The sequence below is a fragment of the Chamaea fasciata genome, unplaced genomic scaffold, assembly GCF_029207755.1.
Source record: "Chamaea fasciata isolate MVZ Bird 193981 ecotype frontalis unplaced genomic scaffold, bChaFas1.0.hap1 SCAF_1, whole genome shotgun sequence".
Classification (NCBI taxonomy): domain Eukaryota; kingdom Metazoa; phylum Chordata; class Aves; order Passeriformes; family Sylviidae; genus Chamaea; species Chamaea fasciata.
In genome coordinates, this window is record NW_027094086.1 from 140,280,226 (window position 1) to 140,568,583 (window position 288,358).

The following is a 288,358-nucleotide window of genomic DNA, read 5'->3' on the forward strand; positions in this document are numbered from 1 at the left end:
ATTTCCCAGGAAAGGTGAGACTGAATGTTCTTTGGCAGACGAGGAATTGGATACATCCTACACATCTGGGACAGTGATCCTGATTCTGTGCCATAGGAGATGTGCCATGAACATCCCAGCCATGGATTAAGTCATTTTAAAGGGTAATAATAATTTTGTTGGCTTCATATGTCAAGTTTGATCTGAAAGTATGAAGTAGGTTTTGCAACTTTGAAGCTAATTGAAGACCCTAATGATATCAGGTTACCTTCGGCATTCAGGTTGTGTTGAGTGTAAGCATCAGCTCTGTGAGCACTGAAAGAATTGTAGCTGTTAACAGGAACAAAACTGTAGCCATGTCAGGAGCTCTTAAGACTGAGATATCCAAGTTCATTCACATCCCGTTTCAAGCAAAACCTTGACTTTAGATCTGGCCTTGTTGCAGTATGCTTAGTCACATACTATGTTCTCATTTTCTACTTTGGTGAATGTGGATGTAATTAAACTTGAAGTGCAGAGATATCCATGAACATTAAATACTAGATAATGATTATTTTGTTTCACTTAACTCTTATCAGCTAGATTTTTTAAATTATTTAGCATTAAGTAAAAAATTATGTCTGAGTAGTTCCTAACCTTTTGAATGTGTTCTAGGAATATTTTATGGATATTTACAGAGCTGAACAATTGCATAAGAATACAAGAAGGGCTTAAGCTAATGTGTGACTCTACAACTCTTGGGAATCACTCAGCTAGTCATTTGGAATTGAAAATATACACAGTCCCAGGAGGATATAATGAACTGTTGTGGAGCTATTTTGTTAAAATTTGTTGGATTTTTGTCAATACTTAATTTTCAGCATTGTTATGTAAATAGGAATTCACTGTTAACCTGTGAAACAGTCTCAGAATAAAAACTCGAAATTCTTCACAAGATTTATTTTTTCTTTTTCTTTATTAGGGAGGAAGGTTTAAATTTGAACATTGTACAAACTGTATATTGCAGTAAAGTTCCTCGACCCAAATTTCTAGTCTAACCTAGATAGTTATTTAGTTTATGTGGGTTCTCAATGTCAACTTCAAAAGTTGTATTATTCAGATGAACAACATAAATTAATAATCAGTGCATATCTGAAAATTTTTGAAGATATTTTTGTCTTCATTTGCAGCACCATGTGCCACTGATGCTGACAGCTTTAGGACATGTATGATTAGTTCTCTGTGCAGACAGAAACCTATTTGTTATCCTGTATTTATGCTTTCAGTCTTACCATTACCTCACAAAAAAATCCTGATTTACAGAGCTGTTACAGATCTTGCTTCTCCAGTTTTCCATACCTGACCCATTTGATCCCATCTGGAAACCAGTGGTTGCCTTAAGCTCCTGCCGTTTCTGTGCACCTCACCATTCTCTTTATGTAAATTGATTTGCATTAGGAAGTAGGATAGCAAAGGCTTTTAATTTAAATTCAACAGATCAGCTTGTTGAAATAAGACTGTTAAAATAGTTATCCCTAAAACTGTGTGGGTTTTTTGGTCCATATAATTAAATTGCATACATAATAGGGTTGCAACACATATGTGCAGTAACTATATAGACTTCAGGATACTCAGAACAATGGTGAAAATAACAGTGGTATAAAGAGTTACAAAACTGAGATCCTTACTTTCTAAAAAAGATGGAGATGTATATTCCTTTCTCAGAAAATCCCACAGATACTGAGTTAGTCTCTTCTGGCAACCCATCAGCACCTCAGTACTTTCTTCAGCAGTGTTTTTCCTTTTATTATCTAAAGGAAATTGATTAGTGATGAAGGCACTTGCCTCCTGCTATGGCTGGCTAAAAATATTTGGTTTGCAATGGAGTAATGTTTCATCTCTTTTCTTACAGTAAAAGAAAACTCTAAACTCAAATCAAACATAAAACATCAGTGAAGGCTTCTTTCTTGACAGCCCAGGAGCGTGAAACCCCAGAAGGATTAGAACAACGTTGAAGTTCCCTATGAAATGTTCCATTGGTCTTTTCTGATCTGAAAAGACCAGTGGGTGTGATGAAGATGCCATCTGTTTATGGCTTTTCATAAAATGAACTCTGAAAAGTATAAAATGAGGTGAGCAGGGTACCCTGTTGTTGGAAACTGTTCTGATACCACAAATACCTTATATCCATGATGCCCAGAATACGAGAAGGTGGTTAGAGTGCCTGCTCCGATATGGTAATTCCTATACTCCCCATGGATATGTGATGAAGGAACAGGACTAAGCAATTAAAATGCATTTCAAAATAAGAGAATGAGCAGAACAGAATATCTCACGTGCACTTCTTTGTGCAATGTACATTAAATGCTTGGAGCTTGGAGTGAATGTGTGTTCGATAATGTTTAGTTAATGGCATAATGCATCTCTTATGGTGATGTTTACTTCTGTGACTTCAGAATCTCAAATCTCTGAACCTGTAACCTAATTCCTATTTCTACTATAGCCAACAAGGAATAAGGATACAGAATAAGGTCTAAATTCTCCACCAGTAATAAAGTCCTGATATTTCAGTCTGTTGCCTAAGCTTCCTGCCCAATGCTTGGGGATGATAGGCTTGCAAAGGAAATTCTGTAAATCACATTGGAGTTCTGCTGAGTTGGGTGGTTAGTGAAGATAGCACAGCTTTATTGTGCAGATGTTTGAGTTGAAAACAGCATTAGTCCCAGATCTTGTGTATTGATGCAGTCTGAAAAAATGGGATCCCAGTTGTGCAACATTCCTCTGTTTCAGGCCTCATTAGAGAATTGGGTTTTGTGTTTATCCAGGCCTAGTGTTTGAATCCACTTGTTCTACAGTCAGATAAAGTCTTGTACCACTGGGGTATGAAGGTTTGCATTCTACTTGTTATTTGTAAAAAATGCATTTTTACTTTGTAGGAGTGACTTAATCTTGATTTCTTTGACTTTGTGCTGGTTTTGGCTGGGGTAGAGTTAATTTTCTTTACAGTAGCTGGTTGTGCCTCAGACTTGTTCTGAGAGCAGTGCTGATAATGCAGAGATGTTTCAGCCATTGCTGAGCAGTGCTGTTACAGCATTGAGGCCTTTTCTGCTTCATGTGAGGAGGCTGGGGTGGCACAAGAACCTGGCCCCAGCTGACTGAAGGCGTATCCACATGCTGATATACCATGACTCCACAGGGTGCCATTCTCTGCATATAAAGCTGGGGGAAGAAGGAAGGGGTCGATGTTCAGAGCAATGGTGTTTGTCTTTCCAAGTCACCATCATGTGTGATGGAGCCCTGCTGTCCTGGGGGTGGCTGAAAATCTTCCTCCCCATGGGAAGTGATGAATGAATTCCTTGTCTAGCTTCGCTTGCATGCACAGCTCTGGCTTTACCTGTTAAACTGTATTTATCTCAACCCATGAGTTTTTTTCACTTTTACTCTTCCAATTTGTCCTCTATCCCAACATGAGGAGAGTGAGGCTGCATGGAGCTGAGCTGCTGGCTGGGCTTAAACTGCAACAGACTTGTTAGCTAAGTACAGGAATGAGGCAAGGCTCACTTTAAATGTGTATTCCCCAGAGAGCTGCCCTAAAAACAGGATGGAGACTGGAGGTGCTGGACTCCCATGCACATGAAAGGATTGGATATGCCTGAGTGGGCATTTCTGTCCCAGGGCTGTTGGCAAACCTGTGCCTTATGCAGATTCCAAGTTCTGCAGCAGAAGCTTGACAGTGGAGGTAGGAATTGTTTCTCTATTAATATAAATATAGGGATATTAAGTTACATTTCTTGACATTCTGAAATTACACTTGCAGATGGACAATCTTTTTCTTGAATATACAGGGTACAATAATCAAGACAGCCGCTACTCATCACTGTATGTACAATAATCAAGACAGCCACTACTCATCACTGTATGTATTACAGGTGAGAGATGCTTCGAAGATGTAAATGATGCTCAAATGCATAAAATAGAGGTACTAAAAAAGGCCTGTGTTCTTCCTTTGAAAATGAAAAGAGTCCCTGGAATGCCTTGGCAGAGAAAAGAAAGTAGGATTTCCCAGATTTCAAGGGCAAGAAAAAGCAAGAATACTTGGTATACACAGCTGGGAACAGACAATGCTGTAAACTTTTCAGTAAATGTGAAAAGTCAATGTACATAGAGATGACAGGCTGATGACGTGGACAATACATTAGTCCAATATGAACGTATCTGGGTCTAGAAATCATGGACACAGTCTGAAAAACATTGACCTCTGCCTGTAAAAAGATTTCCAGGCAAAGTCCCAGATGTGTACAGTAATAGGTAAAACAAATATTTCTTAATAAAGAAATAGAAAGTAAATAGAAGTATTCATGAGATGTTGTGGAACAATATGCAAGTAGCTTTATCTCAAAAATGCTCAGAACTAAAACTGACCAGTCTTAACCTAGACTTCAGGAAATGAATAATTTTCCTTTTATTTCAGGTGGAATTCAGTAAACTTTGAGACAGCTGCAAGGAAGCTAACATTTAATTCTTCCAGGCTGTGCTTGTTCTCCAAATGTGTGAAAATTAGTTTTCTAGGACTCTCGTGTCAGTGATTCACATACAAATAATACTGTATAATCTCAAAGGTGTTAGGAAGAACTGAGAGAGCCTTGCATTTGTAGGCCCCTCCTCAAAGTGGAGGGGCCTACAAATATTTGTTATATCCTGATGTAACATACTTTTGTTGGCTTTGTGAAGGTAACAGCCAGATAAAATCCATCTCAGTCTTCTCTATTAGCACCTCTTATGTTCAAGTGGATTGCTAGAAGTCAAGATTAGTATGACATCACAACTTTGGAAGTAGAATCAAGTAGCTTGCCGTTTTCATATGTATAACTAATAGTAAGTAGGAATGGGTGAGTGATTGTGCAATAGCTGTTAATATTTTCTTCTTGAGAAGCGGCATGAAAAGAGATTAAGTTGCATTTGGCTATATAGCCTCTCATTTTCATGAACATTTTTATTTTGTCAAAAAATGTAAAACTCCTCCTTTGACAGAACATTACAATTCGAATTTTCCTTTGGCACAGCAAAACATTTTGCATCTTTTACTTAAAAATATATTTCAAGTATTGCACCAGCAGAGATCCAGCAACTGTGCATGTGAAATGAGGTAATTCAAAATTATTATTTCCAGCATGATAGGTAAACGTAACAGATTAATAAAAACCCGGTGCTGGTTTCAGCATCTGTATTACATATTTCTGATTCTTGGTCTGTGCTCAGCAATGCTGTCTGATGTTCCAGATTCTTGAAGTGGAAGCAAATGATATAACCCAAACAAAGAGAACAGCACAGTGGAAGATTTCAGATAAACCGCTGAAGCTACAGTTGTCTGCCACTAGTCAAATTCACATGATTAAAAATCCTCTCCTGCTTTTATTTCAGCATCTTAGAAAAAACATTGAAATGCCCTGCAAAAACAACTGGCGATATAGGAGTAGTGATAGGGAGGATTCATGAGAATACATTTGCTCTTGGAGATGATTCCCAAATTTAGGCTGCTGCCTCAGTCACTTAAGCCCCTTGAGTGAGAGCATGACCCAGAAAAACAGTCCTATCTTTCCCCAGTCACGTATTTCCACTGCTTCTCCTGAGCCAGTAATAATGTTAGCACAATTACATGGTAAGCTGGGTTAGAGACTAGCTGAAAACTTTGCCTGATTTAGCTTCAAGCAGAACAGGCTGACAGAGCTTCCTGAATGGCCATACAAATAATAATGTGGGCAGGGGGGAACAGACATGATCCTGCATGTGGGAGATCAGGACAGCTGGTTTTGTAACAGTGAACACATGATTCAGAGCCTCAGTTTATCTTGTGTTTTTGAGGAGATGAATGTAAAAACTGGGAAACTATCATCAGGGGCAGCAAAAGTTCCCAACTCATGTGCATAGAGAAGGAATTGCAGACAAGGATTTTCCTTCCTCTGGTTATGTGCTTGGTCCCAGGGAGAGTGGGACAGTTTTGTATCTTTCAGTGTTGGCCATTTTGAAATACTTTGTGTACCATTAGTAGGATCTGGAAGAAGTTCTGCATATTGGATGCATCTGTGGTAAACTGAGATTTTCAGTGGTGGGAGTGAAAATTAGGCTGTTGGATCTTGTTTACTTTCACTGGAAAGGAGGCCTTTGCCTCCAAAGCTCAGAGTGGCAAGAATCCCTTCTGAAATGATCCTCGTACATTTGTTCAAGTGTTGCAGTCATGATAGGCCAGAGTGATTTGATTCTCCTTGGGACAGACTCTACTATGCAATTTTTAGTGATGCTCTATTCTGCAGGGGCCCCTGACACATTTACTGATTTGATAGCACCTGCAAAATTGTACATTGAGTTTAAGCACATCTAAAAGCAGGATATATTGAAGAGTGAGGACTTGCAGTGAGACAGTTAACTCAATGGTTGTATTTCTGCTTCTCCCAGTGGTTTTTCTGGGAGGTTTTGTTCTGCAAAGCTGGTTTAGGTTTTGTTTTGTTTGGCACTTTTAAAAACTCTTATCAATGGGATTGTGCATGAGTAAGAGTATAGATCAAACTCAATGAGTCTGTGAGCCCTAATACTAGAGATGAATGATAGAAAATTTATTTTGCATTACATAATGTATAATTTTTTCTTGTTTTGTTCTACACTGTGGCCAGCAGCCTTACTTATCCTGAACCTAAACACTTTGCCAACACATATTTGATTCGAGATATTAGCCATTACCAAGACACATATTTTAGCTACGTAGGCAATCCCATACCAGCTGTGAATTCTTAAGATAACTCAGTCTGAACTGGGAAAATTATGAAACCAGTTAACAGACTCAGACAAAATACTGTATTATCCTTCATATTAAACAGTGAGATGTATCTTTGGCAACTTTATTTTGGACAAAGACTATTAAGGTTGAGGTTAGAGACTTTGTAAGCTTGAATGCCTAATTAGAGTCCAAAGATTGCATTTCACTGGTCTTCAGTCTTTAAGGGGAAGCTGCAAACATCTGACCTGAACTGCCTAAGCACTCCAAAGAAGGAAGTTTGCTTTGTAATCTTGTACCAAATTTTATAATTCATGTAATGTACTGAGTATTAGAAATTATTTTAACTCAGAGATCACAGAAACAAACAAGTATTTTTGATTTCTTTTTGCATTTATTGGAGAGGTCTTGCTCCAACTGCAGAACTTTTACTACAAAATTTGACGAAAATGGGCATATGCTTATAGACAGATATTCTGTCCTGTGTTACACAAGATACTTTTCTGGTTTTCAAAATGAATTTGAGGCTGCCTGTCTTTTCTGTTTGGAACCAAGCTTACCTAGAAGGGCTAGAATTTATAGTCATGTCATGTTATATGCTTTTATGTATTCTTTAGGCCTTAGTTGTCAAATTATGTGACAGTTCAAAGTTCCTGGAATGTAAAGATCTGGTGTCTCTAAATCGTTTCTAGTTAAGTAGCTTTGAAGTAAAGGGACACATCACTGAATTAATCAGTTTTATAGAAGTGTCACATGCATGAGCACAACAGAATTATGCTGCAATAAACCTGGTGGTGCAGTGAGCTGGACCTAAGAAAATACCTGTTTCAAATACACGCATTTTATTTCCTGAAGTGGTCCCTAAGGGGCATTTTTTGAGTGACAGCAGAGGACACTCGGGTGAAGTGTTAGCTGAAGAGATCCAGCAGTGAAGGGTAGCATTAACTTTGAATGAAAAACAGCGAGCTAGTTCCTTAGTTGAGATAAAAATGTCTTCATTAATTATATTCTCTTTAATTTGAAGTATAATTCAAATTGACCAGATTCTTCCCAATATTACTCAGCAGTTTCCTACAGAAATGTGCTGAGTTCCCTGTTTAACCACACACTGCCAGATGCAACTGCAGGTCACAGGGGCTGTTGGCTGGTCAGCTGCTGAAATTCCAGAGCTGCTGCAAAGACTGCAGAACACTGAAAATATATAATAATTTCCTCATCAAGAGTTTAAAAAGTATGGCTTATTTTGCCTTTTGATTATTTAGAATACTTGCACAATAGCATAATTGTATTTTTATTAGTTGCACTTGATATTATTTTCATGTTTGCTAGGACACTTTATTTCATCATAAAGTCCTGCTTCTTTAGCTGCTTTAATTCTTGTCACTTTTAACTGTGTGAAATGGGTTCCCAGACAGCCAACAGGAAGTGTTTTTAGGTCAGCAGCTAATTTTCCCAGGCCCATTTTGCAGACTCTTGTGATTTATACCAACTCTATTTATAGAGGAAAGATGACTTTTTTAACCTATGAACTTGCTATCCTCACGTTGGCATTTTTTCTATCAACTGATGTATCTGCTTGTTGAGTGATGGTGACAGCAAAGTTAATAAGCTACACGAGTGGCAAAATGTATTACAACAGACAAGAATTTCATAATTTAACGATGGTCCAGGCACTGCCTGTATCCTGCTGTGTTGGTGTGCATGTCAGAAGCACCACAGGAGGACAGCATATCTGTGAATACAGAGTAATCTCTCCATTTTATTTACTTGGTCCCCTTTCCTGTAACACATGAACAGCTTGCTGTTTTAAAGATTTTAGTCTTAAAAAACCCCCTTTCATATAGTGAGATTCTGTGACTCCCATTCACTGAAAGGTATATGAGATATGGGGGTTAAGGGGTTTTCAGAAGTCTTGCACAGTCTGCAATGGAGCAGAAAAATGAATTTGCGTTCCTTGACTGTGGGCAAATCTCTGGGTGGTGGTTCTCAAAAATAAAACAGTCATTAGTCCTGTCTCTGTGGTTTTGTGGTTTAAAATGTGATAACAAAACCCAATAAGTTTCACCTGATTAAAGGAGAAAACTTTCTTCTTCTGCCCCCTTCCCCCAAGTAACAGAAACTTAATCTAAGGATCATGCCCGGTGTTGCTTTATTTGAGGGGAAATTTTTAAATGTTCACATGGAAGCCTCAATTTTAGTTCTGTAGGCTTGCTTATGTCCTGGATACTTTTTCATTGCGACGGAAAGAACTCTGGAATAGAAAGAGGTAATTAATGTTTTAATTACTTTCATTGATTTTGTAGCCTTTCTACTTAAAGGATATTGATATCAATGACCACTGATAGTGGACAGAATTAATAAAAAAAGCTTTTGGCCTGTTTTCATGTATAGTTTTCAATCTGGCATTGCTTTTCAAAGGAAAATGTCCTGCCTAATCCCATATAGGACCCGAGGAAGTGGAATAAAATCTGTAAGAAGTACACAGTCAAAATTACGTATCTGTTGATCATTTTTTAAGTACACTAATTAATCTTTGGTTCTTTACCTCTAAGATCCGTATTTCCATTTTCTGTATTTTCCAGACATACACATGGGGGTTTTGTCTGGAGAAGTAGGATTTTTGGCCTCTCTACAGTTCCAAATGAGTTCCTACAGGCATCCACAATTGCAGTATCCTGCTAAAAATCAAAAAGACTCATGCCCGAACACTTTTCTATTGAAAACTTGGATGCTTCAATTTAATTTTCATTCTGAGAATTTTCTCACCTTTTAATTTCACCTCTTGATTTGAAAATTAACTGAGGAAAATCTATTTTAACTCAACACAGATGTTAATACCTAGGGGAACTTAGCTTGAGAATGCACTTCACCAGAATAATTCTTGAGATGCATCTGTGCAGCTCACCATATTTAGCTTGATTCCCTGTCTCTGAAACCTATAACGTTTCTTCAGATCTATCCTTCAAACAACCCCCCTTTTTTATTCTACTTTAAAAGGATGGTCTTCTGGGAAGCTGTAAGATAAAGCAATAAACTTCCCTCATATTCTTCTTCATAGAGAGAGCTCAGCCTGAGCAAATATATGTATAGACACATGATCTTCTGGTGAGCCATGTTTCAAAACACTTCAATCACTTGCATATTACCCTATATTACCTCATATTACAGGACTTGTAAGCTCATACTACACATAAATGTTTTTAACTGTGAGGTGCCACGACTCATACTCAAAATTACTGGGTATTGACAGTTGGTAGAAGTAGGGGATGTTTTTTTTTCTCAAGATGAATTTCAGAGAAGATAGTTTTGTATGAACATGCCATCCCAAATCACTGGGCCTGGTTCAGTTCTCATTCTTAGTGGAAATTAGGCACGGCATCACTGAAACTAAAGTTATATTTGCCTAGACTTGTATGAAATAAGAAGAGACTAACACATACCCCTTCAAAGAATGGAATCTTTCACAGGCAGGACAGACTAAAACACAGTAGGCTCTTATTCATACTCCATATAGACTCTGTAGCTACCAAAGTGCTTTGTGGCAGCACTGCCTGGTTTTACACATTTTGTTTTGTTTGGTTAGGCTTTTCTCTACAAGGGGTTTTATTGTTCAAGAGGGGGCACTCCTACCCTTGCTCACAGTCATCGAGTCATACCATGGAGTAATTACTGCTCTTTACATGCCAAGATCTCAGACCAAGAAAAGGCAGCCAATCCTGATACAGGAAGACACACACTGGCACAAAAAAACTAACTAGAGAGACAATGAAGATGGGAAAACACAGAGTGAGCCTGTATGGGGTTGTGCTCTATCTGCCTGTGACAGTAGCATCAGGGGCAATGTTGTTTTTCCCCAGTAGCTTTCCAATATAGTTACTCCATTCACTGATGAATTGAGAGTAGGTGAAACTGTGCCAGAGCTAATCAAATCAAATTCCACCCAGCTGGTTAAATCCAATTGCCTGTGCCTTCACCACAATGCAAGGGCATCCATGGTACACTCTGCTGAACTGCCTCCTCCCTCCCAAAGCTCACGGCAGATCTGTGCAGTGTGGGGGATCTTCCCTCATAAGCACAATGCGTGGGCTTCTGGCTGCTTCTGAGTGCACATCTTATCTCATGCAATCCCTGAAGAAACAATAACAACAAAAAGAACAGTTACATATATATGGATATATATAAATATTCTAGCACAGTTGTTCTTCAGGTGTTTCCCCTAAAACAATGAAAATCTTTCCCTGCTTGTGGAGAAACTGCCTCTTTCTGCAGCGATTTCAAGCTGGTGAGAAATATGGCACTAATAAAAAAGATGGTAATAAAAGATAATATGCACTTATCTGGGCTATGTATATTCCGGGAAGTACTCCAGCACTTGCTCTCTGGTGTATCACCTTCCTCCTTGAAGCAACTGTTCCCTCTGTATAGTAATGGCAATAGGGAGAGTCCTCCAGTTGCCACACACTTCAGAATAGGAGCGTGACTTAGGGCTTTGCATTGTTGCCTAGAATAGTATCTCTTCATGGGCTAGCATGAGAATAATATCTCAATTTATGCACTTAAGTTGAATACATTAATCAAATAGCCCAAATTTCTGCCTTGATCTTAAAAAAAAAAAAAAATCGTTATCTTTCCTTTCCCTGTTTCTCACTGATTCCAGTAAGGCACGTGATTCCTGTGGAACAAGCGTGCCATTCACCGGAGGAATAACTTCACTGATACCATTTGTGTACATTTAAACCACGTCCCATCTCTTACATACTTCTCATTAGGTCTGGGTGTCTTTCCTGTGAACAGTAGCTGCAGCTATCTGCTATGTACAGAAACCTCCACTTATCTCTGGTGATGGCTCAGTGGTTGAGGCTGGCAGGGAACTTGTGTTGAGGCTGAAAGGATGTCTTCTGGAAGCACTGGATTTCTACCTCCAAGAAAGAGAACACTGTCTTAACCCTGGAAGAATCAACACCTTCAGCAAAGGGGAAATCTGCCATAGGAGTAGTCTATGCAAATACTTGTGGGAGGGAATCCAAGAGGATGTGATCCATGAATGCATTCCCCTGAGGAGCAGCACAGTAAAAGACTTTGCCAAACAGCCAGGGTCAGAATCAAGTGTGATGCATTCTGAACTTGCCTTCACGAAGGAAGCCTGCTAATGCTACTGAATTCAGGCTTGTAACAATAAAAGCAAATATTAACAGTAAAAATTGTCAGAGGGGTAATAACATTCCTCAGGTGTGTTCATGACTGGTTTTAACTGATTTGGATTTTTTTCACTATCGTCCAAAGAAATTTAGCTGTTAGAATCAGCAAAGTCTAGGGTATGATTCAGTTGACCAGACTGAACACTTTGTACATGGGAATGTTGATTTTAAGCTTTTTCTTAAACTCCAGACAATGATTAGCTCTGTGAGAAAACTGACATGATGGCATTTTAGAGTGGCTGTACACCCAAAATATGAGTAGGACTCCTACTAAACATCAGATGGCAGTGTGGGGAAGGTATTGTGTGACACGAATTTCTCAGGCTGTATTTGAAAGATGAGCAGAATCAAAAGATCTGGTTATCACCACTCATCTATCTAAAGGGTTGTTTTTTTCCTTTTTTAAACTGTGCTTCCCAAATCATTTGCTTTATGATCAGGAAATAATTTTGAATTAAACAAGTTATAATTTTTATCTGCTCAAAATAGATAAAAAAGCTTATATAAGTGAAACACTGACCTATATCTGCTGGTTTGAAACCCATTTTTCGACAACGTTCCAGGAAGATTTCAAGCACAAAATTGAATGGGTCACATCATTAATTCTAGCCTATTAAAATCCATTGTCTTTTGTATTGTGGCGTGTCTTCTGTACTGTGGCGACGCTACAGATTTAAAATATTTTTGTGCATGAATAGGCGCTTTTTAAACAGAGGTATGTCTGCACTGACCAATCATGACAGCCTTGGCCTTAGTTTAGGGAGCTCTGTGGTGTTCTTCTACTGATGCAGCTGCTCAGGAGGGCAAACTCATTAAAATACATAAATGGTAAGTATCAAGAACAGAATAGTCTCTAATCAAAGAAAGACATACATTGACATCTAAGCATGTCAATAAGATACAGTGAGCTGTTCTTGCTTCACTTTACATATATTTATCAAATAATGCAGTTACATTTGCATCATGCACTTCAGAGAGCTGAAATAAAATAATCATAATCAAGCCCCAAATATGTTTTGATGGTGTACATTTCACCTCTTCTCAGCTCTTACATACCAGCAGGAGACCATTACCCTAGAGCAGCATCCCTTTTCTTTGATTTGAAATATGAATTGTAGCACCTTTGTTATTACAATGTACTACAGCAAGGTCTTAGAGTGAAAAGAGAGGGAATAAAGGTAAGACTTTAGAATGAAAGACTGCAAGTAAGAAAACAGGTAGCTATACAGAATAATAGAATTATGGATGGAATATAGAATGGTTTGGGTTGGAAGGGACCTTAAAGGGCATGCATCTAGTGATCACATAGTCGCATCTAGTGATCACATAGTCACATCTAATGATTACATCTAGTGATTGATTACATGGTCACAGCCTGTGATCACAAATTTTAAATACATTAAAACGATTACAATGTTTAGTTTTACAATATTAGTTTTAAATAAAAATCAAAGTTTAAATCAATCCTTTCTAATAAAGAAAGCATGTCTTTTTAAGCTCCACTAATACATTTAGAGAAGGAAACTTTGTAATTAACCCATCTCCATCATCAGAGGCCTGTTTTTTTTCAAAGCTTTTGAAACTTGTGGAGTAAGTATAAGCTGCAAGTTTTGTCTAAGATTTTGCTCCAAAAGATTTACAGTTGTTACAAGTTTCTAAATAATTAGGGGCTATGAAATGTTTATGCAAAAATGTAGTGGGATCGATACAGCAAGGCAACAGTTGTCCAGTTTGCATTACCCAAAAAGTACTTAAAGGACAATGGGACTGGTGCCCTAGGAGTAGTCATGCCACCAGCCTACAGGTTGAAAAGGTCACAAATGAGCACAAGTCCCTGATTCCTACAGGAGGGTAGAATTTAAAAGGGCAGCTCAGATAAGTCTTCCACAGAGATCTCACTAGCTTTGAGGTCCTCTTGTAAGCTGTGGGGAGCCAGGCCTTTCAGTAACGTCTTACTGTTCTGTTGTATATATACTGAGATGATTTGATTCTTTAAAATTTGTGTCGAGATTTTCTGATTGTTGCTTATGCCCGTTTGAGATTTAACCTACCCTGCTGCCAGGTTAAGGTCAGGCCTGGTCTGAGCAGGCTCAGGCTCAGCTGGAGAGCAGGTGAGCTCCAGTGGAGGAGCTGAGGTGCCCTCAGCAAGTGATGACATGGTGGTGGAAGGCACTAGCTAGCATGACATCCTCCTAGACAACATTTCTAAACCAGAGCTCAGCAAAGATTTTCCTTTTGTCCGGATGCAAACTACTGAATACACTAATACAAAAAAGATGCTAAACCTACCCTTAATTTATCTTGAGTTACTCAGACACAAAGGGATGATGTAACTCCAAATCTACTGCCCATCCATGTTTGGGGAGGGAAGTGTCACAAACTATTTACAGAAGACATCCCCAAAACAGTTTTATTTTGAAAAAAGCTGAGATTCTTTTTCTTTCTTCTTGATTCTTTGTACTCCACTAGAGTACATTTGCATCAATTAACATTCAAAAGATAGTTGAAAATTAAAAATTAGTTTTTCTTTGCAATGTGTGATCAGAAAAAAGAAGTAGGATTGAAAACATACAAATCTTTCATGCAATCATCTGACTTGAGCAGATCTTGTGAAAACATCAGATATTATGAGATGCCTGATAGAATAAGTAATGGCTCCCTGGACACGGGGCTCTAAGTCAAAGCATCTTTTATAAACACGGAAAAGTGCTTTTCTGTTACCAAATTATCGGTGTACCCATTCAACTACCATGACTCAGAACTCCAGCAGTCAAGAGATTTGCTTAGATTGCAAAGATTTAAAGAAAAAAAAATAACAACGACAAAAAATCCATTCACCATCCCAATCTTTAACATTACTTTGAATACAGCAAAGGTGGATTTGACTGGGAAAGCCCTAAAAACAGGGAAGGTGGTAAAAAGGGGCACTTTACACCCTCTCATTTCTCTGTGGCCTGCTATCTTTGGAACGGTCAGTCTACAGGGGAGCTTAACAAGTTCTCCAAGAATTCGCGCAGTCCCTACAAAGCTCTGGGACACCGGTGACTCTTTCCTGCTGGATGCGGGTCCCCACGGCGGGGGCAGGTGCGGGGCCGGGCTCGGGCTCCGGCCTGGATCGGGGCCGCCCGCGGGGTCCCGGGCACGGCGAGCTCCCGAGGAGCCCCCGGGCCGGCGCTGCGGCCTCAGCCCGGCCCCGCAGGGAGGGCAGCGCCTGCCGCGCCCGCTCCCTCCGGCAGCAGCGCGCTGAGCTCCTGGGCTGTGCGACAGTGTCCGTGCGCGGGACGCTCGAGTGAGCAGGGCGGGGGACCCAGGGGCCAGCGCGCCGGGAGCCCCGCGGCCGCGGCTCACGGGGGACCCATCGGCCGAGCCGCGCTCCGCCGCCGCTCCCGCAGCCCGCCCGGCGGGAGGCGTCACCGCCCGCTTGAACCGGAACCGGTTCGCGGGGGCCGCCCGGGGCGGCTGCTGCTGCCGCCGCCGCTGCCGTCGCTGCGGTGTCGCTGCCGCGGAGGCTGCGGCGCTGCCGCGTGGGTGCGTGCGCGGAGCGGGCCCGGCGGCTGCGCGGGGGCGGGGGAGGATGGGGCTGTGCCCCGGCGGGCCCCGCGCTGCCCGCCCGCCGAGGAGGGCGGCTTAGCTGCCGCAGCCCACGCCGGCGGGCCGCGCTGCGGGGCCGCCTCCGCGGATGAGCCGCCGGGGGGAACCGCCGGCGAGTGCAGCCGCAGGGCGCCGCAGCCGCCGCCTCCTCCCCCGCCGCTCCCTCTCGTCGCCGCTGCCGCCCATGGCTTCCCGCCGCCCCCTCTGACCGGCCGCCCCTCGCCTCCTCCCGAGCCGGGCCGGGCCGGGGCCGGGCAGAGAAGATGGGGAACACCACGTCCTGCTGCGTCTCCTCCAGCCCCAAGCTGCGCCGGAATGCCCACTCTCGGCTGGAGTCCTACCGCCCCGAGGCCGAGCTGAGCCGGGAGGACACGGGCTGCAACCTGCAGCACATCAGCGACCGGGAGAACATCGACGGTGAGCGCGGGCGGGCGCCCCGGGGAGCCCCCGCATCCCTTTCCCTCCCCTCCGCTCCCTGCGGCGGGCACGGCTCTGCCCCGGCGGCTCCCCCGCGGGCGGGGCCGGGCCGGCCGGTGCCGCTGCCCCGGCACCGTGTCCCTCCGGGCCGCCGCGGACCGTGCCGGTCCCCGTGCCCGCCCCCGCGGGAGTCACGGGGATGCCGCCGGTCCATTCCGCCCCCAGAGCTGCTCCTGTCCCCGGGGAGAGCTGTGCGGGACCCTTCTAGCGGGGGCTGGCAGCATCCTCGCGCCGCATCCTCTGGCGGGGTGCAGCTTTTCGTCCCCGGGTCTGCGCTGCCCAGACCCTTCGCCCTTCAGAATGTCGTGAGTGAACATTACGGGCAGTCCCGGCGGGCTGGGGCACCCGGGGCTCGGGGGAGCGTCCCTCGCCCTTGGCAGGGCTGGCTGTGCCCGCCGCACGTCACCTGCCGGGATGTCACCTGCCAGGCCTCTGCAGGGGTGCGCGTCTAAAGGACAAACCCTGCCAGCGAGAAAAGTGGGAGAAATGTTTCCCATGACAACCTTCTCTTCCACTGACTTTTTCTTCCGTTACTGTCATGATGAGGCGCAGTGCTCATCACGAATACTGGCTTGCCCTCTTTCTCTGCAGAGGTATTAGAAAAGCCATGCTCCTGCTGGTTTAGTCGTGACTGAATGTGGTGCTGTTCGTACTGGCCAGAATACAGCTTTATTTTAAAGATGTGGGTTGAGTTAATGTATACATGTAATTTAGTTTTTGATTAGCTGAAGTATTCAGTCCTAAAACTTTACTTGCTGAAAGGTCAGCTATCTCATGGGTTTGTTCACATGAACTGCTTTTGGTAGAAAGCCAGAAAGAATGACTTTGGTGCCCTTCAGTTTGCCTTCTACATTTTTTTTTCACAGTTTATTAGATTGTGGTATTAGTGCAGAATTCAGTGTCCAGTCACTTCTTGACACTGGTGAAGTTGTGAAGTGCGTGGAAGCATATAGATACCCTCACTGGTTTCTTTCAGTGAGGTGCATTCTCAAAATAGGAATGTTTTTCAGATGTCTTTGCTACATGCAGCTGAAAAATTGAGTGTAACAGGATCAGTAGATGGAAAAAAAATACATAATGGTCTGATCTGAGAAAGCCAGGGAGATGAAAGAACCAATTGTTGATCTGTGAATGATTAATTCTCCCAGCATCAGTGGTGTACAGTGTAGCAGGATGCAGCTCTCTCTGATGGTACGGATTTCTCCATCTATAACAACGCAAGCTGCAGTAAAGTTTTGGTCAGAGATGTGTGGGTTTTGTGCCTTGTTCTCAGTGTGGGGTGGTTGTTTTTTTTTTTTTTTTTAATTTATGGATGGGAAGAAAGGCATTGAAGGAAATAGTAAGTGCATGTGTACTTGTTAAAATGTGCATACAATGCACATAAGTTCTTGCATCTTAGTAGTTACTTGCAAAAAACCCTAGATCTTTATTGGTTGGTTGTTTCATTTGTTGGGTCAAGGTACATGTGTGTTCTGTCTCTTCTCCTTTAAATTGTGGCATGTGTCAAGTGTAGAGTTGTAACCTGTTGTTAGAACACAGAAAATACCTCAATCACTATTTATTTTTACATTTTGTTTGTTTTCATCTGAGGCCATTGTCTGTGCAGTGCCAGTTTCAAATGGGCAAGCTGTCTTCGAATTTGAAAATGAACACTTATGGGTTTCCTTTTAATGCTTTACTCTACTTTTGACACTTTTAATGGATAGAGTCTGAGAAGTAAGTTTTCCCTGGGGAGACTGATGGGTAATAGATGTCTGTACATTCAAAACAACTGGACAGACTTGGGTAAAACAACTTTCTGCAGTGTGCTTTGTTGCAGGTCTGTTACCCTGGAGTCATGCTTGCTGACAGTCTCTTGGTTAAAGATGATGACTGAGTATTAAATGGAATTGCATGAGTCTTTGTTTCTGAAATTTTACTTTGTATTAGACTGGCTATTAAGTTTTTGTTGTTGGATTGTTTGAAGTTGTATGGCATGCAGATGTCTATGGACGAGACGTTGGAGTGGGAAAAACCCTTCACAGTAGAGAGAATTCTGATGATATTTTTACCATTTTAGAATGAAAGAACAATACTCTGGTTATCTGTGTTGGGGAGAGAGAATGCTGGATGTTTATTCCTTAGTGTTCCTGCAAGTCATAAGGTTTCTCAAATTAGTGGTGTTGCCAAATGGGCTTTTTTAAAAAATTAAACAAATGATGACAAAGAATAATGCAATGGAGGGAAACTTTTTGGACACTTCAAATTTATTTCTCACTGTTCTTCAAGTGAGAAGCCTTCCATCCTGCTTGGATATATGTGTCAGTGATAGGTCTCAAAGTGCAAATTCGTGTCTCTAATGTGCATTTACTTTGTCACTGGTACTTTTAGGAGCTATAAAAATCATGTCATGCAGTGTCTTAGTTATTGTGTTTTGTGTGGAAGTTGTTTTCATGCTCATATTGAGGGAAATTCAGGAAACATCTTATTTTTTGAAGTGGGTAAAGCTGCCTGAATAAACCAAGAACTTTTAGAACCTTTAAATCAGCTGTGGGCTATTTTAAGCTTTTAAGAGATGCGTGGTTTTCACTGTTGCAGGCCCTGTTTCTGGCAGTATGTGAGGGAGAAAGAAAAAGAAGGAGGGATGTCAAATCTTAAAGTGTGATTTAACTGGAAATTTTAGCATTAGTGGAACTGTTTGATGTCTGCCTGTCTTATGTACTTCATAAGGAAATACTCATCAAATCTGCCTTCAAAATCATGCTTTTGAATTCTCTAATTCAGGTTCCATACCCAACCCACTAGTAGTTTTTCAAAGAAGAGGTGGAGGAATTATTTTCCAGTAGGAATTGGTTTTATGACAAAATACCTCTACATCACTGGCACTTTGCCAGAAAAATTTCAAATTCTTTAATATTTTACAACTGTTTATAAATTGGGATCTGAAAGAGAAAAGGGAATTTTGAAAGAGTTTTGATGAGGAGGAATTTGTCAAGAGACTTATTCTGGAGAATAGTAAGGTTGAATTTACCCCTCTTCCTCTTTTTTCTTCCCCTCCAATTTCTAAGAAGGTAGTGAACTTCTACAAAAATCCGCACACGCGAAGTTGCCTCTCGGGATATCATGCAGTCACCAGAATGCTTTGTTTTGGTTTGTTTCTGAATGCTTTTTTTGTTTATTGTATTGTTAGTTTGTACAGGCCCATGATAAAGAAGAGCACCTAACAGATTTTTGATGTTTTTCTCTTTTGAAGAAGAGAAAGAGGGTGACTGTAAAATACAGAGGTTACCCTCTGTTTGTGATGATTTATTGCTTAAGGGTGAGCTTCCACATTTTTCAGTGGAAAATTTAGAAGTTTAAGAAACATTTAGAAGTTTAAGAAAACTGTGGCAGTGGATTCAAAACTTGTAGATTCCTACACCTATCTGTTTGCCATAAAGACCTTTTTTTACAGCAGGGAATGGCAGCCAAAAATAAAAATGGTTGAGACCTTTATGTGCCAGATTCTGTATCTCCTTGGATGCCACCTTTTGCCTGTGCAAGCACCCTGGTGTATGCATTGTGTAAGTCCTCACTGGCTGGGCTGACCATAGCCCAGACTCCATTTGCTCTTTACATCAGAGCCAGTGGTGGCTTAACTTATCAAAAGGCAGCAAGTGCTCTGGTGTGGGTCCTCTGTTTGAAGCCTGATTTCTACTGTCAGCTTTTCAAGTATGGAGCTGTAGTGAGGGGCTGAAAGGGGCTGTCTTACCACAAATCTGATGGTGTGAAGCAAAGCTGATACCATACAGTGAAATTGGCCAAAAGGCTGTTCTTGGAACAGAGACTAGATGGAGAGTTCCTAGGCTATTTCAACAAAAGACAGCTCTTAATGATCAACTTCTCCCGTTTTTTCCTGTTCACCCCACAAAAATCAGATTTATTTTTTTCCTCTCTTTGTAAACTTCTGCCAATGTCATTAGGTCATGCCTTGCTAGCTCAGATAATGTCCTGCACAACTGTGCATCGCTGATAAACCTTTTCAGCCCATTTTGTGATGGGTCAATCATGTTAATTGTTTTGCTGCATAATGCACAGGCTCCTAAGAATGGACTGCTTTTTAAAGAGCCATGTATTTGTTCATTTACATTTTGGTTTTTTTTTCCTCTCCATCTTGGAACTGGCATAAGAGGGTCTCTGACATGGGATTAGTTAGTATTTGTGTATTTCTTGTCTGCTGGGTTTTATAAGAATTACAAGATTTTAGCAAAATAGAAGGAAGTTTTAAAATGTCTGCATCATGTACCTAATGGAATTTTGATGAAAGGGAATATTGGTGTTTTCAAGAGCTAGGGCATGATGTGAAGCACATTCTGAAGGAACTGACCTACTTCACAGAAGTCAAGACATAAACATTTCAGAAGCAAGTTAAACATCTAGTGTGCTGTGCACAGACATTCCTGCTGAAACATGGACTGTAAAATGATAGCCCTTCTTTAAAAACAGTCTATTTGGTTTACAGAAAATTCTCTTTCAAAAAATGTTCTTGTTCCCTTAGGCAGAACTCCAGCACAGAGGTGATCTATGTGTTTTTCAGTACTACTGCTTAGGTATTTGGTATTTGGCATTATCTACCTAAGCATTTGTCAGAGGTCATGTATCAAGGTACCCCTGTATTCTGATGCATCAAAATATTAAAAATGCAGCCTGCTGTGGTCTACATTGGTGAACCTAGGCCTTTACTGCACCTTGCTAATGATGCCTCTTGCACAGCTTTCTTTTTTCTTCTGTTATCAGCCTCACCTGGATATTCTGTCTGTGCCCTGCTTCTCCTAAGAGACACCACTGTGTTGTACAGAACCTTCCTAAAATCTCATTTTTACATTGTTCACATCAAACCAATTAATTTACACCCTGTATGAAGTCAGTAGTTTCATATTTAGCTGCAGAAGCTTTCAGAGGTGCACGTTCTTAGACTAGTCATATCTGGACTTACCTCTAGGAAATTTTATGAGTGCACTGCCATCTGATTAATGTTTTCTTTGAAAGTGAGTTACGCAATCTTGGATGGGTAAATTGGTACTTGAAACAGAAGGATGAAACTTAAAATTTTAGGTCTCAGAAAATGGAAGGACTACTGTATTTTGAGTTGTTTTGGATATTTTTGGATTTATATTTGGATTTTTTTCCGTTGGGTTTTGTAATAAGAATAATGTACATAAAAGGAATAAAAACCTCTTCACTGAGTGGCCATAGCTGGTTTACCTAATATTATGGGCTTACTGAAGGTGTTCAGGCTTCCAGGGTGTGTTTACTGCATCTTCAGGCCTTGCTCAGGTCGGATGATACAAAAACCAGTCCTGGTGGGACGCTATACAGCTGCTTACTGACATCGTGAATGCCTTTTTCTAGCTGCTCTCTGCTACGTGTCCTGAGGCTGGAAGGGAAATAAGTGAGCAGTGCCTGGCACTACCTGGTGGCTGTCCTTGTCCTTGTCCTGCCAGCTGCACGGCAGACATAGTCTAAATACCTTCCTTGTTTAACATCTTTGCAAGAATATGAAATACACTTTGCAAACTGAAAGCATCCATATAGCCTTTCTCTGAGCTTTCCATGTAGAAGTGAATCAACATTACTTTTGCTTCTTTTCCTTTCCTTTGAACTTGGATAAATAGAACTTTTAAAATTTATTAATTTTCTATGTGCATTCTGACATATGGAGTCATCTTTTTGACTTCATCCTGCAGAATATTTAATATATGTGCCTTACCTCTCTGAAATGTATGTGAAGAGCTAAGAAGCATTAATAAATCTTCTATGTCTAGAACTGTGGATAGACTAGATGGACTATTCCAAGCAGTTTGCGCAGGATGTGCCTTCACTGGAGTAGTTATTCCTTCCTCCATATCTTCTGTGAGAAGAACGGACAGTTTGTAAGGAGCTTTATCTCCTTACAAACCAACTTTAAAAGCAAATATTCCAGAATTGCTGAAATGGACTGTTGAGATGTTCGTTTCCTGAGCTGAAGCCTTTTGCAGAAGTTGACCAAAGTTCAGAGATGGTTTTACTGAGCTCAACTTAATCTAGCTTTTGGTGCTGATTTTGTAGGCCCCATATGCCACTGTAACCCATCCTCTCAGGTAGTACAGTAGGAGCATCACCAGCTCTTCTGCTGCTTCTGGGAGGGCTGGTTTTGAATTTGGAGCACTCAGTATCCTGAACTGGGTGGAGAAAGAACTTAGTCTTCAGGCCAAAGCTCCTGCTTCTAATGCTTAACTAGTACAGAAGCTGGCTAAAGAGCCATGGTTGGCATTAATGGAAGATTACTGATGAAAACTGGTTGGAGAATTTGCACAAAATCCTGGTTTTCCCTGCATTTAATTTGTTTACTTCCTTTCTCATCATGCCTATAACATTTTGGGCCTGCAAGTTGGAAAGGATTTTTTAGATCATTCAGGTAAGACAGGATTCTCAGATCATCAAGTTTCACATTTTCCATGAACTGGTGTTAGAATCATAGAGTATTCTGAGTTGGAAGGGACCCACAAGGATCACTGAAGTCCAGCTCCTATTTATTTACTTCTCTCTTTATTCCTTTGTTGTTTCTTTTAAGTCAGGCTAATGTTGTACTCATGTTGCTGAAATACCTTTGCTCCGCCATCAATAGGTGCAGTTTGCACTGCAAAACTTGTGCCCTCCTCCTGTAGCTTATGGTGGTTCTGACAAAATGTATCAATAAAATCAGTGTTTTTGGTGCCCTGAGTGGCACTTTATTACTGTTCTTGTTGGTGTGAAAATGTTGCAGAAAACTGCAATAGCTGAATGCTCAGACAAGGTTATGGAATAGAGCTAATCCCAAGATTAAAATCGAGTTTTCTTCCACCTTGTGTAACATTTCCCATGCTCTTTTGTACCGTGATTCTTGGAGGGAGAGTCTGCACTGTGAAATCCTTCTCTCTGCAGTAAGAAGAGTCAGCCTTCAACTACTGACTTGTTATTTTCTTTTAAATAAAACTCCACCCAGCCTTACCTAAGAAAGTTGTATCTCAGACTTTTTGCTAGCTTATTCTTTTTGTCTGCAAAATGGTTCTTCCAAAACTGTGGCTGAGATCCAGAAGGCATCAGATGGGAAGTGAAAGTATTTACTTTCAACAGTATTGAAACCAATATGAGAGCGTGTTGAAGTTTTAAAAGATTCTTTTCTTTGCTGTGTTGGTATTTCATGAAGAGTGGGAATTGATGAGTTATTCCTGCATCTGAAAGTTGGATTGTAAGGAGAGAAAACGTACAGAAGATACAAAGTACTCTAGGGCTTTGTAAAGTCAGGCTACACAAAGTGATATGATAAAGGTGCAGTGTTACTAAATGAAGATGCAAGTTTTGGTGGTACAGGGATTCTTTTCTAGATTCAGAATTGGATCCAGAATTTAGAATTATTGGCGTGCTTAAAATTTTGTCTGTTTTGCATTTTATCTCTGCACATCAGTATTCTTTTTGTTACCATGTTGTTACTTGTTTTATGACATCTTAAGGGATGTTTCCAACTGAAAAAGAAACTTATTACCATCTTTGTCCCTGGAAAAAATACACTCATTTCAGGTATTGAAAATAGTACTGCATGGGAAAGAAACCGTGCTTGGTCAGCAAAGATGTTTTGCATTGCTATCCTACACTTTTTCATTTCTCTGCAAGCTCTCTATGGAGGGAGTTATTTAGGAATTGTCGGTAGATGAGGCTGTGTATGTGAAATGATTTGCCATAGTTATGCTTTTGTGCTATTTATCAATAGTTCCATTTTACTTTTTTGCTTTACTTTTTAGTTAGGTGTACTGTGGTTTCTTTATCCTCCTTCCTGACCTTCCTATGGAAGGAGATTGCATTAGATTAGAAGATCCAAAGTTTGGGAATTGTAGCTGATCCTGAACACAGCAGACCACGTTTCCCTGCTTTGACTAAAAGAAGCTTCAGGCTGTGGTCAGTGAGCTTTCAAGCAGTAATTACATCTCTGAAGTACTTGGTGAGCTGTGTTGTGCTGTAAAGTGGTGCAAGTGATCTAAAGACCTTGAAGAAGGTCCTTTCAACATTTGAAATTAAGTAGATCTCTTCATTCCTAGGCTCATACTAGGAATTTTAGATCTCAACTGTTTTTCTAGCTTGAGAAAAGTTGTCTCTATGTTACATATGCAGTTTTCATTGAGCAAACTGTACTCTCTACTAATTTGATGTGGGTCTCCCCTCATTTCCTTCTCTTCAAAGAATGCTGTTAGAATAACCAGTGTGAAGTACAGGTTGGAAAAAGAGGTTACAATTGAGAACACGCAGATAATCCTAAAAGAAATTCTGATTTCCAGACGGTTGGTTTGCTTATTATAGAACTGCAGTCTCCTCTGTGTTTGGGAGGTAGAAGCACAGCTATTAGGAATTGGGATCTTTAAAATCGCTTTTTATTCCTGTTTGTTTTGTTTTCTCTTCATTTTGGAGAACTTTGAAGGACTCATTTTGTTTTTATGAATTAAGTTTATGAAATATATAACTCAAATCAACAGAGTTAAAGTTCATAATAGTAAGTCCAGTGGCAGAATATTTTGCCTAACAATTCATAGCATTGTTCTGCTTTCTTTGTAATTAGGGAAAAAACAGTTTCAGATTTTATTAGAAAGAATTTTATTTCTAGTTGCTGGCAAAGTTTCAACTGCTGCTGTAGGCAGAATCTCAAATCTACTTGATCTCCAAACTCAGTAAAATCTGTTGAGGGTGATCTTTAATGTGAAATTCTCTGCCCTATTCACTATCACTTTTAAAATAAGGATTGTAATTAATCACTTACACAGTTGTTCACACATGTGATTTGAAAACCTAGTGTTTCAATTTTTAAATAGTAATCAGTGATTGATTTATTCGCATTTGGAGCGAACAGTTCCTGAAAAGGGATTCTGAAATTAAGATACATTAGCTTCTTTCTGGTTAGTATTATGATGTTTCTAGTTAAAATCATATGAAGCAGATTTCAAAGTTCAGATGGTAAAATAAGCATCGAAGTATAAACCAGTTTCACAAGTGAACAACAAGATCTTTTGCACGTGCCCCTGTTCTGAGCTGTGTGAGTCCCACCTGATGCTCCCTGTGAGTGCACAGCTCTCAGTGGCCTTTCCTTCTTGGAGGTGTTGCTGTGACTATTCCTAGTTGGCAGAAATCCATTTGCATTTATTCAGTCAGTCAGTGAAGATTGAAAGCGTGTGAAGAGTTTGGAAATGCAATTGTGTTTTAAGCTTTCAAATCACACTTCGTGCAGCTAAATGTCCTCCTTTCTTCTAGGATAATTCACTTGGGATAAGTGTCTAGAATGCTGCATTCACAATATACAGTTACTCTCTCTCTGTCAGACACAGAAATTGGAATTATAATTTTATGGAGGGTTTTCTGTACTTTTTTTGTGGGATTAGGTACAGGAAGGATTCCTGTAACTGAGATGGTCCTAGAGATCAAGTCTGTGATAAAAAGAATAAGTAGGGGAGATTTAACTGGTTGTTTCGTGGAGAAAAAGAAACCAATACTGCCTCTGAAAGCTAAAGGAAACAAAAAAATAATTTAAAATTCCATATATAAACAGTGATGCAAATTCTAAATCTAGAAATTAGTTTCCCCGGGGCAAAAATGGGTATTTAAGTGAAGGGGTCAGTGCCAAGTTAAATTGGGCTGGAAATGAATATTTTGTGAAAAGCAAGCTCTCGACATTAAATCACATTTCTTTTAAAAATATTATGGTAAAGAATTATTTTTGTAACGAGTATTTGAGTCACAGTTCATGCAATCCAAACAATGAGGTTTTATATTACTACGTGAGAACCTGAACTTATAACGTACAACTGCTCTCATATTTTCACATATCTGGTTGTGTGTTGCTTTTGTTTTTCTCCTTACTGCCTGTTTTAATTTTTGAATATAAATTTACAGTTCAACAGCAGTGGAATTGTGGATGATTGTGGGTAGAAAAGGAGAAGAGACCCAGCTCAGCTCAGGGCCTGCTCTGGTGCTGGGCTGCTGCATAACTGATGCAATCCCAGCGTGGCATTTGTCCTTGGGATATCTGTGACTTCAGGAAGCTCCACAAGTGAAGGCTAGGCCTCTGGGCTTTGGTAGTAGGTAGCAGATTCTGCCCCCAGTTATATATTTTTTTTGTGTGTGTGTGTGTGGTTTTGAATGAAAACTTTGTTCTTAAGGTCATACGTTTAACAAAAGTATTGGAATATAATATTTTTATCGTAAGAAGTCAGTTGATTGTTTTTTGGCGTGTTGCTAGTACAATGGTAAAAGCAGGTTTGAGCTGAAAGATAAATATATTCCTTTTTGGTCATTCTTCCAATGATTTTTGATGATTTTCCATCCTTGTTGCTTTTCCCAAGGCTGTCTGATTTTTATCTCCTTTTCCCCTTTGTTTTGTATCACTCTGTCATAATCTGCCTTACTTGCCTCCTGCCTGTGCTCAGCCCAACCTTCTTTTACCCACAACACACAGACATCCTGTCCCTGGTCTCATCTCCTCTTACTTGACCCCTTCTGTTTCACACTTCTTTCTGAGTGATGAGAAGTGCACAACAATTACAGTTTGTTCTAGAGCAGGGTCAGGGAAGATTCCAGGGTGGCATCATAACTGTCAACATTGATTTCAAAGCCCTGTATTATCTTACGTCATGTTTTCATTTCAACGTTTGCTGCACATTCCTACTTTCCTCCTTCTCCTACATGTTTTACAGACAAGCAAATAGTCCTTGTTCTCTTGGATCTGTGTGATGGTTATGCACAAATTGGTAAGATTTCTGTATTTCTGCACTGTGTCCGTGGATTTCCTAGTGCATTTTAGTCTCTATTATTTTCTTCATATTTTTTTGCGATGTGTGTTTTATGATGAATATATGTCCTGGATTACAGTTTGGGATAACAAATAAACCATGGTGCATGAGTTGTAATTCTTAAAACAGCCTGAGAAGCTGTGTAGGTTTTTTCTTTTTAAAGAGTATAGAGTGCATATGCACTGCTTTCTTCTGAATAAAAAGTAAAAAGAGAATTAGTCAGTAGGAGTCTTAAGATCTGCATTTCATGGAAGACATTTCCTGGTTATTACCATCTTTGTAATTGATGCTCTGCCCCATTATTCAAAGTGTCCAGCTGTATGTAAATCTTCTCTAACCATGTGTTTTTGCATTTCTTTCCTCATGCAAATGAAGAACCTTCTTGGTTTCTATTAGGGGACTCAGATCTGACTGATTTGGCGTGTCCTAATCTCTTGCTGGAAAAGGTTTTCTTTCTGTTGAAGGAGTGGGAATGTGCTTGAGCTCAGCCTTGCCCAGTGGGATTGGTGGCTGGCCTCTTCTGGCCAGGGTTACCTGGCAGACCAGGTGGCACCCTGAGGGGCTAAAGGGCAGGAAGGGCAGTTGTGCTGTCACTGACGGGGTCCTGGAATCCAGCCCAGTCCTGTCCTGCCAGGTAGTGGCGTGACCTAGAGAGATTGTGGGACCATGTCTGGTACTCTTCCTTCTCTTGGTTTTGTTAGTCTGGGCTTTTGGCCATATGAAGGTTTTAGTTTGTAGGTCAGAGGAGCTTTCTGCCCCTGTTGTCTACTGCTAGAAATTGTTTTGCAGAAGGCTGCCGAAATGGTCATGAGTGCTTGCCGTGCTCCCATTGCTGGCCATGCCATCATCTCCACCAGAAGTTCCTTTACACTGGCCATGCTGTGCTATTCAAAGCTGGAGGGAATGTTATCTGCTAAGTCAGCACACTGTCAAATGTGGCTGTAGCTGTATAACTTGTCTTATTTATGCAATAAAAATTATATTTTATCTCAACTAAATTTCATGAGAATGGGCTGACTTGCTTGAGCCATTGTCAGTTCTTACATGGAAGTTTTAATTTTCATTGATGTAAAATAGCTTCGATGCAGGTATACTGATAATAAGCTGTTACAGGTAGCTATCAAATGGAGGGTGGGATAATTCATGATGAAAATGCTTTGGCAGGGGTGCAGCAGTGTATAATTAAGTGTGAAGCTTCAGTTCAGCAGTGCATGTAAACTGTATACTCAAGTGGATTGCTGGCTGTAAAACACTTATATTTGCAATGATACTAAAGCATCTAAGCTTGTTGTTATCACACAGTTAATTCCTGTGATAAATTTTCTAACCAGGGCCCATGTGAGAATAAGTCTTGTTGAAGTAATTCAGAACATGGAACTTACTCTTGCAAGACTCTTAGTGCTCAGCAAGCCACTTGTTGAAAGAGGGTATTGCATCTGATTTCTAAATACTCCTATTAACTTCCTATTGCTAGCTGCAGTTCTCTTTCCTCAAGTTACTAAGGTACTTTTTTCTTCATATCTGATAGAAAATAATAGGGCAAGTATGCACTGATAAAACTTTATTATGGATGTCTTCTAGAGAGTTGGTAATATCTACCTGTAACCTGGAAAATAAATTTTACCCAGGAACCTTTTTGATCTCTGTGAAGATCTCTGTGGCATCTTTCAAGTAAGATTTGATAATATTTACTTACTGTTTGGAGAGAAACCCAGGACTCTAGTTCAAAAGACCAGTTTTATGCCACTGCTAAGTGGCACTACCTGTCTGTCTTGCTGTTTGGGTCTGGTGGTCTTCTTTCACACTCTAAGTTTTTCTTGTATTCTTCTTTTCTCTTTTGTCTTCTGTTTATCCCTTTCTGGCAGGATTTATTGTTTTGCCACAAGTAAACTTTTTTATCACAGCAAGCTGAAGTTATTATCCAGGACTCGGTCATGATAGCATTTTTTGGTGCCATAACTAAACTTGGGGTGACTGTGTTTTCTTAGTGGAATTTAAAATAGATGAGATGAAAAAGTCAGAGTTTCCTTCTGGTAATATATAGCAGCTATGCCCAGGCACATGCCTTAGTGTTTTAAATAAATAGCTAGTGTATTGGTAGTTAGGATTAATTATTTCCATTAGCATCATTCCTTTGATTAAAAGGGATCGTTGCCATCTCCGTGGTGGTATATTGACCTAGTAAACAGTGGAGAGTCAGAAATTACTTGCAAGTGAAAGCTGTTGTGATGAACAACACTTTATGTGTTGTGCTTATTAGTATAATATATTAATAATGGGTAACTTACGTGTTTCCAAGCTCAGACAGCAGTAAGAAATGTCCTTGGCTCTCTATTTATCAAAAATATGGAATTAAAAAAAACCCGAAAGGATTGGTTATATGAACAAAGAAAGCTGAAAACTATTTGAATATTAAATAATTTGCAAATACTGTGCCGGACTCTTGGGAACAGAATTTATTTTTAAGTTAAAATGTGTCTTCTTCCCCGTAATGGAAATTCTTTTACTTCCCTGATACTAAAGATTTCAATTCTTTTAAGAGAATATCTTGATGCTGCAAACTAGAATTAAAAATATCAGTTGGCATCTTTCAAACAAAGCAATCTCCATGTCAACAACTAATATTTATGAGAGAATGAAAAGCCCTTGAAACATGACAGAAAACTTACAGTGGATAGGGAAATTATTGTTTTATTCACTGAAACTACAGACTGTAGTAGAAGTTGCAGCATCCCTAATTTGCTTGTTCCAATACCCCTTCCAGGCAATTTGGTAGAATCACATTTAAGGAAATTTGTCTTTTTGTTTTCCAAGGTGATGTAGCAAGGCAGCTCCTGAAGTTAGATCCGAGGTTTGGCAGTTCCTTCAGGGTGTGGAATTTTTCAGAAGCCTGCAAGAAAAGAAATGGAGAGGTTTTCTGCCAGATTAGACCAAAGAAAAAGTTAATCTACTTCTTGTAGTAAAATTGCTTCTTTGAAAATAAAATAATGCTGTAAGATTTGGAATAGATTTTGTTTTAGTTATGGGGTAATTTGGGGTTTTTGTTGGGGTTTTTTTTTTTGTGTACATGTACTTATGTTTACATATACTTATGTACATTTATATAAAACCCCTTACAACTAAAACCTTTTGGTAAAAAAAATTCAGGGTTCTGTGTTGATGTGGAAGCTCTTGGGACATAGATTCCTGCCAGGAGTGTGTAACTTAAGTAGAACTGATAACACCTCTGCCAGGAACATGTAAATTAAACAGAGCTGATAACAGCCAAAGACTTATTTTGCTAATTTCTTTACAACTCTCTACACTGTACAATGGCTCTTCTTGACTTCTATTGTTCATTTAAAAAAAAAAATCAAAAAATAACCTTCCTTTTTGCAGTCAAAGCTAAGGTATCCTTCTGGGGTTTTGCCCTTAGTTCCTGGCTCATACAGGAGTTCTTCATTCTCACCAGTCCTGGCTGAAAATACCTTTTCTGTGCTGACTGTTAAGAAGTGAAGGACACACGCTGAGAGGTGCCTTATGGGACCTGCAAGGTGAACAGCATGTGGTGGGCTCTCTTGGCTGGGATGTATCCAAGACAAGATCAGCAACTTTGGTCTTCCTTTGAAGATTAAGTTGGCGTTAAATTATACACTTGTCTTGCTGTTTTCTTTTAGAGTGAAGTTCAGCAGTGTCTCTACTTGGAGTTTAATTTATAGCTGTTTTGATAATCGCTACAACGTTGAGCTGTGGAAAAAAAATCCTTTCTACTTTTTCACCCACCTGGGTTTTATTTAGCAAAGGACAGATTTTTTTACTATCTCAAGTATTTTCTCGGTGGAAGTGTATTTAAAAGGTAGCTTACCAATTGGTCTCCTCCCTCCCTGCCTTCGGACTAAGGGTCCGTTCCTGCCTCTGTCGTTTTCTGGTGAATATTTGCTGTATGTACATAATGCTAAGATAATCACTACATGAGACTGACTTTTAGAAAGCCAGACCACTTGATTACTTGGTGAAGTTTAAAAACAAAAGCAGAATAAGCCTTCACTGAATTTTATTTTCTTCCAGAAAGTACCTTACGTACTTATCTTCAAGTGTTGTATTAGCACGTAGCAGAGAGTTTGGGAGATCCCACAGTTGGCCGAGACAATGTTTCTGACAGCAGCAGCTGCTCAGAGAAAGTGCCTCGGAACATCTGCACCGTGCTGTATTAGAAGAGCTTTACAGAACTGAAGAATACTTGTCAACATGTAAGACAGAGGCAAGAATTACAACTGCCTTTGGATGGGACTCTTTTTAAAGGGAAGATAGTATTAGCATAAAAAAAAATAAAAATCATTCCTTGTTTATAAACCTCTGAATTAGATTTGGGTTGCTTCTGGTAAAGGAAGGTAAGTTTATCTGTGGGATTGTTTTGAAGTGCCTCTGTTTCCCAGGCAGAAGGGCATGTGCTGGAGTCCTACAGAATTGTGCTGGTATGTGAGCAGCAGACATCCTTACATATTTGACACTTCAATTTTATAAGGCCTAGGCTACATTGATGGTCTACGAGCACACAGTGACAAGTTTTCAGAGTTGACTAGAATGCTAAAACATAGTAATTATTTTTTGTTTACTTAGTTTTGTTCTTTAAAAAGTTGTGTGTTTTATAAGGACATCCAAATCAAGTTGAATTTTCAGTGTGAAATATGGTTTCAGTGCTTGTGCTGCACAGTTGCATGCCCGTAAAGGCTGATGTTTGATTTGGACTCAAAGGGAGGAGCAAGGGGCCGTCTTGCCCAGTCAGCTATGGAAACAGGATAGGCTTTCTAAAACTCAGTAATGAGTATATTCAGCCCTGGCCTCCTGATTTCTGAAGGACCTGTACACAGCCTTATGATTTCTTTAGATCTCAAGTCTTTTGCATAGAATGCTGGGGGTGATTTGGGTATTGCATGTCCTGTAATTACACCTCGGTAGGAACGCAGTGGAATCATCAGCTGTGCTTCACAGTCTGGGTTTTCCTTGCCTAAGCAGTGTGCGAAGGGGAAAAGAAACTGGAAACATGAAACTTCTGTTAACAGTTACAGTTTTGCATCTCTGTGTTTTGGGGAGCATTGTTAGCATACACTGAAAAGAAAACTGGATTTATATTGAGAAATACATTACTACGGGATAAAAGGAAGTATTTTCTTCTAGAAAAGGTGTCTTCCAGAATATACTGCGCTTGATTATATAGGCATCTTTAGTAATTGCAAGAATTACATACTTGAAAGGTAAGTAAAAGCCAGAGGTTAAACTAAAGTTGAGGACTAGCCACTGAGTTGTGTATATCAAGTCCGATGATGCCTTAAACAATAGGTTAAGTGGAAAAAAATACTATCACCCCCCATCCCACTGAATTCCATACTGGCCTTTTCCACAAGACAGATATTCAAGGAGGAAGCAATATTGCAATTTGAAACCACAGTCAAGTGCTCATGCATTTGTGGTGTTGCTGTTTCAGTTCCCCTTCATTTCCAATGAATAGAAAAAACTCCTGAAAGATTGTATTTCACAGAAGATTAGTGTTCAGAATATTCAGTTTACGATAGTCAACAGGTGACATTCTACACCATAATTTTTATGGATTTTATCTAAAGCCTATCCAGAACACTGATTAAGAAAACACTTTTACCTTGGCAGTTTTGGTTCAGTTAAATAGAAAAAATTTAATTTTTTTACATGTCTGTTTGCATATCTTGATTTGAAGCCTAATGAGGCACCCATCAGATAAAACCTATAAAATATCAGTATTTTCAAAACTGCCCCATACCCAGTTCATTTTCTGAGGTTTGAAATCTTGTGCATTTTTAGTCTTTCTGTCATCATTTTAAAGCTATTTCCAGTCAATACTGAAATTACAAGAAAGTCTCTGCATTGTCTGATATTTGAAAAGTCTGGATATAAAAGTAAATAGACAGAAGGTGATGATATTCTGTGATCTCTCTGTTACTGCTTGCTCTTATCTATTTGTAGTCACTGCCTGTGACTTCACTGCTGTCTCAGATGCTCAGTTCTGTTTGTTTCCTAAACATATATGTTTTTAAAACATGTAATAACCAACTGTTTGGCTTTTTGCCATTTCTTGTATCTAAAGATAAGAGAGATCCAACTGATCAGTACCTCCAGTGCACGTGTACAGTGTGGCATGGGGTGTTACATGGAAAATGGGCGTTTTAGCAGTGTCCCTGCCCAGTGCTGTTCTCTGGCGTGGATTCTCTATCGTGCTCTCCATTAGATGTGTGCAGCAGTGGCAGCTGTGTCAGGGACAAGGTACAGCAGCACATGTTGTGTTTCTGCCTGGAAGTGGCTATTTTTAATTGGTGGATTGACAGTCAGAGTCCACTGTTGGCAGTAGTCCTGTTACTGTTTTTTTTAACTAGAAATTGTTCAGTGATGGACACTGAAATTCCAATGAGGCAGATGGAAAGGCAGCAGAAAGCTTTTAGATTTAACAAAATTAAAGTCTTGGCTTTGGCAAGACTCTCAGTTCTTTTTCTCTGTTTTAACTTTGTCTAGGGAGGGGAAGAATGTTGCTCTAATTAAAGAAATTAATTGCAAGCAGGTGTTCAAATGGTTAATTCTGGTTTGTGTTTATCCTTTCAGCTGTATCTGCTAACAAAGCTATATAAGCATTTTCTTTGTGAGGCTGCTCTTCTGTCATTTTGATGAGATTAAGTTAGCTTTTTGACTATTTGTATGTAATTCTGGCTTTAATTGTATTGCCCTTGAAATATTATTGGTGTATTCATCATAGATTTTCATATGTCAAAGAAAATGTTCTGTTACTCATGAACACTGCTTGTTTTCTATTTCAGCAGGACTGCCTTACCTCATTCTGACTGCTGTTTAGAAAGCCCTGTAGACTACTAAGGAATTGTCAGCTCTCTGGATGACTGTTCTTGTTTCTGCTGTGTTCTGAATAGTTAAAATATTCTGGTTTTGAAATTAATATGTTTTCAAAAGCTTCTTGTTGCAACTGAAATCCTATCAATTTACTTCCAATGTTTTCCATTTCAAGTGATCCTCTATAGTCCTCTTGATTATGTATTTTCTGTTTCTCTTTTCTCTATTGCTCTGAGAAAAATGCCCTTTTGCATAGGGTAATTTCACTCTGTGATGCTGTACTCATTCTTACCTTTAAAAAGAAATTGCATGATATTTCTAGTAACAATGACAATCCCTACATATTCCTTCTTGTGTGTAAATGTGTATGTTCTTTAAACAATGGAGAGTGGTTTGGGAGTTTTGGTCATTTATACACTGCAGGATATTGAGAACTAAAGGACACATGCAAATACACCAAGAGGCCAAAAATGTTGTTGTAGGGATTCTAAGCACATATGGTGTCTCTGTCACTCCCTCTCTGTTTCTGTATTACCATTGCTTATTAAATGGTTGATATGGAAAGTTAACATGGGTGAGTATTTAGAAAATAGATGCATCACCTTGAAATGTAAATGTGCTAGGAAGTGAGACCAACAATATTTAATTAATGTTTTAATGTTTCTTAAAGTGATCCAAACTAAGAAACCGATATTTTACTGCAATTTTGATTTAGGAATTGATGCCTAATCATGCAAATTAAGTTGGTTTTTTTTTTCACAAATGTGCATCTGCTGGTTTTCTTTAGCATAAATGTGATGTAATTAGTTATCTGAAACTAAAACCTCTATAAATAATTATATTCCCAAAAATCTCCCTGGAAGGCCTACAGCTCAGATTACCAGCGAGAACAATACCAGTCTGGAGTGTGTACAGAAGTCAGAGGGGACTTGCTGTGCTTATTATTCAGTTTAAGTAACTTGCTGGGGCAGCACTGTGAAATCAAGATACAGGATCCCAATCTTTAAACCCTCTGTGACAGCATCCAAGTGTGTGAAAGATTTGACTGGGTTATTTTCTTGTCTCCTTTGAAGAAAGCAAATTATTCAGTAGGCTTCAAGCATATGATTGAATGGCCTTTTTTCCCCAGGGAATTTGAGATGTGTTATTTTTAGGGAAAAGCCAAATCACGTCTGCATGCCTTAGCGTTTAAATGTTTCAATTAATAATAACTAATTTAAACTAATTAATATCAGTTTTGTATTGGTTAACAAAATTGCTGGGAACTGCTTTTTTCATCACAAAGAAGCGGAGCTTTTCTTTTTAAGGTTGCTTTAGCCTATTGCTGGATGCTGTAATATATATCCCATTTTCTAGGTGAAGTCAGAACAGAATTGCAATATGCTGGGAGCAAAAACACTTCAGGGTTAACCCTGGTCTCTGTGGGCACGCTGGTCCCCTGGAAGGGAGTGTCTGTGTGTGTTTTGTCTAGCTCTAATCTTTGCTTCTTCAGTGGAGAAACATAACTGCCAGGTAATTAAGTTCTTTTTTGACAGATTGTTTTCCTTCACTAAATTAATTTATTTACAGATTTTAAACATCCTAAATTTTTGAAAGTCTCAAATTCTGATGCTAATTCCAGCTAAACCTGTGACACCTGTGCTCATTTATCTCAACCATGCAATCCCTTTTAAAGGCTTGAATTTTCCTTTCTAATCTGCCAGCTCGCATCACAGTGTCTCCTTTCAAAGCCACTCATGTGTGCTCTGAAGTTGAATGCTGATTTCATCTGGGGCTGTGGCAGGCTGGAGCCCCATGGGTTTTATCTCTGTCTGCCATGATGTGCCTGTAGTAGGCAAAATTTCTGGTTTAATCATATTTTGTTTGCGTTCTGAAAAGGCTGTGTCAGTTGGTTTATTTCTAAGACACAGTTAACCAACAGGTAACCAATACAAAACTATAATTTTAAAACAATGTTTCTTGTGCAGTTGGTACAAAGCTGCCATGTAAATACTGGACTTCAAAAATGTGTGAAGGACTTCAAATTTTATAACAGTGTGAAATGACTGTGCTGTTTATCAAACAGTGGTACTGTGGGACATAAAATGTGGAGCATGCTTTGGTTTTACCTTGGGGGAGTGCTTGCAAGCTGTATATTTGTTTCCAGAGTTTTATGACATGAATGAGACAGTGGGCTTGAAGTCTGCTGCTCCATGAAGATTTCCCTGCCCCAAACCCAGTAGGATAGAAATGCAGCAAATTTGCATCCTCTGTGTTAGTCCTGCTTCGTGGAGATTTAATTTAAGGGTCTTTCAATCCCTAGAAATAATAATTATAAGTTCTGGCTTTGAGATCTTGGCATGATGATGTGGGGATTCTGGCATGCTTTAAGAGAAATTGGATAGTCTTTCCTTACTTTGCAGTTGAAAACTCCTTTATGTTTTGTCTGAGAAGTCACTGTGTCACTGTTGCAGGAAAAGAGCAATTAGGCTGGGTTTTTTACCGCTATGAATTGAGTTACTGCTTCTTCCCTCTGGGAATCAGTTGGGGATGAACTTGAAATGGAGATACTATGAAGTTCCAGCTTCAGCACTTCCCGTATCTGAGTCTTTATCGTAAGAGAATTGGGTAGGTTCTAAAGTTCCCGTAAAGCAAGAATAAATCGTGACCAACAGAAGTTCTGTCTCTTCAGAAAGGTGAATGGATAACTACTGGAGGCTGTATTTTGTAGAGGCTGTACTTAATTTTGTAAAATAACAGTCTTGACAGCCAGAGGATAGGTTGTTTGAAACAGACATACAGCTTTCAGATAGCAAGGAATTGCAATGTCTTGTCTAGGGGCAAAAGTAGATATTAACCATGAAAATATACAAAATTTAAGAATTTTTAAAATATAGCAAATTTAAGAAATTTTAATACATTGGTTATTATAACATTATATTGGATTTGAGTCTCTTAAACCTTGTTTGTTTGTTTGGCTGGTGTTGTTGTTGTGGGTTTTTTTGGTGTATTTGCTGTTGAGGGAGTTGTGAAAACAGAAGGATTCCAAAACCTTAGTATCTCCCTGGCCTCTGAATCAGCAGCAGCATATGCCTTTTCTAAAGAGGAGATTTGGTTTGCATTTCTTTATATATTTTTGTCTTCCATGTCTTAGAAGTATTTTCAGAGGCCTTTTCCAAAGCTATTCACTTGCAATTTTTTTTACCCAGAACAATCAATACTGTTAAACATAAGCAGCCAGCGGAGTTTGTGGTTCCTGTAATTTCCAATCTGATTTGTGTGGTTAGCTTGTTTCATACATACTTGTTTAGTTCTGAGATATTTCAGGAGCAGGTCCCCATCAGTGTTTCAGTTTCAAAATCAATAACATTTTTAATGGTTTGATTGACCATTCATATATTATGGTATGTTGCGCATTGAGAGGGCTGAAGTATAAAGTATTAATAATAATAATAATTTTTTTCCCCCCATTCTGTCTTCTGAAAACAGGAGTGCTCTGTAATTGGACTTCAGGAGTCATCTGGTGGAGGACTCTGCATAGCTTATTCTTTAAATTTGACAACATTGTTGTGATTTTTAAGAGTGAACAATTTGCAACTAGGAACTGTTTCCCATAGGATTGGAGGAAAGGGATCCAAATTCAGGCTTTTTGTTCGATTTATGTTTTCTACATGTTTTTTTGACTGGGGAAGAATAATTTTAACTTATTTTCTGTTCGCAGAAATGCCTATCTTCTTTCTGTGAATTAGTTTAGCATTTCACCAGGTGGCTTTGAATAGGCTTCCTCCTTCTCTCCCTGTCCTCAAATAACCCCTCTTTCAAGTTTGATGCATTTTAACTTAATTTTTGCTGTCAGGGTTTGTAAGTAATATTATTAATTTCAGTGCTAAAGGGACGGTACTGTTATATTTTAATTTACTAGTCGTGCATCCCCTTGGCTGAGCACTTTGTGATGCGAAAGGAAACCTTCATGTCTGTGCCTGGCTGATCCAATGTGGACCCACCGCCTGACAACAAGAATATTCTTCTGAGATGTTCTGAGAATATTCTCCTTTTTCTTAGAGGTGTGCTCAGTGCTGATGCAAACATAGGAGGCTTCTATTATGGGCTGACTTTTGCTAACATCATAAAGGCTATATAAGCGGCCAGTGGCATGCTGCAGACACATGGAATGTTGTAAGTTAATTGTGTGTGTGTAGGGGAAAGTGTCTTGTGAGAGAGAAGATGTTCGCCGCAGAAGTGTTTGTCTGGACAGCTCCCATGCTCCAGCAAATTTGTTCAGATGTCTCACCATTTTTGCCTGCAAACGGTCACCCTTCCCAGTGTTTGCTTTTCCTAGTGTTGAAGTTTGTTTTTCTTTTGGGTTGAAATAAACCAAGTGTTGATTTAGCTCTGGCTTTCTTTTCATTACAAGTTTTTTTGTGTTTGTTCTCTCCTCTGTTTTCTGTATGCAATTTCAGCAATAGTGTGATGTTGGAGGAAAAAGACAAAAATAAACATTGCTTGCGAAGGGGGAAGGAGGGGGGTTGGGGGGGTTTGTCTATTATCCTTTACTTCTCTGGTTGAACTCACTGTTGATGATGGATCAAGAACTTTTTCCTTCTTTGTCAGGGTAGCTTGACAAAATAGAGGAATAGAAATGCATGAACTGAGATTTACCATTTTCTAGTGTGGTAAAATTGAAAACAAAGGAGCAGTACATTTGTACTAGGAAATGGAAGTGTAGGACTTAACCTTACATCATCTCTAAGGGTGTGTTTTACTGATAAGCAATGAGGTATGCCTGTAGCTTCAGGGCTGTATATAACATAATTCAACATACATATATATTTCAGTAGATGCCAACTAGTGGAAACTGTCAGACAAAATCAGAAGTAGAATGCTGCATGTACTGCGTAGTACATTAAACAGAGTCTTCTGTTTCTTCTTGGTCATAGCTAAAGCAGTCTCATGTATAGTTTTGGTTCAAGTGTGGCCCCATTGCATACAGACATTCTCCCATGAGCCAACTCCATTTTATTTCTTGTGGTTAAACCACAAAGTGTGTGGTAAACTGAACTATTATCTTGGTTTCCTTCATTCTTATGGAAATGTACTGTGAGGATTTTACTACGTAAAAAGCAGGTTGCAAATTAAGAGGTTTGTGATTCCCGAAACCTTTCCTGTTCCCCTCAAATAGGAAGTATTTTGTAGGATTATGTTTAAATCCCGTCTGAAAAGTAAAGATTTCTATAAATCCGTGCAAACGTCAGTGTCTCCTGCCCCATCTTGAGTGGGAAAACTGAACAAATCTGAAGTCTTGTTGTTTTATCTATGTGAGTCTGAATGCAGGACTGTCAAGAGGGAGTCTAAGCCCAGTAAGTACAGTCACAGAGATAATGACAAGTTTTCATAGCTGGTTGAAAATAATTTTCCATTTGAGAGGAGTTTTGGTATTTACTCTTAATTCCTGCTGCTTTCCCATATGCAGTTTAACTGAAATGGTGTTAATTATGATGCTAGATAATGAACATCCTGCAGGCCATGAGGTGGTTGTTCTCTGTTCCTTAAACCAGCGCAAATGGAGACCCCTCCAGCCTTTAGCTGTGCTGTGAAATTGCCAATGCTTAGGTTTTCCTACTGCCAATCTTGTTCAGAGAAAGACAGTTTCTTCTCACATGTCCTACCGGGAAGTCAGCTGGTCCAGATTAAATGAGATGAGTTTTGGTCATGTGTGGACTTGGGCTTTTGACTTGTGCCGAGATCACACTTATTTTATTTTAGACTTCAAAGTAAACTCTCAGATATCTTTCAACCCACGCAGCTCCCACCATATGGATCAATAACGTGTTCTTTGACTGTAAGGTTTATTCAGAGGAGCTTATTCCAGTTATTTTTCTCTTTCAAATGACTGAGCCTCTGTATTTCTGTATTTAGGGTTGCAGGCTGAGTGCTAACATACTTTAATATCACAAACTATTCTTCAAGTTTGAAGGTACTTTTCTAACATTTACTCCTGTAAACTTAGTATTTAGGGTTAGCATCTTGAGGGTACATCAGGGAGGTAGAAACTCCTTAGTGTCATCTTTCTTTTTATTCCTCAGTGGCAAATGTGGTGAGTACTGAGTGTTAGTATCCTGCAAGAAAGTAGAAGACATATTACATATATATGATGAATGGTTTGATTTAGTTTTTTCCAAGTCGTCCATCTCTTCTTCCTGGTTTCATTCGTTCTTCTCTGCAGCTTCTTTTGTTGTCAGACCCTGTATTTGCTTTTAGTATTGCTTTTGCTTATGTATGAGGGAAGCCAGTTTGGTATTTTTTAATAGAAATAGAGATTCATGCTTTCAAGGCCAGGTGCTTGAAATTAATCTCTTAAATTAAAGGAGCCCAGTTCTTAATGTGTATGCTAAGTGTACATAATTTTCTGTGGAAATTGTATATGACCAGCATTCTATCCCTCCTTGATTTAGGATTCTAGGCTTAGGGAAGTGTTCAACTTTGAAACAACTTCTGTTTATGGTCTTATTTTTAAAAGGCATAAATGCTGCACAAGCTAAGCTTTTAAGCAGTTTAAAACTGTTTTTTGTGATGAGGCCTTCAGTCATTTTCCTTACTTTACCTAGATTTGATAACTAATTTTTGGGTTGTTTGGTAGAATTTACTTAGTGTGCTGCAGGGGCAATATGTGTAAACTGTTAAAAATGATAATTTGCCAGCTAAGTCAGGAAAGCACAGTCCAGCTTCTGCTGAATGGGACGACGATGTCACCTTCTGTTCTAAGCCTGCTCTTTTTGTGTGTCAGGCAGGTGGCTGACAATGTCTTTGGTAAGTGGTCTGCCCTCAAGATTGCAAGGTAAATAACTCCATTAAGACAAAAGAAGGAATAGAATTACAACATCTTCCTTCTATTCACAGTAACCTAATTTGCCTGTTGCAGTTCTTTCTTAATGTACAGTCAGCTAGGAAGGTCTCCTAATGCCCTCTGCAGCCTGGGAATTTTATCTCCTGTCCTTTCTCATAGATTAATGGAAATGGGCTTTCCAAGAGCTGTGAAACAGATGTCAAAATTGCAGCAGAGAGCAGTGACAAACCCTGTGTTTCTTGTTATTGTTGGATCTCAGCATGGTTTCAAATCAGGATGAAAGGAACCACATCATTATAGCAACTCCTTTTGCCTGTGTTGGATGTTTATTTTAAGTGTTGGCTTCAGAATATTTTTGGTACATTCAGAAATCTGTCTGTTAGAACAGCAGGAGAGATTTGGTTTGCAGTGTGCTGGGCAGTCTCGTGCCTTACAATTGATAATTGGCATGGTAGTGTGTAAGAAATCAAAATGCTGTCTGCAGTTGTCCACCTTTTCCTTTCTCCTTGGCTCTGAAAATAAAAAAAAAAAAAGTTTTGGAGAATTTAGAAAAGAACTTAGTTCTTAATTAGCTTACATTTTTAATGTTTATTAAAAGCCGTCATATACTTCCTCCCCCCACCCCCCAAACATGGAGAGCTCAGATCTTAAGGGATTTGTTAGTCTGGGAGTTTGCAGTTTGGAAAATGTGCAAAAATAGAGTACACTGCCAGTTTTCTTACTGTTAGAGAATGCTTTTTCCCTACAACTTCTGCAGTCTAGTCTGTTCTTTACGTATTATTCTGAAGTTAATGTTTTTGGGGCTTTGGAAAGAGGAAGATACCACCATAGAGAGACTGTGAAATAAAAAGAGACTTAGAAAGTATTCATAAAGTGTGTTCTGTTGTGAATAGCCTGAATTTGTATAGTGCCTTGATTCATAGAACATCTACACATATGGTGCAGTTATGGACTTGGTTAATTAAAGGTATTTTTATCCTCAGCATCAATATTCAGTGTCTTGTTTCTCTTGGTAGTATCAGAATGGGTGAGTTGTTACACGGAAGGTGTAGCTAAATAGAGCTGCTCACTTGTTTCATTATGTTCTAGCTAAAGACAATTCCATCGCCATTTCATTTCTTTGCCATGACTTTGTTCATACTTACAAATTTTTTTTCATTATTTTAAATTAAGATGCAAGATTTTCTGATCCTATATGGCTTATTTTTTTGCTATTTGTATCAGTTTCAGCAGGCACAGCTCTTAAGGAATGTTATGTTAAATGGAGATTAGATTGACGTTAATTTACCAAGAAGAAAAAAAGAAAATCAAGAAGATTTTACCATCCATGCTTACTCTTCTGGCCTTTAACTGAAACAGAACCATGCTACTAACATGTTTGCAAGAGTTTTCAGACAGCCTGCAGATAAATATTGGATGATTAAACAGGTTGTTACTTGTGTCATGGATGTCAGTGGCTGTACCCCTGTATTGGCAGTGAGGCATGTGCCTCGTTTCTCCAAATAAAATAAAACATCAATTTGAATTTACAGTATTAAAGATTGTTTATATCCATTACTTGAAATATGTTTTTTTAAATTAGTTTCTAAATTCCTGCCTTAAGAAATAAGGTTTTGAACCCAAATGGCACAGTGAAATAGGTCAGTGGCAAATGCATGGGTAGGAAACTAAAAATGTCTCATCGCTGTCTTGCTGTTGTGTTTCTAAAATCTTGAAGCCACCCCTGCTTAGTCTTTCCTCTAAGGGATTTGACATGGAGATGCTTCAGTGATTCACTGCTGCTATGCAAGTGGTTCAGGTATTTTGAGGCACTTTTCCTTCAGGCATCCCACGCTGTGTGGCAGGTTCAGATGTTTTGAGACTGTAGGAAATCTCCCCATCAGCTGAGAGGTTAAAAAAAAAATAAATCTATGTTGTCCCCAGGTACATTTCTCCAGTCTGTAGTTACAATTATAATATAGTAAAGTACTTCTAAATTCACACTATTGGATGGAGAAAAATTTTTTTGGAAACACTCTTTTCAGGTGAGTCCAGGCTTTTTTTTGTTTTGTTTTGTTCTTGTAGCTAGCTGAAACCGATGGAAGTGTTTACTCTTAAAATATAAAGACATTCAACTTCTATTTGAAGGCTGTGGTGAGTTGATCCTGGCTGGATGCCAGACACCCACTAAAGCCTCTCTATCACTCCCCTCTGCAGCTGGACTGGGGTGAGAAAATATAACAAAGGGTTCATTGGTTGAGATAAAGACAGAGATCACTCACCAAATACCGTCATGGGCAAAACAGGCTAAAATTAGAGATGTTAATTGAATTTATTATTAACAAAATCATAGCAGGATAATTAGTAAAAATAGAACTTAAGAACACCTTCCCTTCTTCCCAGCTGTACTGTCTCCCCCATTGGCACACAGGGAGATGGGAATGGGGGCTGTGGTCAGTTCATCACGCGTTTCTCAGACTCTCAGGGAGAGGAGCCCTTCCCCTGCTCCAGCATGGGGTCCCTCCCAGAGGAGACAGTTCCCCATGGACTTCTCCAGCGTGAGTCCATCTCACGGGCAGCAGTTCTCCACCAACTGCTGCAACGCGGGTCACTCTTCACAGGGTGCAGTCCTTCAAGGACAGGCTGCTCCAGCATGGGGCTCCCATGGGGTCACAAGTCCTACCAGGAAACCTGCTCCAGTGTGGGCTGTGCTCTCCATGGTTCTACAGGTCCCTGCCAGGAGCCTGTTCCCACACAGGCCTCCCACAGGATCACAGCCTCCTCTCAGGCATCCGCCTTCACTCACATGGGTCTCCTTTATGGGCTGCAGGTGGATCTCTGCATCCCTGTGGCCTTGTCCAGTAGCACATCCATCTTGGAGCCAACTGGGATTTGCTCTGTTGGACATGGAGGATGCTTCTAGCAGCTTCTCACAAAAGCCACCCCTCTAGCCACCAAAACCAAAACCCAGCCATACAAACCTAATACAAACACATAGAAGAATCACCCCAGTAAATAAATTGTTGAGGATTAATGATCCTCACAGGTAAATGTCAGTTTTATCTAAATGTATTTATCACTGCTTCCAACTCTTAGGTTTTGTTATGGCTTTAATAATACGCTCTATTGCATCTACTATGTAATAATGTGTATCTGCAGTTTTCACCTAAATGTTTTTCGTAAGAATTCAGTGCTCATCAAAAATACTGCTGTTAGTGGTTCTTGGGCTCTGTGCTTTCTCGCATGCTCCTCTCACTGGTAAACTTAATGATTGCCAGAGTGGTAAATTATATTTTTATTTATAGTCTTTTATTCCACTAAATAATCAATAATCAGTTTGAAACCCAATCAGTCGTCATCTCCATCTAGCCCTTTTATTCAACCACTGTTTTCCCCCAGTCTTCCAGAGAAGCCGGCTGTGTTCTGCTCTTTTTCTCTCCCATTTGTTGCTGCTCTGATGATGATAGATAGGAAGCTGTCCATCCTACAGCCTCTGGGACATAATTTAGCCATGGTAAGGCTTGTCTGCACTATAGCTCGTGGCAGCCTGCACTTCACATTGTGATGATGTCTGCCAGGTGTGCCATAAACCAGCAGTGACACCGAGAAACCACTCTGTTACTTTCCAGTTCGTGAAATAAAGGGAGCTGAAGACAGTTTTCTAGAAGGTGGCTTGTAAATGGGTTTGGAGGGATTGTGGAGGTCGTGTGTGTGTCACAGATGTGAGCAGGCAACTGCAGTGAGCAGCCTGTGGGCCACCCATTAGGCATGGCTCCTGCCCAGCCTGCCTGGAAGGGCTGGCGCTGCGCTTTGGGCTCCTGTTTGTCACACGCAGAGCTCTTGTCTCCCAGGAGATGCCTGGCTGTGGGCAGGCTTTGCGCACCTGGTGAGCCCTCGGCAGCAGGGCCCTGCCTGGGGCACGGTGGGGAAATGAAGAGTTGACTCTGCCCCTTGGGGAGCCGTCAGCTCCGTTCCAGCCATAAGCACCAACATTTCAGATGACTTGGCAGGGCGAGCTGCCGAAGACAAGCCAGGCCAGTTACACCCCTCGAGGGCCTGCGGACCTCCATGATCTGTCCTGTTCTCTGCATTTCCAGCAGCACTCAGGCTGTGAAGGTGGGCAGGGATGCTGCCCAGCGTGTTCCGCCTGCTGTGTGCGTGTGCCGCCGCTCTGCCGTCCTGCGAGGGAAGCACAGGCAGAGGCCTCTTCCTCTGGGGTTAGGCATTCACACAGTTAGGAAGAAATCCAAACATTTGGATCTGTTTTCTGGCAAATTGCCCTGCAGGGAGGCTTGGTATTTTAATGCTGTTTCTGCCTTGATTTGGAGGGAGGTTATATTTTTATCTGCTTTACTGGTCAGGTGGGAATTGTTGTACAATTAAATTCAACAATATTGAGATTACACAGCTTTTTTTAAAAAAAGTAAAAAAATAGAAGACATGCAATGCTAATGTAGTTTCTGTTTTCTTGGCTGTGAGGTTTTTTCCTTGTTAGGCTTTCATTCCTTTTTTCTTTTTCCTGATGGACTTTGTTATATGAAGAGTATGCAGCATAGGCAAGATTCTTGCTTTTCCTAAGTCTATACAAGCTTCTACTATGCCTTGATAGACCTTTGGGATTAATTAGTTTTCTGCTTCAAAAAAAAAATTCAGCTATGCTTTTTACCCTAGGTTTGAATTTTGTACTGAGGTTTCATTTTGATAAGGTGTCTGAGGTGTAGGAGGAAAACATCTGTGATATCTGTCCCAGCTATGTTTTCTGTAAATACAGTTTTTATAGGGCTAAGCTGTAGATCAGTGCAATATGCAAGTTGAATCTGCTCTATCAGCTATATTGTTTTTTAAAAAAAGAATTTAAACAAAAGCTATATTTTTATTAAAATTTGAAGCAAATGTCTGCATTCTGAACATGCTTTTATTTTTCTGTTTAATTTTAATATTTTTAAGATATCTTTGTTGGTTGTATGTTGATTTTGGAAGATCGTGATATAAACATACTTTACTGTTGTGTGATTCTGTGGTCTCTCTAATATGGTGCTAATTTGGGCCTGTGATGTTGATGTTTTTAAGATGTACATTATCTGTAAATGGTGGTTGGTAATTTTGTTTTCTCTTACTTGCCTTGCAAACGTCACCTGAATTGGGATTCTTTCTTGGTGTCACTGCTGTTGCACTGCAGGTGCGAAGAGTGAGGAATGCTACTTCTCTAGCACAGCAAATTTCTGTCCTGCTTTGTTGACAGCATGCCTGAGACTAAGGAAGTACCTAAATTTTGGAAAATGTTTGTCTCCTCTTCTAAAAATATTAAGACTCTAGTACATAATGTTCTCACAGCAGTTGCCTTTCTGATAGATAAAAATAAACAGTGATTCCTGAGGAGGACAAAAGCTATCATAAATTCCATTAAGATCTGAACAAATGCTTCTAAGTGTTATTGGAAATAATAATGCAAGAAGAAATCCCCCATTACTTACCATATGGCACTGCTTTAGATCTTGCTGGGAGGTCTTGACTGTTTTATTTTAATGATTGCATAACCTCTCACTTCAGAAGCTTGTTCACATTAATAGCTGGCTAAGGGGAGCCTGGACCTTTATCTTCTTCAGAATGTGTGGACTTCAGCTTTTAGCTTTAATGGGATTCACTGCAAGAATTCAAACTAGCTTTCCTTCTCAGCTTTGTTGCTGGAAGCAGGAGGATTCTTCATCTGACTAAGCAATAGTTGATTTTTGGGTTTTTTCCCCATTTTTATTTTTCTTTCTCCTTCCTAATCAACTGTGGATTTATCCTAATCAACTGTGGATTTATTTTAAGAAAAATTCAGGGTCTGAGACTGCATTTTTTTTTTTTTTAAAAGGTGGGATGATTTACATGGAGAACAGTTGACATAAGGAACAGTTGGCAGCCTCTAAGGGCTGAAGTTTATCTAAAAGGATGAGAGATCAGAATGACATTTGTAGAAAATATTAATACCTGCTAATTGCCTACTTTGCATGTTTTTGGATTATATGATATGGAGCCTAATTACTGGTGTTTTAATAAGAACTGCTAGTAAAGGGGGTTTTGGTGTTGGGTTTCTCTTCCCAAGCTTCTCCTCTGCTTCAGGTTTTTAAATCTCTCAGGCAGTGGTATACTCGCTTTTCCTTGGGAGCTTGTCATAATTTGGAAGCATAATCAGTATTATGTGTTTTTAAAGGTTCCCCCCTGACATCTTTTCTCCAGCTTTTCCTCTGCATACATCTTCTCTAATTTAAATAGTGTTAGGAGTTGCCTTCAAGATTTTTTTGTGCAGTGTAGGAGGAACTCGACTCCAGAAAATTACTGCTTCTCTGTATTCTCGTAATTGTACCTTATGGAAGGACTGTGAGATGTGATTTCAAAGTCTGAGAAGACACCACACTAATTGTATTTTTTGCTTTTGGACTGGTCCAGTGAAATGCAGACAGGCAATTGGGAGTGGGGCATTATGGGTGTCTGTGTGATTTGTTCTTGGGTGACATTTAGGATCATTTGTTTTTGTTCAGGGATGAATCTTTTGCTTCCATAACACAGATGCACATCAAAGCAGTGTTCTCATTAGAAAAGAACTTACTGTATCCTTGATTTGCTTCAGATTATTTTGTTGTTAGATTTTTTGGTGTGTGTGTGTGTAAGATATATAGTAGTGTAGGTATATAATACATTTTTACTTTGCAAGGTTGGTAAATCTGCCACTCTGACTCTTGTTGCATAATTCACTTTCTCAGTAAGTTTAACCTTTTTATTTAGCTTATTCAGTTTGTTTGGTAGAAATACTTGCACTGTAAAATACTTTCTGACATGATTAAATTTGCAAAAAATAAATCCAGTAAGCTATTAGATGCACTCTTTTTTTATATGGGGAAGAGATTTCCTACAGTTCCTCTCCTACTGTCACACCTGCTTTTATTATTGTAATTTATCCATTTCTGTAAGGCAGTTTTATGATTGAAATTTTTGTGGAATTACACACTATGTCAGTAGGGATCTCTTCACCTCAATTATTGCCAGCTACCACAAAGCTTTTCCCAGAGGAAAAGCACTAGCCATGGCACAAACATCAATAAAAAAGCAGTTTAAAGATTCGGGTGGATGTACCATGGACTCCTAAGGTTGCGTGACTGGAATTTTTAGCCCAGTCTATGCTTCCTTTTATGTCTGGTAACAAAATTATATCTAGTAACAAATTGCATTATAGTCTTCATTGGCCGCCATCTCAGACCTGGATTTAATGCAGGAGCATGTGGTGATGGAAGATTGATTTTAAAATTAATGAATTGAGCTCCTCCTCTACAAGGTGAGACCAAGTAAACACGTAGTACTTGCTCATTGCCTTTTTTTTAGCCCTGAGACTAAAATCTGTACTTACTTCCCCAGGAAGCTTCATGTTTCCTGCATCTTCAAGCCTGAGTTATTTGAGCTTCTGGTGTACACACCATTAATGTGTCATCTTTTGTATCTTACGTCTCAAGAAACTATTTGCCCTGCCTGCTCTGTGGAAGAGCTGTAGCCTTGTACAGCAGCTTTGTGCTGGACCTTGGCATCTGCTGACAAACTCTCAGTCTGTGAATATTGCCATTGTATTTGTCTTAGGCCTCCAAGTATAGTGAGTCACCTAAGTACTCCTGATGTGGAGATATGTATATTTTAGCTAAGTTACAGAAAATCTTCAGTAAGTCTTCAATCTAAGTAAGATGGTTTTGTTTTAAAATACTGCATTGTGAAGAAAAATCAACATGAGGCAACTAGTGTGCCAGCATTCCATCTTGTTGACCGGGGGAGTCTTCAAAACATTCAGCATTCTTCTTTGAATATCCAAATACCTTTAATGATACTTTGTGGCTTCCTGTCCCTCAGCATGAAGTGCAGGGAAATATATGAACATTATATTTGTTTTTGTAAGACAAACCTTAATTCTGTGTCAATTATTTTCCCCTTCTGTAAGGGTTATTCAGGTAACTAATCCTCCTTTCTTCCCCTGTGTTCAAAAATGGGTTTAATGCTGGGTGAAATGGACTGTGTAATGGGCTGCCTGTACATCCTGAGGCTCACTTGAACTCACTTTTCCCATCAGGTACTTATTATTTTAAAGAAAGAACAAGGATTGGAGGTTTAGAAATATATATCGTATTTGGCTATGGAATCTACTACTCTAAAGAAAATGGACTGAATAGCAAGATAATGATATCATAATCTTGATATTTAGAAATAATAAATTACAGTGGAAACAAATCCGGATATTTTTCCTCTTATACCTTTTTGGACAGTTAAGTTCAAAGCTGCTCATTTTTTTTCTAGCTATGTTCTAATTTTATGTTTAGTTTAGTTTTCCCTGACTAAATCACTTAATGAAATACTGCTTTCCCCAAAATAATTTTTTTTGACATCTATAAATAATTTTTTATATATTAAATAGGAGTCTGATGAGAGAGTCCCATTGGCTTTTGTGCATTAGTGGTAATTGGGCTCTAGTGTTGCTGGGTAGTGGCAATGTGCTGCCAAGGGACCGCTGCCAAAAGTGGACCTAAGGAGGTCCTGAACTTCCCTGAACTTGTGTAAGTTTTCCTGTGAATTGTTGTTTTCTGCCCTTTAATAAAAGGATATGTGTGCATAGAATGTATAGGAAAAGAAAGAAGTGTAAGAGTCAGCAGGCTTCCCAAATCCCAATACTTCTGTCATTCAGTTGTCAAAAAAAGGTCTTGTTAAAGGCCAAGAAGCGAGCTGCAGGAGATGTGTCTTGTGTCCCTGTGAACCCGTGTGTTAGAGCCAGTGTGGGCTGGCACAAACTGCTTTCTGCATCTGGCCTTGGCAGCAGCGAGGAAGGAGTGCTGTTCCTTCTCCAGTCATGCACTCTGGGGTTTTGGGTGTGGGGCTTTGGTTTTTATAGTCTCTGGCTCCTTCCTGGATAGAGGTGTGCCTGTTGTGGGTTTCTAGCAATTGTTTCCTATAAATACTTTTAAAAAAGTTGTGTGCAAGCAGTGTCCTTTTTATAGCCACTCTTCATTCTGTGACCAAAACCTGCTAATCTGTTTTGCCTTTGGTTTGTTATTTGTCCCTGTATCTTTTGAGTTGTCTTGAAAAATTATTAAAGTGGTTTTGATAGAATTGAGTAGGCTGTGCCTTGGGGCTGTGTATTTGGGGTGCTAGAGATGGTATCTATATTTCTCTTCAGTGTGGGTTCCTTGCAGAAGTTTTTCTGGGGACTTGTCCTCCCAGAGGGGCTCCGTTTGGGCGCTGCTGCAGAAGGCACTGGCCTTCAGTTTGGTAACTGACCGTGCTGCTGGAATGAGACAAAGCGCTCAGGTTCCTTGTTTTGACTAGTTATTTGAAAATTTATGAAACAAAACCAAAACAAAACCAAAAAACCAAACCACCCCCCCCAACTATACCACCCACAGTGTTTTTGCCATCATTGTTTTGAAGTCTTTGAGTGTATTCGTGGTCATTTCCAGCCGGAGAAGACCACAGATGGAAGTGTTCCTTCAGGGTACCAAAAAGCCTCTGGAACATCAGTCTCCAATTGCCCATCTGTGCAGGCACCTCCCAGCAGCTTCAGAAGGGCCGTCCATGTTCCAGTCTTTATTTTTTTTTTCCTGACTGCTCTTTCCTTGTATCTGTATGGCTGGGCAGTTCTTTTTGTGTCCCATTCTCTATTTTTCCATGGGTGCTCCCTGTTCTATGGAGGGGGGAGCTCAGGAGAGCTGGCTGGAGAGAACAGTGTGGGTGTTGGCTGTCTGCAGCTTATTGCCACAAACACTTTTTGAAACGTTTACTTTCCTCTGCGTTCTGGGTTTGCTTCCCTTGGGCATTTTTCCATTATTAGAATGGTAATGGAAAACAGTTTCTGTCCTCTCCTGGTGAAATTGGTGTATCTTGAAGCAGCTATTCATGTCTTTCCTTCTTCAGGTTTTAGTAATAAAAGGTTTAAAGTCTCTTACATCGTGCTGCTCAACAAAATTTTTTGTGCTGCCTTTCTCTGATTTTCTATGGATTTTCCTTGGTACCATTTGCTCCTTTTTTTGGTAATGTACCTCCATTTTAGCTGGAAAGTGATCTCTCCTACCAATAGCCCCAGATGTTTTCATCTACATTTATTTTTTTTGAGAAAGATGCCTTGGTTCTTGTGTGAAGGTTATTTGTAAAAGCCACCAGGTTTCTTTGGATGGATTTGTTTGATTTCTTGCTTTCGTCAGTAATTCCACTTGAATAAAATGAGAAATATTTTGTGTTTTATTGTTGTTCTCTTTTGTTATAATTTCAGTTGTGCAAGGCTCAATGTTTTACTTCAAAAACCTATCCAACAAACATTGTGTATTTAATCTGTCTTAAGAATACTTCTTATTCTGAATCTTTTAGCTAGAGAAAAATTACCTTACATATGTATTCGTGACAAAGATCTATTTGGTTTATGGCAAGTGTGGTGTACTGTGGAATGGGCCATGGTGCATGTTGGGTGGTGGAGACACGTAGAGGTTAGTGGCTCTTAAGACGGAATATATTCAAATATATTAAGTACTTTAAAAAATAAATGCTTCTGCTCCTAGAAAGGAAAAGGATAGAACTAGAACAAGAGGGATTGCTGGTGGGGATAATAGATCTTTTTCCTTTGCCTGTCTTATTTAAACAAGGGCTAGTCCCTGGAGTTCGTGCCTGGTGTATGAAGTGCATGGAATGTGCACCTTAGGCCTTGATTTGATTTTTGCCTTTGCTTTGGTCAGTATAAATCTAATCAAAGTCATGGCATCCTGCCGAAGTACTGCAGAGGGTCAGGCTGGGTTGATATAGGTATTCAAAATTTGTCATCTTCTTTTTGTATCTGGCATGAAATGTTTCCTTCCTTTTAAATTTAGTATCTAATTTCTGTATAAGTATATTCCATTTTCATCTGAAAAACTTTCGAAGTCCTTTCGAGCACCATGAAACAACTGAGCTAATGAAATTTGTTTTCACTGAACTTTAGAGGCACACTTAGCTCATCAGGGATATTTTTCAGGGGTTTCACATAGTGGTTAATTTTGTTGTCTTGCTCTGCTTGAAGCAGCCAGCATACAGAGTGTGCATTGAGAGTAAGATTGGTTCTTACCTTCTAGAAGATCGTGTTTTGTGGTTTGGTAGTTCATCCCCACAGAATGGCAAATTTGCCATTTCTAAGATAAGTGAAGCCTTTTACAAGGACAAAGTTAAAGGAGTAGATTGAAAGAGATAAAACCAAGAGAGGTTGTTTTCTTTTGTTCAATGAGACAATAGAAGTGATTTTTAAAAAATGCTTCAGAAAGGACTTGGCTGAACTTCAGTACACTGAAGTCTTGAGTCTCTAAAGAGAGCTCTCTGAAGCAGTAAATTTGACCTCTGTCCATGCGTTTCACTACTTGGTCAACCCTGAGATCAGGCAGCCTGGCTTTTGTAAGGAGAACTAAAGATCAAAGATTGGTGACATGTGCAAAGTAGTAACAGATGATGGAAAGAATTAAGTCAGAACAGTTCAAACAAGATATTAATAGAAACTTTTTTTTTTCAAAATATGGTCTGCAAAATGCCTACTTTCAAGGCTTCTGTTTTTCTATGTTTATTATAACTGTCTTCTTGAAGTGTTTTGTGAGATGAAGTCTTTAGCTCAGTTTGTGGGCCACAGCTGTCACTAAAGTGTTCTGCCACCCCCAGTGGAGAGGTAACATTATTTAATCTTAGCACCTTGAATTGCTGCTCTGAAAGGTAAAATGTTGCATTGAAATAGCTGCAAAATGTATTTGATGCTACAAAGTAATATTCTGTGTCAGGTGGAAATCCTTGCACAACCAGGTAATGTTTGATCAATTTATTAAAATGTGATTGGCTGCTGTTGAAGGCAAACTACAATAACCCAGCTTATTACACTAGTGATATTGGCTTACAGCACTGCTTTTCATTTCCTTAAGGTACACTGCTACCTTTATCTAGCATTTCCTCTTATATTATGACCTTCATCTGCCCTGTGGAAGGTTTTCCTTGCTTTTTTCCCCTTTCGTTTCTTTTTTTTGTGCAAATTCCCAGCTGTGGATAGGCACCCCTGCTTGCCCGTCTGCAGTGTGTGGGGTGGTGGAGAGCCCTTACTTGCTCTCCTTGGTTTGTGTATGGGTTGTGTTTGTGGGGTGCCAGTTTCTGGTTTATAGACCCTAACCGTTCTGTGATTCTATGAAATGTCTGATTTGATTTCACTGCACAGGCCCCAGGGTGTCACCCTGTAGCTGGCAGTAGTTGGTCATGGCGCCCATCACTGCCACCAGGACCAGCCCTCATGGCTGGGCGGCAGAGCCGTGTCTGAAATTACCTGTGTGGCTTCAGTCTTCTGCTAAGCTTCCTCACTGTTGTAGGGAGTATTTACTGCAGGCTGAGTCTGCATGTGCACTGCACCCTATTTAAGTGAAAATGCAGTTTGAAATTTCCTTGAGTCTTCTTTTGCTGGGTTGTGGCTCCCTCCAGAAGCAGAGACTGAGTGTCTCACAAAAGGGTCTCCTGGTGCTCTTGAAGGGAACAATTAAAACCACATTGTTAAGCATTAGGAGAAGGACAGAGACATTTTCTTTTTCCCTCATGATAACCTGTTAATGCATTTAATTTGTTTGCCAGCAAACTGTTTGTCAGTGACATTTCCAATTTTTTTTAATTTCTTGAGCAATATGTGTTATGGATAAACTTGGTCCAGGTTTACAGTGCCTTGAATTGCTGTGAGTCATTTGGATCTGAGGTTTCCAGCTACTGTTTTCTTTTTTCAGTTTTCCACCAGTGCTGCTGTGCAGGTGAGGTCAAGTGGTGAAGGCTGGTTTGGGAAAGCCTATGTGTCCTGACATGCTGCTCATGTGCCTTTCGAGGGCAGTTATATAAAACCCCAAATAAGCAGGCATGACTTCTGACGCAGCCTTTTGCAGCCCAGGAGGAAGAATGTAGAATAAGGCTGATCTTAGACTTCTGGATGTATGTTATAAACTGCATAAATATACCTCTAGCAAAAAAAAAAAAAAAAAAAAAAAAAAAAAAAAAAAAAAAAAAAAAAAGAAGGCAGCAGAGGGACTCTGGAACTGTCAGCTCTTCATCACAGCCTCAGGGTCATTTTGGGCTTGCTCTGCATTTTTCCCACTGACCCGTGGTGGATTCTGCTTCTCTGTGTAGGAGAATACCTGTGGGACAGCACTGTCTGTCACTTGCCACCTCTGTTAGTAAACTGGTAACAGAGAAGCTGCTTGGAGGTTTTCAATTGGTGATTTTTTTCTGTAGGGATACTTTATTCTTGAAATTCCTTGTGCTGCTTCATTTTAACACACTAGCTGAATAAACAGCCTCCTTTGCAGTATATATGGCATAACATAGAAGTGGTCCTGCTACTGTGGATGCTTTAGTTTCATCAAAGCTGCTGACCAGCTGCTACACAGTTTATAATTGGTATTGAATGGGAATAAAAGCCATAAAATCCTTATTTCCCTCATAACTGAGTAAGACAAAAAAAGAAAGGTTTTATTTTAGAATAAGATCTGTAAAGGCTGGAATTTTTTTGGTGGTTGGTTTGTTTTCCCTGCAGCTGAAGTTCTGCCCTATTTAGTGCAAAAATGCAGTTGACATTTATGTGCTTATATATAAAATATATATATTTTAAACATTTTATTTTGAAATGAATGACAGGTAAATCTTCAGCTTTTATGCCTTTATCTACCCTGCATAGTGTGAAACTTTTCTGTTCCATGGTCAGCAACTCAAGTCATAAAAATGGTATAGAACAGTAATCCTTTAACAAGTCTTAAGCATAGCTCTTTTAGTACAGTGTTAAACATTGTAAGAATGCTCTTATTATATTGCATAGAGATAAAAATTCATTACTGTCTGCTTATAATAAATTGTGGAAAATATCCTTGCAGAGATCATGAGTCCTGAATTCGTCCACCCTGGTGAGGTTGCACAAGGGCCTCTGTCATCCGCAGCATTATTTATTTTTAAATGCACATCCATCTTATTCAGAGTCTTTCTCACCTTCACCTCCCTTTATTATTGCGAGCCGCTGTTTCAGTCTGCAGAACCTTTGCTGGTTTTGTAAGTGACAAACAATTATGTAGCTTCTACATACATCTCTTAAAAATTTAACTACTGATTTAATAATGAATATTGCCTTATTAAGATATGTACCTTTTCTTGTAAAGGTATTGTGACCCATTTTAGTAGTTTGGAGGACTGTCAGTGTAGTCTTTAAGAGAAAAAGAAATTTTAACTACGTGTTTCTGTATTGCAGTAGTTACTTCCCTGGGGTCAGTAGGGTCAATCCCCAGTGAGGTTTAAAGCTCACTAAGGTGCTTGTTCTCCTGTCTTTAAAGTGATGTTTAATAAGCTCCTGGAAAATGGTTGGTGTTTTTTTTTGTTGTTTCCCCACTAGCAAACACATTACAGAGTGGTTGCGAGTTCATAGGTGGCACATGTGATGCTTAATCCCTCATGTAAAGCCTGGATAATACATGTGTAGCATGCAGAAGTGATAGCAAAAGGCTTATTCTCAACACTTGGGTTTCTTAATTTGTTCTTCTGATTAAAGATTTTGGCCCGAAATATCCTGCCCAAGCTTAAGCTTTCATTCTGTGTGTGTTTTGTGGTACAGAACAGGAGGCAATTTCTGGAGCTTTGTTATAAACCCAGGCCTGTTGTAGATCAGGGCTGAGTGTTGCTTGCCCTACAATTAGTTTAGAACCCTTGTAAGTGTAAACCTCTGTAGTGTTTTCTTTCCCAAAGCAATTAGTTGTTGAGTACATGCCTTTTGAATGTGCCCCTGATGAGTTCATAGGCTGTATGCATGTGATTCTGTCTTGTTTGTACCAGCCATTTGTGCCCAGAGCAAAGAAAACATCAGTAACATAATGTGGGACTTGAAGGATTTTTCTATGCCTACATTTATGTGGCAATATTTTTTTTTCCACCTTCTGTTCAGTGTGTTCCAGCACTGAAAAGGGAGGTCTTTGGAGACTTAAATAAAACGAAGCTTTTTTGTCAGAAGATCCTGCAGTGATAAATGCCTTAGAAATGTTGATAGGTATTCTGAAAAACTGCCTATCACTCAAAAAACCATTTAGTTCTGCTCACTCAGTGGTGTGTAAACACCCTTAATTTAGCCTGATATTTACACACATGCCTCAAATATAGAATGCTGGGAAATACTATTGCTTCTACTTAGTGCTAAGAAAATGGGGGGCAGGGGGGTGGGGTTGTAATAAGATGACCAAGTTGCAGTGATCTGAAAATGGACAGTTTTGGACAGGAATATGGTCTAGTATTTTGCTGTTTGACATAATTTTTAACTTGAGTGATGCCTGTGGAGGTGAAAACCTACATTTGCCTACTCTTTTATTTATTCCTTCTTTCTTTTGTCTGCTTCTTTTCAGCTTCCTCTGAAATTTTTAGTGCTAATGTCTCCAAGATCAAAGTCTTGGTGTAAGTGGGAGTGTATCTGATGGTATATAGCAGATCCCATGCTTAGGCTCAGATATGTAAGGATGGGACAAGCACCTGAAGTGTTTCCTAAACCATCTTTGTGAAGTGCTTGCCAAGACAGGAGACAGATAATAAAATTTGTATCATCAGTTTATAGTAATTTTGATGCTCGTCTCCATTTGTATGAGATATATGAATTATATAAAGAATATATGCATAGCAGATGCACTGTTAAATCAGATTTGCAGTGTGCCATTGTAATGAAATATCTTTCTGTCTCTTTTTTTACATGTGCTTTTGTTTGGAGTACCGTGCAAAACATGTGAAAGAGATGCACATGTTTGTGGCTTGCCAGGTATCCATGGTAAGAGTGCAGGCAGTGTGGGAAGACTGGGAGCTTCTTTCTCTGTTAGAGAAATCAGAGATGGAGGAGGCAAGGGTTGGTCAGATTGCTGGGAAGAAAAATGAAGGTGCTGCCAGCTGTCCAGGAGGAATTCAGCCATTTGAAGAGCAGTGAGCATGGGGAAGTCACAGAAGACTGCAGACCATGTGTGAGAGAGAACAGTATGCTTGGAAAGGTTGGAGAGCAAATCCCATTTCCAGCCTGTATCTGGAACTCTTTTTCTCCTCACCAAAAATTCAGTTAAGGCAAACACAGGACACAGCCACGTGCTATCACAGTTTTCAATGTGCTTTTGTAAATTTACTCACCATCTTTCTGCTGTTTGTTCTATGAACACACCAAAGTGATGTAATGGTTTAATTCCATGTTAGTGAATTTTTTTTGGTGTTAGTTTGGATTTTTTGCGGTAATTCTTCTCCAAATTGAGTTGATTTCCCTATTCCATGTTGAAATATCCCCAGAATAACACATAGGCAATAAATTAATTTCAGTCAACTGTGATGGGAGCCTGAGGTGACTAGCCCATAATTTAAGCTTTATTTAGCAAGATGGGTTGACTGTGAGCCTAGCAACATGATTTTGTTCTTTTTTTAGAGGAAAATTAGTAATATTTAAATTTAGTATTATAGTCTGTTCTCTGGTCTCGTGTAAGTCCTTACTGTTCTCATGCAAACCCCTTGAATCCTCCACTTTTCCAGGTCATATCCCTCTTTTAAGCTGCTTTTTTTCTACAGCACACTTACCCTACATAGCAGTTTTCTATTTTGGCAACTGAATTTCTTGTGTTGAAAACATAAACATAGTGTGTCTTTTCCATGTGAGAGAATTGAGAATGCTTCCCTTGTCCCAGCTGCAGCATCTGTATGGCTCTCCAAAGTTCCAAGTGCTCCTGTTTTTCAGTCACCCTTGGTATCCTGGGTCATCTCCTCTCCTTCACATGGAACCTTTTTGGCTGCCTGAAGCCATGTGGCCCCTGCACTGAAGCATTGCCTGTGGACCGAGTGAGCCTCAGAAGTCATTGCCACCTCACTTCTTGCATAGTGTAACTGCTTCTCTGTTCTCCACAGTGCTGGAGCCCTTGGGTGAGCCCTGCCAGTTTATTTCAGACTCTGATTTTCATACTGGAGATCCAGGTATAGAGTAGAGGTCAGCTGTAGAGATCAGCTGCTATAGAGTGGACAGTCACTGATGCAGCTGCTTTGACTTTGTTTGGTGCTGCATGTGTTTCTGGATGGATGGAAGTGGGTAAAGAAAACGTAGGAAGTAAGTGAACCTAGTGAAGAAGTAACTGAGTGCTCAGTGTTGATGTCAGGGGAGTAGAGAGAAGTAAAGTTGTTTTCATTTCTCTTCTGCTAAGGAAGAGAAACGAAAATGTGGTAAACATAAAAAACTAAAGCCCGGGGGCAAGAGAAATAAATCCAAAAGAGCGAAAGATAAATTATGTAAACTTGAGAAAGATATACCTCGGAGGAAAAAAATTGAAATCTGGGGCCATGGAGTGGAAAACCTAGATTCAGAAAAGGGGATGTGCAAATAGATAATGCTGTATGTTACTGTGGCATTACAACTTGTTGTGAAAAAAGAACATCTGGAAAGTGTAGGAAAATTCAGTTTCCAAATCTGTAGCACTAAGAACAGGTTGATGGGAATAGACATGTGGTGGTGTGTTGTCCTGGCTGGTGATACAAAAGTAATTTATGTTGTGTACCAGCAACCAGTGACATAGAGGAAAACCAGATGCCATTAGTTAAGATCTCCCATGAATTTGCTTCTCATTGCATCTGGAAATTTTGTTAAACACAGATCACCTTTATGTCCTTGTTCCTACAGGATATGAGAATGAACATGAAATTGCTGTTCAGAATGAACATTTGTATTAAATAGCCTAATGCAATTTGCGTCAATTTTTCTAATTTGATCGGAACATAATTTAGCCTTCATCATAAAAGTATTAGTGCCAGGGGACATATTTTAAAGATTGTGAGGAGCACTTAGGATCATTTTAATGAGATATGGATAAGTCCCATTAAACAATTGAGCTACTCTTCCTGCCAAAACAGAACAAAGTATGCTATATGCAGATGTAGGAAGTGTTTCATGAGCAGCAAGTCCAATGAAGTTTCTGTGTTAAATTTAATTTCTTTTTTTCTTAATAGTTGCTTGTTACTTGTATGCTGTGCTGCTCTGCCCCATCTTCCTCCCATTTTCCCTCTTTGAATGGACACAAGTGCCAAGTGCTATCTCTGGGCTGGAAATGGCAAGTTTCTGGCCAGTCACCACCTCTTGAGATGAACCATCACTAGCTCCTTTCTTTCAGCAGAGACTTTGATACACTGCCTTTCCTACACCAGCCTGCCAGCTTTCCCAAAATATGCAGGCAGGTTGTTCTTTTGAGGTACGTAGCCTTTTACAAAATTTGTCAAAGTAGGTTTTGTGCTCAGAAAATTTCAGGGCAGAGGGCTGAGTGTTGGCACGGTTACGTAGGCCTGATTTCCTTAGGAAGTACACTAAAAATAGTGTTAGGCTTGAATATTTATCTGCAAGCCAAGATGCTGACATCATCTATTGTCTGCGAGCCCCGTTTGCGAACAACAGAAATAAGCAAGTGTGGCACTTCTGTAGGTGTCACTTTAGAAAAGAGAGAGCTGAAATTTCCTAACCTAGGTAGTGAGAGTCTCAATACTTTCCTACTTAGTTTTTTTGCAATGTGCATCCTGTATTTTCCTTTTTGTGTTCTTTGTTTTTTGTTTGACTTGTTCCCTTTTTCCTCTTCTTTTTCTCCCTTTCATTTTCTTTTTTTTAAATACATGACAACTGTTTTGATGCATTCAAATGTATAGGCATTGTGTTGCATATATAAACACCCTATAATCATTATTTCATGTTTTGGTAGACTTCTTGAGCCTTTGAGCCTAGGTAGTGTGCTCTGTGTGCCAAGAAATACTTTGCCAAGTGACCTGAGTTTTGGTGAGTTTTGAAGTGTCTCTTTGGAAGCCAGTTTTAGAATGATGATAATAATAATAACAACAATAGCAACAATTCATAACAATAATAATAATGATGATGAAAGCTGTCTACAGATAGTTCATACGTGTGTCTGTTTGCTTTGCCCAAATCCAGAGCCACTTTGTGTACATACCTACTCCATCGCCAAGATGGATAAAGACAGTTGCTGTTTGAGCAACAGTCCTTCTACAAATGCTTAGATTTCCATATAATTAGACTTTTTGTTCAATATCTTCTATGAAATACCTGCTACTTAACAAACAATTGAAATTTTTTTTCTCTTCAAGGGTAGTTTATTTGTGAGAAATTTAGCACGTAGTGGAATAAGCACTAATACTGTGTCAGAGACAGATGATTTGGATGGTTATTTTTATGCCCTGAGTATTACCTTCATTTTTGTTCCAATTTTCCTGGATTTTTTTGCTTTCTTTTCTGTGTGGATAAGCTTGGATTTTAGTGGAAAAAGCCTCACAGGGAAATGAGTGCTGATTGCTATTTAATGAAGAACTGGGCAGCTAGGCTACTTGGTTTACTTGGTAAACACACAGAGGTATAAGATGGCACACATTAATGAATTTGAAGATATAGCATAAAAATTGTTCTGACAGCATCATGTGTTATGTTCTTCATGCAGACCAAATGACTGTGATCAAACATTTCCCTATCTCAGTTGAGATGTTGATGCTTAGACTTGACTTGAGTAGTGTTTATTCAGAATAAGAGTCTCTGTAGTTACTTACTAGCATAGTATATTTTCCAATTTACAAACAATTCACAAGTGTTTTAAAGGATTGTGTAATTTATTTTATTTTTGGGAAGCTGACAGCCAAGTAACTTTTGTTGTCATGTGTTCTATACTTGAATTGTACAGCAGGAATCACTCATTCTCTTGAACATCTTGCTGCCCCAACAGTAAAATATTTATTTATTAATTCTTGTCTTCTGGAGACAACAAGTAGATAATCTAGAAAGAAATAAAAATTTAAAAATTCTTACAGAGTTGCACTTGTAAGGAACAATTTCAAATTCAGAGTAGTTATTTAAGAAATTATTTAATTTGTTAATAATACGTGCTCCATTTTTTTTCTGTAGTTCAGTGGGTATTTATTCACTTATTCATTTACTTGTTTATTTTCATAAAATAAAAATCTTATTTGGCTAAGAGTCTTTTACTTCAGATGAGTACTTCAATAGAAGAAGTTTGCTAAGCTGGAAAACCAGAAGAGAAGAACCTGTTTTTAAAAGGATAAAGTGGTCAGCTGTGAAGCATAGTTCCTTTTCCTTTAAATTTTTTTTTCTGTAGAGGAAGTTCAGTATAACATTTCTTGAACATGTTACAAAGCAGATGGGCAGTGGGCATCCTCTGTATAAATTGTATTATAAATAATGTGTTCAAAAAGTACTAAGAGCCAAAAATGGAACGCTTGAAAAATAGGGAACATCAAGAGTTAAAGTAGCCTTTTAAGCTTAATTCATCTTGTTATTCCTCTCTTGTTATTCACAATCCAGCAGTGTGGACACTTTCCTGCCTTATTCAGTAGCATTGGTCACCTAATGGACTGCTTTTCAGAGTCTCTCTCATTTGTTTGTTGCAGACCCGTTTCTCCTACTAATCAAACTTTGTTCCAAGGTAAGTGACAGAGTAGCACTTTTGGACACAAGCATTTTTACTTGTCTTCCAGGAGTCTTATCAGATCTATCCTTATACTGCAGATGGTGAGCTTATATACAGAATAATTTTAGAAAGGCTTGCTAATTTAGTCTTGTTTCTAAGGGCCCAGGAACTCAGTTTACAGGTTCTGTGCATTATGGGGTGGTTCATGTTCTTAGCAAAGCTGCTGTTGTTGGTTGAGTTGCAGTTCTTGCTTACTTTGGCAGTTTTTTAATGAGGCCTAAGGAGGAGTTGGGCATAGAATCACAGAATCCTTAAGGTTGCAATAGACCTCTAAGATCATTGAATACAACTGTTGACATAATGTTGCCGAGTCCAGACATGCAGCATGTGAGGAACTTGCAGCTATGGATTGCCTCTGTAAAGTCTGGGGTTTGCCTGGCAGCAAACAAGCTCTGTCTGTAGGCAGAGGAGCCTTTTTTTCTGTCATCACTAGAGACTGATTTCTCTTTACACAGTCCACTGCACACCTTGTTTTCTGTGACAAGAGGAAGAGATCCTTCAGCTAACTGCTGTCTTCATTTGGTGCTGCAGGTTTGTGCCTACAGCTGCCTCTTTTGTGTGCAGTGCCTCTGTAACCACGGGGCAGGGGAACTGTGCACTTGGAGTCAGTAAAGGCTGTCAAAATGAGGGAAGCCTGACGAAGGCTGGACACAGACCAGACTACTTTGTCTTCCCAAAGTCTTGGAACTATGCTAAAAGGTTTCTGGTCACTTTTTCCAAAGTCTTCCAAAGTTGTAAGTAATAGGGCAAAGTCTGTGTATTGGAAACACAAGCTTATCAGCTGAGAGTGCTGGGAAGACAATTAGCCTTGCCAAATACAGGTTTGGATTTTTTTCAGAATACAGTGCAATAAAATACTCATACATTAACATTACTGTGTGTATTTATTTCAGTTGTGGAACTGTACCTTGAAGAAGTGATGAGATTTTGCTTATTATGATAAATAGGAGATACCAGGATATATCTCAGGATATTTAGGGAAATAATTAGGGTAGTGATTCAGGTTATTTCAGAATAATAGAAACTGGCTACACTTTGAGTCCCTTGTCCAGTTCTGGGCACCTCAGTTCAGGAAGGACATGGACATACTGGAGCAAGTCCAGAGAAAGGCAATAGAGCTGGTAAAGGTTCTGGAGAATTAGTCATATAAGGAGCAGCTGAGGGGGCCAGGAGTGTTTAGCCTGGAGAAGAGTAGGCTCCTGAATGGTCTTATCACACTCTATAACTCCCTGAAAGGAGGTTGTAGCCTGCAGGTGGGGGTCAGCCTCTTCTCCCAGGCAACCAGTGGAAGATGAGAGGACATAATCTGAAGCTGCACTGAGACAAGTTTATGTTGGAGGAGATTAGGAGGAACTTATTTGCAGGAGCAGTGATTAGGTATTGGAATGGACTGTCTGGAGAGGTGGTGGAGTCATTGTCCATGGAGGTGTTTAGGGAAAGACTGGACGTGCCGCTCAGTGATATTGTCTGGGTGATATAATGGTGTTCAGGCAAAGGTTGGACTCAGTCACAGAGGTCTTTCCCAACCTGTTTGATTCTGTGATACTTTGATACATACTTAACACCTTTCGGTTGTAGTTTTACATGCAAATTATTTCTAATGCCATTACTTTAGGTTTTCTTGTCTCCTTGCAGAGAGAGGATACTGTTGTGCTGTGTGTTTTGATACACAAGCACAGAAGAACCACATGAGGACAACCTCCAAGGGGTAGTTCATGTGGAAGGGGCAGGCACTGATCTCCTCTCTCTGGTGACCAGTGACAGGACCCGAAGAAATGGCATGCAGCTGTGTCAGGGAAGGTTTAAGACTGTTATTGGGAAAAGGTTCTTCACCCTTTTGAAGAGGGTGGTTGGGCATTGGAACAGTCTCCCCAGGGAAGTGATCACAGCACTGAGCCAGTCAGAGTTCAAGAAGTGTTTGGACAGTGTTCTCAGACACGATTTGATTCTTGGGGTTGTCTTGTGACTTCATTAGTGTATCACTGGCACCCTGATTGGCACATTTGTGAGCAAAATTTGCTGTCCTTTATCATATCAGTCTGCCAGCTTGGGAAATCTTTTGCAGTGTCCGCTTGGTACTTTCGGGTTCAGAGCTGAATAACTAAATGGTCTCTGTGGTAGAATATCCAACCAGTCAAGGGAAGCACTCTCCTGGATTAATGTCCTGTACTGAGGTGCTGGCACTTCCAGCATAGCATTCCTGACCATAGATGTTATTAGCGTTCAAGGTGTTATTTCTGCCTGAGTTGTGTGCTGCATTCATTTAGTTAAAGTCGAAAATATGTCATTGTAGTGACTGTCATACATTAGGAGGATAAATGGTGTTAGAAATTTTGGTACAGAAGCAAATCTTAAATGTGGTTGTGAAATGACCCTTATGGGCTGTATAATATGACAGACAAGCTTGTTTGTTTGGTGTTTCTAAAAGGAAAATTGAAATTGGTTTAATATACTGAAAAAGATTACAAAATATATCGGAAGAACTCTCTGATAATACTGTAGGTATCTCTGCTTGTAAAGGCAAAAAGGATACAGGTTCTCTCTCTATAAAAGTGTAGGAAAGATGGAATAATTTCCTTCAGCCTATCAACTGTATCTCTCATTTCAGAACAGAACTTTGTTTTCTACTGCACCTTCTGGGAGAAATGCAGATGGTTTGGTTGAGTCTGGCATGCTCTACCAGTAATATTTATTTGTTTTACTATGGAATACAAAAACATGCAGTTTGTTTTGCTTCATGCTAAGCATCTCAAGTTATTAAAATTATTCTTAATTAACAATTTACATTGTCTTATAATATTTTAGGAATAAGGGAAACAAAAAATTTAAAAAATTGTGAGTTGTTATTCAAAATATTCTTAAGTCAAGCTGTTAAACTTTTATGTCTCTTATGGAGTTAAAAATTATTGAGACAATACTAATGTATTACTGTATCTCTGTGTAATCTAGAAAGTTGTTTCAGTTTATGTATTTAAATATTTTTCTGGTTTGGCAGAAAGGAAAAAGTGTTGCTGTCTGCCTTACAGTTGAAAGTAGGAGGGTAGCAGCTAAAAGAAACAAAAGAACCAAGCTGCTTTTAAAGGAGCCAAACCAGCTGACTGTTTATTAATTATTCATGAAGAATATGTTCATGTGAAGTCCTTCATTGTCTGAAGTGTCAGGCTTCCTGATGAATATAATAAACCTCTTGGTGAAAGGTTTCTATTTATACACCTTCAAGCTCCAGAAGGGATGATTGTGGTAAATAAGACCCTGCATATTTTGAATCCCTGATTTGTTATTTTTCTGAAATCTGTTTCGTAGTTGTTTTCCCTGATGTGCTTTTAGGCTTTTGATCTTCCAGCTAATCAACCAAATCTGTATAAATGTAGATGACTAAGTGATAAAATTTTTAAGTAGTGTAAATTTTTTTCCCAATGGCCAGAGGTTTTTGTTCTCTCTTTTTCTTAAAAACAAACAACCTCGCTATAAGAAAGTGAAATTGTATTGCAGGTTTTTTGTGCAATATCCATTAGAGTGTTAAATTTTAGTATTTTTTCCTTTCACTTTTGTCATACTTCATTTATTAGCATCTTCAACCCTTTGTTTCTTTTAACATTAAAAATAATTAGGTCGAATCAGCTCTGTTATAGCTATCTATCACCATGTAACATAAAAAAAGATCAAGGAAGAAGATAAACAGGGATGAGAGGGGAATGATTATGGACATTCAAGTTTACTCCTTTCCTAAGTGGCTGACTGCCCCAACTGCTGAGTTACCTCGAAATTCTACCTTCTTTTTCCCTTTTCCTTTACATGCTTCAGTCAGTCTCTGCTCCCTGTTGATTTTGTTCCTCCTGCTGTTTCTGTACATTTCAGGCACCTGTCATAATTTTCCTCTTGAGCTGTCTTTGGGGAAAGCTAGACTTGTGGGAATTCAAGCAAGATGAAAAAGAGAACACCTACAGGAGGACTATGTTGTTTTTAGTTAAAAATCTTCCTGAATTAACTCCGAGGACTAAGGACAATCCCGTTTAAATAAGAAAAGGAACATCTTTAACAAGCACCTAAACTGTGTAAAACATTTTGGCAAGGGGAAAAATGAAAACAGATCAAGATATTGAAGCTGGAAGTGGAGAGAATGTGATATTTGTATTCACTTTAACTAATGGTTGGTGACATCTCTCTTTGAAATAATAAGCATAAATTTGCCTGTGAAATAAGCAGCATATGTTTTTGTGGTTTAAAACTGGATCTGTTTGCTAGTCTGCTGACATAGTCATTCGTGCCATTGATCATTGTAGCTTAAAATCAACAGCTCTTCTCCAGCCGGTGTTGTAGTATGGCAGGATGATGGTAGAATATCCATTCATTTGATGCATAACAGGGAATTTAACTGTGTAGTACCAGCTGTAATGCATGATAAATTCAAAATACAGTACAAGAAAGCTTTACTTTATATTTTCAACTGTTTATTAATAGAAACTTGATTTTGGACCAGTTTGGTAGCAAGATGTCATTTCCAGCAGCAGCTGTAGAATCTGTTTTATATAGGAATGTTTTTTGTTAACCAGGGAAGAAAGATCTATGGGTTAGATAAGCAACTATATTCAATTAAAGATTAAACTGTATGTAGGTGAATCTTTATATTTCTGTTAGAAGATGTTAAATGATGCCTTTTTTATTTACATGATGATGAGGGTCCCAAAGATATGTCACCACTAACAGTATGCAAACTACTTCAGAATGATAAACTGTCTGATACATAGCAATGGCAACTTCTAGTGATACTTTGTCCTGCCTTTCAAAGGTGTCAGTAGTGATAGTTGTGTACTTGATAAAAGTATGCACTTGAAACTGTGCTAACACATAGCTCACTTTACATGTGATGTCTGTCAGGCTCTATTTGCCAGGATGTAGCTGCTAGTGTAAAGTACACTGAATTTGTTCCAAATGCCATCATCTACTGTTGTTTGGTACCCTCTGGCCATCTTAAAAATGTATTTTATACCAACTTGGTAACTGGTTTATTTTTCTCAAGGTTTTCCCCTATTCATTGATGCCTGAAGTTGAGGCCTGGGGACTTTAAAAGTGCACATATTCCACTTCTCAGAGAGTGGTAACTTCTGGCTAAGATTTTATAGCCTATTGTAGTCTACAGAGTATTTAGAGAGACATTATCTAAACATTGTATTAGCCAGTAAGATGTGATCTGAAGAACATTGAAAGGCTGGCAGCATTGGAAATTGTTGCGAAAGGATGTACTTGGATGGAATGAAACATTCATAAGAGGGGAGAACAGTCAAGTGATGGATGATCATCACCTACTACTAATTAGACAGACTTAGTTATACTTGGAAATGGGGAAATTGTCATGTCTGTTGTAGAAGGGGTTACTTTTGATGACCTGGGTAAAATCATTCTATTTACATCTTTTGTTTGGTTTACTGAAAACCAAAGAAGTAATGAAGTCCAGTTTGAAGGGTAATTTATCAAAACATGTTGCAAAGTTCAATTCTATGCTTCTGAGAGCAGAAGAGTTAATTTTTCCAGCAGTGTAATAATTTTTTAGTTCCCAAAATAATGTGTATATACAAATGTCTCAATTAAAAGACTAATAATTTCCTCAAGAGAACAGAGCAGACCCCAGATGGAAGATAACAGCTGGGTGGACACCAGGCTGCACCTGTAGTTTTGAGAATGTAAATATTTGCAGGAGATATTGGACTGAACTAGAAAGAAAGTATTCCATAGCAAGATATTTCTTTAACCTCTTCTTTAGGTCTGAGTAGAAATCAAATAATAATGGCACAATAGGATCCTCTTTTAATTTAAGTTTAATCAAGGACCTTTGCCAATAAACTGTATCAGTCTTCATCTGCCTACAAATAACAAAGGCTTGAGATAACTGACCATGGTGGAATTCCATTCTCTGTGCACTGGTCTATTGTTTCTTAGGCCTTTACTACTCGTCCCTTTATGAATGGAAGATAAATGAAGCAATGTGGAAATGAGAAAGTTAGAAATTAAGTGAGCTAATGAGAAACAGGAATTAGATTCTGTGAGTACACTAGAGACTAGGGCAGCCTGGATTACTGTGAAATGTCATTTACATAAATTGACAGTATTAACTGCTTTATGGCCTCTCTGCTTGCGTATGTGTTCATATGTAATTTTTAAAACTTCTGTTGAGAGTTTTGTTCGAAAGAAAAGCATATGTCATGAGGAAAGTTATTAACATTGAATCAACCACCTGTAAATGGTGAAACCTGTGATAATGCAGAGGTTGTACATAGCTGGCAACAACGTGCATTCATGTGCTTTTTTTCATTTCAGGCAATATGAAAGTGGCTTTAAAACTGCTCTTGTTCGTGTTTATTTTCTTTTTTCTTTGAAAAATCCAATAAGGAAAAAATGATGTTGGTAAAAGAAAGGGAGGCAAATAAACATATTTTGAAAGCTTCTGTTCTAGTAATTTTATTTTGTTTTTTATTGCTTATTGGTTTCAGTGGGGGATTGAAGGGAACAATTTTCCACTTGATTGTATGTGTGTTACTTTATGACAGTTGCAGGCATACTGATTCATTACAGAGCGGCTATGAAATTTTCCTGGTGATGAGAACTGGGAGAGAGGGCAGAGGGAAAGATTTTCTTATGAGAGTTAAAATTAATAAGAAAAATTTACTTGTGAAAACAGCATTTAAACGAAATTTCTTACAGCTATTTGGAGACCAACTTCTTTGTTTCAGTCACCTTGGAGTCAGAACTGAGCAAAGCTGTGTTTTGGAAGGGATGCCCTCTGTAAAAATATGATTCTTCTGACACCAATGTTACCAACTTGGAACAAAAAGTGAGAAAACAAGCTTATGGCTTACCAGAAGAAAAAGGTGTAATCCGGTCCAATTTTCTGGGAAATACATAACAGTTTTCTGCTATTTTCTGGTTTTGCATGTTTAAAAAAATGAGAGTAGGCCAACATGGATTGCCTGTATAGTTACCTAAAGCCCAAGAGTAGCCCTTAGCATGCTTGCTCTTTGCAGTGTCAGTAAGCGGAAACTTACTCATGAATGATGGATTCAACCAATGGCAGAAATGCAGGAATTTTTATTTGTAGTGTGCTGTATTTTCCAGAGTTGATCTGACTGGTCAGATTGGTGGAATTTACACTGATCTACTTGAACACTCCTCAGTCTCAGGATTTCAGCAGTACTGGGACATCTGCTATGCTTTCTGTATCTCAGGAAGCCTTTGTATTGTTTCTTTCTTGGCACATCTGAAAGATTTCCTGGTTTTAGGCCTATTGTTACCTGGTCACAAATGAGACAGGGTGACCCCAATTGCCTTCACATCAGATCTGTGCTAACTTCCAGGATATTTGGAACTTAAATACAACATTGTCCCAGATCTCCATCCGTATAGTTTTTCTGAGACACCCAGTGCATGTGTAGGAGTGTGTTATGTGTGACCCTAAACTTCTGAACTATTTTAAAACTTTGTTGCTTTTTTCTTACTAGTATGAATTACATACAGATTAGGCAAAAGTCTCTACCCTCTGGTCTGTTTCCACTTCTGGAACTCTGCTTTGGCTCAGGAGGATGATCCACAATTGTTTTGTAAGTGCACCCAGATTCACCCCTTCCCTATCTCAAACTTGTCCACAGCCTGCCTGTGCCAGCTTTGTCCTCTTGGCTCATTTGGTATTGTCCAGTCCCCAGACTTATTTTCTTAGCTAAGAAAATTTTTTTGACCATTCTCACTAGTTCTTCACATATTTGGTTCAAGTTTGGATGTTTTAGTCTGTCCTCTTAATTTGGTGGGTACATACTAAAGTCTGCTCTAGAAAGGATAGAGCAGAACATGCCAGGATATGGCAGCTCATGAGCAACTTGTGAAAATCTGAAAGTTGTCATAAGCTCTGTGTAAGCTTTTCCTCTGAATCATTGCACATGGCTATTGATTTGAAATTAGCTTATGTTGCTTTAGTGCAGATAGTCCTTGCTGTCTGTGACACGAGCCTTGAGAAGCTAAATGGCATTCTTAGAGCAAGAAACAGCTGTTCTTCTGAAGGTTTGAAAGTGTCAGTGGTTGAACCATTAGGAATCCATGACAATTTAATGCTTGCCCTGAATCTCAGGACTCCCAGCCTTTTGCCTCAACTGCAGTGACAACCTTCCTGTTACTGTGCTGAAGAAAAGGCAGGACTGGAACTACTGGTAGCTGGTGGCCTGTGGGCCTGGAACACGGTGTATGTGCCTAAAGCATGAGGCACGTGGCAGACTTTTGAGATAGGTGTCTCAAAAATTGCTCCTGTCTCTTCAGTCATCCTGGTATTTAGAAGAACTGAAGTACTGTGAACTTTCAGAATACATTATCATATTCAGTTGATCAGAATAACTTACGGCATCTCCTGTCTTTGTTGGTGAAAAGTGAATGAGATCTCAAAAAGGTTTCAGGAAAATCAGCTCTTTTCCACTTATTTATATGGGAGCAAATCGGTATCCAGTTGTGGAAGTTTTATTTGCATATCTTAAAGAAGAAATGCAAGGTTAAAAAAAGGTCAAAATGGAAGCATTCATAAAGTGTTTTTCAGTATGCAGATATAATAATATTGAGGACAAATAGTTTTCTGCTTTTGAAGTCAGACAGATTGGAGACAGCATCAAGTTTTAAAACCTGAGAAAGAGAAAACAAAGATGATGCTAATGATTTTTCAAAGGCATATACATTTCAGCTGGATTCAGCTTGCTTGTGCTGTAAAAATATGTCGAGTTAAACCTTGTCTCTTTTCTATGCTTCAGTTCTGTGTGTCTTCAAACAGAATAATTGGAACTTTTCTTAAGACTGCAAAAGTCAGTATTAAAACTTCTTCTGTGGTATTTTTGAAAATCTTAGCCTATCAATGAAAACAGACCGACTTCATTGATAACTGAAAAATTGCCATTTGCCTTAAGACCAGGACACATGGAAGAGTGACAGATAAAGGGAACAGGAAGACCTGTCTAACACTTCTGTCGCTGGAACTACTGCTGTGTTACGTGCCTGAATGTTTATTGAAAAAAGGCTAAGGTTCAGCCAGTCCACAGATTTCAGGAAAAGCTGCCAGCAGCAGTGACGTCAATGTCAATTCTGGTAACTGTATTTTACGGTGACTGATCTGCTGGTATTTGGACTGAAACCACTGAAGTTATTGAATAGTATAAATTGATGTAAATCCATTAACTTTTTTTTTTTTTTAATCTGTTCTTATTTACGGCAGGACCAAGCTCATGCTATTGTGTAGATGTCATGCATGTTGTAATTGTTTATGAATTTTACCCTCTTGCCTTTGTGGCTTTGGGTTTTTTGGTAGCATTTTTGTTGGTATTGACTAAAGGAACTCAATTGTGATTTCAGCTACATGGATGTGTACTTTGCAGAAACATGCTGTTGAGCTTTAGAATGCATAAGAAGTGGCAGGTTTTCAGGCAAGCCTCCAAATCCCTCCCACATATGTGGAGATTATATAATCAAATTGTGTGTGTTTTGTGTTGCTAGGACAAAGCAGAAACAGCAAATTGAAATTAATTCTCATTTTGTGTAAGGAGGCCGTGAGGTACCAATTTTTGCAGCATTATTACAGCAAAAGTAGCAGAGAATTTTTTGAGGGGATGGCGAGGATGAAGTACAGATTGGATCTAGACTGGTCACAGGCAGTAGTTAAAGCTGGTCAGTCAAGACATTTTTCTTCACAACTTAGACGTGATTGAGGGCCAGGCAGTGAAAGACAAGTCTGTTGCCTTCTAGACAAGAGAGTTTTCTTTTGTAGATTCTCAGAGCCCAGTTGTGTCATTCAAATCATAATACAGCACTGTAACGCAGTGAGGGAACATTTAAACATCATGGTTTGAGGATTTTTTGTTTATTTGTTTTGTTGTGTTCCATTTCTAATTTGCCTCTCTAGCTGGCAATGATCATGATTTACAAGGTGTGGGAAATCTGTTTTAAAAAATGTGTGTCAGAATGCAAACCTTACATTGAACATTTTTCTGTATCTAATTTTTAGAAACGTGAACTTGTGATATTTTGAAAAACATTGACAAAAATTATTTCACCAGGGTCTTGGGATGTTTAAAAAACAGTAGCAGTTTTCATCTGCATTTACTGAAGTGTTATAAGTTTATCTGTGTCTCATTGAGCAGTGAGGCACACTTTAGGTGTGTCAGGCAGCCTGGTGTAGGCACCTGGTGAAGTCAGGATCCAGTTCCTCCATACAGCCAAAGCTTTGTTGAAACCTCACTTTGTTGTACAGATGCTGTACATTGAATAAAATGCAATAAATATCAGTAAAAGTTTTCAGCAAGAGCTTTTATATACTGGCTCGAGTTAGCCTGTGGTTTGGCACTTCCCCTGCCCATTGCTGGGTAGGCTTTTGCATGATAGTAACCCAGAAGGAAACTGAAATCTTGTGTTTCTTTCATAGGTAGGAAGGGACTACAAAATGCTCTGCATTTAATCCATTTTCAGGAAGAAAAAAGAAAACAACTCAAAATACAAACCACAAAACCTAAAGCCTCTCTTCCTCTCTACCCAAAAGTAATTTCTTCTGCAGAACTGGAAAATCTAGTCATTGTTTTATAAATGTTTAATCTATGGCTTCAGGGTAGATCTATACCAGTGGGAAGAAGAAGTTCATGATGAATTCCTTTTGGGCTTGTCCAGATCCTTAGGCAGTTTGCAGTGGATCAACATGTATTTAGTAAGAGATGGTACATGAGCATTGTTCCAACCAGAAAAACTGCAACATGGCAGTGCAATGACCTCAGAATTAACTGGGGCAGTAACATGGCCTGTAACAGATCAATAATTGAGCCCTTACTGAACATTTGATTTGGACTTCTTTCACTTCTGACTACTGTGGTTTGATTCCTGCATTTGATGTACGAGACATGCAGTACTTCCCTTTTCTGCTGCTTTCCAAAATTACCAGAAGGACAAATGCTTCTGAGGATGAAGAGTACAAAGGTGCTCTCTGAGGATGAAAGTCCATGTGCTGCCGTAATCCGATGCTGGCGGGACAAGCAATCTGATTCAGTGGAGACAAGTTAGTTAATGTTAAACTGCGAGGCAGTGATAGCTTTGCTCCTTGCTTAAAAAGTACGTGCTTGCCTAGTAAATTCCCAGCTTTGGGTTTAGGTGATTCAGATATTTTGGTAGCTCTCAACAATGGAGGACCTATTTGGTTTAATTTAAGATGTAACAGGACTTGAATGTGACTGGTGCTGGTTATACTGAAGTTCTGCCTGGCCTTCTCGCCTATCTCCTCCATGAGCCAGTGGCAGAATAATAAAACAGGAACATAACAATATTTGCCCTAAGACTGCACCCTGGGAGTTCCATGAGGTGCTACTGTGCACTTTTCAATTATTGGTGAATTTGTCTTCTAGGAGCCTCTCTAATCCCTTTTGAACCCACTGGTGCAGTAAGAACTTCGGTAGTATGTGGAAAGTAGTTACACAGCGTTGCTGAGGAGTCGCTTCCTTTTGTGTGATTTAAGTATGCCCAAATCTGATTGTGTTCTTTCCCAATTCTAACAACGTATTTCCTGAGAAGGAATATTCAAAGCTCATAATATTGAAGAGGAATTTTAAATGTTTTTTCCTGTGTGTCCCAGTTTTTGCATTTATCTACATCTACCATTTTGTCAACCAGTAACTAAGATATTTTTCACAGTTGATGCTGTTTGTGATGTTATGTCCTGTCATCTGCAGACTTTGCCATCTTATTAAAATCACTTCAAGGTTTTGAATGTATTGAAAAATGAAAGAGAATGGTTGTTGAAAGGTGACCATTTTGTCCTGTGCTTCCTTTCCCATCTTTTTGGCAATTTGTACATGGCTTTTCTGAGCACTCAGTGTTTGCTTAGTTTTAGAAGCAAGTGACCTTTTTAAAGCCTTTTGATACTTGTAAGCTGCGCCAGGGGAGGTTTAGGTTGGACTTTAGAAAGAGTTTTTCTGGAGAAAGGATGATTAGACATTGTAATGGGCTGCCCATGGAGTTGGTGGAGTATTTAAGGAAAGAGTTTACATGGCACTCAGTGCTATGGTCTAGACATGGTGGTGTTCAGTCATAGGTTGGACTCGATGACCTCAGAGATCTTTGGTTCTGTGATTCTGTATATCTGCCAGATCTCCCTCATGCAAGTGTGTTTTATCCCTTTAAGCATAGGACTTAAGAAAGTCTGAGAGATGTAACCTTCCATTACAAATGCCTGCTCAGTTTTCCCACTGTTTCTGGATACTTTCAGTATCAGGACACCATTGTTAAAAATAGGTTCTTCAAAAGAGTAGGACTTCCAGGTAAATATCGCATGTTAATTTTCCAGGTGACTCCTGAATACATGAAATTGTATTTTTTTTTCACTTTTAAAGGGCAGTTATAGTTGGATTTGGTATCTGCTTCTGTATACACAACACATGCCAGTAAAACCTCTTTTATGATGTCAACTGACATGTTTTAATGAAAAAACCTCTAAAAATGTTTGAGATGAGGAACTGCTGTCCTGAATAAAATGATTCACTGTATTTTTATTGGCAGATTAGACATCGGCCTTTGAATTGGAAAAAATTCATGTCTGCTTAGCAATTGCTTAAACATTTAATCTATGGTGTGACTAAATGCATTCCTGACAGATGTACAAATTGCTAATGTTGTGGTTATTCTTCCCTGTCAGTAGATTCCCTCAGTAGATTGTCTTGGAGGAGACTTGATGGATTCAGTCTGATTAGCATGCTGCATTAGATATTCTCTTTTCTGATTTAATACGTTGTCTTTCTGATTCTCTTTTCTCACATCAACTCTTAAAGCAGTGTTCTAGTCTCACGTTTGGTGGCTTTAGCTGTGGTAGCAATTTGCTGTTGATGCTTTTGATGTGTCTGATGGGTTGAGCACAGGTCTGAATTTGGCAATGAACATTTGAACATGTTGAGCTATTTAAGGCAAAAAAAAAAAAAAGGCTCAGAAGAATTGAATTGAACTTGGTGAATTAAATTAGCATTTCCCCAGCAGGCAGTAATAGGAAGTGTTTGTTCAAAAATGTTGCATTACATATTACCTGACATTTGGATGTATCTTTCCAGTAGCCTTGGTACATGGAACAGCTCCTGTAATCTGGAAATAAGATAGTGCTTAATAAGTAAGCAACACATAATGTCAATGTGAATAGTTAGAAGCATGACTAGGTTAGTGTAGTGCATTATTTTATATGTATATATTTAATTAATTTCCTGGTATGTTTGTCAATAAATGTTATCAGGAAAGATAAGGGAGGTGTAACTATGTCCATGTCTGTTCCTGAGGAAGAACAAATTGTTTGATGATATTACTTGTCATTTTAGTAGGTCCTCTCCTGAATCTGGAAGGGTTCTTGGAGCAACAGGTTTTTCTAAAAAAAGGATACAGATGTTCAGTGTATACTCATGGTTTTGAGAAAAGGCTTAAAAGATTAATGAAGAGAAACTGATTCTGGAACTTTCGAGATTAGACAGAATCAAAGAAATTTATCCTGTCTTTCCCAGATTTCTTATATGGTAGTCTTAAGCATCACCAGAGGAGGTTTAGGTTGGATATTAGAAGGAGTTTTTTTGCAGAAAGGATGATGAAACATTGTAATGGGCTGCCTCGGGAGTTGGTGGAATATTTAAGGAAAGACTTGACATGGTACTCATATGCTGTTTTTCAACTGGACTCCTGTCCTGCCTCATCCTGTACTGAGAATGGACTGGTCCAAGTAATGCATCAGTCAGTGCAGTGAAGGACAGCTTGTCTGTAGGAATCCAGTGTGATTTGTTGGTGAAATAAAGATTGTATATGGAGGACCTCAGGGGAGAGTGGGATGTGAGGACCGAGTCCAGCTTCATTCGTGATGCATAGTGACGAGTCAGCAGCCTGTCCTGGGTGTCACAGTTAAATCAGAAACTTTATAACCGAGAGAAGAGTAATTTGTTTTAATCTTAGGTGACTGCATCTTAGTTTAGACTGTGTTTGTCACCACTGGTTCCATGTTTCGACAGTGGAAAAGGGTCAGTATGTCCAGAGTATGATGTGTCTGTTCTATGCCAACCATTTGTTTTAGGATTTTTTGAAATAGCTGCTAAACAAATGCACTTCTAGTAGTGCATACTTAGTTTATTGAGGGGCAACTGGATGACTAGCTCTGAGGTAGACATCTGAAAAGTAACTATAAAGTTTGGACAAGGTAGTCTTGTGACGCCCTAAGTATGTGCTCTTCTTTTTCTGGCTGCCTAGATTGATGCTTGGAGTCTGATCTACAGAGCTATGGACTAAGTGCAGAATGGCACTGGGATTTTAATAGGGCATTGACTTTATTACTGTACCTCAGTTCCTCACCTGTAATGGAAATCGCAGTACCCCCTTCAACTTTTTTGCCGGTGCTGCACATGATTTAACCTGGCTCTGTGACTTGTCTTTGGAGTTGTGTTTCACAATGCCTCTCCCCCTTCTTGCTAATGGCACAGGTATCCCTGTTCTGGGTTTGATGTGTAAGGTTTTATCTGCGTGGATTTAGGATGGCTGCATTACTTAATCAGTCAGCCTCAAGACTTGTGTATTACATGTGATGGCACCTGACTTGTAAAAAAAACCAAATAGGAAATTGCTTTTATCCTTTTTTTCAGTTGTCCAGGCCTTTTATCAAGAGCTTGGGAGAGCTGCAAGATATTCAGTCTGAAACTAGTTGCTGCACTGGGATTGGGTGTTACTAGTCCTGGGCATTGAGCCACTTTAATCTTGGAAATAATTTCATGTTTGGGAGCAGAACAGATTATTTCTGTAGAATTTTGACTTAAAAGTAAATTTAAGACTTCTCTGTGGTTGTTTGGAGCTATTCAGAAATTCATATTAATATGTCAAATCATGATGAAGATAGATGACAATGTTTGATATTGCTATAAATTCAAAGCAATTAACAAAATATCAATATACTGCTTTTTATCTCACTGGAAATGGTAGCTCCTATAGTGACAATACATAACATATTCAATTGTTGTAAGGTGCTTCCTCAAGATCAGCACTTAATGACGCTGAGCTGACTCTTCTGAGAACAGATGTTGATTAAAGAACTGAAAGACTTAAAATAAATGTCAATTAAAGTAATCTTTTCGTCAGAGTTGAATTATCATTTTTCTTCTTCTTGCTCCTTTTTGTATGCCTGGTATATGGGCTGCATGAATGTGGAAGTTGCAGGAGTTTAGATTTTAGGAGATGTAGTGTCTGGAGTATGGGTAATAGTGTCGTGGCTGCATCTGAAGTGGATACCTGCTCAGGAACAGTGTGGTACCTGTTCTGCCTTTAATGGGACTGAGCACGACAGCTGAGTAATGCACATGTGTGCATATACATGCACATGTGGTTTAACTGTGCATGTTTATGGGCCTTTGCATACACTGACAGATGTAGAGGTTCACTGGTAAGAGAGGTTTTTAGTATCAGTTGACTTTCAGTTTCAGGTGACAATTTGTATGTATGATTTTGACACTGTATCTTGGTCGCTTGGTAATTTGGTTGCCATGTGAATACAAATCTGCAGGGGAAAAAGTGAAAGCCTGTTATTGTAGTTTGCCAAATATCCTGGGGTCCTCCTCAGAAAATGTTACAAGTTATATTTTTGCATATTAAAAAGCCACTGCTGTCCTTGAAGTCAGAAATGTACCTTTGCAAGTGTTGTATAATACACCTGCACTAAATTTTCTGAGAAATGAGGGTGATATTTTTCTCTTTGTATTTCAGAGATTACCTACTTACTTTAGCTTTGGGTCACACAGCTCAGTGGGGAAGCAAAAGAAAAGAAGAGAGCCTGGAAAGATGCCATTTTCACTGGCACTTTGAAAAATCATTTCTGTAAGGAAGAAGGGTAAACTCATCCTACCCTGCTGGGCTGGTGTGAGAGCTCCTCAGAGCTTCAATCAGTATCATAAGATGCCTTTTTCCAGATGTAGAGTCGAGCTGCAGCTCAGGCTCCTGTGCCCTGGTTTGCAGAATATAATGAATCTTGAAAGTCATGCAGTTTCTTACTGATTTGTGTGTCAATAGTGTCTGTGTTTGAGGAATGGTGAAACGCATGCACCTTGGTGCAAAGCTACTGATCACACTTCAGTCTAAGACTCCGGCTCATAATGTCAGCTCAGCTGTGAAATGATGATGCTGCTGCTGCTACTTTTGTATTGATCTGTGTCTTCAAGTAAAATTGCCGCACTTTCCTGTAGGTTAACCCAACACTTCTGCTGACTGGTATTGTATGTTTGACTCAGTGACAGTAATCCCCTGCCAGCTGCTAACCTCCAGGTTAAATCTGTGGCAAGAGCAGCTGGGTTCACAGCCAGACTCTCTTGGGGTGTGGATTGCTTCATGTCTCTTGGTGGGAGAGCATGGTAATACTGTTTGAAACAAGTGAAATAATTTGGTATGACATCAGCTCATGTAATTTGTTTAGGTCTGTAATGATAGTGTGTTTAAAAGTGTAGTGGTTTGAAAGCAAAACAAATGAGAGGCTCCAAGTCAGAGATACAATTTAATAGGAAGAAAGGAAAGAAAGTAAAATAAAATAGGTGCAATAATACAAAAGACCACTGACAGAGTCAGAATACTACCTGAGCAGAGTGATGGAAGCAGTCCAGATGAGGTGGTCTTCCTGAAGCAGTGATCCTGTAGAAAGGTCTGGTAGCTCGGGTCCTCTGGGAATCCAGTGGGTAAGAGCCCCCCATACTCTCCCAAACCCCAGATTATATCCAGGTGAGAATGCTTGGTTCCTCCCCCTGGGCAGAGCATCTCACAATGGGATGATGGGTCATGCAGAGGGTCCTTGATGGCCCATTAAACAGAGATAGCTACCGGAGGGAGTTATCCATGAGTCATGGGCAAGGCATCTGATGGGCCATTAACAGAAGATAATGGCCCAGAGGGAGGGAGTCTGGGAAAACACTGCCCCACCTGGATTCAACAGTTCATGAAGATGGTGATAGAATACTTTGTGCACATCCTATACTACAACCGAGGACAAAAATCTTTTACATATGTCATGTAAAGTGGGTATCATAATGAGTGGCAAGTGAGTAATAATGTATATTTTTCTGATACATTTATGTGAAGAAAAATAACTTTTTTAAAAAAATTACTAATTTTTAAAAAAAGTCTTTCACAATGCTTTATGTTCCCTTCTGTCTGCCTTTGAACCTAGTAGGGCTAAATAAATTAATTTTAAAGTGGTGAATAAGTTAAGTAAAAATGTGTTAGGAAGAAAGCATTTGTGGTGCTCAGTGTCACAAGGGCATTAGAGAAATGCATAAATTTCAGTTTGAGGTTAATAGGACAGTGGCTTAGTTCCTTTTGTTGCTACATGTGCTGTAAGTGGGGCACAAGTGATGTTGACAAAGCAGGCAGTAGTTAAGGTGTTAATAAATCCCACTGGAAACAGGTGATAGAGCAGTTCAGGTCATGACATTCTGCTGCTTTATGTACAAATGCACTTGGAGCTGTGAGACACCAGCCCGTATTCCCGAAGGTGGGCACAGTGATAGGATCACATCCAGTGTGCTCTATCTGGCTCTGTGTCATTTAATCAAGGAAGGTTAGCATGAGAGAAGGTAGAACTGGGAACTTGAGTACTCAAGTGCCCACAAGTGTGGTCTAGTAACAAAATGAAAAGGTTATCAGTGAGAAAATGGGCAGCGATGGGCAGTGCACAGCAAAGCCCAGGAGTGCAAAGCAAGATGCTGCTGAAATGGGCACTGTAGTTTCTCATCCCAGCCTACATTACTTGAAAGCAACTATATAATATATGATTAGTTGGGGGGGAAAAAGGTTTTGTGGAAGTGTTATTGTTTATATTACTTATAATATTTAGAGTGGACCATGCTTCTGAAAAAATGGGAGCAAGCCTAACCCTGTGTTTGTATTCTAACGGCAGAATTGGAATGCCATGCACATTCCTTGCCTTTTGGTGAGGGTGTGTTCAGAGCACTTTCACTTGGCTTCAGCTGTGTGTCCCTGACAGTGTGTTCACCCAGATGAGTTGAGGCAGTTGGCTGTTTGCAGTTCTGAGACCTTTGAGGGAGGCTGCTGCACCTGCTGGGTCTGGCTCAGGCCACCCGTATCTGCTGGGCTGAAACCTGCTCTGTCCTCAGTGCCAAGGAGTCAGAAGCAGTGAGAGGTCTTGTGTGGACTTGCAGGACTCCACTTGATGTCCCAGTGTAAGCTTTTCATTCCAAAAGTCATGTTACACTCTCAGTATAATGAAAACGGTATTTCAGAGTGAATTTTTGTCCATGAAAACCTGTAATGTCCTAGAGGGAATGCTTTTCTTTAGCTCTGAAGTCAGTTTATGTGTATTCCAGCATGCCTGCTTGATATCCCTGGATATCCTACATATGAACAAGTTTGGGCCCAGTTATGATTCTTGGTGATTCTAGGTTCTGTTGAACTCTTCTTTAAAAAAAAACAAAACAAAAAAAATCCCATATATATACATATATATATATACATATAATATTATATATATATATATATATATATTTTTTTTTTTTTTTTTTTTTTACAAGACTGGTGGGAGGATTTCTGTGAGGACAGCTTTCAACTAAAGGGTTATCAAGTGTCCTTTATCTGGTAGCATGCCTTGGGCATGCTGTCAGGAAGGAAGGCGGGCATGCTCACACATGTGCTTGTCACCTTTCTTGGTAATTTGAACAGGAAATTGAAAATCTTAAAGGCACCATATTTGAGAAGTTGTTTCAGTTTGCTGGCCTTGGAATTTCAGTCAGATAAAGCAAAGGGAAAGTGATATTCTTGTATGTCAAGATAGTTTGATCTGAAGAAGTGGCTTTTAGACAGTGTTCTGCATTCTATTATCGTATTTTATTTTTCTTACACTCCAGATGTTTTAGGGTAATGTAAAATGAGTCATGCTTCATGACTTGAGTGTTGGAGTGTGTCCAAAGGACAGTGAAGCTTCAGAAAGGATTAGAGCACAAGTGTTAGGAGAAGGGGCTGAGGGAACTGGGGGTGTTTGTCCTGGAGGGAAGGAGGCTCAGAGGGGACCTTGCTGCTCTCTACAAGTCCCTGAAAGTAACCAGGTGGGAATTGGCCTCTTGTTCCAGGCAACCAGTGATAGGACAAGAAGAAATGGCTTCGGGTTGCCTTGGGGGAGGTTTAGATTGGGTATTAGTTTGGGTGTTAGGAAAGAATTCTTTACTGAGAGGGTTGTCAGGTGTTGGCACAGGCTACCCAGGGAAGTGATGGAGTCGCTGTAGGATCATGGAATGCTGAGAGTTGGAATGACCCTAAAGATCATCCAGTCGCAACCCCCTGCCATGGGCAGGGGCACCTTCCACTGGACCAGTTTGCTCAAGTCCTTATCTGACCTGGCCTTCAACACTGCCAGAGTTGGGGCATGCACAACCTCCCTGGGAAGTCACACTTAAGTGCTCCTTTGAGCTATAGACTTGAAGAGAAGGTCAACTTGTTAGCCTGACTCCAGCCTGCATTATGTCCTCAGTTATCTTCATGTGTAGGTCCTAGAAGGAAATGACCCTCATTGGGATAGGTGTTTAATTTCTGCTGTGCGCACACATTGAAATATGTTCCAAGGACTTGGAACAGTGCAAAAGGAAAAACTTGATAATTTTGAAAGTTTTTTTTCCTTCCAGTCCTTGGTTCTCTAAGGCTGCTTAAATATTTGCATTCCATTATTCATATAGCCTACTTTTAAAAATGACTGAGTAAATTTCGGTGTTTTTTAATTAAGTCTGTTTTGACTACCAGTTCTTCTTTCATACAATAAGAATAAAAAAAGGACTGAGTAGTGCACTTAAATTTCTCTTTTGCCTTTTCATCACTAATTTCTAGTTACCCAGTCTAAATTTATCTTGACCAAATTTACTGCTAGAGTATTAGTACAGGCTGAAAGACTTTAAAAAATTTAAATTTTAAAAGCATACTTAGAAATCTTACAAAGCAGGAGCATATATTCTTCCAGCTAGTGTTTGTGTTCTCATTAGTATTAATCTCAGAATGCTTTTTATTTGGATTTTCTCTATGATTTTAACTTCTGCAAGAAATAGTATTTAATGTCTCCATATTAAGATGTTGACATTCAAGAAGTGTTTTTATTCTCTTGGATATTTGCTATGCATCTTAGGTTGCCTGAAGGTCATGCTGCTGTTTTTGAAACCTTGTCTTTGTAGGTTTCATTGAACTGTGTAGCCTGTCAGTGACAATCCTGTCCCTGTAGGGGTGGCACTTAGGGACATGGTTGGACCATCCAAGGGGTGGACTTGGCAGTGCTGGGTTAATAATCTTCGAGGTCTTTTCCAACCTAAATAATTCTCTGATTCAATGATTCTATGATATTCAAAAGCTAGAGGAGCAGTATTTGAGTGTGATGGAAATACATGTATGCACAGTTTTATATGTTGTCTTAGGCACTTTTTACAGTGGACAATTGTATTTAAATAAGGGAAATGCTCCTGATTTAATAATAGCACAGAATTGTTGCTCTCTTCAGTCCACACTGAATTCTTCATGTATTGGGGAGAAATAGTCTTTTCATCTCTATTTTCCTGTGGGGAAGGGAGAAGTGTTTGCAATGATTTTTTTTTTCTTGTCTTCTTCCATCTTATATATATATATCAATAAAACTTTTAAAATTAATTTTGGTTACAGTTAAAGGAAAAATTAATAAATGCAATACTGGAATGTCTGAAAAACTTCCATGAGATGAGTTTGAGATGGAAAAGATTTAATAATTGGTATCTTTCATGTTCTAAATGTAAGGAGACATTAAACAAGAAACTCATGTATCATGTAATGTCAGATCATTTAAGTTGCTCTTGAAATGTGTCTAGTTAGTTGGGATAGACTGCTGTGTGAGGGAAAGCAAATCCTAAAAAGTGATACAAAAGTAAAAATCCTGGATACAAATCTTGTTCAACCTGTGGAAAGTTATATCTGTGATTTGTTTCTAGAAGAGAAAATAAATATAGCTGTGCCCGTAAGAACTGCTCTGGGCTGTAACTTGGCTGTCTGGTCAGGCATAACTGTAGAGAAACGAGCATTATTTGCCGCAGAGTGTTTATTTTATTGATGAACTGTCTCTGCCTCCCGCAAAAACCGAGCTCAGAGCAAAGCCTGGAACAGAATCACCATGTAATTGGAACTTGCTGAGAAATGTCGTGCCCGTCGTTTGCTTGGAATGGTAGGCAGAGAATACCATAGCTCCAGGGTAGCAAAGATCACATCCAAGTTTTTCCAGCAACCTAGCCAAACCTGAAGGAGTTTACCCTTCCAGCCAATTGGCTCTTGAAAGCCTTCCAATTTCCAGCTTGCTTTTCTTTTAATAATCTGTGTTAAAGTGTACTGGAACATGATCACAAACATTTGTTCTTGCAAGAATACTGCACGCAGCTGAGAGGCGTTTTCATTTGTGGTAGGTTAGTTGCTGCTTACATAGACATGAAGTATTGTAAAAAGTTACTGCTAGATCTTGTGGTCTGATACTGGTAAATCTTTATTCTGTGATTGTGTGGTGTTTGAATGACATGAGCTGAAACTTCTAGTAATGCATCTCACATCTTGGAAGTTTCAGTGTAAAAGCAGGTGCAGTTACTGTTACTAGCCAGGGAAATCAGCCTATGCAATTCAGTCTTGTTTTGGCTTGAAAGTTTTGAAACCCTCTGAAGAGAAAGCACTCCAGTGCTTTATTTATTTATCCCAGTGAATTATTTTAGTCCCAGGGTTTGGTGTATCCCATGTTTTGGAGACATTGATGTACAGAAATCCGAAATGGAAAGTTTACTGCTAGATTTAGTCATAGGGTTTTCCATAATAATTTATGCCTCTTTTGCATAAATTATGGTGCTTTAAAATAAAATCTAAGAAATTTGATAATAATGGTAAGGGAGCCTTTCTCCATCTTGTTTCTTTGTTCTCCATTGTATTTTAGTTTTGTTTTTAGCTTCATTTGACTGTAGACAGATGAGGGAGATCTTAGCTGAGGTGTCCTTTTAACTCTTACCAATTCCTCAGGGAATGCTAATAACATAATAACATTTAAGGAAGTATTTTCATTACTGTACACGTGGCAAATTGCTGTTAATAGAGGGGAGCAGCCCACCAGAGTAGGAAAGAAGCAGAAAGGCATAAGGTGTAATGAGACTTGGAATTTATTTCAGCAGTTTTTTCTAGGTTCAGTGTTGGGGACGCTTATCTGCCTGTCTGTGCCTGGAGAATACCGTTTCTGTTTCTCTTCCCACGGATGACATCAGCTCATTCTTATGGGCTGGTACAGTGAGAGCAGGAGCAACAACTGCACTCTTCCTGCCAGCTGGACAAATTACACCTCAGGTGCTGCTGGTGCACAGAGGTGACACGGGCTGGGGAGTCACAGCCCTGCTGGTTCCCACCCGTGTTAGGGCACATGGAAAGCCCTGCCTCTGACATCTCCGTGACACCTCCATCTCTAAGCAGTCGCCTTAGCTCAGGTCACCTGTGCTTCCCTTTCCCTTTGCTGCTGTGGCGATTGTTTTCTCTTCCGTTTGGACACGCTTCCTGGAAGTGTGTAGGGTTTAGATATTACTCATGGCTTGCATTGCTTGATAAGAGCCTTTGTGGTGTTCTTGTTGTTTTCCACCCACTACAGGCAGTCACTCTGTAGTGTCAGGCTGTGGGTGGAGAAAAGATGGCAAAGTCAACTCATTCGTGTAGTGCCTGGTCAGTTCAGTTTCCTCTGCAGCGTGCCCTGGACAGGTCTGTTCTTACCTCAAGTCCCTTTAAATAATTTTAAAAAACATTATTACAGAATGAAGAAGCATGGATTAATTTAATTTTGAAGCGTATGAGAAGTCATTAATATGGGACACTGTCTCTTTCCTAAATGATAATGGTGGCTGTGCTGTGGCAGTGATAGCCTGTGGTCCCAGGGGCAAAAAGAAAGGAGAAGAGAATTTCACTAGGTTATTTCAGAATTGAGCAAGACTGAAACCCGTGGTTTACTGAGTTTAGACTTTATTCTGTTATCAAATCAGCATCAGAGCTCTGGTGGTGCAAACTTACCTGACTTTCATTGTTTAAAAGGAAGGAAATAACATCTTATTTTTCTAACAGAATAAACACATTTTCAGACCTGCTCCCTGTACTGCAGCCCACGTGCACTGTTAGAAAAGCAGCGACTGTGTTGGTTTTTCCTGTTGTGTCACAGAGAAGCTTTGATGTGTATTGCTCAGAAGTTAGTTGCTACAGCACCCATCCTTCATTCTCTTGTCATGCCCTCTCCTATCACAGTAAGACCCATGAGTTGAAGAAGCAATTGGGTTTTTTGTTAAAGTTTTGCCACAAAAGATTTAGTCTCATCTTTTACTGTTTTTATCTTGCATAATGTATTCTAACCACAAGTTTGAAAATGTACCTCTTTCTGAAGAATTGCAGCAGAGCTTAGTGCAGTTTTAGAAAGTTTACAGATGTACCACTGGGATTTGCTGAGCTTTTGTGCTTAATAATTTAAATATTGCTATTTCTGAAGATTTTATAGACCTTAGGCTTGAGGCCCCTGGGATCATCTGATCTGACCTGCTTATGAATCATAAGCAAGTAACTTGCATAAGTTTTTCTTAAATTGAGCCCCAATACTCATGTTGGACTAAAGCCTATGAATGTTTGGATGAAGCAATCTTCTCGAAAAGGAAAACATCAAGATAAGTTGAGTGCATGTTCCTTGGGTGTGGAGCTTCACTGCCTAATTGTCCTCTTTCTTTTATCATCCAAGGTCATAATTAAGATATTTCTTTCTGCTTTCATTTTCCACTGTTTTTTGTTATATTGAGTGCTAGATTAGAGAGAGCTTTCTGTACTTATGAGGTTGTATATGGAAAGCAGAGACCTCCTAGTTTCCCTTTTTCTTCAGTTACGATATCAAGACTGAATTGAAGACATTTTTAGCAGTCTGTCACTCTTGTAACTCACCTCTACACTCATCTAAACTTTATTCTTACTCTTTGCTCTTTAAAAAGTGCAAACTGAGGCTGTGTTCAGATTTTTTTTGCTCTCAGTAGTGCTTTGTAAGGTCTTGTTTTGAGATTTAAAATCTTGTCTGGGCTTTAGCCCAAGTCTGAAGCCAAACTGTTTTACAATTTGCTTCTTTTTATGGCCATATTTGAATGCAGCTGCTGTAGCTTTGCAAATTATATTTCTCATAGTGTACAGGGTGAATCTTATGGGAGTTTTCTGGTGGTTGTCTTTAATTCCAGCACAGTTATGTACCAAATTAAGTTATATGCACAATCTACTCTTCTTTTTTTTCCTCAGAATGATTTTATTTTGATGTAATGCATCAAGATGGCCATTATAATAACTGTTAATTTGGCTGTGCTAAGCAAATAAGACAATGCCATCTTAAGTATATTTGCATGCATTTGTAACTGTTCTTGTTCAAATCCTCCAAAATTGTATGAATTCTGTTAGACATGTGATCTCTTATTTGAAGTGTGTGTGTGAGTCTGACTTTGCCTTGGCTAACCAAAAATCAGGTTTAATTTAAATATGCAACTATCAGTCAATCTATGGATATAGATATGTGCATGTGTACATGTATTTATAGACACAAACCTTTGGTTCCTAATCCTTAGAAGACAAAAGCCCTGAAATTTTCATGGGGTACCAGACTGTTGAGGTGTTTACAGGATGTGGAGTACATCTTGCATAACTTAACAGTCCTTTAGTTACAAAAAAACCCCAAAACAAACAACAAAACCAAAACCCAAAAAACCAAACAAGCTTGATCTTTGAACTAGGAAAAGATACAGAAAAATATTCCAATTCTGTTTAACCGAAAAGAAAGCTGCAGTGAAAGATTTGGACTATCTACTTCGGACTACCTGTGAGACCATGGCTTTTTCTACTTTGGAGTGCTGGATAACTGTTCAAAGAAGCACCCACTGTTATTCTTTTATCTGAAGGCTGTGATGAGTTGCAGAGCAGACTGTTAGCAATGTTGAACATTTTTGTACAGGTTTTGAGACTTAAAATTCTGGCTCTCATTTTCCTCTCTTTTGACTAATAGACTATTGCTTGTGTGAGTTTTAATCTCTTTTTATCTTTTACTGTTTCATAACAAAATGGGTAAACCTTTCCTATTTTGGCTGGTTTTAATGGTACTTTTCAAATACTAGAAATAACTAGTAATAACACAAAAGCAGTATGAACATACTATTTTCTTTAGGATGGAGTTAACCTTCTTATGGATATTGCCCTTTGGTGATGATTTACTGGCTTTAGATATTTATGTATCATTTGATCTCTTTCTTCTTTAATGTGTGTTGTAGTGACAGATCTGTCAGGATTTGTTGCCATATTCAAAAAGACATTTGTTTTAAAGTTGTACAATGAATTAAGACATCCAAGAACCACCAGAGACTGAAATCTTACATGTTGTGAATCATCCATTCTAATACTCCAGTGTGCCAGCAGGGGTGGTCTGGAGTGATGTGGTGCCACAAGTGGCCTGTGGGATGATGCTTGGGTTTGCCTAACCCTTTTCCCTGGAGGAGCTGGGAGGGGCTGAGTTGCAGGTGCACACCTGACAGTGCTTACTTCTTCCTGCAGGACCTGTGCTGTTCATCAGAGGGGTGTGGGGAGCCAGCCCCTCTCAGCAGCATCTGTCCCCTTCTGGCCACATTGTGCTGGCTAAAACAGGCTTTGCCTTTCCCCATACCCATGTTCTCCTCCGAGTTTTGTGCAAGCAGTTTGAGGAGGACAGATGGATGTGTTTGGTCGTTGCTGTTGCTGGGGAGGATGTGAGAGAAGGGATGTGGAGAGAGGAGGATGTGTGCTGCTCTGTAGGGCTCAGTGGTGGGAAGGAGCCACAGTTGCTCCCTGGCTGTGGACTGTTGGTTCTGCCAAGATAATTAAAAATCCCCGGACTGTTCTCTGCTGAGATGGGGTTTTGCTGGCCTTCTTTCAGCTCCTGTCAGAATAATAGCAGTTTATCTGAGAGCCAGTGTTTTTTGGTTGTTCATGCTTTTTTCAGACAGACTTGTAAGTCCTCTGTTGGCTTACTGCTTCTGCAAAATAGCACCTTGTAACACAGGCATCTTTGGGAGATGTGACTTGACTGTAAGATGTGGCATTTGGTTTTCCTTTCTTTTCAGCCCTGCAAACAAACTGTGAGCCTGTACCAGGTTGTTATTCCTCAAGCAGGTAATTTTCTAGGCTTAAAGGAAAGAAGTGCTTTTCTAGTTTTCTCTGTTTTGCAAGCTGGATTCAGTTTTGTGTTCCTGATCCTATTTTATTGACTGAATTTGTACTGCTGTTGAAACATTTGCAGAAAAAAGAAATATCTGTAGTGCTTTAAAAAAGAAAAGGCTCTTTTGTTTTTTTCTGGTGATGTATTGTGCTGATAGAAGACAAAGAGGTTGATAAAATATAATGTATTTTGCATTTTTAAGTGCTCATTACTCTTCACATAAGGAAAAGCATTTTGAATTCAGCTTAACAGAAAAACCATCCTGAAATGCAAAACAGTCTACACCAACCTTGTATGTCTCAATGGGTGATTACTTTTTTTCTTTTATATGTCTGAATAAGATGCATAGAGTAACATGAAAACATTCTGGCTCACAGTCCTGTGAGGTCAGAACTCCTAGCATAAAATGACATTCTTAGGATCTTCTCCAAACTTGTCTGTGATTTCTGGGACAATCAAAATAGCTTTCTCTTGAAATCCCTAGATCCCTTTCTTTTGTGGCATTGATATTAATGATAATAGTAATAAGAAGACCGTTTGCAACTGAGAAGTTGCACTTCTGCGTTTCTCAGTTCTTCCTTGTAGAAAGAAGGTCAGTTTTTTCCCAGAAGTTATGCCCACGTTTCTAGCAGCATGTCAGGCTGCTCATCTTATGGGCTACAGAATGCAGGGAGGTGAAAAGGAGACCAAGAGAGCGTAAAAGGAAAAATACAAATAGAAAGTACATTTGTAAAGAGGTGTGTGGTGAGGAGAAAAATGCAGGGAAGTGGAAGACCTAGTAAATTATTAAATAAAAGGGCAAGGAGAGCGGAGTATGGGCATGGATGCTGAAGGAACAGGGAAAGCTGTAGACAGAAGAATTTGACCCTGGGGCAAAAAGACTTTGTTTTCTTTTCCTAAGACCTGGGGCTCAATTTCCAGTTTTACTGAGCTTTCACAAGGATATGAAAGAGGAATGAGAGAATTGTAGAATCGCTGTAATAGTCACCGAAGATAAACAGATCAGTGCTCCTGTATAGTCTCCACAGCCTGCTTAAAATGCAAGAGAATGTGCATTTGGAGATGAGAGAATGTGAGAGAGCTAAGGTTGAGAAAGCCACACTGGGAGAGCAAGGAAATGCTATAGTTATGTACAATTTTAGTAGCGTGTTTTCCAGTGGATACAGGCCTGTAAGCTTTAGCAAATTAGTAATGGAATGGAATTTGGGAACAAATAAATTCAATGGATTTTAACCTTGATAAGGAAAAGCATTCATAGAAGTTTGCATAATGTATGATAGATTTGAATTTGTAACTGGTAAATATCTTTTAGGACTGGTTTGGATTTTTTGGGTTTTTGTTTGTTTTTTCTTTGTAGTTGGGGGCGGGGGGTTTGTTTCATTTTTTAAAGTTGTTAAAGCAAAGAGAATGTCAGTCTGTGAAAGTGCCATGTTTTTCTAATCTTGACCATATAAAACACTCTGGCCTAGATTTTACTTGTTTACTTGCAGTAGCTACTTTTTTTTAATCATGTCTAATCTTGGAAACCGGTCTTATCTGTTAAGGGTTGTGCATTTGTTTGTAATATTTAATTCTTCAATAATTACATATAACAAGCTGTGTTCCTGTGCCAGGCTGTGGCTTTGGGGCATGGTGGGAAGAAAGGGATGGTAAATTGGAAATTCCTGACTTCTTGTGTACAAGCTTCTCAAGCTGCTTTATCTATTTTAATCCAAAGGCAGCCCTTACAACTGAAGTCTAATCCCAAAGCTGTGTTGATGCAAATGATTTGCATGCCAAAAAGAACCACTTATGCAAAGAAGGATAAAAAGTGGGCCTCAAGATGGATTCTGATTTACAGTAGCTGCTTCAGTATGTAAACTTGGTGTTATTAAAAAAAAAGAAAGAGGAAATCTGTGTCTGCCATTGGATAATCATAAATGGTTTTTGTGATGTTCTTTCTTTCCAGATTTGAACATGGAATTCAACCCATCAGATCATCCACGGGCCAGTACGATATTTCTCAGTAAATCACAAACAGATGGTAGGTTACTGAATTTATTACAGTAGTTATCTCTAAACCCTTTGTTAGGATGCATGTGATAGTCCTTTAATATGAAATTGCCCCCTCTCCCCAGAAAGAGGCATTTAGAGGCATCATGTTAGAGTTTTAAGTAGTCACACCTTTAGCTAATTGTCTGGTCAGACCAGTAGTACAAATATAGATGAAGCTCAATATTTTCTCTAAATTCAAAATTTTTTGTATAACTGTTTAATTTTTTTAAAAAACTCTGAACATTAGGCTTCTTAAAAATGTGTAGAAAGATTTTTTTTTTTTAGAAAATGCCAGTTTATATTAGCTAAGAAGACATTCCAGGGTTTCTCTGGTATAGATGATACTGTAAATGAGTTCACTACTAGATTTTCACAACAATATAACTCCCATCCTACCCAAACATTCTCCCTTCTTCTCCTCTCATTATAGATTTGATATAATCATGTTTGTCTGGAGTTTAGTTGGGTTTTTGTTTTATACATAGACAAAATGATCTCTAAAATTAACATTGGTTAAACAAGCCTCCTGATAGAGAGTTAGTAGAATAAAGCCATTTACTGTGGCTCTTTTGTTCCCTGTTGAACGTGTATGACATGTTGGTTTAGAAATAAATGAATAATGGATACAAAACACATTATTTTCTAGCAGGACTTCCAAAGCAGTTCCTGCATTGTAATTCTGACTGTTCAGCGTGAATTCTTTGTCATTCTTTCTGCTGCCTATAAATGCTGCTTTTGATTTACATAGTAAATTGCAGTGTCAGACACATCACTTGAAAAATAATGTAGTTTTCACTTACTGTATATTTTTTTGCTAGTTTTTGAGCATGACTGGAATAAAGAGGATATACATTTAGGCCCTAATTGAAGAGTTGATTATATGAGTACCTCCTTTGAGGTTGTCCTTCTGAATTCAGCCATGGTTCTGTCAATGCCTCATTACATGGGTTTGGATGTCATTTCCCATGCTAATCTGGTTTGGTAGTCTGGAAAATGAATATGAAAATATCTCCATAGCTGTATTATGAGGATTGATGTCTATTTTATAGTGAATTTACTGTGTTTTGAAACTGTCTAATCCCATATAGATGCTACTTGTTTTTTGTTACAGCTTGTTGAAAGAAAGGACAGAATAGATCCAAGTTCAACAACTAAAATTTTGACCGGACCTGATGATTATTCTTACTTGTAATAAGAGCGGTTAATTTATTGCAATATGGAGTTAATTTTAAGAATTTTATAAAAGTTTTTGTACCCGTGCTAGACTTGGTCTATGCAGCTTTGTTCTAGTTAAAGTAATGTGAAGAACTTATTTTTGAGTAAGAACAATGAATTTCGTGAAGCGCTGTAGAAATCTAATCAATGGGAGTGTAAGATCTGTTCAGCTGTCCTTGATACATTGGAAAAAATACAAAGGCTATTTTGTTTGTACAAAAATAAAAAGATTCTGCAAACATTTATCTACTGATGTATTGCCAAGAACCATTGTGTTCTGGTGGGACAGCTCCCAGTACCAAGCATTTTGCTTGGCTGTTCTTTGGGCCCCTTGTTGAACGAGGTGAGCTGTAGGAGTTAGCACACTGTTCAAGGATGTTCCCTAACCAAAATGCAATAAAGTGCTTGTTAAGAGGAAAATTGAGGGATATTTTAGGGCATGTAGGGCTGTAATCTGACAGGTTGCTGTGGAATCTAGGGGACCCCCAAAACTTCTTCAGATGATGTAGAAGAGGAGAGCTGAGCTGGCTGTGTTGAAAACACCTAACTGGGGCTAATAACTGCTCTATTACTTGGATAGTATTGGGCTGGTAAACCTTCCTGTTGGCTGTATGTGAAAACATTTCTGTAGATAAGACCTGTGAACATTTAAAATACACATTATACAACACACAGAGAGTCGAGTGGCATCAGGATTTAGGGTTTCATCCAGGACCTGGCTCTGGCTGTGAGCATACATCTCATGGTTTTACAGTGGAAAATGGCCAAGTCCATCATTAGGTGTTAGAGTGACTTGGCAATTTTACCTTCAGACAGTTCCATGTTTGGCTTTCTAGTAGTCCTGTGCTCTTTGAGCCTCACTGGTAGCATTCTCCTGGCATAGGAGCTGTGATTGACCTGCTTGTGATCAACATGTGAGTGAAGACCAACAAATAAAATGAGACAGGATGTGGCATCTCGGTTTATTACATGGTCTCTAATTGTCTTTGCTCTGTGAAGCCTGGATGCCATGCTAAGCATGTAAATTGTCCTGCCCCTCTTAGTAGTCTGAATGAATCCTTAATTACCTGAGCATTCAATGAATCTGGAGAAAAGTTAAAGTCGCAATAAATATTAATTTGATTCCTAGCTAGAGGAGGTTTTCTAAATGTTTCCATCACTTTAGGGAATTTTCTAGGTGCTGAATCATGTGTGTGGAATTCTTTCTATTTAGGGAGCTGGTACAGAATATTGCCTGTTACGTTTTTAACTTCTGTGAGTGCTTTATGCAAGTTCTCCCTTGTTTGCTGAGCTTGGCCAGTGAGCTGTGGGTGACTGGAAACCCATGCACTATTTAGAGTGTGACTGCGGTAAACCCAGGGTTTCCAAACATCACTCTAACAATGTAACTGCCTTTCCGTTTTGGTAGCAAGAAGGCAATGTTTGCTTCTCCAGGATGCTGGTAATGGTGCTTCCTGTCAGTGGGTTCCAGTTATGCCCCTCTCCTAACTTAGATTGGGCATTACACATTCAATGTACTGGCTAAATTTTGCAGTATCAGTGCAACAATGGGCTTCAAACAAAAAAGATTTTCAAATTGTATTTATATAGGCAGATAGAAATGGAGTAAGCTGCTTTTAGTCTTTAATATTAGCTGGGACCAGTCTTCTCAATTTAAACAAAAATCGATGAGTTACCAACAATGGTTGGTAATTCCAACTTCTAAAACGCAAGACGTTCTTATAGTTGTAATCCTCAAGGATTTTGTTTTTGATCCTGATATGATTAACATTAAAATTAATCTATAGAAATGGTACAGTGAAAATTTCTCATTACAGCTCAGTGAAAAATATATACATACATACATACATACATATACACACAGGTGCCTCTGTGTGTATTTCCTCACTCCCTTTTAATTTCAGGATACTTTCCTTCTCTTGCGAAAGCTCAGCAATAACAGTTGAAAGTGCCTGCAGCAATAGGAATGGGTCATCAACTGTAGAATGAGGAAAACTGAGACAATTTGGCAGCGTCTCAGGCTCCACTTGAAGAGTTCCATTACAACTTCGAAGATCTATATTGTTTAAAAAAAAGTAGACATTTAATTGTTTAAACTGACTCCAAATCGGTTCGGCTTCATGTCATCAAAGCCCCATGCCTGAAACCCAGAATCCTAGAGATGGAGTTAGTGGTTTATGCTGCAAAACACTGGTCTAACACAATGGTCTGGCCTGCTGCAGACCATACTAAGTTGTGTGAGCAGCAAAGCGTTTTTAAACTGACTGAAGGCAAGGGATGGAATTACATCTTTACAGTGATTTTGCCTTGTGCAATAATTGGCTTCCCCTTGTCTAAAGTGGGGGTTGTGATTACAAAAGAGAATGGTTGTGACAGATTGGGTTTCTGCTCTGCTCAACTCGCCACTGCATGTGTTCTGGAGAGAGCTGAGCCTTACACTATGGCAGAGTGAGCCAGAAGCACGGAAGGAAGCAGCTGCCTTCCTGTAGTGCCTCACCTGAGAGGCCAGGCTAACTGAATTTCTGTTAAATGGGGAGATAGGGAAAGGTGGTCAGCATGGTGCTTGCAAAGATGTGCACAAGAAGTGCTTGAGCAGGCAGAAGGGAGGGGTGTGTATAAATATGTTAACATGTTCTTCTGGAGACTGGAAATAGCAAATGGGATTGAGCTATGAGTGATAATCTTGCTTTGGATGGTAGAGGATTGTACTTTCATGGGGAATTGAATAAAGGATACAAATACAGAAGAAAAAAAACTAAGGGGAATAAAGGTCATTAAAATGGAATTTCTAGTATATGTGTAGGCTGTCTTTGTAGGATTTGAAGAACTCCAAATGTGGTATAATTATTTGTGATTAAAATGGTTAAATACTTAACTGTGTTCAAAATTTCACAGTAAATAGGTGTTAACTTTAAGTTCTAAATTTTTTTTAGAGTTTTTTAGGGTTTGCACACAGCTTATCAGAATTGTTTATTGCCTGTGCATTGCAATATGTGATACTAGACAAATACTTTGGCTGTTCTTAGAAGTATCTACCATCATTTTGTTGTACCCCTGTAGATGTCTTATGTCTTTTGCTGGTGAAAAATGCGGTGTGTGGAACTTAAGTGTAGTGCAGTGTTTTAGCAGGATTTCAAGCAGTTTAACAATTTACTAGATCGTCAGAGTTTTTCCACTGTTCCTGTTTAATTTTGTTTCTTATGCAATGTCCGTAATTGTGGATCTGAGCATATTCTAAGTGACATGGCTAACATCTGTCATGTGTGATTCTCCTTTCTGCTCCCTGGGAGGAAAATTATGTAAGGATTTTTCAAAGTTTTTTCTTATTATTTTATTTTCATTTTATGTCTGCATTAAACACAATTATTTCACGATATTCACATATACAGCCTTGTTTATGTAAGATTGCTTGCTTATAATAAATCACAAATAATGGCTTCTCGTCCAACAGGGAATGGACAGGCTATCCCACCATTGTGAACACTCTTATTTTGCTAAGTGCCTTGGGTTGCATAGCTTTCAAGTCATGATGCACCAAAGTGCATTTAATCACCTACAGCATGAAACCATGGTTATTTTAATCCTGCAGTTTGATTTATGTGTTAGTTGCCTCAAGAGTTGTATCCTAAATGGTGTGGTATTTTCACTGGAACAGAGCTCCTCAGGCTCTCTATGGGGTGAGTTAATTGGGGAAGTGCTTTAAAAAATGAAATTGAGTATATTTAATTGGCTGTACTAAGCATTTGCCTGACAATTAAGACTTTATCCATCTATCTCCCTTTTTGTTGCTATTTACTTTCTGACTGTTTTGGCTAATTGTGGCTTTGACTTGCAACCGTTGCTTGTGGTGACTGGTTCATACTCACCAACGAAATTTATTTTCATTGTTACATCCAACATGAGTAATAGTTTCAGGCTTGCTCCTGATCTTTATAGAAGGCAATGGTTTAATCCATACAGTTTCAAGGCTCCTCTGTGGGAGTTAGTGCACAGTAAGCTGTGAAGAGAGTTTTCTAACTCCGTGGTGTAGCTGTTTAGGTGCTTTCATACCTGCAAAGTAGTGTAGGCCACTTTGCAGCAAGGTACCTTGCATGAAGGCACTGGTGGCTCAGGAGTACCCACACAGAGAGCTGGGGAAGAATGGCCAAGCCACTGCTACCTTGAACTGCAGCTTACTCCATATTAGCTTACCCATGTGGACCAGCACCTGATGAGGTACCCAAATGGATGAGAATTTTAACCCATCACCACACTAGTGAGCATAAATGCCTTTATGCATACAGATATATGTTCCTTCTGTGTTTGCTACCTAAATATACTTGGTTAGTGCAAAAACAGTTATAATGTTGCACATAGATAGTCTCCTGTTCTTTTTGTTATAAATGGTATATAAGAAGCTTAATCGGGAAAAATAGTCATGTAATATTTCTATCATATTTTGTGTTTTTGCAGTGAGAGAAAAACGCAAGAGTCTCTATATAAACCACGTAAGTGAAAATGCCTCGCTATGCAGCTTTCTCCTTGTTGTCTATATTATACAGTAAATGAGAATTATCACACGATTTCCACTTTGCTGAGAGGGTGCTGATGCTTCACAAGTTTGTTCTGCATCAGGATCCTGAAGTATAGGCCTTGACTATTGAGTTAGTGGCACGGATCTGTTGGTTTGAAGACAGCATTATGCTCACAACCAGTGTACGTAGGTAACTGGTGTCTGGGAAAAAGAGCTGCACCCATTGGTATGATTTTTAAAATTACTACAGAAACTCTTGAAAATTTAGATTACATTTGTATGGAAGTTTGCATTGGCAGGGAGCTACAGCACTGGATATTTACACAGTTGTTCTGAAGTGTTGATGCAAGGTAAATGTGGGTTGACATGTGCTACATGCTGAGTACAAAGACTGGGGTTTGATGTGCTTATGTACTCTGGGAATTTTTCAATTCAGTTCTCTTCTGTTTGAATCAAATTCTCAGTGAAGCTGAGAGCAAATACCCTGTAGCCTGCTTTGGGTACAGGACCAGGCTCTTCACCTCAGTTAGCATTGTTTGTACTGCTGAAGCACCTGGAACCAGTGTGGTTCCAAGTATGTGAAGCCTTGTGCCGAAATATGTGGAGTCATGGCTCAATAAAATCAAGATGGGAAAGAACTAATTGTCTACCAAACACTATTTGCCTTTAAGGTAATGGGGAGAAGCTCTCAGGTTTTTCTCCATCTGGAAATATAAGCTGTCATTTCATTTTTATGACACTACAGCTGCTGAAACAAACAGATGTGGTTTATACCCACTTCATCTCTTTGTGCTGAGGTGAACAGTTGTCTAGCTCCAGATAGACTGGATTGGGGCACAAATGCAGGTGGATTCAGCTGAGTGCTAAAGTGGGACTCCTAATTGTGATTCACTCCAGGGCTCTCACCTGCAGAAAGGGAGGGAGCCACGAGGGCAGAAATGAACTGCTGTGTGGGGTGAGAGGGCAGGACTGTGTCATTTGTTGACAGAACTGGTTGGTGTTGAATGTTTCTAAAACTGCATGGCTTCTAAAGCAAGCTGAGATTTTCAGTTTCCCGAGACTTAAGATTCTGAGAAGTCATGAGATGCTGTGAAGCTTACAAAACCCTTAAAGTTGTCCTCACTAGGTTCGCAGATGTTCTTGGTCCTCTATTCCCCTGTAAAGCATTCCCGTTGTTCATAGTGCATGTGAGGGTAGTTTGCAGAGTGGTCTCCTTATAAAATTACTTGGAATGCCAGTGTACTGGGTTCCTGTAACCTTAAAAATATGTACTTAGTAGCAACCATTTTATTTATAAAAACTGTATTGTGAGTTCTGATCCCTCCAGCAGATTAACTAAGATGACTCTTCCAGATGCTGCTTGAAGCACACTACTGCAGACCCTGGTATAAAGTGTTTTTAGGTTAGGTTGGACATATTGCAGAAAAGGGAAGGATGATCATATCACTGAGGAGTTGTGTTATTGGGAGCTCAGTGTAGCTGCATATGCAGTTGATGTGCTAAGTCCTGTACCTCTTCTTAATTTGTTTTGTTTTTCCCCCCCTCAAGTACCATTCAAAGTATTGGCTGAGGTTGCAGTAGTGTAAACTTCGCTCAGTGGTTTACTGCTACTGTACTGCTACCTTAAGTCTGACTTCTTAGTACTTAGAAAGTACTTCTTCTGAATTACAAAGCTAAAAATAACTTTTATGAGGCTGAAGTCCTTACCATGTCTGTGTCTTTACAAGTCAGTTAAGTTTTTTAGGCAGTACTCATAGATAAACTGTATTTTCAAACATGTCCTGTAATATTTAAGTAGTTCCCTTAGCACACGTGAATATTCATTCAGCACCTCCTAAATCTTCAGTGTGCTAAACCTGAGGTACAAATGGTGATCATTTTTGAAGGGGTAGCTGTGGCTTGTAACTGGAAACTGTGTTTAGGTTTTTAGACTGCAGGGGACCGTCATGGTTTTCCTAGACCACCATGTTGGAAGAAAATTAAGGAACTAGTAAGATTTAACAGTTGTATGTGACAAATGATGGGTTTTATTTACATGGTACAGTGGTTTATGATATACCCTATCGACTGATCAGTTCTTTTCCACTGTTTCTCAGTGTGTGCTAACAGGAGCTATTGCCACACATCTGTTTCCCTGTTGATGTGAAGTGCTGGGTCCCCACATCTGCTCTGGAGGAAACCTTCCAGAGGACATAAATTCTACTGTGTTATTTTGTCTTATTTTAACGAACTCCTCATCATAATGCAGCACTTTTTTCTTTTGTGGTTTTTCCATGATATCGTCTTTGTTGTTGTCGTCTTTTATGCTTATTCTCCTTTTGTGATAAGTAACCAAGATGAACAACAAAATATTTTTATCTTTTTGTGCAGTATCTGCATAACTGGTTATTTTGCAGGCAGAATTGAATTTCTCCCAAGTGATATGGGGGGCTGGTTAGAAAGAGAATTGTCAAGAAAAGCTGTGCATTTTTTTAACTCCTTGCCAAATTCTGTGTAGTAACAGATGAAAATAGTAATTTATACAAATGCAGTTTTGAAAAATTACTTATTTTAAAAAAATTTAATATTGACTCTTCGTCATTTAAAAATGCACTTTCTTAGCATGACCACACCACTGTTCTTTTCCTTTCTTGCCTGCTTTTGTTTGTAGAATATTTTATTTGGCTGAATAGTTTCCTGTGATCCCCAAACACAAAAGGTGGGTTCCTGCTTTGATTTGTTACACTTTGGCAAGGGCTGACAGTTGCCATGTTTCAGATTCACCTTGTCAGTAGGTGTGATGGAAGAAGCCAGCAACTGTTCTTTTTTTGTTTGAGTGGGGAAAGAATGAAAGGAGGGAGTGACAGAGGGCTATGGAGGAGCTGTCATCTCTCAGTCTTCCCACGGAGCCCAAGGAGACAGATGACAGGTTGGGAATGGTGCTGGAAGTTCCCTACCTCCAATGTACCTGACCCATTTGCTTTCTTCCAGCCTGTTTTAATTCCTAAGCAGTTGGAGCTGACTCTGCTTCTCTTTCCCATTGCACTGGCAGTCACTGTTTTTTGTTATTTTGTGGGTTTTTTTGTGCTGCCTTGGTGTGCACATGTCTTTTAATCTGCTTAGTCAAGCTGCTGAGAGGGATAAAGATGCAGACTGAGATAGGGGTGTTTCCTTTCTCAGAGAAGAGAGATTGCATCAGTATCTCTGCCTGTACAAGGAAAGCAAACAGGAAGACAGACGCATTTTGTGTTTTTAGAGGAGGTGGTGGAGAAAGAGCAAATCTTTTATTACTTTTGCAGTAGGTTGTTCTTTTTACTGGGGGGGGTTTTTTTTTGGTTGTTGTTTTTGGGTTTTTTTGTAGAGGAAAGGAGCAGGGTGGAGAGGAGAAAAAAGGTAGTTTGCTCTTTCAAGTTTTTCTAGAAATTTTCCCTTTTGGAAAAGGAGAAAATGCTGTTAGTCCAAGTAATTTCTTCTCTTTTAGGCAGGATACCCTCTTAAAATGAATCTGTGTTTATGAGCAGTAATACACCTTAAAAATAAGGAATATTTTTCAGATACTGGTGTATTTCTGAAGGAAGGTAAAGGGTAGGAAAAGGGAAAGAATATAAATGGAAGTAATGTCTCATTTTTGCATATTTTTTATTCTGGACCCTCTTTGCCAGCCTTGTAGCAACAGCACCATTGTCTTTTTTAGGGGTCTGGACATGGCTTCCACTGCCTGCTACCTGGCAACTGGATGTTCAGATACCAGCAAACTAACACTGTTTTTATCATTCCAAGTAGAAAGTTAACGTCTTTGTGTAGATCAGAATTTTTTTTCATTATCTGGGGTAAAAAGTTACTGGGCAACACTCTTGCCACAACCCTGGTCCATGTAAGTGACCCTGTGGTGATTCACATCAGGGGAGGCTTCTCCCCAGACACAGTGCTGAGGACTTGCAGAGGACGGAGGGGTCTTTTGCTGTATGTGGTGTGGTAGGACCAATTTCTGTGAGCCTTTTTGCATGCTTGGAATGATGTATGGCACCTACTCCTATGTAGCCCCCAAATTTTCTTGTCAAATTGAATAAAGAGGCTGTTCTTCTTCCCTGTTGTTAAGCTAGTGGACGTGTGACTGATAATCAAACACTTTAACCAGTGATTAATGACTAAATAAGATATGTGCTGAAATGGGAACATAGTCTGAAAAGTAGTTTAATCTGTGAAACCAAAGCACAACATAAAACGTGAAATGTTGTTTTCAAGTGGACTGCCTGAGGCTGACTACTGTAAAGACTTAAAATTGCTGTCCAAATTTCTTAAGATATTTTAATTGACATTCCTTACTTGAAGAGAAGAACAAGATAAACTGGAAGATAGATTAGAGGCTTCTCAGGTGCTCTTGAAGTTCTCCTAAAGATTGCTTAACGTGGTCTTTGCTCCTCTCCATTGCAAAATCACTAAAAAAAGCTGGTCTAGAGGCAGCCTTTATAGGCACCTGGTCCATTTAGTAGATTCCCTACACTGATGCTGTTCCTAATAGATGCAGCTTAAGATTCTTTCCAGGCATCTTGTAAATTAAAATTAGCAGGTTTTCTTTAATGGCTTACCTAAACTTACTGTTGGAAATGTGTTTTTCTACAGTCTTTCAGTTAGCTTCTTTTCCTGTCCCCTGGGATGAAGAATTTTACCTCTCTTGTCAGCCTCAAGGCACTAGGTTATATGAAGTGATAAACTTTTTTACGGGGAGAAACAAAAGCAAACTTTTGAGCTAGAATGAAAACATGCCAGGAGAATTCTTTCACAAGGGGCTATGTAGTACTTGCTTTGCTGGGAATATAATAAAGCCTCTCTGGTGAAATTGCACAACAGTAGCAATTACATGCTTTGTAAATATAAGCATTTGAGCTGATTCTAACATTCAAAGAAACATTTAGTCTTCACGTTTGTAAAGCAAGGTGCTTTATCAGTGGTTAAATAGGGCCTGCAAGTGCTGCAGAGGAGTTTACAGGTGATTGCTGAGCCCCTCAGGAGCTCAGTTGTTTCCTGACATAATTTTCTATAGTTGACATGAGTAAGGACAAACTTTAAAACCCAAAAACTTGCAAGATCTATTCTAAGCTAGGCTAGTTTTGGATATTATCAAACATTGGTGAAACTAATCAACTGAGGACAAAGTTGAATCATGGGGATCCAAGGGGTATTACTTAAGAGTAGTTGGACTGGATTGTTCTTTTAATTGTAGTTGTTGGCAGAGGAAGATGAACATACAATAGTGCAGTTTCCTATTACTTTTGTTCTGGTGAATATATCTACACCAAAGGTAGACAATTTTGCTGTATTGACATTATGCAAGATGAAAATAATGCAGAGCTTGGCAGAGAGTTGTGTTGCATGGTTTGCTTGATTTTGGAAGCACTTTGTTGACCTGTAAAATCATGTTTCTTCTGTGAAAAAATGTTGTCAAAACTAAATCATGTCCTGAAGCAGGAGAAGATCCTCAAGATAGGAACATCCCTTTTCCAAGTCAGAAGCAGTCCTGGTATTTTCGCTTACTGTTGTAATTTGGCTCTATGTGCACTTTCATGTGCCAGTTTTGCCTTTTAGCATCTTGGCCAGCCTCTAGTGCCTGGAAGCTAATGGGCATGTCTGCATAGACGGGTGCAAGCAAGCCTCAGTTTTTCCATGGGGGAAAATATTATTTAATAGGACCTTTTAAAATCATGCACTAACTTACACCTGGTTCACAGGAAGAAGAGGCACTACTATCATAATTTAGTGCAGAAGCTCTAAATTACCTTTTGATGGATAAGTGGAAAGGAACTCTGGAGAAGGCTGAAGCTGCTTTGCCAAACTGGAAGCTGACTGGCTGAGGGCCAGCACTGGTACAAAAGCTGTGTAGCTTCATTAGTGGAACGTTGTGCCCAAACAAACAAATCCTGCTGAGCATCAGGGCAGAGAGCCACCCTAGTGCTGCTGAAGAGGCCAGAGCTGACCCTTCTGGTCAATTCTGGTTTTTGGGCAATGTGCACCATCCGTTAGATGTTTCTACATAAAACCCCTCTGAAGTGCCTACTCTAACAAAAGAAATAGTAACATTTCTTCTTTCCCCACAAATTTAGATTTAGTTTCTAAGTGATGCTTCCTGAGAGAAATTAACTCTTTTGTACATTCTCATTGTGAAAAAGTTAGGAATTCATTGGGATTCCTTTCAAAGCAGGTACCTAGAAGCAGTTCAGCAGTATTTGTATGATTTTGATGGCAAACCAAGCTATTAGATTTCTGATAAAATGTTTTTTTTGTAAACTTCAAGTAAAAGCCTGTAGTTCAAACATCTTAAAACACACAGGATCTGGAAAATTGGAAAGTGTCAGGATGAAGCTGGAAGAAAACAAAGCAGTGATACTTGCTTAGTACTTGCTGTACAAGGGGAAAAAACTGTTAGTCTTAAGAGCTAGTAACACCTGCATTATTGGAAACCTTGATCTCTTAGAGCTTTTGCTGTAACACATTCAAAAACGTAGCAAGTTATAAAGCAGATTTTCCTTTCCTACATCTTTTCCTGTTAAGAAAGAAATTCCCCAAAACACCTATTTCGTATTCATTGTGACTTATAATATCAGCATTTCCTAGTGAATGTCTTTGGTTGAAATGAGAAAAATAGCAACTGTTTCTGGAGTAAAGAGCTCCAAGTCCTCTCCACCAAATGACAGAACATTGGTCCAGAGTTCATCTCAAGAGCTTGTTCAGTCTGGTTTCTTGTCCAGGAGCAGAAGCCTGCATCTAAGCTATTCCTAGCATATGTTTGTTTTATCTCTTCTTTACAACTTCCAGTGATGGAGGTTCTATCACTGCTCAAGTCATTTAAGCTATTCCTGCTATTAGATAAAGGTGGGGGCTTGGGTTGTTTTTACTCTCGCCTCTTCCCACACTTTCATGTCCAATCTTAATTTTCCATAGTTTAATATAGGCCTGCTCTTTTTTATCCCATCCACAAGGGTCATGGAGAACAATGTCCTCTTCTTTGGAACCCCCATGTCAACATGACTTTAAGGCCATTATTTTTGCTTTGCTCCTGGAGAAAACCTTTCCAGCCTGCCAGCTTTCCCTTGTAAATCAGGTTTTTCAAATCTCTGACTGATGTTGCTTCTCTATCCTCCAGCCTCTCTGAAATAATTCATCTTTCTTAAAATACAATGTCCAAAACTGGACATAAAATTCCAGCTGAGCAGAGTGGATGGGTGCTCTACTCTCTTGCATACATGGTAACTCCATAAATTCTCTTGATATATTGCATTTTCTAAAGAAAATATGTCCTCTGCAAGTTAATTTCAGCTCAAAATTCAATTAAAAATACTTTGATACTGTGATCAAAGTTGCTGCTCAGTATTTTATGTGGAGTAGACTGGACCTGAAATGTCCCTTACTTCAACCTTCCAATTTGAAAGTGATCCCTGACTGACCAGAATATAATTTTCCAAGTGGTTTTTACCTGTCATGTTTTCCTTGGTTTGCCCTTTGGGAATTTTATGTGAGATGAAGTTGGAAGTCTTGCTGAAGTTGAGAGGCATGACATCTATGAAATCTCAGCTGGGTTATAGAAATAGTACTGCAGCTACTTAAAATACATGTAAAGTCAATCCCACTTCATATCACTGAGTTTCTTTGAATTAGTAAACATTTGTAATAGCAGAGGTTGTCAAGGCTTCATTTGTGTCCTATGCTCATTTTCTGCATATGAAGATTTACAGAAGGAGGTGTGCCACTCTGTCCTTTTCCCCTGTGCCAGCCTTATGACGGCATAGAACCTTGGAAGGGCCTCATTAGAGGGTTTGGCTAATTCCTCCAAAAGTCATTCTCAGCTCTTCTGTTTTTTGGGGTTTTTTTCTTAGTTAGAGCCTCTTTGACTTGTCTAAATGGGAGCATTTTTGTGGTCAGCTGTGATGGATTTGAAATACAAAGGCATTGAGCTCCTGTACAGTTTTGGTCACAGACTTATCCCATTGAAATGGACACAGAAGAGAGTTTGTCTATGGGACAGTGCTGAATACTGAGCTAATGCTCAGTAACCTCTTTTGTCCTTTGCAAGGATGGAGAAGGTTCCTGTGCAGCATTTTATGGGGGCTCAGAAAAGTCTGTTTGACTGAACTGTGGGACTTCAGATGTCTCCCAGCTTAGTCAAGATAAAATATGAAACTCAGGGCATTTTCCAGCAACTGGAAAAAGCAGAAAAGCTTTTACCTGCTGCATCATGTGGCTGCAGTTGGACTTCAAAGTAGAAGCTGGGAATGTTGATCTCCTGACAGGTCAGTCATTCACATGGCACAGGTGTGTGTGTGTTTACCCAAGGGTGTAGGTTTATACTTGGCACCACTCTTCTGACTGGGAGAGGTGCTTCTTCCTGCCAAGTTGTTGTGAACAGAAAGTGAGGCATGAGACACCACATATTTTCCTGAGGTGTGAAAAGCCTAACGAAGTGTGATGTGGGCTGAAAATCCAAGAAGAGTTCTGTGATATGGTAGATTCTCAAATAAGGTGCATTGCTCTAATTATTGACGTATGTCAAATGTGAGAATGCTGTTTACATAAGAAAATTTAAATCTGATAGTGGTGTTGTGACAAAGTTATTTTCTGTTTTTTAATTGTGCTTCCCTTGAATGAATCCGGTATATTTATCTTAAATTTTATCTAAACCTTTAAAGCATGGTGACATTTACTATGCAAAAAGAAAACTTTCCATGCGTTGTTTTTTTTTTTTTTTTAATAACAATTCTGAGATGTGACTACATCTCCCTTTTTTTCTTCAGTGACTGTAGTCCCATTTTTGTTGCTTTTAAGTTGCTTTGCTTTTATCATGCCTGTGGAAGGTACTCAACAGACTAATGCAGATATTTAAACTGAACTGGTAGAATAAAAGCTATGAATCACCAGTCCTGTAGTAATTCTCTCTGTATGCATCAATGCTAGATAATAAATTTTATGGTATTAATGTTCACAGTGCTTCTAGTTTTTTTCTTTCTTGCCTAACAAACAATAACCTGGAACGTAGATGGATTGTCAGCTTCCAAAGTAGCTTTCCAATGTCCTGAAGGATTTCTAAAAAGGGGTACTTTTCATTTTCTCAATAAACCTTTTCACTTCCAAGAAAAGCAGTTCAGCCAAAAATTTTATTGGTCAAGTGAAGGATCTTGATAGAATTTGTTGGTAAGCTTTCAGATAATTTGAACAATTGGGGCAGCTTCAGAAAACGTTGGGATTTTTTTCAATTAACAGGAGACTTCGTGTGTTTTTTCACTCATAGCTGTGAAATACAGAAAGATGACTTAGATGTGTGTAGGTTTTACCAGGAGTCTGTCTGTCTGTGTAGTGAGTGCTGTTAAGGAGTCAGCTGCCTATGGAAAGTGGAGCGTTGGTGAGCTGATGGGTGCTGGCACGTGTAATAATATCTGTTTTGGAAATTGGGCAGGGGAAGATGTACTGAGGTAGGAGTCACAGGACTGCATCCTGGATACTCAGTTGCTCTGAGCCAGTAAATACCTGTGAATTCCACTGATGGTATTGGCATTGGTCTCTCCACTGAAACACTGGAAACAACATTAATTGTAAGGTGAATTAAAATTTCCATGTTGATATGCCAACTGAATTTTAAACCTCTTCTGTTGTGAGTTAAATGTGTAATTTGACTGATCATCACTTTCCTGACATAGGTTCTTGGTCAAGTTATTTGCTAGTGTAGATGGAATAAACAAAGATAAAATCAATGAGGATTAAGGACTGTGATAGCTATTAGCTGGTGTGATTGAAACTGTTCTCTTTAGCCTGGTGGAGTGCTGGCTACTCTAAACAGCTGATGGAGAAGCTCTCTCAGCAGAAAATACTTAGAAGTAAATAGTGTTCTCAAATGCCAGGTTTTTTGCTGAATTTTCCAGTGTTTTTCTATGGTAGTGCAGAAAAAGGATTGAAATATATTGAAAACCTTTTCTATTAAGAGATGGTTCTTTTTATTTGCTTATACTCTTTTCTTCTGTCCTTTGATCAGTTTTCTTCCTTTCCGATATCAATCGATTATTGATATATTATTTTTTCTGAATTCTCCTTATTAATTTAATAGTTCTACTGTAAAGACCTCTTTCCCTTACTTCATTCTGCTAGGAGCTTTTTTGAGGGTTTTAATTTTTTTTTTCCTGCAAGGATGGTTTTATATCTGTTGCTAAACTGATCTTCATTGCTAACACAATTTCTTTTTCACTCTTCCATTTACTCTTTTGGAATGAGGACAGAAATATAGGTCTTATTCATCTTTGCTTTCCAAGTGTATGTATGTATTTGAGTAAGCCCGCAGAAAAAATTTTGCATGGTTTTGGGGAAGGAGGAATGCAAGGGATTTGGGACTTGAAGGCATTAGCAAGTCTCAGGCAGGGATTTTTGTGACTTTTTCACTGGTAATTATTTCTGAACTTTCTGAACTGCTTCCAAATGTGGTCACATTACTGTGTGCGTCATTGTGAGAGACAGAAATTTGTCTTTTTTAAGTTCTTACGTCTCCCCCCAGAAATGCTTTGGTATTACATAATTGCTATTGTTCTTTTGCATGTTTTTCATAGCATCCTCCTGGGCAGTTGAGAAGGAAGTACAGTTCCTGCTCCACTATTTTCCTGGATGACAGCACGGTCAGTCAACCAAACCTCAAGTATACCATCAAATGGTGGGTTTTACAATTTATTTTTGCTAGCACTTGCATTTTCGGTGTGTTTTTATGTATACATATTTCTGAATCATTACTGATCAAACTTCAAAGGTTTTAGGTTTTGAAGTAATAAATTTACTTAATCAGACATGGTCCAGAGTTACTGGGTGATGTCTTAGATGAGTATTTTAATTTTCACTGGTGCTTTTTTACTTTTGGAGAGAAATGAAATTGGTATTTGCAGAGTATTGTTCTTTACATTTTGTACAGTAAGGGGAAAATAGAGACCAAATGCTCAGGCATTTAATGCTCTTTGTTAAAGGTTGCTGATAGCCTCTCTTGAGCTGTCTGTAGGTTGGTTACCTTGGTGTATGCAAATACAAAAATTTATTAAGACAGTATTTCTGCTGCAGAGGTGGTTACATGCGAGACAAATCTATTCAGACTAACACATCCGAAGGAGTTTGTAATATTGGTCACTGAGACAGTCCTTAATTTTTCTGTTAAAGAAAAAGAGGGGAGAGGAGAGAGGTTTTGTAGTTAAACTGATGCCTGATTCCTTGTCAGCTCTTTCTACCTGGAATATAGTCTTGCTTTTCTTCAGGTTTCTGTCACTAGTAACTTAAAAATAGTTCTGATTAACACTTGAAAAAGGTTTTGTGTTTCTGAGGTGTTAGGGGTTTTTTTCCTCCTCGAATTTCATACTCTTCTGCTCTAAAATCCTTTGTACGCAGAATAAGTGCAGCCTTTTGGGTGGGTTTTGTGTCTCTTTTTGCATCAGAACTGCGACAGCTTCACACAGAAGGACGAGGTGGTGGCGGGGAGAAGGGTGGTGTGTTTGGGAGAGACTTGGGTGCATGGTGGGGGGCAGAGTTGTGGGGAGCAGAAGAGCGAGTTCTGGGATCGGGTGGGAGTTGTGCAGGGCTGGGGCCAGGCTGCCAGCATGGGAAGGGTTGGAAGCTGCAAGGGCTCAGAGGGCTTGAAAAGGGACTACAGAGGGTGAGAAACTGAACTCTGGTGCACAAAGCCTCTGCATCTGCTGTCTGGCTGCACATTTAACAGCTTGAGGGGTGAGGTGATTGTAGGATTGTTGCTTTTGTAGTACAACTTCATTTCTTTCCTTTTTTTGGAGTCTCTGCAGGAAAATGACTATTACACATGGGTAAATCTAAGAGGGAAGCATTTTGCTCAGCTCCTTTATCTCTTCTGGGTCATGTTATGCACTGGTGTGTTTAAAATATTACTGTATCCACTGCAGCATCTGCAGCAGGACGGGTGGCTGGGGTAGGGTGATGGAAAGCTCCGTAATCATCATTTCTGCACTCTCAGTGCCAGCTGAACCACCATATGAAAGATAGAATGAAACTTGGATGAGTTACTCTGTTATAGCCCTGAGAGACTTTCAGATTCTGATACAGATTCCTAAATAATAAATATTTTCTAAACTTAATTTGACATTTTGTTACAAAGGCAACCATATGGACACCAAGCAGAGCTGTGCACATAGATTCTTGCATCTGCTTTCATAAAGTGAACTGGAGCTTCAAGTGTGTTCCTAGGGGCATAATTTAAAATTAAATTTTAGGAATAATTCATTTTATGAATAGTTTTCTGTCAAATCAAATTCATTCATAAATGTGGATTTTTCTTGTGTTCAGTAACAACTGTGGCCTTTAAATGTCCATGGTATACACTATCTCTTGATTCCTTAAATATGTGTCTGTAAAAAAAGTCAGATTTAAAAAGCATTTATGATCTAAGAACTTCTAATGTAGGAAAAAGCTCATAAAATTCAGTAAAATATACTTACTTTTAACAGGAAAAATATTTTCTGTATGCTGCTCAAAAAAAAACCCAAATCAAATCAAACCTGAAATAATTTAAAATTCTATTAAAGTTTTAACTCAAACATATTATTTTCCTAACATGCAGTATCTCAGTTTTCATGTAAAAATTCTGGAATAAAATCAGAGCGCTACCAATTTACTCTTAAAAGGACTTCTAGGGAAATGGAAAGGGGGAAAATTTGGGTCAGTATAAGACATAACCATCTTACAGTGATGATGAAACAAATGGTCTACAAAGAATTCCCTCCTCCGTCCTCTTTCCCCTTTAGCTTAGATTGTTTTTTATGCTACTGCAATAAGTAGGGGGGTGCTGGCTCAGCTTTGTTCTTCAATAAAAATGTATTGTGAGTAAAGCATGGGCTGGGAGTTGGAAACTGTAGGGTAATCATAGGAATCCATATTTTAATTTTGTTCCATCTCAAATGTGAATGAGATCAGTTAGTTGTGTATGTAATCAAAATCATAACTTTCGGTGAATATAAGGACACTTTTTGTCTGTGTGCAGAATATAAACGGGGTGCTGTGGTGTGTGGTTGAGAGTAGGGGAAATGCATAATGCAGTAAGTTATTCAGGGAGTCATCTTTCCTGAGTTAAAATAAGTAACTTGGTGCCATAAAACTGTAGGAGCGTGGTATTTGAGTGTGCTGTTTGAGCAGCTTCATAAAGACAGCCACAAGCAACGGATTTAAATATACAGTCATAAGCCAACGGTGATTAAAACATTTTGTGTTAACCTGGCAGCAAAACTAAAGACAATGTCCAATGCCTGTGATGCTTTGTCTTCAGCCTTGGAAGTCAGTGGGAATTTAATCATTGAGTTTTGCGGAGTAGGGCATTAAATGGAAAGTATGTGCAACTTGTTATATGAAATATGAAGATTATTGTAAAGTACTTAATTACTAGTAAAAAGGATGTAGTTGGAGTGTACAAAACTATTATGAAATTGGCTGTTTACGGCAGTTTTTCTGATATCTAGTAACGAACAAAAGAAAATAGGCTGTTGACCATGTACTGTTTGTCGTGTTTTGTGCTCGGTTTTAAGTTTGCATGTAATATGACAGAAAATGTAATATGGCAGTCCTGAGATATTAACTCTGTGTTTTTCTTTACAGTGTAGCTCTTGCAATATATTACCACATCAAAAACAGGTATGTGAATAATGGAATCTTGTACTGAAAATATCTTTTATTGGAATAAGCAAACTGCTCAAACCCTAAGAATCCATGCTTAATTTCTTTCAAAATGTTTTTGTGTAGTAGTTTTCTTAACTCCCATGCTAACAATAAGAAACACATTAATTTTCTATGTATATGTATATATATATATAATTTTACATAGAAATTTAAAATTGGAGGATTAAGTACCATAAAAAATGAAAGTACAGCTCAATATTGAAAAGCTCTGATGATTCAGTGTTTGGTTTTATATGCATTGGGCACTTCTGCGTTGTTGCATTGTTGCAATTGCATGTAGAAAAAATCTGAATAGTTTCTTTCAGTTTTATATTTTTAGCTGCCCCTTTGTAAAGGTAACTGTGCGTATCAGTGATCACTTAGGATTTTGAAATAAAACCCATGAATTATACAGTAAGAGTGGTATTGGGAACAGATGTAATTCAAGATGCCTCAGAAACAGAACAGGTCCTGGTTTATCTCTCCTGGTGTTGTATGTTTTAAATCTCTGCTCAGTCAAGTTGATTGAAATTGAATATAAAAAAGGTTCTCTAAAAAGTAACTTGGCACATACATGAGTTTTCTTCATGTTGAATTGTGCTTTTGTATCTTAAATTCCCTGTTCTCATGATATGTCACAGTATCTTAAAATAATATTTCCTGACATTTCTAAGGAGAGGTTGTATAAATAATTTAAGTGACTTTTGTGCCCATGGTTTTTCAGTTGGCCTTTTCAGAGGACTTGGCTTAGATCTTGATTTATCAAGCCACTTAGAGATTTTTTCTTCTGGACTATAAGAAGTCCAACTAGAACAAAAGGAATTACTCATGAGTTTAAAGTTCAGCTGGTACGTCATTCAGGACCATGGTTCAGGTCACTGCAACCCATCACACTTCTTGAAACAAGGCTGACATCTCAAGAGAAACCTTTAAATGTGCACAAGGGCAGAAAGGCTTAGGGCTTGATTCCTGCTGAACGCTCTTAGAAGACTTTCCAAGACATCAGTGGGCCTTGGACTGAAACATGGCAATATATAAAGCAAAAGTTGGAGTGAAATCTTCTCTCGAACTTTTAATCTCATTTACCAGGAAATAAGGCATGAGTGGTCATGCTTGGATTACTTGTTTATCCATCTGTGGTTTCTTTTTCCTCCTTTTCTACATGGTCCTTGGATTAGTTTGGTTAACTAGTCGTTTTTTGCTATGCTTGACTAAATAACAGAGATCTCAAAGATAATCAGACTCCAAAGTTTTGTGGAAATAAATTATTAAGTGCTCTGCTAAGCCCCATGGCAGGTGAGTAAAAGGCTTGAGAGAATTGGGTGCATCAGAGACTACAAAGGGTACAAAACCTCAGTAAGAGCTCACAAGTGAGCAAGGAGAATCCAGAGCCAGGGGCATCCAGAGCCACAGTATACCAGGCTTGCCTTATGCTGATTGCCATGGTGCTGATCCCTGTCTGCGGTAAATTATGCCCATTCATGGGCTTGCAGAGCCTGATGCAAATTTGACCTACAGCTGGTAGACAGAGACCACACCTTTATAAAATAAAGAGTATCTTGGAAATAAATACATTCTGACACTTACTTTCTTGGGAAAGTTGCTATCTATCCTTTCACTTTTGGGATGGAGAGGTGATTTATTCAGGAAACTGGTTGCTGCTGCTTTCCCTGGAATGTGTCTGGGTTGGGGAAGTGCTTGCCTGCACTTGGGACACAGTCCCAGCAGTGATGCTGGAGCCAGGCTCATGTGTGCCAATGAGCAACTCTGAAATGAGGGACGTGAAACAACTGTTCACTCTTGGGTTGTCTCTGATTTGGGAATGGAGGGACAATGTGATAACAGCACTCAGTTGTACTTGCTGCTGAAACAGCAAGAGCAAAACATATGTTCTGTTTCCTGCTATTATAGGCGAAAAGGAAGTTGTTGATGTATGTGGGAGATTTTGTTCATTATGGGGGATGGGGGGTATGAAACCACTGTGACTCTTTGACTCAAAGTTCCTTTTGACAGAAAATGAGTCAAGCATCTGCTTTTCCTGATAACAATTCTTTTTAGACAGTAGTTGGTCCTCTTCTCCTGCATAGGAGACTTAAACCAAAATTACTTACTTCCTAGTATTTCAAACTCTGACCAATCTAATTCTTTTTAGAAGGTGTACATGAAATGTAGTATTTCTTCACATATTTCTCATATTTCATTTGATTGTAACATTCCTCCCTTTCCCAGTGTCTCCTATTGTGGTTACACTGATCAGTTTTATGCATCTTTTGTTGTCTTAGCTCAGATAAAAAGCTACAGCCATCTTGTTTTTGAAGGAATGCATAAGCATTGGTGAATTTGCTAAAGAAATAAAATAAACCTCAGCAAACTAACCATAAAGAATGCTTGGACAATCAGTAGGTGGTCCATTTTTTAAAGAATACAGTGTGAGTTGTAGTGAAGACAAAAACCTCAAGATTTTTTTTTAATAGATTTTTGAGGCCAGTCAGATGTGACTTCATAGCATACAGCAGCTACAACCTGAAGAAATGAAATAGGAAATTAGTTCCATTTGCATTGTGAAGTGATGTAGTTTACTGTAGCACACCAGTCATTTGGGGGTGACTACTTCTGCATTAAGATACTGTTTTTTAAGTAGGGGTAAAAGAGTCTGGCCTAGAATCCTTGCTGATAGATTTTTGGTAATTACTCAATTACCTCAGTCAAGGGGTTTTTGGTTGGTTGGTTGGATTTTTGGTGATAACAATGTGTTTGTTTTAATTTAGGTGCTGGTTTTTTATATTAAAAATGTGTTTATTTCCAGTGTTAGTCTCCATTATACTAGAAAAAATGGCACCCTCAGATGTTGAGTTAAATGCATTTTGCAGACGTGAGTCCACTGTAAAACTTGTGGTTTGCATGCTCTGAGAGACGTGTCCTGCTGAGTAAAGATAGAAAATATCAGTGGTTTGTTTCTTAACAGCTGTATGATCAGAGTACCAGGGATGCTAAAAATAAAGATGGGATTGTAATAAGTGACATGGATAGATCTGTCCAGAAAGTGCCAGTTCTAGTACAATTATACTTCTTGCTTTTGTGTTTGTTCATGTCCTTGCCAAAGTTACATACAGCAAAAATCTTATATTTCGTTTTGATGTTAGGCTTGTGGAGTTGCATCAATGTGCATGCTGATCTTGAGCTACAGGGATTTTGGAGAAATATCTAATAAAACCAATGAATAGGAATATTATTTTGTTTGAATCGTTTTTTAAATGTGCTTCTTTTGGCTTTCAGAAAACATTAGTACAATAGGGTTTTTCAAATGAATTAAAAGTGAAGTGTGTATGTATTAACTAAAAGATTACTGTAAAAATAGCGTTGCGTATTAGTAAGTGTTTACAATGTTGGTAATAAAGGAGGAAGAGGAGTTGAGAGATTGCAGGGGTGGGCATGATTAAGTTAAAAAAAAGAGAAAAGGAGAGTAAGCTGGGCTGTTTTTATCAAGTTTGTAGTAGTACGTCTTAAGCCTCACAGTAAAGAGCAGAACAGTTTTGTATCTTGGGCACTGGAAGCTGAGTGTTTTAGCATGCTCTGTAATATAAATTTTATATTACATGAGGACCTTATGATAGAGTAGGTCCAACCTCTATTTGAAAATCACATTTATCAGTTTCTAAGCACCCTCCAGCATGGGGAGTGTTGGAGTTTTAACGGTGCACTTGTGTCTATGAGGGTTGTGTGCTGTTGTGTTCAGATAATGACAGTACTTTGGTTTTAATACTTTTTAGGGACACAGACGGAAGAATGCTCTTAGATATTTTTGATGAAAACCTTCATCCCCTTTCGGTAAGTTCATCTGCCTCTCCTTCCCTTTCATGTGAACTGTCTTTTTTTTTCCTGTCTGCTTCGTTTTGTTTCAGTCACCTATTTGGAAGTATTTCTTCCTTAGAAATCCGAAGTGCCACCAGACTATGACAAACATGACCCGGAGCAGAAACAGATTTACCGCTTTGTCCGGACGTTGTTCAGTGCTGCTCAACTGACTGCTGAATGTGCCATTGTCACCCTGGTGAGTGGCTGAGGGATGACATCAGCCATCTGACAGACACAGTTTTGTTCTCAAAAGCTGTGTTTGTATGATTTCATAGATGTAGGTGCTGCCAGGGAATTTTCCTCACTGTGGAGACAGAGGAAATTTCTTGCTGGGAAGAAATGCCATTGTTCATTTTCATGGGTAGAGTAAGTGAGGAAAAAGAGATTGGGAAACATGTGACACAAAACCTGGGGTCCTGCCTTCATGGAGTGAGAGTGTTACAGGCCACCGAGGTGACTCACAGAAAATGTAAGTGGCATAGGTGATCTGAACATGAGGGAATGTTAAAAGGAGAAAGGCTTCAGCTTTCAGGAGGTTTGCTGTGTCTCACTGTAGCTCCCAGGAGAGACTTGGGAACAGCTGTAGGTGATTTGATAGCACTAATAAGAATTCATGGGCACATGAAGGATTCAGTGAGTGACTGGGACATGTTGGCTCTCTTCTCCTTCCACTCTACTTGTCATGGGATTGAACAATTGTACTCAAGTCTGAAGTTTAGCTACTTAAAAATAGCACAGCACAAAAGAAGGTTCACATTTTCAGCTGGTGTGGATCAGCATAGCAATGTGGATTAAAAGAGCTAAAGTGATCTCCACCAGCTGGGAATTTCTTAATGTTTTTGAAATTTATATCTTCCCAATTCTGACAAGTCTCTTCAGCCTCCAGTCACAATTTTGGCCATGTTCTTTACTCAGAGATTTTAAAATAACAAAGTGGTTTCTTGCCACTACAACGTGGTTTCATAACAGCTTAGTTATGCATTTTAGATGGAAGAAGGGGAAATTGGAGAAGGTGAATTTTAAAGCCCAGGCCTACTCATTTCCTCTGTTAATCTATTTCCCTTGGCTTCTAAGATTAGTTGGCAGGCTTTTCTCCTTCAGACAGTCAGAATGAATTGCACTAGCCAGTGAAGAACAGGAATACGAGAGAAATAGGGCAAGAAACACTCTACAGTACTCCACCCTTCCATTTTGTCGTTTTACTCTACCTAGTTGCTTGACACAGCCAATATTTGTTTTCTGAAATGACATTTTGCCTGTTTCTTCTACATAATTGTACTAAGTGCTTATCCTTCTTCCTTTTCTTCCTAAGTGTTTTCTGCTGGAGACAAAATAAATAGTGTGAATCAGTATGTTCTTCTGTAATTTAATTGACCCACTGTCAAATACCTTGTTGTATTTATCTGTTATTCAATCTTAAGTTCTTTGATCAGTGAGGGCACTGTTTGGTAGAAAGACGGGGCTTTTTCTTTTTTCTTTTTTTAATAGCATTACCTTTCTGTTACTGCAATACATGGGAAGTTCTTTCCCATAAGTCTTCTATAACTACTTCCTTGCCTCTTCTGGTTCTTGTGTGGTTTCCTTGCAAGTAAATCTTTCGATGTGATCTCCAATGAAGTATAAATGTTTTTAGTTAATTTGTTATATTGCAGAAGCAGTTTCCATAGTTAGTGCTTGAAGACTTACGTGACTTGGTTTTTTTCTTTTTACCCAGTACAATGGTAACAGGAAAATGTATTACAGCCTAGTTCCCAGAGCAGCCATGCAGATATTTATGGCTAGATTTGGTGCAGGTGATCAGTATTTACCATTCTGCTATTCTTGCCTGTGTTGTCAGGATAATAGCACCTGCCTGACCCCTCTTTCTAGAAACCTTCAGAGTTTATACATGGTGTTTTACAAGTGTGAAATTCTGTTGCTGATGCATTCAGTTTCCTCTGTACTTCTAGATCCCATTTCTTTATTTGTTTGTGTCATCAGAAGGGGCCCCAGACACAGATTGTGTTGTTTGGAAAAACTCATATGTGGAAACTAATCTGTGAAAAAGCAATCGACCTTTTCCCCCTTCCCACACTCCTGAAATCTTAATAATGTTGATACTACTGTTTATGAACCTTGCAAGTGCTTTCATTTTTGATATCCTGTCTGGAGAAGGAGAGATCAGCATTCCCTGCTGGAGCTTGTGTTTTGCCATAGTCTGGCTGTCCATCAGAGAACAATCTGATAGCCCTGTCTGCCACTTGTTCCTCCTGGGAGGGTTGCCAGAAGGCAGGAAGTGTGGGGATCAGAGACATTTTGAACAAGATGCTACAGTTTTATCTTTCTTTCACTCACTCTAATTATTTTTAAACAGTTGTAAGCACCCTTTTCTACTGCCCACGTTATGAATGTGGCCCGAAGTGTGTGGTTGAATGCACCCACTGTTTGTCTTGGTACGTGCATTAACCAGGTAAAAGCAGCAGTAACAATTAGTTCTCCAGCTGTCTGTGTTCAGCACAGGAGCTGAGTAAATGTGAAACCCCAGACTGTGAGATAAGCTATTCTGCAGCAAAAAGCCAGCATTGTGTGGCTTCAAGCACTTAATTAAAATATTTCAATTAAAGCTTCCACTATTACAGCAAAACCAATTTATAATTAAACAAAAAATTTAATTTTCCCATAGCCTCCAGAGCTGCCAAGAGATTTCCCATACTGATAGGTGGAAAATTAAAATCTCAGGTTGAAACAATTAAATACTAATTGACATTATTTATTTTTAAAATAATATCATAATAATAAAATTAGTTTTAAGAATTGTTTTGCCATTTTAAAGCTTGTGACTTTAAAGTGGTTCTAACCCCAGTGAGCAGTATAACCGTATTCTGTGACCTGACTTACTGAAAAATGTCTCTCTTGCCCCAGACTATTCCCACCTTTGATAAAACTAAGACTGCCTGTCTCCTCTTTAGCACCTCCTCCAGTGCAGAGGTAGGAACTTGTACTTGTGTTAATCTACTAATTGGATGGCAAATAAAAAATGTGAACAGGAGTGTTACCCGTATGAACAGGAAAACAATACAGTGTTTGCATGTCAGGAGAATTAAATATTTATGCTTTGTTCTTTTGTACTGTGAAAACAATCCTATGAGCTAGGCCTGAAGAGCAGAATGATCCAAGTTTTCTGCTTTGCCTTGGCACAACGTTCTGAGTTTTTTTGCAAATAGGCGAAATTTAAGGCTCTTTCAATATACTGCTGTGTCCGTAGTGGTTTGAGAGAGGACACATTTTGCATTTGCAAATATGCTGGGTCTGTGTGCTGTAGACAGATCAGATACAGTGATATGTAAATGCATACCGTGCATGAGCTGAATTACTCTGAGAAGTTCACGGGAGCATGTTTTTGGAATACCTTACAGAGTTCATACTGTGACTGAGGGGATTTGATATTAGCGAATTTGAAATTTGAAGTATGTAAGAATAAATTCTCCTTATGAAAAATAGGGATTTAATTAATCCAACCAGATGTTCCTGAGTTCTTACTCTATTCCTTGGTCATATTTTCAGCAACTAGGTAAAGGGACAATACTGCTGAGCTGTATTGTGAAAATTATTGTATTGGCAGAGAATCTTGCTTCGTTTTCTGTGTATTTGGAGGAATGGAGAAAGGTTTTTTTAATTGGTTTCCTTTCACTAGAATATTTTTACTTTTGAATGCTGATAAAACACTTTATTTAAATTTGCAATTGATCTATAAAAAATCTGATACTTGTTTAATAGGAAAGAAAAACACAAAAGGGTGTCCAGAGTCCATAGAGACACTTGATCTGCAGAAGTCCTTTTCTGCTGGCCCAGTGTAACCTCCAACCCTCACACAGCTGATGGAAGATGGAGGTTTCCCTGAAGACCTTGGAGTGCAATCCAAAGCAGTGCTTGTGACCATGAAGCAGCCTGGGTGTGGCTGGGTGTGAGCAAGGCCAGGCAGTGCAGCCGGGCTCTGTCTTGTGCATGGAACCCATGAGGAGAGATGTGTGTATCCACTATTGTTGGGGTCCACCTTTGTCCTGGTCTTCAAGCATTCCTGGGGAGGTGCCAAAGCCCAGCACTTGGCCACATCAGAGGAAGGTCTCCAAGGTGTAGAGAGAAGGTCCCTCGACCTGTGCTGTCAATCCTGAGCCCCTTGGCAGCTGGACATGCCCAGGATACACTCTGGAGGAGGCCAGGAGGAACCTGTGCTCTGGGTACTGCTGGGTTAAGGAGATTCTGGTCCCTGGTTTTGGGACTATTACCTTCTGACTGTAGTGTAATGTACAACGCATGGGGGATTATCAGTTAACACTTACACATCTACTTAGTCAATTCTTGCCTTAGAGTTGCTGGGATATGCACTTAATGAAAAGAGAACAGTGAAGGTGGGGATTGAGAGGGAATTATTTTTAAATTGCAAGAGAAGAGGACATTCAAAGAGTGTGTATCTGCTGATGCCTCTTGGGCTTCTGTGTGGGCAAAGAATGAGTACTGATCCCAGTTTTAGACTGGAAGGTCAATATTGCCTAACAGTCGGAGTGCATTTGACATGGATTATAGGTATTTGTCATAAAAAGAATAAATTAGGGGGCAAACCTGGAGATGTGTGATTTTCCTCTCAGTTTCATTTGTGCTTTCTATAAATATCTGTAATATACTTTGCAGGTTTTCACCTTTTTTCATAGTTCTGTGACTGCTTTTGTTCCTTCTTTTCACCATTTGGTCTCAGAAATAAAAATTGGATGAATTTGAAAGGACCAGAACTATGTCTTTTTCCACCAAATGGGTGGCACCAGACCCCTGTAGAACATTTTAAATGCCCAGCTGGGCAATTGCAAACCATGGTTATTTCTGGAGAGTCGTGGTAGGGAACTGGCTGATTGCTTAGAACAGAGCATATGGCAGTTTAGTGATTGGATTAGAGCCGTGATTTGGCTGTATGAGACCCGCTACCAATTTTAATCTTTTCCATAAAGATATCATTTCAATTTCAAGGCATTGTGACACACTGAAGTTTTCTCATTAGAGAGATGACTCTGTATTTCTCCATAATATGTTGGGATGGAAATATCTTTGTTAGTTACTCTGTGCTCCTGCAATTTACAGTCTGGGTTACCTGATGAGGGAGGGAATGAGGTATTTGCAAATAAAGGTTAATTTGTAGATTCTCAATTATAGTAATTAAAATAGAAAAGCCATTGTCTCCTTTCTGTCAATGTAAATCAAGTGAGAAATAATTAAAGCCACTCGAGTTTTATTGGTAAAATAGAGATAGAATTTGATATAAAGCCAAATAAAAAACACATGGGAGAAGATAATGCTTTGCTCTTGCTGCTGCCTTAAAATTCAGAATTACTGTAGTCATGTCAGTGACATTCCTCAGTGCTTGCCCATTGCTTGAGTGTGCTGAGACTCCCAGTCAGTTCCTTGAGGGCAGCACACAACTCCTGACCTCTTAGTGTGGTACCACAGGAAATTCTAGGACTGCATACAAATATAATTACATAATAATTTTGGTTGGAAGGGACTTCTAGGGGTCATGTCTGGTTTGGTCTTTTCTCAAAGCACAACCAGGCAGATCAGGGCCTGACCATTTGAGTTCTGAGTTTCTCTGAAGATGAAAATTTCGTAACCTCCACAGAAAACCTTCTCCATTGCTTTAGGGAAGCCTAAAAATAGAAATACTGTATTGTTAGTGCTTAGGCCTCAATTCCAATGTGGTAAGAGGTGTCAGTGGAGTACTGGAAGTTAGTGTTGAACAGCTTCAGGATGAAGTAACAAAAAGAAGCAAAACTTCGATAAGTACCCCATAGTTTTTTTTAAAAAATACGAGTGGTTTTTGTGATTGTGAAATACTGAAATCAAATTATTAGACACTTTCATATTTGGTATATATCCTTCTGGAGGGGGGAAATAAGAGAAATAAATCTTCTCAAGTATTTTAATTTTCTTTCTATTTGAATGTATTACATAATGTCCAAAGTCTGCTATTATATCCTCTTAGATGGGAAATATGAGATGCTGTTTCACACTAATTAGAACTGAACTCTTCAGTGCTATCTTTAGTTTTCAGTTTCTTCAAACGATTTGTGTTCTGTTGATTGGGATGTTGTGTAACCAATCCTGCTCCCCAGGATCATGGGGAGCCTGACATCTTAGATAACTGGGACAACACAGGATACTGTGGTTAGTTACTAATAACACTTGGGAAGAGCAGGATGGATTCACCCATCTGCAAATAACCACGCTGGGGACAGTTAAAGCTCGGCAGTGGCCCTGCTTGAGCAGCACTGCTGGGCCTTCGTTGCTGTTGCTGATCCTGATAGTTTGTGCCATGTTACAGTTCTGTGTTTGGATAAAAAAAGCCCCCCAGGGCTAGTGGTTATAATGGATGGCCTAATGCTATTTAGCATGCCACTGCAAGTCCAGGTCCTGGGAGTCAAGATCAGAGGCATCCAAACTAGGTCAGCATGGAGTTGTTTCAGGTCTGGCAGATTTAAGAGCTGAAGATACATGCTGAAACAAATCAGTTCTGTACTTCTGCTGGACCTGAAATGGCTTTGGAAGCCATTTAACTACATTCCTGTGGTGCAACATCTAAGCTAATGAACCTCTCCAGAGTTCATTGAACTTCCAGCCAATTTGGGATTATCTATACCCATGGAGTGGTAATTTTATTTAATTAGTAGAAATAAAGTCTCTTTCATTCAGATAAATTAATTTTTAAAAGAGGCAAATCACCAAATTGGTTTCACTTATGATTAAGTAATAATTTGCTGATACCCCAAGTATAAAGGTCAGTCACTGTGAAATCTTGGTGTTAGTCTGTGGGAAGAGATGGAAAATAATAATGCAATATTGCTCCTTCGAAATCTTAACTCTGTGCAGTGTGCCTTCTGACATGTGCTTAGTTACTAAAACATCTCCAGTGAGGTGCAGCTATTGTCCATCAAAGCTTGTTAGACAGACAGTCATAGAAAAACATGTGGTTCGTTCCCAAATGCAGAACTGTAGACTAATAATGGAGGTACTAGACTCTGAGATATTGAGTTTGTAAATAAAAATGTATTGACAGACCAATGGCCGTTGACATTTTCCTAATCAGAATTGTATTTTCATTTCATCTAGGATTTGACTTATGGTACAAATGAGTTTTGAATAATGTAGTGTTGCTGCTACTAACACTGAGTTGTATTTGTTCTTTGCAAGCTGGAAGGAACTCAGAAGTATGTGTTGTCTGACTGAAACCACTGAAAGTTTTTGCTCATGTCACATCAGTAACTGCAATCTGTGTATGTAGTCTTGTTATTATTCTGTAAAAAATATCTATGCATACGGTCATAGAACTAAGTGAGCAATGGTAAATGTGATGAAGATGGCTCTTGGATGCTGGTTGTGCAGAACTAGTTGCTAAATTAAGGCTGAAAAAAGCTGAGTCTTTCAGGAATTCAGCTTTTGAATGTTTAATAGAGAAGTACTGAAAAAATCTGCCTCAAAAGCTTACTTTCAGGCACTGCAAAGGATGAAGCAAATTGGAAAAAAATAACAATGGTGCAACAGCTTCAGTTTGTTTTAAGCTTAATTCCATTCTTGAGCATGGATACAGCTGTTAAAAGCTGGTGGAGGCAAATAATATTTTAACCTCTAGACATTAAAAGCTCTTTATTTCTAGTTCCATAAAGGAACACCTGCCAAAATAATCAAGAAGAGAGATAGTTCTTAGACTTACGTTCAAAAAAAAAAAAAAAAAGAAAGAAAAATAGTGTTTCTCACATTGTTTCTTCTGCATTTTTTGTCTTTTGCCATAGAAGGCAATTTATTCCAGCATTCTGGGATTCAAATTGTAATATTCCTATCTATTGTGACCTTTTAAAATTCAGCTTTATTATATTACTTCATAGCAGCAAGTTCTAAAGAAGATGTAGAAAGTGTTTTGCTTTTGAAAATTAGGCCAGGGAAATTCATTACCAGAGACAAGTACACTGAACCACGTAATACATTGAAAATCGCAGCCTGTTTGATACAAAACCCATATTTAAGAAAATGACCCTTGGGTTTAAGCCACTGTTCAATGTGTAGACATAATTGCATACAAATGGTATTTCCATATCTCAGGTTTGCCATTACAGGGCCAACATTTTCAGTGATTTTTTTTTTTTTAAATGAGGTGGAGCATGCCTCCCTGTGTGTGTGGGAAGACTCACTGGCTTTTGCCAGCAGAAGCAGGTGGTGTTCTCCCACCAGCCATGAGTTTGTTTGGGATGAGTAGCGTAGTGATTAACCACCCCACCAGCCCTCCTCTTCAAACAGGCTGGCAGCCACCTGGCCCTTCTCCAAAAGTCTCTCCTGATTCAGCACATCTTTGCAGCAGCCAGAAGCACCCCCTGCAGTAGTGAGTGCATGGCAGGCTCTACCTGTCCTACTCTGATGTCCCATCATGGGACATCATGGGCTGGTACTATGTCACACTAGGGCATTGTGTATTTAAATGCTCTGAAATGAAACCAGCTCCATTTATCAGAAATAATGAACTTTGGCACATTTACATTGGAGACACTTCACTTGGCTCTGTGTGTGGGGCTGTTATGAGGTTGCTCTAGTTTCCAGCCTAAATTTCCCAGTCTGCAGCCAGTTGGTTCTCTCTGGGAGAGAGAGACAGGGAGAGCCAGAAGAAAGGCTGTGTGTGTAGCTGGGTGAGCTTGATTAAAAGTTGAAGACCTACACTAATGTCTCCCAAAGATACCCTGATGATGTCACAAATCCTAGATTACAGTGAGTTCTCACTGGCTGAGGACCTTATTAAACTTTTACAAATATTTGCTGCAAGTAGTCTTGTTCTTTTTCTGTCTTCTCTTACTTGAACATATACTTAAAACCCGAGACTGAGTAAAGGAGGCCGCAGCAAGTGAACAAAATAAAATGCTCATTTAAGGCATGTTCAAGAAAGGAGTTGAAAGCTACACTAAGTGCCTTTCTCATGGAGAGATGTTTATCATCCTCACTTTTACTGAAGGATGATAAAGAGCCTTGTTCCAGCAAACAGTGTGTCTGGAGTCAAGCCCAAGTTATCACCAAGGAAGCACAAGTGATTTTTCACAACCCTCAACATGCTATTGGAAGATTCAGCAATATGGTAATGAAGTAGGTGTAGGAATAGAGTCTTAATCAAGCTCCTATTTAATTTTTAATTCTGATTTCTCAAGTACACGCTGGTGGGAAAACAGTGACAAGTTTATGCTGTCTTTTTACTGAGGTGTAATTTCATCTGCTGTGCACATGGACCTTGACAGGCCTGAGAGGCTGGCCTGTGCAATACTCATGAAGTTCAACAAGGCCAACTGAAAGGTCCTCCACGTGGGTCAGGGCAATCCCAAGCACAAAATACAGGCTAAGCAGAGGATGGCTTGAGAGCAGCCCTGCCAAGAAGAACTTGGAGGTGTTAGCTGGGGAGGAGCTGGACATGGCCTGGCAGTGTGCTCTCGCAGCCCAGAAAGCCAAATGTGTCCTGGGCAGCATCCAAAGCACTGTGAGCAGCAGTGGAGGGAGTCTGTCCCTCTGCTCTGTTCAGCTGGGTGCTGCATCCAGCTTTGGGGTCTCTGACATAAGAATTCCATGGGTCAGCTGGAGCAAGTCCAGAGGAGGGTGATGAAGCTGATCAGAGGGTTGGAACACCTCTCCCATGACAGGCTGAGAGATTTGGGGCTGTGCAGCCTGAAGGGAAGAAGGCTCAGGGGATGCTTTGCAGCAGCCTTCCAGCACTTAAAGAAGGCTTACAGGAAAGCTGGAGAGGAACATTTTGTGAGTTTTTAATGATAGGACAAGGGCTGTAACTGGCTTTAACCTGAAAGAAGTAGATTACACGTTAGGGAGAATTCTTTACTGTGAAGCTGGTGAGACACTGGAACAAGTTGCCCAGAGAAGTGGATGCCCTATCCCTGGAAATGTTCAAGGCCAGGCTGGGTGGGACTCTGAGCAATCTGTCTAGTGTAAGATTTTCCTGCCCATGACAGGAGGATTGAAACTAGATGGCTTTTAAAGGTCCTTCCAAGCCAAACTACTCCATGATTCTATGTCTTTCCTTGCAATATAATTCTTACCTGTTTACATTTTCTTCTGTAAGTGCCTTTGAATTTCGGCCCCCACAAAATCCTTATGTAGTTGTTTTTCTTTTCTCTTTCTAAGCTAGAGTTGTACTTTAGAAAGGATATATTTTCTGATTTTTATATGCTTTATGTATATCTATAAATGTGGAATATTCAGTCTACGTCTTCTAAAACTGGATGTGAAAAGTTGAGATTTAGAAGGTTTGCATTAACAGTAGAGAGTCAAATTCTGCACTGATGTGAAGCAAATTAAGTTCATCTGCTAATTTGAGTGGCATAATATTACAGCTTCCATATGCTCTCTCCTTATGAACCTCCCAGCATTAGTGTATTGCTTTAAAGATGTTTTTTTGCTTCCCAGGGATGACTCCAGGGAATGCTGTATTTTCATTATTCGAGGAGCAGTTTTGCTTGCAAAGTTGACAAATTGTCTTGTGCAATATAGAGTGTAAGGAGCTTGTTTACACAGGCTGTCTGGAAAGAAAAAGACAGCATTTTGCACAGAGCCCCCAGGTAGTGCAGACACCAAGGAGATCCCATGTGCCACCTTCTTACTGAGCTTTGTGTTTCTGCAGTCTCACAATATCAGATTTTGTACATCAAAAATCTTTTCAGAATGATCTGCTAAATAAAAAGTCAAACTTCCATCTCCAGTAATGGACTTGACACATAATTTGGAATTTTGTGCTAAAATAACAGCTTGCTTTCCTTAAGAAGGAAAACAAATTAATAATTTGTTATATTTTGTTTTGCAATATTATAAGATAATGGTAAGGTTTTCTTCAGCTTTAGGATGGCAGGCAGGGGGAAATCACAGCTGAAGAAGAAATAGTGTATTTAGGAGTCTGGTGTCTGACCTCTTGAAATGTGTAATAGGATCAGAAGGCAAAGGCCAACTAAAGTGGATTTTTCACATCCAGTTTTGAGCCTAGCATTAACATGTGTATTTGAAACGACAACTTTCATAATAAAAGAATCTTCTTGAAAGCAGATTACCGTTTTACAGTCGCTGGAATGGAAATAGTTTTCATTTCTACGTAATAGAAAAATCAGTCAAGTCTCGATTTTGATGCATTTCCACAGGTATATCTTGAAAGACTCTTAACTTATGCAGAGATAGATATTTGTCCAGCAAACTGGAAGCGAATAGTACTGGGGGCAATTCTACTGGCATCTAAAGTTTGGGACGACCAGGCAGTGTGGAACGTGGACTACTGCCAGATCCTGAAGGATATCACTGTTGAAGACATGTGAGTGCAGTTTGTTTATCTTTGTCAATGAATGCCAAGATCTGTGTCTGTGAGGGTGACAGGAAGTTTTTTCATAAATTATATGAAGTTTGTATATTTGTGTTGTATCTAAACATGGTGGATGCTGATAGATGGCCTGAGGTCAGCTTGACAGCTGCTTATATAGAAGACATGAATTATTTTTGTTTTCTGATTGAAGTGTGTGTTACAACTGGATGATATTCATGCACAATAATGAAAACAGATTTACAGAATATTTAAATGTATGGTTTGATAAAAATCCCCACATCCAGTGAACCTGCATGTAGTCACTTCAGCATTACACTGAATTTCTGAAGAGTGGCCCAGGAGAACACATGATGAAGCAGTCTGGGGGAGGTGTATGGGGTAAACAGGGTAGGGTGGTTAGTTAGACTACATAAATTCAGTAAGAAATATTTGCATGTTTTTGTCCTTTATGATCTGTAGCTAATATACTGATCCAACTTCAAAGTCTGGGAGGTAAGGGATAATAAGACTGAGGCTGTGTATTTGAGATTTTTGAGGGTGCTTTTCAAAAGGGGTACAGCCAATGTCTTGTGCCACCAAATAGGCTTTATATTATCAGTTTACATAGAACTTTAGTCTTAGCTTGCAGAATGTACAATCTTGGCAGTATAAAAGGACATGTAAAGGTAATATTTTGTTTCTATTTATAGGCATCTTAAGGTGTAACTTTTTTTACTTGGATTTTTAAGTTGGGATCTTCAATAATGTGAATTGAAGTCAAAGACTCCATATCCAGCTTTTTGTTAGTCTTTTAGTATTAATTAATATTTATCATTATGTAAACATAGAATTTTGGCTTAAGGAGTGAGGATAAGGAAGGACAATGATTATGATGTAAGAATTATATAAGAGTAAAAAGTGAGGAGAAAAATAATTCAGCATTGAAAAATTACTGTACCAGATCTTCAGATCCTTTCTCTTCTATTGCCAACTGTGCAACTTGTATTTCATATTCCTTGCACACTTGCACAGCCGTCAAAATGTAACTTAAAGACAATATAATCATCAGTCAATGCCTGCTGGTAGCATAGCAGTGCAGTCACTAGGCTCTTCAGCAAACATTGGTAGCTTTCACCACCCATTTATTTTTTTTATTTCTCATATCTTGAAATCATCGTTTTGAGTGTATTGTATGTCCCTGCATAAGTATTAAGTAGGATGTCCGATTACTGTGCAATTTATGAAAATCTCCAGTCCTTAATTTTGTTATTTGGCTTATTTCTCAATGTACCTTTTAATGTGTTGGTACAGGGAATAATGTATTTGTACACCAAAGTTTTACAGGGTGGGAACAGAGCTCAAACAGGAACTCTATTCCTGTCAGGTATTTTGACAAACACGTTTTGTTTAGATGCTCGACACTTAATCACCACTGTGAATTTTGGTTGCATGTCTAAGGGAAAAATTGCTTTATTCTGTTCAGAAAGAGAGTATGATGAAAAATTCACGTTTCCCATGACTAATTCTAAATGATTGATTACGAAGAGCTGCAGGGAGTAAACAAGTTCTTCAGTAATTTATGTGTTAGAGTAATTTGCAGTGTTTATGAGAGGAGCCTAACAATTTTAGGGCAGGGGTGTGTGTGTGTGTGTTGTGGCATAGCTGTGTGTGCAGACCCACCTAGTGGAGGTAAAGCAGAAACTGCGAGAATTTTTTTTCCCTGCTAGGTTTTCTTTCCGAAATTGTGTTAGCTAAACTGATAAAGGTGCCCTTCACTGGCAAAACTTTGTGTCTGGATTTGATTGGCATTGCAGTAGCAGCTACTAGGTGCAGCATGTCTCATATTCCTCATTGGTGTGAGTACACTGATAGAACTTGGTAGAGAAGGTCAAACCTTAGGCTGGGATAATTGCATCTGCCAAGGATAAAAAATGAACTTGGTTTATACCATTTGCAATTTAAAGTAAAATTACATTCAGAATGCACAGTTTGAAACACGTTTCCATGTTTATCTTCTTTCCACAGGAATGAGCTAGAACGCCAGTTTCTTGAGCTGTTACAGTTCAATATTAATGTTCCCTCCAGTGTTTATGCCAAGTATTATTTTGATTTGCGTTCCCTGGCAGAAGCGAATAACCTGAGTTTTCCCTTGGAGCCCCTCAGCAGGGACAGGGCATGTAAACTTGAGGTAAGACTCCTTTTAGATTGCTCAGTGTTAAATGTATCGGGGGATTGGGAGTTTCTGTGCTGTTTCTTCCTTCTCCCATCTCTTCCCAGATACTCCCATGAGATATTAGAATATCATGAGCCTGATTTTCATAATGGTTTTGTTTATGCTTTGAGTATTCATGGCTGTGGGGAAAACTTTTTGACCCAGTTTTCTTGATACCTTACCTTGCTTTCCATTTCTTTTCAGTTGCAGTTGTCCGTATTGGCCTGGTGGAAGTACCCACAAGATTTATAATTATTGTATTCACAGTCTAGTGTTGTTCTTTTATTTGGTTTCTTAAAACTGATTATCCACCTTAAATGACAGAATATTAACAAGTGTTGCAGAAAATAGCTATTCCATGTTCTTCTGCTGCAAGTGCTCAGTTTCATGTGGATCCGAGTTTATCTCCCATGGTGTTTTTCTCAGTGAAGGGAGAACAGAAATGAGCACATGCCTTCAGTGAATAAGTCATGAATGCTTATGAAATGTGGATATACCACATGCCAGAAGCACTGTTGGATGGTCTGGACCTGTGAATGCCACAGACATGGGAGGAATTTAAATTATCAGCTAATTGTGGGCCCTTTGCAAGACTGCAACATATTTTTCCTCATTTTTTTCGGATATGTTTTTCAAATATGGGCATTATTGCACTGGGTGTGCGTTTTGTTACTAATTTTGAAAATTTTCATTAGATGCTGGCTGCTTTTAACAGCACACATCTTTAATTACATAACATTATTGCACTGGAGGTTGTTTGCCTCTTGGTTAGACTGAACTTTGCATGTTCTGAAATTCCTAGTACTCCTCTAGAACAGGCAGGCAGTTCTATGCACGTTTTTGTGGGGGGGAAATGGTGCGTGGGAAGCTTAATTGACTTGTTTGTGGCTCTAATGGGAACTAAAAGTGGTGGAGAAAGAATCAAAGCAAATTTCACTTAAGTTGGATTTCTCATTCTTTCTAAATATTCTTCCTAAATTTCACAGGTAGCTCCAATAAGAATGTCATTCTCTGTATGGAGCGTGATCTAAATTTGCATCAGATTTTGTTTCTATTAAAGAGAATATTTTAAAAAAAAATCCATTTGGATTATAATCTTACTTGAAAAGAGACGCTTTACTGAGTTATGGGAGTCTTGATAATAAGTGCTATTACATATATCAAATATAACTGAATTACCTTTTGATTTAGCCCACAGTTTCTTAAAACTGTCAGTCTATATCACACACAATGTATGGTTACAAATGAATGTAACAATGATAGTTCCTGAAACCTTAGAAGAAAAAAAAAAAGGGAAATGACTGTAAATAGCCAGATAATACTGGCAAATCCTCTGTACCAGCTAAAGAAAAGGCATACTTAAAAAGAACTAATGGAATATTTTTTCAATAAATCTGTATTATTAAAAATTTCCCCATTGGGCGTGCTTTGAGCTGCCAGCAGAAGTTGGCTGTGAATAACCCTGCTAGCCAGAGGATGTCTTCAGGGTAGAGAAAGAGTAACTGCTGTGAAACCAGTTTGGTCTGCCACCTCCTTGCCTCTATTCTGTGGCCAGAAGGAAGGGAACTGCCTTGTTCCCTGGCAGTGTGCGGTTGTCATTAGTGTGCCCTTGAAACTACTTGACAGCATAATTTATAGCCCAGTTCCCTGAGCACAGTTAAGCATTTAGCTTGCCAAGAGTCATCAAAATGCATTTGCAGCACTTCTGTAGTCTCTCGTGTGCTGTTCAGACCAGAGTTCTCTGTTTTAGAACAGTTGCCTGGATTGTCAAGTGGAGTAGATGTAGTACCACACAGGCTGTGATATTTTTGATACCGAGAGAAAAGCTGCAGTCTGTGATGAAAGACAACAGCCTCACAGCAAATGTATTCATACAGTGGAAGGATTTGCCTTGTGTGATAAACTAAAAAGACCTTGCTCAGTCCTAAGATTAAAGCAACTTACTGGCATTTGACATCATAAAAGGTGTTGCATAGAAAAATAGCTATATTATAAGATATTTTTGTTACTTTAGCATTTTAAAGCTATTTTTTTTTATATCTAAAGCAGAAGCATGAGATCTGACATGGCAGAATCTGCATTGCGATTTCTGCAAACATTGTGTAGTTGACAAACCCATGATAATGAAAAAAAAAACCACACCGTAAAAAGACCAAGGACAAGGCTAGCAAGAAATGTACCACATCAAAAGGAAATGCTGGGCAAGATCCATCAGCTTAGAGGTGTTACGAGAGATTGCAGTGCTTGTTAAGAATTATGTCACTTTCTCAAGCGTCTCCAGTGGATGTTTGCTCTTACTTAATGTTCTTACAATTGACACTTAAAAAGCAGATTTGTTTTTTAAATGACAAAATGAAAATAATTTTTTTAAAAAATCTTTTAATTATCTGTGGACTAAGGTGTCCTGGATTTCTTATACCAGTCCATCTAGTAGCCAGAAACCATTTTTATGACCCCTCTTGTTTTTTTTTCCTCCTGTTTTATGGAATCAGGCAAGTTAAAAATGGCAAATAAACTTTCATTAGATCATCCAGTCTGTCCACTTGCCAATGCTGTTTGTTCCAAACAGCATATGTTATAGTGTGTTTTGTTCTTTCTTTTAATTATGTCAAATGTCAAGGCTTCCTTTGCTTTTCCTGAGAACTGTTTTCTGATATGGGAGAATTTTTTCTGCCAAGAAGGTTGTTGGGTGTCCAGCCTTAATCCACTATTTCGTAATTTCCTACTCTTACACCTGTTTTTTCTCCCATGCACTGAGCTAAATACGAGTCAGATTCTCCTCTTTGGGTTAAGTCCTGTTGCTGCTTGTCATCTTAGCACCCTGCTTGTTTCAGGGTTTTCTAAGAGCATTCATTAGTGCACTCCCAATTTAACTGACTATATGTTGACTGAGATCTTTATTGTTCGGATGGTACTTGAGCACATACTTCAAACCCTTTTAAATATGTGCTGTTTCCTTGACCCTGAGGAGATACAGTCCCATAGATCAAACAGACAAAACCAGGAGAAAAACATGTAAGTTCCAAGCAGAGAAGTGTCTTTATATCCCTTCAGCTTTCCATTGTCACAGTGACTTGATTGCAAGTCTGTGTGTTTTTTATGTTCAGAACCCTCAAAGCCAGGAGGAAAAGGAAGAGCAAAACAATGCAAAACTCACCTTTTTAGGTCTTGGGGGTGATCAATTGTGCTTTTTTCATGCTTTATAAATTAAGGAGAACCACCTGCTGTTTGTTCCTGCTAAGTTTCCTCTGGTTTGTGAGTTTTTGGAGGGTGTGCAGCACTCGCAGTCTGTGCCTTTGTGCATTCCTGGTAGTGAGGCCATAACCAGCCGTGCTGCTTTCCTGCCCTGCACAAACGTGCATGCAGCCAAAATTTGTACTGCTGCTTCTACTATTACTACTGCTACTACTGCCATTCTCCAGACTTCTTCCTCCTTACTTGTCCCCTCCTCCAGTGATGGAATCTCTAGAAGAGTCATCTAACTCAGCAGAGGAACTGACTTGAGTTCTGTATGCATGGATATAATGTAAGAATATATCTGTGTCTGCATTCTAGCTGAATGTATACATTACAGCTGAGTCCAACAAAATTTCACATGATGGGTTACAGTGTTGCTGGGTTTTAAGAATGTTTTGATTTGACATGAGAAATGGTCCCTTGCACCTGTCAAAAATTGGTTTCTCTTTCTAGCAATAGATGCAGCAGAATTACCAGATGATAGGAAGGTGATTATAGCTATTTTTATTTATTTTAACTGAAGAACAATAATAAATATTTACAATTTTCTGCTTTTGTCTTGTTTCCCCATATGTTATACTAAAGTTGGCTAACTACCTTGCCAAGTATGCTCCAAATGTCAATTTTATAACTTACTTGCAAATGAAGAGGCATCTTTAGATGCAGAGCTGCTTTAAATGGCAGTGTGTTTCTTATCCATGTGATTCATCAGAATAGCCTAGAGATGCCAAATTTTAAGTGCCACTTCCAAGCAGCATTTCATTTTGTCTGACCTAGTGCCAGAACAGAAATTTCCCTGTGTCACACAGGCAATTTTGAAGTGATTACCTTCTCTGACTGTTTGATGCCTAAGGTAATAATAGCCTGATTTGGCAGCTGAAGGAAGCTGAGCTCCACCTCAGTACACTCCTTTGTCATGCCATGCCTTGGCACATTATTTCATGGATAAACATTTTTAACCTATTGAATTTTAAATCTGATTTAATTGCATAAACTCTCTTAGTCCATCAAGTTGCTGGTTAAATTTAAAAAAAAATTAAGCAGTTATGGTCTAAACAGCAATATGTATACTTGTGGTATTTTATTCTGTTGTTCTCTTTGTGTGCACCATGAAGGAAAACTGTGTTCAGGAGTAGTGTTAAAAAAAATATGCAGTTTTCAACTGAAAAGTAGAAACTGTTCTCTTGGTGGTGGTAGGTTTTATCTTGTTTCGGGGCTTGGGTTTGTTTAGTTTTGTTTTCTAATTTAATGATGTTTTGTGGCTGGCTTGACCAGAGCATTAGGTGAACTTGCTCTCAGATGTATGAGCTGTCTGCTTCTGCCATACCTGCCTCTGGTCTTTGCAGGACTATTCAAATTGAAGGACTCTTCACTGCTACAACTTGCTGTGCTATAGAAGTAAAGATCAAGAGAGAAAATGATGATCCATGGAATCTGGCTGTTTAATTATTTGTAATGCCTTGTGTTATAATCAAACATTTCTACTGGGTTTGTTTGCACAGCACTCTTTATTAAACATCTTATCTTAAGGCACAACTTGAAAGCATTCCTGAGTAAATAAAAAATGCTGCTTTAGTTTGTCATATTTTTGAATTTGACCTTGAGTACTCCTTGCAGTGAGCTTTCTCTGCAGTTCTGCAGTTTGATTGCCAGAGTTAACATTTCTACTGATGCCAACCACAGCCTGTCCCAGCCATATGAACTCTAATAGACAGGCTATTTTAGGGAACAGTAAATTCGTGCATGTGAGGTCCATAGTAAATACTATTTTTAAACTTCACTAAAAACAGTAAAAGAAACGTCAAACATTAACTCCAGGGTGGTATAAAAGGAGTTGACACTTGAATAGTGTTTGTCTCTCTCTTCAGAAGGTTTAAAAATGACTATGTATTTATAACATGAATTAAATTATTCTGAATATGAGTTTCATTTCCCTCTGGCACTATATAAGATGGCCTGGTCACATAGAAATGGTCATCCGCTGAAAGGTGAGTTAACATCAGCTCAGGAGGCAAAGCAGGGCGAGCGTTCTGCAAGGCCATTTCTTGACAGAGAAAAATATAATTACTACTTGAAGATTTTTAGGAAATTAAAAATTTAAGAGCCACACGATTTTTAAATTCTCCAAGTACACTTACAGTTTCTATAGTTGTTCTATTAATTTTTCCATGATTTTTCATCTGTGAAGGATGACACATCAGTTACCTTGTAGAAATGGATAAGCATTGTCAGCTCCCTCAGTGAGGTTTGTGATGGTTCACCTGCAAAGAAAAGGCTTGGGGTATGCAGAGTTCTTCTGAAGTTGCCATGTGGGGTAATTAATGGAAGTCTTCCTTCCAAGACTAATGAAATGAAAACTTGGATTTGAGGAGAATGTCTTCATGCTTTTTGCTTAATGAAGTGACTTTTGTAATTTCACCTGTGTGTAGGAATCTGCATTTGGTCTTGCTTTACCTGTACATCTGTGGGCAATGCACTTGAGGGTTTTTTTCATCTTTTCTCTTGCAGGCCATTTCTCGCCTATGTGAGGATAAATACAAAGACTTCAGGAAAGCTGCAAAGAAACGGTCAGTCAGTGCTGACAATCTGACTGTGGTTAGATGGTCCCCTGCAATTATCTCCTAACAGAGGAGACTGGAATATTCCTACAGATGTACTGTTTCATCCATCCATTTTTTTCAGAGTGGGCTGGGGACGGGGGGATAAAGAAAAAAAAAGACTTTTGATTTTTTTATTTTTAAATCTGTCAAGCTGCCTTTACAGTGCCTCCCCATTGTGTAGCACACGAGTGAAATACCTAACGGAAGGAGAAATGGAGAAATTGGTGATCGGGAGAGAAGATCGGCAACAATTATTTTCTCACTTCCACTAACAGCTTTACACTTTTATGAGGAAACAGCAAATCAGGTGCTTGGAAGAAGAAACAGAAAAATTAAGTAGAGGCAGAAAAATATCTACGAACTGTGCCATTTTCTATTATACTGTACTCATGAAGGGAAATGGCAGCATGAGAAAAAAACATGTAATCAGATGACTGTGCACTAGAGGAATGACATTGGGAGAGTTCCATCTTAAAGGTTTCTCTTAATATCTTTTTTGTTGTTGTCCTTGTTGTTGGTTTTTTTTTTGCATTCCTCATTGCTGCTTCCCAGGATAAATTCTTCCCCTTGCACAGCAGAAAATACAAAGTCTGTATTTACAGTAGCACAAGCCCCTGAATAAATAGCGTTGGGTTTTTTCACTGCACTTTTCTCTGTAACCTGTCTTATTAGCATTCTTCTTCTTAATTATTATGCATATGTTACATTTCTTGTATGCCTTTTATTGTATTTCAAAAGAGAGAACTTGACCATAGTGCTGAACCAAAAGTGTGTACAGGGATCAGAAGATCTTCGTAATTTCATGATGTGTTTTATTTATAGTATACTTGGGTGCGTGTGCCTTCCTGAGTTCTTGGAATCATTTATTTTTCCATAATATAAAGATACAGTTGTTAAAGTCTTGAGATGATGATGATGATAAGACTTGGGCCAAATCTCTGAAATTTCCAACAGATCTTGTGATCCTTTTTGCGGATTTTCATAGCATTAGAAGTTTAGCAGAATTCATCCATTTTGAAGGAGTTTGTGTTTTTTTTTTGTATGGCTTGACAAGTCCATTCCTTCACCTCCAGGTCCATTGTTGCAAGCAATATTCTCAATTTTTATATGTTTACTTTAAATCAAAGTGAGTCTGTTTGTATAAAATAAAAAATAATAAAAAAAATTGTTCCAATGAGAAGGCCTGTAGAAGAGCAGAGTGGAAATCTTAACAAAGTATCTGTCACAAGGAGATTTGATTTGGAAGCTAAAATACAAACCCTCATGTTTTTCATTGTAGGTGCTTATAGAAATTAAAAATAACTGAACTGTGAATATAATTTCCAACTCAGATTATTAAACTCCTCTGTTGTTGTTATTATTTCGCTCTTACTGTGGCTGTTGCCCCCTTGGCAGTTGTAAGAACTTTTTATACAAAATAACTTGTCAGCATAAGCATATTTGCCTCATAAAATCCCCAGTTTTGGTTTTTTTTGCACAGTTTGGAAAGATACAGCTGAGAGCTCTCAATTCCCTGAAATGTGTCTTGTGACTATCACTGATGGGAATGGCAGCAGATGTCCCTGATTTGTGCACTACTGTTGTAACCCACAAAGATTCCACGTTTGTTTTGTTAAGCCCTATGGGCTTGTAGCAACCTGGAGATGCACACTTGACTCCCAGGGCGCTCCTCTGGGCGGGGAGGCACCGACAGGATTGAAGCAGTGGAACCAAACACTTTCCTGTTAACTTTCCAATGTGACTGGTTTGGTTTGAGACATGAAGGCTTTGTCTATAAATTCTCCTGATGTTCTTTGGGCCTTTAAAATAATCTAATTCTCATCACTTCTTCTTGTGCCAATGCATCAGAACTGTGAGTATCCAAGTCCATTTTTCCCTTGAACATGGAATGTAAGGCAAGAGTTTATAACAAATTACAGCATTTGGAACCTCTTTACAGATAGTATCAAAAGGAACATTTTCAGAGCATTTGAAATTCATCCTTTATAAGCATAAATTAAGGCTTTAAAATATGTAAAATATTTTGATTTATCAACACTTTGCTAAACTATTTTCCATTTAACTTGATATCAGGAATATTGGTTTTATCCATTTCTGAGTGATAGAGATATGAACTTTGGATTATGTAAAGATATCAATGCATCTACTATAATTTTTGTGAAGTTTATTAAACTACTTTAAAGATTGTATAGTCTATTTATTGTATGTATGTACATACAGTCTGATACTTTAAAAAGTGGATTCCGTAAAACCTGGTTCAGTCTTGTTTAGACTATTGAATATCGTTTTAGCCTTGTGCACTGGACTCTACCTCTGTATAGGAGAATTTTCCATATTCTTAATTAGTACTGATTCTGTGATTAACTTGGTTATGTTTCTTGCACTAAGAATTAAAAAAAAAATCTGCTGTAAGTGTGGATTTTTTCTTTAGTTTTACCATATGAATCCTCTACATTTAGATGGATGTTTCTTTCCCTCATGGTTATAGAATAATTCTTTGCTTTTTCTTCTGGTTTGTTCCAGGGTTGCCAAAAAATACAGTACCTGTCAGTAAATCTGAAAAGTGTCTTTTGTTTGCAAGGTATTCTATACCAGGTAATTAAAAATTAATTATTATTTAGGATTATGTTGTGTTTAGTGTAGTTTTTTCATCATTGCTGTATGGAAAATACCATTGCAAAGTTAGAGAATCATCAGAGATGTAAGAAGGGAGGAGAACCACATAACATTTTAATTAACAGCACAAAGACATTGTGTTTTGCTGTAAATGTTTTCTGGATTAAGGTTTTCATTATTGCTTTGGTCACCGGCTCAGAACTGAAAAGGTGTAGGAGATACAATAAACCTGTCCCTTCAAGTATCGTTGTCTTAATGAATTATTTTTATATGTTGAGCCAGTGGGCCACTTGTTTGGTCTTTTATGCGTTAATAATTGGATCAATGTTTGAAAAAGGGGTTTTAATTGCACCCTTGTAAGGGTTTAATCATTCATCCCTATGCAGCCCAGAGTTGTTTCCGTAATTCCTCTTTCCACCTGCAGACCTCTTTATATCTGATTTGCTGTTTGTATTTCTTTGTTTGTCAGTGACATATATCATTCTGTCAGACACTGTCATGTGGGACTGAGAGCACTGGAGTCATGGGATAATGTGCAGAAACAAAACAGTCAAATCACCTTTTTCCACCTTCCCACAAACCCAGTCAGCTCTTCAAATGATGCATATTTTCTATTGCAAAAAATATGCAAAATCCTATCCTATAGCATGGAAATGGTTTTCTTTTGTTAAGAATTTTGGGATTTTTCTTAGAGAGACAGAAATTAGCATATATTGCATAATTGCTGTTTACATTTATGGAGTCTGAACTAAGACTTTGTGTTTTAGCACCTTTCTCTCCAGCTCCCCTAATGCCGGAAACCCTAGCTGTGATATAAAGACTAGAAGCAACAAAATCCTCATCAGAAAAGGGGAATGGTGTAATGGTTGCAGATGACAAAGTGACATCTGGTAGTGTTGGCTATATATAAAAATAGCAGCATGTGGGAGGGGATAGAGGAACTGAAAGAGCAGAAAAAAACCCCAGAATCTTAACACCTGAAGCAACAAATGATTTACAGTCATCCTTAGTTGGTAATGAGCATTTCATTTGTCAGTGACATGTTTAAACTCCCAACTGAAGTGCTGTATATCCACTGCAGACTCTGCTTCTTGATCTTCTTCATCTTCATGTGGAATCCACTCAGCCTAGCTTTTAGCACTTTCCTCACTTCTGTGTAAAACATATTTTTCTGTGATCAGAACTTTTTTTTACTTGAATTGGCAGTTATTGACAACATTGGTCCACTCTGCAGTGAAGTTCTCAGTTACTGTCTTTAATGGGTTCTGAGAAATCAGCTCAACTATAAACACAAACATACCTGTGTGAGTGCACTTATGTGTACGTGGAAATGTATCTACCCCCAAAGTGCCTTTGGGTAAGTGTCTTTCTGCTGTTTTTATCTTCTGTCTCGTCAACTGAACTCCATCTTGAGGAAACCACAGAACTGATGAGACTGAGCCGCATAAACTGAAGGTAATGATGGCAGATACGTAGTGACCACTGTTCTGTGAAAATGCTTTAAAAAGGGAAACGAGAGAAGAAAAGCTGCTGCTCGTAAGGAAAGCAATAGTGATAGCAGATGTAATTATGATGCTGAAAAGCATTGTTTCATACTGTGTGTGAACCTACTTTTCTGGATCTTACAAGAATCCACCAAAAGTAACTGGTGAGTTGCAGAACCACTGTATGAAAAGGATTGAATGCATTGAGGGCATTGAGGCACTGGAACAGGTTGCCGAGACAAGCTGGGGATGCCCTATCCCTGGAAGGGTTCATGACAGGAGAATTGGAACTAAATTCTCTTTAAGGTCCCTTCCAAATCAAGCCTTTTGATGATTATAGCTAAGAAAGCCAGGTGTGAGTCTATTTGTTGCCTGGCCTGGATCACTGGGCTCTTCCCACTAAAGAAAGAAGGAACAGGATGGCAAATTGAAGAAAGGCAGGTGACAGAGCAGGACAAATATACTGTATTTCTTGTGTTCCTTCTAGAGTAGTTGGCCTGATGCAATTTGGTGGGAAAAAAGATTGTTTTTTTCATGCCCTTTACACCTTGTGTTTCAGTATTACCAGCAGAGACTTTCAGCTGTTACACCTGGAGATACTGTTTGGTGAAGATATGCTAAGCAAGCTTCTTGGTGTGGTGAAATGTGGCCATATACCTATGAGTTGTCCAGAATCTCTGTTAAAGAGTTGGTAAAGCTCAAGATGTCAATAGTCTCTACAGATGGAGAGCAGCAAATAACAACAAAATGTCAGAAGTTGTATTTTGTAAAATACAGTTTCCCAATGTACTTACATAATTTACTTAACGTACCTGATTTAGTTTCAGATGTTTTTTCCTTGCATTTCTGACACATAGACCAGGGTGTTGTGGTAACTAATGCAATAAAACTTTGAAGCTGGAAAATAGCACTTTCTGGAACTAGCACTGCCCCCCATTTGAATTCACTGGCAGTGAAGTGAATCCTTGAAAAGCAGATGAAGACTTGCTCATGTGACATGAGGTCTTCTCTAAACAGGCATTAGAGTAAGACATCACCTTCATGTAAGAGATTGCACCGCACACTTAAGTATGGAGCTAGTTCTCTTAGCTGTAGGTTTTCTTGCTTCACTGCTCTGGGTTTTCATGCCCTTGTATTTTAGAGGTTAATATAAATTATTCTCCATGGAAACAGTATCTTGGGAACTGGCAGCTGTGATACCCTTGCTGTCTTACATTTAAGAAATACAGATCATCCTGAGGCCACATACTTCTCATTTAATATATTTCAGGCAAGTGAAACATCCTGCTGTAGAAAAAAGAGAAGGCAATAAAATGGGGATTGGTGTGCTAGAAGGGCTGTGCGGCACAATTAAGTGTGTATATTTAAAAAATAATCCAGGAAATAAAGATGGGTAAAAGTATTCGTACCTTTTATGCTGTCAATACCAAAAGGCATTGATGATACTTTGAGAAGTGTGATGGTGTTAAATCTCCTGGGCAAAGAGTTTAAGGGATTATTCAGTGGGAGAGAATATGCAGAGTGTTTTGCCATAGATCTGGGGAGGAGGAAGACAAGGCTGTACTGAGCAAAATGGTACAGAACAGCATGTAAAATACATACACCAAATAATCTTGAACATAAGCATTAGAATGGCAGAGCTCTCTTGATGTTGGTGAACGATTTCAGTGTTTGGAAAGTATTGGTGGTCACCTTACTTCCATAATAGCATCCTTTTCCTTTTGTGGCCTTCCAGTAAAAGGTCATCCTGTTTAGGCAAAAGCTTAGTACACATTGTTAAGTATTAGAATACAATCAGTAATACTTGAAGGTAGACTTTACAAAAAGAAAGTTTAAAAAAGTAGTAAGGGTTCCTGTTAAGTACAAAAGCTGCAGGAGGTAACCTGATGCTGCTGTGGGGCTTCATCAGTATGATCATTATGTAAGGGGAGTCTCCTATTTGTGCCGACTTCCAGCACAGGTCAGTCCCACTTCTGAAGTCACAGGCTGGGAAGGTGAGAATTGCAGAGAACAACCTCCCATCCCCTGTCCCCTGGTTATAACAACCCAATCTCAAGTCCTTTGTAGTTACAGTAATTTTGCACAGCAAGTTTTGAACAGAGATGGAGAATTGTCTTCCAACTTACATTGTTGCTTTGCACAAAAGCAAGAATGGTTTAAATGTGTAAATCACCTCCAGCATTTGTAACATAAAATATTTAAGTTATTACTGCAAACAGGTACGTACCTCACACTCTGCCATAGGAATGAGTCCATGGTCTGAATATGTTCTCTCCCAGTGCTCTGTAGGGAACCTATTCGAAGTCTGTCCTCTGAGAAAGTAGAGGAATGATTCTTGTAACCTAGGAAAATAGTTGGGTGTATCTTGATAATTTTGAGTGCTGTTGGGTAAGGTGATCTTCCAGATCTGCCTGATTTAAGGCTTTGGATCAATGGTTCCTTCAGCTGAACAGAAATAAATACTACAAAGCATAAAGAGACAGTACTGACTTCATCTGGAGAAATTGTGGTCATGTCACCCTGACACCGAGCTTCAGCGATCAAAGGACTGGCCTGATTCTTCTGCTTCCCCATTTAATCATGAATCTCAGTGAAAACACTGTCAATGTTTCTGACCTGTGAGAAATCTAGACTGTGAAATCGTTGCTTTTCTGTGGCCTGTCATTGTGGTACATCAGAAAGGCTTTTTTTGTTCTGCTCTGTTTTGCTGGCATGTGGCAGAACAAAGTTGTTCTGCCCCTTAAAGTGTGCAAATAGCTGAACCATGTGTTAGCTGAAACTGTGTGCTCAGATATCTGATTCCCAGCTGTGACATTTTCCCTTAACCTTTTCTAAAATAATTTTCTCTTAGAAAAAGGAACCAGGGCAAGCAATCAGTTTTAAGTTTTCTCTGAAATAGATAGCAAAGCAGCATCTTAATTTTTTCCATTTCAGAGTTTTTTTATAATTTCAGACTTGAGCTTTTTCTTGTCAACTCTGTACGAGTATGCATGTAAGCATTTATTTTTGGTTTTAATTGCATTAGAAAAGGAATTTCTATGGCAGTTGCTAATAGAAAAACTGTTATTTAAAATGTCATTTGAACCTGTTGTTTGCCCCCCGAGGAATGCATTTATCTTTGACTTACTAAGAATAGGTAAATCCAGTGATACAAGATTGCAGATTGCAGGGTTTTGCCCTGTCCCCTTCATCCTGTTACATGAACAATGAACTTTTAACCATTTTCCAATATTTGTAAGAAATTTTACAGATTTCTAATACTTTCAATATAAACTGAGAGCTTCAGAGGATTGGGGATGCAGAGAATAAAAGAAGACTGTAGTTTTGATTTCTAACAATTAGAGAAAAAAAATTAGAGCAGACTCTAATCTCCCTCAGCTTTTCTTCTTAATGAAGTGTCCCTAGAAACAGTTTCAGCATCTGTTGCTGAGTGTCCTGTGTTCTCCTGAATGCAGGATTTCTCAGGATTTGAACAGAAAGCCCCAACCCCACCAACCCTTTAAGGGCTGATGTGCATTCCCAGGGAAATCAGGCCGAAATGCAATACAAAATGGTGGGTGATGCAGCAAGGTGGGGGAAGAGGATCTCTTGGGGCAGTGGAAAATTGCCCTTGAGCTGAGTCAGTACCAGACTGAGGGGGTAGGTGAGGAACTCAGGCTTCCCACCCCACAAGTTCCTTACGCTCATCCTTGCAGCCACAAGCCTGAGCTGCCACTCTTGGCAGTGAAAAGTTCGAATTCTGTGGGTCTGCACTGGTTTGTGTTGTCCAATGTCTGTGTACGGGACACAGTGAAGTGAAATTGGGTCTGTATGACTGGGCAGCCCCAGTGCATCTCTCTCCTAACACAGATTTGCAGCTGTTTTCCCCTGTGTGGATCTCTCGCATCTGCCTCTGCATCTTGCCTGGCTGTACTTGTCAGCGCAGGCTGTGCTGCTGTCTGGGGATCTGCCTGCTGGACAGAGCTCCTGGCAGCTCTAAACACACCTAGCTGGGCCTCCTCCCTGCTCCAGTACGTGATATATTGCATTAGAGCAATGTCTCAATTGGTGTTAGATTACACCGACAATGGGTAGGCATCATAGAATGGTTTGGGTCGGAAGGGAACCTTAAAGATCATCTCAGTCTCTCCCTCTGCCATGGGCAGGGTCACCTTCCACTAGACCAGGCTGGTCAAGGTCCCTTCCAGTCTGACCTGGTTTCACTGGTTTATCTGCACATACTTCAGCAATGTATTTGGTGGGGTTTGTGCACTAAATCAGTGGCCAGACAAGATGGAAGCCTTATCATTTACACTTGTGTAATGTACCAACACCTGCCCTGAGAGCAGAGGCAGAGCAGAGCTGAAGCACTGAGCTCACCTGAGGGACTTTGGGTTACTGTATCAACATTAGATGAGTTGAGCCTCTAAACCTGAGGGATGAATCACGTAATTGCTGAAGGCAGGAAGGGACGGTAGGGGGGTCACATTACTTGAACTGAAAATTGCTTTCGCCTGTCTGAGCACCACAATGTGGGGAAGGAATTCCTGCAGATCAGAAACAAGGGTCTGGGGGATTTTGCCACAAAGCTCTAAAGGGAGAATTAGTCCATACACGAGTAGCTGTAATATTAAAATGAAAAACTTTGTCCTCCTGACTCTATGTGAGAAGCCACATTGTTACTGTGGGGAAATGCAGTTTAAGCATGTCCTGAAGAACTCATGCTAAATTTCAAAGATGTAAGACCTTCTAAAGACTATATTTTTGCATATAAATGAATGTGGCCATTGAAAGAAAGGTCAATCATCTTATATACACATAAATATGACGTAACTTCCTTTGCCAAATACATAAAGGATACAGTTCATTCAGGAATGCAGGTATAGTGTATACCATGATTCGGTTTGGCAATTTATTGGATTGATTCTCCAGAAATGGAAACATCATTTGCAAATTGTGTGGGTTGATGTACTTAAACAACTATTCTTTGAGGTGTTTCCTAAGAGTTTCTGGATGGCCTAAATATTTTTTCCCCAGGAAGGGAAGTGAAGGCAGTCAAAAGAAAAAGCAGCAAAATGTAAAAAATGTGGAGAAAAAAAGAGGAGAAACTGAAATGGTAACAGTAGTTAGGAGACATAATACAGGTCACAAGGGAATATATCCATAAATATCTGTGGCCAGTTGTCCTGGGTCTGCCAGCACTCAACCCACTACACCAGTAATTGGTAGCAATTTTGTTGATTAGATTGAAATGTCAGAGTATCTGTCAATGCAGAGGAGGCAGAAAGACTGAACTAATGGCCCTGTTTAGTCTTTTTGTGCTGTGTTTGTGTCTTCCTGTAGTAATAAAATTTCATTTCTGTTACTGGTACTGAAAGAATTTTCAGTGGAGGCTATGAGATAACTTGGAGTCACAAAATTGCTTTACCCAAGTGATCTGAAAGGTTTTGCTGAGGCAAAGCTTGGTTGGCTGGAGATGCTTCTCAGTTCTGGGGAGGAACTACCTTTGGAGTAAGCTTAAGGAGAGCAAGTGTAGAAATGGGAGATGGTTTATTCTGTGTTTGTGCTGGGCACAGTGAAAGGAGAGGCTGAAGTGCTGTGCAAGGGATGGATAAGTGAAGGGAGCATAATCAGTAATCCCTGCTCTTTCATGGAAAATTGACTGTCAGACTATCATTTAAAAACAAACAGGACATAAATTGGTGTTCTTCCCCATTTCTGCTGTGGTTTACCTGCCCAGCAGACCCTCACTGCTCGCTGCTTTGACCCCAGTAGGACATTTACCAGTGCACTTATGCATGGTGTGAGATTTCTTTGCCTCTGGACAACATTGGGGGCTGCTCCAGGGTAAGGAGCAGTGCTGTGTGTTCACAGCCTGCCTTGGGGATGGCTCCTGTGGGAAATCCACTCTTGATCATTCCTGGCTGTTTTTCTTTGCTCTCTAAAATATCCGAATAAATCCTTCAGGATCTGTGTTACCTTTTTGATGTTGTGGAAAACATTTTCAAAGGAATGAAGGAGAGTTGGTGTTGAACTCCTATTAATTTTACTAAGGACTGAGCCATCAAGCTGAAGTTTATGATGCTTTTCTCTTTAAAACAAAAGATCTTGGTTGATAGAATACACGGAACATGAATACTATTGCAGTTTAATGAGGGAATTCCTTGTGTACTGCCCAGTATTGCCCGGTGTTGAGTTCATTAGCAATGATTATTAAAAATGGCTCTTGGAAGAAAACAAAGCAGAAATCATTGAAACTGTAGGCAACTGGTATGGTAGGATTGTATTGTAAAGCAGAGGTTTGGGGTGGAGGGCAAATTTAAATCCTGAAATAAAAATTTGGGGTAATTTTTTCTAGTGTTGTAGAGGTTGACCTATCTGAAATTTGTTAAAATTACTTTTTACAAGGTCACACTAAACTTAAATAAACAGACTATGGGCAATTCACAGTTTAAGGTCAAAACAAACCTCATAAAACCATAAGGTAATATGCACCTCATAAAGGTGAGGTACAAAAACTCAATTTCATGTTGTCCTTCAAATGGCCAGATGTACATACAAAAGTTGTGCATCCTGATATTGATGCAAGAAATCTAATAATTCTTTTGTCTAGTAAGCTGTGAGTAGCAGCTCTGATGAATATTAGATCTTTCCCTTCATTGTTCATTAAACATGGCTGAAGATCAAAATTTCTCATTATGAAACAATATGATAGATGTACACATTCTTTTTAGACAGAGGTACTCTTCTGGATAAGGATTTTATTATGCACAAGATACGGCTTCATTTATTTAAAGCCATATTTTCAAGATGTAGATGAGATTTAATAGAATGTACTTTTTGACTTCTGCATAGAAATGAATTTGACTTGAAAATGACATTTCTTCACATGTGAGAAGAAATCCATAGTTGGTACTGCCTGCAACGGTTTCTGAAATTTAAGTTGTATGTGAATTAGTGGGGGGAAAATACCATTTCTCTTTTCAGCTTCCTTCTTTCATTTAGTCTTTTCCCCTGTGCTTGGTTTAATGACCATATAGTTCCAGTGCATCTGTCCGTGGTGAAAGAAAAAGCAGTGTCAGTGTTCAATAACAGAGACAACAGTATAGGGTTTGCTTCCTAAAATGATCAGCCATGAAATACAAGTAGGTGTAAAGAACTCTTCTTTTAAATCCACAGTGGCTGCCTGTATGTTAAATCTAAGATGACTGATTTATTTACTGAAATCCAGAACTAACACATTAACCTCTTTCGCTGTGCATGCTGCAAACGGGGATACTTGCCCTCCACAGCTTTAGCAATATCATACTCAGAAACAAAGTATTAAATTTAAAACATGGTGACCCAAAGATTTTCTTGCCATCTCCTGTTTCTTATGAAATCTGTTTCCCAATTACCTACAGCCTCTTTCTTATTTAAACAATTTCCATAGTACCAACTCACCATACTTTTTGCCTGCCTGACCACTGTTAGGTGCAGACCTGCTTGAGGGAAGAACTCCTTAGTGCCAAATTTGGGCACTAATGAAACATGAAATCACCTGCTTCATCATAAAACACAAGATCCTCAAACATTCCAAACCTTCAGTTTTCTATTTGGCACTGTGAAGAAAGGTAAGTGTAAAACTCGGTGTCAAATGTTAAGTGCAAAATTGAAAAAAGAGCTGGAATCTCTCTTACACAAGACTTTTTTTTGTATTACAGCAGAACAAATTTCAGTAATAATGTCATGTGCTCATGTAGCTACCTATTTCAGTGGGAGTTAAGCAGACACTAATAATGTACTTTTGAAAATCCAGTGGACTCACTTTGTACTTTTACTACCAAGTAAATGAAATACTTTTGTAGAAATTGGCCCTGAGCTCCTGAATGAGAATAGATTTTCCATTACTTAATTTTCTGTCATATCTGTCTCGAAGTGTTCAAAATTTTTGGTTGAGTAGCTGTGAAGTTGCTGAACCAAAGTCTGAAGAAGAGCTGCTTTTTCCATTTGTCGTCCTCTTAGAAGCAGGTTCCCTGTAGAAATATGACTTCTCTGAATATTCAAACATTAAGAATAAGGGGCTCTGTTTGAGACAGTGCGGGACAATGGTCTAAATCCTTAAGAGCATGCAGTAACAGTCTTTTTTTAGGTTTACTAAATTAGTAGAGGAACAGTGAGACAACACAGCACGTGCGAGGCACTGAGGCACCAGGCTTAGGCGTCCGAGAGGACCGAGCTGGTCTGGAAGTCAGCAAGGTTGAATCCAATCTGAATGAGCAGTTAAAAAATGAGCTGAACCTCACTGTTCTGGGTGTCCCTCTGGGCTGTTTTAGATGCACATTTATGTACATTTGAGCATGTGTGCATGCAGCTGTTCCCTGGGAAAGGAAGGCAGGAAGAGATGGGGAAGAGGGAGGCATGTTTGTTGAAAGTTTCCTTTCCTTGCACTCAATTCTGCTGCTTCTGGGGACTGATGAGTTAGAGGCTGAAAAACGGGGAATAGGAATTGTTTAAGCTCCCCATGGAATAAATAGTTCATGATGGAAAACATTCACTGCACCCCTACCTCAGTGTGTGTAGGCTCTGTAGCCCAAAATCTAGAGCTGGGATTGCCTTGCCCTCCCCATGTCTGAGTAGTTGTGGTGTCTGTTCTGGGCCCAGGCTACTTTCAAATGTATTTCCCTGCAGGAACACTCGAGTGGCAGCTGGACACAGGTCCTAGGGAATGCAAAATGGGCAGTGCTGTGTGTGCCTGTGTAAAGCAAAGGGCTTTCTGTGCTGTGCTGGCTCCTTGGCTGGGTGTGTGCTGTGAAGATTTACATACGTATGTGTGTGTGTGTAGCACATATGTCTTTAAAAAAGCATTTGTTTTGGACATCTTTTCCTACTACTTTGCTGTTGTCCTTCACATCTAGTTTTTTTTTTTCTCCCCCTTTTTAAAATTTTTTAAAAAATTATACAAATTTTAAAATAAGGCCATCAAGATAAATTGCTTTTTAATGTTTACTGTCCCTTCCATATAGATTCACCCCTCCCCCCCATTTACAAATCACCTTCAGAAGAGCTAGATTTACTGCAAGTTTCATCCCTAATACATAATTTTTCCTAACTAGAAAAATTCTAAGTAGATTTTTAATTTAGACTAAAATATTAGATAGCATCTGTGTTTTTTCTTTCTTAAATTATGGTATGCCACATGACCGGGACTGAAATGCCAGATCCCTTTGTCTATTAGGGAAGCTGCTATGCTGACCTATTTTACCTTAACATTAATTAAATGGGTGGAGGGATGTTCCTTCACTGCCAGGTGCTGTGTAGGGTGCAGTCTCCCTTAGAAACTCTCATTTCACTTGGGTGTCATTAGTGTAGGTCTTGACTGGGTAAGACAGATGAGTTTGGGATTTGCTATGCCAGAGGAATGCCTTTATTTTCTGTGAGCTTTTTTGATGTGGATGTAGATTGTGGCACCATTCAGGTGACAGATTTGATCCTGAACTGGCTTCAGACTAGCTCTGCCTCACCTCTGGATGTCCTTCTGAGCCAAGGACTAGCTGAAGTGTCTTTGCTCGGTGTGAAGTAACCCAGGTCTAAGCCTGGGGATGTGGCACAGGTCCACACTGCAGTGAGATGCAGTTTCAGTAGTTCAAAGTATTTCAGTAGGTCTCTCACAGTGATGGTGTCACATCTGTGAATTTTTGCAGGATCAAGAAGACCTAGACCTATGGTAAGGGGTTAGACCTATGGAGAGCAGTTGTGAATTTTAAAATAGATTTAATTGTGTCTTATGTTTCATTGTTTGTCTCTGAAAGCTTTCCAGAGGCCTTAGTGCCCTTCCTAAAATCAGAAGTGATGAGGTACTGCTGGGTTTCAAAGTTTAACTTTACCCAATATCATGTCAGCTTTTGTGCTTGCTTCTTTTTTTAACTAGAATGCAGTGGAAGCTCACAGATTTGACAGCTTTTTAGGTTGGGAAGAGTTTGTGAGATTCTGGAGCTGGAGTGTGTGTGGAGTGGTGGGGCTGTGCATCACGTGCCCATCCTCTGCTGTGGGAAATGGTGCCAAACCAACTGGTGGCACTGCAGAGCTGGGGTCCTGCTGCTGCTACTCCCATGCCTGTAATACTGCTCTCCCTATTTCTTTATAGTCCTTACAGGCCAAAAGGGAATACAGGGAACAGCTAAAGATAAATAGTGAACGAGGGGGATTGTATAGTGAATATCTTCAGCTATGATGTGGAAAATCTTCAGATGGGAACCACAGCCTGAAAATAGTGCTGAACCAAAGGGTGAGGAAACCAAAGCCTGTGGTTCTGTGTAGACCAAACACTTTATAACAACCACCACAGGCTGGAGCTCAGTGTGGACTGATGATAGAGGCTTGGGAAGAGGGCACACCACAGAAAGGAGAAGCACTGGATTCAAGTGAGATATGAGCTGTCTAGAAAAGCTAAAATTAAAAAAAAGTTAAAGTTTTCTGAAAAAGCTAAAATATAATTCAAGCTTTCTGACCTAAACTAAGCTGCACTGTGACTCTGGAGGGTGCCTGCTTTCTTTTTGAAAAAAATGGACCATCCTATCTCAGTGCATCCATGCTGTGGGATCAGATGTTGTTGCCTGGTATAGTTCCTCAGGCAACAGTCTGGGGGCTTAAATTCCTAGCTGTTATCCCTCTTACACAAATGGTAGAGGTCTCACAGCAACGACAAGCAAGGATATTTTAACTGACAATATTGACAGAGACAATTTATAGCCTATTGTGTGGATGCAGCTGCTGAGCATTCATATCCTGCCACCATCTTGGCATTCCTGACTTTATTTTTGACAAAGGGTGTTTAACCAGGAATACCTTCATACCTCAGCATAATTCATACTTTGGCCATTTGCATCTTTTCTCTATTGGCTTTCTCCCGTTTTCCTTCCTTCCTTCCCTTACTTCTCACACACACATATCTCTGATTGGAAAAAAAAAAGGAAAAGAAAAAGTGTGTGTGTAAGTAAATGAAGCTAAAACCGTCATCACAAACCATAAATAAAACTTGGTAACAGAAGAAACGGCATTTGGGCAAATATTTTACATAAATCAATTCTGAAACCAATACAATTTCTGTATTTACTACTGTAATTAAAACTCTTTTTACACGGATAACAGACAAAGGGTTTTGAAGGGCCATGTTTTCAAATCACTTTTAGTATTTCCTCAGGATGGTGCTTACTAGAGAGAGGATGCTCAGTGTGCTCTGCCAAGGCATTGCAAAGCCTGTGAGCAGAGAGCTGGGGAGAAAGTCTTTTTACAGATATATTTTACTTTATGAAACTATTAGTTTTACCTTTTACCCAATAAGATGTGCTCAGTCATAAAGCTCAGCCCAGCTGCAGTGCCTCTAAGTCATGGAGTATCTCTCTACAGCTCCCTCTGAGCCCCCCTAGCTCCTCCAGAGCAGTCCTGGGTTGAAGCACACAAGCAGGACCGCAGTGCCCAACAACAAGGAAAAGCTGCTGGCACCCCACAGGTGCCCAGAAATCACTTTTCTCCCTTGCTATATCACACACAGACTCCTTCTTCAGCTGCTTTTCTAGGGATTGTTACTATTTCCGGACTGAGTTTTCACAGTATGTTTGTCCTTGCCACAGCACAGATTAAAAAGGACAGAGCAACATCCCAAGACTGGTTGAGCAGTGGGTGGAAGATGGTGGTAGGTTATTTTCCCCAAGATAACCTGGGTGAAATGTGAGGCAAGGAACAAAAAGCTGAGAGTCTTAACCTCATCCATGCTTTTTCCTGGAGTACAGCACAGGGACAGTGTCCAGGACATGCTGTGCAGTTGCACCTTGTAGCCAAGGAGCGCTGACCCCACGGGCATCCTGCTCCAAGTGGGAGCTCCCTCCACCACTGCTGAGGGGCTGCTGGGTGTCAGAATGCTGGTCAATCACCCTTAAGATCTTCTGAGTGATCTCCAAGCAGCTTGAGTGAAGTACCAAGCAGTTTCAGCCAAAAAGACTGATATAAATTAAAAATAAGTGATTGGTGGTATCTTGAAATCTGGCCCCACCTTTAGGATTTTTATTTTTTAAAGCTTCCCCTGTTTTTCATCTTTCCTGCTGGGAGGCTCAGTCTGCTGGCTGGCTCAGCACACAGAGGAGAGTTTGGTGTGGCTGTGATTGACAGGGCCATGGTGTTTTGTCAAGGAGGTTTTGATTTAGTGGTTTTGGGAAATTTCAATGGGATAGCTTCCAGTGACCTGAACTGAAGTTACTTTTCAAACACAGGGATGCTCATCCTTTTCTATCCCCTCTTATTCATCTGCAATTCTTGTGGGGAAACAGAGAGTTCTCTGTTATTTCCTGGTCTATGCTATTTTTTCCTCTCTCCCTGTCTTTCACCACTGAAGTATCTCAGCAATGCCAGGAGGCTGGTATGCCCTGGGAGAGTAAGAATAGTCTACAATGGCAGAGATCGCTCCTGTTGTTGTTTGTCCACTTGCAGTTGCCTGGACAGAGAGTCCACACAGAGGTAGGAGCAATTGGATCTGACAAGCTAGAGCTTTTGCAAGGCAACGTGTTAAAGCCTGAAGAAGATCAACACTTTCAAAACTAACAGTCCTGTTCCAATCATCAAAATAATCCTCCATCAACGCATTGTATTGGCTGAGTTCCTGATGTCTGTCTTTGATCCTTAGCAAAAATTCCTTCCTTTTAAATTTTTTCTTCCACTTTTTTACTCCCTTTCTTCCCTGTCTAGGTCTAATCTCCTTTGGAAATGAAAAAACTCTTAGGACATCTGGAGCTGGAAGTGTTTTGAGCCTGTTCAAACATGGAGCACTGGGACTCACTGGGATTTCTGATAGTCACACTCAACTATAATGTGACTATTGTAGGTAAGTACTTTTAAAAGAGCTCTCTTCTTTCTTTTGCTGCGTCGTATCCTGAAGTTACCAAGTGCCCTGCTGATAATCAACTTTCATTTCAGGCTATGGTTCTGTGATCTGTACAGTAGGTTGTTTTCTTGATACCTGATAGAAGAGGTTAATGTGTTTCTTTTCTTGTTAAACAGATTACTTCTCTCCCTTTGATAGATTTTTCCTGAACATTGTGTAAAATACTCTAGCAAGGTTTTCAAATTTGGGTCTTCTTGATGACAGGCCTTCTTGTCAGCTGGAAGAAGGGATCATGGTAAAAACACACAGAAGTAATGCTGAACTTATACCACATAAAGTGAATGGTAGAATGTATGCAATAGCTTTAGTAACAAATTTAAAAAGTTAAAGAAGAGGACAGAAGACCCACTGTCTTTTACAGGAAAAAGTTTGTGGTTACTACCATTGGGGTTAATTATTGCTTTTCATTCTTTATTTTTGTAAACAAATAAGGATCACATGCATTAAAAAAAAAAGGCAAACCAAAGCAGAATGCCATTGTCTTTTCCTTAGCCAACTGTTTGCTGTTTATTTTTTACCCTTACTATTTAAATAAGATTCTGTTCCTCTTTCATGGACTACTTTGAACAATGTGTGAGCCAGAGAAGAACTTTCAGGGGCCCTTTAAAGACTCTTTGCCTGCAGCAGTTCCTGTAGTTTTTGCTGTGCACTGCAGGGAGCATCCAGCTGAGCCCCAGCAGGGTTGCTGGAGAGGCTTGTTCTTGTATGTTTAATCAAGATTGGGTCTTTAGGGACACGGATGCATGGAGGGGTTATCTCTCAAATGTATGTCACACTAAACTACTTCCTAAGGAGCCATTGATTTTTCTTAAATAGTACTCCCTATTGTACATGTTCTAATTAAAAATTGATAGTGAAATAACATGTAGTATTTTGAGCCTGATTAACTAATGAGCTTCAAACACTTTGAGGTCCTTGCAGGGAAAAAATGCTACCTAAGGATGAAATATGGTTTGCTTAAGATGACAGATACTGTAGAGCTGGTGTTTCCTATTGACCCACACTGTATCAAAAAGTGAGTAGCAGTACAGTCTGCCAGCAAACACAGGAAGCAACAAAACCACCACTACAGCTCAGGTGATTAAAGATAAAATGGAAAGGCCTCAATTTATTTATGGTTGGATAATATATTATTTTGCCAGGAGCAGCAGTTTCTCAGATGATCTCTTGTAAATCTGACATATTCTTCACGTTTTTCCACTACAGAGTGCAGTTTTACTGTTCTAGCCCATAATCAGTCTCCTGGCCACAAATGGTTTTCAGAAGGCACTTGAACAGTATGTTCAGTACAATAATAGATATCACATGATGTTGTGGAAATATTTGAATATTTCAGATTTACACCAACTACTGGGCAATAGCTTTATACGAAATGCAGAAGAAAATTCTCCAAGGCAACACCCATAAATAATTGTATAGTTTATAGAAAAATGCTTTGTGATCTGGATTTTTTTAAAGCCTTTATAGTGTGTATTGATGCTATTCCACAGATTGCACTCAAAACCTTGTATGCATGTGAAATGTACATTCACTATTAATGACCTGAGCTTTGCAGTACATTTCTCAGCCATTAACTCTGCATAGTACACTTCTTTTTAGTCCCTAAGTCTTGCTGTTTCTCTGCCTGTGTTTACAATTCTTGCCTTAACAATTCTTTAAAACAAAATTAATCTTATAATTCTTTTATGTTGGGTTTTTTCCCCTCTTTTTGTTTTTAAGCAGTTATTTTCCTCTTTTCTTGTAGAAGATTATTAAATTAAATTACTTTTTCAACACTATATTGGGAATTGGTGATGGAATTCAAAAGGAAATGTGAGAAATTTGAATGCTAAACTTAACTTCAGGTGTTGAATATATGTTTGTATAGAATGCATTTTTAACTTTTGACGACAGAAAGGTATACCTTTAAGCCTTCCCATCCAGGAAAAGGTTTTAGGCTTTCACAGAATCATAGAACGCTTTGATAGAAGGGAACTTTAGGTCTGAGCTGCTCACCGAGGTGAACAAAGGTTGGAAATCATGCCAAGGTGGGGCAACCAAAGAAGCAACAGAGAGAAATGTCTGGGGTGCACATTTGCACACAAATGTACATTTGTAGAATATTTTGCATATGTTTGCTAAAAAGAAGTGTAATAACTAATTAATAGCTTGCTAGACAATACCATTTTTTACTTTTGTTGGCCAAAATAAACTTTACATACAATGTCATGGCCAAGACCAAGAACAAATACTATGTCATGGAGCAATCTTCTCTGTCTAGATGAGTATCATACTGTGTTACCTGACCTGTATTATTGAAATAGGACAAAATTCAGGTGCAGGAATCCAACAACAAGGAAAAACTGCAAGTGAAATGGGATTGTTTAATCAGTTTTGATCTCTTTTTATCAGAGTGTTTTCATCAGGTTTCAGTTGGCATGACTTATTGTATGTTTAACTCCTACATTGTTGAGTCTAGATGAAGATTATGGAATGTGTCAGCTTTACATTTTCACAGGATTTTCAGACTTAAAAAAAAAAAAGCTAATAAGAGGAGAGACTATTTCTTCAAATGCCTTGTGTATAGAAAGAGCATCACTGCATCACCTGCCTTCTTTCTCAGGCTCTGACTCTTTTTCTTACCTTTCCTTCTATTGTAGGGAAGATCTGGCTGATGTTAATACTTCTGCTGCGGATGGCAGTGGTGGTGTTGGCAGGCTACCCCCTCTACCAAGATGAGCAGGAGCGCTTTGTCTGCAACACCCTGCAGCCAGGATGCTCCAACGTTTGCTATGACTTGTTCTCTCCTGTATCTCACTTTAGGTTCTGGCTCATTCAGACCGTGTCTCTCCTGCTGCCTTATGCTGCATTCAGCATTTATGTTTCACACAAGGTAGCTCTGTACATTGTAGGAATGCACTGTCTGGTGCAAGGGTGCAAGAGGAACAAGGGTTTATCAAGCCCCAAAGATGTGAAGGAGCTCTGTAGAAGTGCAGTTGTCAATAGAGTTGATTGTGGTGCAGACAACCTAAGTGTCCTTAATTTTTCAGGGGCATATACCGTTCATCTTTTTATTAGGACTCTACTTGAGGTTGCCTTTGGGGCTGTGCAATACTTTCTTTTTGGATTTTCTGTTCCCGACCGCTTTTCATGCTACCACTCCCCTTGCACAAGCACTGTTGACTGTTACATCTCCCGGCCCACTGAGAAATCCATCATGATGATTTTCATCTGGGGGGTCAGCAGTCTGTCCTTCCTGCTCAGCCTTGCTGATCTTGTCTGTGCTCTCCGGGGAATGACAGCAAGAAACCGAAAGAACAAGATGCTGGCAAGCCTCTGCACAGAGAAGGAGTGCATGTTACATCTTCCCCCAGTCCAGCACAGCAGTTCTTCTCCTCCTCAAAATGGGGATGGTCCAGTAGCTAATAGCTGTCAGACCAGTGATGGCTCCTGCTCACTTCTCTCTGAAGAGGAGGAAGAGGCTGTTCTTCACCCTGAAGGTGTCCCTCAGCAAAGTGTCAGCACTAACCTCAGCAGCAGCAGCAATAAGTGCTGTGTATCAGGAGGCCTTGCTGTTAAGCAACAGAGCACTGAAGGACCCCTGTGTGTCAGTGACCAACAAGGAACTCCCTGCAACCAAGTGAGACTTCAGCAAGACTTCATTAAAGATACTGCCCTGGCTTTGAGACCTCAGGGCGAGTCTCCCCTTGGAGTTTCTTCCTCTGTTGTTCAGAACAAGCTTTTAGGGTTCTACCCTTCAGCTGAGCTAAAAAGCTCTGATGCACAATCAGATTATAGCAGCACTAGCTGCCTGAGGTCAAAAAAGTCAGAATGGGTATAGAAGCCAGAGTGAACTCTACTCTGTGACCTTGACAGGACAAATCATTGCATCACTGAAGAGGCTTCAGTGAGCTTCAGCTGAATCCTTTGGTTATGGTTATGCTGCAGAGACACTCTGTTCTGCTATGTACACCCATTAGAAAAGAAACCAAAATTTTGGATAAGAGTTTGAAGGATATTACTTTAAGGGACATGTTCTTTAGAAAATGTGACATCTTTATCTTTTTCTGCATGTAGGTAGTTTAAAAAGGCTGTGGACTGTCACTGATGTGACTGACCTGGTTTTCCAGGAGTATGTGTTTAACGCTTATTTACTCTAACCTAGTTTTATTGCAAAAGATTAAGTTTAGCAAAGATATGTTGTCTACTGTCAGAAGCCTAATTTATCTCCTCATACTAAATTATCAAAGCTCACTCAAAGAAGGATATTCAAGAAGACTAAACAGTGAATAGAATAAAAACACTTGTTTCGTAGCAAAGTGTTAAAATGTTAAAACCCCTGGATCTTATTGCTTGAAGGCAATACCTCTCCCAGCCAGCAGTGCCAGGGCAGTACCTTTCTCTGACACTGATGCCAGCTGCAGCCTGACCGCGCCTGTGATATTCAACTATAACATCTTCCAGTATCTAGAGGGGCCTAAAGGAAAGCCTGAGAGGGACTTTTTACAAGGGCATGTAGTAACAGAACAAGGAGGAATTGCTTCAAACTGAAGTAGGGTAGGTTTAGATTAGGTGCAAGGAAAACATTTTTTATTTGATGGTTGTGAGGCAGTGGAAGAGTTTGCCCAGAGAAGCCGTGGATGTCCTGGATGTCCCACCTGTGGAGGTGCTCAGGGTCAGGTTGGATGGAGCTTTGAGCAATCTGGTTTCATGGAAGGTGACTCTGCCTATGGCAAAGGCAGATCATTTATGGAAATAAATGATCTTTAATGTCCCTTCCAACCCAAACCATTCTACGAACTACAATAACCTGCAAAACAGAGGGGTTGCATCCACATTAGCTGTTGGGCATGGTCCTGTGCTTGAGAATTTCTCAAGGCAACAAGGAGGTGTGAGCCAGAAGGGTGTCAGGGAGTGCTCCAGCAGCTTGACAGGGACTGAGCAGCAATGCCCATGCTCTGGCTCCACTGACACATCTACAGGGTGTTACTTCTCAGCCTTAAATAGTCACACTGGGCTCTCAATTTCAGGAGGTGGGAATGAGTCACCTGACCTCTTTTAGGGGTCTCTAAAGGTAAGATGAGTCACTTTCTGGATTACCTATTTCTCCCACAATATGATTATCTCAGACCTGGGTTTAGGGAAAATGGTTTCTACCCTGAAAGAAGGATATAGTGGCAATGTCTATATCAAAGTGCTTGCCCTCTTTGTCTGACAGACTTACAATGCTAATAATTTGAAAACACGTCTAAATTGAGTGAATCACAGAAGATTTTATTACAGTTATACTTTGTTCTTTCCTTCGGTGTTAATTCAGTCGCATTTGCATAAGCGTGATCCAGAACTACAGCACAGCAGTATGTGAGATGAATTTTCTTTTAGCTACAAGTCAGTGGGGGTTGAAGGTTGCACATACCTGCACATCATCAGTGGGAGTGGATGTGGAGGAGCATGTACCAAGAGAAATGTGCTGGTGGTAGTGTCTTACAAAACAAATTATTCAGAGGGTATCAGGAACTGGTATCTGTAGATACTGGTTGGTGCTGGCGTAGCCACGATGCTGTTAGGCCAGGCGCAGATCTAGTCTTGCTCTTGGGCTGCCATGTAACAAGTTCCTGTAATAACTTCAGGGCTGGGTCCCATGTGCAGGACATGAAGGGACAACAGCTTTCACATTCTTCCTTTTCTGTCCTGTGGGTGCAGAAGTCTTCAAGACAGTTAGGTTCATCACACCTGTGTATTATTTCTCACATGTGTAAGGTAAAGACTAACAATTATCTCTTCTGCATTCCCCCAGAATTAGGTGGTTTAATAGATGGACAGAACTGCTCTTGGGGTTAGGAGCAAAGTACTTTGGGATCCTGAGGTAGGCTATGGGCATTTTTAATTACTACCTTCTTAGTAAGGTTTTCCTCTCTATTAGCTCTGTTTGTTTCTTTCATTGTGCATGTTGTTGTGTGATTTGTCATTTCCAGGGTAGAAGCAGCATTAATTATTAAACTTATCATAGGCAGAAAAACATTAAATATTTAAACTTCTCGTCCTCCAAAGCCTCTTTAATGGGGTGTGTGCTGATTACTTATGCCATGACAAAACATTGCAACAATGAAACCATTTATGATTCATTGCATCTTCTCAGATGTGAGAAGGAATGCAAGGAACAAATGTGGATACAGTCCATAGCATACATCCCATAGCATGAGATATAAATAGGGTAGGAAAAATAATAAATGCATTTTGGCTGGACATAGTCTGGGTTTTTTGTCTCTGGTTAGAGATTTTTTCATGACTGAGGAGTCTCATTTCAAATTGGAAAGATCTTGTTTGTGTTTGAAATGGAAAGAGATTCGTGGATGTCTTCCTTAGTCTGCAGAGACTGGCCTTTGGGTTGTGTTGCTCCCCTGGAAACCTGGCTGATTTTGGGACTTGTGGGCCCATCGACACGTAATTCAGGCGGTGTCACAAGCACTTAATGTGTTTATGAAAACTGCATATTGAAAGAGAAAAATTTGGTATGGAATTTTCCCTGGAGAGTGAATAGAAACCTCTGGCATCAACAATCTGCTCCTAGGGCAATGACTCAGAGTCTTTTACTACTATTTCTCCAAGTCACATTTTTTAATTACAAAGACTGTGTCGATTTGCCAGCAAGGAAAGACCAAGAGAAGAAGTATAAAGGAAGTCTGAACTACTGTGAACTTCCAGAGCTCAAAGAAATTAAGTGGTGGGTGGGAGGGACATCCACAGTGGGGAGGAGAAAATAGCAAAAAAATGATCTGTTTGAAAAAACAGAGGATCACCTCTATTTTCTCCTTGTATTCAGCATCACTGAATGTGGAGGTGCTCTAGATGTCTTAGAGAGAGAAAAGGACTGATAGATGTGAAGCAAAGAAGCAGCAAGGCTTTCTGCTGTTAAAACAAAAATTTAGTCTTTTAAACTCGTGTATTTGTTTTAAGTCCTTCCAGAAATTATTACGTACTGAGAAAAATGTTACAAAATGTTCTTATTATGTTTGCCAATGTATCTTTAAAATTTTTTTTAACCCATCTACTTCAGAAAAGCATTTCAAAGATGGGTTGAAAGCACAATACTCCTAAAACTGCCTTCAGGGAGCTTTGTCTTGTGCTCAAAGTGCAGGTGTCACTTGCACCCTGTGGTGGCTTTATGGAACAATACAGAAGATATATATATACATATATTTCTCATCCAGCCTCATGTGGTACTGACCATGAGACTATACAGAAAGGAATTGAACTCCCTGGAAATAAGAGCTGGAACTGATCAGAAAATCTATGATAAAATAGTTTTCACATAAGAAATAATTTTTTTTCTTGGAAAATTATAAAAATGTCTTTAAAATGTTGTTTTCTTAGTATCTTCAATTGCACTTCAATAGCACTTCTCTTGCAAAATAAGTGTCTAGCAGGCTGCTGGAGACACAGAATTTTCATGTTTTCTAGGCAGCAGACCCAAATATCGCTGGAAGTTTCTTCAGTTTGGGCATGACTGAAAGAAAAAAAAAATCAATTTTGTTCCTGTAACTAAAATAGATTTAATTTTTTCTCTAAACATTTTTTTTTCTGATTCCTTTTTATTTGTTTGCTTTGAAATATATTTTTAAATACCAAAATAAAAGTCAAACTAGTTTAGAAGCCAAGTTTCAGTCAATTATAATCACTTTGTCCTCTTCTTGCACTTTTTAGGTTGGGTCACTTTGATTTACTCTCGCTTTGATTTTACAGTATAACAGAAAGCTGTGACTCTCTCTCTGCTCTTGAGAAAGACACTCTAGACAGGTGTCTAGGGAATGTATAATTTCCTGTCAGCAGCAGTTGTTCTCCGTGAATATCTCAGTTCAGCCCAGAATAACTATTAAATCTGAAGTTAGCAATGTAGAGACATCCTCAATTTATTCTTTCAAGTTATTATCTGCCCTAACATGATACATCATTATTTCAATTATTAGCTTTCTAAAAGAAATCCTTAAAGAGCATATTAATTAGACATTATATTATTGTAATGTCATGACTACAATGGAGAACAGATAAACTGTTACTGCTTGTAGTATTTTAGGACAATAAAGAAATACATCTCAAAAAAATAGGACAGTAGAGTAGTTTAAAAGGCTGTTCTTTAACTTCTGTCGTTTGATCTACTTTTAATAGCCTGATGTTCTCAACTGACAGAGAAGTAATTTTACAACATGTCTTACATTGTAATTGAGTTGCTAAAATGTTCTGCAGATTAGATGGTCTCTGCTCACTCATAGTGTGAACTCTTGGCCCGTGATACCCAGCAATGCCAGTTCTGAAAAATGAGTTCACTAAGGCAGAAATCAGAATGTATCAACTGCATCTCTATGTTAAAATTATCCAGTGTCCACGTAGACAGATTACAATCACAACCTGCTTCACCAGCTTCTGATTTCTCCTGCTTTACTGTCTGTTTCCTTCCATTTGGTTTGACAGGCAGGAGGTCTCAGGCCATCTCCACAGCTGTAATTTATTCATGGGAGTGCACACACTGTGCTAAGTCTGAGAAGGGTTTTATAATCCCGCGCTGTTCACACCGTGGGAATGCAGAGGTAGAGAACTGTCTCTAATTCAGTGTCTGCAGGTAACACTTTATGTTGAGTACTGGATTAACTTTGAAAAGCTTTCACTAATGAACAATTTACTGAGTGAGGATGATGGCAGAATTTGAGCTTGTTGTTAGTAACTGTGGTTTATATATGGTGCTCTCAAGAACGATGGGGAATTTGGGCTCAGCGATCAGAAGTAATTTCCTTCATTTCTGGCTTTTCTATGTGAGTAACATCTATTTTGCCAGTGAGACTTTGGGCAACACAGCATTTTCTGTCACTGAAAATGTTACTTTTAGCAAAGAAATAACAATAATGGAATTAAACAGGAGATTTTGACCTAGCAGAATAAAATTTTGCATTGTCCTCTGTGATGACTTACCTTTTCCTTGCACTGAAGATAGGGTTTGAGGTTTTTTTTTTTTTTTTTAAAGAGAAACCAGGATAAGATGATTTCAGAGCCCTACTTGTCCTGACAAATTAAACACCCACTTAGACACCCACTCCTTCTGCTCATTTCTCTATGAGTCAGTGTGAGTGATTCTTACTTCTGACAGACAATATACGGTGCAATGAGCTCCTTCTTTCTGGCACAAACTTTAAAGCTCTGTGCTATCTTTGGAGGTCTAGTGGAGATACTCAAAGGTAGGCATATGAACAACTTGTATGCATTGGCTAACAAATCCAAACTTTTTTCTTCTTCAGCAAGCTTCTTTCTAAAGCATTTGTCTGAAGCACAAATAAGGAATATCTGTAACACGGTTTACCAGTTGTGATGCATTGACAGATACCTGTTTGCACGGGTTCACCATAAACTTCCATGTACATCTTGATGACTTGATGGGACCTAATCTTTGAATGGCTGGAGAAAACCACAGGATTTGAACTGCAGCCCCACTTTGTCACACAGAACTGATCCCATGAGCTATCAACCTTTATGAAATTCACAAGATGACCCAATATTAAGGAATGGTCCAAATATAGATATTTTTGTAATATAGATAGACAGACAGATGTGGTAACAATCCACTTCGTGCCCTGGAGTTACATGAAACACAGAGCTACTTCAGTGTAGAATAAATCAATCCTAATTTTCAGAACTTACAGCAATAGACTTTGAAACGTACAGATAAATAGGAAATGTTTTCCTTGAATTACTCATATCTGAGAAATATATTCCATGACTTTTACACAGAAATATTGAAAACCCTTTAGAACAACCGTCTTATGTTCCCTATTTACTTAGCCCTCTGTACATCAGCAAAAAGCCTTAAAATAGTATAGAAAAAGGAAAAAAAAAAAAAAAAGAGTCAGGAGTTGATGAAAACATCCAAACAGTTTCTTTATTTGTACATGAGGTTCCTGAAATATTCCTACAAGGCTCATTTCCAGAAACAACTTGGCTTAGCATACTTTATCTTTTGATATGTTTTGCTACAAATTAAAAACAAAAGCTTAAGCAAAACATTTAGGCTGTTTATTTCTGCTGAAATGCTCATTGGTATCCATCAGTAATATTCTTGTTGTGTAGAACCTGGGATTCAGCCTACTAGAGCCTGGGCACTAAGTCAGCTGAAATATAGTCCCACACTGCTTCTGACACCAAATTCTATACAAATTCTGCCTTGATTTTGGAGTATGTGCAGACATCATTAGAATAGTTCAGCTGGGGCACCAAAATACAGCTTTCTTGTTTCTCCAGTCCCTACAGAGCGGCCCTCTGCATCCCTCAGGCAGCCTGCAGGCCCTGCCAATACAGACTGAGCACCTCCAACACTTCTGTTGATAAATGAGAATTTAGTAGACAACTTGAAACTAATCCCAGGCTATAGGGTTACGTTGAGAAACTGTTGCAAAGCTAAGGCCAGACAGGGCAACTGTTTAATACAATTGTGAGCACAAGTCTGTGGCTGCCAAGTTAACTATAGATAAAATTTGGACTGGAGAATCATCAGGATCTTCGTCAGACATGGACTATACAAAGAACACCGTGAGGGTGAGGGTCCCTCAATCAGCACCTGAGAAGAGCTTACCCACCATCTCAGTGAGCACTGAACTCTCTGGGGGGAGTGTTCCCTGGAATTTCCATGTTAATGTCCATGTTTGTTTTGGCAGGAATTAGTTTGCAAAGAGGAAGCGCTGGTAAGTGCCAGCTGCTTCCCACTTTGTCCGTGCCTTTATGTTCTCTCTGCCTTGATGCCAGGTGGACTGTCATGGTGCAGAAGGCTGTTTTTCCAGTGCACCAGCTGCCAGCACACACCTCAAAAAGCAGCAAGGTACAGCCTCCACCATCCACCCGGGAGCACCACTTCCACAGTTTCCAGGATCTTTGGCAGTATGTTTCCAAAAAAATGAGGCAGAACTTGGTTAGCAGATTGTCTGCATTGCTGCATCTGACTGATCCAGCCCACCAGCAGAAGCCATGCAGCTACTGAAGAGGCAGGATCCTGCTATGAAGGGTGACACAGGAAAGGGGAAAATGTGATAAACATCATCTTCAGCTGCATACAAAGCATTCCTTGCTTTTTTTCTCTCTTTGCCTGACTTGATCCATCTCCTCCTCCATGTTATGCTAGCATGCTGGGAAGAGCTGAGCAGCCTTGAGACAATGGAAGATGCCAACTCGTGGTAAATCTATTTCCCAGAAATGACTCCCTTGCTTTGTCGTGGCCTTGGCAGTCACTCTTACACTGGTGATATTTTCTGTCCATCCAGAATTGTCTCCCAGTGCTCTTTGTGTCTAACAGAGGTCAGGTGGTGACCTTGGGGAAGGTGATTGCCACCAGAACAGCGAGTAGTGGTGATGACAAGTAATGTAGGTCACAGGAAACTGAGTAAAAGCTGCTCTGCTTGCAACCATGGGCCTTTTGCAGCCTGGCTTAATTGACCAGGTGTTTAACTGAGAGAAAAACCTTTGTAAAAGCTGCTTTAGAGTCAATACAGACCAAGAAGCTTTATTGGCAGAAAACCTTACCAGAGACGGGTCTGTGAACGTGAGCCTGTTTTTGGAAGGTCTGTTATATGGGTTCTCCCATTAGAATGGGTTTGCCTTGTTAGGACTGTGCCAGCTGTGTGAGCTCTCACACAGGCAGCTGTCAGTTGTGCTTGGTGACTGGTCTCAAAGAACAGAGGGACCTTTGTCCTTCTCTTGAAGATTTATGTAGCATTTAGGTCCAAACATATGGTGGCATTAGTCTGAAGAGGTCTGTAGCTAGGAAAACTTCACATTACCTTGGCTATTTTTCTTAAAAAAAAAAGGAAAAAAAAAGAAAAAAAAAAAAAAAGGAAAAAAAAAGTAAGAAAAAGAATAGTGGCTCACTGTCAGGCACCAAGTTCCCTTAAGCCCCAGTTAGTGCACAGCAGAAACCAGAGTCCCATCTGTCAAACACCCACTGATGGACATGAGGATGGAGAACTTGTGGGTGTTTTTCTGAGAGTGAATGCTTCCTCTTGGCTGCCAGTGCTGTGTAAAGATGGAAGCTTAACAGCCCACAGATCTGGTGGGCATCCAAATCTGGTTCCTGGCCCAGGCTGAACCCCTGTTGCCTTCCTTCTCCCCTCTGCCACAAGATATTGGTGAGCTGGTGTTGGGTTTTTGGATAGGATAAGAGGCTTCCGCACTAAATACCAGGGCTAGGACAGTTCTCAGACAATGTCTGAAAATGCTGTGCTCAGGTATAAGACCTTCATTCCTGATTGTTTTTTGCTCTTTAGTAGTACTTAGCAAGCGGAGTTACCAGAGATATTGTTTCAGGAAACCTTAGGTTGAATCATGCTACTATTTTATTTGAACATATTTGCTGCTCTCTAGAGGAGCTGATGGAACTTGCATGATTTAAGGATATGTGGTTATGTACTTTAAGTGGTCCTAAAATTTGGATAAATGAAGAAATCTTCAAAAAGGAGGAAACCCAAAGTAAACAATAGCCTCTCTAAAATTTTATCAGAAAATGAAGCAGCAGCAAAATAAAATTGAAAGTAAAGAACAGAGAACTTAATATACCACAAAGAGGTAGAAGAAAGCATGTGAGGGGACTGCCAAAAGAGAAGATACTAAAATAACACCTTTTCAATAAATTATGATTATACTGAATAAATTATTATTATACCAATCAAAGGCCTTGTCAAGAATAACACTCTCCCCTCCAAATCCTTAGCAGACAATGTGCAGAGTGCTTTTAAGGGGTCAAAGAGGTCAGAGCAGTGGCTAAGAAGAAATCTCCCTATGGAACAATCAAATCTATACATTGTGCCAGCTTGCACAAAGACATGAGAGAGCCCAGAAAAAATGTAAAACTTGACGAAACAGCAATTAAAAAACCCATCAGCAAGAAAATACTGATACCTTACAACAGAGGTGATAAAAATAATCACCAGCCTCTCTTGGGAGGGTTTAGCTCACGGTTAAGACACCTTCACTTTGTCACAGAGCCGTGAGGTTGGTGTCCATAATCCCACTACTCTTTAAAGAGATCTGGTCAAATCCAGATCTGGGCTGCCATAAGTTGCCCAGAAAGGGATCCCACGTTATTAGAGCTGCCAGAGGGTAACTGAGATATTCACCTGTGTCTTTCAGACATGATAGCAAATTACAGGAGACCCATGCTCATTTGGAGAGGCAGGTAGAGGCTGGACAGGAATCTCCAGGATCATCTGGAGCCCATGTCTGAGCAACTGAATTGAGGCCCACAAGGTACTCAGAGTCCAGATTCTGCTTCCACGACCTACTGACTACCTTTCTAACACTCTATTGACTACAATAAGAGTTCATACAATGCTTTACCTTAAAAAAGTCCCCATGCTGAGATACCTACCTGTATTTACATGTCCTAGTCTTGAACTGAACCTCAGCCTTCACCTAAACTTGGCACTCGGAGGGAGGCAGGTGGAGGGAGGAGGAAAAAAAAGAAGAAAGTATGAAAATGTTGAGAAATATTTAAGCAGTGATAACAGCTAGAGAAGTACTACTATGGAGGATGTTACCTTTCAACAAATATGATACTGGTTTTTATTCAACAAAAGAGACACAGAAAACTAACCCTGAAGAATAGTATTGCTGCTGACCTGGAATAGCACACGATGCCAAACATTTTCACAGTAGAATTATTTAGAAAGAGAGCAAAAAAGACAAAAATCACACCGGTCATACCATTCATAGATTTCAAAAAGACATCTTGCAAGGCGTCACCACAACACTCCAAAATGTTGCCAAAAGAAAAGTTGACACTAGAGTCTGACTTTCACAAGTACAGTCAATATAGCCACGTGGTCGTACACTGAGCTCTTTGAACTCTCACATGTGTTGTTGCTACAGACTTAGCTGAGAGAAGTACATGAAAGAAGTGTTGTATTTCCAGAGGAATATGGTCGGAAATGAAAATACACAGCTGGAGCAATGCTTCTATAGAAACGAAAAGATTGTCCAGTGTTGACAGAGACAGATGATCTCTTACAATTAGGAAAGCACAATTGCATCAGAATCTGCCACTTCAGCCATTACTTCAAAATACAAGACATTTAGAGGTAGACACATTTTATTTTAGGAAACATTACATAAAATGTTCTGCCCTATGTTAGTGACCACTGACTGGAAACAAAAAATGGCAGGTGTTTCTTAAAGTAATGCTCTTACTTTTCTCAAAGACTGAATATAAAATCACTTAATGTAAAACAACTTATCACTTTCCTCTCAAGAGGCTGAAATTATCTATGTAAGACCTTATAGCAAAACTTTCCATAATGCAGTTGAGATGAAACCAACAGACAGTCCATAAAAGTTGCTGCATGCACATCATTTACTTTCAGCTTCCACAGATAGTTCTCTGTTGGCTTTTGGACCTTACAGAAAAGTCTATCCAGAATAATTTTCCAGTAACTTCTTTTAAGACATGTAGAAATAAACAATTTTAAAAAATATTCTTGTCTATTCTATTCTCCCAGAAGGAATTATGTTTGAAAGCACTGTGTAAATTAATGGGTTAAATTCTAATTCAGAAAAGCACTCTTGTTCAGGAAAACATTTATGCACAAGCTTACTTTAAGTATCTTATAAAATCTCATTGAAATCAATAGGACTTTGGCATTCACTTAAATAGTCCTTACCACCCTACATGCTTATGATCCACTTCTATTCAAGAAAGCAATCAAGCACAAGTTTCTGAATCAGGATCTAAAGGTATTCTGTGAAAACCATTTCTATTCCAAGCTCTACTAATAAATTAGGTTTTTTGTGATTTTGCTTTTTTTTTCATTAAGAATGTATAACGTGAATGTGCTTTGCTTCATTTTAAGCTGCAAAGGCCCATTTTATGTACTGCTTGTTAAATCAGATTCTAATGATTCTTTCCCTCATGCAAATCTTTCCTCTCATTCATGGATTGTATTTAAATTCCGCTCAGCTTGTATTCATGATGCCTTGTCAGTGATTTGCATTGCTCTGATGCGTTTGCCCTGGTTGCACCCCTCACTCACTTTGGCTTGAGAACATAGAAGCCATAAATAACTCTTTAGCTGCTAAAAACAACACACACAATTCTTGAACACTAATGAGCTCGAGGATGGCAGCAATGAAGCTCCGTGTGGGTCTCCGTGGTTTCCTGATCCGGCTATTCCTAATGCCCTGCTCTGTGTCCTGGAAAACTTAGATTTTAGTACTTGTTATAGCAAAATATTTCTTCCCTAGAGTTTTGCGAAAAAGTAACTTCAGTTTAAAACCCACAATGATAAATGCGCTTTCCATCCCACAGGTTTGGAGAGAGAAAGTTGTGCATGTCCCTGCGGAGCAGCTGCAGCTCCGGATGGCAGCAATGTACAGAACACACAGTGCCCAAAGCTGCATGGTCTGCACGAGAAACATTTCCCTTTCCTTCCCTAAAAGTCAGATTTAATTCTGTTCTCTCCCTACATCTGGACAGAAAGGCAAAGCAAGTAATTTGTTTCCTAAGCCAGATGGCTACATTTTCCGATTGACACTGAAAGAGAGCATTTAGATTTCAACCACTGAGAAATGATGAAGGTATCATGTCTCCAAACACATTTTGAATCAAGTCTGTTCACAGCATGAAAAGTATTCTTTCTAATTTCAGAAGATGTGAAAATGAGACATTCTGGTTGTAAGTTTATTTTTGGAAAAAAGTCAAGTAGAAAAAAATAATTTGAGACTAACTCTTCTTTGTGAAGAATGTCACATAAAATTATCAACGACAGACGTTTGGAGGAAAGGACTTCTAACTAATGCATTTAATGCATACCTGAAAGCATCTAACAAGTCATGGGATAAAGAACCCTTTCTAAAATGCAACATATTAAAGAAGTCAGATAGTGTTCAAGAGAAAAAGCCCAGCTTTCTCCTTTATAATACATTAGGCATCTACAGGAATGTGGCCACATCTCTCTGACGAAATTTCTGTTTTCTTGGAAAGCGGGATTTTAAGAAAAAGCGTCTTAGTTCTATATTCCGCTCTGCTTGTTGCAGCGAGGGTGAGCCGTGCCCGGAGGGTGCCAGCAGCGGTGTGTGCAGGCTCAGCGCCGGGAGCGGGGGCTGGCATCTCCCCTCCGCGGCCCCGCCGCGCTCTGCGGAGGGGAGAAGCTCCGGAAAGGGCGGCAAAGCGGGCGGCCCGCGGGAGCAGGAGCGGCGCAAGGAGCCGGCGCTGGAATTCCCGCTCTCCCCGGCGGAGGGCGCTGCGGGATGGCCGCGCCGGGGCCGCCCGCAGCCGCTGTGCCTGCGCAGCCCCTTGCGGCCGCAGCCCCTCCGCCCGCCGCAGTCCTTGACCGGAACTGGCAACCCCAGAATTGCTGTAAACCTTCTTTTCCGCACCTGCCTGCCGTAGGGAATGGGAGCAATGAGGAATTTTCCTCCGGTCTTGTACGAGCCGATTTCGCCTCAGTCCTGCAGCATCCATGGCCCGATGGGGCTCGGGCAGGTTTGGAGCGTGCCCGGCAAACCCGGACACTCCGGGCACGGGGCTGTGGCCTTTGGGGACACCGCTGGGGAGGGCATCGGAGTGAGAAAGTGCTCATTAAATGGAGCTGTTCTGAGGACACAGAGCAGAGTCAGGAAATCCAGGTTTTTCTCCTAGACTTGCATTAAAGTGTCATTAGGCTGGGTATTATTACTGCAATTTCTGCCTCACAAGAAGAAATTTTACTATTAATTCACGAGTGAATGTAAAGTGTTTTGAGATCACAGATAAGAGACTAGCAGGAGTGAAGACGTGTTATCTCAGCCTTCAAAAAGCTTGGTTCAGCATTTGACCTTAGGTACTAGTTTCTGAGGTGATTTGACTATCCTTAGTCACCTCAGATTATTGCTCCACATTTTAATACCAGACACTAGTTATTTCCATACCACCATAGCATTTATGATGTGTGATCCTTTCTGCTGAACTAGTGAAATTCATATACCTGATTACAGTAATGATGGGCAGTTATAAAAGCTTAAATAAATAGAGCTGTCTGAAGATTTCTAATTGAGTTCTCTTAAAGGCTGCCTAGAACTCATCATGACCGCATGCTGGGAGCCTGCCTTGTTTAATGTTTTTTTTTCTTTGGACTGACATTTTCAGATCTCTTTATTCTTCTTAGTCTCATCCTACTGTTTTCAGGGTGACCTTTGTTGCCCAGCCTCTTTAATTCTAGGGAGATTTGTGCTATCTTTCCCATACCATCCAGTTTAAGTACGAGAGGGAACGTGGCCAGGATGGGTAATTGCTTTTCACTCACTTCCCTGTTGGGCCAGAAGCTGCAGTGACCACGGTGTGTGGGAGTGGAAGTGTGTGCCTGGAGAAACACAGGCTGTGTGGCTCTGGAATGGGGTGCAGGAGCAGGGCATGCTACAGGCAGGTTGTAACAGGCACTTTGGAGACTGGCTGTGATTCCACAAGCTGGTTTGGCTGGTCCACACTGAGCTTTCCTCCAGTATGATCTTGACTGCAGGTGAGTTTTCACTCCAGAAGCATCTTTTGTAATTTTTCAGTGTATGGTATCGCTAGTTCTCTCTTCCCTCACATTAGGTGGCCTGTCTAACCCATGTAAAATATCATGTTTTTATTGGTTAAGAAGGTTACCTTACTGTGCAGGCTAGGTTTGGCTTTTGCACTGCATGTAGTGCTTGTGACACAAGTGTGTTGAGCACAGTCACTGGGATCAAGAAATGGTCTTGCATTGAATTTTCATATTTCAAAGTAGAACTGGGATTCTCCCGAGGTCTTTCTTTCTCAGCTAGAGATTCCTTTTTAAATTTGGGCATTCTGCCTTGTCTCCCAGTACTATTTTCCTCTTGTAAAAAAACGTTGCTGCTTTCTTCTACAAGCCACTTTCAGGTATCTAGAGATGTGTCCTCCTGAGGGAACCTGGAAAAAGCCCAGGCTCTGAAGCTGGGGTGAAGAACACTCTGGGTAGTATGTGCACAGAGGCACCCCTGCCTCCAGTTTTTCTACCCCACCTGGGACACCTTTAAGGACATTTGAAGAAGTGTTTAATGGGTGAGCACCCCAATACTTTAAATATTGTGTAAGAGGGTAGAAACACTCCTTGTGTGCCAGTCTCAGCCTTCATAGCCTTCCCAGAAAGCCTGGCCACATTTGTATTATTACAATATACGAGAATTTCCTAATTCCTCCCTTTCTCAAAGCCCCTTCCCAACCAAATGATTGATTATCAAAGCTTCAGGAAAGCTTCTCCTGCACAGGGGAAACTTTGGAGCACACTTCCAGCTAGCTCCCAGGAACTGAGCAGCAGGGCTCAGGGGCTGTGTGGTGTCCCTGATGAGGCTCTGCAGCACACCTGCACTGTTCTGCCTCCTTTTAAGAGGCCCACCAGAAGCTAGGATAGCTCTCTGGGAGGCTGCAGGGGTTTTCATTTTTTTGCAGCAGGAGAAGAAAGATCGGTATGATTTCCTTTCTGAAGCAGGAGCATGCAAAGCAAGGAGGGTTCTTGGGGGGGGTGAGGGGGGCGTGGGGGAAAGAGCTCTCTAAAGGAATCTCGCTTATCAGAGAAGAAAAAAAAATATCCCAAACTCTGTTTTTCTGCTAACTTGGTCACTCCCCTGAACAGAGCCGTTTGGTCTTTCTGTGGGAGACTCTCAGTTGTCGTTACCCAGCCCCCCAAACGCCGCCATACAAGTTGTGCTGTGGGTGACAGTAAAGCTTTCCCTTAGCTCTCCAGAGCCAGCGTGTGTGGGTGCTGTCCCTGCCCATGGATGACCCTATGCCAGCAGGGATGCTGATGGCACTCCTGCTCTGCAGGCAAGGGCTTGGGCTATTTTCAGTAGCTCTCTGGCAAATTTACAGAGAAGGCAGTTTATAATCAGATCTTGAAAATTAACACGTCACTTCTATCACCTCACCAATACTTTCAGGATCTTCATAGCAAATTTAACCTTCAAGTTTGATAAAAGGCATTCTAATAATGGGAAGTTCATTGTAGCTGTAGATTTTTATTTTTGGTGTACCTAAATGCCTTGCTGTTGTTTCTGATTGTTTTTCCCTATCTACAAATTTTATGTTGATTCACAAAAATCTGCACTTCTAAGTTAGGTTCTTTAGCTCCATTTCCCCAGGCTTGTGTTTCTAGTGATTTTAATTTTGCCACATTTTCATTTGGTTAACTTCTGCATTATTACTCAGTCACTTCCAAAGTGGGCATCTTGTTTACCTGGCTAACTCTGACACTCCTTTTTTTAGTTCACCTGTAGCACCTCTTGGCTCATTCAGAGTAGGATAAGCCATAGGGCTTACTTATTTCTTTTACAAGAAATGCTTTTATCTCAGTGTTAGCAACCTGCACCAGCAGCCTGCGAGAGACTTGTCTAAACAAATTCTCAGAGAAGAATTGTGACTGTACCTCTCCTCTGTCTTCCCTGCTAGAACCTGGCGGAGGGGAAGGAACTCAGATTTTTATTTGCAGAACTGATTCTGCTATGTGGGTCTCCCACAGCAGGAAGACCTGACAGCAGGAAAAAGTGCCATGTTGATTTACATGTCTCAAAAACCTTAAAAAAAATTTTTCCGGCAATATAGAAAAATAGTATGGCCTTTTCAACGTACAGCTTTGTCAATATTCTGATGCTGGTCAGTTGGTGCAGAAACAGGTACCATGTGTAAATCCCAGTGGAATTTCCTTTGCATTTAAGAAGTTAAAATTATTTTTCCCATCAAGGAGTTAGGAGCATTTTAAATTACTCCTTTTCATGTTCCTGGCAACTTTGTAGAAGTGGAGTCTATTAAGTTGGGAGATCTTTGAAAGGGACACCAATAATCAAGTCAGTGTTCAATGAAACAAGGTTTTTCCCACAAATCCTGACTGATATCTGTGTCATTAGTAGGGTAGCTGCCCATCTCTTATCATGATTGGCAGGTTAATAAGGGACCTGGGGCTATCTTTTCACTGCTAGCACACAACCTAACCAATTGCTTTTAAATGATTGCTAATTTGACAGAATATAAGCAGAAGATGTAAAAATATCTGGAGTAATGTCTAATGCAGTTTTTAATCCTGATATTCTGAGTGCTCTCATTTAGAAAACATATTAGAATGTTAGTTAATAGATTTTAAATTTTTTTTTGGACACTCAGTTTTTAAAGAAAATCTTGTAGTCGTTCTTTGGTTCAATTAGGACCAAAAGAGAAGGGAGTTTTGTAATGCAATTGTCCTGTAAAGGAAAATGTTTTAAATTGGGGAGATTATGTGAGCAGACCACCTGTAGGGCATTCATAGCTCTTTTCTATAATGCTCCAAGCCATGCCTTGCTGCCTGCAGTCTGGCTAACAATGCAGGGAAAAGCTGTTTAAAAGGCTGTTCTCCCTTTTCCCTCTGGTGTTCACTAACTGTTACAAGTCTTCCTCTTAAAAAAAAAAAAAAAAAAAAAAAAAAGTCCCATGTCCCTTTAATTGAAGAACTTTAAGGCTCCATGGTGGCCAATTGGTCTGCAACAAGAGGAACCAGGCAGCAGGGAAAGAAACTTCAGACTATACATCACGTTTGGTGAAGAGAAAAGATCAAAGTTTTCCCAAACTCAAAAGAAACCAAGTTCCCTACAGATTAACCCTATTCATTTAGCTCCTCTTAAAGGAATGATGTTCTGAGCCACTGGGCAGACAGGTAAAAAGTTCAACAATTGCCAAAGCATTCTTCTGTTAATTCAACAGCCTTCTGCTCAAATAAATTAGCTTACTCCTGACAGAAGAACAATACCTTTTCTCTTGAAAAAGGACCATATTTGATATACAAAAGTTAAGATGTTAGTTTAATCTGTTAAGAAGAGATTGATCTAACAAATCTCAACTCACTGTTCCACCACAGTACATGATCTATGAATTTAAAACATTAACCTTTTACACTTCAGTATGCATCCCAGGAAAGGTAGGTGCTTACAGAAGTGTAGACAACAGATATGAGAGGCGGGTGTGCACATTCCTAAAATAACACCCGTTTTAAAAGGATGCTTAACATGCCATGGGAGATGACTCTTTTGTAAAGGCTCAGTTTAAAGACACCGTCATCTTTCAAAAAAGGAAAGAAGTATGGTAGGGCACCTCCCAGTTTTGGCAACCCCTTTTTTAGAACAACTTATTATATGACTTGTTACCTTCTGTCTACATATCTCACTTCTTTAACAGGTAATGACTGGAGCATGAATGTAGGTCATAGTTTATGGAACTACCTAAAGATACAGCAGCTGGAATAACCAGGGCGGGAGTAGCGGAAAAGCTTGAAAAAGTAATTTATCAAAAGTCATTTTATTGACAAAATAGAATACTCATATTTGCTCTTACAGGGGTAGCCTCTAAACTTTTTTACAAAAAAATTTACAGACTGTATAGCTTTGGATATATACATATTTTACACATCTGTACAAGGTAACAAATAATTATATAAATACATCCTTTAATGTAGGAAACCCGTATTTAGCTGGGGTGTATAATTAAGACATGTTTTGATTCAGTCAATATTGTAAGGCATTTGCCTGGTCATCCACATCCCAAAAACCTGCAGTCCCCAGCAGACTCCCACCTCAGGATGGGGGGTAGGAAGACCCTCCCTCCCATGAGTAAAGAGCTGCTGTTAGTCCAGAGTGACTCAGAAGCTGCTGTGCCTTGCCCTCTGCAAGACACGGGTGAGCCTCTACCCTCCTCTGCCAGTAAAATAATAAGCTGGCTCCTTGAAGTACATGCTCCCTGCATATGAATGGAGGGGAAGGAGGAGGGGGTTGGAGCCTGGGGCCTCTGCCAGCTGCATTGTTCTATACAAGCTGTGGCTAATAAGGACCATTAGGGGTTCATTAATGGCACCAAACAGTGAGGGGGCATTTTAGGCAGGCCAGTGTCCCTCATTCCATAACCTTTGGCCTCTTTCCCCCTCCTCACACTTGAGACAGGGGCATCTGCTTGGGATAGGAGACAGAGCTGGCGGTGCCTGATCTCCACGTCAGGCCGGTGCTGACATCGCTGTAGAGTGAGCCACCACCTCCGGCCCCAAGTCCTCCTGCCGTGGTGATTACTGCCTGTCCACCTGCACCTGCCCCTGTGCTCCCAGCCACGGCAGCACCTTTGCTGGCCCAGCAGCAGCGAGTGCAGAGGGCCCTCCAGGACTCGAGGGTCTTGCCAGACCAGACCCAGACACCGGAGGTGATGCCCACCACCAGGCACATGAAGTACTTGAGCATGAAGACGGCATAGTCAGGGCGGCGGGCCTGGTCAGGCTGCTGGTCGCGCAGGCAGGGGCAGTTGTGCGTGGCCTCCCAGCGGGGCCGGTTGTGCTGCTCGTAGAAGAGGCAGGCAACCACGCTGGCAGCTGGCACAGTGTAGAGCACAGTGAAGAGTCCCAGGCGTATCATCAGCTTCTCCAGCTTGTGGGTCTTGGTGGGGCCACCCTGCTGCTTGATGACGCTGCGGATACGGAAGAGCGAGACGAAGCCAGCTAGCAGGAACATGGAGCCGATGGCCAAGTAGATGAGCAGTGGTGCCAGCACGAAGCCCCGTAGGTTCTCCAGGCTCTGGTTGCCCACGTAGCAGATGCCAGCCACGGGGTCCCCGTCCACAGAACTGAGTGCCAGCACAGCGATGGACTTGACGCTGGGGAGCAGCCAGGCGGCCAGGTGGAAATACTGTGCGTAGCCGGCGATGGCCTCGTTGCCCCACTTCATGCCCGCAGCCAGGAACCAGGTGAGGGAGAGGATGACCCACCAGATGGAGCTGGCCATGCCGAAGAAGTAGACGAGCAGGAAGACCACGGTGCACAGCGCCGGGCCGGTGCTCTCGTACCGCACGTGCTCGGCCACCGCCAGCTCCGGCTGCAGCTCGGCCGCGCCGCCCGCCGCGCCGCGCCCCCCCGCCGCCGCCGCCCCCGCCGCCGCGCCGCCGCCGGCCCCCGCCGCCCCGGCCCCCGCGCCGCCCGCGCCCGCCCCGCCGCTGCACGCCACCTTCTCGTGCCCCGCCACCAGCCGCACCAGGTAGCCCAGGGACACGAAGAGGTAGCAGGCGGCCAGGAAGATGATGGGGCGCTCGGGGTACTTGAAGCGCTCCATGTCGATGAGGAAGGTGGAGACGGTGGCGAAGGTGGAGAGGAAGCAGAGCACGGACCAGAGCCCGATCCAGAAGGCGGTGAAGGCGCGCTCGTCGGGGCTGAAGTAGGGGTTGTGGCAGGGCAGGGCGCAGTTGGCGATCTGCCCCGTCTTGACGCGGTTGTAGAGCGGGTGCCGCTCGCTGGACACCGACACCATGGGCGCCCGGCACTGGCAGCCCGGCTCGCAGGGCGGCGGCGGCCGCGGCTTGCGCGGGGCCTCGGCCGGAGGGGCGGCGGCGGGGGGCGCCTTGGCGGGGATGCCGGGCTTGGAGCCGCGGAGCGGGGGCTTGGCGGGCGGCGGCGCGGCCGTGGTGAGGTCCGTGCGGTTGTAGTCCATGCAGAGCGTGTCCGGGCTGCCCTGCTCCGGGAGGCGGTCGCAGCGCATCCTGTCGGGCCAGGCGAAGCCGTACTGGCGCATGAGCGGGGCGCAGCCGGCCTTGGCCCGCTCGCAGACGCTGCGGCAGGGCGGCAGCGGCTTCTTGTAGTCCTCCAGGCAGATTGGGGTGTACATGCTGCAGAGGAAGAAGCGCAGGTCGCTGGAGCACTGGATCTCCACCAGCGGCCAGAACTGGTGCACCTCCAGCCCGGCCTCGTCCTGCGTGTCGTGGTTGAACTGGTTGGGCATGTAGGTGTAGTTGTAGCCGATGCCCTTGCAGAGGGGCACGGTGATCTCTTGGCACGACAGCTCCTTTGCCGAGGAAGAGGAGGAGGAGGACGCGGCGGCGGCGGCCGAGGCGGCGGCGCAGCCGGCGCGCTGCAGCAGGGACAGGGCGGCGAGCAGCGAGGTGATTTCCAACAGGTAACTCCACTCCATGCTCGGCGGCGCGCGGGCGGCGGCCCCGGCTCCTCTCCCGTCCCGCTCAGCAGCCGCGGGGAGCACGGCGCCACAGCACCCCCCCGCCCCGGCTACCCCCGGGGGGGCGGAGGGCGGCCCCCTCCGTGCCGGTCGCAGGTGAGAGGTCTCGCAGCCCCCGCCGGACTCCGTCGTCCGCGGGCACCCGGTGAGGGGGAGCCCCCACTCGGCACCGGAGGATGGGGCTCGGCTCACGGGAGGCCCCTCAGCCGCCGTCGCATCGCTCCCCGCGGGGTCGGTTTCTCAGGGGGAGGCGCAGCTCCTCTCGCCGCTGCTCCAGCGCCGGCCGGGCACGGGCTGGCGGCGGCAGAGAAGTTTCGCCGTCAGCCCCCGGGCGGCGCGGTGAAGAAGGCTGAGACGTCCCGGGGACCAGGCGGTGCCGGGCTCCCACCGCCCCGAGCGGGCGGGCAGCGGTGGCGCTGGAGCTGGGGCGGCCGGAGCGGCTCCTTCTGCCGCCCGCCCGAGCGCACGGTTCCGCGGGGACCGCCGGTCCTCGCCCTGCGCTGGGTCCCTCTCCGGCTGCCGGGCGTCCCGGCCGCGATCGCGCCACCTGAGCCGCGGGTCGAGCGCGGCAGCGCCTCCGCCAACTTCTCGCTCTCCGGCCCTGGCAGCGGCGCTCCGGCCGCCGCGCTCTCATGAATATTTATAGCGAGAGCCGCCAGGCCCCGCCCCTGCCGCTTCGTCCGCCTATCAACCGCGCCCGGGCGGGACGCGGGGGGCGGGCCCCGGGGCTCGTTAAGGTGGAGCCGGTGCCGGACAGTGGCCGTGTTGCTGGGTCGGAGCGGCTGCGGGGACGTGGCGATGTGTGTTCGGCCTCTGCCCGCGCGGAGATGCGCGGTTCTGCACCGCGGTGCGCGGGCTGCAGCAGCCAGGCACCGGCCCGGGTTAGGCAGGGGACCTTTGTTTCCCTGCAAGGGCTCCAGGCCAAGTCGCAGTCACCGCACCAGCAGTTTAAGTAGCGGTCGGGGCTGTCTCGAAATGGGTTTCCTATCATCTCCTCGTTGCCCGCGGGATTCGCCGCCCGTGCCGGTGTGCGCGCTGCTCCATCCCCGCCGTCCTGCCCCTTGCACGTGTTGGTGACGGGGGTGGGATGGCGGCGAAGCCGGGGGTCTCGGCAGCAGCACCGCGGCCGACACCCGGCCCCGCTGCCCCGGCTGCCCGCGCCCGCGGCCCCAGCGCTGGATGCTCTGCCCGGGGTCGGGGTCGCGACGTGTGACGGGTGACACGGGGACCCCCGAGGCGCGGACAGCCGCGGGTCACGGCGCTCGCCGGGCGTGCTCAGGCGGTGCCCTGTGTGCACCCCGGCCGGCACCGGGAGCACCCGGTGGGACGGCGGGGAGCAGCCCCGCGCCCCGGCAGGTGGACGCTCGGTTCCCCCCCGGCCAAGGACACGGGCGTGGCTCCGCGGCCGGCGCTGGGCTCACACCGCCCGCACCGCGGCCGCCGCCGGCCCCTGACCCACAGCCCAGGGGCAGCGCCAGGAGGCCGGTCCTGGCACGGCCGCGGCTCCCCGGCGCCCGCGCCAGCCCGGCGCCGCGGCGGTGACTCGCCGAGGAGCCGCCTGCAGCCGCCCAGAGCGGCGGGTCCCGCCCGGGCCGGCAGAGGAGCCATCAGCGGCTGGATGCCCGCTCGGCCGCCGCCGCCCCGCGCCGCGGGGCTCCCCCGCCCTCCACTCCCGGGGGCCGCGGGGCGGCCGCGAGAGGAGTCGCCACTTTTCTCCGCCCGCGGCGGGGAGGGGGCGGGCGGGAGTTGCGGCGGCCCCGCCGTGGCCAGACCACCTTAAGGGGAGCGGCGGCGGGCGCGGGCTGCGAGCGCGGCGGGGCCGTCCCGGGGGGTTGTCGCGCTCCCGGGACGGGGCGTTTGTTTGTTAATTGAGGCGCTGCTGCGCCTGGCGCTCGCGCGGCGCTCCCGCTGCGGCCCTAATCACCGGAACCGCGGGAACGCGGCGGGGCCCGTCTGCCGGCGGCGGGAATCGTGTGATTCGCGGGGAGTCACACGGAGAGAAGCGGGGCCGGGGGGGAGCGAGCCCGCCGCGGGGGGCGGTGCGGGGCGCCCGAGGAGGAAATGGAACGCGTGAGGCCAAACAAGGAACAATCCCCGGGTTGTTGGCTGAGCCAACAGGCTCCTGTCGCCGGGTCTGTCGCCGTGCGAGGAACGCGCGGATTACCCCGTTAGGAGGAAATGGGCGATGATGGGGCGATAAACTCGCCCGCTGTGTAATCACAATTGATTTGCAATTGACCGAGCGCCGCTCCCGACCCCGGGTCGCACGGGACTGGGAAGCTCTCGGAGGCCGTGGCTGCGCTCCTCCGCGTGTTCGAGCTGTGGCGTCGGCCCCGCTATAACACCCGCGGTGCTGTTTCTGACCAAAATCAGAACTTTTCCAAAAGTAGCAGGTGGTTATTTTTGCGCTAATTTAGTTAACAGCATTGTGAAAAGTGTTACGAGATCGCACAATGCCCGGTGAAAAAAGTCTGGCACAGGAGTCAGTGACCGATAGAGGTTTAAAAAGTCCCCCGTCCTGGACGCGATGCTCCATTTTAAGAAGTGACTCTTTCGCTGGTGGCTGCTTGAAGCGCACCTTATTTAAAAATCTCTATAGACTGTAAAACTGAGGGAGTGTAGTCGGGGAGCCGGGCGAGTCTGTAAATTACCACTCTGTCAGGGTTCCTCTTGCCTGTTACAAAGTACCTTTTTATGCTGAGCTTAAACTCTACACTACAGAGACAGCAGATGTGAGGTGATGGCTTCCAAAAGCAACACAGATGCTGTAAAATTTCCATTGCTATATTTCAGCGAGGAAGCTCAGGAGACATGCTGAATGCTGCAGTTTAGAATTACACTATAACTCTCCTAGAAATAAGAGAATACCAAGTTTCTCAACAGTACATTTGGCTTCATTTTTGCTGTCATTCATATGCTCTTGTTTTCTTACAGCGAGAAGAAGAGATGCAGCACAAAGATACTCTGTGTCTTGAAGCTGTTCAGTAATGACAGAATTGGTAATCTGGAACTTTATGGCAATTCAGTAATGACTGCATATCCAAATTCCCTAGTTAGACCATGGTAATTTTTTAAATTGTCTTTCAGGTATATAAAAGAGCACAGCTGTGAGGCTGCTTTGCTTTATGTGGCTGAAAAGCAGCCTGGTTAGCTCAAGACTGTGGAATCAGAGCCCATTGTGTGTTCCTCATACTTGGAGACTTCCCTGAAGTCCCTAGAAGTCCTGTGATGAAGGAATGAAGGGTCAAGTCTTTAAACTGGTTTGTGTGTTTATTCCAGAAAATTCAGCAGCTGCTTTTTCTGAAAAGCTGAACTTTGCTATAGCAATGCAGAATACTTTAGAGCACTTTTTTTTCCCCCTGGGATTTCAAAACAGATGTCCAGTCATCAAATAATGCAGAAATATGAAGCTGGCAAGAATGTTACAGATATAACTTTTTACAAAGTTACAGATTTACAAGATTTGACTTGTTGTCAAATCTAGTCACTTTGTGACTGCTTTTTGTCACTACAGATCTTTGTTGCCACAGATAATCACACCTCTTTAATTCAAACAGTTAAGTTTGGAACTGGCCTCTGTAACATAGCTTAATTCTTCTGTGCATCTGAGGCTTTGCATTTGGGATTATATGGCTCCCACCAAACCACGTAATGGTAACTACAGGGCATTTTAGTTCAAAATAAGTAAATTTGCTCAATTTATTTTTATTTTTATTTTTATTTTTATTTTTATTTTTATTTTTATTTTTATTTTTATTTTGGTTTTGGTTTTGGTTTTGTTTTTATTTATTTATTTATTTTTTTAATTTTTACTGGAAATAAAAGTGCCACATGAAGTCTTGGATTTAACATGTTATATTTGTTTATGTAAAAATAGAGATATTTTGTTTATAAGATTGAAAAAAATTGCTTTTTAATTCCCACTGAATGTTCTCCAGTAAATTTTAGTGTGGCATTGACTGCATTGGATAGGTCACTGAATGGTGCTTTTATAAAAATGTTTGAAAAGAAGAACTTGGTCCATGGAAATTGTGCAAATAATCTTGTTAGAATGAAGCCTTGACTGAAGGCAGTAATTTCATGGATTAAACCCAGAAGGGCTGGCTAGGCTGATCTCCTTCCTATCACAGGCCACAGAGCTTTGTGCAGAGACCGTCTAAGCAAATGCTGGTTAGCTGCAAGACATAGGGGATTTTGCATGGACAATACATTGAACAACACCATGAAACTAGAAACTGTGGAACTTTTTGAGGACAGGATAAATAGGAGCAGGAAGAAAGAGTATTTTTACAGGCCATTTAGTAAACACAGTGAGGCAGAGTTGTTGTATCTTGCTATGTTCAGCTTTTCCCTAAAAAGTTCCAATTAAAAGCAAAGGAAACTGTTTTTTATTTTTTTGTGTTAGTTTTGTTTTGTTTTCTCCAGTCTATCCTTTTCTCTCACATGCCACATGGTCTAGAACTGAGCAACATGATGGGACGTCCAAGTATGGGAAGGAACTGACTGATTTGTACTTCTGCAAGTCCGAAGAGCACAAAATATAAACAAAAATCTAGTGCTGTGAAACTTGAAGAAAAATTGGGATAGGAGAATACAGTGCACACATCTGTCTTAGAGTTTGATATTTTTCCTTTAACAAAAATAAATAAATAAATGGCGTTCATACATCTTCTGAGTCAGCCTGTACTTTATTGTGATTCATGAGAACTTTTTGTAGGCAAGAACAATGTTCTTCTTACATTTTTTCAGGCATGTCAGATCTGATTGGGGAGATGTTGTTCAGTGAGATACAAGAGAGACTTCAGGCAACAAGAAAATAGGCTGAATACAATGTACTGCAATAGCTACTCCAGGAGTGAAGAGCAGGTGACAGAGGGGGAGAGGAAACTTCTGGAAAAGTACTTTGCTGTCCCTTTGCCATAAAGGATGATGACAAAGTGATTGATCAGTGCTGTGGTGTGAGGATTGCTTCGATGGTGAACTGCAGGTCGTGGCCCTGAATGTAGCTGGAGGATTTTCTGCTGAGCATAGGAGCAGACTGTGGTTAGATTCCTTCCTGAGGCTGCTTTGAGTGCATGGACTTCATTAGAGAAGGAGTATGAGCAGCAGAATGAGTGTAAGGAGTCGATGGGAATAGCAGTTTAGCATGAGAGCAGTATAAGATGAGCTCCTATTGAAGGGCTTTAGCCCTGTTCTCCCACACTGTGCAGTGGGTGATTGGGCTGCAAAGTATTGGCTCCCCCAGTGTAATTGTATATTGCTTCAATTCTCATTAGTGAAGCAATGCAGGAGGAAGGAATGCAAGAAAATACAGATTATAAAGATTGTGAAGGAAAATAAGTGTTCTTGAGGGCTTTTTCCATAATATTATTCCCCCCCCCCCCCCCCCCCCCATTATTTAGCAAGCTGCATTTATAATCCACTTGTGCTACAGACTATAATACCTCATGGTGTGATGTTTCACACATGATAAATCATGTGACTTTTGAAGGCAAAGTGTGCTGAATTAAATAGTGTGTTGATCCACTGTCACCCTATTTGGAAAATAACACAAACTTCATGCAGTTAAATTGCTAATCATAATGTATGTAAGGTATGTATGGACATAGTGAGTAGTGTTTTTTCCCTCTGATTACCCAGGCAACCATGAATTTACTTTTGAGCCACAAAAAGTTTTGGGCTAGAACATTAGTATGTAAATGCACTCCTGAATCTCAGGAAGGTTATGTGGATTCAGGTTGGCAAGGAGAGGTCTGGTCTCTGGGGGTTAATATGAGAGTATAAACTTGCACCACTCTCTTCTCAAAGTGAAAGCATGTCCAGGACTCTGGCACACCAGTGACTCCTGCAGTCATGTTTGTGATTCTGTCTCCATGCTCTGTCAAAATGTAATCAATGCTCATGTATGCTTGAATGGCACATTCACCATCACTACTCCCAATATGGGTTGGGAAGTCCATTTGGTCAGTCTTCAGTTTTGGAGACCTCCGTTTTAACAACTTGGGTATAAACCCCTTCAGAGCTTCTGGTAAATATTCACTGCTGTTGCATTGCCCCCTGCCTTACCCATCTGGGATGTGTCCATCTGGGATGGGCAGCTTCCAAATTACAGCTCCCACCTGGCCTTAAGATGGTATGACATTCAGGTATCTGGACTTCTGGGGGAATTAGGGGACTCTATCCATTAACTTGACCTCCTTGACTTTCTCAATCCATGTTTGGGTGATAGTAGATGGGTGAATAGCACATTTAACAACTCTGAGCATTGATACTGGCAGGGTGAAAGAAAGAGCCACAGCAGAGGAGGTGGGGAGTGCAGGGTTGTCTCTCGTGTCGGGGAAGTCAGAGTTGGGATGGCTCAGTGGCCACACTCACACAGCTGTGGGACTCCTTGCAAGAAATCCATCCCAGCCTGTGAGCAGCTCTGTGCCAGCTCATCCAGCCTGGTGGGTGCAGAGACAAGATTAAGCAGTGTAGTCCACTTAGAGCTAAGAACTTCTGCATAAGATACATGGAGACATTAGCTTGCTCATATGCCTTCTCACATGCTGTAAATTAAATGAGAAACTAAAGAGGTGATGTGCTTATGAGTAAGAAGTGAACTGAAGAAAAAATGACACTTTGTGTTGAAAGGCATCGGTAAGGCTAAAATCCAGATATAAGAAAGCAAAACTTTGTATAAGTGATTTGAAGAGAAACCTGTCATTAAATACTTGAACAGTATGAAGTTGGTCATAAATTCTGATGCTACTTTCTGCACCTTGGAGGTCAGTGAAACTGTAAGTTAAGGGAATAATGTTTTGCATATGTTTGAAGTAGACAGTTTTTAAGTTTCACTGTTTCTAATCCCAAATTTTGATGGATGCCCAGTAGTAATTTTAAAAATATTGAATGATAAAAAGCACACTGAAAAATTCTCACTGAAATTACTTATTGCCCAGGAGATAAAATTGAAATAACAGATGTATCTTTCATCACTGATTTTGAATATTTATTCTTTGTATTTCATTTATTCTAAACAATTTTTTTTTTTTATCTCCAGAGTTAGACACTTACTCATCTTTCACTGTACCAGTTTTGCTGGGACAACAGTGGTTGGTTATTCCAAATACGAGTAAGTACAGCAAGCTTGGGCTTGTACTAATTTTGATGAATAAATTTGCCTTGAGAATGACAAATTGCCTTAGCACTTTTCACTTTATGATATTAGACAGTCAAAGATGTTAACACTTTGTAGGGAATCAGCATTAGGCAGTATTTGAAACTGCTTATAGGGAGCTCTCAGGTGTCTGGTCTCAGCAGAAACTGCTAAAAACCTTTCTCTATTTTTATTTTAGTAAAAGAATGGTGTGATTGAAAAGCAAGGTGTTGAAAGGAATTTCACTGTAATAGCAAAATGTCCTTCCTTTCGTTTTACTCACTGAGTTCTAACATAAGGATATTTCTTTGCCAATTCCTTTGAATTTTCTTGATCCTTAGTTGGCATAATGACGGCAGGAATAGTCCTCTCTGTATGATGAGGGGAAAGAAAGAAGTATCCCACTGGCATGAGAGTTTCTGCAGTTGTCTTTTGTAGGTTCACAAGAGTGTTACAAAAGGTGCAGTTTTGATTGATTTCTTATCTTTTATTTATTTTCTGTATACAATTATTTTGTCATTGGGGTGAGGGGATGAAATTGTATGTCAGAGAACAGCCACAAGGGGAGAGAAATACTAGAAATTTAGCTGTAACATTTTTCCTGGTAGTATTAGTTGAGTGTTCTCTATCTTGGTCCGGTCAGGACCTGGTTTTGTATGAAAAGCTTTCAGTTCTTCCAGGGGATTGTGGGGTTCCAAGAAAAGGGATGATAATTGCCATGTTGGGATAGCTGATACTTTTTATTGTATTAGTCTAATTGGATTTATTCCTTCTGGTTTACTTTACTGAAATAGAGAACTCTGATAGGGAATAATAACAGGAGTATCTTATTTTCTTGCCACTTTGCTAATTTTGCGATACGTATTTTTGTATTACAATTTTCTTACTTAGTAAGTGTAGCCATTGTATACATCTTATCTTCATCTTTTGCTTTTGTAAAATAGGCTGGTTGGTCTTTTATAAATTAGGGCTCATAAATTAAGTTATTACATCCATTGAACTCTGTTTTACTTGGGTTTGGCTCCTTGGCTTTTGAACACTCCTGCTAACAGAACTGTGATGGAAAACTTGAAAATTTTACTGCTGTTTAATTTTTTTTTTTTCTGATTTGTGAGTGGATGGGTTTGCAAAGGTAATAGGTTTGAATCTGCAGGTTAATGAGTAAGAAAGACCTTTCTGGATCCATGAAATTTCTTGCATGAATTTTTGATTAAAAAATATGAAGCTTTTATCGTTTATTTTTTTGTCTTAATTTTACAGGAAACAACATTCTTTGACAGAATTCAGAGGCCTGGATGACTTTGTCTGAAAACTAAAACTTCTGGATTTGAAAAAATGTTACTGTAGCCCTCCTCTAACATTACAACCTGGATTCCTGCTGGCCCCGGTCTGCCAGGCTGAGGCTGCCTTCCACCTTTGACATTTTGCCACGATCTTTCCTCTTTGAAGGGAGTGCTGGAAGTGTGGAATCCCTCAAAGTGATCTGTCATCTGAATTCTCATTTAAATGGTAAGTCTAGCTGATAGAGATCTGCCACATAAAACAGGTAAGCTAGAGATACAATGAAATGCTACGCTAGCATTTCTTAATAACATACTATGTTTTCAATCAAAATATTTTTGTTGATAAGTTTGGCTTTTTGGTAAGAAAATATACTTGCAGAAGCACATATTTAGACATGCCAAAACCCCCCAAACAATCCAACCAGAAAGTGTTTTGCTGAAAGCCTCGTTTCCCATCAAAAATAGATGCAGTGGAAAATTTTCAAGCAGCCCTATATTTAACCTTCTTGGATCAGAATTTGGTTGTTGGACTGAGGGAGGCTTACAGAGTTTTTTAGCTGCTTTTGTTAGGGTGTCTGTTTTTTCACTCATGACATCTACCTTCTTTTCAAGCCATATTCAACCTTGTTATAACTCTTGCTATTGCAGCATTTTACTGTGTTCAGAATGCTAATTCCCACTGGACTCAACTTGCTTCGGTATGTGCAAACTCAGTTCTCAGTTTCTTCCAAAGGGGTGCATCAATTGTGCCTTATTTTTTTTTTTTTTTTTTTTTTTTTTTTTTTTTTTTGTGGGCTCTGTTTTAATAAGAAAATGTGAGTACTGTGTACTGACTGTGCACAAAACAGTATCATACAATACAATTCCTAGTTCTTTGCCTAGGGTAGCCTTGCTTTGGCATGTTGTGGATACAAAAGTTTATAGAAGTTTAAGGGATAATTGGATAAGTGAAAGAGAAAATCCTTTGGGGAAGATAAATAGATAAATTACATCAGTCTTAGGAATTTTTGAGTGGAATATAGCTGAAGTGCTAGAGAGTTATTCTGGGAAAATACTGTTTTTGATTTCTTTGCTCATGCTCTTTCACTCTGACTTATGACTGCTTTTGGAAGCAGGATACTGAGCTAAATGGACCTTTGGTCTGAATTGTCATAGCCGTCCTTGGATGCAGAGAAGTACACTGACAAATGAGTAAGTGTGGACTTTGGCCACCTGGAATTCAACAAAATTTATCGGAAATTAATTTTTTTTCATCGAGAAAAGTGCAGGCAAATCACTAAAATATATGAGCATAGGAATAGAGAATGTTGTCTGAATAGATTGCGATTCTGGAGTTTCAAGCATTCCGTTGATTTTATTTTTTTTAAGTAGGTTTTGCAGCTTCCATTTCTTCTTTGTTGCTTTCTGTAGAAGTAAGAATTTGCAACAACTGTGTCTTAAATACAACTGGAAACCTTTTTGTGTTTTCTTCCAAAGCTGATGGGTAGAACATCAGTGTGAGACTTCTGCAAAATTCCCTGGACCTTGTGTTATGACAAGAAGAGAAAACAAAGCAAATATTAAAAATTAGAGAGGAAAATTGTTAGTATAATCTGCATTAGCTTCAGTATGTGTTATGTTCTGTCATTAGTTCAGTGTCAGAATGCAGTTTGTAGCCAGAAGCTACCACCAACTGGGAACATGTGGCATTTTTTGAGCAAAAGTTGATTGTGATTTTTTATTGCTTGTTTTGAATTGTAACAGTTTTACAGAAATATCTTTCCAGATATTCTTAACTTTCGTGGTAGTTTAACTAAGTTCATGACTGCTGACTAATATTATGCTGTTTAAGTCTTCACAGACACTAATTATCAAATCTGTAAAGGAGCATACTCTTAGTAAAACAGCAGGTTTTTTTTTCTATATTTTTAATAAACTCTTCAGAATTTTTATGATTTCCTGAAAATAGATGTATTCAGTTTTACTCCTGTATACTTAAATTTACTTGGGTGTTGTATTGACCAAAATAGGTGGGGTCTCTTTTATTTCTTTTCCTAACACAGCAGACACTTTTCATTCAGATTTCTGTCAGCACGATTTTATTATAGTACATTGTTAGTACTGGAAGTTCCCTTTTATTAGTTTAGAACTATTTAAAATAAATATTTGAGAGAAAGTATAATAGCCAGACAACATTTAAAAGAAAGAAATAGTTTGAGAATTGTTGAGAAATAGATTCATCAACACAAACTGTGGCAGGAAGGACAACAGAGACAGGAAAGCACAGTATTGAAGCACAAGAGTTAGCTCATATGGTACCAGCTGCTCATGTGTGGAATCTGAATACTTTCTGAGGCACAGTGCTCAACAGTAAATTAGCATTTCTTAAAATAATCATTGTACAAGGAAGAAATTTTAGTACATTAGAATTCATGAGTTGGAAAAAGTAGAAAAAAATATGCCTGTTTTCCCAGAAAAGCAGTAAAAATATGTAAATTCTATTAAAATTAATTTAGAAATTCTGTGAAGTGAAAGAAGATATTGTAATCCTGTCTCTAAAGTGTGTCAAGAATAACAGAATAGTGCAACTTCTCTCACATAATTTGTATGCCTTAAATCAGAATTTTTATGATAATATCAAGAACTAGGAAGCAAATAGAGTTGCCAAATCTGTCCACTCTTGAAACTGGAAGAATTGAGGGGAGTAATTGAGTGCAAAATAAACATGTGCTCACAAGTAATTGGACTGACACTATTAAATTTCTTTCATTTCAGTACTAGGTAGTAATTACTTTAACTTCAAGGCAAAGAGAAGATTACATCCTGTAAACTTTCTCATGCAAAATAGTCTGTCCTCCTCTCAGTGATGCTGGTTACTTTAAAATGTCTGTTTGCTTGAGAAAAGGTTTGTCAAATCGGGTCGTTAAATGGGAGAGGGGATTAGGAAACAAAAAATCGGGTTTGTAGTGGGAATTAACTTTTGAGGGTGTGGGACAGAGAATGGACAATGAATATCACCATCTTTTAAGTGTCTAGTATTATTAAAACAGTTTCCCTTATGATGAGTCCTCTGTTGGCAGAAAATTTGTGAAGTAGACAGTGAAGGAAAATGCTGTGGTGAAATATGTATGAGGAATCTAATATCAAACCCCACAGTTAAGGCATACATCTTCTACAGATTTAGAAAATTTTAAGACTCGACTGAAAAAGGGTTTCTGTGCTTAAAAGGCCTAATTGTCATTGTGTATATATCAGTCTCTTGTCTGTTTTGTAGACATGTTTGTACTATCTAACCGGCATTTTTGAAGCAAACAATACTTTTGCAAGAGTCACTAATTTGGTTTGGGATATAAGAAATAGTTGTTAGCTTTATGAGTGTTGTTAGCTTTATGACTATTGTTAGTTTTATGGGTAGTAAATGTGAATGTAATAATTTTCACTTTTAAAGACGCTGCTTCATTCTGGATGTAAAACGAAATAGCTTCAAGATGCTTGGTTTTGTAATTAACAAATGTCTAGTTGATCAAAAATATCCTCTCTAGTATGAAGCATGGAGATTAGGCTAGACTGTGTTACAGAATAATGTGATTATAATGATTTCCTTAAGAGAGCACAAAAGCAGCATCTAAGTTTCAACTGACGTTTATTGACACACAGCATCTGTTGGGAGCCCCATCAAACTTTCTATTCTTTTCTGTTTACCACCTCCTGCTTTTATTTACAGTCAGCACATCTGTTAATTAGCCTCTGGTAGAGCCAGTTCTTCTAAGAAGATCTCTTGTCTTCCTGGTGATGGCCCCATGAGGTGACCATGTACACACAGTCTGTGAGTGAATTAATCTTTAACTCATTAATTTCAGTGCCTGATTCTGCGGTGTTTAACTGCTGGCTTGGCTTCCTGCTCAGCAATTTGTATTTGGAGAATTGTGATCCTTGACTTCTGCTGACCTCAATGTCATGAATGCATCCCAGTGAGCTCTCAGCTTCTCGTGGGTAATCTCATTGAAAGTCATATCTTCCTGGAGTTGTTTGGTTTCCTGTGATTGGACCAGAATGCAGATAGGACATTGATGACTTCCTCTGTGTCACTGAGGTTATTTACCTAGTTTTTATTGCACGTTTGCAGAATAAAATTCCTCCTGCACTTCCTCGGCTCCCTCTGTCACACCACATCTGAATGCAGCATTTTTCAAAAAAAAATCTGAAGTAACCTGACAACATGTGGATCTCACGAGAGGGTGCTCTGGAGGGTACCACACTGTTTTACAGGGTTTCACTTAGACCTTGTGATGATATGAAGCTGTTTAAAGTCACAGTCAGAGTGCTAGAGGTGCTTGTAGTTCACTTCTCTCACAGCACGGCTTGTTGATTATAAAAGAAAAATGTTGTGGCTAGACTTGAAGGAAAAATTCAGGAGCAGGATTCAGAGATCTCCTGCCCAGGCTGCAGTGTGTGCTAGAAATGCTCTGAGAGGTGAGGGCTGATCTGTGCATCTCACCGGGGTGTTAATGGCTGTTTGTTTCACCTGAAACCTAAGAAAAGAAGGACTAGGCCACTTATTTGCACAGTCAACTGTAGGTAATGCCCTAAGTGATGACCAAGTTCCTCACTTTTGCCCTCTCACTCCTCCAGTTGAGGAGTAGCCAAACTCTGAAGACTTAAGCAGAGGTTAAAAGTGCTCTTGAAATCGTGTCCAGAGCAAGTGCAAGTATTAAAAGCCATAAAGTACATGCTGTGGTAATGTGAACATATTTTCATAATTTAATGAGAGCTTTGCTGATAAAAATTCACTGTTTCAGTTGAAAAAAAAAAAAAAAGAAAAAAGAAAAAAAACCTCCAACAAAACAAACCCAAGCCACTCAACCAACAGCATAATCCCTGGAATACATCCAGCTTTTGTACTGGAAAAGTACCTCAAAGGAGTATGATCTCTCTTTAGTGGGAAAGTATTTTTGCTTATCTAAAAGGTTTTATGCTGGTAGAACTGCATTGCATTGTCTACTTTTTGTGGCTAGGCCGATCCAGGTAAAGTAACTTAGTTTTAAAGGAAATAGAAACCTTAATTCCTATAAATCAAATTCCTAAGACATTCCAAATGTCCAGGATGCGGTGAAATGAGACACAAAAATTAAAAATAGAAGGTGAATGTTTGATACTGATAGTTCATGGCTTTGGAGGGCTAGCGGTGATGCAGTGTTGTGACAAAAAAATCAATGAAAAGATATCAGTTAAAGTTTCCTTTACCACCTTTAATTGTGAGAAGTCAATGCTGACTGATCTGTTAATGTTTCATAGGGAAAGTTGGCACTGAGGGGAAAGGGTGGGTGATATTTCTTCAAAACACGTTAACTGCTTTTACTTGTTTTGTGGTTGAAGGACAGAGAGAAAAAAGAGATGCTGGAAATGTTTTCTAAAATTATGTGGCCCTTCATCAGTGTTTTGTAGATACTGCTTAAGCCATCTTTTCTAAGGAGAAGTTCCTTTACTATTAATTTGCTGTCATCTTTCAAATCTCATCAAGGCAGCACCAGGATTTTTTTTTTTTGCACAGATTTCTTTTGACGTACAGCCTCAATAAATATGGAAATTACAAATTAAATCTCATTTTTTTTCCTGCAAAGCAGTGCAGTGCCCAAATTCATTGAATTTCAACTTTTATTTTTTCTTAATGTTGAAAGACATTTATGCAAATTTTATTAACAATATGCATGGTTAAATTTAGCTATAAATTCCAGTCAGGGATTTTTGCTTTGTTTATTGTCCAAGTCAATATGTCTGTGGAGAAAACCTCCCGCTGTGCAGGAATACATAGTCAGCTACTTGGAAAAGTAGAAAGTTTAATTATGAGAGTTTATTCTGGAAAAAGGTAAAGCAAGCACTGTTTTTTTTTTTTTTTTTATTATGACTTCAGCTAACAGAAATTCAACATACACAGTTTGTTTTGACACTAACTGTTATCAGACAAACCACTAGATTTTTCTTTAGCCTGGTCTTCTGTGTAACTGAGAGGTTCTGAAAGAAAGTAGAGGTCATGAATAAATGATGCATTTCTTAAACTTGCAAGGTAAATCATGACATAAATGAAATAAAATCCAAATGCGAAGGGAAAAAAGAAGCATAAACACATGTATTGCTGACAATATCTTCATTAAAATATACTTTACCCTATGAAGATATTAGTGTCAGATGCAAATTTCCTTTGTTGCTCTCTCTGAAGAGAAAAATCTCTATTCTGATTTTTTTTGTGTGGTAACAGTGAAGCACCTTTATATAAGGTTTTTGAGTGGAAGGGTAAATTATTGCAGGGGAGTATGTGTTATAAATTATATCCAAACATATTCTTGAGTTTTTAATAGAAAGGCCTTCAAGACTGTAGTTACTGGAGTGGTTTCCATGTGTTCTGTTTTTGTAAATCATTTGCATGGAGTATATTTTATCTAGCTATGTAAAAAAAAATCCCACTGCTTATTAAAGAAGGTGTTTCTCCTGTCGACGTGGAATTTATGTAATACTGTAATAATCTGTATTTCTCCATGTAGTTCAATGCATACTTTTCCTTTCTAAGCATGTTCAAAGGTAATCTGAATAATGTTTTTATGATAATTTTACTGTGGGTGTTAGTAAACAGCTTTAAGCTAATACCATTTTTAGAAATTATCTTATGGATACTGTTTGGGTTGCATGACTTGCATCAGGTGTGTAGACATGTTCTTTTTTTCTTTGCATCTGTGTAGGACTGACCCATAGCCTGGGCTTACAGGTTCTACAGCAACACAAATGGTACACGATAATTGTGTGTGGAGAGGCTGGCAGCTTTACAGAGGAAATTTCTGAACGTGAACATAAATACAGAATAAGCAACTTCCCTTCTCCCAAACAACTGCTTTCTACTGAGTCTCTTTAAATGGTCCTACGTGTCGGACATTAAATGTTTTTATGGTAGAGTGACAGTTTTGTTCCAAGTCACTGGTGCGTCAAGAGTTTCTTCATAATGTTCTTCTGGTTGCCTAACACAGTGAGACAGGCCCGTGAGGGACACTGATGTCTTGTGGGAGCAGTCCTTGAACCCGAATTGTCAGAGATGTGAAGGTGCCCAGTCTCCCATAGAACTGAGCAGGACTTTTTGTTCCTAAATAGGATTCAGTAACCTAAATAACTTGTAACTCTCCACATAAAAAGCGGAGTTGCAATATAGCCTCTTAATTCCCCACACATCCCTGAGTTCTTCCACACATGTTTCTCTCATTGGCTATTTACTGTTAATTAGTAGTTTGGATGCTTAATTATGCTTCTGTTTTGGGAGATGTTTCTTCCTAATCTTATCCTGTATTTCTTTGGACTGTCTGTTTCTCTTCAGCTCTTTCCACTCTTACACTTTCTAAATGTAATAAAGGCACTTAATTTCCGGTGACTGTCTTCCCTCTTAAAATGGCATGTGTGAAACATAAGACTGCTAGTATTTATAGAGCATCATGTAAAGATGCTATAAAAGGAATCATTAGGGCTCAAAATTGACAGGGATTTGACTATTTTGTCCAATTTGTCTATTTTTTGACCAGTGTATGACCAACCAATATTCAAGTTGCATATTAGCCAAATTCTACTTCATTTGGCTGACAAAAAGGGCAGGGTAGGGATGTGTGTCACAGGTACTTAAAGGATGCAGAACCTTGTGCCAGTCTAATGCTTTTGTCACAGGAACTGCTCTCTGCTCTGCTGTTTGCTCTTCTGAAACCAGCAGTAGTAAACCGGCGCATAAATGAACATAAAACTTCCTTCTCATCCTAAACTTTATCTTAGTTTTGGGAGTAGGATGCAGTTTGGGGAGGGATTTATGTGCTTAAATATCACAGATTGCTTTTTGTTTGCTTTATGTTTTCTTTTTTTTCTAGTCAATAAAGGAGCATTAATTAATTAATGAACTAAAAAAATGAATGTGATTGACTGTTTCTTATGGCTCATGGATTCGTGCTGTTTGACTAATCAATGGCCATGAGTGTTGCATGTGTAAGTAGTTATAAACACTTTGTTTTATTCATGCTGACTTTTATCACAGAACATCTTAGTTTATACTGAGAAATACTCCAGGTGGACCCTGGCCCTTGCATTCCATCCCAGTGAGGGTTGCTTCCAAAGGGCCTTTTGTTGCTCCATCAGTGCAAGGCCTAAACATATTCCGTAAACAATCTTACAGGATCAGAGAACTGGAGATGGAGACGATATGGTAAATCATGTTAGGAACAGGTACAAGGCTGGTGATCCTTGAGGGACCCTCTGCAACACTGCCTGTGGCAGCATGTCTTCTTCCAATCATCTCTTCAGCTCTGGGGTTGCTGCCTAATACCATGTGGTAGATTTATGCATTTAATTGTCATTAAAGCTATCCAGCTGATTTCAAACCAGTATTGTTAACTTTCTACCTAACAAAGCTGATTAAAATGAAAGATGTTTGTACTTGGTCGGTGTCTTCCATGATCTGGGATGCATCTGGGGATTCTATAGAATCTCTTCAAAGAATTATCTAAATATTTCTGAGTGCCAAATATAACCAACTGAAATATCCAGAGATTAGTAGATTTCAAAAAAATTTTAGACTAATCTAAAAATCACAGCAATTTTTTACATAGTGCTTCCCATTCACTGGATTTTTTTTTTTTTTGTAGCATTAATGTAGTGTAAACCAATAATTTTTACATGGGAATGCAGAATATAAATGGTTGGCTACTGGTGTATTTTCTCCTAGTCTATATTTGTTAATACAGTACCATACTAATACTGTGGTCATGAGAGATTATGCTGGTGGAAAACGTGATCATGGGATTTGACCTCCTTGGAAACAAGGACTTTTCCAGGTCATGAAAGGCCAAATATTCAGCTCATGACTGGTGTAGAACTCTTTTTCTGTCATAACAGAAATACTGACACCTGGTTTGCACTTGAAAGTGTTATCAAGGAGGCCTGTCAGGGAGGGATGTGAATTTTTTGCTGACATAGCTATGCCAGCAAAAACCCCAACGCAGAAGCTGCATAAGGAGTTCTTTTACCTGTGCATTTTACTTCTCTTGAGGGATAGGTGTAGGTTGCTTGAGAGGAAGAGTCTTGTTAGTGCAATTTCTATATTAACCTTTCTAGTGTAAATCAACTGTAAGCCTCATCCTATAGGGACTCATATGCCAGTTTATCGCTGCACACAGAGATGATACATCATAGCCTATGCTTACGTTGCTCCCAAGAATAACCTCCAGAGCAACTCTAAGAATAGTGTCACTGTCTCCTGTTCATCTTCTGTCTACAGGCTTGTCTTACAGCTGCAAGTTCCTGGCAAGGCATGAATTTTCATGTTTGGCATCTGTCCTGTTGGTGGTTCTAGTCTTGAAGACACTTTTGGGGCCACACTTAGGAGGTGGTGTAGACCAAACCATTGCTTAACTGAATTACTTTCAGGAAGAAAGGGGGCTGGATGTAGATATAACAGTGAAAAGAAGGGAAGGAAGCTCCCTAGTAGTGCAGCTTAGGATGTGCAACATTCAAACAAAAGGATGAGAAGTACAAAAGTGGAATTTTCCTTGGGTGAATCAGTTCCAGCATAAATAAGCATGTGGGAACACTTGGAGGATCAGGATTGTCCTTTGCTGGTGCTATGTGCACTACCATAAATAACAAATAGTTCTAAAGAAATTGGTAGTGGGACAGGAGAGTAGAAATATTTTGAGTAAGCTCAGGTTGTGACTTGAAACCTTCCTTTGTCTCTTGCAATGCTCTTCCTGTATGCCTCTAATTATCTTTCATTTAGAAGTTCTACCTTAGAATTGATGCCCTAAAGTGTAGGCTCATAATTTTTGTTGCAGGAAGGACTACTTTTTCTTTATGGAGAGAGAGACACCCTAACTAAAAAATAAAGCTTACCTCCAGTGTGTGGATATTTTGTATTGGTTAAGTGGTTAAGTTACTTCACAACATCAGAAATGAAGGCTGGGCCAGATACCAGAATACATTATTTGCACTAGTAGAAATTATTTCACATCACACTCTGCAGGAATTCAGACTTGTTCTATTTTTGGGCTTGAAACAGGAACAGCTTGAACAATCTAGGTGATGTTTTATTTGAGACAAAGGTTTCTTTTTTTCCTCAAAGGTTTTTTCAAGACATGCAGAAAGCCCATTTCAAATAATACTGCCAGAGCTAGAGCTGTGTATGTAAGCTCTGTGGCCGTACACTGAGGTTGATTAATCAGCCAAGGTTAATTGAAATTGGTATTTTCATGTGAAGTCCTAGAGACTCACTTTGGAAATGCATGAATCTGTAGGCCTGCAGTCTCCCTGACAGATTAATCTGGTCTTGAGGATTGCAAATTCTATCCCTGCTGTTACCAGTCCAGCCAGAGGGGCCATTTAACAAAAGATCCCCGAGTTAATGATTGCTGTTCTATGACAGGGATATTGGACTTATTATACACTGCACACAAAGGTCTCTGATCCATATTTGTGCCTTGTTTCCTGCTTGGGATTCAGCACCACATGGTGGTAACTGTCTGCTTCATGCAGGAAAGCGTTCTGCTGTGATATCAGTGAGCGATAATATCAGAAGAACATCCATTTCCCATGAATTTAAGCTATTACTGCAGTTAGGTGCAATTATTGAGAATCCCTGTAGAGACGTACAAAAAATGTTGTCTCAGTCCAAAGATGTTGATTCTGGAATGCAGCAGTGCCAGTCTGACATGCTTAGTTTGGGGTCTCAGTGGCTGCCATAAATTGTACCCTGGAAAATGGTTACTAGGGCTATAAAGTATAGTGCTGCATTTCAAGCCCTATTTTAAGTATCAGTGGCTTTGTCAAACTGTACATGTAATTTAAATCGAATTTATATAGTGAAAATATCTTGAAGAGGAACCAATGGAATAACATGACTTCATAACAAAGAATATTGACTTTGCATATTAAGTTCATTAACTTAATGCTGTCTCGTGTGTATTGGAAAATTGTTCAAGTGAGAATAATAGCTTTTGAACTACTTACAGGCTAATAGGTAGTGATTGTAGTCACTAAGACTTTGAATAGCTGTGGCTGTTGATTACACAGATTAAATGTGAGTGCAGTTTTCAATATGGGTGATGTTCAAAAAACTCATTTTCTGTCCTTCATTTTGACTTTCATGGCTAATGACACTGGCTTCTAATGCATATTAAATTCTGAGAGTGGGAAATTAAATTCCATCTTGCAGTAGACATGACTGCAGAATCTTGCCATATGCTTATTTTAAATTCTTCAAGATTGAAGCTGTCAAATATAAAGTTGCGTTAGTTGTGGCTCCTATACAGTGGGACATGCTCTTTTTAAACAGCTGATTTGTTACAGATGTTTGTTGTGTCATAGCACTAATTTTTTATGCACTCCTTCCTCATGTTTTTTTCTCTTCATATCTGAACTGTGTGCTTGTCTCTTTGCATCTGCTGTGATTTTTCAGTGAATGCTGGTTCCCAAGTTCTTTCTCTATTCTCTCTCTCTTTTTTTTTTCTTTTTCTTTTTTTTTTTTTTTTTTTTTCTCCAGGGCCTAATTATGAAACAGCTTCAAATAAATACAATTTTTTAACAAAAAACATTCTGCTTCCTGTGAACAATGGGCTGAATTTTTCTCTTTATTCTTGGGGAGTTCTTATTCAGTTGGAGTGCTTTGCAGTTGGCTAGGCCTGAGATTTCTGGGAGCTGTAATTGTGTCTCATTAATTCTTACAGTAATGTAGGGTAACTATAAGGAGCATGCAATTAGTGGTCTGGTCAATGAATAGAGCAGTTAATCAGCAGACAAAGGATGGGGCTCAGGACCTATTAGGCTGAAAGGAAGTGTTACTATTGTCACAGGCAGTAGGAATGCATGCAGACATGCCTTAAAGTTGAACTGTTTAAGGGAACTGTGTATGTCTTTTTGATAAACCAGTTTTTCTACCTATTCCACTGCTTGAGAGAGCTTCATTTAAGCTTGCCTGCTAGAAGTCAGAGACCATAGCAGAGGTTTTCAACAGGCTGAATGGGCTGCTTAGTGTATTCTCTCACCTTAACACAGGCAGCCCCAGGGTTTATCAAAAATAAAAAGTGGCTGAAGAGATGTAAGGCATCCTTAGCTGTTCCTCCTCCTCCTCAGAAAAATGCTCGGTGAATGTAAAGTTTAAATCAGCCATTGTGTAGATTGTCAGTCAGTCATACTCAGCATGTTTGTCTTCATAATGAACCTTGTTTGTTCTGAATGGCTGTGCTTTCAGTGCATGTAAATGTATGCAAATAGTCATAACAGTTTAAAAATGGTGGCTCTTATGGTAACAAATAACCTCTCCTACTTTTATGAAGACCTGACTTCTACTATATCTAGGGTTTAAACTGCAAAAATGAGTCCAACTTTAGACAGTGCTTTGGGGTTTTTTGTTAGCTTCAGATCAGAACTTCCAGTTGTTTCTGCCTTTGAAAAGATGTGAACCTTATGAATCCTGTGAAATGTTATGACATATGATGATTATTAAGAAAAAAGCTTTATCAATAAAACACTGCCCTTGAGTAACTCTTATTTCTAGTAGGCAATGCTTCAAATAAAAAGTCATTTCTTCTCTTAAGTTAAGCAGACACTTGGCATGAAAAAGCAGTAATTAAAATAACTTTTTTTTGGAAAATAAAAAGGGAATTGAACTTTAATAAATAACTTATATTCAGAGCCTAGTGTTTTTCTCAAAACTGAAAGTAATTTTTAACTGTCTTCTTTGTATTAACAGGTCTGTAGCTTTATCTCTTCTCATGGTATTCACATCAGCAGCAAGTAGCGTTAGAAGAATAAAGTCTCTCAGGCTTTATATTAAGGATTCAATTATTCCGTATAATTAGCCCTGATTTGTTAAATATTTGAAACATTTTCTACTCCTAGGTATGGAACAGTGTACTGGAGTGATCAAAACCACAAATAACTTGTACCTTTACTCAGAAAATTCTTTTTTATCAAATAATGAGGAAGATTAAGCCTAAGTCTCTCTCTTTTTCTGTTTGGATTTTATTCCTACAAGAAATATCACTTTTGTCCACAATCTCTCGTGTATTTCTATTCCCTTGAAATACAAAGAGGCAATGGATTCTGGCATAAATTAGGTAGATTTAATGAAATTCATGAGTTGTAACTTGTGCCTTGAATATAAAATATTTAAGTGAGGTATTAGGTATTTTGCTGATGCCATTATTGTTACCTGTCTGTGTTTTTTCATTCTTCTATGCCTGTTTTTGAAACACTTAGGAGCTGTGGAGTCTTGGGAATAACAGTTTCTGTATGCCATATGTAGCAAATCTTTCCAAGGTCAATTTTTTAAAGCAGTGTCTTTTTTTAAAGAAGCAGGGCAGACCTACCCTGCAAAATCAGAAAATGGTATTAACTTCCACACTCAGAAGCTGACTGTTACCTCATATATATGCTACTTTCCCATTTAATTAGAAAGTGATTTCTCATCTGGTGTCAGACAGCATCAAAATGTTGCTGCTCAGTATCACTGGTGAGCATTAGAGGTTTAGTGGAAATTATCTCCCCCTGCCTACCCCAGTAATGTTTTCCCTACTGAAACACAGATTCAGTCATAAATTGGTCAATATTGATCTGGAAGAGATCTTAAACCAAAGTCACTGAAATATTATTTGGAGAAGTAGCAGATTAATTGTGGTCTTCCATAAGTTATAAATAATGACTGGAATGGGCATTAAGATAAAAATTATAAGCACTCCTTAATATGTAAAGATTGATGAAAATCTTTAACCTTTTTATAAATTCACAGAGTATCCATCTCTGTATCTCACTTTACACAGACACACATACATTTTTACTTAGAAATAATAACTAGTGTTACTAGTTGGACAGTGTAGGGTAAAGTAAATTAAACAACTCTGTCGCTGTTTTGAGAACTTCTCTTTTTCTTAATATAGTGTAAATCTTATACCTGGCTTGTTGTGCAAGTCTTCAGGCTGCAAGAATCTCAGGGCAGAAAAAGTTTATAGCTGTCAACTAAATGGATACCAATGTAATTTAAAGTGTATTATCTTTAAAGAAATCCTTCTGCATGTGTATTGTTTCTTCGGATGCAAGGTGACATTGATTATTATAACATAAACAAGTGGATTTTGCTCTCTAATTTAAGCTACTTGTCTATATTTCTTCATCTGTTATCAGAACACAGAGAAAATACTGCTTTCTGGCCAGTTGCCCCACCTGTTATAAACTTTGTTCGTGAGTATTTTTGCTGTCAGGTCTGACTGTGTTGAAGCTGTTGCTTAAGCTGGTATTGTCACCAAATCACCTCTCCACTATGAAAGAGAGACTGGTTTTAAAAGATGGCTGTAGTGAAATGAGGGGATTGCCTCCATAGTGAAAATCATTCAATTGTAACTATTTCACGTATTATCTACCCATCCTGAGGAATCATCTAAGGGATCAGGCTACGGTGCACACAACCAGTAAGTAATTGTCTCAGTCAACTGAGCAATAAATTTGTCGAATGTACAATACTGCTGAGAGAAACATACCACTGAAGTCACCGCTTTTTAACCTGAGATTTGGAAGAGTAACTATTTAAGTCCAAGACCGTGGCCCTAAGAATGCCTCCTTAATTTCAATCTAGCCCCGGTGGCACTTAAATTCCATGAGCAACTTTACTGTTCCATAGTCCCTGCCACGCTGGTTGCAGCCAAGGTCCAAACCAGCTCTGTTTTGGCAGAGCTTGTTGCCATGTTCTGTCAGCCTGACTGGGATCCAGGAAGCAGATGTTTTGGGATCAGAATTACCTGGGACAGCTGATATGGTAAATGTTTCCAGAACTCACAATATCCTTGGACAGCTTCATCTCCTCCTAAACTGCAGTGACAGCAGCTGCTGCTATGAGAAAAATGGAGCAGCTCCCTTTTACATAACATTATAGGAGCTAGATATTCATCCAAGAAATGTCTGAGTGGGCTTGTATCCATGCTGTGTACTGCCTTGCAGGGTACCCTAGCTCCTAGAGTAGAGGCTAGACTGAGCTAGCAAAAGAATATAGTGTTAGTCCTTTAATGTGTTTATGTATCAAATAGTTTGTCAGGAATTTGAAACAGAATCAATTCAGTGACCCAGAAGAGAACATGGAGTATTGGTGTGCAGTGTGCTCTGTGCAATTTGTCACAGCAAATAAGCTGTTCTATAGGCTACTTGCTGCAATTGTTGTATAACATTTTCTAGATACAGTTTCTTTAGCAAACTTGCCTGAAAGAGCATGAATTAAAATGACCAGGAACAAAACCAGGTAGTCCTTCTGATGGCTGTGTCGAAAGAAAATTTCTTGTGGCTGTTCCTCATTTCACTGTAGTCTATGGTAAAGGAGGAAGTAAAACTCTTCCTGACTAGGAAATTGTTCCAGCTGTATTTGAACTGTGATGATTTGGACCATCTATGTACAACTTAGAAATTATGGTTGACATTGTGACCTTGTCACTATATTGCAAAATTTTTCTGCATATCTGCTTTAGTTCCCAAATTATTGATGGCAAGATAACGAACACTGTGCTTTGTGAATAAGTTTTGGCTTGCATATCAGAAAGACTAGTGGCATTGGGAAGACTTGTTTTCTTGCAAAGACCTAGAGAATGAAATGCAGAAAATGTCCACATTGGCATGAGCATGATGCCAGATATTAATTTACAGAGAAAAATCAGAATTTTTTTTTTTGAAAATGAAATATGTAACTGAAAGACCAGAGGAGGAGGGTAGAAGTGGTTTGATTCCAAAGGTGCCCTACATCCTTAAGATTAATCCTAAAATCTATTAGAAGGATTTTGGACAGTATGAACTTCTCCCAGGGGTGAAGTCCATAGTGATCAGGATTTGCCCAGAGCTGACATGCCTTGGTTTGAATCTCTTCACTTTCAGCTGCTGTGCTTGCATCAGCTTCAAGCTTCATGTGATCCCTGAGTTGCACATAACTTTCCTCCTATCCACATTTATGTCTTACTGTCACAAAGGAGGAACAGTCATACAGGATCAGACTAAACATCTGTCTAGCTGGGCATCCTGTTTCTGACAGCAGCCTCAGGTAGCATATAAGAAAATGTCAAGCACGTAATGACCTCTTCTTGGTGTAGTCTCCTACCTTCTGCTGAATCATGGTTTTGGGACTTCCTGAGCTAGAGAGAGTGATAACATTTTTCATCCCTCCTCACAGTTCCATTAGTGGTGCAAGCCTTAGAGAAGTACTCTCTATTTTTTTAATGAGTCTTTTGTCTTTTGTTTAAGAACATTTTTTTTTAATGTGGTATCTTACTCAAGCACTCTTTCATACAATGAACAGCTAAGCTAATATACCTTTTTCCCTGTTTAAATTCCTCTTTGGAATTCTTTTCTTCCTTGAAATCTACCAGAATAAGTTTGTTGCTAATTTATTTCTATTTACTCTTTTAGTTAGCTGCTCATTAATGTGAGGGGAAGGGTGTGGGGGATCCCTAGGGAAGCTGCTGGCTGTACAGGCTCCAGCAGGATGGCTCCATTTTAGCTGCTCTGCTAGAGAACAGGGAGGAGTTAAGGTGCTCAGTCCAAGACAAAATTTTTGAAAACTAACAGCTCCAGGAGCCTTTAATTCCAGAAACCTTGCATTTCTCTGCAAGACAAACTTGTTGTGCAACCCAGGTCCCAGCATGACAGGAAGCACGCCAATTGCCACTGACACAGGTTTTGAATGATGTGGATAATCAAACAGTAAAATAATTTATTTGGCTTCTGGTTCCCAGCAAGTTGTGACCAGTCCTTTTCTAAATCAAACCTTGTCTGAAAAGGATAAATGGTGCTACACTGCACACTGCCTTCCCTCCCCCTTCTTTGCAGCAGGAAGTAAAAGCGTCTGTGGAAGAACTTTGGTGTGAGCAAACACAATATTGAGCCAGGAAATGTTTATGCAAGAGCATGTGAAAACCTGAAGGAAAATGTAGATCTGTAAAAAAATCCTGTACGCAACTACTCTTTCCTTCTCCTCATCAAATGTAAAGGAATTTAAAATTTCTTGGTATTTTAGTGCATGTGGTTTTTTAATTAAAAAGAACCAAAAAATTCTACAAGTACTATATTTTTGAGTTAGATCAGTTCTTTTTCACTTCAGTATTTACTTCTTCTGTTAGAGAACTCAATAAACCAGTGTTGGTTTCAGGAGGAGTGGATCCATATCCTTTGTAGCTGTAGGTGTATAAGTCTCTGGGCTGCTACATTTGGAAAAATTAGCCTTACTAGCAAACTGCTACAACTCTAAAAATTCTGAGTAAAGAAATTCTTATCTAGACGTAAATGAATTAGAAGGGAGGAGGTGGTCTCTAAAAACTTCATACATGGGAAAGGAGTAAGAAATTTTACTGAGTCATTCTTTGTCACACACTTGCCAAAGCCAGCACTGACAAAGAGTTTGTAATTTTTTCTGTTGCTACTTTTGCATGTTGATAGGTTTAAGTGGAGCGATTAAGCCTCTGGAACACAAGATGCAGTTTATGTGTCAGCTAATCCATTGCTGACCCTAACTTTCTAGTCTCTGTGGGAAGGTTCTCTTCTGCTTCAGCATCTTGTCAGCTACTTTGAATACACTTAATCCTCCTCATATTTTGTTGTACAGGCCAGGCCAAAAATATGTACTCATAATTCAGGCCAGGCAAATTAGAAAGGCTTTGCCTGCTAGGCAAACTCATTATTTTTTTGCTCAAAGGTTTCACTGTGAAAGCAATGTATTGTTCCTCCTGTGTGTCACAATAAAAATAGTCTAGAATCACCTGCTTTTCCATTGTCCCCTTCATGTCCAGTTCTCAATAATTTTGATGCTATGCAGGTCTCTTTATGCACCTCTGTTTTTCAGATTATTCTCCCCCCTCCATCAACTGACCTTCAGATTTAGAATCCTCCTTTGCTGATGCATGGCATCCCTTTTTGCCAGTCATCTCTCAGGGTCAGTCAAATATTGCTGTTCTTGTTATTGACAAACTGATAAAAGACTCTGGCAAGTGACCTGCTATAATAAACTAAAAAAGCACTTTCTATCATGAGTAAGTTATGCCCTGTTTTTAAATTCTGCTCCTAAAGTCTTGCTTGCTGAGGTCAGTTTTCAATGGATAGATTTCAATGGATTTATGTTTTCTGATTCTGTACTGCTTTTCGGCACAGGAGGTTGGAGGGCACTTGTTAGAGGCCTAGCAGCAATGCTAACCTCTTCTTTTTTGAGGTTTTCAGTCATACAGAATAATATAGTGCTTAAAAAAGTGTCCTTAAAATTTCAGGGATGTGATTTTTTGCTTATTTTATGCCAAGGAACCCTTCCGATCCTTTGGAACAAAAAACCTGGTAATAAACTGGGATTTGGAGGTTGGAACTTTTTATATGTAAAAAGTTTTGTTTTTTATCCTCATGGATTGGACTAATACCTATCAATAAATCAGATTCTATGCTGTTGGTGAGGACTGAACTTTAGGCATAATTTTATGAGTTACTGTTTTTGGGAGATAAACCCACGCACATTCTATTGTTTACATGAATGTCTCTGACTTAAAAAAAACCCCAACTTAACTGCACTCAGATGCAGTACAGCACTCCTATTCATCCACTTGTTTTCTTTTTGATTTATTTGAATGAAGGTAGATATTGAGCTACAGGACACAAAGACAATGCATGTATGCCAGAACCTCAGTCAGGATTATAGGCTACAATTAAAATAAAAATTATAACTACATTCAGCTGTGGTTACATGAGAGTTTGCTTGTTTTCTTTAGTGGCTTGTCATTACAGGTTGTTGTTTTTGTTTGTTTTTGGTTTTGTTTGTTCATTTTTTAGTTATGAGAAAGACAGTGTTGGTCTCCAAATGTTGAATCTTTCGCTGCATTTCTGATTTGGAAAACTTGCATTGTGCTTCCTCCACATACTCCTCCTACTACCTCTACTTCTACTACTGCTACTACTTCTGTTAATAATTATAGTTGTGTAGTGTTTAAGACATGCTAACTACAGCAAGAATCCACAAAAGAGAGGTCTCTTGTTTAGGGGAACTTACCTTCTGACACAAGAGCCAAACCAAGACACACAGATGGAAACTGTAGTCAGTAGTACAGGGAATGGAAGCTGAGTGTGTGATTAGCAATATTGTTAGTGAGGTTTTTGAGGGCTTTGAGTGAAAGGAGAGGATGAAGGAGAGGATAGACTTGAAGAATAATGAAGTTGCCCTCTAGTTATTTCTGGGGATTTCCTGTGTCAGAGAGACAACATTGCAGAAAGCACCAACATGGTTACTTAGGTGACTTGGGGGCTTATCTGGAGTGCTTGCTACACAAAACACAAGGGTCTGAAAAATGGGCTACATATGCTAGTAAAAAATAAAGTATCTCATGTTTTAAGAAGAAGAGCATGCTGTATGACAAGTGATACCCTGATTAGAGTGAAGGAAGGGCTTAGGTCTAAGTGAGTAATGGATGAACTCTCTTGGTCTCTAAGGCCAGGCAGTTCTTGGGCACTGCTTTTCTGTGCTGATGGTCTGGAGAGGTGGGGCTGGGTCTTACGGACATCCAGAGTCTGAATCCACTCCCCCACTCCTGCTTTATCTTCATAAGGTGGAGTGGCTGTTGAAATATGACTTTGTATGTGCGTTAATCATCACCTGGTTCATTATGAAACTATTTCTAACGTTTTAGTAGCCCTGTCTGAGATACTCTCTCCTGTCCCTGACACATTGCCAAGACCACACCATTTGTCTCCAGCCTTGAATTAACTGTTGTTTTGTACAATGCCATATTGCAGCTGCTCCTAAAGTTATGGTTGCAAATCCACATTCTGGAACTGTAGGATAATGCTCATGTGCCCATTTATGGATGCTGCTGATACTCTGAATTGTTAAGGTATTGATATTCTGCTGTACCAAACATAGAAACTGAGGTTTGAGTAACTATGAGCAGGATGCATAGTGAGGACAACTCACCAGAGCAACTTTTAATGAAAGCGGAGGCAGGCTGATGGCAAGGTGTCATACAGGAATAGCTCAAACTCACCCGACAGGTTCTATGCAAAATTTTAGAGATTTAAATAATTTTCTTGAATAGTTAATTTATCTTGTGTGCTGAGTATTCACTGCAGCCTCTCCATTCATTCCTCTGCCAGGTTTATTGTGCTGCAACTCTTTTACTCACCACATTTGCTACCTGTCAAATCAAGACTTTCATCTTGCTCGCCTCCTCTTCCTCACCCTTCCACATGAGGCTTCCCCTGCCCCTGACATGCATTGCAAAGAATTGGTGGCAAGTGTCCTATATGTTGAATTAGAATGGTGACAATGCAAGACTGAGTGTTTCAGCTCTTTTGCTGTCCTTTTCACCTCAGTTATGAATTTTAAATAATATTTATTGCCTGGAATGATGTCAATGTTTTACTGACATGTAGTTTACCATTGGGTTTATTTGTTGTATTTTTAAAACCTAATGCCTGCTATCTTATCCATTGTTTTGTAGATGTGTAAAGGGCTCTGAAAGCAGCTACATGGTGGAATTTAGCAGTGCATGATACATTTTATTAGGATTAAGAGCTTGTAAATTAATATCGAAGTACTGAGAGCTTCAGAATATATCTGCCTGAAAAAATAGCAGTAGTGACTTGATATGATATTTGTATGTTTGCTTTTAGTTTGCAGAATGTCTCTGAGAGACAAGCTTCCTGCTAGCCAATTTATTTTTCAGATAACAGGGACTGTCAAGAAGTACATTCAGAAGGAAAACACAGTAATTAATTTGTCACTGAAACCTGAGGGGTCCTCTTCCTCATATAGGTGATAATGAAGGTTTTGCATGTAATTAGCAGGAATAATTAGCACATTTCTGGTAACAAATAGACTGAGTGGTTCTCTGCAAATAAATTAATTGTTGTGCTAACACAGGCAATTGTCTCTTTATTGTCTGACAGTGCCCCTTGTTTGCACTAAAGCCTATTTCCGACCTTAGCAGCTTTTCACAAATAGGAAAAAGAATCTATAAAATTGTACCTCATCCATCTGCTTTTAAGAAACTTCAGGACCACCAAGGGACTTGTTTGTTGAGACTTGTTAAACAATTTATAATCGTGAACGTGTGTGTTTCACTATATTAACAAGTGGATTGTTGAAATCAAATTAGTGGGTAAGCCAGAAGCCCCACTCTAATCAATCAAATGCTACTCTGGGCATTTAGGAAAAGAAATGTTTCTGAAAAATAATATAGCAGTAAATTCACAGGGAACATGAACAAATCCCAGAGTTTCAATATAATCACACAATGAAGCAGTACTGGTTTTATGTGGTAAATGCTCCTCATAATGCAAAATCACAGTGTGATGTGTGCGCCCTTTGCTTCACTGCTATAGAAAGTGAAGGTGACACAGGTCTGCTATGGTGTCCTCTGAGCAGCCTTAGTTTAGGCAAAGCTTACTTTGCCTATATTCTGTCTTCATTTACTCTTTGCAAAAGATCTAAAAACTACAGCTAAGTTAGGCTTTGTACTTCAGGTGGTTTTCATGTTGTTTCATCCTTTCTCTTCTTTCCCCCCGCCCCCCGTGTTTCCTTCGCTTAAGCACAACTGTCATCCCAGCGATAAGCTTACATTAGGTTCTGGGTCTCCATAAATATGGAAAGTGTTGGTTATGGTGAGGTCTGCAGATAGACTTCATTGCTCCCATGTGCCTGTGGAGGGGATAGAAGAGGAAAAGGAGAAGATTTTGTTTGAAGATGGGGTGCTGCAGATATAGGGTTGGGTAAAATAATAAATTTTAAGGGAAATATTGCTGCTTCTATTTTTTGCTAGAGTAGTAATTCTCCAGTCTTATTCTGGAATGGAAACAATGGGAATATAACTGATAGGTGTCCCTTTTTCTTTGAGGGTAGGGTTACTGTGCTTTGCCAAAATAACAATTCATTATTTCTCTTCCAAATGAGTATTCCTATTGACGTGTGATTTGATTTTTATATTTTCATTTTTTCCTTGCTTTTCTCTAGTAGCCATGGCACTGTGCAATACAGTTAAGTCTTGTAACATAATGCTAACAATTTTAGGAATTAACGTATCAAACTGCAGCAGAAACCAGTCCTGCATTTTTCAGTGAGAAGTGTTGTTTAATAGCAATGGTTTACTAAAAATAATAAAAAAAGAGGCAATCTTCAGTTTCCTAAACTGGTGTTTTATGGCATTATACATCAGTGGAAATTTAACCATTGGATCTACACTTCCCCTTTTCCTGCCTTGTCGGAGAACTGCTACTCATTGCAGCTATTCCGTGTTCTTGTAATAGTTGACATATAATAGGTACAAGAATATGGAAACCACCATCAACAGAAACCTCACAGACAAACTGCTTTTGCAAGTGTCTGTGCCGTTGTGAAACTTAAGACTTGTCCAAACATGTGGCTGGTTGACTCCAATCCCTTTTCACCAGTGTGTTGCATGTCAGCCAGAAAACTGTTGTGCATCATGTCAGGTGTTGAGTTGTTGGCTATGCTAAGCGAAACTTTGTGAGTATAAAAATAATACCTACTAAAAACACATAAAAAATTGCCTCTATCTTCCCAGGGATATCCTGCAAAAATTTTTTGGACTTCCTCTATTGTGTGCTTTTGTGACCACCACTGGTCATCATGCCAAGGTAACTTCTGTGTGGAAATGGTGCTGTGGAGAGGCATGTAAGCCATGGATATTGTGGAATCAAGCCTTTTACTTTTTGCAGGAAATTTCTCAGTCCTGAACTAAGATTTGGACTTTATTGTCCACATAGTAGAAGGCTCTTTAACAATGTTAGTATTAATTGATGGTTTATGTGGAACTGGAGAGACAAATGGTTGATGAAAGCTGGCTCAGCCAGCATAGAGTGGGGAAGAGGGGTTCTGAATGGGCTGACTCAATGCTCAGGGTAGGACTCCTGAATTGTTTGGAAAATGTGGCTTCCATGAGATGTGGAGGAGCCTGCCATTCAACCTTTTAACCTCTTTCTGTCTGGGGGATCTTTAGGGATGCCACTGCTTTGTGGCTTTATCTAGAGTGAATTTTCTATCCCATTTTTCTTCCCTGTACATATCCAAGTGCACAGACAGCACTTTCACTTGTGTCATGCTTGGTGGTTGCTGCTCCCTGCCCCTCTTTAGCTACTCTCAAAAAGCCCCTAGCTGACCAAAATGGTGGCCCTGCATGAATTAAATATTAGAAAGCTTGAAGGAAAACTCGAGTTATGCCAGTAGCAGAGGCAGAAAAGCATTCCAATTTTTCGGATTTGGTGTTACATCAAGCATTCCAATTTTTCGAATTTGGTGTTACATCAGTGTCTTCATTGTTGAGCCAACATGGGGCCTTATGAGGTACTTTGGCCAAGTCATACAACATTCTTCTCAAAAAAGAGCAATATTTTATGATACTTTAAAATTTTTGGTCCTTTTTTGTTACTGCAAAATTCTGTTTCTCTTGTATGATGCTGATTGTCAACAGCTAGAAAAGTGAATTTAAGCAAAGGATTATTCATATAATCCATCACATGGAGGTGGCAATAGAAGCCCTGGTACAGCCTGGCAGGATAGTTGACACAAGCTGTGGTCCACTCTGTGCTCCCTGTGCTCTCCTAGGGCTCCTCAGCTTTGGATACCAATGCACAACCTGCTGCTTGCTGCACTTCCAGGGCAGCTCTGTCCATGTGTGGGGGGCACAGTAAACCCCAGGGTGGGCTGGGTAAGCCCAGCTGTGTGATTCAGTGATGAGCCAAGATGCATCCATGCCTATGGGGCTCTCCCTGTGGGGTGCAAGGTCACATGTTGGCAGCACACTTGGTTCCAGACTGCTCAAGGCCTCGGTGTGTGTTCAGCCACAGGGCTGGGCATCACTAGACAATGTGTTAAGTGACTGTATAATTTGTACTGGTGACAAATGTTGACAGAAGAAAGATAAAATCTAGGATTAATATTGTTCTCGTTAAAATGTTTCCTTTGGTGCTGATTCTGCCTGCTGAGAAATGCTATTCATATTTGAACTGCTGCTGTACACAGAATTTGGTAGGATGAACCAAGTTTAATTCTTCAGCTTTTAAATAAAGCATGTGTTTTCTTTTTAAATAAAATGAAGATTTTTTACTTCTGTTGTTTTATAAATCCTTATATGTGATGACAGCCTTGTGGTGGTGAGATAAATGACTTCTGCCTTTACTTGTGTTACATTGTTACATTTGTAACAATGAGCTAAATTCATGTTCTTTATACTTCACTTTATGAAGCCACTTGCAAAACTGTTATCCAATACAAATTAAAGTGTCAGTTGCTGATCCTGCATCTTTATCTTTTTGCTTCATCAATATTTTCCCAAAACTGAAATATATCAGGGTATGATAGATCTTAGCAAATTTCTACAGTGATTCTATAACAATTGAATAACACCAGAACTTCTGGGAACCACACAACATGATAGTGGGGGATGCAGACACAAGAATTTGTGATGTTTGCCCCAATCATGTTCTAGAAAGTTTTCTAATATAGTCCAAAATCCAGTATAGAAGGAGAAAACTTAAGCAAACAGGTAGTTTAACTTTCCATGCTCCTTTTCTCTGAAGGCTCAACAGTACTGATAATTTTCAAAGAAATAACTTTCTGGAATTTGCTTTTGGCCATTTCTGGTAGCCTGGCTTTACATAGTAGGATTAACTGAGGACATTTACAAGAGCTGGAAAAGGTTTTCTTTGGCTGTTGTTTAGATTTTGTATTTTTCTCTTGATTTAGTTTTAATCTAATCTCTTCTGGGCACCAAGCAGAGCTGAAAAGTGAGTGACTTTTTATCTAAATTGAAGTGATAGCAATTGATCAGATTTTCATCATCTGTCTTTGCTGTCATTTGTGCTTCCTCTGTGATCTGCAGTTGACTGAGAGAAATGAAAACTTAATTGAATTCTTTAGTTCTCTAGCTGTTTATTTATGGATAGGTGTGTTAAAGCACGGTGATGTAGGACAGGGTTCTCTTTCTTGCTATGAATGTAAAGGTTTCATTGATTTCATTAAAGGCAGGGACATATTTGGCTTTCAGGAAAAAGCAGGATGAAATCTAGCTTTGTATCATGACTTGAGAGTTGGTAATGGTGACTGATAGAACAGAGAGCTGGTCACCTTGGTGAGGTTTCAGGTAATACTTATCTTCCACATTTTCATTTTGTTACTGACTAAAGGACTGAGAAGATTTTTAGAAAATGCATTTTACAAAAATACGCTGGTACCACTACCTTTGTGGAATTTGAGAAATATCTGGTAGAGTCTTCAAAAAATATCCCAACATTTTCTTTTCCCTTCTGTTTTAGTTTTCCCCATTAAAAAATGACATTGATTTGGGTATTTTACCTTACAGATTTTGCACCGTTAGAACAGCAGCATTACTGTGCATTAAGCGGTCAAGAACAAAAGCAAAATTCAGCCTTGTCATAGGAAAATTAACCTCATAAATGTTGGTAAGTAATAAAAAGCATGTAAAAAGAATTTTTACAGAAATGCTTCATTTTTCTCGGAGGCCAGAAGTATTAGCTTAAACTTGAAAAGCAGATATTTTAATTGTGTTATGCCACATGGTCACTACAAGACTTTTCAGAGGTATTTTTCCAGGTAGATATATTGTCAGTACCAACTCTTGTAGTCATTGTGCATTGATTCCACCAACACATGGGGAATTCTAGTCCAAGTTAAATATTAATAGAGTTTCCTGCTTGCAAACTCTCTGCTGCATTTCAGCTTAGCAAATCAGCTCCTTGCCCAAGGATTTGGTCAAATGAGGGAGGAAAAAACCCAAATCACCAAAAGAATACCTTAAACTTTAATTTGTTGGATTTTCTTTAGAATGGACTGGGGCATAATTTTAACCTTTTTTCTTTGAGTAATTATATTTCCAAATGTCATGACATTGAAAAAAATTCAGGAGTTTGAGGGGTATATATGATATTTCTTGTGGTAAATGTCCTTGAATTCTTGCTAATTCACAATATATTTGCAGAGCTGATTTAAGTGTTACAGCAAACATTTGACAGCTCATATTATTAGGAAGCACAGAAGGAAGATGTAAGAATTAGCAAAGACTGCTGCATAACATGAATGTAAAGCCTTTTATTTTATTTTTTTCCTTCCCATGTGTTGGTGGCTTTTCTTCTGTATTGGAAGGGAAAAAAAAGTCTCAGAACAACAACCTTTTTTTTTTTGTTGTTGTTGTTGTTTTGATCTTTACCCATTGCTCCATTTTAATGATGCTCACTGCAGCTGACCAACAAAACACCTTGCAACTTCTATTCTCTCACAATCTGCAAATTACAAATAGCTGAGCCTTTGTGGGGCCTTTTTTACCACTCCGGAGGGGTAAAAATGGTTTCTACAAGCATTGGAATTAAAACATTCCTAACACTAAACCAATGTTTCTAGCAGTCTAGTAAACAACTCTAATTGAAATTATGGGTAGTACTGGAATGTATTTAATCATAGGAAGACAGGTTCTTGGGGCAGCAGCTTCTTCTGGCCCCTGAGCGTGTTATTAATTAAATTCACTCATCAGTCCTACCCTGTCATTTAATCTGAATGAGTGCTCTTGGTATGAAAGTTGCTGCAAATGGCACTGTCCCTTTCTTGTTTGAGGAGTGTTTATTGCTTTGATAGTAGAAAATGAAATCATATGCAGTGGGCTAATAAAGTGCTGTAAATGTCACTGTACACTGGAATCTAAAGATATGAAAATACATTTGGTGGCAAGGTGGCAGGGTTTAGGGGTGGCTCCTGTGAGAAGCCACTAGAAGCTTCCCCTGTGCTTGACAGAGCAAAAGCACAACCAACACCAGCTGGCCATGGCTGAGCCCATCAGCAGCAGTGGTGGCCCCTCTGAGCTAACACACTTACGAAGGGAGAAAATTCACTGTTCAAGAGAAAGCTGCAGCTGGAGGCAGAATATATGAGTGAAAGAGCTCTACAGACACCAAGGCCAATGGAGAAGGAGTGGGAGGAGGTGCTGCAGGCACAGAGATTCCCCTGCAGCCTGTGGAGTTCCAGGGTGGAGCAGAGATCCGCCTGCAGCCCGTGGAGGTCTGGGGTGGAGCAGAGATCCAACTGCAGCCTATGGGACCCCACAATGGAGCAAGGGAGGATGTGACCCCATAGAAAGGCCATGCTGGAGCAGGCTCCTGGCAGAACCTGTGGACCCATTGAGAGACAGGATCCCACACTGGAGGAGGTTTGCTGGCAGGATTTTTTTGTGGAGGACTGTCTCCTATGGGAGTGACTCTTCAAGAGAACAGGAGAAGACTGTGAGGGGTTGTTTCCCTGAGGAGGAAGAAGCAACAGAGACAGAATGTGATGGACTGACCACAGCTCAGTGAAAATGAGATTGAGAAAAAGAGCCCTCTCTTTCTCAAGGGACAAGTTGTTTTAAGATTCGGTTTTAATTCTTATTCTCCCGCTCTGATTTGATTGGTAATAACTTATTTGTTTTCCTCAAGTTGAGTAATTTTGCCTCTGACAGCAATTGATGCGTGATCTTGACCATTTGAGCTTTTTTTTTGTATTTTCTTTCCCCTGTCCAGCTGATGAGAGCAATGATAGAGCAGCTTTGGTGGGCATGCAGCCGGGGCCAACCCACCACAAACAGATACCAACACAGATGAGATAATGTCTGTGAACATTCAAAGGGATACCTGTGGGTTATTGTCATCAATTATTCCTGCTGCTTAACAAGAAAACAACAATAACGACAAACCTTAAATGTCATCAGAGAGAAAAAAACTTCAAGAATAATCAAATTTGTCCTGTCTAATTTTAAATTCATTGTCAAGTAGAGGGTTTAGCCACTGACTCTGATTTTTATATGGATGATCAATGAAAGGAGGACTTGAGTAGAAAAGAGCTGAGACTGGCTGGCTTTCAGAAATGAAGTGGAAGAACACAGCAACCTCACAGCAAAAATCTTCCATGTGCTCAAAATATTAAGCACCAACCTTAAGTAGCCTAAGTTTTTCAAGGCTGTTTAGAAACATTTTCAGTTATAGCAAAAATGTATCCCAAACTTAGATTTTATTTTTTTGACTCGTGAAATTCGAGGATTTTTGCCAAGTTTCAAACTCTATAATAAAGTCAACTCAGTCATCATAGGAGTAATTATGCAATAGAAAGGGCTGCCAAGGGCTGTTTTGTAACCAGTGTCACTGGAATATGCAAGACTCAACAAGATACTTGTCTGTCAGGGATGCCGTAGGATTAGTGAAATTATGCTGCAAGAGGCTTGGATTTAGGTAGTCCTTGAAATCCTATTGACAGAAGCCTTTCCTAACCCAAATAGTTCTAGGAACACAATGTAAGAGCTGCTATGTAGTGGGATTAGCGTTAAAAAGAAAATATACATATTTTTCAAAATATTTTTAATATTTTTATCTTTTATGCTCTCTTGCAAAAGGGGTTCATTTCTGCCAGCATGAATGTATCTTGCATAATGTCTGATATTAAAAATAAAAAAGAGCAGAATAATTATACATGTGGACAGTTTTATTGTGGAATTTGAGTACAGAGTTTTATTGTGGTTAACCTTTCATAATGAGCATAGACTGTTTTCATGTAGCAGCAACTCTCCATAACCACTTTTCCTTTAGAGAAATAGGTGATCTGGAAGCATTTTTTGCACCAAAACAGAATAGTGCACCTTCACAGAAGGATGGCCTGGCATTTCCTGAGAAACATAATTTCCACAAAAACTTCTGTGCCTGAAACAAATCCTTTAGGTGGGAAGTTCCTTGCTGTATAGGACTCCATGTGTCCCAAAGGTTTTTCCTGTCACACCCGTGGTTGGCATTCTTGGTTGTTGCTTCTGGGCAATGAATGTGTGACTGCCCTTTATCGAGGACATTGGATTCCTTGGACAGTGCATTACATTAGCCCAGCAGAGAACCTGGTCCAAGGAGTGTTTAGTTTCTGGGGCAGCAAGATAAACTTCCCAACCTAATAAATTGGTGAAATTTTGAGTCTTAAAATCATTCTAGAATAATGGAATAATTTAGGTTAGAAGGGACCTCTGGCATTAATCTAGTACAAACCCCTGCTCAAAGCAGGGTCAATGTCACAGTTACACCTTGTAGTGAAGAATGAAAGAGCACCAGAATAGTTCATAGCTGATATGGCAGAGGAAACGTATGACCAATCCAAAATCCCCAGTGAGTCCTAAAAAGGCAAAATGTTTTTTTGCATGCTGAAGTGATGGATGCTCCTCAAATATACTGAACACCCCTCATGTTATCCATTTTTATTGTGCTCACATATACTAATAATGCTTAATTTTTCCACTTCTATCTGGAAATTCATTCCTTTGTTCACAATGCTATCTTCTCCTTACCTATCCAATTTTTAAAAAATCAGTTTTTGTCTGACTTTCTTTGTTCATAATCTATTGATAGATCATCTGTAATAATACTTCCAGTTTTGCCTTTTTTTCAGAGGTCCTGCATAGATTTTGGAAGTGTCAGGGAACTCCTCCCATGACCACATGCTCTTTCTCATTCTTGAATGAGCCTGTCCATATGAGTTTTGGAGTGGACTGTCAAATACAGGTTGAATTATACATGGAGCAACTGCTCTTTCTGTTGAAGGGAGAATATCCCATGATGGAGAGATTAACTTTGAGATTGTCTCAAGTAACTAAAATTACTAATTTATACTTTTTCCTGTTCTGAATTAATCTAGACTTTTATGAGATTGATATGACCACCGTTTGTTTCGTATAACTTTACACATTTTGCCAAAGCATATGAGATAAGAGAGTGGGTAACTCCTAATGACAGATGAGCCCCTGCAGAGGGTGAGTCAGCAGACCAAGGCTGATAGTTGGCAATACAGGATTTCTCTGTTACAAACCATCTTCAAGTCACCCTGACCTAGGAAAGCATCTTAACTGAGGGCTTGACTGTACATTGAGCTAGTCAAGAACAGCCATTGCAGAATTCTTTCTGAATTATTGCGTGTGCCTACGTATTTAGTCCAGTTGTATCTCCCTATACTCTTGGCTATTCCTAGGTGTTTGTAATAGACACTGACATTTTATATGCTCTTTTCATCCCAGTTGAAGCATAAACAGGCTCTAAGGAAGTCAATAATATTAACATTAAGCTTTTCCTGAGGTTACATTGCTTGCTAGTATGTGTTCCAGGAAAAATGCTCTAACTTGGCTTCGTCACAGCTAGTTCTAGCACTAGACTGAGGTATCACTGATAAGAATATTCTCTTTACTCCTCCCTCTGCAATTAGACACTTGTGGATCAGGATTACACAGAAAACCAGCCAGCATGTCTAATGTATGTCTGTGACTCTCTGTGATAGCAGAAGGCTCCTGAGATGAGAGGCTACTGGGGGATGAATCAGGACCAGGGTCACCAAGACCTCTACCTGCACAGAAGGTGGTATTCAGACTTATGTTCTGATTGATATATTTTTTGCAGCCTCTAGGACACCATGAAATTACCCAGATCTTCTGGAAAAATATTATTGTGCAGTTTGAATATCACCAAAGCAGTGATTTCTGCCCTGTGATTTCAATTTTATTGTAGTGTGGACTCCAAAATTCCAAGGATTTTCAGCTCCACCTAAACTTTTAGCTAATATGTGGTATCTTGAATGGGACAAGTGAATGTGTATAAGGAGAATGAAGATACATGTGTAGGAAAGTTCTTATAGATAAAGAAATGCAGACAGACAAGACAGACAGACAAGAGGAAATCGAAAGAGCTGATTCATGAGGGTAAAGAAGCAAAAAACAAAGGCAGTGCCCTGAAGCTGGTAGCAGTTTTACACAGATATGCCGAATAGTGAGTTGTGGTATCTCAGTAAACTCATTCTATTCCTACTATAGTTGTGATAGAAGTTGAGGCAATGTCTTGATTCAATACCTAGATCTGATAGAATGTACAAGCTGAAGACCTAATTCAAACACAATGGTCTAAATTGGTGTGAAGAGTGAGTGACTGTCACCTGGGGAATGCATGGTGTAAGGTAGCAGTGAACTGCATCTTCTGAGGACATCTGTTGTCTTTTGTTTAAAATGGTTTTGGTTTTTTTTCCCCCCTCTGTGAGGATATATTTCAAAGTGATAAATTTCAAAGACAATCCCACTCCAAGCTCCCCATCTCCCCAGTAAATAGGGACATAGCTTTCAGCAGCACAACCAATACAGTTGAAAGCCCCAGTTAGAATTCAATGACTTGTTGTGTATTTTCATCCTTGAGAGTCAAGGAGTGAGCATCTTCATTACAAAATCAATGAAACTCATCTGAATTATCTATTGACCTTCTATAACCAACCCAGAAGGTGATAACCATTCATTTCTGCACACAAAGGGAGGAGCTGGGTGTGAACCAGAAGCATGTTAGGATAGTGAACTTAGAGTGTTTCCTACATTTATAGGAACCATTTGTTAAGTAATTTCAGACAGGCCCATTTGCAGCTGATGCAGCTAACTGTGGTTAATTTACAGAAAGTAAATTATTTAATTAGTCAAGTAAATTCATCAGGGTAAATTTACCCACCCTGTCTGCGCTTGCTCCAGTCTTCTCTCAGGTGGAAAACTTTCCTGTTGCATCAAACTTTATCACTTACCCATGTGACATTTCCTTTACTTACATAGAACCAATCACATACTTCTGGTAAAATCCTGTTGAAATTAGTGGTGAAACTCCTCTAGATGTCTATCAGAATTTCTCTCTTACAAAAGAGCCTTTCAGAGGAAAGTAAAATACATTTAAATTTCTACTTTGTGTTGGATGAGGTAAAAACTGTGATCATACCTATTTAGATCAAGTTCTCCTTTATCATGTTTTCCTCTTATTTTACCTGTATTTAATTAAGGAGTTACCATTTCTGCTTGCATCGATTTCCTAATCGCTGATGCTGATGATAATAGATGGGTTTAATATTTTAATTCTTTCTGTAAATTATTAATCAAACTATGAAGAATAGCTATCTGATCTGAATCCCATGCAAAACAAATATGATCATCCATAATATGATGAATGGATACTTTAAATTCTCATTTTCATCTTTCTGTCTGTAAACCTGTTACTTAGTCTTTGGATTTTCTTTATCCAGTCTCAAAATTTTCCTGAGGATAGTTACTATCTAACACCATCTGCACTAATCCATCATGTGAAAAATTGTCAAAGGCTTTCTGAGAGTCTGCATTGCTGCTGCTACTATAGTTCTTCATGTCAATGGCTATTTCCCCTAGAACCCTGAGGTTAACAAGATGTTTTGATGTAATTCGGTTCATAAATCCAGTCTGTGGTTTTATATTTCTTTCTGCAATTAATTCATCTTTTATATCTTTAACACTTCTGCTACTGGCTTTTTAAAGCATTTTAAGTGGTCCTGGGGCCAAGTTAATGCTACTGAAATTGAAGGGTTCACCTATTTGAGATCATAGATCATAGAATATTCTGAGAGAGAATGCAGGAGGATCTTTGAAGTCCAGCTCCCAGCCCTGCACAGATCTCTGTGTGTTCTGGAGAACATTGGTTTTGTCACTGTTTAGCTTTAGAGCACAGGTATATTCAGATTCTGTGAATGAGTATGCTTGGTAACATGTTATCTAGGACCAAAGTTAAATTAAACACAATTTGGTTTTCTGTTAAAATAATTTTTTTAAGTTTTAAGGTTTTTTAGCCCGATCTATATTCTTGCAGAGTTTATTAATGTGTATTGTAACATAGATAAAAATCTATAAGACCTATTTCAACAAAAGTAAGGAAAAATGGCAGTAGAAAGCAGCAAAAGTTGCTTAGAACTGGAGAGCAAGCAGAAATCACAAAGCCCTTAGCAGCTGAGAAATGGAGTGCTAGATATAGTAAGTGCAGATGATAAAATAGAATTGTGGCCAATAGTAAGGGTAACTGTTATTGCTGTGCTTGTATGGATGCTTTTTCTTTCTCAAAAATTTTAGGTGCAGGGGCACTTTTTTTTTTTTTTTCCGATAGCTGTTCTATAATCCAGCCATTCAACAGCCTCAGGAGCCAAGACATCTGCCTTGGAGATGTACTCATGTTGTGGTGAACCTTAAAGTGTCATGGGTTTTGACACAATGTTGAAATGAAATCTTTGATGCTTGTCAGCTGTTGGCTGCATGGAATGTTCTTTTTTTTTTTTTTTTTTAACCCCTTTTAGTGTGATGTTTACTACACATTACAAGAATGTGTGTCATTTTGAAGAACAGGTTTAATTCCCTTTATCCAGAAAGCTTTCTGTAAAAGCGATAAGTTCATAGGAGTTAATGTCCTTTTGGTGAAGAATGCTGGCAGTTTTAACAGTTGTAAATGTGTGTGTAAAAGCAGGGACTTGGGATAAAAGGCTGTGTGAAGTTTTGCACATGGTAGCAGAGAGATGCCATCAGATGAAATGCTGGAGCTGACAGTGTCGTCTTGGCATCCCTGACCAGTGCTCACTGTTAACCAGAGACGGGATGCAGTTGGGAGGCTGTCAACTTCATGGAAACAAAAGATGGCCCACAGAAGTAGTTGCAAATGCTATTTCAGTGCTGCTAATGTAGGCTGTAAAGCCAGATGGGATGTCTCACGTGACTCATGCAGGGCAGGAGCACTCCCCTTGCTGCAGAGTTCCTGTGGCCATGGGGCCTGAGGGGAGGAGAATGGTCCTGTAGCATAGGACTGGGCAACTCCTGTTGGCAGCAACAGCTGCCTTCTCCAATCTGCAGACTGATCCCTGATCCAGTTATGACTGATAGTTCACACTGATGCTATGACAGCCCTTAGGGCAATTTCTGTGCAGCATTTTATTTTGTGTTTATTAAAGGTGGCATCTTTCCAGCTGCTCTTCACCAGCAATAATAACTTTTCACTCATTCTAAATGGAAAGAACAGTGACCCCTGTCTTTATGCAGCAATGGTAGAAAAAATAAGAAGCCAATGCCCAAGACTGGAAAAGCCAAAATTGAACTAAAATCAATGGGAAAAGAAATTCAGAGGGAATGCTGCCTACCAGGGAATGATTTGAACTGCTTTACAGGTGTCAGTGTATGAGGGACACCAGTGAGCAGAAAGGTAAAAGAATGAAGCGGAGTAAACATGGCAACAAGGATTGTGAGGGTGTTCACAGAGCTTAGGTCTGCAGTGCTTAATGGAAGGGCAGATGTAGATTTCAAGGTAATTGCATTCACCTCTGGTATTGATTTTTTCCCCCTTTCTGTTCAATAGAACAGGACTTCTTATACATTCTTTCCTTTCCAGCTAGAAGCAAGAGAGCAAGGCCATGACTACTGGCACACTCTCAGACAAATGGGAACAAACTTTCTTTAATTTTATCGAGGCCCAATATCTATGGAAAGTTTTCAAATGTTCCCAGGTCTCATCATTACTTTTGGGATCACTCCTGTGAGCTGCTGAAAATTGTGGCCCTGAGCCAGCAGCTAAACAGATTTTCCATGGGACAATTTACATGTTTAAATTAAATGTGCTGAAGTGCTTCACTGCTGCAGAGCCAGAGTTCCTGGCACTGTGTAGGATTGTGTTCTTGGAAATCTGATCAATACATTTCAGTGCCAAAATGGGGACAAAGTTCCGTTGAAAGCCTGTCTGCTGAGTTGGATGTCTAAATGTTGAATGCTGAATTTTCCTGAAAATCTAACCTTTATGTATCAACAGTGGCAAGTTCTACTGATAATCAGTTTAACAATACCAAGGGACCAATATTTTTAATCCAATCCTACATACCATTGCACTTCCAAAGGTGAAGGACTTCATGTGAACTAAATAGTACATGTGCTACTGTGGTTGTTTATTTTTTTGTAGCTTAGATACACAATTGTAGGTCTGTTCCAAACAATGTAAATCTCATGTTTAATTGAACTTAAACACCATGCATTTCTGAAAATGTAGTTGCCTGCTTTTGATTTTTTTTTAAGTTAGTTTTTCCAGTACCTCTCAAAATCAACTTGCGGTAATAGTCAATGTGATACAGATTGTGTTCATGCTTGTGTTCATGCAGACCTTGGATCTGGTGCTAAATCAGCATTAGTCTTTGCTCTGGTTGTGTTTAGGAAATATTGTTCTGCTAACTGCTATTTTATAGTTGTGGCTAAGGCTGTTTTTATCTATGCAAGGTTTATTGGTTGTGCTATACTTACAAATTTCTGTAATTACGACATAAAATTCCATAATTGCAGCTTCAAATGAGAACAATTTTGACAGAGCTTAGTTTGACTGTTGTTTACAAAAGGGGGATTTTTTTTTTTTGGTGGTGGGGGTAATACCACTTCAGTTACATCAGATTTCTATTGATCTAGCTGAATTCTTTCCTCCTTTTAACAAAGCCGTGGCAGTGAATGTTTCTGTTTTAGGCAAGTTTTCTGATTTTCTTAGGTTTTTTGAGATTCTAGCTGCTACCTTGTGTAATTACCACCCATTGTGGACTTGGAAACAGAATATGAAACTGCATTTTACTTGACTCTCCTTAGTATATACTTAAATTATAGGCAAGATGGAATAACTTTATGGCTCTTTTATATAAAAAATAAGGAAATCTTAATATTATGCAGTAAAATCATGATTATAAGCAGTTTAGGCAATTCTTGTTTTTTCCTATGTAAAAATATTACCTCATAGTATGAAAGATATTTATGAGCCTTATTAATCAGCAACCTATGATTTGTGGTTTGTGACACTCACAGAGGTTGACTCAGTGGCGTAGGAATTTCTCTAATGCATCAGAAGCAGTTCAGGCTTGCATTTTTGCCACTAACCAGTAACATCTCTGGTATTTTCTAGAAAGTTTTTCTCTATTAGTGGTAGTCAAAAGTCAAAAAACATTGAAGTGATGTCTGGATAAATTCTCAACATGGCACAGAATATATTTCAAGATGCTATTACTTTTCAGGCTGAGGAAATCAGGACAAATTTAAAGTTTGTATCCTGTGGAAGGAAAAACCCCTTATACTGTAGTAATATTTAAATTCAAAAAAGAGAAAGCTTCTTGAAAAAGAGCACCCAACAGGGTAAAATGATTAAAGAGCTGACATTAGAGGCTCAGAGTAACAGTGTACCTATCAAATTAAAAATTAAAAAACCCCCCTTTTCCTAAACCTGGCTTGGCCAGCAGTGCAGCAAGATGCTACTCAAAAGTGCAAATGACAGATCAGCAGGATGAGATGAATTGTGTCCCAGGATTCATGGTGCTATTGCCAGAGTTCTAGAACTTGAATATGGGGTTTTAAAATTATTAGCGGCAGTGTGGAATTTATGTTCCAATCAGCCTGAGGCTGACAAATGAGTCAGATATCTTTAAACACTATATTCTATCTTCTGTATTTTCCTGAAAAAATGACGAAAAAAAGTGATTAAAAACTTACCTGGTGATTCAGTCTAGCAAACCATACATATCTCAAACATTACAGACATATGCACCATTGATTCTCTATTTAAATAGTGCCCATGTAAATTTAGTTTAAAAGGTCTGAAGCCCTGCAGTATTGGTGAATAAACATCCAGTAGTAATAAATAATATGTTTGCTACGAGTGCCAGCGTTAACTTAATTCCACTTCAGGATATCAAGAATCACAGACACCTTCTTCCCAGTTAATTGCTATGTTTAATTTGTTTGCTTAAGTAACACAATACTTTAGATTATAATAGAGACCAAAAGGTCTCAAACTGCTCATTCCCCTGAGCAAGCCAAGAAATGCAGAAGAGGCCCAAACATGTTGAATATCCACCATAAAGAACAGCTTGCTTTTTGCAATTTTTGATAACAATTTGCTGACATGGAAATTGACTATTATGTAGTTCTTTTGAAATGCTCCTGTACTGTGAATTTTTTTGTTTGCATGAAGGAAATATCTAATGGTAGCAGGCTGTTTATTTTGGACAATGTAAAATGACCTTCTCTAAGCATCTTAAATGAATTGCTGGCTGAATGATCATGAGATTAATTACAATTCTGAATAATTTTCTACTGTGTCTGTCACTCAGTAGCTAGCAGCCAGGGCAGACATAGTGTTTGTTGGTGACTGGTTTTGTGGTGCATCCTCTGGTTATTATCAAAGTAAACTTTCCAGGTGGGAACTCATCATCTTTTGGAAGTAATTTTATTGGGTAAACCTCATCTTAATGATATTATAAAATCTCAGGGTACTGGAACTGTTGAAATTGAACCTGTCTAATATTAAAGACTTCTGTTTAGTGTAAAGAGGTGCTAGCTCTTTCCCTTTCTGCTTCCATCTGACTACGTCAAATTTTTTTTGAGTTTATGAGCTATCTATTTTTTTTCTTCCTAAACAGAAACATCTGTAACTTCATAAAACCAGTGTAACTTTAAGTTTCACTGTCCCTGAGGATCTTCAATATCAGTTATCTAATCCTCAGTTGGGAGATTCACCATCTTTAAATTAAACTTTAAATTAAGCAAAACACAGTTGCTCCAGCTGAACGGAATCTTGGGAAGATGCATCATGAAACTAGGAGTTTTACAACTTACTTTTCTTTCCTGACTGTATTCCTTTGCTATTCTTTAGTATCTACTTTCAAGATTTCTCCTGTGGCTGGAGTAAACAGTAGATAGGATGTAAAAGATATCTATCAGCTCCAGAGAGAAGCCATAATGGCACAGATAATTCCCTCAGTAAGCACTGATTTCTTGAGATGATAATTTATGTGACAATTGTGTGTGTGGTGTATTTAACCAACAGAACTAAGCATTTTCAGAGGGTATGTGCAATTTACTTACAGGTGTTGAGTAATTTTCCTTTCTGTTCTTTTGGATAAATGCACTAAAATCTCTCTTTTTCCTAAATTTCATGCACCAAATATGTTTATACCTATTTTCTATCAATTTGAATTCCCCAAGTATTCTTTAAAAATGTCTCATTCTCTTTGGCCCTGAAGGTTTCTCTGGAATTCATGAAGAGCACTGGGGATCTGCATTGCCCAGTCACTTGTAAAATTTTAGCTCACTGTCATCAATTCAGCAAACTAGAATGATGCAGCATAACTTTGGGAAACAGCAGCATTAAATTAGAGATGCAAACTGCAGACTGTGATATTAAAAATGTGTTCTCCTACTGTGGCCTAATTTGCCTTTTTCTTTTTATGCAGATAATGTATCTGAACCCACACTGTGAGCAGTATGCAATAAGTTTCTAGGCTTTTGGCATGTGCTATGGACAAACTGTGGATTCTTTGCAGCTTCAAACAGCAAGTGAAATGAGAAGATTGATGGAATTCATGTCTAGATGTGTGACATGGAAATGTACCTAAACAAACGTAATTTTGCAGCAGGAGCACCTAAATTGTGTTGAGGCTAAAAAACCAGATCACGCTTAAAACATGAATTAATTTGCTGCAAAACATTTCTTTCTCCTGTTGTTACACAAAAAAAAAAAGGGCTGGGGATTTGAGTCCTGTAATTCAGCATATAGAACTGCTGTCAGAACCTCTGGCTTAGGAAGCCTTGAAACTGCAGGATGCTGGAAGTGTAATGAGGGAAAGGATCCTGACGTGCTTGCCTTCCTTCTGTACTTTTCCTTAGACATCTGCTACTGGTCACTGTCAGAGCCAGGATATCCAACCAGATGGACCTTTGGTCTGACCTGGCACGGCCACCCTTACATAAGAATACACGTGATCTGGGTATTTTTGATTTTCAGCCCCTTCCAGGGCTGGATCACCCCTGAGGATGAATGAAACTGTGGCTGGAGTTCATTCTAAAACATTGTTATTCGGGTTTGGAGTAATTTCAAGGAATGTTGTGTTGTCCAAAAATATGAAAATCCACTGGATATACAGTCCTACTCAGAAGGAAATGGAATACGTTCACATGTTCTGAAAGGATTTGAGGTAAAAAAGAAATTGTAACCTTCTGATTATGTAACATGAGATAGCTTGATGGGTGTTGTACTTTGTACACTCTTCTGGTGGTAGGTGTGTCCCTCACTTTTATGGGAATAATCTGGAAATAAGCATATTTTCTCTTTTTCCTTGTCTGTTTTTGCTTTTTGTTTTTCCGATTTTCTTTTTGTTTGTTTGTTTGTTTGAAGGTTTTTAATAGTACATTCTTTGTAGCAATATCCCCTGGCATTTGTGGTTGAAGGAGTAGACACAAGGAAACCCAAGTTTACTTGTGGTATTTAGGTGTTGCTGTACTGCACACATGCCCATGCTTTCAGCAGAGGTGGTAAAAGCCAGTTTATCTGAAGGGATATATAGTTTACTTTAGATGCACCTTCTCTTTCCAGATAATAGAGGTTTATGTAAGGCTGTAAAGTGTAGGTTAGAGTTCTTTGAGCAACGGAATAAATAATTCATTCTTTTGTTTAAGTGGTACACTCTCGTTCCTGAATCTCTGCTGTCAGGAAAGCAGGCCTGGCCCCACGTTATTGTCTCTTGGCGAGTGTATAAGAAAAGAGCCCTGAATTTGACATCGTTAATTTGCCTTCCTCAGGCCTGCGGTTGGGGAAAACTGCCCTGGGAGGGGGCAAGTGAATTCAGATGTGACCCTGATTGCTACTTGAACCATGGCTGTTCACATGGCAGCAAGCAAAAAGCAGGAAAAAGGGGCGAATTCCATTGTATTTGTTGAGTCTGTAGCTAAGCGGTTTTCAGTCTCTGGTTTTAGACTGCAGAGTGTTTGGACAGAAGCAAGACATACTGGGTAGCTAAAGTCTAAAAAGGCACTCTTCGCTGTGAGCATGTATTTTTATTGGTGTTGACCTTTCAGATGTTTAAAGCAATGCTGCAAGAGTGTGCAGGTGACTGAGCTGTCCTTTTGATTTGTGCTGAGAAATACCTGCTAGAATTAAAAATACAAAGAATGGTATGGAATGGTTTGTCTCCTGTGGGAAGAGCTTCTTGTCTTGTGCAGATCCTTAAGTCTGCTGGACTGACTGGATTAGGTGCAGTTCTCCTTCAAATGCTCTTTGGAAAGCATGATCTGAAGGTGGCAAGTGAAAAGCGAGCTAAATCCCTTGTGTCTGCAGTACGTAGACCAGAAAGAGAGGGAAAAGGGAGCAGGAAGTCTGAGAAAGTCTTGATTTAATTTCCATAAATGTTTGTTCTAAAGATACAGCAAGTACCAATATGAAAAAACTCTTAGATTAGTCCCATTTCTTCCCCTTTTCTGGAATTTTGCTGGTTACAACTCCTTCTATAACACTTTTTTTTTTTTTTTTTTTTTCCTTTGAGTCCTAATATTCTGTGCAGTTGCATGGGTCTGTATTTAAAACTAATGCAGAGGATAAAAGAAAAGTCTTGGGAGCACAGATATGAAGAGGCACAGTTTCTGGTGAAATCAAGTTTTTAATGGAATTAGAATCACAGTGACATATTGTGAAAGGCTTCTCTTTATTACACCCCTATGATTTATGTAGGAAGTGGTCCAGACTCCTACAAATTCTTGTGAAGAGTGAGGAATATATACATTAGTGTGCCAGATGACATATCTATGTTGTATATGCCAGATTAAAGCAAATGGAGTTTGAGCGTAGATTTCAGCTGAGATGGCCTTCTGGGGAAGTTCACAGTCTTTCTGATTACTTTACAGCACTGTTCTATTGATCAGATGTTTGAGAGTGAGAGGTTGAACTAATTCAGCCTGAATTAGCTTTATCTGAATATTGTAAGAGTGAAATCTTTTCTTACAGCAAATGAGGGACATGAATTTACCCAGTTGTCTGAAGATTTCCCTTCCGGTGTTCATTTCATATGCTCATAATTAAGTCAGTATGATTTAGAAAATTATAGAACATAGTAAATATTTATAATTTTTTTTACATAACTTTAGACTTCAGGCAAAATATGAGACTAAAAATGGAGTAAGGTACTATTGTTTGTAGTGATAATGGAGGGGTTGGTGTAGTAATGATTTGCTGGACACCAGTTAAAATTGGCCTTTCCTATGGAATTTGAGTAAATTGACTGGTCAATGCATAGGAAAATAAGCTGTTTTATTACACTTATTCCAGAATGCTTATTCCTTTGTACAGTTTCTGTTATAGAGTAAAATTTGTTAGTTTATTCGCAAAATTATTATTTTACCATGCCGTGTTCTTGTGTTATTCCAGCAGAGCATATATGCACAGAAAGGCATTCTGAAGGAGAATAAAAAATTCATTGTCCTGAATCTTCACGGGGCCAAGATGCTAAGGTTAAAGGGGTTCATTCCTATTTTGCCTGTAGATGGAAATCTCCCATATGTGTCCCAAGACAATGGGGTGTCAGAGACAGAGTCAAATGTCCATTAGGATGTGGAATAGGGATTATACTTCGGGGAAAATTTTTGTTTGTTTGTATGTATATATATATGTATATGTATATGTATATGTATATGTATATGTATATGCATATGTATATGTATATGTATATGTATATGTATATGCATGTTTGTCTTTTTAGTAAAAATATGTAGGAAAAATAAAGAACCCAAGTTTTTAGAAGTTCAGTCCTGAGTTTTGATCATTACTTTATGTTTCTGAGATTTTCTAAAAATGAAGCCCATATCTATCTTGAGCACTTTCATATTCATCCAAGGCCATTAAAATTAGATTTCTTAATTTTGTATTATGTTGCTGGTTGAAAATAGCATTTTTCTGTTGTTCAGGATAAGATATGAAGGCCACTCTTTTTGTTCTAACTTGGAGAAAAGCTTGAAGATTTTCATGGCATGGAAACTCTGAGAAATGTAATTTTTAAAATTCTGAATTACTGTAACCTGATATTTAGGTGATTTTGCTTTGTTAGTACTGACACATGCTACATATCAGTATTTTATGTTAAAGCCATGGAACAAGTGAAGTGAAAAAGTAAAAATATAATGAAAATTAAAAGAAATACAGCAGTAGTTTTTTATTAGAAATTATCACATTTAAGTTTTCATCAAAATTGATAAAAAACTTAATATTATGTTAAAATTGCTTTTCCAGAGAATAATACTGGTCAAATTTTCTTTCATCTAAAATCTTCCTGCATCAGTATGGTAGATATTTTAAACATGAAGGGAAGAGGTTGCTTGCTATTAGGTGTCCCAGTCTGAAAACTGTGCCTCCATTAATATCAATGAGGATTAATGGTGAAACAATAACTAGTCATCAGTATCTGATGGTCCATCTAGCTTGAAGATCAAGTATTTGCTTTAAAAAGGAACAACAGCTGTACCAATTCCAGGTGTAATGGGTTTGAATGAAAAGTTTAAAGTCTAAATTGCCTATATAGTTGTGCAAATACATAGGTGAATTTTTGTATGCAGTATCTACAATCTCTAGGGCATGTCTTTGCAGTGGGACTGTGGGATGGAGGTGGTGAATTCTTGTTCATTCAGTCCTGAGGAAACATCTGTGGATATGAAAGAACTGACTCCACCAGACAGAGGCTTTGAATATTGGTGTTGCAATAGGTTACCACTTCTCTTTTCCTGAGGTTTGGTCTCTGAAACTGATATCAATATTAGACTGTTATTTGTGGATAGAAGAAGAAAAAAAAAGACTTTGGTGGCATTTACTTGTGATATTTTAAAAACAGTGAGAAGGTTTGGTATGAGTAGTAATAAATTTAGATGAGGCTGCGGAGGGAGACATCAACACTGTGAAGGGAAAAGGAAGAAGGGAAACTTCAGAGATTAGATAAGCAGCCATAATTTTCATGGCACACATGATCCAAACCTCAGAAGACATTGCGGTTCATATATCATTGGATTTTGACCTGTGCGGGAAATTCCTCTTAGCAGAAATACTGTAATGAATTGGCAAACCCCATATACATTTTCTTTGAAACCTTTTGTCTTTTTGCCAATGTAAGCAAGAGAAATGCTTTTACCATAAGCCTTTAGATTTCTTATAACCCATGATCGTTGCTTCATTCTTAACACACTTAAGCAGTGGATTAAAGTTTTTTCCTTGATTCTAATTTTTTTTTGTTTTAAAGAACAAGTCTAAGGGTTTTTTCTTGTAATTAGGGTAAGGCGGGGGGTGGGGGGAGGAATATCCCACTGGACAATTACTTTCTGCATATTTTTAGGTCTCTTACATTCAATAGAGCTCATCAATGGGCAGCACTGAACATTAAAATGCATGAAGTTGAATTAGGCTGTTCGGCCCCCAAATGGCCCCATAGGCAGACACCTTGAAAGAACTGTCATTTAGAATACAACTAGCAAATAGTATGTGTTTTAGGTTGGAAGCATAGAGGCATTTAAAGTTTGAATCATAATTGTAAACAGATGAGTATCAAAAGCAGTTGTGGAATGAAGCCAAGAAATTATCAGTTTTTCAAAACACCATTTACAAGAGGCATTTTTGATTTTTCTTTGGTTACATATCCATGGATATATGCAGGCAGCACACTGAATCATGACAGAAAGATCTTTAGTGTATGAGGTGATGGGGTTTGTTTCTTCAAGTTTTTCCTTTGCTGCTGCTTAATCTGGAATTGGTCCCTATTCCTGTTAATTTTAATTGTACGCTCTGAATTTAGAGGTTTTATGTTGGTATACTTGGCATGCTTCCATTTTATCCTTCCTTGCCATGCTGGAAATGGGCTCTGGATCAGACACAGCAGAGGACATGCATTAGCAATGATGCTTTTGAAAGCAGGCCTATCCCCAGAAGCACACATCTGCTTGTTGGTGCTGCTTCACAGCCCAGAGTGCTTGTCATAGGTACAATCTTCAATGTCTAACAATAGTGGGTGAACCAATGCAGTGAGAAACTCTCTCGCTCCCTTGCTTGTCTTTCGTAGTTGTTTTCAGGCTGTTTGTGACACCCAAGGGATTGAAAATGAATTCTGGAACATTATTCAACACTAGGAAAATTTGGATACTGCAGTAGAAAGATGGCTTTTTCCTTCTCTTTGTTTGAGACCTCTCTGGCCAGATGAAATGTATGCCTTCTTTCTGTATTGACTAACATGGTTTTTCTTCATAAATCAAGTAGAACACATCTGGAGACCCCTCCTGCCAGATATGCTGCTGTGCTTTGTACTTACAGAAGATCAATGATGAGTTGCTTCACTTCAGAGGACAATTCTTCAGTGACAATTTCTTGAGTTTGTTGGGTCCCAGTTGCATGGAGGAATACCCTGCTCTTTGCAACACAGGAGTGGTGTCTTCCATAATGGTTCTATACTTGGGTCTGTGCATTTTGTTACTCTGGGACTGCAGTGATAGAGCATGACCTTTTGCATTTTGGAGTTTTAACAAAATTGCATCAATTACATTGTCTCTAATGCAGAGGGTCTTTCCAAATGTTTGTGGAGACCGATCTTCAGTGGTGTGGTAGGAAAAGGAAACACTCTGATGGAGGGGAGGAAGAATCAGGTGTGAAACGCACGTAATGTCTCCTATGCTATGCATTGGCCTCTCGTGCATATTCTAATAAATAAGCACTAACTTTCAGAAATAGGTCAATTAAATGGTTTTCTCCCACATTGGTATACCACATATGCATAAGCTGATGCTATTAATGCACATCCTCCTGAATCCCACTGCACTTTTCTGCCTGGAAAGTGGACCTCAACAAGACAGAAAATCTATCTGTCCATTCTTGCCATGTGACCACATGAAAGTGAATCAGAATTTGGCTTGTCCTGAGAATTTTACCAGTAATACTATAGAGCACATTTGAAGAAAACCAAAGTTTTCTGCTTGAGTAAAATTTGTTTTGCTGATGAATTCCGTGGAGCTTTAAGTGGAAACCCTCTTTGGTGACTGAACAAAGCCATCAGGTATGTTATCTGACTTGACAGTCTGGTGTTTGATTAATCAAACTGTTAATTTGATTTTAAATGACTGATGCTCTTTTAGTACATCTGACTTAAGTGCCTGTTTATAATTACGGTACTGAATCAAAGGCTCTTCCCAACCATTGTACAGATTAGTTTGAAAAGATGTGTTTTGATTTTAGTAGTCGTAAAAAAATAGCATTGGTGTTTACTTTAAAGCACAAATATGTTCAAAGAAACACATAGTTAAAGTGATAAAGCAGTGCCCTCACACTTTTTATCTGAAAAAGGAATGCAAGGGTGCAATTTTTAATAAGTTATATAAACAGCACACTTTATCTTCTAAAGAGATAACCAGTTTGGGGGCATTCATAGCAGTTTGATTGGTGGGCACTTAGCTTTGTGTAATGAACATACATCACGCAAAACTTTTGTAAAACTGCTGGAGGTAGGGGATTTAATCTTGTGTGCAGCTGCTTGCATCTTGCATTTTGCTGGGAATAAATTCCTGTGGAACTCAAAAACCAAGTAATGGCATATAGTAATACAGTGTGCTGTGGTTTATTTTCAAGTGGTTTGGAGTAAATGTTGAGATATTAGCATAGCTGCATGTGTTTGGAGGTTATGGGGAAGGTCATAATCCTATAGACAGCCAAGCACACGCTTCCTTGAAATAATCTGTGTAGTCCTATTTGGCCCAATAGTTATATGAATTGTATGAACCCTTAAATGAAAATTAAACCTATCAGTTTCTGTAGGGTTCACATATGGTTGTATCTATAAGTGTAGGAGAGTATCTGCACTTGGAAAAAAAGGCCACAAGTTTCTGCGAAAACACTTCTTTGAAATAGTTTAAATTTAATTTAAATAATAGTGATTATGGCTAATCACTAAAATGGAAATTCAATCTCTAGTAAATGTATCAAATACTTTGAGTGTCATCTTGGTGTTGCAAATAAAAAATGTCCAGAGGCATTATTTCTGCCTAATTTTAAACTCTGCATGTCTCAGATAATACATTATCATCCCTAATTTTCCTCACAATCAGCTTGAATATCTCAGGGGTATGTATTGCAACACTGTAATTACATGGCAGATAATCTGATCACTTCACAATGACACTATTTTTTCCAAGTGTGTTTTTGGGCATTGTAGCTAAGTGGGTTTAAAAATATATTCTAAATGTAAAGAAAGTTTTCCATGCCTTCTTTTTTTTGTTTCCCAACTACATACTTTTCCAAGAGGCTTGATTTGCAGAGGAAAGATACTCAGCACTTTCTGGAAATTAATAGCCACATAGACAATTCATGCACTATAAAAGCCCAAATCATTAATCATTGTTGAAAATATTGGTTGAAAATATTGGTTGAAGAACACTAGACAATGCAATCTCTATTTCTGTAGGGTTTACTTTTTCCGGTTTCTTTTTTCTCACATCACAATTTCCTAAACTTATCAGTCACTTCAGCCTTTTCAGAGTACACAGATACGAATTTTGACCATGAAACCAAGCTAAAACACCTCCTTGATTCTTCCCTTTAGTTTTTCATATATCATGTAGAACAGTATGAAAGCATGAAACAGCACTGTTTTTTCTTAACAAGGCATTGTTTTGGGGAAAAAACCCGTCTCTAAAGGAAAGAAGTATTGGGAAGTATAGTTTTGTCTCTTCTCCAAACCCATCTGAAGCCCAGAAAGCTGAATATTCTCACTTACATTCCCAAATGACTCTTACTTTGTTGGCATGTCACTAGCCTGGATTTTTTAACCTGGTTTATAGAAAATATAATGACTTTGGCTGGGTTAATGGAGCTTATGTCCCTTGAATGAGGTAAAGTGTACACTGAGAAGTTATATAAGCATGTGGATCTGACTTTAAATTTTTTTAAAAAAATTATTCTTATTTTTATTTTCTTTTTAAATTTCATGGCTCTGTGTTCTTCCTGTGTCAAATTCGTGACCAGGTTAGTTAGAGAGCAGAGTACCTTTGTGAGAGCTGTGTATCCTCAGGATTCCAGGGTGCACTGAATCCTGGATCATGCACGTAGAGAGTTACTCTGGGCTCTGTTTTACTTTTTCCATCTTTGTTCAAAAACACTGCAGGTTTGCAGTGGGGAGCCACACCATTGTTCTTTTTTATTCAGCCTGAGACTGCTGAAAACCCTTCCTGGGGACTGACTGGAATGGCTTAGAAATGGGGTGAATTTGAAGTTCAAGCGAGATAGCTAGAAATGTCTACTGGGAATACTGAATACAGTCTAAGGCAGTGGCAGTGGTTATGACTTTGTGAAGCCATAACACCAGTGAGAATGATATTTTCCATAGGTTTTCTGAAGCCTGCAGGGCCAAGTGAAAGACAGGAGCATCTGTCCTATGTGTTTCTTGGGTTTGTGAGTTTAAAAAAAAAAAAAAAAAGAAAAAAAAGTTTCTTTTTCTTTCAGAATGAAAGAAAAAAGGATTTTTTTTACTGTAGGAACCCTAGGGATGGGGCCAGAATTAATTTCAACTAATTGTAATACCCAGCTGAGATTAGGAGCCCTGTTCTATAGAGCATGAGAAGAGGCAATTTTAGAGTAGCAACACTGAATTATCCTTTAAAGCTGTCTCTCAGCATTGACTTATATAGGCAACCTTTGTTGATGTGCCTCCTAATTAGGCACCCCAGAGAAATTCCTGCAGTTAGTGAGATGAATTTGGATCTCAGTGAAATAAAACTTCCTCAAATTTATCTCCTGTCCATAGCAAAAAATGATATAGAAGAACATAGAAACATTTAAATTTTACAGAAAATTGTATTTTTAGTCTGGAGAGTTGATCACTCAAACTTAGTTTGGTTAAATGCCTTGCCTTGCTTGGCTGAGGAGATGAATCAAAACCAATTTTTTTTTCCCCAGATGATTTTCATTTGCACCACCTTTATTACTTTTGAGCATATTTTTACAGCCTGAAGTTCAAAATTTCCATTTGTTTATAAGAGATGATGAGTACCTCATATTTGATGATGCACTACAGAAATATTATTTAATTTGGATGATTCTGTTACAGAGAAATAGATGTAATGGTATGATTTACCTGAAATGGCAGCTGTAAAGTGCTGAAAAAATAAGTAATATTTAATAGACAATGATATTGCCTGTGAATAAACATTCTTTTATAACCAGATATGAATGGGCTCTTTTCAGTAGTCCAAAATTTGACATTAGGTATTGGGCATACTTCAATCACTGTCATTCTTCTTCTACCTAAACTTAAAGTTTAAATAGTAAAGAGCTGAATTATACTTTTTTCCTTTTAATTTGCATGTTTTGTATGGATCTTTTGCTAGAACTGCACTAGGGCAAAACCTACATTATTTTCAAATCAGATGAAATGCAACATCATGGCAGAAGAGTTCAGCATAGAGGATTTAATATTCTTAAAATAATGATATTACCATTTATTTAAAGAAGTCTGTGCAAGTTATGCTGAATAACTCTTGGAGTCTGAAATAGGCATTTTCTTGCAGGTAGTGCTATTCCGTCTCTTCTCTAGCAGAGACCTCCCAAAGAAATTCCTTTACAAAGAAGACACTTCTGTGGGGAAAAGGAGGAATGTGAACTTGTGTGTCCTGATAAGTAGCTGCTGCTAAATTATTAACTGAATATCTCAGCCTCAGTTCTGTCAGTTCCAACTCTTGTTCTCCTTCAGAGAGGATTCGTCTTTAAGTGTAATAATTGCTAGCCGTAGCAGGAAGACTGAAAGTGAAGGGAACAGTTTATACTTAACAAAAAACCTTGCTGGAAATCTCTCTTGTTAAGCTGTCCTGACTTAGTTATAAATAAATGAATGTGCTTTATTATGGTTGTACTCAGATGTGGGTGGGTTTAGGTGGTGTGGTTTGGTGGGTTTTCCTTCTCTCTTTGTTGTTGTTGTTGTTTTGTTCTTTTTTTTTTTTTTTTTTTTTTTTTTTTTTTTTTTTTTTTCCTGGTAAGGGGAAATGGATTTTTATATATGTGATTAGGTAATTGATCCTGTACCGCCTATGAATTAAAGTCAGAAGCTATTAACTTCAAGTATTCATGGCTTTAAATGCACAAGACAGAGTATTTACAAGGGGAAAAGAACACCTATATGGATGCACTGCTGTATGCAGAGAGAAGTTATGGGTGCTAGGCCACACTATTTGAATTTCTTTGCATATACTTAGCATTTAATGGTGAGGTTGAAGGTGTATGTCCTCCTGCTGCACAAGTTCCTAAGCACCTTCACCCACGCACCAGTTTTGGCTGGGAACTTGTACTGGTTTTAGTACTGTACATTGTTGGCTTGGGTTTCCCAAATTGCTGATGTTCACATCTGGATTGGTCACTGGCAACAAGCTCAGCTCAGGTGAAGGAGGATTTGCAATGATATGGAAGGGGAAGGGGTTTGCTGAACCCCAGAGATCGAGGAGAGTATGTATAGGGTGGACAGGGAGTCCAGGCAGGTGATGACAAGAGACTTCAGAGGAATTATTTTTATGTTTTTGTTCTCACATTTAGTCAATATATTAAAGATCTTCACTTTCAAGAAGCTGATGCAGAACGTTCAGGTGTTTAAACTGGTTTTAACTGAGCTAATTTCTGTACAAGGGTTAATCCAGTTTAGAGCTCTGCACAGGTTAATGCTGTCCTCTTCCAAATTAGCTCGCAGAGTTTTCTGCTCTGGAGCAGAACTGTTCTTGATACTCATACCAAACTCAAACCAATGTTTTGAAACAAACAAAACTGCTTTGTTTATTTTCAGACTATAAGTAGGTCACACATACGTTTGTGATCCTCCTCTGTCCCCTTTATGTATTTAAATCCTAGCTGGGGAGCTTGGAAATAATCTTGACTAATTTCTAATCACCAGAATTTTTTTTTAAACCTCTAGGTTTTCCTATGTAAAGCAACTCCCTGAGCCTATGAATCTCTAGATTCTTCCCTTGTGCTCATGTCTCTAATAATTACTCATTGCAATATTCTGTATTTGGACACAAATCCTTTTTTTAAATTTTTTTAAATTTAATTCTTTTATTTTTTAAATCTGCATTAATGAAGACTTTGAAAGGTGTCTTGGTGATTCTTGGAGCATTTGGGGAGTGAAGAAACAAGAAGGTGAGTGGTAAGAGAAATCCTTCATTTAGTGTGCAGGCACTCCTGAGCAAACAATACTCCTAATTTTCCAGATGGAAAGAAGAAAATATGTATGAAGTTAGTGGTGAGTGGCTGTCACTCTACAGTTCAGACCAAGGGTTGTTTAGGTTAACTGGATAATTCTCCTTATCTCCTATATAATTTGGAATATGATCTGTCAGGAAATTTTTATGAATGGCATCTATAATGTAATATTTTAATGCCTTGTTAACACCTGATAGAAGTTTCTAAACTCTGACAATATGGGAGGGAGAATATCCCGTTGAAAACAGCTCTGCTGAATATGTTTTCTTAATAGATCAGTAGATGAAAGTAAAAGACTTATAATTGTCTGGCCTGAGGTTACTGAGATGAACAAATTTTAGTCACTAATGTTTTTAGGAAGCCTCCTACTTCTCTCTGAACAGTGGTGTACAGTACAGGTTGTATCATAAATATTTATGCACAAATATAAGCACATGCATCCTAAACTTAATGAATGAAAATTTGATCGTAGTCAAATTGAAGATGTGGATTTCCAGAGGGATTATAATGTCTGAAAAGGTAACCTTTGCTAGAAAAGATTAATGTAATTAAAACAAACTATTGCAGATTCATTGACAATACTTCTACTTCAGAAACAGAGTTGGCGTGTCTGCATCGATATTGTTTATTAAAACCTCTCCTTTTTGCTTTGATTCTCTCATGCTGTGCTTAGAACTTCTATTTGCTGAGGAATTAAGCATTCACATTTGCTTCCTGAGTCTTTTCTTAAGCTTGTGTCAGACAAAACGAAAGAAAAACAAAGATTGTCTGGAAATTCTAAAGTAATTTAGTTTTATAAATCCTTTCAGGAGATCCTGTGTTTACTAAGTGAACTACGTAGGGTTAATTTACTAAAGTGTTCTGAAGGACTTGCCCAAATGAGAAAAAAAAAACGTTATGTAGAGTTGCTGGTCTTTGCCAGGAACAAAAGTAAAACAAATCAGTGGCAGGATGAGTGGATCCGGTTAAATAATAATGTCTCTCCAGCAGGAAGTCTGTCTGTCAACTGAAAGGTGAGACAGCAACATAATGACAATGCCCGGTGGATCAACTCTGAGAGTAAAAAAAAAATAATAAAAAAAAATCCCACAACACAACCCACCCCCAAAAACCCGTCAATGAAAATATAGGATGACAGAATTCACAACACCATTTTTTTAGTCTTTAAGCTCAAGTGTCTGGAAACACATTTCTTCTCTAGGGTTATTCACATGCAGATTCCTCCTTGTGGTGGAATGCCCCAGGGTAACGAGAGCAGAATTTGGCCCTTTCTGTTTGCTCACTGAGGCCAAGTGCTGCTTTCTCAGTGAAATACCTGCCTTAGAGCTGTACAGCTGTGATATGCAAGAGTAGCTTTGGCATTTCCTTTTTTTTTTTTTTTTTTGGGATAGGAGGTGAGTCCTGTGAAAGCTGAAGACTTTGTGTGGAAATGAAGCACACAGGGGCAGGTGACATGCACGAGTTTTGGCTGGAGTGGGGATGCTTTTGACTGCAGAGATAGAAATAAGGTTTATCAGAATTAATATCAAGTTGAAACATCCACAAAAGCTTTTCAGTCTGGTGCTCTGTTATTTGTATTTCACTTCTGCATGAGTGCAAAGCTCCTAGGACACATGAAAATTCACTGGAACCAACAGTTGCAAGTGTTTATTGTCTCTGAGAGAAAATCTAGCTACTTAATGTGTTATTTAAATATGGATTTAACAGCTGACAGAAGTTTGAAAACTTGTTTCTGTTTCTAGGACTTTCAGCACGTAGTTTTTCAAAATCAGTGTATTTTTAAAAATATTTGTAGCCTTCTCACACTGGCACTGAGAAATCCCAAATTGCCGTTTGTGTGCTTAAAACATCTGCAGGAAACAGAGGTGTTGGGTTGCTCTGCAGTGATCGGTTCAGATCTCATTTCCATTTGGTAATTGCTGTGAAAGGTTTACCTGCTGTAGTGTAGTTTATTTTGTCTGGAAACGCCTCTGTCTCTGTCTGTGGCTGCTAAGCAACAGCCCAGATATTTACTGTCAAACAAATAAAACAAAAGCCTCATCTGCCACTTGGAGGCCCGACCTCATTGTTACTGAGCCACTCAGCTGGGTCATCATATTTGAGGGTCAGCTCTAAACTTAGTTTTCGACCACACAGTAATTTAACTGTAGGAATTCTTTCAGTCTTCACATTAAGTAGTGAGATTGTAACTATATGGAAGTATTCTAATGCCTCATATATTATTAAATTGTTGTGTTTTTTCTCCATCAAAGGGTGAAAGGAAAACTTACCTTGTGAGACAGCTTAATTTTCAAAAGTAGAATAACCTTTTTGGTTACCCTGGAACAACGAGGGATTTCTTTAATGAGTTCCTGCCATGATTAGAGCTGAGCCCTTCCCTTCTATTACCTCCCTTGCCTGACCCAAGACAATAACCAAAATGTATTTCTTGGAATTGGTCTGGAGAAAGAAAAGGAATATAACAGAAAACCCAATTCCCAGAAGGAGCGGTCAGGCAGAAATGTTACTTACAAAGGGAAATTACCATTGAGGCAAGTAGGTAATCAATAGTAATCAAGTTGGTGGCTCCAAAATACAGAAGTTTCCTTCAAGACTTGTGTTGTGCTCATCTGCAGTGGGTCAGAGGCCAAGACAGACTAATTGGAATTGAGGTAAGCTTTTCAGAAAGATCCAGGGGACCTGAAGAATTCAGCTTTTAATAGCTGGAGCTTGTCCCCTTCTCCAAGGCTGTGGTTGCTAGCTGCACCTTCTGTCACTATGAGCACCAGCAAACGGGTTGCTCCTCGCTATTTCAGCAGGTGTGTTCTGGTCATTCTGGGAACTGCAGATGACATCTGCCAGGTATCTATACACATACAGTCCTACATAGGGAGAGGTCTCAAAAGCACAGAGAAGTGGTTTTGGGAATAGCTTCAATAGCGTTGCTAAAGCCTGTTGCCAAAAGTAGGTACTTAAACATCTCTAGATCCCATGTACTCTGCACCTAATCGTAGGGTTACACAAATGTTTTAATGTAAGCTAGTTAAATGAATTTTGGTCTTTTCAGCAAGTGTGTACTGGAAATAGGTGCACCTGGTATGGTGAAAGAAATATTTGAGGAAGCCATGGCACCAAAATACCAAAGTGTTACAGAATTGCCTTTTGCTGTTGCAGGTTTCAGTATTTGTGGAGGAAATAATAAAAGAGGTATGAAAAACAAAATCCACTAAACTGACTTCATGGATTTTGAAGCAGTTAGTTCCCACACAAAGTCCTGCTGTACATGGGTTTGGAATATTAATTTTACAGGCTAATCCATCTGGCCATCTGCTCATCTGAAATTCAAACAAGGCTGTGTATTGCATGTTAGTATCCTACAACAACCAATAGCTATAAATGATCAGCAGAGTATGTCATTCTGTCTTGTTCCTCCATCAGTGAATGACTACGACATGTCATTTAATACTTCAGCTACTGATTATTCCTGATGGGAGGTAAGGTGAGAAAGCAAATGATTGAGCTGGTAGTGATGTTTGGCATGCATCTTGTGGATCCACTTTTTTGCTGCTCTCTCCCATGGTCCAATTATTATGGGTTGTGCCAAAGGCTAGAGGAAAGACTGTGTTTAGATCTTTAGATTGGAAGGAGCGTGACAAATAATTTCCTCTGAGAATTACTTTCCTGTGGAAAGAATTGGTCTTGACTGGATAGTCAAGACCAATATTTCAAGCTCTTGACTAGCCTCTGGAAACCATGAATATATGCAGGTTTTTTTGAAACCTAGTAAAAATTTGATTTGATGTGGTTCCAACCACCAAACTGAGGATTTCTGTGCGGAATTGAGAAATACGTATTGAGCTTTTTAATTTGTACCTGACTTTATTAAACATTCACTTAGTAGCTCATACTATCATACTCAACATCTTTAAATCACCAATATTTGCCTAATAATTTTAAAATTCTTACTCGATATAACAAAACCAGTATTTGTCATTGTCTTTTTTTTAACTTTAAATGTAAATTTTAATTATTTTGTTTGAGAATGGATGCCTTTGCAAAACATGTGATTTGAGTAGCTGTAAAAGTCTTTGTCATATCAGTGGTATGCTTGAAACGTTTAAGATTTTCGGATATTATGATTATACTCTTCTAATTTCTGTAAATTTTTGATGTGATTATCACTTTAGTTATGTAATAAACATGAAACTCTAAGCAGTAGTTAGTTATTCATTCTTTACGTTCTTATGGTCCAGTACCAGAACAGGAAGAAAAAAAGGGAATAAAATCTGAAGTAGCATACAGTTCTGAGGCTTTTGATAATGGTTTTGTAGCTGACCACCTTTGGTGCCTTTGGAACACTTCACCAGTGAGATACTCAAGAGTAATAACTTTATTTTTAAAGAGAGAAATCTTGTCTTTCCACCATTTTGTTACATGAAGTTGCCTAACGTCTGGGTTTCCACTGCCCATTCTGCAAAAAGCATACAGTTAGAGTTCATTGAATTCTTGGAAAAAAAACCTGAATCAAACCCCAAATTTTCCCAGAACCTAAATGTAATTTGCTATTGGAGCTAGTCCATTAATTTTCCTAGTCTGTGTGAGGAGTGGTAGCAGGAACTGAATCATAATGTTTGGAAAGGACTTTAAAGTATTTAGAAAACTATAAAATATTATTAAGTGTGTATTTAATTGTTCAAATTCATAGTCTTCCTAATGGGTTTACTTTGTTGTTGTAGTAAAAAGAGAAGTTAGATTGCTCTAGGAAATACTTTTTTTTGTGAATTTTGAAACCACAGCAATTTGGATAAGACATTTTAGCCTACATTATGGTTATGAGTTGCTGCATTACAAGGATTCCATGTAAAACCACTTCATACCATCAAGGGTAACATCTTTATGTAGCTGAATCAAAGAGGCTCAAAAAATAAAGAAAAGAAGGAAGATGAGTGTACATGATGGAGATGATATTTTTGTTTCTCTGGTGTTAGTACTGAGAGAAAAGAAAAAGACTCATTTTTTTTTCTCTATTTGATATTGAGGAAGAATCAGAGAAAGAAACCCTTTTGCTAAGAGCTCTGAATTAGTTTTGTTTGGCACCATTCAGGTGCTGTAGACCAGGATAACAAAGAAAGCTTTCAGTTTGCCTTGTTGAGGTTCACTGAAAGGAAAGAGTGTGACTTAAGGAAGAGTTTAGGTAGAACCTAGAGAGGCAATTAAGTAATTTAAATATTTCTGTTTGATTTTTACTGGAAGACAACATAGAGTTTGGAAAACACACGGTCAAAAATATTGTGCATTTCCCAAGGAAGTCTGTCTTTTGTCTTTCTTGTCTTGCCATTACCTAAAAGAAAGAAGCAAATTGTGATACGTTTAAAACCAATACCAAAAATCTAAGTGCAAATAGGGTTTTAACTCTGGTGAATAAAGAATGATAAATGGAAGAAATATTAATAATGCAGATTTTAAAGAAATCCGTCATAATATTTAACCTTTTCTGAAGTTGTGTGCACAAATAAGTGACTAGAAAACATCTCACTGTAGCCATTAGTAAGAAACTTGCTAATCTGATAAATTGATTGTATTGCACACACACTGTTTTCTTCCAAAATATACCTGGTTTATCCTCTCCTTCTATGAATATTTTTTATTGAGGCTTTTCTACATTTTAATGTTACCAGAATGATTTTAAAATTGCTTTCAGAATACTTTCTGGGAGCATGAAAGTCCTGGTTTAAGTTTGAGACAAGTGAACAATTAGTATGTTATTTGCTAAGCATTGATAGTGTGTACATCCTCATGTCTGTGTCCCAAGGAAAAATATAAGAACTCTGTTTGTTACTGACTTATTTTCCATTTTTTCTGTTGTTGCTCTCTCTAGTGCCTATTCTGACAACTCAAAATGTTGAACAAACAAAGTAAATAAGCACCATGGAAACTATAAATCATAAAATATTCATATGCTTAGAAAAAAATACATATTTAAGTTTCTTTTGGTCTCTTCAGGATGACTTTTGTCTCACTGTTTCAGTTTCAATAAAAGAGACAGCATACGCTAAACAAATAAAATACCCATTTATGTTTGAGGTTATCAAGCCAAGTTTTGCTATCAGTTGTACTACTGTAACTGCTGTAAGTTCATTGGAGTTACTGTGGTATTATCTTGACAGAAGTAGACAGTAATTAATGAGAAATATAGTTGCTGTGTATTTTAGGAAATCTTGAATAGTGATATTGAACCACAGGCCAGATTTCTCCCTTCACCTCCAATAGGAAACTAAAGTCAGACTCAGGTTCTAGATGAATTCAGTGGATATTCATGTATTGCTCTGTGATGCAGTGCAGAGCCATGCTGGGGCAGTCTGATCAAGCTTTAATTTAGTGGTTAGGGCAGTTTCTTTGAAAACAGGGGATGAACACCTTTTATCTCAAGAGAACATATAACCCAAGTCTCCCAGGATCTGATGATATACCTCAGTTGCTCTACCGTCATTTAAAGCAAGGGCACTGACAGTTTTTCCATCAATGCTGAAAGTGTGCAGTATTTCTTCTCATGGGAGAGAAACAGATAATCTATCTCACTGGCTATGTGGGGGAAGGTCCCACCATTCATGGGCTGTGGCATTTCTCTGGTTTTTCAAAGAAAGAGAGTTGAGAGGTGTGAAATATTTCTACATGACTGAACTTGTATTATTTATTCAACTCTCCCTCACCAAAAAGACAGAAAAATCCCCTAGAAATGTTATGATCAAAATAGTTACGTCCATTTATTGGGTTGCAGAGTCAGACCTATTAGAATACAGTTACACACCATTAGACACGTGGCACAGAACATCAATGAATTTGGCTGCCAAAAATTGTGTTTTTATCAAAGTGATTTAACCAGTAGTTCTGTACCTGCTGGGTGTGTGCATGCAGGTATTATAGGCAATAAGGAAACAAAAGACTGAAAAATGCAGTGATTTTTCCAGTTGCCATAAAACAGACACTCCCAATAATAAGAAAAAAGAGGGAAAACGCATTGTAGAAAGTGAGATTCCTTGGCCGTGGACCTTGCTGTATTCCAAGCTGAGAATACAGGGAATATGTACCTGCAGTGTAGTCAGTTACTGGGACAGGAGGATTTACATCAGAGGAGCTTGTGCTGCTGAAATGTCATCACATGTTCTACAAAAGAGTTCACAATTTAAAATGTAAACAGTCCTAGAATTTTATGTTTTCAGATAGCCAAAATCAGCTGGTAAAATGTCAAAGCTGCTGACCAGAAAAAACCTGAAATAATTCAGGAGATGTGGAGAAAAAGGAGCCAGAGGTCAGCAATGTGGCATCTCCTGGGCAGATAGTAAAGCTGCTTTTGTAGTGATGAGTTGGTTTGAATGTGACAAGAGAAATCCTTCTTCCCTGCTCACTGCATGTTGGGAAAGAAAGAGAGTACTTTAAAATCTGAAAAGGATACCGTTATCCAGGCAGAAATATCCCTCAGGAAAAAAAAATAGCAAAAGTAATTAGATTTTTTTTTTTCTGTTTAAAGTTGTTATTTCTCAGGTAATCTTCATTGGTTTTATTGCGTGGTGGAATACAATTTTCAAGTGCTATGCTGTTTACGAAATTTAAGAAACCTATTTAGAGAACAAAAGTTACATTGTCTGAGTGGTCGAATCAGCCACGTGGCTGGAAAAGTGAATTTCAAGTGTTAAGTCTGCAAAGGAATGAAGAACAGGTCATGTGCATCCACACATTTGTTTTGTTTATAAGCAATGAAGGCTAAATTATTATGAAAGATTCACAAAAATAATGTCTTATTGCAAACAGCCTAAATGTGAAAATTGAGCCAGTCCCTTGTGACTGGATTTAACTATATTTGAATGTAAGGAACAGATGTTCTTTATTTATATATCTATATATTAAAATACATTAGTTTTCACAAGAGGAAAAAAAAAAAAGTAGATTTTGTTATTGTTCACATGCAGTCAGGAAATCCTGAGTAAAGACTGATGACTGATTGTCTCCTCTATCTTGCATCTTATCTAGTGGCCTTCCCTGTGCAAAACAAGTATAAAATTCTGCCACAGTGATACAAACATAAATGATAATGTTAGACAGAGAGAAACGCCCAAAAGAGTGGTGGTTGTATTAGCAAAGGTAGGCCTTGGGTCAAACCAAGTTTTATTTTTAAAACTATGACTTTCAGCCCAAGTTGCTTAATTATTTGTGAGCCCTCTATTAAATCTCCAACAGTTGTAATGAGAGAACTAAATACCAACACTATCTTCACTAACTCCAACTTCAAATTTTCCCATCACCTGTCTCACAGATCTAAAAGAAAATTATAATGTCAGTAAAGTCAGGATTTCATTTGACAGTCACCTTCTATGCTAGCAAGTTACTAAAACTGAATAAAAATGAAATAAGCTGTGGATGAGAACTCAGCAGGAAAGGGCAATGCTCTGCACTGAGAATGAATCTGGATAATCAGCTTTAACTTTAGAATTCCTCATTGCTATCGGTATGTGTCAATAGGCTGTCATTACTCATGCCACTATTAAAAAAGAATCTATTTTACTGCTGGAAACAAGAATCCCTCCAGGCAGAAACTTCACAAACTTTTTATGATATTTCTTGTTTCATCTGAAATGTTTGCACAGAGGATTGTTCACTTTAGTGTTTAAATGGAAAAAATACTGGTGCATTAATTTCTGCTGATTTGATACAACTGCAGTATCTGCTGCAGTGTTGTTTGCAAATTCATCATCCATCTGTTGATTTTTTTTTCCAAAGTAAGCAGAAATCATTGTGCTTTTTGTACGAGAATATGATAAACATAAGTCTGTGGATTCTTACATTACCATAAACCTTGTTTCTTCTTCAAGGTCTGTAGCAAGTGTATGAAGGAAGTCTGTGACATGATGTACAGCAGGAAGTTTCTTGGCTGGCAGCTGGGCCCTGGCAGTGGTTACCCAGCCATGTTTAAAATGATGAACACATTAGAGGTTGTCAGGTTGGCCTCACCATGTTTGAGAGATGTCTCCACTGATTCTATGTATGCATGTGGAGGGACTAAATTTCACTTAGAGTGAATAAGACTCTGGAATTAATTTTCCCCAACAGTTTTGTGTACTCACCAGAGTGTGCTCCCTCCTTTAGCTAATATCTGCAGTAACTTTATATGTTAAAACAAGGCTGTGCAGTTGCTGTTGGTAGCTTAATCATGTGGCTACAAAATTAACCTTTGACCTTTCTTAGCCTAATCAGGAAATTGATTTCAGGAGCTATTCCTTAACCCAGGATATGCGGTTAAAGTTAAACATCACTAATAGGAAGTCTAGTAACAGGAAACGTGTGAATGCTAATCCATGCAAACACAAACTTTTGGCTTACATACAGTTTTATTGCAATTTTCCTCTTCACTCCCTTGCCTTCAGTAAGCCAGATAAAAATTACAAGCAGCTTGTTAAACTCTGAAAAATCTTGAGGGTTTTTTGTTGGCTATAGGTTTATTAGATTTCTGCTAAAGGAGACTTTCAAACTTGGGTAGAATTTTGTGAAGAATCATCTCAGGACAATTACATGCAATTCATCTTCACTGCAGTTCTGATCAATGAGGTTTATTACCAGAAGAACACAAATTTTTAGGCAAAGTACTAAGTGGGACAAATTCTTTTTGTGTACCAGAACTGGGTGATTAGAGAAAAGGGGCTTACAAAAATCTATCTCCATAAGGTCATTTTGAATTTTTTTTTTTTTTAAATTGTCAGAAAGTCGCTGAAATGAATATAATTTCAGAAAGGAAAGTAATTTTGAGAATTTGAAACACTTTTATTGTTTTCATTGAATTCCAGCTACATTTTATTAGGAAAATAGGCTGGTGTGACTTGCAGCTAAACACAAGCCAGTTAATCACCAAAAGTATAAGTACAGGCCTTACCTTGAAAACCTATGACTTATACTTTTCATAGTAAATCAACAAAACTTTCATGTTCATATTGAACTCCACTGAGTTCAGTGGGATATTGTGCATGTCCATTGACACAGATCAACTTTCAGGATTAGGGCCAAAGTAACTTTTCTGGGAGGAGTTTCCTTGAAGTCAGAGGAGGATCTTATGGGAACAGAAAAAAATGTCAAGTCTGACGAAATTTTTCTCAAAACAGGAAAGAACAAGGTAGCTGTAAAACAGTAGCTAACAATCTCTGTAGTTCCTCTTTTGTCCTGTCCAGATTGAGTATTCATAAAATAAACCCAGGCAAAGCATTTACTCTTCATATTAAAGCAGGGGATATGTATGGCATTAGAATAGTGTCATGACGATATGCGTTCACTTATTTACAAAATTGGCTAACCCATGAGGCACACAATTCGTGGCTTTACTTTGCAGATATTTTTTTTCCTAAGGGAACATTTTCAAAAGAGTTCTTAAGACGTACTATTATGTTAACTTCAATAAAAATGTTATTGCATGTAAAGTGAATATCTGATGACTATCTAAAATGTGTGTAATGATTAACAGCTGTGAAGTAAACTGTAAAATAATCATATCAGTCCAGCCTTGTTAAATAAATTTGGGATTAATTCAGTTTGCCTTAATACAGAGTCCCCTCTAGAGATCATAAAAGCTTCTCTTTGGAGTTTGAGTACTTGGTTATTTTTCCATTTTTGGAGCCCGGTTTGCAGACTGATATATTGCTGTCATTCACTCCACTGTAGTCCAAAAACTCTTTGCTTACAGTACCCAGACAAACTTGTAAAATTGATTTTGATCACAGACTCATTAAACACATGTTTTGTAAACTGGGAGTGATGAGTGAGGAATATGCAGCCCGCAAGAGCCCTCCTGTTTAAATGTAATAATGTTAAAAACTGAAGAAAAAGTTGCTATGTAGAGGCATGACAATATTTATACAAGCAACGTTTATGGCCTGATTCTCTCTTTAGTCAGATGCAGTTAGAATCATTCCTGAATTTAATAAACTCAAATATAACTCAATATTTGTTCATAAGTTAATGGAATTTAATGAAAAGATATAAAGAAGAGGTGGAGTAAGCCTCAGAGTAGTATTAACTAACTTTTTTGTTTGTTTGCTAGCAAAAATCAAAGATTTTCCTTTTTTATATATGTTACTCTTTGGCAAGGGGTTTAAGTTCCCTGGAATACCAGCTTTATAGTGAATTTCAATCAGGCAATAAATTTAATATTTTAAAATATTTGAACCTTATGACACTAGTCTTTTTCGTCAGGAAAAACTCTTGTTTTTCTTACAAATCTACCTTTTTGTTCACCCCCCGTTCAAATATTGCTTTATGTTTTCTGTTAAAAAACTGCTGGTACTCATGAGAAAGAATCTGTCTTTATGATGCTTGTTTTGATAGAACAGAAATTACTGTCAACATGTCAGTGGGAGGCCCAGTCCTTTTTTACTTCAGTGCCTTAACAATGGCATTGTAGTGAGGAATGTAATTTGCCTTATTAAAAGGTTATCTGTAAGATATAGTTGTCCCTCATGCTGTTGGAGTGAGCACAGGACTGGGCAGGTTTACCTGGTGAACCTGGGAATCCCTTACTTCCCCCCAAGAAGGAAAGGTCTGGTAACACATCTGAAGAGGCTTTGTAGTTGTAGATGCTGGAAAAATGATGAGGAATCAGTTCCAAGTTCTACACTTCAGGCACAAGATTATCTGCTGATACTTCAACAGGTGGTGCTGCTATCCTCAGGGATCTGGATAGGCTGGAGAAATGGACTGACAAGAACCTTACAGAGGTGGACAAGGAGAAGTGACAGGCCCGGCACCTCCAGAGGAGCAACCTCATGCACCAGCACAGGCCAGGGCTTAACTGGCTGGAAAGAAGCTTTGCAGAGAACAACCTGGTGTCCTGGTGGAGGCCAAGTATTCAGGAGCCACAGACATGCCCTTGCAGCAAAGGCTAAATGTATCCTGGGCCATACTGGGAGAAATGTTTCCAGCTAGTCAAGGTAGGAGATCCTTCCCATTTCTGAAGCATTGATGGGGCCACTCTAGAGTGCTCTGTCCAGTTCTGGACTCCTGAGCACAAGAGAGACTTGGACATGCTAGAGAGAGTCCTCTGAAGGGCCATGAAGATGATTTAGGGATATGAACATCTCTCCTGTGAGGAAAGGCTGATGGAGCTGGAAGGGTTTAGCCTAGGAAATAGAAGGTTCAGCAAGGCTCTTATCCACATAAGTAAACATATAAAGGGAAGGTGCGAAGAGGATGGTGCCAGCCTCTTTTCAGTGGTGCCCAACAACAAGACAAGAAGCAATGGGCTCCCTCTGAAGCAGGAGTTTCCTTCTGAACATGAAGAAACACTTTTTCACTTTGTGGGTGGGTGAGCACTGGCACAGGGTGCTCAGAGAACATGTTGAGTCTGTTCCCTCCCTGTTCAGTCTCCCTCCCTGAAGATATTAAAAAACTGTCTAGTCATGGGCCTGGGCAGCTGTCTGTAGGTGAACCCTGTTTGGGGACCTGTTTGGGGTTAGACTGGAGGACCTCAAGAGGTTCCTTCCAACCTCAACCATTCTGTGGTTCTGTATTTGTTGTCCAGACTTTCATGGGCAGTGAATCCACTGACAGATCAAATGAAGGCTATGTCAGTAGAGTATGTTGTTTGAGCAGCACTTATTGATCATGTGAAATAAAATAGTTGCCCAAGCCTTGAGTAGAAGTGGAAACCTTAAGCAGAAGAATATGCAATTGTGTGGCTGCGGGGCTGCTAGTTGTAGTCTGTCTGTTATTTCTTCAGATTTGTGTAGGTGGAATGAGTTCACCTCACACCTAATGGACAGGTATCCTAAAACTGTAAATTTGCATCTCATTTAGTTCCAAATGTTACTCCTCCTGGTGTTCTCAGACTTAGATCTGGTACTAGAAAATTCAGCATTCTGTTAACTTGCCTTCCATCTTTGAAGAACACTGTAAGAAACACGATTGCTTATGTTATATTTTGTGTATATGATGCCAACCTCTAGAGACAGCAGTCAAGGAAATCCTTTTACGGAAAAAACAATCAAAAATCTAGTTTAATTGTTGGATTCTTCAAATCTTTTTATCCATCGTAATTCACAAAACTGAACCCTTGACAAAGACAAACCAGCATTTTTTTTAATATATTACTATACTGCATGCCTAAGTAAGCAATGGGCTCTAAATGAACTTTTCCGCATCAGGAGCATCCTATAGCCAGAGTCTGTGGCTCAGTCCTCTTTCTGTCCTGTATAGACACCTGCTTCTTCAATTTAGGGCTATTTCACACTTGCAGTGGTATGCTTTTAGAATTAAAGGCAGTTAAGGTTCAGTAATTTCAAGCTGTTGTTATGATCATACTAGCTGCACAATACATATTTGAAGTAGTTTGATTAAATGTATATATGAAGGATGTGATGAGTTATTGCAGATTTACAGTTTTAGACATGCTGAAGGAAAAGCAGCATTTTGTTGTGTTCCGATAAGACAAAAGAGTGTTATAGATGGTTATTTCTTATCATAGCATTATGGTGATAGCCAGAAGTAAATGCATGTGAACGTGTTAACAAAATGTCCCATCCTTCTTAACAAAATCAATGCAACCCCAAAGGACTGTCTTTTGGTTTTGGATACAGCAAATTCTTTTCAATATTATCATCACAATGCAAATGAGTTTGGAGCTCCTTGACCACAATGGTGTCTTAGGAGAGGCCTATTAAAACCCAGGGATATCTCAGGAGCTCTGAAGTGGATGGTGACTCCATATAATTATCTTTTCTCCATTACTAACCATCTCCTCATGGCTGAAGGTCTACAGTATGTGTATTTGACTGTTTAAAATATACAGTACTCCCAAAGTTTCACTTGTAAAATAAAGTAAAAAGATTTTGCAGTCAGAATTTGGGAGCAGAAGCTAAAATTCCCTGCTGCTTTTCATTTTTGCCTTGGTCTCTGAAATTTCTTTTTAAAGCAAGTAGTTTAAATTTCGGGGCATGGTATTTAGTCAACCCCAAATATTTTGCTACAGCTCCCTTAATTTCCAAGCCCTTATGGTTGAACTCAGAGTCTCTGTTTTGCTTGTACATTTTTTTGTGGTTTAATATGTTTTTTCTTTTTCTGATATATTTGAGGCATCTCTGTGCTGAGCTGTCTCATCTGAAAGAGGCTGACAGCATTTGAAGGCAGAGAAGTATCCTTTGATGAGAAAATGCAAATCCCAAACAAAACATTTGCAGAACGACTAATCACCATTTCCATACAATTGAGCAGTGATATGGTATTTACTACGGAATGACTCAAAGGTAAGGCAGACTCCTTATAAGAAATCCAACAAATAACTTCATATACACCCCCTCCACTTCTTTCTACAGAAGGTAATTTTTACTTATTACAATTAGTGTCAGGACTCCCTCAGTGTTTGGTGGAACTCTGAGGTTTGATCTCTTTGGTCTCAGGAATGACTTGTGAGTAGTTTAAGGAGTTTCATAGTATAACAGGAAACTACTTCGGCAAATACTGCTAAAAAGGAGTTTCTAAATTTGGAAGAAGGTGTGGTGCTCTGAATCTGATATTCAGAGCTACTGCGTAACCTCAGCTGTCATTAGTTTTCATGGTTGTGAATTCAGCGCTTTGAAATGAGGGAACTGGCAATGCAAAAGTAACCAAAATCTTGGAGAGTTTGGAAAGTATTCATCTTGTTTTAAATTTTAGTGCTTTGACTTTACTGTTACAGTTATGGCTACTTCATTAATTAATTTTCACAATACCATTTGATAAAGAAAAATAAATATCTGTGATCTTGGCAGGTTTTTTTGTATTTACATGCCTTCCTTATTTAGTTCAACTTATAATTTTAAATAATTTAATTTAGCAGAAGTCGTTTTAATTCTGATTGAACCTTAATTTAAAGCTGTGGATATTGTAATTACATTTAATTATAATGAGCATGTTTTTTTAAAAACCCTAGTCAGTTTGGTTTGGGTTTATAAAAAACACATCAGTTTATGGTGCATTTAAAGTTTGAAATTCTATTGTGTTAATCCTGTTTATTTCTACTAGTAGAGTTTGGCTAGGAAAATGTATTCAAACCAAAGTTCAGATATGGCATTTTTCTGTATCTAGTAGAACCCATAACATCCAGACATTCAAGAGTGAATGCCTTAGGCACAATTCCACTTCTGATTTGGATTCACAAAGGTAAAAAAACCAAAAAATAGAAAATATGATTTTACTTCTCTGCATTACAAAAATCAGATAACAAAGCAAAGATGGAAAAAGCCAAAAGTCCTTTTTACTGCTGGAAAACAGAGTAGCTTGATTGTAGAGTATATATGGAGTGCTAGGAGAAGAACAATTTAGGGGTACTGAGTCTAGTAGCCTGCAGTGTCTTGTCTCTGTTGTCAGCAGAAGATTGCATTTTGTTCAGAATTTCTATGCCAATAAATTATGTTCTATTTATCAAGCCAGACAGAGATTGAGTCATTTGACTTAACAAAATTTAAAGTGTGATTGAGCTCATTGTAGTGTAGATCAGCAAAAATAGGTCAGATGAATCATCTTTAAATGCTTGTTTTTCTTCTTTAACTTAAAAAAATCCCAAAACAACCTAAATTAACTAGCTCAGATATAAACAACTGCACTCTAGGGGATTAAAATCAGATGAAATCTACCCAAAATATTCACAGTTTGGCTCCAGCTGGATAAAATAGGGTGTAGTATGTTTGGTGTGGTTCAGTCTTGGTCTTTACAGGTCATGTGGTTGAGACCGTGGTCTGTACTGAAAAGTTAATTGCCCTCCTTAAAAGCTGAAGATTTTGGGGTGTTCTTGTGCTAAGCGCATACCTACAGTGTGGGCAGTGTGTTTGTAGCTGGGCTCACATGTTGGCACAGTCCTACCTAAAGCACCTAGTTCAGTAGGAAGAAACTCTGTCCCTCCAGATTTTGTTTCCCTTCTGACCACCACTGGCCAGTGGGTCAACTTCCTCAAAGACATTGCAGCCAGTAAAAGCAGAGAGTGTCTGTAGAGACTATGACCAAGGAAAGAATTCTTGGGAAATTGAGGTGTCTCCAAGAGAAAACATCCCAAGAGAAGGACATTTGTTCTGGGAAGCTTTGGGTTTACTTTTATGCTGTAGTAAAGTAACTCAGGAAAGGTTCATGTCATGCTGGAGGGGTGGCAAAATGGGAACCCACAAGTTGTCACATTTGTTTGACAAATGCTGCATCTGTTGCCATGTCAATCATATAAGGAGATCTTTCTGTAGGTCAAGTGGCTCTACATTATTAATCCCAGAGTGAATGCATCTGAAAAAGCCAAATACTGAGAACATGGATAAAGTTCAGGTGTACACATTTTATTAGCAACAGAAAAGATGTAGGAGTCTCTGAGTGTGCTGAAGAGATTATTTTCTTAGGCTTTGTGTTTTGCTGGTTCACTCCTTTTGATTTTGAATATTCTTTTTATTTCTTCCCTTCAATTTCAGACCAATTCTTTCACTTAAATTTGTTATCTTGCACTGTTTCACGGGAAAGAGCTGAAACTGCCCCTACAGTTTTCTAGCTTAGTCCTCTGTATAACTTCCTTTTCAGAGTTTGATTCAGGATTTGCCAGTAAATGACACGAATTCAACTTTTTTCATCAAAGCTCTTTTTGTAGTCTTGTTTTGTAGTTTCCTAAGCTTGCTATTGTTGCCTTGATTATGTATTATGTAAGGAATTGAATTTCTCGGAATTAAGCTGATTCTTGATTTCATCAGTAGTAAATATCCATCAAGTTAGATTTATTTTTAGACTCAATCTGACTAGTAGTCTGACTTGTCTTTAACAAGAATTTTAATGTATACAGTACCTAAGGTAATTAATATTCTTTTAATTTGCTTCCAAAGTTGGTACTAAGTTACTTCAGGTAGCTGTTATTAACCTGTAGCCATTTCTTATGTCTTCTGTAGCTTTGTACAAAAAAAAAAAAACCAACCCAAAAAAACAGCAGTTGAATCTCCCTGTGATTCTCCTTCAGTGTCTGCTGCTCTTCTGTGTTTCTTCTCGACTTCGCAACTTGGATCCATGTAACCTTCCTGCCATCAAACACTGTGCTGTTCCAGTAGAGCATCTTTTACTTCTCTGGTTCTTCCTGTTAATCTTCATGTTTGTAGGTGTGGGAGAGGAATTATTAAATTATTTATATTGGCAATTATAAATCTTAACTTTCTCCCACTTTTATTTGGAATATAATTGAAGCAGTATTTTAAAAGGGGATGAAGTTAAAAGCAAGGTTCTGTGACCTAATGGGGTTATGCATATTTTGAAATTGTGTACAGGGAAGCAATAATTTTCTAAGGGTTGTAATTCTTTCAGTGATGGAAAGAGTCATTTCATGACAAATGGTATTATACTTCAGAGGTAGAGGGAAGAGGTGAAAGTGAAGCCACTGCTTCACTAAAAATTGAAAGTCACCCTACCAGCACTCTTTATTTTCAAAGTAAAACTGAAAATCTGAAATATCTAGTTCAAATGTTTGCCATTGACTAGCAGGCATTCGTTTCTAAAGCTGGTAGAAGCAGTTTTCATTCTTTCTGCCTTCTCAGTGATTAAGCTGTTTCTTTCTGGTTTTCTTTAAGAGAACTTAATTGCATGATTTTTTTTTTCAAAATCAAGCACATCAAATGTCACAACATTAGCATAATCATAAAAATGTCAAGCATTCAGTGCATTTGCAATATGCTCGAGCTTCCCAGAGAACTTTTTTTTTTTTCATGTGATTAATGTGAGTCTCTGGAACATGTCTTTGAATGGGTATCTCTTAAAAAGGTGACTAATGGTTGCTACAAATTATTCCCATTAGGGAAAATAATAGTTTTTCCCTAAAGAAGAATAAAATTGGTCCTTAAAAGCAGTAGATCCTAAAGGAATAGGCAGATGTAAAAGGTCATCTAAGAAAAGAAAAGGTTACTGGTAGAATCATAGAACAATTTGTATGGGAAGGGTCATTAAAGAATATCTAGTTCCACCCTCCCCGCCATGGGCAGGGACATATTCCACTACGCCAGGTTGCTCAAAGCCCTGTCCAACCTGGCCTGATGCTGTGGTTGTGTTCTGTGCCGATTTTTGCTCTGTCTGGCTGGCCATGTTGATCTCCAGCTGCACCACAAATTTTGGTGCCTGTCATAATCTGGATACTACCATCTGTGTCATGGGTGCTATTGTTTTTTAAATATAGGTAGTTGATCAATCCTGTATATTTAAGATGCCTAGATAAGCTAAAAACCACCTGGTACATACTAATAAATGTACTTTTTTGATTGCATCTAAACTTGTGCAGAATCTAAACTTTGTTCCACCGCTTGTACTAATTGCAATAGCATTATTTTGGTCAGTAGTTTAACGGAAAGATTTGGGACTGTGAATCTCAATTGTAAGGATAGAAATGTGGGAAATGGGAGTTTCAGATACCCTTTGTAAAGCAAGTATTATACCCTTCTGTGCAGAATTCCTTCATCTTTCTTGGCTGTTATAGAGGGAAATAACCACAAAAAACCAATCAAATACTTTAAAATTTGGACATAGGAACCCAATGTATTGTCAATGTAGTAATTCGCTTCCCAACCTCCTCTTCTGGATTGTGCCCAGAGTTCTTCGCTTAATTTGTGAAAGCTGCCTTCATTAAGCTGTTGACTGCACTTGGTAAGACTATAATCTAAAAGATTCCTTGGCATTGTTTTTTCCATGTATGGAAAGCCATAGACACAGTGTGCAGTGTCCTGGTATGATCCAGGAGTGGAAAGCAGGCAAGCCGTGAGCAGGGGGCTCCTCCTCCTTACAGCCTCTGAACCTCCTAGCAGGTTTTTCTGAGGACTACCCTGTGGTGTCACAGGACACCTCTGTCTTACTGTCTTTGTTCAGATGGGCAGATGTTTGCCTTTTGCACGTTGCACTTGTGAAAATACAGTGGAGTGTAAATAGGTCACACAGCTGGCAAAATGTGCCAAACTGGTAAATATTTTTATGGAGAGCAAAGGCCTTGTAAACCCCTGCATTTATGCTAAGGACAGAGTCATTACAGGTAGCTTTTCCTAATGTCTTCTCCCTTTAAGGAATAAAAATTGAGTGTGCCTGCTTGTTTCACTCTTCTGCTCTGTGATACATTTGAAACAATGCCAGCTGGTGTTGGTGTGGTGGCACCAGGTCATGCTTCCTGGATATGGGCTGCAACAAATGGGTCACTTCGGCAGAAGCTGCCAAAGGGCCTTCAGGTGATAGATACCACTGCATAAGAACTGCCAATGAATGTCTGGATCTGCATCTTCTGCTCTTCTGACCTGTTCTGTCCTAAGAGAGTACTTTTATGCTGCTTTTTCCCCCCCCCTTTTTACCTACAGATACCTTTCTGAATCTCATGAAGTGTTTGATGTTCACTGACAGAGATCATGTGAAGCTCCATGTCTCTCTCCAGGAGCAGAAAGGAGATCTCAGTGGCTTCAGTCTGCAAACTGACTGTGAGTGGAGTGATGTGCCCTTGCCCACATGGACCTGCTGCAAGAGGACATTTTGCTCATTCCTTCTACTTCATTTCTCACATTCTTCTCTGGTCTAGGAAATTTGACTTCATCTCCTGTAGTGTTTGAACACCTGTATCCTTTCCTAGGCAGCTGGGTATAACTTCATGTTCCCTGAACTGATGATGGGATTCTATCAGAGGTGTCAGAGGACATGGATATGGCAGTGGTAAGATCTGATAATAAAACCATTCCAAGTCAGATTTCTTAATCCATCTGCTGAATATCCAGATCCCAATGATAGACTCAAAGACACATGTGAATATTTCAGAAAACATTCCACATAACTGTGGTCCAGAAGTAACTTGCTTCAAAATCCTGAGCACTGAAATGTCTGCAATTGCCTGTGTAATATGTACTTTTCTGATAATTAAATTCTGCTCTGTGCTAGTTCTCAACATGCAAGACCAGGTCCTGACGTCACTGTGGGGATGTGATGAGCTAGCAGCAGAGAAGAAGTGCTTGTCTGCAGAGCAGTAAGACCAGGGAAATAGTCAGGATTTGGGTATTGAAAAGCGGAAAGTAATGTGTGTGTATGTAATAAAAATAGGCACCTTTCTAAATTATTTTCAGGTGTCTTATATAATCCATCTATAAAGATGAAAACAATGTCAGATTTTTCCAAAGTCTCTTTTTAAAATGAGTTTTGAAGGCAGTTTCCAGGTAATGTACATTTTCCATTCAGCAACCCATGTGATGCCATGCAGAGTTCCTATCCTGCTCCTGCTCAAGGCATTTTAAGATTTGACATTGATGTCATCAAGACAGTAGAAAAATATTTCAGGTGTACACTCAGACCTCAGGATCCATCCCTATCACATGGAACTGTGTACAGCTAGGAAGCATGGAGGGGTTTTAGGACAACAGTCTCTGCACTGCCAGGAGCATTTTCTAGCCTGATGTGGAGATCCCCACGGGACTTGCTGCCTCTGAAGTTTTGGTAGAAGGGGTGTTGTGTGCAGTGTGTAACAATGGGACAGCCACGGCTCCTCTGCTGGGCTGGGTGAGGCAGGGCAGCTCACGAGTCACTCTTATTCCTTCTGTCTTGTGAATGAGAATAGCAAAGGGAGTGTGCGTTGCACTGCTAGCACAAGTCATGTTCTCCACCTGAATTTGTAGATTTGCACTTAAACATCCCCAATGTGCTCCCCAATTGGTTATCCAAAATGGAGTTTTCACGTTAAGTCTGCAGGTGATTCATATTGTCTTCTTGTTTCTTCCCCTAGGAGAGACCACTGGATTTCATTCCTTAGCTAACACTGTCTACCTTCAGAAAGCACACACACCTTTGCATTATGGCCTCATATAAAGTTGGCAACTTTTGCACGTCAGGAATGAAAAAGAAATGTATAAACAAAATGGGAAGCATGGTAAGGTGTCAAGGAAAGGGAAACAAAAGAGTGTGAACCAGAACATTACACCTCTTTGTGGGTGACTTGACTGGGATACAGATTGAAGAGACAGATCTTTTTGCTATTACTCCTCAGAACCAAAAGGGAAGAAATTGCTTTGCTGGAGGCCGTCTCATCCTAGCTGCATTCATATACAGGTGATTTGTTTCAGTGCACAAGGACATATCCTGCAGTGTTAAAATCAAGGAAATGTTGCTGCTGAGAATAGGAAAAGCCTTTAATCTTCGTGTCTGATAACTGATGTCACAAGATCTTGGAAGGGGTTTTACTGCTGTTAAAAACAATCTCAACTTGTGTTTTATTCCTGGTGCCTAATGCCTCCATTGTAAGTGGCATTTCACCAGGATTCTGTGCCTTGTGAATTCAGGGTTACACACTGGAAACTTTCAGGTTACACACTGGAAAGGCATATGAACCCGGCACTTAGTGAGAAACAAGTAATTAAGGCATCTGGATAGAGGAGGACACATCAAAAATAACAACTTAACAAAGTAGGTGTCTGAGAACAGGAAACAGGAACTGGGGAGGTGAGGTTTCAGGTGAACTCATAGCACAGAACAGTCATGGTTATACTGGATCCTCAACTTGTTGCACTCTCAGCTGCTCTTTCCTCCCTGGAGTCTTTCCAGGGCAGATGGTGCAGCTGAGGCTGCATGGCCTGAGGCAGTGTTGGAGCAGCAGCATGTTGTTAGCTGGCTTAGCGAAAAGTGTCTTTTTCTCTTTTTCAGCCCATGTAGTGTAAGTTGAGGCCTAACTCTGGACTTACTCTTTTCCTGTGGTTGAATCCATAGAGAATTGGACTGTAATAATGGCAGCAGATTGTGTATTTTCTTCTCCTTGGATGGTTTGACAACAGGTCAATGATAGCAGTTTTCAGAGGAAAAGGATTATCTCTCTGTTATTTCCCTTTCCCCGCTTACTTCTCTCCCCAAGACGAATTATATTTTTTAAACAGTTGGGATTTCTTGCGTAAGTTAACTTGCTAGAGCCTGTGCAATCCTGGGTTCTGGTTGTTCCAGTGGAGCACAGTCAAGTCTATGCACAGCCACAGTTTTCTAGTTTCTTTCTAAATATCTGATTCCAAGCAGACTGAATCTGTATCTCTGGGAGGTTGGTATTCTCCCTGTAATATTTCTGTTTCCATTGTTCTGTTATATATTGCCATGGAACCTTTGCATCCTCTCTTAAAGTTGTTTTCAATTTAGGTCTTCAGTAGAGGAGCTAATTTTAGATATGTAGTTATGCTTTTTTTTTCTCATAAGACTCTACTAAATAGAAAGTAGTTTTTTTACAGTATATTGTTCTGGTTTGGGTTTCACCTTTTTTCTTCTTTAGGAGTGTTAAAATGATGTCACTTAATTTGAACAGTAGCAAACCTCAGCCCCCAACAGAGAAATATGCAGTCTTTCTCAAGACATGTTGAGACATCCCCCTGCAGCTGTAATGGGTTATCAGCACAGCATCTCCACGTTTTCACCAGATGCAACCTCTTAGAGGCAACTTTGTCTTCAGACTTCAGTTGTATATCATTTGATCTCAACTAGTGTCAAAAGACCCAGGAGCTCTCTGCCTGGCTGCTGGGAACATTGATCCACTCACCACAACTATTTACAAGATGTAAAATCTTTCCTTCCCTTGCACTCTTTCTCTCTTAAAAAAAAAAAAAAGAAAAAAAAGAAAAAAAAAAGCTGTCAGTATTTCAGAAAGTGTGAGCAGCAGATCTTTGTGTACTTTAATCCATAAATAAACATTTCTTCTTTTGAACTTCATTAAAATTGGATGTGTTTTCACTTCAGCATCCCTTCATTTAGACATATTTGGTGATGAATATTGCAATTAAGTTTTGTGTGTAGGAATAATTGTTGTCTAGAAATACTCAATTTATGCCAAAAAAGTGTATAAGAATCAGACTACAAGATACAATGCTTATAACAGTAATTTTAGAACAAGATATTAAGCTGTGCTCCTGCTGTTTTAACAGGTTGGGCCAAATGCATCTTTGTTTTTATGACCAAACTCGCAGGAAGTTGTGGAGATGTGAGTTTGCACAATTATATCTGACTTTCTTCTGGTAAGACTTGTTGATGTATCACATTCAAATCTCCAGCTTTGCCTTCTCTGCATTTGACCTGAAGAAAGGAATTCCTGCTTTAAAATGCTCATCAATCAGTGCCATGTAGTTAAGCTGATAACAAAGCTAAGGCTAAGCCAGTGCTAATTTAGCCAACTGTTACATTACTGACAATATTTGTCAGCAAATGATTTTAATTAGACCAGCATAATGAGATAAGTAGGCTAAAGCTAAGCAAATAACTAAAACTAAAGAGGGATTCTGATGACAAACAAGTCCTGATGAGAGTAAGAATGATTTTTTTCTTTTTTTTTGCCACCGATGTCTGAGTAGTAGTGGGAATGGAGAGACAGCACTAATCACATGAGAAATCACTTAAAAATGATGCTGGTGTGCTGGAATGCTGAGCTGGTGTCAGGAAGGCTTGCAGAGTCTGAGCAAGTGCTGTGTAAACTTCCTGAGCAGCCTTGCGTGTCGGTGACACTCCTCCCGCCCCGGCGGGGCTCATTTGTGTGCCTGCCTTACGTGCCTCGCATGGAACAGGGCAGGGAAGGCTTGGGAAATGTTACAGTGAAGAGGCAGCAGACACTTGTGCTGGGAGATAATACAGTGGAAGGCTTGTGGAATAGGACCTTCTGAAAGTAGTGGCTGTAATTAAGAACAGGTAGGGAAAAAATTGGGAAGAGTAGGCAGAGAAAAATGCAGTATTTGTTTTGGGAAAGAAGTAAGAATGGAGAGTCAAAAAGAAAAGCATTGTTTGGTGTTTGAACAAGGAAATGTTTGGCGTGAATAACCTGCTGCTCTATTTGTCTCTTTCTCTCCCTACATAGTTTTTTGTTCTGATTTCTGGTGGAGTGTTCTGGCCCCTGTGTTATTTCCCCCAGCCTGCCCATGGTCTTCCTGAGACTTGCTGGCAGAGAGAGGTTTTCGCAGCCTGAAGTGTTGATTCTGAGAAGTGTGAAGGAAACAGAACCGTGCTGGATGATGTGACTCACCTTGGAGAAGTTGATGTTTTCCGGCTGAGGGAAAGTGTAAAGTTTCAGCTTTGCTAGTCCAGATGTTTTAATAGATTTTGCTGCAGTAAGAGAAACCCTGGTCTGCATGTTTGACTCAGTCCTGAATAGGAGAATAACAAGTTACATACTAACATAAACGTGTAATGATTTATGATTATAAAAAATTAAATTAGATGGTGAGCAAAATACTAGGTTAATTGACTATGGAGTCCTAAGCTCCCCAAAATGTAGCATTCCAGCCAAATATGGCTGAAGTATCAGCTGACATATGATGAATATTTTAAAGAAGATTCTATTATACACCTAGGGGTTCATTCGCTTCGGTAATGAGGACAGTTACCTCTAGGGAAAGGAAGCTATATTATGCTTGCCACTTAACCAGGGGCTGGTTTGACAGGCATCAGCTCAGAATATATGTGTTTATATGGGGAATCACAGCAGCTTGTCTCAAGCTTACCGAGCAGAAAATGTTATGCTGTACAATACTTTGGGTTTCTATCTATGGATTTGTGGATGGCACTGAGTGGGATTCAGACTATTTTTATTCCTGAGTCTGATTGTTGAGGTGGAATCCATCACCTACTAAATATTAAATCAGCAGGTTTTTCAGAGAGTAACACTGTCTCTGCTGACTTGAATATCCTTATGTGGCCCAGAGAAAAAGAGAAACAAAGACAAGATGAGAAAACTATCATCTTTGGCATTCTTCTTAATATTAATGATTTCCCTAGTTCTCAAACTGTTGAAGGCAAAAAGTGAGATAGTAGAACTTTCACATGGGTAAGAAATGACCCAGGTGAAAAAAAAAGCATATATTATAAAAACTGCAGTGAAACTTCTGGAGTTGAATTATTTGTTGGAAGAGATGGGGAAAATGCCTCAACAGATTATTTTTTAAACAAGTTTTGTTTAATTGTTTCCAAACTAACATGGCTGGCAATAACTAAGAATGTGTCAGTTCCAAGTTACTTGAACAATTTCATGTAGATGTCATTTATGTCAGATTTTACTCTTGAGTGTGGATTCTGAAACCTAATGTTTGCTAATGCTGAAGTTTTGAACTAACCACCCAACTTACATTTTATTGTTCATCTTAGCAGACTGACTGGAATTTTAAATAGTTCCTTCATGTTTTTCTTTTTGAAATTGCACTTCATAGACTATCTCCAAAGACAACTGTGAGGTGTCTGAATGAGTAGTTCTAGTATACCCATGGTCGCCCGTATGAACATTCATCATGCACCACTGCACAAGTAAAAGCCCATCTCTGTCACTCTTAAAGGATGCTTTAAGACTTTTAAGGATTCTTTAGGATTTCGAAAATTCCTTTTCTGATAATGAGCAGGTAGATGAAATAACAAAAGTATGACAAATGATGACTTTTTTTGGTTTTACATTTTGCAAAATAGTAACATTTCAGTTCCAGATATCAAAATGAACAATTGCTACACCAATCTTCTAAAAGCAGTGAAGATTCTTAAAAAGTTTCTGCTTGGTGACTGCTAAGACAGAAGCTCACTTCTTACGTCACTTTTTTAAGGCCTCAGATGACATATCAAAATGTCCTAGATGCCTTGATATTTAAACAGCACATCTGTATGATCCTATGGTAGGAGAATTGTAGTCCTTTGCTTAATTTTAAGCAATTCTCCTTGTTTAGACAGATGAATTATCTAGGTTTCAGAATGCAAGTGATTTATTCTGATGCTGTTTGTTAGATAAACTGACCCCTCAACGCAAAAAAGGGACAAAATGAAAGTACTCATTAAGTTGATGCCTTTTCATATTTCACATGTGTTTTTTTAGATCATGTTACATATTCATCAGTTGTAGTCACAGAGTTGTTGTGAATGCTCTGTGTATATGTGGATATCTGAGTTGCTTTGTAGGAGTGGGGGAAGTAAGGAAAAAAGGAAAAAATTTAATATGAAAAGTGGGAGGGAATAAGTGAGATGAGGGGTTAGGAGGGACCCTGATCTAGATTGTTCCCATTCTATACATCTGAATCTTTAGAGATTTAAGGGTTTCCTTTCCTAGTATAATTTGATGTTCACTGGGAGTTTAGGTCAAATTCTGAAGTTATTTAAAACCCAACAGTTATTATTTTTCAAGTTGAGATAAGGGTTGAATAATCTTTTATTGTCCAAACTTCTTTGTCATCCTTCATTCATTGTCTACATTTGCTTTAATTGTGTGTGAAAAAGAGAATATTTGAATAAAACCATGCTTTCTGTTTTGAAGAAAAGTTGTGTTTCTGGAGTTTGTTTTAGATTTGTGCCCTGCTTGATGTGATGTCCTGTTATGTAAGACCACAACATAAAGACTTTATCAAGACTTGGAAAGTTTGGGAAAAATAAATGGGCTTGTTGGGTTTTCTTTTTGCTTTCAATAGTATATGGGCTTGTATTTATTTCAGATTGTTAACCAAGATAGATGAATATTTCTAACATCATGTAGCTCAGATTTTTTTTTCAAAAATGATAACAGTGAATCGTGAAAAAGGGTTTGGAGTGATAGTCAAATCACTGCAAAAAGGAAGTAATTTCATCCCAGAAGGCTGCACAAAATTTTGCAGAGCGGCGCTTCATTTTAAACAAAGTCTAAATCAACTGGAGTTGGAAGTTGGTGCTAACACTCAAAATCCTAGCCCAAAGAATTCTCCCCTAAAATTTTTCCCCTCCCTAATTCCTATTCTTCCAGATTTCTTAGCCCTTTGTCATGTCTTAGAATTGGTTTGCTATAAAAAGGTAAGAGAATCAATTTAGTTGGCATAGAGCAGTCAGGCACAAATTCTACACCTTCTTCACACGGCCTGTAGGTCATGTACTGTCTCCAGATCTGGTTCAGAAATGTCACAGCTGCCTGCAGTGGCCGAGGCAGAAATGTGGAACTCATCAAAGAGGCTGATCCCAGCCCTGCTGTTGGTTATGTCATTCCAGAATCTCTTGTGTTGCACTTGGTGTGGGCAGATCTCAGCTACCAACAGGCTGGCCCACTTTCAGTGAGGGCTTTGGATTTATGGTGCAATGGGTGAGAGTGGGTGACCTTTAATTATCCAGTCTCCAGGAGACTGTGTGGACAAAGCAAGCCCGTGGCTAGAACATGCTGCTGCAAGTCACGATGAAGATTTCTTAAAACACTGGGTGATTTGGGAAAGTGAGCTGTTGATGTGGCAGTCTGCTCTTTAGTAAGCTGTGGAGGTCAAAAGAAAGGTGCATGGGCATGAACTCGTATGTTTTTCTCCCCCCAAAGGCCTCAGCATAAACCTGGCACTGCCAGGGCTTTGTTTAGGAACGATATGACTGACGTGTTCCCTGCCTGAGATTTGTACAAGGCTTATTTAATTGCTACGTGTACTTACCCCCTGTTTTGCTCTTAACTCTGCTCATTTTTCTTTCCAAGTCACTGTTATAACCAGTGATTTTAGCCAGAAGCAGCTAAAATGACAGAAATCTGTGAAAGGGGCTCATGGTTGGAAGTAGAGCACTACATGCTGAGTGTTGCCTGCCAGCGTTTTACTTGGATTTTAAGTGAGGGGGAAGGAAAGTAAGAGTTCTCTTCCTCATTTTTTAATTAATGCAGACACCATTTTCATTCTGAAGTGTCACACACTGAAAATCAAAGGAGCCTTGTATAAATAATAAGAAAAAAAAAAGGTTCTCCCGATTAGTAATGGAAAACATTTTCAAACAAGATCTACAGAATTACGATAGGGCTGGCACTTCCTCAAGGTGAAAGTCTCTCAAAATCAAAACATAAATTATAGATTTGTCCAAGTCTCTTCTCCATAGGAGATTTGCAATCTCATTTTCATAGTTGTCTTAAGAAGGGAAGAGAAAGAGATTCTTATCTAGGTCAGAATGAAAGCATCTTCTTTTTACAAAATAATAATAAACTCCTATTTTAGATAAAGTGAATAGCTATGCTATGAAATTATAGGGCTTTCTGTTCATGTCAGGAAAATCTCCATTTAAGAAAATATATTTACAGCTGTGCAAGTGTAATCAGAGTTGTGAATTGTAACTCAGATATGTAAGGAAGACATCTGGCCTTCTTTGAATTTGGCTGATAATAACTGTCTTCATGGAAAGAGAACTCCCCAAATAAAGAGCAAAAGGTGGAAAGTACGGAGACGCTGCAAATTAGAAGGGAGCAAGATATGAATCAGCCCCCTTTTTCTGCTGCCACCTTAGTTCAAATACAGCAGTATAGGTCTAGAAAATAAAGATCAGGAAAATCAAATGAAAGGCAAAGATAATGTGGCATATAAGTGAAGGTAAGCCTTTCCTGATGAGCTGACTGGCGGCAGCTCTCCAGGTCTATGAAGAAGGAATTTGATTTCTGAGGAACAAAATCCAAGAAGAAAGTAGTCATCTCTTATTCACCCCAGGCAGGAGAAGGGGGTACCATAACACTCAGAAGGATACAGAAGGTGATGAGCAGAAATGCACTGAGCAAGCAGGAGGGGTGTTTGGGCAATGTCTAACCTTCTGTGGTGAGAAACAATAGACTTCAGATGTTTTCATCTCATTATAAGCATGATGGAGAGGGTTAAAATTTATTCTTAAAACCAAGAAAGGGCTGGTGGAGCAAAATACTCTGAAGACTAGTGTTGTATGTCAAAGGAAAAGAAGTCTTCAAATGACAGTCTGAAGCCAGTGATCATAAGTGTTTGCTGATCAGGGTCTTAAAAGAGAAAAACATGACATAGAATTTAGTTCTCATCTGCTGTGGTAGCCACAAAACACCCCAAAATAGTCTCTAAAGACTATCTTTAATAAAGAAAACTTAATTGCGTTATCCTGGAAGACCTCAGTGTGGGCAAGGTGTTAAAAATACCATAATAGAAAAGTGAGTCCCACTTTGGTTTTAGTCTGGCCATTTGATTCCTGCTCCTGGTACTCTCTTGCTGGTAAAGAATTCCTCTTCAGATGGTTACTTTTCTGGCAGAAGAACTTAAATCAGTTGTGGGTGCAATAGGCAGAATTAGTAAATCTTTTTACTACCTATTGTCCTAGTTTTGTCTGCCACATACAGCTATCAGGAATAAATACATTGCAGAGGGCAGTATTAGATTGTCATATACAACTCTTGTCAGGCATCTGAAATAGTCTCTATTTTTTTTGTCAGTCTTTGAAGAAGAATAATGGACCTTAAATATGAGTATTTGAATAGGTGTTTGCAGATCTGTCTTTATTACTTGGCTTTTTCCAAGACGTCTGGTTTCAAGATTGTCACTGGTCAAACCATTGCAGATGTATTTTTAGTATGCAATCTAGTCTGAGGCTGAAAATGGAGTTCTGGTTTGTACGGCAAGGATAACTCTACAGGGACACTTTCTTCTACGCACTGTTGTAATAAGAAGCAAGTAGTTGCTACAGGTGGTAAGAACTAAGTGAACACTCACTCGAAAATTGTAGATTAAATGTCAAGATGAGATCTGTGTCAAACAACATTTCAGGAACCAGCTGGACCTGTGTAGGCTGTAAGTCCAAACATTTCCTTTTGTACTTGTTGTTTCTCACAGTTCCTCAGTAGCTACTATCCTGCATAACATTGAATATAAATTGAAGTTACCCTAGAAAGTATTTTGCCAGCATAGATGTCTATTTCTGAGTAACCTTTCCATCAGACGTGCAGATAGAATTTTTATTCAGGAGCTGCAAAGTCCTCCTTTAAGTGCAATTGTGTTCTCCATATCTAGCTGTGCTGTAATTCCATCACAATTCCTGCAACTGCTGTTTGGGCTGCAAGTGAAGCTTCACCAGGATTGTTGCAGGGGATGTAAAATAATGTTCACAACGTGCTTCAGATTTGTGCCAAAAGACCATCTAGCTTGCAGGTGACTAAGAAAAATAGCCTTTGCCAGTAAAATAAACAGATTTCCTTCAGGTATAGTGGAAGCGAGTCCAATTGATGAGGAAGGTGGAATTGTTTTTACCAGATCATTTTTTCTGACCTCGACTAGACATTGTCCCTTCCCAAACACTGAATTTTTCCTCTGTGGAAGGAAAGTGTTCTTCTTCATGATTGGAGTGTTCGTACGTTCCAAGTGGCAGTTTTGCCAGAGGACTGCCAATTGTCATATGAAACTCCCTGGGAATCAGAGCCCAGACTATCAGATCCCTTTGAATTTCCTCGGGACTCAGCCCTGTGGTGACTTCATGGAAAGAGATCAAGTTTTGATCCCGTTGTCCAAAAAGTAATTTTAATATTACAAAATAACAAACGGTAAGGCATCCACTGTATTGGACCGAACCGGATCAAGGCAGTAACAAGGGGCAAAAGGCAGGGTTTAGGGTCCAGTGGGGGTACTTGTGCATCCTGGTGTGAGTCTGAGGGAAGTATCTAATAGGGGAAAATGATTAGGAATATTAAAATTCCTGCACCACAAATCAACCTATGGTAACACAAAGAACTAAGAACTTTCTAGTAACAATTTGCATAGAAAGCATGTGAATGAGCTTCTTGCTTATGGCATTTTGGATAGGGTTTCCTGAGGTATTTTTCCAGGGCTCTCTTCTTCCCTGGGGAAACCACCCTCTACAGTCATATAAAAAGTAGTTCAAACTAGGAATCCCCATGGCTGGTGGGTTTGTCTAGTGTGGAGATCTTTCCTTTTCTTCTCATTCTAAGGGTACCCCTAGGGCTCTTGCCTGGCTTGTTTCTAGTCTTGTTTGTGTTGGTGTAATTCAGGAGCAACTCAGCTCCAGTAAGCATAATTCAGATAAATGAGATCAGCCTCCAGCACGTGGTGTTCAATTACTCTATTCTGTTAAAGGAGCTACAAATGGGTGTTCATCTAGTTATGATTTGCATACATCCTCTGTTTTGTAGTTTTGCAAAACATTGTTTCATCAGATGTCCTTCCATTTTCTACTCCAAATAACTCTTTCTTGCTTAAACTGAAGCAGTATTCATTTAAAATTCTGTAAAGCTTTTTATAAACTTCAATTTCCTAAGTTTCATAACATTTCTGTAACATCAGTTAATCTTTAGGGTTGTACAACTGCTGCATCCTATCAAATGTAGCTCCCAGACCAAAAGAAAAAAACCACCAACAAACCCAAACAAACCAACCCAAAGGCATGTTAAAACGGGATTAAGTATGCAGTATTAATTTAAGATGCCTTTGGAATTTAGGGCAAGATGTGTTATCTAGTTTACAGGAAGCTTTTGAGAGAAAGGAATGGCAAAAAACCAAGCAAATATGGTTCCTTCATATAGGACACACAGAAGCAATTTCAGCAAGCAGACGTTGTGGACAGATTGGAGTGATATTCAAAACTCATTCTGTTTAGTTACAGTCCATTTGTGGAATTTCTGCCTTTTAGTTATCCCTAAGGGTTTTGCTAAGATATTTAGAAATCTATCAGGAAATCACAAGGCTTAGCTTCCTAATTAGTGTTGCGAAGCTGTGTTTAAAGCACATAGCAATTCACTTGCAAAGTGCATAACACCTCTGAAAATCCTCCTTTCTCTTCTCCCAGCTTTCCTCCTGCTGAGCAGTGACTCTTTGCATGCCATACACTCTGGGTACAATTTATGGGCTGCTGTGAGGGGCTTACTCTTTATGAAAATACCTGTGCCTTCCATGAGACAATTCCCACTTTCAGGCAGAGGCTCTTCCTTGCAGCATGGGAGTCCCTAGTTATGAGTGCAGGTGAATTTGTCCAGGGATTTTGGCCCAACAGAGCAAAAGAGATCATGATCTTGTACCACAAGACAGTGCCCAAGTACATTGAAATGAAAGGACTCATTTTTCAGTTACAGAAATTGAGCTTTCGGGCAAGTAAGTCTTGACTAAATCTATTTTATTTTTCTGAAAGGAAGCAGATCTAGTTTGCTGTTAACTCAATTTTATGTAGCAAAAGTTAAAAGGAAAACATTTCCAGGAATCTCTTATTGCAAGTCAATATATACCATTAGTGTGTTCCCTACTGCAGTAACAAGGGACCAAACTCTTACTGATTGATTCTTGCAAGCTCAGCTGGTGGTCCTTGGGCCTTATTAAATTCTCCTCATCTTATTTTTGCACACTTATTCCCTTGAGCTACAGCTTAGCCGCGAAACTTCTCTCACAACTTGTCGATTCTTAATAAAATTTGTTGAGCGTTAAGGTTCAAGGCTGGCTCATCCCTATGATTAAGTCTGTTCAGCTTTCAGCACAGTCAGTTATGTTGCACTTAGCTTGATTTGCTTTGCTTAAGGCTTTCTGAACAATTGGGTTGCTCAGTGCTGTTGCTAACCCCAGTTCTAGCCGTGTGATGACCTTTCTCCAGCTCTGATTATTTATGTGTATCCTGCAGTTCACTGGGGAAGTGTGTGTTGGCTTCCAAACAATGATTGCTGTCTATTATATATAATCTAAAAATACAACTGTGAACATGTGCAGGAGTTAGGAGCAGGATTTTTTTTTTTCTGGAGCTTATTAACATACTATTGTATTTATTTCAAAACTTATGAGATAATGTTTTTAGAGGTTTATTTTTCAAAAGTTGCTCTAATTATAACAACAGAGTCGGATAGGTGCAAGGTAGAACCAGTTACATTCATGGGCTTTATAAAGCAGTTATATATTGGATTTATATATTGCCATCTTCACTGAAAACCTGGGGTTGCAAGAGGAAATGTCTGAGCTTTGGTAGCTGCCTACAAATGTGGTTGAGTGGTAGACAAAAATGAGTAAAGTTATGGTTGTTGAAAATGTTGAAAATACCCAGAAATAGTAGAAGTGTCCTAAATTTATGTGTTCATTAAAAAGAGAAAAAAAGGCAAAAAAAAAAAAAAAGAAGTTTGACTGCAAAATATACCTCTCTGCGGCATCTCCCCAACTTTCATTTGTTTAGCCAGATTTCCTAAGATGAGGCTTAGATCTTCATCCTTTGTGTGTGTGTGCAATTCCAAGATGACCTCACTCATGAAGTGAAGAAAATCAGAAGAGAAAATTTCTGAATGTCTCCATCATGCAGAAAGCTTGATCTGCAACTCATGCCTACCCCAACACCTAATAGCAGTCATATGGTGGTGCTCTAAAACACCAGCCTGCATTAATTTGGGCTCTCACAGAGATTTTATTAACTTTTGGCTAATAAAAAGCAGTTCCACAAATTTGGTGTTAAGAAATCAGAACTGAACATAGTTTATTTTTCTTTAAAAAAACATGATGGTAAAAGCCAGCAATGTTTGATAGTGTGTTAGGGGAGCATAAAATATGGGGAATTGAGAAAGCCCTTTTGTCGATGTGAGCGTCCTGCTAAAGCCTGCAGGAGCTTTGCTCATTCTGCTGCAGGACAGTGTGCACCATGGCTGTTTGGTGCTGCTGTGCACCAGAGCAGGGGCTGCCAGGGGTCAGGCTCAAAGGAAGGATGGCTTGGAAATACAAATTTATCTCATTACTTTTACTCCCTCATGGATTCTTGTCTGGTCCTGTGAATTCCTGCAGTTTGCACTTACCTAACCCTGGATATTCAGTGCTGTTAAGAAGTTTCCATTATCATAAGCTATAAATTTTATTCACCACACCCATTCCCATGAGCATCCAAGCACCTGGTCTGACACACCATCCAAACAGATGAAGCAAAATTATGCAGAAAGTGGTGGCAGGAATTACGGGCATGAGAGATACATGTGAAACCCCTAAAAATGGTAGGTGACTGTGCTAAGAACAGAGTGGGTGAAGCAGTAGCAGAGTGGAAAACAAACAGAAATTGGAGTCTAATGCCAGTTGCACAGGAAGGATGGAGAGAGGTGAGGGGGAGTTCAGAGGGCAGTCTGGCAACGTGAAGGAAAGAACAACTTCCAGCTGTACAAAATTGCAGGGAGGAGACCAAAAGGAAGCAATTCTCACAGACAGTAAACACTTTTGCTATTACAGTAACTCAAATTAATAAATATTTATGTTATTAAACTGTCGAAAGGGCCTGGACCTCACTGGACTGGTATCTGAGTAAATGTGAAAACTGTCTCATTGGGGCTTCCTGGAGAGATCCAGTGAGTTTATTGAACACTTGTGACAACAGGTCAGGATAAAAGAATGCAGGTCTCCTGAGCAAACTGCTGTGCTGGCTCTGTTCCCCCCTGTGCATAACAGACCCTTCTCTGCTCTGCAGAAACTCCAGCAATGTTTGATGCTGATTGTTTGATTGTTCAGATACTGCAGAAGAGTGGATGTATAGAAGGATTCTGGCCTAGCTGATTCTCTGAAAGCGTTGCTGCATTCTGCTCCTGCTGCACTCAGTCTCCAGAAAGCAGCTCTCTCTTGTGCTTTCATTTGGCATGGCAGAGAGACTACACACCATCTCCAACCTTTGGAGGTGGTGCTGCCCATAAGATGAGTTGGGGGTCAAAGAGATAGTTTGGAATAAGCCTCCAGAGGTTACACTGACCAAACCAAAGTTAGAATAACTTCAGATTTAAACCAGGTTAACCAGGACCTTGTCCAGTCTTGTTTCCAAAATCTCCCAAGACAAGACTCCATCATGTCCCTGGACAACCTCTTTCAGTGCTTAATCACTCTCAGTCTACATTTTTATCCTATTATGTCCAATTAGATCTTGTCTTGCTGCAACTTGTTGTGACTGTTGCCTCTTGATGAGCACCCCAGAGAAGAGTTTGGCTCCACCCTCATGCAAAGTCCTTTTTCTATAGCAGGAGGCTGCAATTAAATTCTCCTATAGTCTCCTCTTCTCCAAGCTGAGCAAACATGTTCCACCAGCTTCTCCTTGGATTTAATCTGCTCCAGCCCCCAGCTAAATGACCTTTCTCTGGACCTTTTCCAGTTTGAAAGTATATGTCATATATTGGACCCAGATGCAGCCTCACAAGAGCTGAGTAGGAGCAGTATTCCCCTTGTCTTTCTGGCTATGCCCTCTGCGAGGGCGGCACTATATTCTGCACCCCTGCCCAGGCCCCTCTTGCAGAGCTACAAGCCAGGCAGTCTTGTCCTGTTTGTACTGCCATGAGGGATATTTCTGCCCCTGGGGCAGCACTTGGCACTCCTCTGAGCTAAACCTAATGTGTTTCCTCTCTGTCCAGCCCTCTGGCTTGCTGAAGCCCCTCTGCATGGCAATGCAGTTTCTCAGCATGGAAACTTTTCCCCATAGCTTGGCGTCAGCCATCAGCCTTTTTTATTTTTTCTCTCCTGCTCACAGATGAAGACATTAAATAATATCATCCTCCATATTGGCTTCTTGGGTACATCACCACTTATAAGTCCTTAGAGTTTGAACTGTTGCCTACTACCCTTTGAGTGTAGGCAAATTTTCATCTACTCTGTTGTATGTCACCCATTTGCCAGTGTGGCCTGCTAATCCTTTGGGGAAGCCCTATAACCAGCTAGAAGAAATGAGGGGTGCAATTAAAAATGCTATAGCCAAACTTTTCAACTCCTGGAAAAATCCCTGGAGAGCTGATTATGGACCATAATAACAGTAACAAAATCTTTCCTATTCACTTATAATATTAATCATCATCATCATCACGATCATAACTGTCATCTTAGAATTTTAAAATTGCATTAAAAAAAGATGTGTATCATTGTGCTCGAAAGAATAAGAACTTTTTCCATTTGTATATTTCTATCTTTCAATTGATAGAATGCTTCCAAATAACTAGAGGTCAGCATACATTTAAAAAGAAAATTTCTAGACTTCATCAAAAACAATAACTTCCTTTCTGAATAAATGTTTTTTCTAAATGGAGGAAAATTGGTGTAGCATAAATTCAGCTTTTATCACTTTTGCCACTCACCCACCGAAATATCAAGCAACAAAAAACCTGTTGCCTTTCTGCAGCCCCTGGAGTGAACTGGGCATCAAGCAGTTCATACTCTGAAAATCTACCAAATTCACTTCATTTAAAATTCAGCACAGTGTCTTCCCTTTTGGCAGAAGGAGCAGCTGAATACAGCGATCAGTGTGTAATTTTGTTTCTTTCTATCTGTGCAAAATGAATGTTTCATAGCCAAAACAGAGGCTGAAGACTTGGAGACCCCTTGTCCCAGTGCAGCACAGGAGAAGGAAGTGCATCCTGGTTCTGTCCACTATGAAATATACCTCAGACTTCCATTTCCAGCATTTGTCTCTCTTGTGCATGTGGAAATAAATGAGATAAAACTGATACTTATTTATGGAGATGTAATGCCCTCTGTGTAGCTGCAGGGATGCTGTTCATCAAAAACAAAAGATGTACTAGATTGTCTTAAAAAATTTCCATTGGGTATTCCTGGTTGAGTCTTTTCTTTTAACACATAAATAAGTTAAATGTATGAGTTTCAGCAGATACATAACAGAGAAATTTTGAACAAAAAAGCTCTGCAAGGGCTCAAGGAAAATCATCTTGCATGAGCAGCTAAAGGTTTGAGGAATGGGCTGCTGGGGTGCAGTGCAGAAATGGTTCACAGTAACAGCCTGGGTTACAAATGGATGTTTTATACCACAGCTGACATAATCTTATGGTTTTAAATAGCTTGGCTAATCAGAAGGTTTTCACTACCTTCACAGAAAATGTGGGAGAAAGAAGACTACATGTGATAGAATTTTCAGTTAGCAGCAAGTAAAGCAGATCCATAAGTTTTATCTTAAACCAGGCTCTGTTTTCCAGTATACTTCACAGGCTGCAAATGATGTTCTCATTTTGTTACTGTTCATTAACCCAAGGATGTGAAATCATTCTCTATATCTGGTCTCTCACCAGATTCCCCCTTCCCTTTCTCCCTCTCTCCCACCCCAAATTCCTGTGTAAATAGTGCAAGTTCATTCATCACCAGGTAATCAGAAGACTGTCATGATCTACTGGCTGCAAAATTTGAGAGTACTTATAATTTCATTTGTAATACAGAAAGACATATTTCAGAAACTGCTGGAAAGAGAAATAGAGAGGTCTGTATTTCACAGAATACTTCTTGTTTTGCACTAGGTTTTACATAATCTTTTTTTTTTTTTTTTTTTGGTCATGTAGACTGTTTCTTTTCTGTGCTGTTGTTCACATTTGGCCTGCTTTCAAATGAAGCTTTTAAATGGGGGCTATTTCTGTAAATGAAATATAGAAAACATATACAAATATATACAGGAAGAAAAAATAATCTTGATACTATTAATCTCATGAAAGTTAACACAAGTGGGCCTTTAGTCATAGAGATTTCAAATGGGAAGGATTTATTTAATCTAGTTTCCAAGGCAAGTTTTGATAGCTTTAAATAATAAACATTTTGTTTAAGAAAAATCTCAAGAAAGCCCTCTGTCCATTTGAACGTATATTAACATTCCTCTGCTTGAGACCTCCCTGAACTGTCTTATTCTGTGACTTTTATGCTGTTGACTTTGCCTTTTTTGCTGGTAATGTCAAACTTACTTGTTCAATCTAAGCTGTGTGACTGAGGCACTCAGCATTATCCATTGTGTGAACAAGGTCTTGTTGTGTGCTCTGGCTGATTGATTGCTTATTCTCAATAAACAAAGACTTGCACTCAAGGTCTTTGAAACATTTCTTGCTCAGCTAGTCAACTCATATTCAGACAAGGCCAACTGTCCCTTTCCTATATTCATTTATTCAAATAGATAACTTTTTTTTTTTCCTCAGACTTACTATTTTAGAAAGGAAGAGAGGGCAGTTGGGAGGAAGCATTATATTTCTAGTCCTACTTATCTTTATGTTTAAGATGTAGGAGCTTTCTGGGTACATTTTTAATCTGAAGTCACAGCACAAGATATTTTTAATCTGAAATGGGATAAAGTGAAATCCTAGTAATGCTGGAAGAGGAAGAGGAGCAACACTGAAATCTGTTGTTTCCCTGTGAAAAGAGAGGGAACCTGGAGTTATGCTGTGAATATTTGCAAAGGGTGATGCACAGCTCGGAGCTTCATTTGCGAGGAGTATCTGTTGTCAATATAAACCCTTTGCAGGTGATTTAGTCAGTAGTTCTTGGCATAGTTTTCCCTCCTTCACTGACAATTGAGCAACAAAAGTTTTAAAAAATATCCTAATACTGCAGTGTCACAGTCTGCCCTGCTGTCTTAAAAAAAAGTGCTATGAATAAAAGGTTTTTTCTAGACTTCCCACTCCGTATCTCTAACATGAGAAAGATAATTGCTAAGTAATAGTTCCACTGTCTATTCCAATAGGAAGATGTAATCTGGAGGTGCAGATCTGCTTTCATTTTACTGTGAGGGGCAAAGAAGAAGAAGAAAACCTCCTGCAGGTTGCTCACATTTTGCTGTGGTAATGACTCCACTGTGCTGTGCAGACACAAAATAACACAACTGTCTGTCTTCTGTATTCAACATTCCCTTCTACCTACTCCTATGCAAGGAAAAGTCTCATTTAAAGGTGAGATCAGCATAGTTCCCCCAAATAAAATTAATGATGTCGCTATAAAGGGGAACATTTTAGAACATATGGTATATATGCAACTGACAAGTTTTATGGCAATTCTATAGTAAGAGTCAACCATATTAAAAGAAAAAGTATAAATCCTAATATATTTGAATAAAGTTCTCCACCCATCCCCTCTTAGTCTCTTCATTGGGATTGAGTTGGGGACAGAGGAAAAATATTGTGTGGAACTTTTTTCTCTCTTTCTTCTCTCTGATCATAAGAATTGTTTTATTATTTACATAAATTTCAAGTTCAATGTACACCTGTATTGCAATGTACATAAAAATATGCATGAAAGATGTGAAACTTCCTTCACACTCTGCATTCCTTTGCTGCATAGTGTAAGTTTATTCTTACGCCTGCATTGGTTAAGTCATTCATTCTTTTGAAATATGACGTTCTATAAATGAACATCATGTTGTAATTTTTTTGGTTCTGTATACCATTAACATTTGGAGGAAAATATGTATCTTGAAAAGTTAATTGAAACAGCAGATCAGTCTTCTACTTGCAGTGGCAGATCACATGTAGAGGCAATGATGATGCTGGGTGTTCCTCTGGTCCTGGGGTTTTCCAGATGCCTTCTGTCCCATCTGGGGTGCCAGAACTGATGCCTAAAGAGACTGCTTGGAAGAGGCTAGACAGAGTTAAAGGAATAAATAGGTATTTATTAAAAGGCCTTCAAAGGATACACCTTGGGCAGTACAGGAGCCTGACTGTGGCTCTGTCCAAGATGGATCCAAGATGGACACAAAATAGATGACTGGTCACAAGTTTTCACATTTTTATAAGTTTTGGTCCATTTACATATTGGGGTTAATTGTCCAATTACAGCTTCAGGTTATGAAGTCCCCTCCTTCCAGTTTGCTCTCCTCAATTCACTGTTGATGAAATTTTTGAGCCCTAAGCTTCAAAGGTGTCCTTGGTTCTTGGCTGGAAAAGGATTTTTTGCCTTACTACCATGTGAAGTAGTTAGTTGCTAACACTTTATATGAAGTTCAGAGTCACACACTAAGGCAGTACAGAATCTAAAAAATATGAAAGCTAAAACTTAAGGCATCAGTGAGATGAGATCAATTCAAAACAGGTGTTGCCATGAGGAAAGAGTCAAACTCCATTTTTCTTGTGTGAAAAGAGTGACTAGTGCAAGATAGGCTAATTTAGTAGGAACATTTAGTCATGGCTTCCTGTAAATGTTCCACTCTATGAAACTTGAAATTACACAGCAGCAGTTCTAGGTAACCATGTGCTGGAAAACGGCACTAATAGGAAGAGAACCCAAGCTTAATAATCCTAAGAAATGTAGAGCAATTTTTATGTAATCTGTCATTTTACACACACACATGCACACATGCACACACACACTGTTAAACCTTAATTTGATTGGAAAAGAGAGGTTCTGGATGATTGGTGAGGCTCCATTCCTACTGCCTGTAAATCTGGAGATAGGAGTTACTGCTCCATCCCTGTCAAAGGGATTCCTAAGATTTTCACATACCTCTGTCTGTCTTTCTGCATATTTGTGCCCCATCCATTTCCAGTGGATTTTCACCTCGGTAATTCTCCTCATCCAGTAAACAGGCAATTTCATTGCTGTGACGGGTACCTCAGGCTCTACTCCCTTCTGCGCAGCTTATTTATCAATATTTGAACAATGCACACTATCCCCCTATGACCCTCATTCTATCTGTTTTTTTCCCTGTCAGAGACCGCTCTTTTTGACTAATCATTTTGACAGACTAATCACTTTGTCTCTAGAGACAGACCCTTATAAACTCATTTCCATTTAGACTTTAGCATCCTATACCTTATACCACCCGGCATCCCACCTTCCAAAGCCACATTAACCAACATAAGTAACACCTGCTGCATTTCACCTAATTTTTTTCAAAAAAAGATGAAACTTTTGCAATAATGCATCCTGGATCTATTTATTTATTTATTTATTTATTTTAAGTACAGGAGCATCCCTACACATGTACACAGACAATGCTAACTGTGTGGAAAACAAGGTTTTCAGGAGGTAGTGAGGTTTGTGAGAGTTATATCATGTAGCCTTGTGTAGCCTTCAAAATTTACTATTGTGGTGGAAGTCCCAGTGTGCCAAGTAATTGACAGTTTTGGTTTTAATCAATACTCTGGACATAAGTTACCTTGAACTTGTTTCATTGTATTTCATTGTTTTAGCTATATTCAGTATTATGTGGGATGTTATTGTAGAATCTGGCAAATATCTGAGTTAATGCAGCATTTCTTGTTAAATATTGCAAGATGTAGTGCAAGTTTTTTAGATTTTGTGGACATTTCTGACGCTGCAGGACAGCACAGGTGTTTGAGCTTGAGGACAATTTCCAGCTGATCAGGACTAAGTACTCTTCATATGTTGAAGATGTTAAACGACACTGATGAACTTGTGACATTCTAATTCACACCAGTATATAAGTCAGTACTAATTAATCCTAATTCAATAGTATAGGTCGTCTGTCATAATTAGAGTGCACTAGGGCTAAAAATGCTACTGGTTGCTTTGCTTCTTTTTGTCACCAGAAACTTCACTAGGATCAACTTCATCTGGCTGGTTTTTGGGTGGAAGTTACTGAGAGTGGGAGAATTCAGGTAAGCAGGAACTGGCCACTGACTGGGAAATATGGGTTGATTTGTATCATACTTTAGGGCGTAAAAATTAAAGTGATTAAGAACCAAATTTCATACCAAATTCTTCCTAGTTATATGATTTCAGTTACAAGCAGTGAAGTTAATTAAGAAAGGTATCAATGTGCAGGATTTTTAAGGGTTAAAGAATCTGAACACGTGTGAAAGATTAGAGGTAGCTGAGAGCAGGAAGCTGGTGGAAGAAAATCCCTTGAGCAAAGACTGAATGTAATAAACATCAGTATAAGAAGAGGGAAGAAATCACCTTGCCCTGGAGAAAAGTTTTAGAATAAGTGTTTGCCTTTTTTTTTTTTTTTCAGTAGACTCTATTATTTTCATAATTAGCAGTTCTTGTGTGATTATCTGAGGAGGGTGTTTGTGCTTTATGATTAACTGAGTACCTGTATATCATATGACTAACTGAAGTGTCCTCAGCTCTTTCTAGTGTCACAAAAGGTTAAGAACTAGTCTTTTTGATGTACAGTAAATGCTAATTGGCATCATATTTTACTGGAAAACCTCATCCTCAGTCAAAACAGAAAACTGCATTTTTGGCATTTTTGTAATCAGCAGTTGTGGCTGTCCTTGCTTGGTAAGTCATAGCCTTGTCCAGGCAACCTTGTCTCTGTCCTGTAAATTAATTTTTGGGGTTTTTGGGGGGTGGTGGTGTTGTTTTTTCCTTTTCTTCTTTTTTTTTTTTTAATTTTTATTTTATTTTATTTTATTTTTTTACTCAGGAGATATTAAAACAGGGTGCAGAATAAAAAGGGATATGAATTCAGACAAATAATTATTTAACACGAGGAAAAAACCCCATCTTTCTAAATTGAAGAGGAGAGCACTTTGTATGTAATCATGTACTTTCTGTTTTGCTCTGTTTCTGTTCATATTTCATTTCTGTACATTTGATTGGGAAAGAGCAATGGGATGTAAAAATCCAATATTTTTCTCAATTTGATAAGAATTTTGTTTACACTGACAAGGTTTTTCAAGTCTCAAATGAATGGTCTTCTTTGACCTCACAAAGCCCTTGAAATGTGCACACACAAATAACTGCAGCAACTGGTGCCAGAGTGACCAGGTCCAGCCCAGGTGTGAGTACATAGTTCTGCAAGTAAGCACATAGAATTACAATCATATCTCTCAAACTTAATTGCCTCATAGAAAATAAACACTCCCAGTTACATGATCTCCCCTATTGCCAGGACAATACAAATCACTAAGATCTGTGATAAGACCCTGCTTTTAATGAAAGAAGATTGTATTTCTCCTCAAATCCCTCTAAGTCTTTGACTTGATTTGAGAGAAGCTAAATGAAATTGAATTGGAGAAGTATGAAGATTAAAAAGCCTCCTAAGACCTCTGTTAGGATCAGGGCTTGAAAAGCTTTGAGGATAAGATGAGAAAATCTTCACCCAGGCAGTCAGTGTGGTCTGGAGCTGCTCAGTCTTGCTCATACTGTGTGAGATGCTGAGCACCCACTAATGCTCTGCACTTGGGGGCTGTTGAGGCTGGGTGTCCACCAGAGTTTCACTCGGGGAAGCCAAACTTGGTCACTGCGTCAAGGCTGTGTGCTCCTGCCCTGCTAAAGGGATTTTATTCCTACTGCATTTCATTATTAGTGTCAGCAGTACTCCTCTGAACAAGCATGTGTTGTTATCCCAGACAGGTGAGGCATGGGAAAAGTTCCATTAATGCAGTGGTACAATGAAGGAAATTGTAATCCATACCAAAGTATTGTGAAAGAATATTTGACCATTTCAACTACACCAAGGTGCCGGCACGTACTGTGGGTATGTACACTTCATACTGGTTGCCGTTTACAAACTTTCAAAACTGGTTGGACATCTTTTTTAGCTCTGTGAAAAACAAGATTGCTTTAAAAATCTAAGGGCTTTAAAAAACCCACATGTTTTTTGGGATGATTGCTTTTAGGCAGTCATGAGGGGAGAGTACCTTGTTCCCAGTGGGGACCTGGCTGTGTCCTAAGTTCAGTTGTGTGGGCAGGTTGTGCACAAACCCCAGGACTGTGACACCTGCTCCACAGCACAGAGAGAAAACTGCTTTTCTTGTGTCCATCTACTGCTGTGTGTCTTCCTGGCTGCTTCTGCATTAAACTGACCATCCAGATGGGTGGAAAAGCCTGCCAGGGTTTCCCATACCTTTGCTCTGGCCAATCAGTGAGATGAGAAGGCTTTCAGCTTCCCTTTTGCCTGTGGCTCTGGAGAGCAGAGCAGCTCTGGAGAGAAGCAACCTGGTCTACTGAAAGGCATTCCTGCCCACAGCAGGGGCTTGGAACTGGAGGATCTTTGTGGCCCCTTCCAACCCAGGCCATTTTATGACTCTGTGGAGGAAAACAGTGAATGTGACTTGTGCTCTGTGGGAATGGGTCTGTCATGGTCTGCGGAGGAGAGTTAAGGGGTAGGGAACTTCCATGCAAAGAATCTGTCCTCATTTAGCACACAAAAGTGAAGCCCTATGAAAAATTCAGAGCAAAGGAGCAAAATGACCTGCTCGTTGCCTGCATACATTCTCATGGGGCACTAAAGTTACTGGAAGTTTTTATGAGCTCCCTGGTAAGCAGGATATAACAGAAATCACCTTTCTAAACCCACATTTATTAATTGGTATTGTTATGGGCTATGACTCCGGCCTTTGAGAGAATGTCCACCTGCTAATAATGTGATTCAAGTAAGGGCATTGATGTAGAATTCTGAAGTGATTTTAAAGCACTGTGCAGAGGGCCCGAATTTCAAACACAGAAATAGCTAGCTGCTGTGCTTGCTAAAATGAATATCGAAGTGTGCTGTCTGGCAGGTGTTACCTTGCTTTGAGAGTTATTTTCAAAGATTAATTTCTGGTTATAATCTAGGTATCACAGGTTAATTTGAATCTTCACAATCACTGAATGCACATATCCATGTACGGGTATATTTAAGCGTAACTTCAAAATATGGCATAATTTAAAAAAATTAATTATGAAGTCAACAATATTTAGGATATGAAATATTTAGGAAAAAGTGAAGGAAAGATCTTGCCTGCTGGAGGTGTTACAGCCAACTCCTCCTAACAAATAGTGTGTGTATATAACTATATAATCAGACTCCTGGTTTGAATGCACTTTCTAGTGATTTGTCAGTGCCTTTTTGTTTGCTACTTAGAAATTCTGTGAACCTTTTCATGGGGTAACATTGTTTTCCCTGCGGGTGCCTGAGAGATATGCAATGTTTCTTGCTGCTGTAGTCCTGTGGCTGTCAGCAGGCAGCTGGCCAGAGAATATTTAGCAAACGTGAACAACTGGAGAATTTTTGCTTGCAAGATTGACGCGACCTGCCTCAATTTACTGAGACCAATAACACTGTTTCTCCCCCACTGAATAGATCTAGCCTGAAGCTCCCTGACATTAATAAATTACTAGATCAACCCCTTTCCCTCCCTATATTCTCCTAGCTACAACTGTGAGGTATAGAGACGTAAGTAATACTAACTGCAATTTGATACAGAAATTGGAGAAGGGCAGGGAAGAAGAAAAACTCTTCTGGTTACTTTTGTAAAAGCTAATAGTTAAAATGCAGTGAAATATTAGTCATTAGCTGGATATTGCTATAATGTGTTGTCATTTCTTGAAGGAAAGAATTAGCAATCCAGCTGTTAATTTGTATTGAAGATGTTTGTCAGGTAAGACTGTAATGAAATATTTAACCTGAAAACAAACTAGAGTGAAACTTTTCCATGGGAGAATGGATATTGGGAGTAAAATTCAGAGGAAAGACTTTATTTCCAAAATGGTTGTAGTCAATTTTAGTTCAGCAAATTTACTAAGAAATTTGTGACAGTCTTGGAGCAGAAATAGGATTCTTGATGGGACAGATTCTAGCTAAGCTCAGATTGCCAGCAATTTGAGGAAGTCTTTATACTGATCAGTTTAGTACATTTCTCCCTTTTTCACTTACCTACTTAGGATTAAATTCCAGTGCTAGGAAAAGAGCAACTACATTTCTGTAGATCTTATTTATATTGACTCTAGCATTTTGCTATTCATTTGGAAATTACCCGTTTCTCTCTAGATTACTTGCTGATGAATCTTACTTTCCTTCTTTGTTCATTGTGATCTGCCATTGTTAGATGCAAAATCTCTTTCTCTGCAAGGCAGAGGTATACCTAACAGCTGTGAGATTTTTCTTCTTTTTGGGGTAGATGAGACCTATGAAAATTTCATGTCTATTTTGTGTACATTTTCCTTTGATAATTCTTCTGGTATTCAAGTGAATAAATGGAATTGAGTTTAAAAAAGGTTTAAGTTTGATTTGACTAAAAATATGAAATTACTGACTTTGCAGGTAGACATTAAAGTGGAAATCTGTGTAGGTCTCCCTTTGCTTTGAAATATTTAAGTATTTATAATATGTTTGGACAAATATCAGATCTCTTTGTGGATCATAAAGAAATTTGGTGGCAGGCGATAGACATGTTTCACTACAAGAGTCTGGGACTAGGATTTGAACCCAAGTTTTCTGGGCTTTGGATTACTTGAATACCTATATTGTATTAATAAAGCCCGTATCTTTACTCTTCAGCAAATCATAGAATATCCTGACTTGGAAGGAACCCATGAGGGTCATCATGTCCATGTCCTGACTCCTCTCAGGGCAAACTAAAAGTTAGACTATCTAAGAGCATTATCCAAGCACCTACTGAACACCCAAAGGCTTGGTTCCATGGCCACAAGCTGGGGAGCTTGTTCCACAGATGAGTATTGGCTGCCTCACTATTTCTGTGTCCAGTAGAGCTATTTTCATTGTTTATGGCTTAGCATATCCTAGGTTAGATAATTACAAACTGGTGAACAGAATTAGTCACTTCTGGCCATGAAACTATCTCAGTTCCAGATATGGGAATGAGAATACAGATTTCAAGTGTCCCAGTCACTGCCTTCAACAAGATTATTGAAGTTAATTCTTAATTGCTTGTATGTATGCATTACAAGAACGGATTACCATCTGAGATTTTTCAATGGTGATATTCATCTACAGATTATTGAAATTTTCTATCTAGTAGACCTGATGAGAAGGAATAGGTAAAGCTTTAATGGCTTTCTTTATTTTACTATAAATAATTATTCTGTTTCTGCTGAAGGTTCTAAACTGCATATATTTTGGATTCATTTTTACTGTGTCCAGTGTGAATGGAAACAGACTCCATTTCTATGTTGGTTTCAGTTCTGTGGTATCTTTTGCTTCAAATAGTACTCTCGTGATTTACAAATATAAACCTTCTCTTTCCCTAGTGAGTGAATATGTCACATCCTGGTTATGTATGTTCAACAATAGGCTTGCTAGCATTATCACTTCATATGAAGAGGGTTAATTATGAACTAGACTACAGAACTCAAATACATCAGCAAGCTAAGTAGCTGGTGACTGCTGCAATCAGTCTAACTGCAAGGAAATGAAACAGGACTTATTTACATTTAGAGTGATGCCTGAGTTCTTAATCACCTCAAAGCATTTAAAAATTAACTTTACTACCAACAGCTCAAGAGGCAAAATAAACCCCAGGAGGGAGTTTTTTTCTCTTTCATTTTCATTGAAGCCATCTATTCATTTACATCAGACTACTCGCACTCTAGTCTCTTTTCCTGCTAAAACCTCAAAAGTTTCCTTATTTCATTTTCTTAAATTACTTGTGGTTCATTTGTTATGCTTCATCATAAATTAGTATTAAAACTGTGCAAGCACTCTTGGCAACTACCAAATCCAGCCACAAATTCTTTCAGGACAAATAGAAGCAAACAGCTTAGTATTTCTGTGTTTTGTTGCAGATATAACTATGTATTTAAAAGGAAACAAAATACTTTAAATATCATCTCCATGTTCTCCCAAGATTTTTCACCTGCACAAGCACTTCTTGTGATTTCACACACAGACAAAGCCATACTCCAGAGAGGAATCTATGCTGTAATCAAATGAACAGCTAACAGCCTGAGCAGTAATGACATTTGACAATTGGCAATTTAGAAGATGGAGCAAAGATATTGAAACTAGTACAAATTCTCCAAGCTTTCCACCATAACTTTGTTTTATCTTGACTCTTATTTGCCCTGAATCTCCTAGCAGGCACAACCCTTTCATAATAAACTCAGCCAACCTATTATTTCTATACACTTTTTTTTTCCATTGCTACAAACATAATGCATTAACACCTCCAAAAGTGTCCTATTCCCTTGGGAAAGGTCTCAGTTATGAGGGAAAAAAATATCTTTTCTTTGGAAGTTTCCCTTTAAGGTCTGAACTATTTTCTTGGGCTACTTACAGTTGAAGCGAAGGTGATATTTTGAGAGACAACAGTAATGAAGAGTACAGCAATCCCACAAAATTTAATAGAGGTAAAACTTAAGAAGAAGCTTTTCAAAATTTTTGATTTAATGCAAAATTGAACTATTTTTTTTACATTTATTAATATAAGTAAAAATGCTATCAGGGCAGATTATTGTTATTGTTTTCTTAATAAAAGAGACAATATAATAGTACCTTGGCAGTTTCAGTAAACAGTAGATACGGAGTTGCATTAGATATGGATGTGTTTATTTAGTATAGTTCTTTTAAATTTTTTATTGTATCTTCTCTTTCAATTCAGTTTTAGTCATAAATCTAATAAACTTATAAATTAATTGGTGTAGCAGCCTTTGTTACCTGATTCTTTTACAGAGCAATTACATTTGCAACTAAAAATCTCAGGTCTCTAATTACTTGTGCTTCTTATGGTATATTGTCATCAAACTGAACTGAGGTGTTTCGGGGTTTAGCTGTTGTGTGTGAGGCATCTGAGCCCTCCTGGCTGCCAGAGTCACCCTGCCCTGGCTGTTTCCTCTCCCCACCTCTGGCCACATTAACTCTGCACCCTAACCTCCTGCAGCTGCTTGGAAAATTGGATGGAGGAGTTGATCCTTTGGAGAAATAGGTGGTCTTACCATTTGTGCAGCCTGGGGTGGTATGGAGGTGGAAATAAATTGCAGGAAGGGAAAAAGGACTGTCCTAGTTTAGCCCCAGATGGCAACAAAGTACCATGCAGATGCTCAATTTTCACCCCATGCCCCCACTGGCATGGGGAGGAGAATCAGAAAAAAAGATCAAACCTGTGGCTTGAGATGAGTGGTTTAATAATTGAAATAAAATGTAACAGCAACAACAACACTAATGAAAAGCAAGACAACAAAAACAGAAAGAGAAATAAAACCCTTGAGGGACAATTGATGAGCAATGCAATTCCTTACCACCCACTGACTGGAGCCCAGTCTGTGCCTGAGCAGCAATCAGCCCCTCCCAGCCAATTCCTCCCAACTGAGCAAGATGTTCTATGGTATTGAATATACCTTTGGCCAGTCCAGATGAGCTGTCCTGGCCATGCTCTCTCCTGGCTTCTTCTCCCCCTCCTCACTGCAGGGCATGGGAAACTGAAAGGTCCTTGATTTTGAATTTTTGTTGTGTTGTCAACATTTTTCTCATACTGAAACTAAACCCACAGCAGTAGTAAGAAAATTAACTCTATCCCAGCTGGAACCCGGACAAGAAGCTAGGGTCTCATTTTTTTTAGATAATCATATCACCTCAGTACTGTTAATCTGCAGCCTCAGAAGAGGAAAAAATAATGAGATTGTTGCATTTAAGGGGAGATGAATGGCCTCATTGAAATAACCTGGCCACTGATGCTGCAATTGTAAGGAACAATTGTATATATTTATGAAACAATAACAGTCTTGCAAATCCTTCTTCAGTCATGAGGGTAACAGTTCTGCTAATGAAATATCTTTATCTTTTTACTGAGGTGATAAATACTATGACTGGGAGACAGATGGATTTTGCTGTGTGGTGTCCTGGGAAAAGATGTGACTGCTGATGGCTGACACCTTGGGGGAGGCTGGTATGATATCTGATCGCCTGCTGGAGAAGCCTGAGAGATTGTTCCCTTCCTTAGCCTAAAGCTGCCTAGCTGGTATTGCTGTGTCTCTGTAGGGGAATGGAATATGACACGAGGCAAGACTGGGGACCAGTATGGCTCCAGCAATCTGTTTTGGAAAAGTCAGAAGGTTTTTTATAACACTTCTAAACAGAATGGTGCTGTTGAGTATTTTAATGTTCAACACTTCAAATCTGCAAAATGATTTTCATATAACTTTCTCATGATGAACGCTGCTACCTCTTCATGTTCTCTTTCAAAGCTAACAGCTCATTTCCTCTTTCAATGCCAAATTGTCCTGAACTCTAGGGTTTTCTGTAAATACCTTACTTAGGCTACAACGAGCCAGAGTATGAAATTAAAATTTTTTAAAAAAAGTGCTTACCATTTTCTTTCTTATTTGTTCTCCTATCCTATTTCTAACCCACCTCATTTAAATTTCTTATTTTTAGCAGCTTCTTTGTTATGAGCCCTGCCCAATTTAGAAAAATTTAAAAAATATGCTGTCTTCTTATCCTACAGTTCAGTGCGTTTTGATGTAGATGGCTATGCAGCAAGCCTGGTGGGTCTGAAAGACTGAGCAGAACCCAATCCTGTATTTAACAATATTATAAGTAGCCCACTTCCCACTTGTTCTATAGCAAGTGTCACTCACCTCTGCTATTAGTTGCTGGATAAAAGCTCTGAGAGAGTTTTGGTCCTTTGGTATCTTCCAACTGTTTTCATAACTAAGCATAATTATTTCCTCTCTAGAGATCATAGTTATCTCTGGAGTTTACCTCTATTTTCTTCCATAAACCCAGCTATAATTTCATCTCGATTTATATTTGTTGAATGAGAGATTCAGATCTGTCAGTTCAGTCAAACTCTTTCAAGACATTTACTCTGTGAAAGGCTTTGATGGAAAAGAATAAATTTAACAATGTTTCTTTCAGAGTTATTTCATAGAGATTAGTTTTCCTGGCTGGTATTATTTATAGCCAATGATGCCTGGATCCGTTTGGATTTAGATTTAAATGACTCTTGATATAAATGTCTTCAGGATTCCTGCCAAGAAGTATACTACTATTTCTCTGTCCTTTATTTCAGCCAAAGGCCTGTAGTGTCCTTTTATTGTTTAGATTGTTTGTGACATTGATTTTGAAGGATTTATAATAATAGAAATAAAATAATAAAAAAATAAAATAAAATAAAATAATTAATATATAATAAAACCAATATACTTATAAACAATTAATAGGATCTATAAATGAACAAAACATTATACACATTCAGAACATGAAAAACTTATAAATAAATGTTTCTTCATACATATGTCCTTTCATGTGGCATATAGATATTTATCTCTGTCTAACAATGCAGATGGTCTCTGCGACCATGTTTGATATAATACATAATATTAAGTGTTTTGTACAAATTCTGGTAGTTATAAAATTTATGCAATACTTTTAAACTTTGTTCAGTCTGTTTTTTAATCTGTCTTCATGGTTTCAGAATGTGGGACAGAATTTAAGGTAGATTTTTAGCTGGAATAATTAATATATCTATTGTCTAAGACCAAAAGCAGCTAAAACTGGGTCTTGCAGGACTTCGAGATGACAAAATTCATAACTAGGGGAATTTCATTCAGTCATTTCCTCTTAGCTTCTGACTTTCCTAAAAGTGATTTTATGTAGAGCATGTTTAGATACTGAGGTTTTGTAAGAAATTAATGTCAGGTAACAAATTGCTATGAATGAATTATCAATGAACTGACAGAATTGTTCAGATCCAGGTACTCCTCAGGCATTGCCAGCATAGACAGAGCTGAAATTCTAATTCCTGAGTGTTTCCTGCTAGTGCAGATTTGGTGTCCTGCTTTACATAGTTTGCACGGAAGGAGCTAGAAAAAGGCTGCCTGGCAGCTGACTCCTTTGGGAATCCCTGCTAAAATGAAATGTATATTTCATTAGGCCATCCCAGGGAACAAAATTTTAAGTAAACATACATTTTAAATGAGTAAGCAATTGTCTACTGGGAACCTGTGTATGGAGCTTTATTTTTAGATATGTATACTCCTCTTTCAGATTGGGGAATTACACACATAATCCACAAATAGAGAACATGCTGGTTAATTCTTAATATCCCTCCAAACACAGCCTTGCAAGCTAAATTAGTAAACACTATAGCAGGGGTGTTCTCTGCATAAGGCTCACTTTCATTGCAGCCAAGTCAAAGTTCTTCTGTTATAGGAGAGTGTTTTATTGACATGTAACATTTGCAATGGGTCTGGCTGGGTATTCCCAGAGAGTATATTTTAACTGGAATTGCCTGCAGTGGCTTGAAGGTAACAGCATATTTAGCATATTGAATGTCGTTATATAATTGTCTTACGCTCTTTCTGTAGTCATAATTCAACTAGTGTAAGTTGGTTTATCAGAGACTGGAGAAAATTTTTAATCTCTCATGGCTTTAAGCATCTGTGGGGTACATATACATACTTGAGATGGTTATTTGGGCTCCTCTTAATTTTAGTGAGAGAGATAGATACTTTTGTTACATAGTTAAATGATTTGTTTTACGCCTCTGCCTAGGATGAGACCTCCTAATCACTGGACTCTGGCACCTACATTGGCTAGGCACAGAGACAGAGATGGCTGCCTCAGATCTGCATGCCTGTCTCTAGCTGAAGTCACAGAAACTCTGCCAATGCTGACTAACAAGACTATTTTTCTTTGGGATGAAATCCTCTAGCTCCATCTTTAATATTAATAATTTGTTAGAATTCAGTTTGGTTTTGCATGTTTATGTGGAAAAATTGGATCTGTGTAATAAAGGAAAAAAATTTGATGAATTATTCAGCACTCTTCTCTCTCTTCACTTCTGTAGTTCAACAGAGATATAAATAAAGACATTTATGTGTATATATACATATTTGGAAAAAGTCTTTAGGACAAGGCAGAAACAGTGATTCTTTGTTGCCTTTTTGCACTGCAGTTCAAGCTTGCTGCTATGATACTTTTTTCTGAATGGATTGCATCTGTCTAAAATAATAGATTGTCAGATATGCCAAAGAAAAAATAAGAATAAAGTAAAAAATAATGTCTTCAGATCAGGACCCTTCATTATTCTAAATCCTCTTGTATTTTTCAAGAATCATTCTGGTCTTTCTGCTGTCTACCAAAAACAGCCACATTAAGATTGGCAGTGCTCAAAGACAAGTTAGAGGGTAATTGCAAAGATTTTAAGGTACACAGCACACCCTGTACTCAAAGAATCATAGAATGGCTTGGGCTGGAAGGGACATTAGAGATCATTCAGTTGCAACCCTCCTTCCATGGGCAGGGACACCTTCCACTAGACCAGGCTGCTCAAGCTGGCCTTGAACACTTCCAGGGATGGGTACATATAAAACTGGTTAGCCAGTGACAGTAGACTGATTCTTTGTTAATAAGACTTAGCAGTTGTACCTATTTTATATATATGTGAGGTATTATTAACAATAAGGGGCATATGTAGTTTCAAGTGTATTAATTCCCCTTTGTCCTTGCCTTGCACCATGCTGTGAGTTGAAAAAGAGGACACTTGGGAATTAGATGCAGCATGGTTTGACAGGGCTGCATTTAGACCATCTTTCAGCCAGGAAGAGTCAGGGAAGAGGTTCCTCTGCATTGTGCCCTGTGCCTCTTGCATGACCACACCACTGCCTCCCTTGTCAGAATTTGGTGTAATGGGTCCTCATGCAGTTTGATGAGGGATTGAAAACAAAGCCATGAAACTACAGGAAAAAAACACAGAAGAGATAAAGACTTCATTGTGCCTTGATCATACATTTTCTTCCCCCGTCCCATTTATTTTTTGCATTGCTTGTATCAATACCCAAAATTGCATCAATATTCAAGAAAGGATTAAACCCAAATACTTCAAGTCAGTATAAAATTAGAAGATCCAAAATAAACTAGATATCATTTTTTTCCTGTCCTATGACAGGAGAAGGGAGACAGTATTTAAAATGTATGTAAAATGTCTATACTGTTAAAACTCATTAAAACTCAGCCCCTGGCTCAGTGTAAGATTGGATGATAGACTGTTCAGATTTGGGCATGCAAACAGAAGCCTGCCTGCAGAAATGAAAGTAGAAGACTGATGGTACAGGACTGACTGAGCACAAGCAAGAAGATAAAACCTGCTTCTTGGACAGTTCCTATTTTCCTGATATTTGGTTTCTTTTTTAATTTTTTTCTTTCCTTCCCTTTGCAATATGCCTGCTGCAACTTAATGGGATACTCAGGTGGACAAAGGATTCAGGTCTTACAGTTCACTGGACTAAATAGTTTTCAGCTAAAAATGAAAGGAAATCACTATTGCTCTTATATCTCTATTTGCTATTGCAACTCTTTTTCTGGTTGTTGGCATATTTTTTCAAGCACTTGTGTAATAGTGTTTTAGAGAGGTATGAAGGGTAGATATAGGTAAACATTAATACATTAATACAGACCACTACGTACAGTGTAAAATTTGTATTGAAATTGATGTATAAAACATACCTTCTGTATTCTAATCAGTGTTATTTTTTCCCCTGATACAGAAACTACAAAAATTTAGCATTTTCAACAAAAAAGAACCCATGTAGGTCATGAGATGATAGATCTCCTTCCTTTCCTTGCAATGTCTTTTATTTCTGAGCAACATGGCAGTAATATGAGATCACAAGAGCCTTTATAAAATGTGTGCTTTAGCAAACAAACAAAAGAAAATTATGAATTTTCTGATCAATGCTCTTGGAGGTTTTTTTTTTTAATTGATATTGTATTGCAAATGATAGATTACAGCGTAAGTTAACAAAGGCATGTCTGCTGATTTCCAGCTGATGGTGTCAAAAATAGCTTTCAGTGGCAGCATTTGGAATTGTTAATTGTACTGTTGTTCTATGCTGAAATCCTTGGCCTAAGTATTTATGAGTAATTCGGTTCTATGGTACTCTATGTTAGTGCCCTGCAATAGGACCATGTAATCAAGAGTAGTCATGATTATTCACATGCTCCTAGAGACAGTGGTAATGCTGGGGAGAGGGAAGTCTGAGCCTCTGAATCCTGGAGGTTTCTCACTTGCTCATTTTTCTGTGTCTCATCCTCTCTCTGCAGATCAAACATTCCCTGACGTGTGGTAGAAGGCAGGAAGAATGACACTTGCTAATTTGAATTTCAGAAAGCACCTAAACTTCATTCTGATCTCCAGGTAAGTGTCTGTGAGTCTCTTGGTTTTGACACTTGTTAAAACGTAATCACATTTTTTTTTTGGTGCCAAGCTACCTTATGCAGACCAAAGAGAGAAGCATGCATGAGCATGTGCTGGTGTTTGTGGGGGAAGGAATACTTCATTTGTTTGTTCAGATGATGTGAAGTGAAAACAACATTACTCTGGAAAACATGAACTGAAAAACGTAAACTACAGGTGATTTGACACGGTTGCTCTATGCAAAATCTCAAGTAGGAAACATCTGGAACACGTAAATTACTAATTTAGATCAGGCTTTATTTTCATGTATTCATTCTCTTCCTCTTCCCCCAAACTGCTTTTTAAAAATACCCCCAGGCATGTCATGCGCTATATCAAAGACTGTTCTTAAACTGTAGCTGTTAAAAATAAAGGAGAAGGAAAACAATGAATATATTCTAAATGTGAATGCTAACTGGATGAGTCCTCTCTCTGAACATCTGGATAGCTGCAGAGAAGTTTGCAACATGTTATCTATACTGTGAAACTCAGTAATAACCACCTAAAGGGTGTGTGTATACAATGACCAGTGACTCAGAATGAAGACTTCTTCTTTAGATGCCTCTCATCACTGCTGGACTGATGACTGCAAAATATTTTCTGTGCTTTCACTTATATTTGGAAAAGAATTAATTAAGAAGTCAAGACTGGGCTGCTTCTTTTGGTAGTATTTGAGCCGTTGCATTTTGCCAGCCTGAATGCTTATGGGAGGTCTGTTGCATGATTTTACTCAAATATTGCAGATGCCTAAAGTCCTGTGCTGAGATAACCACCCATGTAGATGCTGTTGCAAGATTGACTCACTGTCCACTTTAGATATCACACTAAGATGTGATTTGGTGCACCAAAAGCCAGGAGTCTGTGTTCCTCCTAGAGTCACTGGAAAGGGGTGGGCAGATCTTAAGGATGTCTTGTGCAAGCTTTCAAGGGGGATGGTATGAATACATCTCATTGTGACTGCTTGCCAGCTAAACACATTGGACAAACAGTATGTCTGTTTTGTGGTGTGTTTAGTAATAGCAAAGTCAGCTGGCATGTTCTATGCTTGTGTAAGAATGGCTTAATGAATGAAAGGGAAAACATTCCCAGGCTTCCTGGCAGGGGTACGATGTGGGATGTTTGGCACAGTCGCAGTCAGCACTGTGCATGTGATTGGTAAGGTGGGAAGACATTAAATGCTGTGCCATCCAGGTACTGGAGATCTGGTGTGACACTGCAGAACAGAGCAGAGGCGTGTGATACCTTAAACATATTTTTCATCAACTGATTGCATGAAACAGCCCTGCTGCACCACGTGTACTTTCTGGAACAGGATGGTACATGAGCTCTGAACAGTTCTGAACTGTGTGAAATATTGTTAGCAGTCACAGTGACCTTGTCTAGGACATTCAAAAGCAAACTGAGGAGGGTACAAATGAGGATAGTTTGTTCTCCATATTCTTGGTGGACAGGAAAGAAAAATGTGCTTAAACTGTAGCAGAGAAGACTCTAGTGAGACTTAAACCTTTCTAAGCTTTTGAGCAGCACTGAAAGAATCTGCCTACAGGCTGTGAAGTTGTTGTCCTCAAGAATCTCTAACTTGGGAAAATACATCTGTTGTGTCTGCCGTGTGGGGCAGAACACTGCTGAGCCTGTGGTGAGGGCTGGCAGGGAGGTGATGGTATCAACAGCTAAGATTTGAGCTGCAGTGAACACCCAGGCCATACCCAGGAGATGGTTTCATAAAAAGTACAGCTCTGACTGGGTTTTTCTAAGGCTGACACCAAAACGCCTCTGTTTCTGTATCAGTGGTCTCAGCCTTCCCTGACATGCAGCCTTGCTTTATTAGCAGGGAGGAGTGAGGCAGATTTTGTCAGCAGAATGAACCAGAAGTTGTGTTCACTGCCAGACATTCAGAGAGCTATCAGGAAGGGTTTGTTTACCAGAACACTTTTCTTCAGCGATTTCCCACCTCGGAGTGGAGCATGATGGTTTTCACATATGTTGTTAGCGCTATTTATAGCTGAGCAGCAAGAACTGAGTTTGCAGCAGAACTGACAGAGTCATTGGATGCAATGTATGATTTCTCCCCAACCCCAGACATAATAAAACACAATCTGTGATATACATTTTACCTAGAAGCACAATTAATCACAGTGATTAATTCTCATGATCTCTTAGCCTGCTAATAAGATGAAGAAATATTGCCTGACAGATAATGTGTTGAAGAAGGACATTTCTGAATCACTGTTTTCCCTACTGTGGACACATCACTTTGCCTCTCTGAGCTTGGTGAAATCCCCAGGGATTATTCCATCTTTCTGAAAAAGCTGAATAAAGATAGATTCAGCTCAGGATATTATGGAGATAAGAATGTGATCTATACTGTGCAGTATCACTGTCTTTTCATAATGGTTCCTGATGTGCATTTTAATATTTTTGAGAAGATATTTGATACTATTTTTCAATCCATCAATGCATTCATAGCATTTTCTGTTATTCCTAAAAAGCACAGGCTTGTTCTTAATGTAAAAACTGGACCTTAAGGAACTTACAGAGTAATGTGTCTCATCACTGGAGAAAGGCTGTGCTTGTGAACTGCAGGCTGGCACTTGGTAGTGTGGAGGTACTTGGATGGAGCTTGCTAAGGATGTAATACCTCCCCTTTGATCTGCTGGATATGTGTCCAGTGTCCAAGTAAAGGAGATTGCAGGCTCATTCCTTATCTCCATAGGTCACCAATCATATCACATTGTGGTCCATAGATCATCGAGGTCAAGAAGGTAGGAAGACAGGTTAGAGCCTCTCCTCCCTGTGCCCTGCTTATCTGGATTTCTTGTTCCCCTGTGGCTTATGGTGCCTGTACCCCAGTGGGCAGCAATGACTGTTTTGACAGGGCACTGTGCAGGGA

General features: G+C 39.4%; 3 protein-coding genes across 4 annotated transcripts; 2 read left to right on the top strand and 1 right to left on the bottom strand.

Moving 5' to 3' along the window:
* The first annotated feature begins 15,501 nt into the window (after positions 1 to 15,501).
* CCNY (cyclin Y) lies at positions 15,502 to 134,550 on the top strand. 2 transcript variants are annotated; one of them, XM_066200337.1, is made up of 10 exons: positions 15,502 to 15,933; positions 89,201 to 89,275; positions 94,954 to 94,988; positions 105,577 to 105,677; positions 108,620 to 108,655; positions 112,450 to 112,507; positions 112,611 to 112,730; positions 123,724 to 123,890; positions 125,904 to 126,066; positions 131,836 to 134,550. In XM_066200337.1, exons 1-10 carry the CDS (start codon positions 15,780 to 15,782, stop codon positions 131,950 to 131,952), a joined length of 1,026 nt encoding a protein of 341 aa, XP_066056434.1. In that variant the 5' UTR covers positions 15,502 to 15,779; the 3' UTR covers positions 131,953 to 134,550. The 2 variants fall into 2 exon arrangements, with proteins under 2 accessions (XP_066056434.1, XP_066056442.1); XM_066200345.1 differs by lacking the exons at positions 15,502 to 15,933; positions 94,954 to 94,988.
* Positions 134,551 to 148,798: 14,248 nt separating this feature from the next.
* Positions 148,799 to 152,742, top strand: GJD4 (gap junction protein delta 4). Its single transcript, XM_066192406.1, has 2 exons — positions 148,799 to 148,862; positions 151,562 to 152,742. The coding sequence occupies exons 1-2, from the start codon at positions 148,799 to 148,801 to the stop codon at positions 152,740 to 152,742; spliced, it is 1,245 nt and encodes a 414-aa protein (XP_066048503.1).
* A 17,445-nt stretch (positions 152,743 to 170,187) lies between these two features.
* FZD8 (frizzled class receptor 8) lies at positions 170,188 to 173,501 on the bottom strand. The gene has a single exon (XM_066200359.1). The coding sequence runs from the start codon at positions 172,857 to 172,859 to the stop codon at positions 170,844 to 170,846; it is 2,016 nt and encodes a 671-aa protein (XP_066056456.1). The 5' UTR covers positions 172,860 to 173,501; the 3' UTR covers positions 170,188 to 170,843.
* Positions 173,502 to 288,358: the final 114,857 nt, after the last annotated feature.

Bases quoted from the DNA above. Each gene is read 5' to 3' on its own strand.
- CCNY (XM_066200337.1), top strand. From the start codon at position 15,780: ATGGGGAACACCACGTCCTGCTGCGTCTCCTCCAGCCCCAAGCTGCGC. The intron at 89,276-94,953 runs GTAGGTTACTGA...GTGTTTTTGCAG, and splicing joins CAGTAAATCACAAACAGATG to TGAGAGAAAAACGCAAGAGT. The intron at 94,989-105,576 runs GTAAGTGAAAAT...TGTTTTTCATAG, and splicing joins AGAGTCTCTATATAAACCAC to CATCCTCCTGGGCAGTTGAG.
- GJD4 (XM_066192406.1), top strand. From the start codon at position 148,799: ATGGAGCACTGGGACTCACTGGGATTTCTGATAGTCACACTCAACTAT. The intron at 148,863-151,561 runs GTAAGTACTTTT...CTTCTATTGTAG, and splicing joins CTATAATGTGACTATTGTAG to GGAAGATCTGGCTGATGTTA.
- FZD8 (XM_066200359.1), bottom strand. From the start codon at position 172,859: ATGGAGTGGAGTTACCTGTTGGAAATCACCTCGCTGCTCGCCGCCCTG.